The sequence below is a fragment of the Oncorhynchus keta genome, chromosome 25 (genome assembly GCF_023373465.1).
Source record: "Oncorhynchus keta strain PuntledgeMale-10-30-2019 chromosome 25, Oket_V2, whole genome shotgun sequence".
Lineage (NCBI taxonomy): Eukaryota > Metazoa > Chordata > Actinopteri > Salmoniformes > Salmonidae > Oncorhynchus > Oncorhynchus keta.
Window position 1 is genome coordinate 9,522,621 of NC_068445.1, and position 254,173 is coordinate 9,776,793.

General features: G+C 42.5%; 1 protein-coding gene across 5 annotated transcripts; it reads left to right on the forward strand.

The window, feature by feature from the left end:
• Positions 1-11,147: 11,147 nt before the first annotated feature.
• LOC118358114 (transient receptor potential cation channel subfamily M member 3) lies at positions 11,148-243,031 on the forward strand. Of its 5 annotated transcripts, none has more exons than XM_052478596.1 (26): positions 11,148-11,406; positions 125,866-125,945; positions 130,146-130,347; positions 130,791-131,004; positions 132,039-132,163; positions 132,628-132,803; positions 151,563-151,593; positions 153,348-153,580; positions 154,064-154,187; positions 167,988-168,060; positions 169,506-169,606; positions 169,770-169,904; positions 170,270-170,320; positions 176,654-176,794; positions 183,823-183,852; positions 193,287-193,579; positions 202,342-202,570; positions 203,572-203,736; positions 208,938-209,078; positions 210,574-210,702; positions 211,091-211,342; positions 213,289-213,463; positions 217,922-218,072; positions 219,163-219,356; positions 235,134-235,266; positions 236,367-243,031. In XM_052478596.1, exons 1-26 carry the CDS (start codon positions 11,314-11,316, stop codon positions 237,907-237,909), a joined length of 5,214 nt encoding a protein of 1,737 aa, XP_052334556.1. In that variant the 5' UTR covers positions 11,148-11,313; the 3' UTR covers positions 237,910-243,031. The 5 variants fall into 5 exon arrangements, with proteins under 5 accessions (XP_052334556.1, XP_052334553.1, XP_052334554.1 ...); XM_052478593.1 differs by lacking the exon at positions 151,563-151,593 and adding an exon at positions 213,994-214,086 and having other exon boundaries at positions 132,628-132,799; positions 153,406-153,580; positions 203,572-203,772; XM_052478594.1 differs by lacking the exon at positions 151,563-151,593 and adding an exon at positions 213,994-214,086 and having other exon boundaries at positions 132,628-132,799; positions 153,406-153,580.
• Positions 243,032-254,173: the final 11,142 nt, after the last annotated feature.

The window sequence follows — 254,173 nt, forward strand, 5'->3', positions numbered from 1 at the left end:
AGTGGTGAACATGTCATGATGACCTTCAAATATATTTATCCTCACTTGTTTGATGTGGATGCTGTCTCAGGCTTAAGTGCAACGTTTTTATTCTTACCGATATTTAGAGGAGGAAAAATGGTAATGGCCTGTTGCCATGGTGACCAGGTTCTCATTTAACACTTGCCAGAAGATACCGATCCTACTGTTACACTTGTTTACACTGAGCTGCACTGGGGCCGGAAGGCATTACATTAAGACACCATGGAGCCGGCGCGAGATATGGGTCGGAAAACGTATCTCAATGCAGGGTTGGAATATGCCACTATACTCCAAATTTGACCTCTATCCTCACTGCTCCATCGAGAAGATTGAAATACTGCTCCTTTTCCCAGAAAACTGCCCTTTTTGTCCTTATGCTAGCAACAGTAGCTACAGCAAGCCATTTTGGAATGGCACGTGGTGTTGAACAACAAAGGAGCTAATTGGCTGATACTGCCATTCCATAATGGTTGCTAGCTAGAACGAGGACAAAATGGGCAGTTTTCCAGGAAAACAAGCATTATTTCAATCTTCTCAATAGAGCAGTGTGGATAATGGTAAAATTTGGAGTACTTTGCATATCCCATTCCTGCATTGAGGTATTTTTTCCGACCCATATCTCGCGCCGGCTCCACAGTGTCTTAATGTTCCAACCCCAGTGCAGCTCAGTGTAAACAAGCATAACTTTAGGGTCAATATCTTCTGGCAAGTTTAACACACCACTGGCAATGACCATTATCTGTATGTTTTTGAGTAAGTATGTTTGTCTTCGAGTTTATTTGTGTTCATGTCATTGAATGCATGTGTGAGAGAAAGTCAAAGAGAGATTGTGGGAGATTAAGGACAGTTTAGATTGATGGTTGGTCTGCATGCTTGTGATGATTATATGAATGGCAGTGGGATTCCCACTCTCTCTTTTCTATGCTAAGGCAGCACTGGAAACATAAGTGGGAAGATTGTGTGGATGCAGGAATTGAACCTTGGTCTTTGGGGTTGTAATATATGCGCTTGGAGCCAGTACTGTTGCCACTCAACTACAGGCTCTTGCTGATTTTTATGGCTTTGTGATAGTAGGATGTGTGATAGGAGCTCTGCCCTGGGGGCTAATCGCACCCTCTCCAGATGGAGAAAGCCCAGCCCAGCATAGGTCTTCCTGCCTCAGGGTGAGAGATGCGGGTTCTGGGATGTGGAGGAAGGGGGGCATGGAGGGCTGAAAGAGAGGGGTGATGCTAGCGCATTAAGCTATGTTCACACAGCACCTCCAGGAATAGAGCAGCTCAGAGAGGAGTGCAGAGACAGTCTGTCCCCTAACTCTGTTTGGTTCACAGAGAAGATGCAGATTTTTAATTTGTGTAATTAGGTATTTGAGGGATGTATTAGCACAATCTCTTCCTAGTGAGTGACAGGTGGAAAATGTTTTCATATTCATGCCTGTCACTTTGCAAATAGGGCTTGTCAGGTTGGGTCTAACTCTGCAGGGATGTTCCAGAGCAGAGATACAGTACGAGACTATAACACACAAACACACACAGTGGCGGTTCTAGCTTGTATGGCTCCCTGGGCGAACCCCCCCCCCCCTCCCCCAAAAAAGCACCATTCTGCACGAACTGTAATTTCTATTCAGACATTTGGAACACACATAAATAATCATAACATTTAAAACTACATAGATATAAAAATATATACAAAAATAAGACTCGTAAATATTCAAAAGAAGTAACAAAGAGAAATAGAAACAAATGTGTGTTGATTTGGCATTCGAGCATCAATACATTACCCATCCCACAACTCTGTCAACCAAGAGTTAAGACGAAACCAATTCACCTTGGTGGTGTGCAGATGGGTTTTATATTATTCTTAACTATTTCGCACAAACCAGAAAAAAATGCAACAATATCTCTGTGAAACTATATATTCCCAGTAGTATGAATGAATTGTGGTTTATTTGGTAGCATTTCGTAGTGTGTCTGATTTTACTAATTGCATTAGTACTGTACAAAGTCAGAGGGGTGCTATTTGATAGATTCTCCCGCTCCCCCTAGCTCTGGCTTCCAGTGGGGAGAACTGAGGTCAACCTACCCCCGCCCCCTCTCCATCTCGTACTTCTGAGTGGTAGACCTTCCCAGGCCTGCCTAGCTCACAAACTAGAATCAGGGCGCCCACTCCGACAAGGTTAATTGACTCACATTCTCACTCGGTAACATGATATCATTGACGTGACGTGCAAATGAGCGATAGAAAACCGATCACGCAAATGTCACCATTACGCTAGTTATTTTGTGCGTCCGCCTCATGCTGCACTGGCAAGATGCCACCTATAACTAAATCTGCCACTGCACACACACACACACACAAACACACACAGGGATACCATGCTGCATAAATCTGCTGTGTTACCATTTACCCCTCACACACATCTTTAATGGGTTTTATAGATGTTGTGCTGGATACTGAACGGGTTATATTCTCCTAGACAAAAGTAGACCTAGAATTTAGTATGACTAGGAAGAATGTTTGGGGAATGGGGTTAGAAATAGCACTGAAAGGTGAACATTAGGCTAGCCTCTGTTTCACTCCTGGAGAAGGCAGAACATGTTGAAAGCGGGTTGCAGCAGAGAACTAAAATGGTTTGTCTAAATCAGGCCATTTCGATTTGATGGTGGGCTCCAGACCAGTGATCAAGTTAGGAGAATGTGGCGCCAAACATCTGGCCGACAAAAAAAATCATTTACCGGACATTTGAGAAATGTGCCGCATCCATATGCATTTTGTGCGTAAACCTGATTAGGGCGTCCACGCATGATGCTCAGAATGACATAAATCGCATCTGGAATATGGTAATTCATATTAACAACACATGCAAGTCGGGGATGCAACGCTGTGTGGTCCTTCTTACCTAATTCAGATGTCCACTTTGAACACATTAGAATAACTGTCCACATGAACTTTTCCTCAGACAACAAGACGAGTAATGAACAGCAAAATCACTATTCTATGTCAATCTACTATACTAGAAACTTTTAGGATACCTTTTCTATTATCAGCTTGTCGACAAATAAATAGCCTATTCCAAACAGACTCTGGGACAGTTGTTAAACGATAGATCCCAAATTCATACAACCACTAGAACTAGGCTACATTTAAAAAAAGGTTAAAAGGCAATGAGTCTGACGCAACAGAACAGAACGCTTAAAATGTTGATAAACTATTACTTATTCACATTATAAGTACAGCAATATGCACATGGCAGAAGGCTACGCGCAAATGTTCGTTCCATAATACGGGAAAACACCATTGTCAAAAAGGCACTGCACATGGGAGCGGTATCATGTGACAGAGACGAAAATAGCCATTAGAAATTTAGAAAGAGAGGAGATCTAATAGGCTACTTTGAAGGTAAGCCATGCCTCATAATATGTATTAAAACATTCAAGTTTTAAACAATTAAGTATGTTTTCAAAATGCATACTGCCTCCAGCTCATTGCAAAGTGGTGTGTGACGCGCAGATGAAGCATGCCTTACATTGCCGTTTGATGTCGCGTTCAAAACAACTGGGATCTCGAAAATCTTAGACTTCAGTGCGTTCATGACAACACGGAAAACACGAGCTCCGTGTCTGAAAACTTGGTTTGAACGGTCAACGAACTCAGAATTCCTATTCATGAACGCAGAACGCTCTAACTGAAGTCGTATTTGTCAGTTCCCAGTTGTCGTGAAAGCAGCTCTTGCGCTGTCTGTCAGATTTTCCACTGTTTGTGTGAGATGAACCAGACAATACAAAGAATATACTGTAGACATGTGTAAATTAAATGTAACTAAATTATGCAAATTAACCTGTAGCCTGATAAGCATGACCAGTTAATTGTATTTCCATTGACTGGTATTTCCATCAATGAATAGGCTTACATTTTTCAATGGGATTTTTTAAATCTGTTCCTGGACAATTGACCAGTGCCAATTTAATTTATCTGCTTTTCTATTTTTTTTAAATGGACAATAGCCAGCTATTACGGGCTAATTGAAAAATCTGTCACAGACATCACACAATATAAAATATATTTTGTACAGATTTGCTATCAAATGTTTGATCTTGTACAAAGACCAATTTCCATCCCTACCCCTTTCACCTTAGAGGGACAGTAAAAGAGTGATACAGGTGAATAAGATCTGGATAAGAGCGTCTGCTAAATGACTTAAATGTAAATGTAAATGTAGGTGATTGGCATTCATTGTGATGTTTGCACTAGCACTGCTCAATACTAAAACACTTCAGTCATTCACTGTAAATTGCCTCACCGATTTCCTCCCTAAGCCATACTCAAGGTTCCTTTAGGGAAAATAATCAGTCTGAGATGGTAAAATCCGGCCTGTCCGGTCTTGTTCGCTCTGTCTTTTTAATGTCTTCTGAGTGCAGTGGTAATTGGATTGTCGATGGGCTTCGCCCTTCTTACTTACATGAAGCAGAAAACAGAATACAACATATTGCACTCCATAGTAGTGGACAAATGTTATGTTGGACGGAGGCCCTCTGGTGGCAAACGTGTGTGCTCCAATTGGATTTAGACAAGCCTGTGGGAGAATGTGTTGCTGACACAACCCACTTATCCCATGGGAAACCTTCTGACAGCAACATCTTCCTCCGGAAGTCAATTTGTTCTCTGGAGCTCAGGGATGAGGATTGTGAAGTGATCACTGAAAAACTTCTCAAAACATAATTATTATGAAGTGGTGGGGCTGGAGCTGGAACTAGTGATCTGCATTAGAGGGTTTCCATCTAGTGCTTGTACAGGGGCAGTGCAAGACAGTGACTCCAGTCTGCTGTGTGTGAGGTGAATGCCAACAGGACTGCCGAGCCAAGAGCTGGAGAAGCAACAGGATCACAATCAGGAATGAAGGAGTAATCAAGGGGAGGGAGAAGAGGAAAGGGAGGATGAGAGAGAGAGTCGGATGCTTCTCTGTTGGTGGTTCCATTGCTGTGCAGCACACAAACACACACACACGAAAACACACAAGGTGCATTCAGTTCGCTTGAACATTTGCTGCGTTGTGGAACGGTTTGTACTGAACGGCACTTTCCCATGGGATAAGTGGGTTGTGTCAGCAACACATTCTCCCACAGGCTTGTCTAAATCCAATTGGAGCACACACGTTTGCCACCAGAGGGCCTCCGTCCAACATAACATTTGTCCACATTCTTGAACAGACCTTGAGGTTCGTTTGCTCCCATTTGGTTGGTGTGGCGAGGTGTGGCTTGAAGTAATGAGTGACGCATTTAAAGGCCAGTGGCCATGCTGACAGAACGCAGCTATGGACACACACGGACACTGTGTATATAACACTGTGATGTTGGATCATAGAGGTCTGTCATTCAGTATCCAAACTAGATTTGATTTGACATCTGAGCGATTGGCTAAGGTGACTTACTCTGGCTGACAGCAAACTCGAAGTCCTTCAGAGTCTGGAAAGGCTGTTTTGATGTTGTCTGCACGATGTGTTGATAACGAGGGGGCTGGACTTTTACTGGTTGGTTCTCCTCACTCAAACACCCACAGGCACAGCCACACACAGCCCCTGAACGCAGCTCCCTTCCATTACAACTGTTGCATTTTCAAATCCAAACAACGAGAGGTCTCAACCCGTCAGGAAAAAAAGCCTTTGCGTGAACCAATCAATGTGTCCACTCAGTTTCTGAGCAAATACTGCATTAAAAACAGCCTCTTTTCCAGACCAGTGAGTCACAGCTCTTCCTCGCTGTATTGTCACTTTGGTCACGTCAGCCAGGATAGAGATGACTGGTTTTAGAGTATGTCAGAGTGTTGGCCTCAAAGGACAATTCCACCATTTTATAACCCGTTATTATGCTGTTAGTATACATGCACTATTGTAAGATTTGATACACATTTTGATGTTTTCTCATTTTTGTTAGTCGATTCCTCGGTTTTGTCATTGTTTAAGCTTCTGCCTTGCCCCCGACTACAGTATACTACAATCCCCAAGGTGCATTTCACCTCCCAGGATCCAATGCTCCACCCAGTCTGCAGTTAGCTTAGATGGCTAGCAAGCCCAGACGAAGCTTATGTCACAACCCAAAAGTAATGTAAAATACACTCATAACTTAAATTATGATGCTTGCATGAATATATGTTCATGTCATTGTCAACAATCAACTGAAATACACAACAAATATATCATTTAGATGCTAACCATAAATTACTGTATGTGATGGTTAGCTAGCATGCCAACTGCTACATTAGAAAAAATATTAACAGTTAAGTTAAACAACAACAGCCAAGTTCAAGCTTAGCAAATGTCTTATACAACAGTCCAAACAACATGTATGCCAGTTGGAACACAACATTTATTATGAAATTTACAGTCAAATCACTACAGAATCCTAGTCTCGTGCTTGAAGCCTGTATCTTTGGTGCTAACATTAACACTGGTAGCTAGCTAAGTAGCTAACCTTGCTGCATCTGAAATAAAGTGTTTTCAACCATAACAACCATACAGCCTTAGACACTGTCCAGGCAACCATTCAACAACACCTATCGGAACTAATAAAATGTATGAAGTTTACAAGTAATCCACTTTGAAAATATAGCCTTGAGGTGCAATGGCTGCCGGAGCTGCAACTTCGTTGGTGATGGTAGGAATGGTTTTCCAAATGGAATCATGGGGGTTTGAGTAAGCTGACAATATAATTTTATAATTGTATAGGTTTTTGAGTCTATTACAAATATTTACAGGTGTTATTAGACCAAGACAACCAGAGCAACATGTAGCAGTGAGTTCCAATATGATCAGAAAACGACTTAAGGGAGTAGATCGCTGAAAATGACTGTCCATAATTTATTTTTATTAGTCGTATCAGGGATCCTCCTTGAAAATGTTATACATTTCCCGATTGTGCTCATCAATTAACAGTCAATAGACATGAAATCATAAAATTACACTAAACTGTGTAGGACATCACTAAATACTTCATAATAACAACCCAGGTGTTAAACGTGGCAGAGTTGACCTTTAACATTTTCTCTTGTTAGAATGAATGGTGAATTCAGTTCAGTCATTGTCTTTGTTCTGTATCTTTAAAAAAAACGTGTTTGTGGCTGCCGTGAACTTGTGGGCACACAGTACTGAGTGTGTGGTGTGTTATTGTACTGGTGTAACTGGGGAGTGTTGTTGTGTGTGTGTGGTGTGTGTTTGTACGGGTGTAACTGGGGAGTGTTGTTGTGTGTGTGTGTGGTGTGTGTCTGTACTGGTGTAACTGGGGAGTGTTGTTGTGTGTGTGTGGTGTGTGTTTGTACTGGTGGAACCCAGGAGTGAAACTGAGCCGGTACAGAGAACCAGTAAAATAGATTAGCCGATCACAATAATAGCACCCCCTGGTTTGCTCACCTTTTGAAGTTCAGATGGGAACAGTAATAGTTGGAATAGTAACTGAAGTCTGGACACTGTCTGAAGGCCTCATATGTAGCCTATATTAATATATATTTTTTTAAGGGGTTAGATCAGCTTTGATCAGCTATGAAATTAGCAGATATAATTGAAGTCTATCAAATATAGACATCAATCAAGTTCACACATCTCTTTCGCTTAGAGTTGATCAGGCTATTGATTGTGGCCTGTGGAATGTTGTCCCACTTCTCTTCAATGGCTGTGCAAAGTTGCTGGATATTGGCAGGAACTGGAGCACGTCAATCAAGAGCATCCCAAATATGCTCAATTGGTGACATGTCTGGTGAGTATTGCAGGTCATGGAAGAACCGGGACATTTTTACCATCCAGGAATTGTGTACAGATCCTTGCGATATGGGGCCATGCATTATCATGCTGAAACATGAGGTGATGGCAGCGGATGATTGGCGCGATAATGGGCTTCAGGATCTCGTCACGATATCTCTGTGCATTCAAATTGCCATTGATAAAATGCAATTGTGTTCGTTGTCCGTAGCTTGTGCATGCCCATACCATAACCCTCACCTCCACGATGGGGCACTCTGTCACAACGGTGACATCAGCAAACCGCTCGCCCACACAATGCCATACACCTGGTCTGCGGTTGTGTGGCTGGTTGGACGTCCTGCCGAATTCTTATGGTAAACGACGTTTACCGCCTCGGCTTATGGTAGAGAAATGAACATTCAATTCTCCGGAAAGCACTCTGGTCGACATTCCTACAGTCAACATGCCATTGTGTTGTGTGAAAAATCTGCATAGTCTAGAGTGGCCTTTTATTGTCCCCAGAACAAGGTGCACCTGTGTAATGATCATGCTGTTTAATCAGTTTCTTGATATGCCACACCTGTCAGGTGGATGGATTATCTTGGCAAAGGAGAAATGCTTACTATCAGGGATGTAAACACATTTGTGTACAACATTTGAGAGAAATAAGCTTTTAGTGCATATTAAGGAACATTTCTGGGATATTTTATTTCAGCTCATGAAACATGTTACGTTCATTATAATTCCAACCCTCAGATTTCCACAGACAAACCCATCTTTCCCAGTCCACTACCATTTCCTTTTTCAATACATGATGGCTTACGAGGTTCTGAACCTCTCTATTTGTACCATTTCTACCGGGATTGCCCTAAACAATACATCTATGAGTATAATCCTATTTCCCATTGATTAATTGTGGTTTTTCAGATCTCCTAACAGTACTGTTTGTAGGTCCATCTGAACACAGAAATGATGACTTAACAACCAGTCCTGGACCTGACACCAAAACGGAGCCACCGAAGGACAGAACCAAAAGAGATGATCTATTGGTTCTGTTTCCTAGTGGCAGAGTCTGCACAGAAATGACTGTTTAATGCCCCAATATATTGAGCCATATTTTTGTGGCGATAATTTTATATGATAGTTTAAATTGAAAACAATGGATTGATGTGTCAATTGTTGTTTTGTATATCAGTTTATAAATCCGATGCCATGATATTGGGACATAAAAAAATCTGTTCCCAACTATCTTGAATGTTATGTGGCATAGTTGTCAAGGGCACTCCAAGAAACACTCACATCAAACCACACCCCCAAGCCAACTAACGTTTGGCTTCTGTCATGGCACCAGCATTTCTTGAGGAGGAAGCCAAAAAACAAGCCCTAATCAGCAGTTGCAGTTCCCCTTTAATATTTAAGTTTTAACCCTCCAAACTCATGTTCGTTATATAAGTATGCCCATTGAACTTTATCTGTTTTGCCATTCCAAATAAAATGACATTTCTTGCATGGTTTGAAAAATTATTCTCCCGGAGTCAGTAGAACCATGAACAAGTATGATTTGTTTCAGCATCTTTAGAGAATGCAAATGTATGCTTAGGGACTGTCTTATGTACTCTAAACTTGCAATTTTTTTTGCCGACATAAAAGTTGACAGTATTTCATTTTCAACCACAGACAATAGGCCTATGCATCCAAGACTTAACTGAAATACAATCTATCAGAAACATGTTGGATTGTTGTCACACATTTTCATTTCCTTAAAACCGGTCAAAATTATTTTGTATGGAAAATCCCCAGGTCTCTAAATGTCCTCGCTCCAGGAGAGAAGCAGACATTAAAAGAGAAAAGTATTGTAACTTCAAATTGTTGATGATACATTCATTCTATGGATTTACGTCTTTATTCTGGTGAACAAGCATTAATTAATGACAGAAGAGAAACTTTGTGTAGCCTAACATATAGCCTACCAAATGTTGTAAATTATAATCAGAAAAATGATGTGTAAAAACATATTTTTTTCCACACCCACTGTCAATTAAAAAAAAAATGTTATTGAATGGGTCTGTACCAGTCTGAACTTGTGAAGTTTGCCACTGAGGAGATCATCACATTAGCATCACATTTTTTATATGAAGGTTTGTATGATTGGCTTAGTTTTCCCAGCGGGCAAGGTATTGTTGTGGTAAATCAATAGCATTCACTAGGGAGGTGGCTATTAAAGTCTTCTCCCACGTGAAGAGGATGCTGATTAAAGAATCCCTTTTTTATAACCTTTATTTAACTAGGCAAGATCAGTTAAGAACAAATTCTTATTTTCAATGACGGCCTAGGAACAGTGGGTTAACTGCCTGTTCAGGGGCAGAACAACAGTTTTGTACCTTGTCAGCTCGGGGGTTTGAACTTGCAACCTTCCGGTTACTAGTCCAACGCTCTAACCACTAGGCTACGCTGCAGCCCCTTTGAGCCGTGGTGGAGAAGGTTAGCGAGGAATCAATACCAGAGCAATGTAAGAGAGTTTTCTAAGAGATAGAAAGCGATAGATCGAGAGAGAGAGGTCTCAATATGGACATTTTTCCTTAGTATTTGCTACAACCTATTTTTAGGAGGATTCAATTCGATTTTTAAAAAAGTGCTTGCTTTAGTCATTCTGATGATTTTACCAACATAGATGATTACTGATGTATTCAGTATTGAAATTATACTGATTTGAATGTTCAATTTTTTTCCTATATTCTATTAATCTCCATTCCAAATGAAGGGAGGTGTATCTGTGACACTCACTCCTCTCGCTGTATCTTTCTTAAACACTCTCTCTCCATCAATCCCCCTCTCTCTTAGCCTGCTCTCCTTTCTCTTTCTAACATTTTCTCTTTCATTCTCTTTCTGCTTGTGCTCAAGCTCTGCTCTCCCTTTTACTCTCTCTTTACCTCATTTATTTATCTTCTCTCAGCCTATTTTCTCTCAGCCTTGTCCATTCTCTTTCTTTCTCTCTCTTTTTTCTCCCCCTATCTCTCTCTCTCTCTCTCTCTCTCTCTCTCTCTCTCTCTCTCTCTCTCTTTTCGTCTTGGAGACGGTGCTGTGCAGCTCCCTGTCACTCTGCTCGGTTTACGTGCTATGCTCTGAGCTGCCGTGCTGTGCTGCGCTCCTCCTCTCCACTCTCTTTCTCCGTCACCTTCTGTTTGTTCTTTACTCTGTTCTGCTCTGCTAGTTTGGAACGTATGCACCGGATCGACTGGGATACTGTGATACTGGGATACTGCATGTGGAGAGAGGGCTGGATGCTTCAGGTGCTCGGAACTCGGCCGTCGGACCCCGTGGATCTGTGGGGTGGGAAGGGAGGGGAGGGGTGGGGGAGAGAGAGAGAGAGGGGAGGAAGGGCACCCAGGTGAAGGAAGGGCTGACCTGCCGTGGAACAAGGATGAAGGTGGTGGTCTGGTGTTGTGGGTCATGTTCTGCCGGGATCTGAATTGTTCTATTTGGCTGGAGACCCCGTTGCTTTGCCCCCCCGGAGGGGCTCTTTTCCTGGAAAAGCCGGGAAAAGCCAGGCGGGAGGAGCGGGAACCATGAACCAGCAGCTGGATCCTCCGCGGCCAATCAACTGGACCATCAGGAAACTGTGCGCCGCAGCCTTCCTACCATCCGTACGCCTGCTCAAGGTATGGGTACCAGAGGGGACTGGGGAGTGGAGGAGGAGAAGTGGAGGAGGAGAGAAGGTTGTGTAGGAGGAGAGGGACGATGAATGTACGGGGGGAGTTTGAGATTGACATAAGAGGGTGGTTAAGAAAAACCTAAAAGTACATTTACACAGGAATATGCTTCTCCCAGATCTGTTTATTCTGTCTTACCTACTCCTATTTGGTTTTTGGCAAGACAACTCAAACAGACCAGGCGGGGACCAAAGTGTCACAGGAGGAGGATACAAGGAAGAATAGCCATTATACTGTGTACAATGACTGTTTGGTGAAGATATCTGAGCAATTAGTTTCAAATAGTGTTATATCCAATCTACACTGCCCTGTTTTCTGTTTGGCATTTTTTGCTACAGTGTTAGGAGCTAGTAACACAAGCATTTTTCTGCGCCCGCTATATCTTCCAAACTGTGTACACGACCAACAAACTTTGATTTGATTTGTTTGATTTGATTAGATGTGTGATTCATTCTTGATGTGCCTTCCTTGAGGTTTTGCTTAGCTGGGTGAAAGTGACCACGCTGTAACAAATGTTCTCTGGTGGTTGGGTGCCGTTTATGATTAGGGAGGACGATTATTATTTTAAGAAATTATGATCATGGCCTTATTTCTATTACAGCATATTGGAGCTCAATATAATGAAATCACCCGCACACACCGTTCACTTTCACAGCATCATCACATCTACTGCTCTCCTCCTCTGATATTTTCACTTCGCTTGTGGACTTCAGTGCACAACACAACACCTGTCTGGGACCAGGCGAAAAAAAACTGTAACTATAACTAACCAATGATGTACTGTATATAATGCCTGGATGACTGACATGGGGCGATGTATTGAAGCCACCTCCCAGCCATCTCGGTACTCATCCTCCATTGGAAAAAACGATTTTGGAAGCTATATAAATGCATTTATTGATGTGTACATACATTTTTGACACATTTATTCTGTTACACCTGAATGCATACTTTTCAATTATATTATGTTAGCTAAAATTAAGTATATTGTTTGAAAATACTAATGTTACTGTCCACACTAAAACAAAAAAATACATAAATACATGTACATAAATACATGTAATTTTGTCAGATAAACATTGAATTGAAATACTGTAGAATTCTATTCATTCCTATGGAGGACTGCTCCTACTGGGGAGTACCAATATGGCTGAATGCTCCTACTGGGGAGTACCAATATGGCTGAATGCTCCTACTGGGGAGTACCAATATGGCTGAATGCTCCTACTGGGGAGTACCAATATGGCTGAATGCTCCTACTGGGGAGTACCAATATGGCTGAATGCTCCTACTGGGGAGTACCAATATGGCTGAATGCTCCTACTGGGGAGTACCAATATGGCTGAATGCTCCTACTGGGGAGTACCAATATGGAATGCTCCTACTGGGGAGAATGCTCCTACTGGGGAGTACCAATATGGCTGAATGCTCCTACTGGGGAATACCAATATGGCTGAATGCTCCTACTGGGGAGTACCAATATGGCGGAATGCTCCTACTGGGGAGTACCAATATGGCTGAATGTTCCTACTGGGGAGTACCAATATGGCTGAATGCTCCTACTGGGGAGTACCAATATGGCTGAATGCTCCTACTGGGGAGTACCAATATGGCTGAATGCTCCTACTGGGGAGTACCAATATGGCTGAATGCTCCTACTGGGGAGTACCAATATGGCTGAATGTTCCTACTGGGGAGTACCAATATGGCTGAATGTTCCTACCGGGGAGTACCAATATGGCTGAATGCTCCTACTGGGGAGTACCAATATGGCTGAATGCTCCTGAACCTGGGGAGTACCAATATGGCTGAATGCTGGGGAGTACCAATATGGCTGAATCCTACTGGGGAGTACCTGAATATGGGGGTACCCGAATGCTCCTATGGCCGGGGAGTACCAATATGGCTGAATGCTCCTACTGGGGAGTACCAATATGGCTGAATGCTCCTACCGGGGAGTACCAATATGGCTGAATGCTCCTACTGGGGCGTACCAATATGGCTGACCGGTGGCTTCAAAGACTCTCAATAGCCAAAACATAGCATCAGCAAACCAGAGTTTATAAACACCATTGGAACTAACCCACAGTCCAATCCATGTGTATAGCAGTTTAATAGTTACCCGGTGGTAATCATTTCATTTAACCGAAAGCTTACCTTGACTTGCATCAAAGCTGGGACCGGGAGACTGAAAAACAGCTTCTATCTCAAGGCCATCAGACTGTTAAACAGCCATCACTAACATTGAGTGGTTGCTGCCAACATACTGACTCATCTCTAGCCACTTTAATAATTAAAAATGGGATGTAATAAATGTATCACTAGCCACTTTAAACAATGCCACTTTATATAATGTTTACATACCCAACATTACTCATCTCATATGTATATACTGTACTCTATACCATCTACTGCATCTTTCCTATGCCGTTTGGCCATCGCTCATCCATATATTTTTATGTACATATTCTTATTCATTCCTTTACACTTGTGTGTATAAGGTAGTTGTTGTGAAATTGTTAGATTGCTTGTTAGATATTACTGCATGGTCAGAACTAGAAGCACAAGCATTTCGCTACACTCGCATTAACATCTGCTAACCCTGTGTATGTGACAAAGAAATGTTGATTTGATTTTGATTTGACTTGGAAGAGTTGAAGTATTGGATAGCCTTAACCAGCTAGCTAACATAAACATTATGCTTCTCTGTTTGAGTTAGCTAAGTAAGCGAAAGTGAAGTTCTCCCTCTCGGCTGCTACTCAATTGTTTTAGAAATTAATTTGTTCAAAATTGCTCAACTATTGTCTTTCTCTGTTTGAGTCAACTACTCACCACATATAATGCACTGCAGTGCTAGCAGGCTCTAACATATGCTTTTAGTACTAGATTCATTCTCTGATCCTTTGATTGGATGCACAACATGTTAGTTCATGCTGCAAGAGCTCTGATAAGTTGGAGGACATCCTCCGGAAGTTGTCATAATTACTGTGCAAGTCTATGGAAGGGGTTGAGAATCATGAGCCTTCTAGGTTTTGTACTGAAGTCAATATACACCGAGGAGTTGTTGAGGCTACTGTAAACCTTCATTGCAAAACAATGTGTTTTTAATGTTTCACTATTTTTATAGTGAATGGTTATCCTCTTCCTCCTCTGAGGAGGAGCCTCCACTGGTTTGGTTGTGTGCCTGTGTTCACTGTATTTGCACATTGTATGAGAGGGAGTGATAAATGTGATTTACATATGAGGCAATTTATTGGCTGTCACAAGATATTTATAGACCTGGTTATAAACTGTCTTTATTCATTGGCTAGTGTGAACATGTTAAAGGCTGTTTATAACCATGCATTTTGATACATTATTATAGAGCTCTTGTCTGTGTTCTCCCCAGTCTTCTTTTGATCTCTCAGCATCAAAGTCTCACAGCAAGTACTGTATCTCTATGATGTTAAACCAGGCCAGTTGAATGCGTGTGTGTGTGTGGACGTGTTTGTATTTGCATGTGTATAGCTCAGTCAAATGAATTCTATTGTAATCACTGCTGGGGTCTGTGTGCATGAGTGTATAAGGCATTAACAGAGAGATGGGAAACGTGTGTACATTGATGTGAGTGGCTTTCTAATCACTGATGGGTCTTGATAGTGTGTCTGGTCCATCTCAGGAGATGTCAGAATGGCAGTGTAAGTTCAGCCTAATAAGCCTATCGTTATCATGTGTGCACATTTATGCACCTCAAGCCCTTTCCCAGTCTCCCGTGGCTTTGACCTAATTACCTGGCTACCATGTAAAGCATTGTCTAGTGTGTGTGTGTGTGTGTGTGTGTGTGTGTGTGTGTGTGTTTGCGTTCGTGCGGCTGTTAGGCAAAAGGTACAATCACTGAAAGCACACCCATATTCGCATTTGCTCGACATACTGAAATAAATAAATCTTACCGTATTGCTCCACTCCTTTTTACGAGACCAAAAATAACATTTGGTGTGTCATTGAACTGCGAGAAATACTTAATTCTGCAGGAGTTAATTTCATATAAGGTTACATGAGAGATGTTACAGTCCTGTCAGTGTTCATATTTCAGTTATAATTCCATTTAACCCATCTCAAGTTCAAAGGTATGGTTTTAACCCTCTCATTTCAGCTCTCTCATTTGATGGCAAAGTAAACATGTTATAATGTGACGTATTAGTATGTCACAATATCAGGATATTTCACCATAAACAAGTCATTCACAACAATATTCAAAGTAGGCATAGTAAGAGAGACATTAGTCTTTCACAGTGTCAAATATTTAAGTAATATCCATACATACAGTAATGGCAGTGTAGTAGAATACATGGAATACTTGTACAGTTGTGCAATAAGAGGCAACAGAGTCATCTTGTGACAAGAGCATGGAGAGAGTAGATACTTTATTGTCAATCGGTTAGAACAGAAATGTATCTTCTGCTTTGCCCAACATCCTGCAGTGCAGCAACACCTGGTGGAGAGCAATTGTGCCTTAGTCAAGGACACAATGTCAGGAGACGGTACATGGAGACGGTACATCCAGCTACCAGTTCACTAACCCATACCCATTTTTGTTACATCCTGGGCATGAACCATTGTAGCCATGGCACCACACTCATTCATTGCTCCTGTAGTAGCCTAGTGCTGTAGTAGCCTAGCCCTGTAGTAGCCTAGCCCTGTAGTAGCCTAGTGCTGTAGTAGCCTAGCCCTGTAGTAGCCTAGCCCTGTAGTAGCCTAGTGCTGTAGTAGCCTAGCCCTGTAGTAGCCTAGCCCTGTAGTAGCCTAGCTTAGCAGTGTTTCCTGATCCTGGTCCTAGGGACCCAAAGGGGGGCACATTTTTGGTTTTGCCTTAGCACTACACATCTGGTCATTGTACGTTGATCATCTCAGCTGTGTAGTGTTGAGACAAAAATAAGATTTTGCACCCCTTTGTACCCTTGAGAAACAGAGGCTGGAGAGGCAGACCAGCAGCTGGAAGGTTGCTGGTTTAACCACGGGCAACACACATGGGAATGCAACTGAACTGGCAGCTGCAGGGGTTGGTCATTGTACCATCTCCTGCCTTTGTACCCTTGAGCAAGGCACCTAACCACCCACAATTGCTCTCCATCAGGGGGCTCTGCACTGCTACTCAACCTGTGTCAACGTGTGTGTGTTTGTTGGTGTTGGGAAAGGGAGAATACACATTTTCCATTCTAACCAATGGATTCTAAAGTTGTATTAAATTCCACTTTGGAGTCATCCATGTCTTTATCCAGCATATTGTCCATCTAGACAGGGATAGACAGCCCTGACAACACAAACTGGCTCCCCATGTAGTCTACTCCATCGAGCATTATTGACTGAAAAAAGGACAACACATTAGACTCCTCTCCACAGGCACTTGTTGAAGTATATTAGCACAATATTGATTGGAGACATTTTACTTTGATTATAACCCACCCCAGTGGGAATACGACGTGATAAAGACATATTTTACTGGTTGAAATCTGGTCAGGATGTCTTATAACCAGGTCACAACCAGATTCAGTCGTCTTTTTCCTGACGTCTTTTTGATTTAATGAAAAATACATCTTATTTTGGTTGATATCTGTTTTTTGGTTGAAATCGAATTGAACTACTGATCAGTTATCTAAATGCTACTAAATGAATAGACTCCAATCTATATAAAAATGTGCATAGTGTTTGTGGGCCATGCGCCCATTGCATATAAGACACTGGAACCATTACCATTATACACATTTGAGTAATGTTATTTTTTAGCAGGGACTTGTGGGAGACTTGGGGGACTCAGCATGGATTCGGACTCTGGGGGCTTCATGTGGGCTGTGCTTTTCAGAGACAGGCAGAATCATATTTCTCTGGGCTCTGGCTAATGGTACTCGGGCATAATCAACTTCAGCCTATCCGTCCCGATCATTTTTTTTCAGGAGTAGGGCCATTTGAGGTTTTTATTTTCACAGGCATTCCCATGATAGTACGAACTGGAGCGGCAGAATCCAGAATCTCCAGTGTAGCGCCTGGGGGAGGTATGCGGGGTTCTCGGGACACTGGGGTAGGCTCTGAAGAAAAGCTGCTGATAGCGGGGTTGCTGAGAGTCTGGGGGATTACTGGTGTAGCCCGCTGCCTAGAAGGGAATCTGCAGAATTTCTCCAACAATGTATCAAATGCCTGGTCATGGCGTTCTGCCAGGGTATGGAGTCCCTCCATAAGGCATTGCATTAAGTCCTCGTGTCTTCCAATGGGGGCTCCTTGCTGGGAGTCTTGAGAAAAGGAAGACGGGAAAGCACGCTGGTAAGACCTGACAAGACTAACTGGCAACAGACAAAGAGAGAACACAGGTATAAATGCACCGGGGATAATGGGGAAGATGTGCAACACCTGTAAGGGGTGCTTGCTCAGTGCATTGCTTGAGCATTCCTTAAAGCACATGAGACAACTACACCACCACACAACAATACCACCTCTTGGAAACAACAAAAGCCTCTCAATTTAAAAGATTTGACTGCTAAATGTTCTTAATTAGGCGATGGTTTGTTAGGAGAGAGAGAGAGAGAGCGCAGTGGTCTAAGGCTAGCTGTGCCACTAGAGTTCCTGGTTCGAGTCCAGACTGTCACAGCTGGCCCTGACCGGGTGACCCTTCGGGCGGGGAACAATTGGCCCAGCATCGTCTGGGTTAGGGGATGTGGCGGGCCGGGCGCATGCACACTGACATGGTTGCCAGGTGTACAGTGTTTCCTCTGACACATTGGTGTGGCTGGCTTCCAGGTTAAGTGGGCATTGTGTCTAGAAGCAGTGCGGGCGGCTTGGTTGGGTCGTGTTTCGGGGTACGCACGGCTCCCGTCCTTCGCCTCTCCTGAGTCTGTATGGGAGTTGCAGCAATGAGACAAGACTGTAACTACCATTTGAATACCACGAAATTGGGAAGAAAAAGGGGTAAAAAAAGATAAGAAAAAAAAGATGTGTGTATGTGTTCTGTGTGAGAGAGAGAAGGGGGAGAGAGAGATGATGATCACAATAACTTATAGAAAAGATTATCATCATGTCAAAATTGTTATTCTACCTGTGAGTGTGTGTGAAAGAGAGAGCGATACTTTTTACAAATTGGCAATAAGCTGGAGTCAGGTGGTCATTACCAGCTTATGATGAGGTCTTAACTATGACCAGTAGGCTACATACAGTGGTGTAAAGTAAAATGACTTTAAACTACCACTTAAATAGATTTTTGGGGTATCTGTACTTTACTATTTATATTTATGACAACTTTTACTTTGCTACATTACTATATACAGTGGGGAGAACAAGTATTTGATACACTGCCGATTTTGCAGGTTTTCCTACTTACAAAGCATGTAGAGGTCTGTAATTGTTATCATAGAGGTACACTTCAACTGTGAGAGACGGAATGTAAAACAAAAATCCAGACAATCACATTGTATGATTTTTAAGTAATTAATTTGCATTTTATTGCATGACATAAGTATTTGATACATCAGAAAAGCAGAACTTAATATTTGGTACAGAAACCTTTGTTTGCAATTACAGAGATCATACGTTTCCTGTAGTTCTTGACCAAGTTTGCACACACTGCAGCAGGGATTTTGGCCCATTCCTCCATACAGACCTTCTCCAGATCCTTCAGGTTTCGGGGCTGTCGCTGGGCAATAAGGACTTTCAGCTCCCTCCAAAGATGTTCTATTGGGTTCAGGTCTGGAGACTGGCTAGGCCACTCCAGGACCTTGAGATGCTTCTTACGGAGCCACTCCTTAGTTGCCCTGGCTGTGTGTTTCGGGTCGTTGTCATGCTGGAAGACCCAGCCACGACCCATCTTCAATGTTCTTACTGAGGGAAGGAGGTTGTTGGCCAAGATCTCACGATACATGGCCCCATCCATCCTCCCCGCAATACGGTGCAGTCGTCCTGTCCCCTTTGCAGAAAAGCATCCCCAAAGAATGATGTTCTGGGCTGATCCCTCACCTTCCTCATTATCATTGATGCCCCACGAGGTGAGATCTTGCATGGAGCTCCAGACCGAGGGTGATTGACCGTCATCTTGAACTTCCTCCATTTTCTAAGAATTGCGCCAACAGTTGTTGCCTTCTCACCAAGCTGCTTGCCTATTGTCCTGTAGCTCATCCCAGCCTTGTGCAAGTCTACAATTTTATCCCTGATGTCCTTACACAGCTCACTAGTCTTGGCCATTGTGGAGAGGTTGGAGTCTGTTTGATTGAGTGTGTGGACAGGTGACTTTTATACAGGTAACGAGTTCAAACAGGTGCAGTTAATACAGGTAATGAGTGGAGAGCAGGAATTCTTACTGGTTGGTAGGTGATCAAATACTTATGTCATGCAATAAAATGCAAATTAATTACTTAAAAATCATACAATGTGATTTTCTGGATTTTTGTTTTAGATTCCGTCTCTCACAGTTGAAGTGTACCTGTGATAAAAAAAAATTACAGACCTCTACATGCTTTATAAGTAGGAAAACCTGCAAAAACGGCAGTGTATCAAATACTTGTTCTCCCCACTGTATGTAGTATAAAAAATAATAATAATAATAATAATAATAATAATTGCTATTCATATTTGAAAATATATTTACTCTTTTCCCTCAAACTTTCCCTCAAACACAAACTTCCTCTTTCTTTCATTCCTTCATTCCCTCCCTTCCTCACTCACTCACTCACTCAATCACACATACCTGCACGCTCACACACACTCACTCACTCTTCATACAGGGTCAAATGGGGAGTGCCAGGGCACACTGGACCTACCTAAAGGATTTGGTGTCAAATTAGCTCTGGAGGCAACAACAGAACTTCATGGAAAATAAAATGAATGTGCAAACCCCCCTGAAATAGAGAAGGGGCTATAGATGTTGCATTAGATTGATACATTCTGTATTTGTTTTGTAGGCTGCCACCACCGCCATCCTAGTTAAGCAAAGCTTGCATAGCATCACCTCTCCTGTGCTTGAAGGAGAACTGGTCACAGACTCCTCTGTCTAAATTGTTTTTAACACACATCACGTTACATCTCAAACTAAATAAAGTTAGCTCTGAGGTGCTCTCGCAAACTTTACATGACCTTATGATCTACTATTATGGATAGCCTACAAAAGTGTACTCTGTAACAGATAGATTTGAAACAGTACTTAAGAACAATACTTCATTCTAAACATACTTAAGTAAAAGTAAAATTACTCACTTTCAGTACTCGGAAAAGCTACCCAATTATAGTAACGAGAGTATTTGTATTTGAGAGAGTGTGTGTGTGTGTGTGTGTGTGTGTGTGTGTGTGTGTGTGTGTGTGTGTGTGTGTGTGTGTGTGTGTGTGTGTGTGTGTGTGTGTGTGTGTGTGTGTGTGTGTGTTTGTGTCTCAGTCACCAGGTCTCAACCCAATTTACAGTGCCTTCAGAAAGTATTCATACCCTTGACTCATTCCAGCATTTTGTTGTGTTATAGCTAGAATTTTTTCTCTCACTCATCTATAACAATAACCAATAATGACAAAGTGAAAACATGCTTTCATAAATGTTTGCAAATTTATTGAAAATGAAATACAGAAATACAATATCTAATTTACATAAGTATTCACACCCCTCACACCCCACATGTTAGAATCACATTTGACAGTGATTACAGCTGTAAGTCTTTCTGGGCAAGTCTTGAAGTGCTTTGCATGCCTGGATTGTACAATATTTGCACAGTGTTATTTTTTAAATTCTTCAAGCTCTGTCAAATTGATTGTGATCATTGCTAGACAGCCATTTTCAAGTCTTGCCATAGATTATCAAGCCGATTTATGTCAAAACTTTATATAGGCCACTCAGGAACATTCAATGTCGTATTGGTAAGCAACACCAGTTCATATTTGGCCTTATGTTTTAGCTTATTGTCCTGCTGAAATTCCCTTGGTATCTTCTAACCAGCATTCTTGCCCATATTGATTTAAAGGTAATTCAGAATAATGATATTGATGGGCCTCCCAAGTGGCGCAGTGGTCTAAGGCAGTGCATCTCATTGCTAAAGGTGTCACTGCAGACCCTGGTTAGATTCCAGGCTGTATCACACCTGGCCATGATTGGGTGTCCCATGGCGCACAATTGGCCCAGCATCGTCCGGGTTTGGCTGGGGTGGGACGTCATTGTGAATAAGAAATTGTTCTTAATTGACTTGCCTGGTTAAATATATATATTTTTAAATTAATGTCTGTCAGGGTGGGTGTGGACAGTGAAAATAAAGATGAGATTTAGAGATAGCCAAAAGTGTTGGATGCTCATGGGTCCAGTGTGCGATGGTAATTCAATAAGTCTGTGCCATGATTAATTCCGATCCCAACTGGTAATTAATCAAGTTCTCTGACGTTTTCAACCAGTAATTAAATCCCCCATTAAAAGAGTTTTCTCTTCGACCTTCAACCTTTTACTGCAATGGGCTAAATCAGAGTCACAGTGTCTTAAACAAATCTATGTTGAAACAACAGTATACACCTCACACACATGGTTATGGGCTTTAAAAAAAGAAGACACCTGTACCATGTCAGATGTTGAACTGTATTACATTTTGAGTTTGCATCACAATATTACACTCTATATACAGCACAGAAGAGTGATATATAACAAAACCGTTTGAAATAGAAACACCAGATTTTTGCCGGGTTTTTAAAATAATGTTCATTAATTATGGAATTCTAAAAAAGGTGACCGACAGCCTCGATTCGGTCTTATGTAGCAAAATTTGAAATGGTGTTTTTTACATTGGATTAAAGTAGAGCTGTTCTTTGTCTACACCCATTCAGAATCGTTAACACCCTCTTAAGCCTTTGCCCCATCCATCTCTTTAAGGGATCACATGTGAGGACATGTGGTAAACACACGCTATAAGACAATCAAAGTTATCTGTAACATACACAGGATATAGAAAACGGTGTAAACTGTACAGTGAAGTGGTTACTTGCGTTGTAGCAATATCAACAACAGAAAGTGTCCAGATCAAAATATTTAATCAATATCTTATCATTATCAGATGACCCTTATTGATGGGTCACGTGAAAGAAATGATAAAACACCCCACATCTAGCTAAGTGGATGGGTAAATATTGTCTAGACATGAAATACAATATCAAATCAAATCAAATTGAATTTGTCACATACACCAAATACAACAGGTGTAGTAGACCTTACAGTGAAATGTTTACTTACAAGCCCTTAACCAACAATGCAGTTTTAAGAAAATACCCCCCAAAAAGTAAGAGATAAGAATAACAAATGATTAAAGAGCAGCAGTAAATAACAATAGCCTAGCTGGGGGCAATGCATATAGTCTCGGTAGCTATTTGATTAGCTGTTCAAGAGTCTTATGGCTTGGGGGTAAAAGCTATTTAGGAGCCTCTTGGACCTAGATTTGACGCTCCGATACCGTTTCCCGTGCAGTAGCAGAGAGAACAGTCTATGGCTAGGGTGCCTGGAGTCTTTGTCAATTTTTAGGGCCTTCCTCTGACCCTACCTGGTGTAGAGGTCCTGGATGGCAGGAAGCTTGGCCCCAGTGATGTACTGGGCCGTACGCACTACCCTCTGTAGTACCTTGCGGTCGGAGGCCGAGCAATTGCCGTACCAGGCAGGCAGTGATGCAACCAGTCAGGATGCTCTCGATGGTGCAGCTGTAAAATCTTTTGAGGATCTGAGGACCCATGCCAAATATTTTCAGTCTCCTGAGGGGGAATAGGTTTTGTCATGCCCTCTTCATGTCTGTCTTGGTGTGCTTGGACCATGTTAGTTTGTTGGTGATGTGGAAACCAATGAACTTGAAGCACTCAACCTGCTCCAGTACAGCCCCATCGATGATAATGGGGGCAAGCTCTGTCCTTTTCCTGTAGTCCACAATCATATCCTTTGTCTTGATCACATTGAGAGGTTGTTGTCCTTGCACCACACGTTCAGGTCTCTGGCCTCCTTATAGGCTGTCTCATCATTGTCGGTGATCAGGCCTGTCACTGTTGTGTCATCAGCAAACTTAATGATGGTGTTGGTGTCGTGCCAGGCTGTGCAGTCATGGGTGAACAGGGAGTACAGGAGGGGACTGAGCACGCACCCCTGAGAGGCCCCCATGTTGAAGATCAGCGTAGAGGATGTGAGTAAGGGTGTAACCTACCCTTACCACCTAGGGGCATCCCGTCAGGAAGTCCATGATCCAGTTGCAGAGGGAGGTGTTTAGTCCCAGGGTCCTTAGCTTAGTGATGAGCTTTGATTGCACTATGGTGTTGAACGCTGAGCTGTAGTCAATGAATAGCATTCTCACATAGGTGTTCCTTTTGTCCAGGTGTGAGTGAAAGAGCAGTGTGGAGTGTAATAGAGATTGCACCATCTGTGGATCTGTTGGTGCGATATGCAAATTGGAGTGGGTCTAGGGTTTCTGGGATAATGGTGTTGATGTGAGCCATGACCAGCCTTTTAAAGCATTTTATGGCTACAGACGTAAGTGCTACGGGTCGGTAGTCATTTAGGCAGGTTACCTTAGTGTTCTTGGGCACAGGGACTATGGTGGTCTGCTTGAAACATGTTGGTATTACACTCAGACAGGGGGAGGTTGAAAATGTCAGTGAAGACGCATGCTCGGAGTACACGTCCTGGTTATCACTAAGCTAAGGACCCTGTGACTGAACACCTCCAGTGCTTAATTTGAGCCAGAACAGGATCTGGCACCTTTCAAGTTTGGACTGCTTCCTTCCGGATCCCATTTGCCAGGATCCGGTACCTCTCTTGGCACGAAACAGCATTTTCACTGTTTGCAATGTAGAAATGACAATATAACTAATAAGAGTTCATTTAAGTTGTCTCTTCTGTAATACTCCTTCCCCTAAAAAATGTAACGTGAAAATGTGCCTGATATTCTAAGAATTGATTTGTGTTGGACGGGCCCTGGTTTATGGTTTGCGCAACATTATAGTCTGCATAAACCAACACGTGGCAATTGCTGTGGTTAGAGAAAGAAGTGTGCCTGTATCTCTTACAGAACTAGAATGAGATCCACTTTCTGTGATCCCTCTCTCTGCTCTGATAGACATGAGCCTGCAACTCTCATCTCTCCAGCTTTGCACTTCACCCTTTATTTCCTTATAGAGTCATAGCCGTGGGAAGGGTTCTGGAGGTGCCGCAGCACCCCTGATAAATTGAAATACATTTGCTAAAGTTATAGAATTACTTCTGTCTTTTCAGACAGTAATGAAATCATTCAGAATACTACACCAGGACTAGTCCTATAATTTAGCCACAGAGGATCAATATCTTATATACTGTATATATTTAAAAAAAAAACATGCCTAGCTGTGGATTGTGTAGCCCAATCACAGTCTGGAACCTGTGGCAAATCTGTCCATGAACAGCATGCAGCCAAAACCTTTCACAATATTTCAAATACAATTGCAGGAAAACACAGCTTGGAAAGCAAATGGATTCTGCTGAAAAGAGATGACTAATTTGGCTGTAGGCTATCAAATTATGTTATCAACTTCCAAATAGGCCTGTTGAGCGAACAGCATTCTTTTACAAAGTAAAATTTGAAACTGGAAAGATTTTTTTATGACTATATTGTTATTTTATATTTTTTAGGACTATTTCCTCCTCATATTGTACAATATGTGTCTACACACCAAGGCTATTGATGGATTCAAGACAAGGTTGTTTTTATTGATCTCAGATTCTCAGTTTGTCAGTGTCAAAGTAGCCTTTCATTTAGATTATTTGTGAGCTATTAAAAAATATTACCCTAATTAGTCTTCAGTCATTTAAAATGTTGTTGAATTGCATTAAATGCATTTAGAAAAGACCACATTTTTCCCAGACCCTAGATGTAAAAATAAAAGTGTGAGTCTTCTTCAAGTGAATCTACACTAATGCTTTATGCCAGCACATAAAAGCTATGATATGCATGCAATGCTTTATTATAAAGGTGATTATTTTTTAAATACGTTCCGGTACCTCAGAGGGCCCCAGGTCACCCCCCCCCCCTCTCATTCACTTTTTGATCCGGCACCTCCCAATTTACAAATGAAGCACTGAACAGCTCCCTCTGCAACTGGATCCTGGACTTCCAGACGATACGTCCCCAGGTGGTGATGGTAGGCAACAAAACATCCGAACCTCAACAAGGGGGCCCTCAGGGGTGTGTGCTTAGTCCCCTCCTGTACTCCCTGTTCACCGACGACTGCGTGGCTGTGCACGACTCCAACACCATCATTAAGTTTGCAGATGACACGACAGTGGTAGTCCTGATCACAGACGACAATGATACAGCCTACAGGTAGGAGGTCAAAGACCTGACAGTGTGGTGCCATTGCAACAGCATCTCCCTCAATGTCAGCAAGACAAAGGTCTGATCGTGGACTACAAGAAACGGAGGCCCTAGCATGCCCCCATTCACATTGACGGGGCTGTAGTGGAGCGGGTCAAGAGCTTCAAGTTCCTTGCTGTCCACATCACTAAGGATCTATTATGTGTGCGTGTGTATGCATCTTTGGCTTGGTTGATCACTGGCCCGTGGTCCCAGAAGTAATCGCCTCCTGTCCTGACTCTCTTATGCACTCTACACACACACACATTCATTCTGGCTTCCCTGTATTTCAGAATGAGTTGAGCTGGCTGCTTGATGACAGTAAAAGGTTTTTGGTTAGGTGCACTTAGCATTATTAAATCAGTCTGATCAATTATTATAAGTGCTACCTTCTTCCTGTGCGCTTAGAATGTGGAGTGAGACACTTCCATCTGGGTGTAAGTAGTTGTGAATGCATGCCTGTGTGTGTGTGTGTGTGTGTGTGTGTGTGTGTGTGTGTGTGTGTGTGTGTGTGTGTGTGTGTGTGTGTGTGTGTGTGTGTGTGTGTGTGTGTGTGTGTGTGTGTGTGTGTGTGTGTGTGTGCGTGCGTGCGTGTGTGCGTGCGTGCGTGTGTGTGTGTGTGTCTTCTAAGGCGTGTTTATTCTTGAGTATTTAAATGTTGTTGGTATTCTACATGCCTGTTAGTTTGTGCATTCATTGTAATAATAATAATAATAATAATAATATAATAATATTGTGGGGTAATTGATAGATGTCCAATTGACCAAAGGTGAATCAATACATACATTTCTCAATACACTTCTGTTTGATGATGTATCTATGTTTATGGGGTATATTACACTCAAGGCTGTTAGAGTAATGAAGATGTAAATTAAGAGAAGTAAGAGGATACGTAGGTACATTTCCACTTGTTCAGACTTTTGGCTTGTACCAAACGGGTTTGCTCTGGGTTATAAAACACCAAGAGTGAAGCTAAGGTGTATTGTGAATCTAGTCCCAGATTAAGACTATAATGTGGTCTAATGAGATGAAGCCATTATCTGCTTTGTAAGGAATATTACCATAGTAATTCATACATTTCAATATACACTGCTCAAAAAAAAGGGAACACTTAAACAACACAATGTAACTCCAAGTCAATCACACTTCTGTGAAATCAAACTGTCCACTTCGAAAGCAACACTGATTGACAATAAATTTCACATTTACATTTACATTTACATTTAAGTCATTTAGCAGACGCTCTTATCCAGAGCGACTTACAAACATGCTGTTGTGCAAATGGAATAGACAACAGGTGGAAATTATAGGCAGTTATCAAGACACCCCCAATAAAGGAGTGGTTCTGCAGGTGGTGACCACAGACCACTTCTCAGTTCCTATGCTTCCTGGCTGATGTTTTGGTCACTTTTGAATGCTGGCGGTGCTTCCACTCTAGTGGTAGCATGAGACGGAGTCTACAACCCACACAAGTGGCTCAGGTAGTGCAGCTCATCCAGGATGGCACATCAATGCGAGCTGTGGCAAGAAGGTTTGCTGTGTCTGTCAGCGTAGTGTCCAGAGCATGGAGGCGCTACCAGGAGACAGGCCAGTACATCAGGAGACGTGGAGGAGGCCATAGGGCAACAACCCAGCAGCAGGACCGCTACCTCCGCCTTTGTGCAAGGAGGAGCAGGAGGAGCACTGCCAGAGCCCTGCAAAATGACCTCCAGCAGACCACAAATGTGCATGTGTCTGCTCAAACGGTCAGAAACAGACTCCATGAGGGTGGTATGAAGGCAGGTGGGGGCTCTGCTTACAGCCCAACAAAGTGCAGGACGTTTGGCATTTGACAGAGAACACCAAGATTGGCAAATTCGCCACTGGTGGCCTGTGCTCTTCACAGATGAAATCAGGTTCACACTGAGCACATGTGACAGACGTGACAGTCTGGAGACGCCGTGGAGAACGTTCTGCTGCCTGTAACATCCTCCTGCATGACCGGTTTGGCGGTGGGTCAGTCATGGTGTGGGGTGGCATTTCTTTGGGGGGCCGCACAGCCCTCCATGTGTTCGCCAGAGGTAGCCTGACTGCCATTAGGTACCGAGATGAGATCCTCAGACCCCTTGTGAGACCATATGCTGGTGCGGTTGGCCCTGGGTTCCTCCTAATGCAAGACAATGCTAGACCTCATGTGACTGGAGTGTGTCAGCAGTTCCTGCAAGAGGAAGGCATTGATGCTATAGACTGGCCCGCCAGTTCCCCAGACCTGAATCCAATTGAGCACATCTGGGACATCATGTCTCGCTCCATCCACCAACGCCACGTCTTAGATGTTTCTGCTTCACTATAACAACACTTACAGTTGACCGGGGCAGCTCTAGTAGGGCAGAATTTTGATGAACTGACTTGTTGGAAAGGTGGCATCCTATGGCATTGCCACATTAAAAGTCACTGAGCTCTTCAGTAAGGCTAATCTACTACCAATGTTTTTCTATGGAGATTACATGGCTGTGTGCTCCATTTTATACACCTGTCAGCAACGGTGTGGCTGAAATAGCCGAATCCACTAATTTGAAGGGGTGTTCCATACTTTTGTATATATAGTGTAAATATAGTGTATTTCAAACATTTACATACATGTGCATCTTTGCTAAAATGCATGTAAATGCATGACAATTTTCCCTGAAATGGTGGTCAAAGTGGTTCCTAATTTGGCTTCTAAAATTACTCTTTACCTATTGATCAATAAAAATATATTTTAAAAAGCCCTAGGCTGTTTTTATATTTGTTTTCATTCAAGTTTTTATTGAGTTGAACAGAAACTATACATCGTACAACACTCCACAATATGTCAAAGGGTAGGTATAGGTCTTGTGCTTCCAATGAGTTAGTGGTGTTATGGTGTGTTTGTAAACCAAATGGAAAGTGGGAATTTTCCAACTGGTAATTACTAGTTAAATCCAACACGAATCTCCTTGTGACAGGGAGAATGGAAGCTTGGGCCAAATGTTTATTTTCAGCACTCTGGACAGCGTACAGTATGGTAGTGGTAGCCTTTAGGTGGAATGATGAGACAACGTTGAGACAGCCTATAGGGAGGTCAGAGACCTGGTCGTGTGATGCAACTGCTCGCACTACAGAGGGTAATGCATACGGCCCAGTACACCACTGTGGCCAAGCTTTCTGCTATCCAGGACCTCTATATCAGGCGGTGTCAGAGGAAGGCCCTAAAAATTGTGAAAGACTCCAGCCACCCTAGTCATAGACTGTTCTCTCTGCTACCGCACAACAATCGGTACCGGAGCGCCAAGTCGTGGTCCAAACGGCTTCTTAACAGCTTCTACCCCCAAGCCATAAGACTCCTGAACAGCTAATCAAAGGGCTACTCAGACCACTCTTTTACGATGCTGCTACTCTCTGTTTGTAATCTATGCATAGTCACTTTAACTCTACCTACATGTACATATTACCTCAATTACCTCAACTAACCGGTGCCCCCGCACATTGACTCTGTACCGGTACCCCCTGTATATAGCCTAGCTTGTTAATTTATGCGCTGCTGTTTAATTATGTTACTTTTATTTTCTATTTTCTATTTTTTACTTAACACTTATTTATTTGTTTTTTCTTAACTTCTTAATTAAAGCATTGTTGGTTAAGGGCTTGTAAGTAAGCCTGTTGTATTCGGCGTATGTGACAAATGCAATTTGATCGATTTGATTGATGGAATAGCCCGGGTACTCTACGACAGGCTGGCCTGATGGAATCAATGTTAATGATGGAGTGTTCTTTGATAAGCTCAGTATGAAACAGTTCAGACAGGGACAAGTTAATGTCATTATCTGACTGGACTCAAATTAAAAGGCTGGAAACAAAAAGGGAAATGCTGGTTTCGTCTGCTAGATGGCTCCGCTTCTTGACGCAGTTTAACACTGTGGCTCAACTGCGGGGGTAAGAGCTTGACTCCACGTAGAGAGCATCATGCATCTATCATTCTAGGTGCCAGAAAGTTTTTTTTCAGTGACGTGACTCTCTCTCTCTCTGACATTAAACCAGCAAGACACGCTAATAACATCGCCATTGACATTCAGTACCAGTCAAAAGTTGACACACCTACTCATGACCCAATACACCTCCAGGTGGTGTAAGAACTATTTGACCAAGAAGGAGAGTGATAACCTGGCCTCCACATTCCCCTGACATCAACCCAATTGAGATGATTTTGGATGAGTTGGACGGCAGATTGAAGGAAAAGCAGACAATACGCGTTTAGCATATGTGGGAACTCCTTCAAGTCTGTTGGAAAAGCATTCCAGGTGAAAATGGTTGAGAGAATGACAAGAGTGTGCAAGCTGTCATCAAGGCAAAGGGTGGCTACTTTGAAGAATCTCATATATAACATTTGTTTAACACTTTTTTGGTTACTACATGATCCCATAGGTGTTATTTCACAGTTCTGATGACTTCACTATTATTCTACAATGTAGAAAATAGTAAAATAAAGAAAAACCCTTGAATGAGTAGGTCTGTCCAAACTATTGACTGGTATTGTAGGTCTTTGTGACATATGTCCTTGTACCTGTACATATCTATCACATTCGGTCCATTCTGATTGCTAATGATATAAGAATGTTTCACCATGGCATCTATGCAGATCTTCTATACGGTTTCTGTCCTCACTAGTATATTCAGGTTAGACCTTTTCAGACATTTTGACATAGACAAGTGTCAAACACTGAATTAGAATTCTATTGATATCTAGGAATCTAACTTTACGGTGTCCAGTCTCCCTGAGTCATGTGCATCTTTTCATAGATTATTTCAGTTGTCATTGCTCAACTCAGACAGTGTTTTGGTCTCTAACGCTTTGGCTCAGAGATTGTTTTTCACCCGTTTTTCTCTTAATGAAACTCTTTTTGGGGATCCAATACCATGGCTTTGTTTGGTCCCAAGCTTGTAGAATACCTGAATCACTTGCTCTGAATAGGAGTTGGGTTTTTGGTTTTCCATTTTACTCCCGCTCTCTGTTTTTCTGACTGTCTCTCTAAAATGTGTTTAATCTCTCTTTCTCACCACTCCAGCAAAGCATATTATCTTTGTAGTGATGGTTTCTCTCATTTGCATTGAGTGGTGGCATCTTAAATCACTGGAGAGCAGTGTGCTGCTTCCATATATTTCCCAAAGCCAACACACACTCCCAGTACACAAGAACACACACACACACACACGCACACACAAACTCGGAAGTCAGTTATCTGCTTCGTTCTGTAGACAGTATTGTTTTGTTGTTTTTGTGTACTTATGTTTAGCGTAGCTCTCTGGAGCCGGGAGATAATAACCCAGTAATATAAGTGGATAAGTCCCTCAAAATGGACTTAATGGTTAAATGTCTGTCCCCGTTGGAGACGGCATACCTAATACAGCCAGTCGCTCAATGTTCCCACTGGTCTTAAATTTCCTTGTTTTACTATCCTAATGTGGTCCCCACAAGGATGGTTAAACCAAACACACACACACACACACACACACACACACACACACACACACACACACACACACACACACACACACACACACACACACACACACACACACACACACACACACACACACACACACACACACACACACACACACACACACACACACACACACACACACACACACACTCTCTCTCTAACTGCAGAGCTCGGCTGACATTTGAAACTGTGCTGCAGTATTAAGCCATCCTCCTCCTCTCCTCCTTAATAGCTGCTGTTAAATAGGCTTGATACCCGTGTCAGAGCGGCTATCTCAGGGATTAACAGGGAGCATAGACATTGTTTATTTTCTCTTGCTCCTGTGTGGGGAAAGGGTGCTTACATACCCCAGACGAACCAATAGGACAAACCATTTGGGAGTTCTGACAACAATAAGGTTAACAACACATGTTCACATCCATGTGTGTGTTGTGTGTGTGTGTGTGTGTGGGGGGGGGTTGGTTCTTCTATCCTTGTGGGGATAGTAAAACAAGGAAATGTCCCCATGAGGACAAAGGCTAGGGTAAAGGGTTAGTGACTAGGGTTAGGAGTTACTTTTAGGGTTTGGGTTATGGGTTAGATTTATGGTAAGGGTTAGGGATTAGGGAATACAGAAATTGTACAGGAGATGGCTTGCTAAATTACATTTTTATTACGGATATGCTGCGGTTATAGGTACGAGGCGGAACCTTGAGTGTACAATTGCTTTTCTACAATGGGCTACCAATTAAATAAAAAGCGTTATTTTGATAAGTGTATTCATAGGCTACTACAGTACATTCCAAAGAATTTCAGACCCTTCACTTTTTCCACATTTTGTTGCGTTGCAGCCTTATTCTAAAATAGATTTTTCCTCATCAATCTACACACAATAGCCCATAATGACAAAGCGAAAACAGGTTTTTAGAATTCTTTTGCAAATTTACACTACCGTTCAAAGGTTTTGGGTAACACAGATTTTTTTTTGGCAGCTTCATTAAATAGTACCCGCAAAACACGAGTCTCAACGTCAACAATGAAGAGGTGACTCCAGGATGTTGGACTTCTAGGAGTTGTAAAGAAAAAGACATATCTCAGACTGGCCAACAAAAATAATATATTAAGATAGGAAAAAGAACACAGCCACTGGACAGGAACTCTGCCTAGAAGGCCAGCATCCTGTAGTCACCTCTTCACTGTTGATGTTGAGACTGGTGTTTTGCGGGTACTATTTAATGAAGCTTCCAGTTGAGGACTTGTGAGGCGTCTGTTTCTCAAACTAGACACTCTAGTGTACTTGTCCTCTTGTTCAGTTGTGCACCAGGGCCTCCCACTCCTCTTTCTATTCTGGTTAGAGCCAGTTTGTGTTGTTCTGTGAAGGGAGTAGTACACAGCGTTGTAGGAGAGCTTCAGTTTCTTGGCAATTTCTCGCATGGAATAACCTTAATTTCTCAGAACAAGAATAGACTGACGAGTTTCAGAAGAAAGTTCTTTGTTTCTGGCCATTTTGAGCCTGTAATCGAACCCACAAATGCTGATGCTCCAGATATTCAACTAGTCTATATTCATTTATCGCTTCTTTAATCAGGACACCAGTCTTCAGCTGTGCTAACAAAATTGCAAAAGGGGTTTCTAATGATCAATTAGCCTTTTAGAATTATTTTACATTTACATTTAAGTCATTTAGCAGACGCTCTTATCCAGAGCGACTTACAAATTGGTGCATTCACCTTATGACATCCAGTGGAACAGCCACTTTACAATAGTGCATCTAAATCTTTTAAGGGGGGTGAGAAGGATTACTTTATCCTATCCTAGGTATTCCTTAAACTTAAACTTGGATTCGCTAACATAATGTGCCATTGGAACACAGGAGTGATGGTTGCTGATACTGGGGTTCTGTACGCCTATATAGATATATATATATTATTTTTAAATCAGCCGTTTCCAGCTTCAATGGTAATTTACAACATTAACAATGTCTACACTGTATTTCTGATCAATTTGATGCTATTTTAATGGACATTTAATGTATTTTCTTTCAAAAACAAGGACATTTCTAAGTGTCCCCAAACTTTAACGGTATTGTATGTAAAATCGAAAACATGTCTTATTTAAGTATTCAGACCATTTGCTTTGAGACTCGAAATTGAGCTGGACATGATTTGGAAAGGCACACACCTGTCTATATAAGGTTCCATATGAGGTCGAAGGAATTATCCGTAGACCTACAAGACAGGATTGTGTAGAGGCACAGATCTGGGGAAGGATATGAAGAAATTTCTGCAGCATTGAAGGTTCCCAAGAACACAGTGGCCGCCATCATTCTTAAATGAAAGAAGTTTGGAACCACCAAGACTCTTCCTAGAGCTGGCCGCCCGGTAAAACTGAGCAATCAGGGGAGAAGGGACTTGGTCAGGGAGGTGACCAAGAACCTGATGGTTACTCGAAAAGAGCTCCAGAGGTCCTCTGTGGAGATGGGAGAACCTTCCAGAAGGACAACCATCTCTGCAGCACTCCACCAATCAGGCCTTTATGGTAGAGTGGCCAGACGGAAGCCACTCCTCAGTAAAAGGCACATGACAGCCCTCTTAGAGTTTGCTAAAAGGGACCTAAAGGACTCTGGTCTGATGAAACGAAGAGTGAACTCTTTGGCCTGAATGCCAAGCGTCACGTCTGGGGGAAACTAGGCACCGCTCATCACCTGGTTAATACCATCCCTATACTAAAGCATGGTGGTGGCAGCATCATGCTGTGGGGATGTTTTTCAGTGGCAGGGACTGGAAGACAGGATCGAGGGAAAGATTTACAGAGCAAAGTACAGAGAGATCCTTGATCCTGCTCCAGACCGCTCAGGATCTCAGACTGGGGCAAAGGTTCTCCTTCCAATGGGCCTACAGCCTTAACACACAGCCAAGACAACGCAGGAGTGGCTTCGGGACAAGTCTCTGAATGTCCTTTTGTGGCCCAGCCAGAGCCCGGACTTGAACCCAATCTAACATCTCTGGAGAGACCTAAAAATAGCTGTGCAGTGATGCTCCCCATCTAACCTGACAGAGCTTGAGAGTATCTACACAGAACAATGGGTGAAACTTTATAGTTGCTAGCCATGCCGGCTGCCCATTCATTATATTGGTTAGGTTGACAGAGATTCGACCCTGTCGCAAAGTCTTTTTGTTCTTTATCTGTGGACGCGACCCAGTCGTTCGTTCTAAATGTTCCATTGCCATGCTGGCTGGAAAGGCTTTTATCCATTGCTTGCTACATGCTTTTTACAGTGGTGATCAGGATTTCTCAGATAGAACATAAAAAAATATATAAATTTTTGCATCCTAGGCTTACCCGTGCTAAGCTGTTTGTTTTTTACCATGGCTTAGAACGCGTCTCAACCAATCAAAATGCTTATTTCTACCAACCCATTGTAGAAAATAAGATTTTGAATGGAAATGAAATGTAGGTCCCCACGAGGATAGAAGAACATAACGTGTGTGTGAAAGAATGATGTGCACTTCATGTTTGTGTGCTTGCATTAATTAAACACTTGCATTTTTAAACACGGGTAGAAAAGTTAATGGGATTGTGTGTGTCTCTGAGTTATAGGCCATGCATTCAAAAATGGGTTTTCCTTCTCTCTCTTTCGCTCTGTTTTCTCTTGACTCTGCAGAACCATGGACATGTTCATGTCTTCTCCATCTGACCCAGAGCCTCGAGCGGTCTTGATAATAGTTGCTCTAAGGGGTAGGGGTTCTTTGTGTGACGGGCCTGTTTTGGAGTCGCTGTAAGATGAGTTGAATGATGAATACCACTCAAGATATCTGCTCCATCTCAGGTTGAGACAAAGAGTGAGGAGGGCAGAACAACAGATTGTTGCCTGTGGCTGAGGTCTCAGGGATTTGATCTAGCAACCTTTCGGTTAATGGCCCAACGCTCTAACCACTAGGCTACCTGCCGCCCCTAAATATATAGGCCACCATGACAAGACAATTAGATTCCTGTGGAGGAACCTTTGTGAATGTCTGAGTGTGCTCTGTGCCTGTAAGCGTGTGCACATACTGCAGATTACACAGTCTGTTCTGGCGTACGCTCTCATTGACATGCTTGTGCAATGTGCACACTTCAGGGTGTGTGTGTGTGTGTGTACAGTGTGTGTTTGTGTACGGTGTTTGTTACCTACATAGAATTAGGAATTAGAATAGTAATTTAATAGGATCTCTGGTTACATATGTGTTGTTGCGAGACTTTGCATGACACATATGACTGTGACATTAGGGTTCTGTGCAAGAGTGCAGAGGCAGCACATCAATAGGATTATACCCTCGTGTGTAAAGGCAGAGATTAGTAAGTGGCTCCTGCATGAGAGGGACATTCTTTCTGCCAGTTCTTGGCTATTTCCCCGAAAGATATATAACTCTTATTGTGATAGTGGTTATAATAATTATGTTCCAATATCCATAGACATACTGCTTAGAATGCATGTCCAATGATATTGCATTATGTAGGGATGGGCATGGTTAATTGAATATCCGGATATCCAACTGGATGTTAGTATACAATTACTTGAGTGTTTTTTTTGTCCGATTTTAACAATGAACAATCTTAGTGATATTTTTCCCTATAAATTACATTACTTTTGATCAAATCAAAGTTTATTGGTTGCGTACACAGATTTGCAGATGTTATCACAGGTGCAGCGAAATGCTTGTGTGTTCTAGCTCCAACAGTGCCGTAATAACTAGCAATAAAAAATAAACAATATGTGATACACAGAAAAAAATATAAAATAAATTATATAGGATGAGCCATGACTAGAATACAGTATATACATATATAGTGGATGAAACAGTATGTAAACATTATTAAAGTGACCAGTGTTCAGTGACTCTATGTACATAGGGCAGCGGTCTCTAAGGCACAGGGTAAAGTACTGGGTGGGTAGCAGGCTAGAACAGTGACTCAGGTTCACTGTTGACTGTTTAATTAACAGTCCGATGTCCTGGAGATAGAAGCTGTTTCTCGGTCCCAGCTTCGACACATCTGTACTATCTCTGCTTCTAGACGGTAGTGGGGTGAACAGGCAGTGGCTCGGGTGGCTGAGGTCCTTGATGATGATCTCCTTGGCCTTCCTGTGACACCGGGTGCTGTAGATGTCCATGGAGAGCAGGCAGTGTACCACCTGTGATGTGTTGGGCTGACCTCATCACCCTCGCTGGGGAGTCCTGCGGTTGCGGACAGTGCAATTGCCATACCAGGCATTGATACAGCCCGACAGGAGGCTCTCAATGGTGCATCTGTAGAGGTCCGTGAGGGTCTTAGAGACCAAGGAGCATTTCTTCAGTATGAGGTTGAAGAGGAGCTGTTGTGCCTTCTTCACCACGCTGTCTGTGTGAAGGAACCATTTCATGTTGTCAGTGATGTACACGCTGAGGAACTTTTTACCCTCTCCACTTTGGCCACGTCGATGTGGATGGGGGTGTACTCTCTCTGCTGTCTCCTTTATTCCACAATCAGCTCCTTTGTTTTGTTGACGTTGAAGAGGAGGTTATTTTCCTGCCATAACTCCGCCAGAGCCCTCACGTCCTCCCTGTAGATTGTCTCATCATTGTTGGTAGTAAGGCCTACCACTGTTGTGTTGTCAGAAAACTTGATGATTGAGTTGTAGACATCTGTGGCCATGCAGTCATGGGTGAACAGGGAGTACAGGAGGGGGCTGAGCACGCACCCCTGTGGGGCCCCTGTGTTGAGGATCAGCGTGGTAGAGGTGTTGTTGTCTACCTTCACCACTTAGGGTCGGCCTGTCAGGAAGTCCAGGGATGGGTTCAGACCCAGGGCCCTGAGCTTAGTGAAGAGCTTGGAGGGCACTTTGGTGTTGAAGGCTGAGGGCGGGGGAGGGCCTTGTGGCTATCCCGGAAGGGAGACTAGCAATGATCCAGGATCTGTGTTGCACATGTAGCACAGGAGCTATGTGAATAGAAATTTGGTAGGATTTTCCTCAGATTTATTTTATAGTCCCCAGCTACAATAACTGTGACAGACCGCCGCAATTCGGTCTTAAGTACCAACATTTGAAATGGTGTTTTGAAATGGATAAAATACTCAGAGCTAGAAAATTGTATATAATACACTGCAGTTGAGGAACAATGTGAAAGTAATTCTGCTTTAAAAGTTTATGAACTTGTCACCCAACCTTTGAGAAAATAATCTGTGAGTGTTTTGGTACAGCTACTGGAGAGCCCCTCTTTGTCTACACCCATCCGGCATCGTTCACACCCTCTTAAGCCTTAGCCCCACCCATCTCTTTAAGGATTCACGTGAGGCCATGTGCTAAACAGAGAGAGTAGTGTAGTAAACAACCAAATATTTCAAGACTAGAAGTGGTAAAAGTAGTAGCCTACAATAAGGAAAAACTCCAGGTAAAAATGCACTTAATCTAGTCCTTGGCCTATATCCTAATCTGACTTTGGGGCATGTTGTTCTTCACATTACCGTCTCTGGTAAACACACAATATCAAAATAAAATCTGTGTTAATTTGTCACATGCACATTGTAATGGGTGCGTGTTGGTGGCAGGGAAGTCAGGTGCAGGAGAACGAACTTGGTAAAAAACTGAGTTGTTTAATAAATGCTGATTAAACTCCAAAAACCAAAATGTACAAAATAACAAAATTGGGTACAAAACCCGTCACACACCAACATAATACATGCACAATCACATACAATAAAACAATCTCCGACAAGGATATGAGGGGAAACAGTGGGTTAAATACACAACATGTAATTGATGGGATTGGAACCAGGTGTGAAGGAAGACAAGACATAACCAATGGAAAATGAAAAATGGATCAGTGATGGCTAGAAGGCCGGTGACGTGGTGACGTCGACCACCGAACACCACCCGAACAAGGAGAGGGACCGAATTCGGCCGAAGTTGTGACACACATGATACAGAAGGTGTCAATGGTACAGTGAAATGGTTACTTGCATAGCAATATCAAAAACAGAAAATGCACAGATAAAATATTTTATCATTATTAATTGACGCTTACCCGGCACACTTGTCTAAATTGATAGGTCATGTGAAGGAAATTATATAACCACCCCACAGCCACATCTAGCTAAGTGGATGGGTTAATATTGTCTAGACATGTACACATGTTTATGAAATACAATAGATGGCCGTAAAAACCCTCAGATACACCTGGCTAGCTTGATGGATCAGGTAATCATCTGGCGAAATGGAGCTAAACAATGAACCGGAATAATCCCAACTCATACTACTGCCAATGCAAACGTAGTCATAGCTGTAGTATGAATCTGCAAATAACATCACTACACAGATCATGCACGTAATGCCAGATAGTGAGCAAAACACTTTAACTTGCAGTGAAAACGGCTTTCTGATGAAATGTATCCTATCTGAAAATGGAACTCGACTCTTACCCCCGTATACACGGATGAACGCTTCAAGACAGACTGCAAACCATTTAACATTTAACGTTTTGTTATGAGCTACATCTTGTTTGGCCAGTGTTGTGTCAAGTCACTCCGGTTCACACTGACCGTGGCTGTTCAGAAAGCAGCCCATCACAACTGAACGGTCAATATAACCTGCTAAATTCAGGGCATCAACGTTGTTGAGAAAAGGTAGAAAGGTAGAAAGGTCTATCAACACTTACTGAGCATGCTCACGTTATAGACAGAAGCTTGCTCCATGGCAGACCAATCCAATCTCATCTCCTGGCATGTCCAGCCCACCCATTATCCCAGCCAATCATGTCCTAGTTCCTGTCTTTTTCCGTTGCTAAACCAACTAGGCTCGTAACAATTGTATTCATATTTACGGATGTAATACAAGTTTGTTATTAAGGCACATGAATGTTCACATTTTCCAGAAAGGCATTTCTGCCCCAAAAAGTATTTAGATAAAAAAAAATGAATGCTTATGTTCAATAGCCTCTCCTGTGAAGTAGTGACGTCCGACATTTGCCTAGTTCTCTGAAATGAGTCACATATGGCCTCAGGATATGTGGTTTCCTGTTTACACATAGTCCAGTGTAATCCCTTGAGAGTTGTCGCGGTGGGTGGGTGTATTATCTTTGGCGATAATGCGGTCGGAATTGTATGCTATTCCAAATCGGGAGAACAAAAGGACTTAAGTTCCGGTACGTTACCACAATCACACCATTAGTTGTTATGAAACAAATCCCTCAACCTTTCTTTTTCCTGGAGAGTTCTTTCTTCCTGTCCGCACGATAGACGGAGAACGCAGCTGACTGAATTGACGGGGACAATATATCCGGAGAGAGCCATGATTCCGTAAAACACATTATGTTACCATCGCTGATGTCTCTCTGGAAGGATAGAGCTTGTCTACTTTATTGTCCAGGGACTGAACATTGGTGAGTAATATAATAGGAAGCGGTGGGCTCCACTGCTGCCTCAGGAAGCACAATCAAAAGATCCAGGGAAGTCAAATTTCTGTTTGAATTTCTGGTGAGAGACGGCCGATCTTAATATCCAAACGTCGGTAATAATACAAGAAACGTGCTGAGTAAATAACACCAAAATAAAGTTGTCTAGGGGCAAGAGACAGGGCGGCCGTGTCTGTCGGCGCCATCTTGACCAAAGCCCTATTACACCCTATTCCCTAACAAGGATATACAGTGCCTTCAGAAAGTATACACCTCGAATGTTGTTGTGTTGCAGCGTGAATTCAAAATGTATTCAGTTTATATTTTTTCACTCACCCATCTACAGACAATACCCCATAATCCCAAATTGAAGACAGGTTTTTAGACATTTTTACAAATTTCTTGAAAATGAAATACAGAAATATCTAAGTATTCACATCCTTGAGTCAATACATGTTAGAGTTATATTTGTCAGCGATTACAGCTGTGAGTCGTTCTGGCTAAATCTCTAAGAGCTTTGCACACCTGGATGTACAATGTTTGCACATTATTATAAAACAAATTCTTCAAGCGCTCATAGATTTTCAAGACTTTTTAAGTCAAAACTGTAACTAGGTCACTCATGAACATTGAATGTCATCTTGCTAAGCAACTCCAGTGTATATTTGGCCTTGTGTTTGAGGTTATTGTCCTGCTGAAAGGTGAATTTGTCTCCCAGTGTCTGTTGGAAAGCTGACTGAAATAGGTTTTCCTCTAGTATTTCGCCTGTGCTTATCTCTAATCCGTTTATTTTTATCCTGAAAAACTCTGTTGTCCTTGCCAATGACAAGCATTTATTTGGCTATTTTTTTGGCAGTATTACTTTAGTGCAGTGGTCACCAACCTGTCGAACCCAATCAACTGGTCGTTTCTAGTCATTTCTAATTGATCACCAAACATTTCTGGAAAACACCCAACCATAAAGCCTTGTGTTCCGATTTTATTTTTTCCGTTTCGTGCTGTTGGAGTTAGGTGCACTTGATTCAGCAGCGCTAGCGCCGGGAAGGCAAAGTGTTTGATAGCATTCCATTGACTCCAACCATTGTTATGAGCCGTCCTCCCCTCAGCAGCCTCCACTGCTATAGACCTACCGCTGGCCAATCAGATAGCTCAGATCACCGTGTCTGCAAAGTTTCCTCGAGCCATAGACTGTAAAAAAGTTGATACTGTGAGACTTCAAAACGTTTAAAACCATGACTAGAGAGAGAGTCAAGGAATTACGTCAAAGAGCTGCTGTTTTTAGGAGTAAGATCATGTTGGTTGTTATTCAGCACTGTGAACACGTTGATCATAAAATGCCATGAAATGTTCTTTCTCCCTACTTCCACTCATGCTACTAATAGCACTGCAGCTGCAATGAATGTGTATAGCAAATTGTTCCGATAACCTTGCGTTATTATTATGTTATTATTAGAGGCTTTTTTAATAATGAGGAATATTTCACTTTCTCTGGTCATAGGAGTAACACCATGAATTGGTGCATGAAGCAGAAATAAGGCAGTGCGACTTCAGTTTCGCCATCGGCTGAAAGATGTGTTATGTGATCACACCCTTTTCTCAGCGGAGTGAGGGAAGGCAGTGGGATGGTGAGTCTGTGAGAGGCATCTTCATCACTGTTCCCTGCCTCCCCTCAGACTGACCATCAGATGCAGCCCATCAGTCCAGTAAAAAAATATATTAAAAAATAATGATTATGCTCAGCTGTGTCTCACATGTAATACAACAAATCGTCAGTGTGATCGTATAACACATTTTTCAAAATAGAATTTCTAAATGGTTTGAGAAGAACAACATTGTCAGGACAATTTAAGCATAGCCAATATGCGGTGATAATGTATTGGGCCTGTAGCCTAAATGCACAAACATCATTGCTACAAAAACTGTTTTTGATTGGTTATTGTTGCATAGGCTTACATTTTTTAAGTCATGTTTAAAAAAAATGTGAGGGGTAGATCTCGGCTTGCATTTTGACTAAGAAAGTGATCTTGAAAAGTTTGGTGACCACTGCTTTAGTGTCTTATTGCAAACAGGATGCATGTTTCTGAAAAATGTTTCTTTTCATTCTGTCAATTAGGTTAGTATTGTGGAGACACTACAATGTTGTTGATCTGTCCTCAGTTTACTCCTATCACAGACAATACACTCTGTAACTGTTTTAACGTCACCCTTGGCATAATGGTGAAATCCCTGGGCTGTTTCCTTCCTCTCCGGCAAGTTGTGTGGTGTGGCATATCTGGGGGGGGGGGCAACGGCTCCCCAGTGGGCCAGACTGGCTGCCAAGTGGGTGTACAACTTCCTCCGCATATTTGTAATCAAACGGCAGAATCTTCTCCATCTCCTTAGTTATCATACTCTGCTTCCACTGGACGTTCCATTGATTTTAAAACTCAGTCCACCAGAAAGTGGAGAGCATTAGCACCACTTTCACAGTTTTATCTTTGAAAAGTAAATGGGTTAGAAAGGATTGCCTACACATACTGAGCAGCTCATGTTATCGACCGAAGCCTGCTACATGGCAGACCAATTCGAATTCATCTCTCGGTATGTCCAGCACATACATTATCTCAGCCAATCATGGCTAGCGGGAACATTCCTGACCTTTTCTGTGCCTAATCCATCTAGGCACGTAATTTAACAATTGTATTCTTATTTACAGATTGCATACACATTTGTTATTAAGGCACATGGTCCAGAGGGTATTTTGATAAAAGAAATACATGTTTAAGTTTAAATGCCTCTCGTGTGAAGTAGTGACGAGCAATATACATATCTGTATTCCCAGTCATTATAAATGTATAGATTAGTGCCTAATGAATTTAATTTTCTATAACCTAGTAAAATCTTTGAAATTGTTGCATGTTGCGTTTATATTTTGGTACTAAATTCAATGCATAAAACTACAAATGTCAGCAATGATACACAATAGCATGCTGTAGTATATTTTGAAAAATTTGAATGAACGACTGACAAGCTTTCAATAATCGTAATTTTGTTGCAATGTGATTTTCTGGATATTTTAGATTCCGTCTCCCCACAGTTGAAGTGTACCTATGATAAAAATTACAGACCTCTCCATGCTTTGTAAGTAGGTAAACCTGCAAAATCGGCAGTGTATCAAATACTTGTTCTCCACACTGTATATGAAGTTTCCACACTCGTTGTGCATGTAATATAAAAAAAAGTGGAAGTGTTTTTGTTAAGAGAGAGATGTGATTTGAGAAACTATAAGATATTTGTTTTACCTAACTTTGCACAGTGAGCAGTCACCGCCCCGAAGTGAGGTCAGAGAGTGTCAGCCTTCCGGAACTGCACCTTTCGAGCAAAATGTATAAATTATGGGTTAAGAGAAAACAAACACACCAGACCAGAAAAACATGAAGCGGTAAGCTGCACGTTTGAACCTCAACATGAGGTTGAGACGATAAACTCAACTCCCGGACAATCACTAGTACGGCTGATTAGCTGTCCTAAGTAAAGTATCTTCGAAAGCGAATTTAAGTAGGACCATCATGTTACTCTGCTCAAACCATCGATACGGCTGGCTAGCCTATCTTCAAAGAAGCATCTTCAAGAGCGAATGGAAGGAAAATAAACTCTGTAGTTCTGTTCAGGACTACACGACAAGTCACCAGATACTGGACAACTACAAAAAAGGACAACAGTAGAAGAGTTGTTGGAACCATTTCGAACAATCAGAGCATGCCACGAAAAGGCCCAAACACATTTCCAAGGCTGCCCGGTTCACCGAGAGATCCCAGGTGAACCCAGGCATTTCACGTAAATACATAAATTATTTCTTGCTCAAAGCAGGTGGCGGTTTGTGTGCAAAGTATATGGTTACTGTAGGTGAGAATAGTTTCTGAATGTACCAATTGTAAATGTCTCAGTCCCTCACTCTCTCTCTCCCCCTCACCCTCGCCCTCTCTTCTTTAACAAGCAGCCATGTTGTTGTCAGTCCGCTAGGGACATGTTTTCAGCGCATTAACTCTCCAGTCAATAACCGGTGCAAAGTGTATGTTTATCCTGTGTTCCCATTTAATTCGCTCATAAATAAATAATAAAACCAATTTGTGCAGAACTGAATCATAAGTAAGGTTTGGGTTTTTGCAGATGCAAGTAGGTAATGACTGTTCAGAATGATAATAGGATATGAGGTTATGATTAATAAGTTAACTGTTTATATATGTTATAGGTAAAGAGCTTTTTAGAGTTTAATTTGGGAGATGGAAACTCTTTAATGAACCACTCTCGTGGTGCCCCAGATTGAACTTAAATTAATGATTTTATTTAACTAGGCAAGTCAGTTAAGAACAAATTCAAATTTACAATGACGGCTTACCCCGGCCAAACCCTAACCCGGACGAAGCTGGGCCAATTGTGCGCTGCCCCATGGGACTCCCAATCATGGCCGGTTGTGATACAGGGTCTCTAGTGACGCCACTGGCATTGGGATACAGTTCCTTAGACCGCCGCGCCACTCAGGAGCCCTATTGAGATAGTTGTTACATGATTCATTTAAATTGGGTAACAATTGAACATAGTTAGTTAATTAGATAAATAACCGTCTTCAGATTCATGTTAAAGTCAAGTCATGACAAGACTAATTTAAATTGGCTGGGGTCTGTCCATAGACAGCTGAAGGATACATTGCAGGAGGGGAGGATAATTTTAGCTAGCTAGACAGTTCTACCTTGTCGTAAGACAAACCCAACCCTCATTATAAAGCTAGCTAGCGAGTTACCAATCAACACATTTCTTGACAAGCTAGCTAGCTAGCCCATTTAACTACATGATAAAAACGACTAACATACATTGGCTGTTGACTGTCTATAGGCAGCTGAGGCTGCAGACCAGATGGATCCACATTCAAGATGGGGAAAATATATACATTTTTGTTAACAATTATCTTCTAGTTAGTTCTAGCTTTTTAGCTAAGAGAAACCCAACCCTCACTATAGGCTAGTTAGCTAGCAAGCAACATGTTGCTAAGTAGCTAAAATATATATTGAAAGGTATATGGACACCCCTTCAAATGAATGGATTCAGCTATTTCAGCCACACCCATTGCTGACAGGTGGAGAAAATTGAGCACACAGCCATGCATTATCCATAGACAAACATAGGTAGTAGAATGGCCGTACTTAAGAGCTCAGTGACTTTCAACGTGGCACCGTCATAGGATGTGTCACGGATCCCCTCGGTACATCTGCTCATTCTGTTCACCAATTCCGGAGGTCTAAGTCATCGGCTTTCCAGGCTTCACTGAACAGGATTCATTATCATCAACCCGGGACTGTCTTGTCTGATTACACACACCTGGTTCCCATTTCCCCTGATTAGTATGTTATATATGTGCCCTCTGTTCCCTCTGTCGGTTATTATTCCCATGTCCGAGTACCTTTGCGTTGGTGCAGCTGTTATGCGGCGTGCTTTATATACCGTGTATTACAGGTATCATCCCATGTTGTTCAACAAGGTTTACCCTCGCTCTTTTGTTTGGACACAGCCCAGTGTTTTTGTATACGTGTTTGTTTTGGGTGTATTAAAAAACCCTATTGTGTATTCCTGTGCCTGTCTCCAAATCCTTTATACCAGCGTGACAGGATGCCACCTTTCCAACAAGTCAGTTCATCAAATGTTTTGCGAAGTGGTAGGCCTCACAAGCTCATAGAATGGGACCGCCGAGTGCTGAAAATGGTTTGTCTTCGGTTGCAACACTCCATATCGAGTTCCAAACTGCCTCTAGAAGCAACGTCAGCACAACGTCAGCACAGCACACCATCGAACCCCATTTGGAATGCCAAATGCGAGCCAGACCTAATCGACCAACATCAGTGTTCTCATGGCAGAATGGAAGCCCCCGCAGCAATGTTCCAACATCTAGTGGAAAGCCTTCCCAGAAGAGCGGAAGCTGTTACAGCAGCAAAGGGGGGACCAACTCCATATTAATGCCCATGATTTTGGAATGAGATGTTCGACGAGCAGGTGTCCATATACTTTTGGTCATGTAGCCCAGAATAGTTAACAATAACTAGCATTAGCAGTTACATTTGACTAATACATACAATTGACCTAATGTGGAGAGTTTGTGTTGCAACCTTACAGATCAATATCTTTGGTATTGTACCACTGATTTTGTCACACGCGCTGGGGTGCTTAGTTCATGGAATACAGAGTTAACTTTCAAACTCTCAAATGGCACAGAATATTTTGGGCGGTCTCTCTGTAAAGGTTGCTGGCCACACACCAATACACGGATTTGACAGTCAAACTATTCCCTTAAGTAGCAGCCAATCATTGTCACTGTTGATGTCCTATGCTGTGTCTTAAGTCCTTGAGGTTAATTAACAGAACATTTGTTTTTTCCCCTTTTCTGTGATGGCAGCTTTGCACAATCTTGGCATTCTCTCAACCAGCTTCATGAGTTAGTCACCTGAAATGCATGTCATTAACACAACCAGTCATGATGTATTCATCTTATTGTCAAACAAATCACCTGCACATGTTCGTCCACTCCAAAATAATTCCAGCCTCCAAACAGTTCCACTCTGCACTCGACCCATTTAATGAATGGAAAGAGACAAAACACCAAAAAGTGTCATGACATTTGGTTATTGGGTCTACACTCTATGTCTACACTTTTGTACCCTGAAAGAATTGATGCATCTTGTTGACAAAATGACCTTTTTCGTAGAAAGAAAAGTTGGGACACCTGAAAAGGGGTTGAGATAAGTGCAGCCACATGGGATGTTTTTTTAATTTGGGGAGTTGGGGGTGTTTGTTTAATTTGGAAGTTATTATTTTAATATTTACCACTGTAGCATTTTACACAAATAGGAGAATGTTTAAATTCACTGCTTTGAAACTTGTAAACTCACTTTTTAGAAAATGGCCATTGAAGAGTTGAGTAAACCTACTGGAGAGCTCTTCTTAGTCTACATCCATTCTGCATTGTTCACACCCTCTTAAGCCTTAGCCCCACCCATCTCTTTAAAGATTCACATGTGAGGACATGTACTAAACAACCAAGATGTAAAGACTGGTTTATAATACGTCTATCGACAGTTGTATCAGTGACAAAATGAACATTCTATTGTCGTCCGCCATCAAACTTCTCATTGTCGTTATGAAAAAGTATAAACACAAAAACTACAGGCTGCATGACATCAGCAGCCTGGTGGTCCAACATAGCATAACTATTGTATTTTAACTCTAATAAACCCACCCGTTTAAAAAATGAATTTAGTATATGTCAATCTGGCACACTAGGCAACTAAAAGCAACTCCCTAAACAAGATTTTGGTTAGTTTATAGCTTGTTAGCTGGCTAGCCAGGTCAGATAATAACCATATCATATAGCTGACAACTTATTCACTTTAGCTCATTTGTCTTCATTATTACAGGAAAATGAACTCACAACTAGATTAATATTTACAAGTTAATAGCGAGCCAATTACAAAAACTAGCTTATGGTTTGTCTCGTTGGCCTAACATTATATCCTAATTTCACTTTGGTGCAGGTCTTGTTCTTCACATTATTGTCTCTGGTAAACACACACTCAAGTTTATTTGTCACATGCAGAGGATACAGATGGTGTAGTGAAATGGTTACTTGCGTAGTGTAGTCTTTTGTTTATACATATAGCTAGCTAGCTAAACAATGAACCATAATCCCAACTCATATCATTACTACCCTGCATGAATCTGCAGGTAGCTAACCAACCAGGTTCAATGTCAGCTAGCTAGATAACATTAGGCTATAACTAGCAATGCAAATTTCTCTGAGAAACAAATACTTTTACCACACAGATCATACACGTAACGTCAGCTAGCGAGCCAACCAGCTAACATTAGCTAGTTAGCTAACAGTGTGCTTTAACTTGAAATAGAAACAACTTTCTGACAAAATTAGAAACATTTAATGTCTGAAAATGTAACTAGCTAGACTATACATGGATGGACACTTCTCCTTCTGTCACGGATACCATGGTTGAAGTTTGAAGATGTAATCCGGAGACACACTGTAAAAAATGATTTGTGGAATCTACTCAAAATACTGTAGGCAACACAATTACAGGTACTATTATTGAGTAGATATTTTCACTTGTTTTTATGAGTAGATAAGCTCGAGTAAGTTGTTTAGCTGTGTTCAAATACATTGAGTAAAGATAATATAATTAAAACGATTATATTAAGTTGATTGAACTCAAATAGATCCATGAAACTTATTAACTGAATGATTAATCCTATTATACAGTGCATTCGGAAAGAATTCAGACCCCTTGACTTTTTCCACATTTTGCTACATTACAGCCTTGTTCTAAAATGGATCATTTTATTATTGTTTATCCATCTACACACAATACCACAATGACAAAGCAAAAACAGGTTTTTAGAAATCTCTTCCAAAAAAATGAAATATCATATTTACATAACTATTCAGACCTTTTTCTCAGTACTTTGTTGAAGCAACTTTGGCAGTGATTACAGCTTTGAGTCTTTTGAGTCCTCTGATTACAGCTTTGAGTTATGTAGCTACAAGCTTGTTACACCTGTATTTGGGGAGTTTCTCCCATTCTTCTCTGCAGATCCTCAAGCTCTGTCAACTTGGATGGGGAGGGTTGCTGCACAGGGTTCAAGTCCGGCCTCTGGCTGGGCCACTCAAGGACATTCAGGGACTTGTCCCAAAGCCACTCCTGTGTTGCCTTGAATGTGCTTAGGGACGTTGTCCTTCTGGAAGATTCTCCCATCTTCACAGAGGAACTTTGGCGCTCTGTCAGAGTGACCATCGGGTTCTTGGTCATCTTCCTGACAAAAGGCCCTTCTTCCATGATTCCTCAGTTTGGCCGAGCGGCCAGCTCTATGAAGAATCCTGGTGGTTCCAAACTTTTTCATTTTAGAATGATGGAGGCCACTGTTCTTGGGGACCTTCAATGCTGCAGAATTTGTTTTGGTACTTTTCGCCAACTCTGTGCTCAATTTTGTCTTGGAGCTTTACGGACAATTCCTTTGACCTCATGCCTTGGTTTTTGCTCTGACACGCACTGTCAACTGCAGGACCTTATATTGACAGGTGTGTGCTTTTCCAAATCGTGTCCAATCAATTGAATTTACCACAGGTGGACTCCAGTAGAGTTGTAGAAACATCTCAAGGATGATCAATGGATCACCTGAGCTAATTCTTTGAATCTAATAGGAAACGGTCTGAATACTTTTTTATTTTTAATACATTTGCAAACATTTCTAAACCTGTTTTTGCTTTGCCATTATGTGTAGATTGATTAGGACATTTTTTAAATGTAATATATTTTAGAATAAGGCTGTAACATAACAAAATGTGGAAAAAGGGAAGGAGTCTGAATAATTTCCCACTGTATACTTATTGTTACATTATATTTTGACTTAGAAAGGTTCACATTTTTACTTTGGATGTACTGGATCAGATCAAGGTATCAGGACACCAGGAAGCCTTGAAAACCGTTGTTTAAACATCAACGGCTTGCAAAACAGCTCTTATTAAACTGTACAGAAATTATTCTCAAATTATTAGTTGTCAAATGACAGAATTGCAATCAACTTTGCAGGTACGTTCTAATTGCTGCAGGTAGGCAGACTAGAACACTAACACTAGCTAGTATAGGATCTCTGTGGGCAGAACCATCTGGGATAGAACAGAGCTTCAACTCCATAGACTTCATAAGAACCAAAAATACTCTCATGGAAACCATTGATAACTAAACTCAGCAAAAAGAAATGTCCCTTTTTCAGGACCCTGTCTTTCAAAGATAATTAGTAAAAATCCAAATAACTTCACAGATCTACATTGTAAAAGGTGTAAACACTGTTTCCTATGCTTGTTCAATGAACAATAAAGAATTATTGAACATGCACCTGTGGAACGGTCGTTAAGACACTAACAGCTTACAGACGGTAGGCAATTAAGGTCACAGTTATGAAAACTTAGGACACTAAAGAGGCATTTCTACTGACTCTGAAAAACCCCAAAAGAAAGATGCCCAGGATTCCTGCTCATCTGTGTTAACGTGCCTTAGGCATGCTATAAGGAGGCATGAGGACTGCAGATGTGGCCAGGGCAATAAATTGCAATGTCTGTACTGTGAGACGCCTAAGACAGCACTACGGGGAGACAGGACGGAGAGCTGATCATCCTCACAGTTGGAGAACACCTGCACAGGATCGGTACATCCAAACAGCACACCTGAAGCACAGGGACAGGATGGCAACAACAACTGCCCGAGTTACACCAGGAACGCACAATTCCTCCATCAGTGCTCAGACTGTCCGCAATAAGCTGAGAGAGGCTAGACTGAGGGCTTGTGGGCCTGTTGTAAGGTAGGTCCTCGCCAGACATCACCGGGAACAACGTCGCCTATGGGCACAAACCCACCATCGCTGGACCAGACAGGACTGGCAAAAAGTGCTCTTCTCTGACGAGTCACGGTTTTGTCTCACCAGGGTTGATGGTCGGATTCCCATTTATCGTTGAAGAAATGAGCGTTACACCGAGGCCTGTACTCTGGAGCGGGATCGATTTGGAGGTGGAGGGTCCGTCCTGGTCTGGGGTGGTGTGTCACAGCATCATCGGACTGAGCTTGTTGTCATTGCAGGAAATCTCAATGCTGTGCGTTACAGGGAAGACATCCTCCTCCCTTATGTGGTATCCTGCAGGCTCATCCTAACATGACCCTCCAGCATGACCATGCCACCAGCCATACTGCTCGTTCTGTACGTGATATCCTGCAAGACAGGAATGTCAGTGTTCTGCCATGGCCAGCGAAGAGCCTGGATCTCAATCCCATTGAGCACATCTGGGACCTGTTGGATCGGAGGGCTAGGGCCATTCCCCCCAGAAATGTCTGGGAACGTGCATGTGCCTTGGTGGAAGAGTGGGGTAACATCTCACAGCAAGAACTGGCAAATCTGGTGCAGTCCATGAGGAGGAGATGCACTGCAGTACCTAATGCAGCTGGTGGCCACACCAGATACTGACTGTTACTTTTGATTTTGATCCACCCTTTATTCAGGGACACATGATTCATTTTCTGTTAGTCATATGTCTGTGGAACTTGTTAAGTTGTCTCAGTTGTTGAATCTTGTTATGTTCATAGAAATATTTACACATGTTAAGATTGCTGAAAATAAATGCAGTTGACAGTGAGAGGACGTTTCTTTTTTTTACTGAGTTTATAATAATGGGGTCTCATGGAGTCTCAAATAGCTTGTTTGCACTGTGGGATATTTGTCAAACTAAAATGTTGGCTACAATGCAAAACAAAGAAAGAGATTACAACTCCAATAATCATGTAATCTGAACATCTTTACTAGTTTTTCCCATAACATTTCCCAGTTCACAAACACTGCCGATGGATGCCACCTGTATTACCTTTGTAATATATAAATTGTCAAATTTTGAGTTTTTTTTCTTCAAAAGTTCCCATAAAAGTTTCCGATAGAAATCCATTCAAAATAAACTACAAGGTTTTGTAGGTAGACTATCAGTGATGCAGGTAGCATTGTGATGTCATAACAACCATACTGTGCAGACAGACCTTGGTAGAATTTTATTTTACCTGTGGTAAAATGGTTTTACCTTGATGAAATCTCCAAATTGTAAAACTGATTAAAATGTCAGTATTTCAAACATCAACCATATGGGAACACAATTTACATTTATGTTTTACAATGACATCCTTAATTAAAAACACATTTTGTAGCTTTGTGTACAAAACACAACTTAAATACAGTGACAGTGAATCTTTAACTTACACCTTGAGGACACCTACACATTCTGACCAGCTCATGTTATAGACATAAGCGTGCTACATGGCAGACCAATCAGAACTAATCTCTTGGCATGTCTAGACCATCTGTTATCTCAGCCAATCATGGCTAGCGGGATGGTTACTGTCGTTTTTTTTTGTGTGGCTAAACCAACTAGGCTCGTAATAAATAAATTGTATTCATATTTACAGATGGCATACAAGTTTGTTATTACGGCACATGAAGGTTCAGACGTTCCAGAAGGCATAACTGCCCAAAAACTTTTAAAATACATTATTTTATTCACTTTCCTTCTGATGCGAGAATTGCATACGCCTGGTTTCCTTAAACGAGTCACATATATGCACATATATTTTTTTACTTTGTGAATTTGCTGAATACATTTATCCAATAGAAATATATGCTAATATATTGGTTAAATGTATTCAGCAAATACACAAAGAAATTAAATATATATATTTTTTTTATACATTCCAATACATATTTTTTCCTATATGGGGGACACCCATACACAAACCATCTCTCTTCCTTCTCACTTTATCGCATCTGTATTTATTTGCATGTTTGTGTTTCAGCTTCTCCCCTTGGAATGTAATGGATTGATAGGAGGGGGGTGTGGGATGGGAAAAAAGCAATTAAACTTCCAGATGAATTATCACGGCACATAAATGTATGAGCTTGGGATGAAGTCAAGTCCCAGGATTAATTATGTGCTGGCATTGCCATGAGACAAGTCATTTCTGCACCATCGAGACACGTGCGGCTATTCTACATGGTAATGTCTGCGCCTGTACGCTGTGTTGTTACTCTATTACGTGTGAAGGTCATATTTCATCTGGGTTCATGTATAGCAGCAATTTACATAATTTCTCTGGGCCATAACTGCTAACACAGTCATCTGATAGACTTACAGGGATCTCACTCTTTCACCCCTTCTCCCCCAACTGTCTTTCTCTCTTTCTCTCTCCTACCCTCTCTCCCCCTCTGTCACTACATTCAGACACTTTTCACAAGTGAACGTGTAGATTGCCATTGGGTATCATGGGTAAAATTCCCAGTGCTTACAATGCATCTGCTACTGTGGAGCCCGAAACGGTAGAAATTAGGACAGTGTTATTTTTTTCTTCTTCTGTTAAGTGGTGAGCCAATCAGCGCAATGCAGGCAATTCAATAGGACTGCTCTTAGTACTGGATTTCTCCTTGAATATACTTACATTCTAGAAATATTGTGAAAGAAATGGTAAATGTTGCACCTGCCTATTATAGCAAGCTACATAGATGATGGAGGATGATATGTTATGTTTGGAAGTTACTGATGTGATGTGTATAACAACTTTGTTGATTATAGCCCTCATAAATCAATGCAGGTAATGCCAGTAGTTGTCTCCCGCTTTGACTTGTGGAATCAGAAAGTAAAATGATGTGTGATCATGGTACCCCCCCTCTCTTGCTCCCTCTCTACATGGGCAGCCTTTCCCTCTAATCCTGTAACTGAGACACTTCCTCATTTCCATTCATTCTTAGCCTATCATCCTGGGAGCCAAGCTCTTGAGAGAGATGGAGGGAGAGAGAGATCCAAGTCAAAGAGGGAGGAAAATAGAGCGAAATGATACGGGAGGAAAAGTGGTACCAGAACGAACAAACTTAGAACCCAGAATCAAATCTCACGTGCACTGTCCAGCTACTCAATTTGGCTTTCAGGGCTGAGATTTTCAAATCTGTATGGAACAGCGGTAGCAGAACAGTAGGCTTACCACCCACTCTAAAAGTCTCTGCCAAAGCCCGTCCCGCAGACACCTACCATTCCAATGTTTTCGATGCTGACCATTATCAGTGCCACCTCTGCAAAATCAGGATTTGTCAAAAGAATCAGTGACACTAAACCACTGCACAAGAATAATTCACCCCCCCATCACAGACTCTGCACGAGGTGTACAGACTTTCACATTTATATTAACAGTCTGTCACAAGAGACCAGAGAAAGAGATTAAAAAGACACTGGTGAGGGAGGGAGTACAGAATAAGGGCAGCGGAGGACAACGAACAAAAGAGAGAAATGCAGGTCAAAAGACCTAATAGGAAATGGAGAGATGGAAGGAGAAGTAAAGAGAGAAAAGGATAGGGGGGGTGATAGAAGAGGTTTGCCCCCAATGATCCTGCGCCAGCTTTCCCTTGCCTTATCTGTCTTGTCCAGACATGGAAGACACGCATGTACCCACAATGCAGTGTGGTTCTTACCTATCAGCCTGGAAAGAGGCCCTAACCCCATCCCATCAGCGAGACGGGGTTGCCTGCCAAGGCACGGGGTTCTCCAGCTCCGGTTCCAAAGGTCTAAGAGCTTTACATGCCCTACAGACACATGGCTTGATTCAGATCTGTGTTGCATCACAATTTGTGCCATTCTCAGTCATTCAGAAATAGAACTTACTGTGTTACACTTCTAACCATAGGCCACAGGCAAGGGCCACTGATAAGAAGGCTATGCTGCACGTAGATCAGCACCACTTGTTTGTGTAATGTCCGTTACATTAAAATACTTTAAAATGTTTGGGTTCATACTGTACAGTTTGTGCTAACAGGCGGGTTACGTTATAGGCGTCGTGTTTGCATTGTCTGAGGTTACGATGTGTGACAAAACTACTGATGCAGATTAACCCCTGGGTTGATGAGTTTTAGAAGCCACTCCCCAGTTCCAAGGAGCCAGTCACTGGTGTGTGTGATGTCATTTCGCCCACCACAGGCGTGAAAATAGGCTTAAAGGTGTATTTTAAACTGTTTGATTTGTGTTTAGGAGAGGGAGGGAGGGGACAGAGACAAAGTGTTATGGAGAGTGTGTTATGGTAAGACACTTCAATTTGTAGGTTGATGTACATTGGGATGAATCTTGTCATGGAGGCAGAGCGATTTCCTTTAGGGCCAGGTGAAAAGTCAAATTAGCCATATATTGTAAAAAAAAATAGTCTTCATTAAATAAGCAACTACTTACAGTTATTATTATTATTTATTTATTACAAACATCCCAATAGGGCAGACAGGGGTCAATAATCCAGTAAGGTACAAAACGGCAGGCAGGCTCATGGTCCTGGCAGTCAGAACGGTCAAAACCGGGAAAGACTAGAAGACAGGAGCAAGAAACAGGCAGGAGCAGGGAAACAAAAGCTGGTAGGTTTCACAAACAAAATGAACTGGCAACAGACAAACAGAGAACACAGGTATAAATACACAGAGGATAATGGGGAAGATGGGCGACACCTGGAGGGGGGTGGAGACAAGCACAAAGACAGGTGAAACAGATCAAGGCGTGACAATATAAGCATTTTATTACGTCACTTAAGCATTTTATTATGTCACTTATTATGTCACTTATGTACATCGGATCATTTTAACATGTTGGTTATAGGGAGCCTATTGCACTAGCTTAGCTGTGCTTTAGAACAAATATACTAGATTGGTGGTTTCCAAACTGAGGGTCCGCGGAGGTAATGCAGGGGGTCGGTGGCCAGATATCTTTTTTTTCTTCTATATTGCTAGCAACAACATAAGGGGTCTGTGGAACACGTTTAGAGAGTACTATACAATACAATGTAATATTATTAATCTACAATATAGGCTACCCTTAGATGCACAACAGGGCCTGGGAGGCTAACATGGATCCACAGTCCTCCATCAATGATACATTTTTCAACTCAATACTTCTTATATTCCCTAGACGTTGTTTTGGGAATAAATGCACTCTAATTTAAGCTTGAAAACTGTGAAATGTTATTTCTGTCCCATGGCAGAATGTGTAGAATTGCAGGAAATTAACTTGAAAACTGCTACATTTTCTCTCTGATGTGAAGAGGGGGGCCTTTAAAATGTTATTTTCCAGGGCTTGAGACTTGGTTAGTCCGTCCATGCGCTGCAGCAGTCATAGTAAAACTCCTTGTATGCTATTTCTATGGCATTCTAAAGTCAGAGTTGTGTTCTGATTTTGAGGGGTCCCTGATGAATTGGCCATATGGGGACACTGTTGGACAGGATAAACTGTTTATGCAAGCTCATTGGCTTATAACTGCCATATTGTTGGACCTGGAGTCTTGGAAAATATTGCATCGAAAGATGTCCGTCTTTAGATGTTATTTACCAAAGTTGGTGTTGATTGGGTCAGCGGTCTTGGAAAATAAGTTTGAAGTAGGCCAATCATAACAAATTGTCCAAAATACATCAAAAGCATACAGCATGATCTGTTTGATTTTGAGTTCTGATATTTGGCAAGTGTGTGATAAGTACAGAAGTCGCTCATTTTAGGACAATGTGTCCAATTTGGCCTGATGGTGGCACTGTGGGGCTACAGCTTGAACCCTGCCATGGCTGCTTGCAGCTAGATTAAAATATTGATATTTTGTATCTACTGTTAAAAGGCTGGCATCTGTGGGACAGCTATGTGTCCTCTTTCATCATCATCATATTCAGAGTTTGGAACAAACATTATTTTCAATCATTTGGTTCTGAACAGAATCATTCTTCTTTTCATTCCGCTCCAATGTTCCGACCTGCAAAATAAGGTTCGAAAAAAAATAAGATTTATATAGTCCCGTTCTGTTCCTTTTTAAACCTCTTCAATCATTTTTTTTTTACATTTAGCTCGGCATTAAAATACTTCACGAGTCAGTGTGGATAGAGCAGCTTGTTATGGAGCGGTCAAGCTATAGTTGTTTACATACACGATGGACAGACAAGAAATTTTGTGGGTGGGGAGAGAGCGAGAGAGGGTGGAGGAAGGGGCTTGGCTTAAAGAACTGGCCATCTCGTTATGACATGTATTACCTCAATTACAGTAGCTATGCCCACAGAATTAAATCTTGGGAGGAATGGCTTTCATGGAGTAACTTTGAATGTCTTTGTACTTCCGAGAGTTGGCTTAACATGTTTGACTGTGCAGAGACACCAGAATTAAAAATAAATCCAATGTCAAATGTCATAAGTATATTATTTTTAAATAGCATTGAAAAGGTTGATTCATTCTTCTGTAATTAAAATTATCTCCCTAATTTCTGAATCACACTTATGCTTTAGAGGGGGAGAGTCTGATAGCCTACACAAGCACACACATTCGCAAAGATTTTCAGCTGGCAGGCAATCGATAGAGGAAGGGCTTGGCATAGGCGCTTTGTTGCATTTTTGTGGGACTGAAACAAATGCCTGGAACGTAAAATAAAGTTTCTAACCAGTTTCCATGCTTTTAAAATAATGGCTCTGTTAAGGAAAAGTATATTTAGTATTTATTAGGATCCCCAATGACCTTTCTGCCGAGGGAGTGGCCTTTCTCTTCCTGGGGACCAAAAAGGAAACAACACATCAATTAAAATACATAATATACAAAACTATGAAATAACACATATGGAGTCATGTAGTAACCAAAAAAGTGTTAAACAAATCAAAATATATTTTAGATTCTTCAAAGTAGCCACCCTTTACCTTGATGATAGCGTTGCACACTCGTGACCTTCTCTCAACCAGCTTCATGTGGAATGCTTTTCCAACAATCTTGAAGGAGTTCCCACATATGCTGAGCACTTGTTGGCTGCTTTTTTTTCACTCTGCGATCTAACTCAGCCCATACCATTTCAATTGGGTTGAGGTTAGGTGATTGTAGAGGACAGGTCATCTGATGCAGCACTCTTAATCTCCTTCTTGGTCAAATAGCCCTTACACAGCCTGGGGGTGTGTTGGGTCATTGTCCTGTTGAAAAATAAAAGAGAGTCCCACTAAGCACAAACCAGTTAAGATGGCGTATCACTGCAGAATGCTGTGGTAGCCATGCTTGTTAAGAATGCCTTGCATTCTAAAGAATTCACTGACAGTGTCACCACAAAGTACCCCACACCATCACACCTCCTCCTCCATGCTTCACGGTGGGAACCACACATGTGGACATCATCTGTTTACCTATTCTGCTTCTCAGAAAGCCATGTTGAAAATCGCAAATTTGGACTCATCAGACCAAAGGACAGATTTCCACCGGTCTAATGCCCATTGCTCATGTTTCTTGGCCCAAGCAAGTCTCTTCTTCTTACTGGTCTCCTTTAGTCGTGGTTTCTTTGCAGCAATTCAACCATGAAGGCCCAATTCACACAGTCTCCTCTGAACAGTTGATGTTGACATGTCTCTGTTACTTAAACTCTATGAAGTATTTATTTGGGCTGCAATCTGAGGTGCAGTTAATTCTAAGGAATTTATCCTCTGCAGCAGAGGTAACTCTGGGTCTTCCTTTTTTTGTGGTGGTCCTCATGAGAGCCAGTTTCATCATAGCGCTTGATGGTTTTTGCGACTGCACTTGAAGAAACTTTCAAAGTTCTTGAAATGTTCAGTATTGACTGACCTTCATGTCTTAAAGTAATGGACTGTCAATTCTCTTTGCTTATTTGATCTGTTCTTGCCATAATATGGACTTGGTATTTGAGCAAATAGGGCTATCTTCTGTATACCACCCTTACCTTGTCACAACACAACTGATGGGCTCAAATGCATTAACAAGGAAAGAAATTTCACAAATACATTAACAAAGCACAACTGTTAATTGAAATTCATTCCAAGTGACTACCTCATGGAGCTGGTTGAGAGAATGCCAAGAGTATGCAAAGCTGTCATCAAAGCAAAGGGTGTCGACTTTGAAGAATCTCAAATATAATATGGATTTTGATTTGTTAAACACTTTTTTCGTTACTACATTATTCCATATGTGTTATTTCATAGTTTTGATGTCTTCTCTATTATCCTACAATGTAGAAAATAGCAAAAACACAAAGGAAACCCCTTTAAAATAGTATAAATAAAATCAAATAAAAACTTGAATGTGTAGGTGTGTCCAAACCTGTAACGTTCGTCGTCCTGGTCTGAGGACTAGTAGGAGAGATCGGACCAATATGCAGCGTGGTACGTGTCCATGTTCATATTTATTAAACAGAGTACACTAAACAAAATAACAACGGCGAATGTAACGAAACAGTTGACATACACTAAACTGAAAACAACTACCCACAAATCAAGTGGGAAAAACAGGCTACCTAAATATGGTTCTCAATCAGAGACAACAATTGACAGCTGCCTCTGATTGAGAACCATACCAGGCCAAACACATAGAAAACCAAAACTAGAACAACACATAGAATGCCCACCCCAACTCACGCTCTGACCAACCTAAACAAAAAACATGACAAAGGAACTAAGGTCAGGACATGAGAAAACCTTTGACTGGCACTATATATATTACAATTTAGCCATTCAGCAGACGCTCCCATCCAGAGCGGCCCACAGCTAATGCATTGATCTTAATATAGCTAGGCATTATAACCATATATATCAGTCGTATCACAACCATGTATCACATACATAATACAATGCAAAATACAGTACAGAATGTATAAAAATGTCCTGTGTGTCTCTTCACAGTCCCAATCATGCCATTAGATTTTCTTGTGCACCGGGGCCTCCCACTCTACGGACAATTCCTTTGACCCCATGGCTTGGTTTTTGTTCTGACATGCACTGTCAACTGTGGCACGCTGCTACGCTGTGTTTGACACTTTTTTCTCTCCATTTGTTCCGGTGCCTCAGAGCCCCCTGGATAACCCTACCCAAATTAAACACTGCAAAGGCTGCATTGAAATCTAACTGTGATTTGGTAAGGTTGGACCCAGGTGCAGAGAAGAGACCAGATGAGGAATCAGTGGTTAGGGATAAAGAGCATTCTTTTACTGAGAAACGGCAGCCGCAGGATCACAGTACACTTGAAAAAACAAAAAAACACTAAGTCTCGTAAACTCGAAACGAACGCACACGGTAAACAATTCAAGCTTCTGCAAAGGACCACTGAAAACACACCTCTTTTAACCGGGACACAGTCATATAATAATAAGAAACACTTGAGTCAGATAAAAGTCTCTAGAGCTGTCTCTGCCGGCCTCTGGTGCCAGGAGGGACCATGCCACTAACAGTACAACTCCCGCAATCTTCTTCTTACCAATTTTATTCAATCAATCATCAAGTCATTTGTGTCAGTGCAGTACATGTTGAGTGCCCTTATCTATAAGAATGCTGAAAGGCAGTTGTTAATTTGTTTACAGAGAAATAGCATTGAAATTCGTCAAACACCATTTTTTTCCCAACAGTTTGCTAAGAGCTGGCAGCAAGCTGATGGGTCTGCTGATAGAACCAGGAAAGGCCACTTTAACATTGTTGGGTAGCGGAATGACTTTGGCTTCCCTCCAGGCCTGAGGACAAAGACTTTCCTCTAGGCTCAGATTAAAGATATGACAGATAGGAGTGGCTATAGAGTCAGCTAACATCCTCAGTAGCTTTCCATCTAAGATGTCAATGCCAGGAGGTATGTCATTATTGATTGATAACAAAACATTATCCACCTATCCCACACTACCTTTACAAAATTCAAACGTACAATGCTTTTCTTTCATTATAGTTTTTTATGCATGTATGATGCACTGTTCGTTGTTGGCATTTCCTGCCTAAATTGGCCACTTTGCCAATGAAGCAATCATTAAAATAATTGGTGACCTCAAATGGTTTTGTAATGAATAAGCCATCTGATTCGATGAAAGATGGAGTTGAATTTGTCTCTCCACCCATCATTTCTTTTAAAGTAGTATTTTTTATTATTATCTTGACTTCATAATACAATTTCTTCTTCTTTTTGTTTGTGTGTGTAATTGCAGGCATGTGTCTATTTGTGTCTGTACGGATGCGAGTGTATGTGGGTGTGTAGGAGTGTTGTGTAGCCTCACTAGTTGGCCGGAGTGATGAGGATGGTGCTATCTGCTTAAACCTGGCTGAGCTGACAGTTAATTTACGGGGACATAGCATTGGTGTCACACCACTAATCTTGGCATATCAAGTCGCCCAGTGATACACAACACACATGGGAGGAGGGAATGGAGTGTCAATAAACGGATGGCCTCTCTTCATCTTCCTCATCCCTGTCCTAAAGCCTTAAAGGGGAAATCTGGGATTCGTACACTTTGTTGTTTAAATCCCAGATTGCCGCAGATCTTTGCAATATACTTATAATTACAATTAACATTAGCGGCAAATACAGTAGGGGAGGAACAGCCAACATTGTTTCGTGATTATTCCACCACTGTTCAGTTATTCCAACACAGTTCCACAGCTGTATTACATAACTGTTACATAACTGATTTATGAACCTCTTTCACTGTTAATCTATTCACTCACCTTTCCCGTCTCTGTAACACTTTAGATACCTTTCAGAACATCCATTATTAATGCTTATACATGCTTTATAATCACTTTCAAATGCACATATTTTATTAATGGTAATCGGTATTATAAAGAGTTATCCCCATCTGTCCAGAGCTAGGATTCAATGTGTTTACATACATTCATAATGTTTCCCCTTGTCACGTTCGTTGTATGGATGAGACCAAGGTGCAGCGTGAGATGAATACATCTTCTTATTTAATGAAACGAAGCACACTCAAACAAACGTACAAAACAACAACGTGAACGTGAACGTGAAGCTGTATATGAAAAGTGAAGACACAGGCAACTAACACATAGACAATCACCCACGAATTACCCAAGGAATATGGCTGTGACGTTCTTTCGTTGGGAGAAAAGAGAGGAGGACCAAAGCGCAGAGTGGTAAGTGTTCATGATGATGTTTAATTAAAACTCAGAACACTAAACAATAAATGACAACGTGAATTTACAAAACCGTAACAGTACCGTGTGGCCCAAACACTCACACGGAAACAAACACCCACAAACACGCTACCCACGGCGCCCTCAAGCGCCAGGAGGGGGAGAGTGTGGGAGCAGACGTGACAGTACCCCCCCCCCCCCCCTCTAGGGGCACCACCCGGCGTAACACCTGGGCGAACCAGCCGAGACATGGGCCCTGGGCAAGCCGGTTGGGGCGTGGAAGCCCAACGAACCGGCAGGAGTGTAAGAGGCTGGCGAGCCGGGCTGATGGCATGGAAGATTGAAGACACCGGTCGATCCCGCTGCAGAGAGGGAGCTCGAAGATCCGGTGGAATGTGACATGGGATGGGAAGCCGCCGAGCCAACCGAGGCAAGGAAACCTCTCAAGCCAGCTAGGGCGTGGAAGACCGATGAGCTGGCTAGGCACTCCCGGTTCCATAGGTGGCAACCCAGAGCCGATGCCACCATACCAACTGGAACGCCAGTACAACCCAATGCTTCGTGTGATGGCTTCTGCATTCTGTCACATGGAATTGACGCTGGAGAGACGAAGCAGGCACGGAGAGTAAAACATTTACTATACAACGGACATAGAACGAGACAGGAACAGCATCAGCAAACAGGTAACACAAACAAAAGACAATCAATGCAGAAGCGGGGAACAGAGCTGGGGAACTGACAAATATAGGGAAGGTAATAACAGATGATGAGTGAGTCCAGGTGAGTCCAATATCGCTGATGCTCGTGACGAGGGAAGACAGGTGTGCGTAATGGATAGAAGGAGTGCGTGATGCAGGGCAGCCTGGAGCCCCCGAGGACAAGGGGGGTAAGAGCGGGAGCAGACGTGACAGTAATACACTGATGATTAACACAAAACAAGCAAAGTTGCATATGAATTGGACATCTTCAGTTCAACAACAAAATGTACTGTACACCATGTTTACATCGATAAAGCAACCTACTCAAAGTTGCAATAGGTGACAGTATGGAACCACATACCAAAAATAAGTTGATACATAAGCCATCTGTAAATCACATGGTTTGTAGTACATAATGTAATTGACATCAAACACCTTACACAGTCCACTTCATCTCAATATGACTTTAAATGCATGGAAATGGTCATCAAAAGCGTTTCAAGGGTTGAGCCACCCAATAGAACTTGCTCATCTTTCACAGCAATGTCCTTGGTTTTGTAAAACAATGGCACGTTGATGATTACTTCAACACACACTGTATGATCAAGCCAAGGCAAAAGTCAGCACCTTAGTGCTTTAACCATTTAACTTGTTATGGCTGGGGACAGTATTGAGTAGCTTGGATGAATAAGGTGCCCAGAGGTGCCCAGAGTAAACTGCCTGCTACTCAGGCCCAGTTCCTAATACATGGATATTATTAGTCGATTTGGATAGAAAACACTCTGAAGTTTCTAAAACTGTTTGAATGATGTCTGTGAGTAACATCATATGGCAGGCAAAAACCTGAGAAAAAATCCAACCAGGAAGTGATAAATCTGAGGTTGGTAGTTTTTCAAGTCATTCCCTATTGAAGATACAGTGGGATATTGGTCATGTTGCACTTCCTAATGCTTCCACTAGATGTCAACAATCTTTAGAACCTTGTTTGATGCTTCTACTGTGAAGTAGGACCGAATGAAAGGGGAATGAGTCAGGTGTCTGGCAGAAAACAAACATTTATTGTGGAACTGGGATTCCTGGGAATGCATTCTGATGAAGATTCTCAATTTTTTTATTTATTTTTTATTTCACCTTTATTTAACCAGGTAGGCTAGTTGAGAACAAGTTCTCATTTGCAACTGCGACCTGGCCAAGATAAAGCATAGCAGTGTGAACAGACAACACAGAGTTACACATGGAGTAAACAATTAGCAAGTCAATAACACAGTAGAAAAAATGGGCAGTCTATATACAATGTGTGCAAAAGGCATGAGGAGGTAGGCGAATAATACAATTTTGCAGATTAACACTGGAGTGATAAATGATCAGATGGGCATGTACAGGTAGAGATATTGGTGTGCAAAAGAGCAGAAAAGTAAATAAATAAAAACAGTATAAAAACAGTATGGGAATGAGGTAGGTGAAAAGGGTGAGCTATTTACCTATAGACTATGTACAGCTGCAGCATCGGTTAGCTGCTCGGATAGCTGATGTTTGAAGTTGGAGAGGGAGATAAAAGTCTCCAACTTCAGCGATTTTTGCAATTCGTTCCAGTCACAGGCAGCAGAGTACTGGAACGAAAGGCGGCCAAATGAGGTGTTGGCTTTAGGGATGATCAGTGAGATACACCTGCTGGAGCGCGTGCTACGGATGGGTGTTGCCATCGTGACCAGTGAACTGAGATAAGGCGGAGCTTTACCTAGCATGGACTTGTAGATGACCTGGAGCCAGTGGGTCTGGCGACGAATATGTAGTGAGGGCCAGCCGACTAGAGCATACAAGTCGCAGTGGTGGGTGGTATAAGGTGCTTTAGTGACAAAACGGATGGCACTGTGGTAGACTGCATCCAGTTTGCTGAGTAGAGTGTTGGAAGCCATTTTGTAGATGACATCCCAAGTCGAGGATCGGTAGGATAGTCAGTTTTACTAGGGTAAGCTTGGCAGCGTGAGTGAAGGAGGCTTTGTTGCGGAATAGAAAGCCGACTCTGGATTTGATTTTTGATTGGAGATGTTTGATGTGAGTCTGGAAGGAGAGTTTGCAGTCTAGCCAGACACCTAGGTACTTATAGATGTCCACATATTCAAGGTTGGAACCATCCAGGGTGGTGATGCTAGTCGGGCATGCGGGTGCAGGCAGCGATCGGTTGAAAAGCATGCATTTGGTTTTACTCGCGTTTAAGAGCAGTTGGAGGCCACGGAAGGAGTGCTGTATGGCATTGAAGCTCGTTTGGAGGTTGGATAGCACAGTGTCCAATGACGGGCCGAAGTATATAGAATGGTGTCGTCTGCGTAGAGGTGGATCAGGGAATCGCCCGCAGCAAGAGCAACATCATTGATATATACAGAGAAAAGAGTCGGCCCGAGAATTGAACCCTGTGGCACCCCCATAGAGACTGCCAGAGGACCGGACAGCATGCCCTCTGATTTGACACACTGAACTCTGTCTGCAAAGTAATTGGTGAACCAGGCAAGGCAGTCATCCAAAAAACCGAGGCTGTTGAGTCTGCCGATAAGAATTTGGTGATTGAAAGCCTTGGCGAGGTCGATGAAGACGGCTGCACAGTACTGTCTTTTATCGATGGCGGTTATGATATCATTTAGTACCTTGAGTGTGGCTGAGGTGCACCCGTGACCGGCTCGGAAACCAGATTGCACAGCGGAGAAGGTACGGTGGGATTCGAGATGGTCAGTGACCTGTTTGTTGACTTGGCTTTCGAAGACCTTAGATAGGCAGGGCAGGATGGATATAGGTCTATAGCAGTTTGGGTCCAGGGTGTCTCCCCCTTTGAAGAGGGGGATGACTGCGGCAGCTTTCCAATCCTTGGGGATCTCAGACGATATGAAAGAGAGGTTGAACAGGCTGGTAATAGGGGTTGCGACAATGGCGGCAGATAGTTTCAGAAATAGCGGGTCCAGATTGTCAAGCCCAGCTGATTTGTACGGGTCCAGGTTTTGCAGCTCTTTCAGAACATCTGCTATCTGGATCTGGGTAAAGGAGAACCTGGAGAGGCTTGGGTGAGGAACTACGGGGGGGCGGAGCTGTTGGCCGAGGTTGGAGTAGCCAGGCGGAAGGCATGGCCAGCCGTTGAGAAGTGCTTATTGAAGTTTTCGATAATCATGGATTTATCGGTGGAGACCGTGTTTCCTAGCCTCAGTGCAGTGGGCAGCTGGGAGGAGGTGCTCTTGTTCTCCATAGACTTCACAGTGTCCCAGAACTTTTTGGAGTTGGAGCTACAGGATGCAAACTTCTGCCTGAAGAAGCTGGCCTTAGCTTTCCTGACTGACTGCGTGTATTGGTTCCTGACTTCCCTGAACAGTTGCATATCACGGGGCTATTCGATGCTATTGCAGTCCGCCACAGGATGTTTTTGTGCTGGTCGAGGGCAGTCAGGTCTGGAGTGAACCAAGGGCTGTATCTGTTCTTGGTTCTGCATTTTTTGAACGGAGCATGCTTATCTAAAATGGTGAGGAAGTTACTTTTAAAGAATGACCAGGCATCCTCAACTGACGGGATGAGGTCAATGTCCTTCCAGGATACACGGGCCAGGTCGATTAGAAAGGCCTGCTCACAGAAGTGTTTTAGGGAGCGTTTGACAGTGATGAGGGGTGGTCGTTTGACTGCGGCTCCGTGGCGGATACAGGCGATGAGGCAGTGATCGCTGAGATCCTGGTTGAAGACAGCGGAGGTATATTTGGAGGGCCAGTTGGTCAGGATGACGTCTATGAGGGTGCCCTTGTTTACAGAGTTAGGGTTGTACCTGGTGGGTTCCTTGATGATTTGAGTGAGATTGAGGGCATCTAGCTTAGATTGTAGGACTGCCGGGGTGTTAAGCATGTCCCAGTTTAGGTCACCTAACAGAACAAACTCTGAAGCTAGATGGGGGGCGATCAATTCACAAATGGTGTCCAGGGCGCAGCTGGGAGCTGACGGGGGTCGGTAGCAGGCGGCAACAGTGATAGACTTGTTTCTGGAGAGAGTAATTTTCAAAATTAGTAGTTCAAACTGTTTGGGTATGGACCTGGAAAGTATGACATTACTTTGCAGGCTATCTCTGCAGTAGACTGCGACTCCGCCCCCTTTGGCAGTTCTATCTTGACGGAAGATGTTATAGTTGGGTATGGAAATCTCTGAATTTTTGGTGGCCTTCCTGAGCCAGGATTCAGACACGGCAAGGACATCAGGGTTAGCAGAGTGTGCTAAAGCAGTGAGTAAAACAAACTTAGGGAGGAGGCTTCTGATGTTGACATGCATAAAAAATGGTAAGTGAATATTTATAATGTTATTTCTGACTTCTGTTGACTGCACAATATGGCGGATATCTCTTTGGCTTGTTTGGTCTCTGAGCACCGTACTCAGATTATTGCATGGTTTGACTTTTCCGTAAAGCTTTTTTGAAATCTGACACAGCATTAACCTCTTGAAACGAGGGGCACTATTTTCATTTTTGGAAAAATAACATTCCCAAAGTAAACGGGCTATTTTGTCTGGACAAGATGCTTGAATATGCATGTAATTGACAGCTAAATTGACAGTAAAAATATTGTCTGTGAGTATAACAGAACTGATATTGCAGGCAAAAGCCTGAGAAAAATCCAATCAGGAAGTGACTCATGTTTTGAAAGCTCTGCATTCCAATGCGTCCCTATTGAGCAGTGAATGGGCTATCAACCATTTTCTACGTATTCCCCAAGGTGTCTACAGCATTTTGACGTAGTTTCACGCCTTTATGTTGAAGAATGAGCGTAAACGACTACATTGAGTAAGTGGCCGGCTGAGTGCTCTCCTCCCGGTCTTTCCCGGTCTGAAAATACAGCTGTCCCGGTTGATTTATTATCGAATAGATATTTGAAAAACACATTGAGGATTGATTATAAACAACGTTTGCCATGTTTCTGTCGATATTATGGAGCTAATTTGGAATATTTTTTGGCGTTGTCGTGACCGCAATTTCCGGTCGAATTCTCAGCCAAACGTGATTTGCTATCTAACTGGAAGTCTCGTGAGTGAAAACATCCGAAGCTCATCAAAGGTAAACGATTTAATCCCACCACAGTGTCCGATTTCAATTAGGCTTTATGGCGAAAGCACCACAAACGATTATGTTAGGTCACCGCCAAGTAACAGAAAAAACACAGCCATTTTTCCAGCCAAAGAGAGGAGTCACAAAAATCAAAAATAGAGATAGAATTAATCATTAACCTTTGATGATCTTCATCAGATGACACTCATAGAACTTCATGTTACACAATACATGTATGTTTTGTTCGATAAAGTTCATATTTATGTAAAAAATCTCAGTATACATTGGTGCGTTATGTTCAGTAGTTCCAAAAACATCTAGTGATGTTGCAGAGAGCCACATCAATTTACAGAAATACTCATTATAAATGATGATGAAAATATAAGTGTTATACATGGAACTTTAGATACACTTCTCCTCAAACATTTTCTGCAACGTCTGAAAAATTGGAACATAAGCAAACTTGTCAGTTACGTCTACATGATCATAACTTCCAGTTGTTTTGTTTCTTCAATTATCAAATCTAACACCAAGCACTTTCTACACTAGGTTAACCTCTTGCTCCTACCTGACACGCAGGCGTCCCATCTAGACATCTGGAAATGCAAATGCGCTACGCTAAATGCTAATAGTACTAGTTAAAACTCAAACGTTCATTAAAATACACATGCAGGGTATTGAATTAAAGCTACACTCATTGTGAATCCAGGCAACAAGTCAGATTTTTAAAATGCTTTTCGGCGAAAGCATGAGAAGCTATTATCTGATAGCATGTAACACCCCAAAAGACCCGCAGGGGACGTAAACAAAATAATTAGCATAGTCGTCGCGACACAAAACGCAAAAATAAAATATAAAACATTCATTACCTTTGACCATCTTCTTTGTTGGCACTCCTAAATGCTAATAGTACTAGTTAAATCTCAAACGTTCATTAAAATACACATGCAGGGTATTGAATTAAAGCTACACTCGTTGTGAATCCAGGCAACAAGTCAGATTTTTAAAATGCTTTTCGGCGAAAGCATGAGAAGCTATTATCTGATAGCATGTAACACCCCAAAAGACCCGCAGGGGACGTAAACAAAATAATTAGCATAGTCGTCGCGACACAAACCGCAAAAATAAAATATAAAACATTCATTACCTTTGACCATCTTCTTTGTTGGCACTCCTAGATGTCCCATAATCACTATTGGGTCTTTTTTTCGATTAAATCGGTCCATATATAGCCTAGATATCGATCTATGAAGACTGTGTGATAAACGAAAGACAATAGCGTCTTATAACGTAACGCCATTTTTTTTAATTAAAAAAGTCGATGATAAACTTTCACAAAACACTTCGAAATACTTTTGTAATGCAACTTTAGGTATTAGTACACGTTAATAAGCGACCAAATTGATCACGAGGCGATGTATATTCTTTAGCTGTCCGTCTGGAAATAATGTCCGGGTAAATCTCAACCAAAATATCCGGTCGGAGACTTGAACAAATGGCTTGTCTCTTCTTCGTTTGACCAAGAAACAAAGCCTAGGCAAATGACAAGACTGTTGACATCGTGTGGAAGCTGTAGGTATTGCAACCTCAGCCCCATTTATTGTGGTTCGCCTTTATCAATGGGTTGAAGTGGCGGATGGATATATATTTCAATTTTCAGTGATCAGATCTTCCTGCGCTTTTCGATGAAACGCACGTTCTGTTATAGTCACAGCCGTGATTTAACCAGTTTTATAAACGTCTGAGTGTTTTCTATCCACACATACTAATCATATGCATATACTATATTCCTGGCATGAGCAGCAGGGCGCTGAAATGTTGCGCGATTTTTAACAGTATGTTCGAAAAAGTAGGGGGTAGGAGTAACAGGTTAACCTGTTTCCCATTTCTGTGCAAAATACTTTTTTCTGTGTTTCTGTGTCCTGTAAATATTTACATTTCAGAGCTGCACAGGAGATTGTTGCCACTTTAATTCTGGAAGACGGGAATGGTATCAAGTACACCAAACACATGGTATCTATGTGTTTGATGACATTCATTCGCTCCATTCCAGCCATTATTATTAGCTGTCCTCCCCTCAACAGCCTCCACTGCAGAGCTGTCTCTTTAGCTTGACCGTGTATCTCAATAACTGCTTCTTCCATGGAAGTAACAAAACTATTTACAGTTGTCTGACCTACACCCACAGCTTGCAGTTGTGCAATAGCTGACGCACACAAATCAAGGGTGTTCTTGTTGGATATTGGCAAGACATAAGACGTTATTGGCATGACATCAAAACCACTTGGCTGACTTAACATTTGCATTCACATCCATTTCAGTGTTTAATAGAACATCATCTTGTCCTTTGTGTACCATGTTTAAATGTTTTCTTAAGCCTGAAAAAGTACCAAATACAAGACAACAACCTGTTTGACCACATTTCAGCTTAAGTGTTTTACCAGGCAAAGTTCATGAATCCACTTGAGATGCTACACAAGCAAGTACTCTCATGACTAACATGACAAACACAAATCCTATTTGAACTCAATATTTCTGTATTAGTGCAGGAAATTATCTCTGCAACACGTGGACTCTCCTTAACCTTCCCAATATCTATCTTGTACACAATTGTCTGTAAGAAGGTGTACATACTGTGCAGCATCAGACTGTAAGAGTTCCCAAACACAAAGTGTGTCTTGAATAGCTCATCAAAGGCACCAAGAGCGCTTGTAGAGTTGCATGGCAGAGCTTGCTTGTCCAGGATGATGAACTAACTATGGATACTGCTACTTTTGGTCCAGACAGCAAGGAGGTATGGTTGACTGTTTTGGGCAATGGCATCAAGGTGTTCCTGGATACTGGTTCCTGCCGGAAGACAAAAACAAAAAAGAAACCATACCATTATTCTCAGCCCACTCAAGTGACGCATGGAAGAGCACCAGTGAGCCAGTGACTCAGCCCCTGTAATAGGGTTAGAGGCAGAGAGTCCCAGTGGAGAGAGGGGAACCGGCCAGGCAGAGGCAGCAAGGGCGGTTCGATGCTCCAGTGACTTTCTGTTCTCCTTCACACCACTGGGCCAGACTACACTCATCATAGGATGCACTGAAGAGATGAGTCTTCAATAAAGACTGAAAGGTCGAGACTGAGTCTGCGTCTCTCACATGGATAGGCAGACCATTCCATAAAAATGGAGCTCTATAGGAGAAAGCCCTGCCTCCAGCCAGCTGTTTGCTTAGAAATTCTAGGGTCAGTAAGGAGGCCTTACGTGTAGGTATGTGCGCCAGGACCAAATCGGAAATATAGGTAGGAGAATGCCCATGTCTTGCTTTGTAGGTTAGCAGTAAAAACCTTGAATTCAGCCCTATCCTTAACAGGAAGCCAGTGTTGAGAGGCTAACACTGGAATAAGATTATACAATTTCTTTAGCACTAACTGAAATTTATTTAGTGCTTTATCCAGGTTCCCGGAAAGTAGAGCATTGCAGTAGTCTAATCTAGAAGTGACAAAAGCATGGATAATTTTTTTCTGCATCATTTTTGGACAGTTTCTGATTTCTGCAATGTTAAGATTATGGAAAAAAGCTGTCCTTGAAATATTCTTGATATTTTAGTCAAAAGAGAGATCAGGGTCCAGAGTAATGCGGAGGGCCTTCACAGTTTTATTTGAGACGACTGTACAATTTTAAAACAACAAAAATCTCATATTTAAAATTCCTCAAGCATACAAGTATTTTACACCATTTTAAAGATACAATTCTTGTTAATCCAGCCACACACAGTGTCTGATTTCAAAAAGGCTTTACAGCGAAAGCACCACAAACTATCATGTTAGGTAAGCACCTAGTCACAGCAAAACATTTTTCCAGCCAAAGAGAGGAGTCACAAAAAGCAGAAATATTGATCAAATGAATCACTAACCTTTGATGATCTTCATCAGATGACACTCCCAGAAATTCAGTTCCAAAATAAATGTTTGTTTTGTTCGATAAAGTTAATCATTTATATCCAAAATCTCATTTTACATTGCATGTTCAGTTCAGTAGTGCCAAAACATGCGGTGATTTTGCAGAGAGCCACATCAATTTACAGAAATCTCATAAACATTGATTAAAGATACAACAATCTTTAGGATGTTTTTATCATAAATCTTCAATAATGTTCCAACCAGAGTTCCTTTGTCTGTAGAAAAAATCTCCTCACATGAACCGTCTGGGCCCATGGCACTCATGCCAGACACTTGAATCAATCCCCTCTCATTTGATAACAAGGCGTAAAGACTGTTGACAAATCAAGCCTTAAACAGAAATCCCCATGACATTGTAATGGAAATAGCATTATAAAGATTTCACTTCCTGTTGATTTTCATCAGAATGCACTGCCCATGAAATCCCAGTTCCAAAATAAATGTTTGAGTGTTTTCGATCCAAATTAATCATTTATGCATATTCTAGCTTTTGCTTAGCATGTTCAGTTCTGGGTACCTTATTCATTCAAACTCAATACTGTCCCCCAGTCACCAAGAAGAAAAGTCCAAGAAGTTATGTTGAAACACAGGCTTCCAGGGAGGGCAATTTTGGGGCCACCATGTTTCATCGAAAATGTACAGGTGTGAAGTATAGCAGATCAATCTTTAGGATGTTTTTATCATAAATCTTGAAAATAATTGTTCCTAAAACGGAGAGAACATTTTACAGTTGATTTGTCTGAAGACAAACCAAAAGCAAACTGGTATCTTTCCATGAACAGATAAGATCTCAACCAGGCACTCTGTCTGTATACACTTGAAGTTTCAATCTCTCTCAAAAAATTTGATAACAAGGTTGTAAAGACTGTTGACACGAGAACAGTCCAAGCCTTTGTCTGACACCAAAATAACACCCCAGTGCAGTCTCAGTGCTATGATTGTAAACCAGACTGAAGTGTTGAAAAATTTTTTTTTTTGACAAATCAGATTTCAATAGTTTTTTCCTGGGTCAAGGTATGGCTTTTTCAAGAGAGGCTTTATTACTGCCGCTTTTAGTGAGTTTTGTACAAAGTGGATCTTTATTATGTTCAACATACATCATTCAAACAGTTTTCAGCAGTTTAGTTTTCAGTATGCAGCAAGGTTTAGAGGCCAAGACTATTTTCATCATTGTGTCAAGAGCTTTTAAGGCTGATCCTAGGTCCAGGCAGTGTTTGCAGACTCAGGACAACTGAGCTTTGGAGAAATTCAGATTTAAAGAGGAGTCTGTAACTTTCTAATGATCTGTCCCCAGTCAAAGAAGTTCAAATTTAGAACTTATGTCTGGGGAAACACAGGCTTCCACAGTATAAAAACCCATTTTGGATTGTTTTTATCCTCCTCAATTAAGTTGGAAAATTAGGATGATCGAAAAGCCGTGAGGTGTCTTCGATACGGCACGGTACTGTCTTTGCAAGCTAGTCAGAAGATTTCCGTTCCAATTGTCTGGAACCTTGCTTCAGGGCTCTGGTATTTTCTGTATACCAGTGAGCTAGTTTCTTATGACATATCCATTTGCAATGCAAACCCTGTTGCTGAAATTGCTATAGGTATCTGAAATACAGCCTAGACACATTTACAGTTGATTTGTTTAGAAGACAAACCATCTCTGCAGACAAACTAATATCTTTCCAGGTGCCACAGATAAGATCTCATGACAAGGCCAGAACTTCAGTATGTAATAGACCAATTTGAAGATTCAAGCACAATCTCTCAGAAAAAATGTGGTGACACCATGGTATCAAAGCAGCACTGGTTACAGAACCGAGAACAGATCCAGAGCCTTTGTCTTACACCATTAAAAAGGTCATTACATTAAAGTCTCAGTGCTATGATTGGGTCTAAAACAATTTTTTGAGAGGATAGGAGATTCAGAAATGTACATGTTTAGGGTCATCCTCAGCTGTTTGTCGTTTTTTTGAGGGAATGGAATGACAGTATCAATCGACTCAATGGAGGAGATCTCCAACAAAGAATAGGTTTTTTCATCTGGGGGTCAAAGTGGTATGCTTTTGTAAAGGCTTTTTACAAAGACAGACATTTCAAATGAAGTGAGCAATAAAAATCAAATCAAATAAAATAAAATCAAATTTTTTTGTACAAACACATGGTTAGCAGATGTTAAATTTATTATGTTCAAATGCAGTGAGGGCAACAAGTACAGGAAGCAGCTCCAAAGCAGTTTAGTGTGGAATAGGGTTCAGTATGCAGCTTTGAATGGTTTAGAGGCCATACACTAGATGGTTTCATCAGTGTATACATAGAGATGAGTGTGTAGACAAATTAAACAAAGTGGCATAGTTAAAGTGGCTAGTGATCCTAGTGTTCATAAGGATGCAGTGTTGATGCAGACTCAGGACAACTGAGAATTTGGAGAAATACACAGATTTAAAGTGGAGTCTGATAATTTACATTTCTAATGATCATTGATCTTTTCAGTGTCAATGACAGTTCATGAATTTAGTGGTCACAGTCTATCCTCTCTTGGGAATGCTGCTTTTTCAGTTAGCTTTGATGCACAGTATAAAAAACCCATTTTGGATTGTTTTTATCCTCCTCAATGATGTTGGAAAATCTAGGATGATCCTGTAACAACGGGTGGTGAGGTGTCCTGGAGGGCAGGTAGTTTGCCCACGGTACTGTCTTTGCAAGCTAGTCTGGAAGCCTTACGGTTGAGGGCGGAGCATTGCCGTACCAGGCGGAACAGCCCGCCAGGGCTCTGGTATTTTCTGTATACCAGTGAGCTAGTTTCTTATGACATATCCATTTGCAATGCAAACCCTGTTGCTGAAATTGCTATAGGTATCTGAAATACAGCCTAGACACAGACAGCTTTCTTGCTTGCCTGGTTTAGTGGTTACCGGTCATCTCTGCTGTGAGAATATTAATCATCGTTCGTCAGGTGCCATCAGTCAGCCCTTTGGTTCGAGAGTATTCCTTGATGACAAGATCGCCACCAGATTCCTTCTTCAGTATGTAATGGATTAACAATGAAAAGAAGATGATCAAGCACAATCCAGAACCAACCTTACCCACTCTCATCGGACACCACTGGTAAAAATGCACGCACTGGATTACAGATCCCAACATTAGTGAGTAGAAAGAGAGGTTAGCAAATTAATGATTCTAAACAGAGGCTCATTACATTAAACTCAGAAATGTACATGTTTAGCTTCATCCTCAGCTGTTTGTCGTTTTCTTGAAGGGCTCCCATCATTGCTCAGAATGACAGTATCAATCGACTCAATGGAGGAGATCTCCAACAAAGAACTGGCAAAGGAGGAAGTCATCTGGGAAGATACTGTCCCACAAAGTGGTTGATTATTGTAAAGGTTTTGACAAAGACAGACATTTCAAATGAATGTGAGAAAGCAATATAGCTCTATACAAAGTGACTACCCCAATGGAGAGGCTGACAGTTAAACCCTTCTCTAACTTTATTACTGTGAAAAACGAACACATACCAGGATCAGTATCGTTGCCCAGTGTCATTGTGAAAACACCAGGACTTGGCTGTGTCACCATCTCCTTAATTAAACACTTCTCCATCAACTTCAGTTCCTGACTTATCAGCTTTGCATTCGTGTGGCTTGAGACTGGTATGTAAAATTTCAGGAATGCTGAGACAAACAATTTCAAAATAACGATTAGTGGGGGGAATTACACTCAATTGTTCTCTTTGCTGTTCTCAAGTCTATTCTACAGATGGTTTAAAAAAATCATTACTATGTGAGTTAGAGTGTAACGGCAATCCTATAGCAAAACTGTGAAATGTTTGCATAAGATATTTTATTTATTCCCAATGGGAAATTCTGTTTTTATACGGGCAGTTAAATTGGATGTTAACACACTTTTGCTAAGCACTGAAATACATTTAGTTTACATTTCACAAAAGTAGTGCACTGGTCCTGTATTAGCAGACCGATATAGACATCTTCAACGCGAGCAAATAAAAAAAAATTGTCCCCCCCCATTTAATTGGGAGACCACATAGCAATTTAAAGTTTGTGTCTTTTAGAGACCCAATCCGTAATAAAGAACATTTATCATAGTTGGGTTTTAGTCCAGATAAACTGGTGAAATTATCCAGGTCACGAGGACCTGGATTCGGTTTATTAAGATTGTGGACTCAAGAGAAAACCCAAATCATCGGCATACATTGATATCATTGTTTCAAATTCATTCATTTCTAAGCCCTTAATTGTATCATTGGATCTGATTTTTATAGCTATAATTCAATGGCCATAAGAAACAGATATGGTGAAAAGGGCAACCTCAAAATTGCCAGAGAAATAACCATTATTTATAATTTGACATAAGAGTGTTGTTATACATTACTTTTATCGATCTTATAAGACATTCCCCAAAATGTAAATAATCCAGCCACTAATAAATACATTGTAGCTGTACTTTATCGGAGGGTTTCTCAAAATTTGCAATAAAGATTATGCCTCGTTTCCCTGCATTATTTCTAATAAATGTAAATGTAATGAATAATTGAAACATGCGGATTTTCATAAATAATCATTCATAAAATGTTTCATATATTTTTATTGGAATACCATCAAGGCCAGGGGTTTTCCCAGTCTGAAAGGAGTCAATTGCCAACCATAGTTCGTCCTGTGTAATTTGTCCTTCGTAAGATGGTTTTTGTGTTGCAGATAAGTTTACCAGATTTTAAACGCAAAGGATATCACAACCCTTCATCAAGTGAAGATGAAGGAAGTTGAAAGGACAAATTTGTGTAAAAGCATTTTGCTCTTCATTCAAAATGCTACGAAAAATATACAATGCAGTTGGAAAGTTTTCAGACCCCTGGACTTTTCCCACATTTTGTTACATTACAGCCTTATTCTAAAATGGATTCAAATATTTTTCCCTCATCAATCTACACACAATACCCCACAATGACAAAGTGAAAACAGGTTCTTAGAAATGTTTGCATATGTATTAAAAATAAAAGACAGAAATAGCTTATTTACATACAGTGGCAAGAAAAAGTATGTGAACCCTTTGGAATTACCTGGATGTCTGCATAAATTGCTCATAAGATTTGATCTGATCTTTGTCTAAGTCACAACAATATACAAACACTGTGTGTAAACTTTAAACTTTCACAGTGTAGGTTGGAAAAAGTATGTGAACCCCTGGGCTAATGACTTTTCCAAAAGCTAATTGGAGTCAGGAGTCAGCTAACCTGGATTTGAATCAATTAACTGAGATTGGAGATATTGGTTAGAGCTGCCGGACCCTATAAAGAACAGGCACACAATTTGAGTTTGCTATTCACAAGAAGCATTGCCTGATGTGAACCATGCCTTGAGGAAAAGAGATTTCAAAAGATCTAAGACTAAGAGTTTTTGACTTGCATAAAGCAGGAAACGGTTACAGAAGTATCTCTAAAAGCCGTGATGTTCAACAGTCCATGGTAAGACAAATTGTCTATAAATGGAGAACATTCGGTACAGTTTCTACTCTACCTAAAAGTGGCCGTCTTGCAAAGATGACTGCAAAGCACAGTGCAGAATGCTTAATGAGGTTAAGAAGAGTCCTAGAGTATCAGCTAAAGACTTACAGAAATCTCTGGGACATGCTAACATCTCTGTTGACGAGTCTACAAGACATAAAACACTAAACAGGAATGGTGTTCATGGGAGGACACCATGGAAGAAGCCATTGCTGTCCAAAAAGAACATTGCTGCACATCTGAGGTTTGCAAAAGAGCACCTGGATGTTCTGTGGACAGGTGAAACTAAAGTTTAGTTGTTTGGAAGGAACACACAACACTATGTGTGGAGAAAAAAAGGCACAGCACACAAACATCAAAATCTCATCCCCACTGTAAAGTATGGTAGAGGGAGCATCATGGTTTGGGGCTGCTTTGCTGCCTCAGGGCCTGGACAGCTGTAAGGAGGTCTGTGTGTAGCTGGTGTATAGGAGTCAGGCGCAGGACAGCAGATATGAGTAAATAAACATATAACGGACCTTCCTACATAGAAACAATCCCTCACAAACAAACATGGGGGAACAGAGGGTTAAATAATGAACAGGTCATTGGGGGATGAAACCAGGTGTGTAAGACAAAGACAAAGCAAATGGAAAATGAAAAGTGGATCGGCGATGGCTAGAAGGCCGGTGACATCGACTGCCGAACGCCGCCCGAAGAAGGAGAGGGACCGACTTCGGCGGAAGTCGTGACAACAGCTTGCTATCATCGACGGAAAAAGTTTATCAAGACATTTTGCAGGAGAATGTTAGGCTATCTGTCCGCCAATTGAAGCTCAACAGAATTTGGGTGATCCAACAGGACAACGACAAAAAACACAGTAGTAAATCAACAACAGAATGTCTCCAACAAAAGAAAATACACCATCTAAAGTGGCCCAGTCCTGACCTCAACCCAATTGAGATGCTGTGGCATGACATCAAAAGAGCATTTCACACCAGACATCCCAGGAATATTGCTGAACTGATACAGTTTTATAAAGAGGAATGGTCCAAAATTCCTCCTGACCGTTGTGCTGGTCTGATCTGCAACCACAGAAGACGTTTGTTTGAGATTATTGCTACAAAAAGGAGGGTCAACCGGTTATTAAACCAATTGTTCACATACTTTCTCCACCCTGCACTATGAATGTTTACACAGTGTGTTCAATAAAGACATGAAAACGTATAATTGTTTGAGTGTTATTAGTTTAAGTAAATTGTGTTTGTCTATTGTTGTGATGTAGATGAAGATCAGATGAAATTATAGGACAAATCTTTGCAGAAGTCCAGGTAATTCCAAATGGTTCACATACTTTTTCTTGCCACTGTAAGTACTCAGCTCAGGTACAACCTGTTTCCATTGGTCATCCTTGAGATGTTGCAACAACTTGATTCGAGTCCACCTGTGGTAAATTCAATTGATCGAACATGATTTGGAAAGGCACACACCAATCAGGCCTTTATGGTGGAGTGGCCAGACGGAAGCCACTCCTTAGTTAAATGCACATGAAGGCCCACTTGGAGTTTGCTAAAAAGGCACCTAAAGACTCTCAGACCATGGTTAACAAGATTATCTGTTCTGATGAAACCAAGATTGAACAATTTGGCCTGACTGCCCAGTGTCACATCTGGAGGAAACCTGGCACCATCCCTATGGTGAAGCATGGTGGTGGCAGCATCATGCTGTGGGGGTGTTTTTTAGTGGCAGGGACTGGGAGACTAGTCAGGATTGAGGGAAAGATGAATGGAGCAAAGTACAGAGAGATCCTTGATTAAAACCTGCTCCAGAGGACCTCCAACTGGGGCAAAGGTTCACTTTCCAACAGGACAACGACCCTATGCACACAGCCAAGACAACGCAGGAGTGGATTCGGGACAAGTCTCTGAATATCCTTGAGTGGCCCAGCCTGAGCCCGGACTAGATTCCGATCTAACATCTCTGGAGAGAGCTGAAAATGGCTATGCTGCAACGATCCCCATCCAACCTGACAGAGCATGAGAGGATCTGCAGAGAAGAATGCGAGAAACTCCCCAAATACAGGTGTAACATGCTTGTAATGTCATACCCAAGAAGACTCGAGGCTCTAATCGCTGCCAAAGTTGCTTTAGCAAAGTACTGAGTAAAGGCTCTGAATACTTATTGAAATCTGATATATACAGTTGAAGACGGAAGTTTACATACACTTAGGTTGGAATGATTAAAACAATTTTTCAACCACTCCACAAATGTCTTGTTAATTGATGCTACCCATCCCTTTAGCGGGATAATTGTCATCAACAACCGCTGAATTGCATAGCGCCCCAGTCAAATAATATTACTAAAAATATTTATATTCATGAAATCACAAGTGCAATATAGCAAAACACATCTTAGCCTTTTGTTAATCCACCTGTCGTGTCGATCGCTCGACAAAACATTATGAACACCTAGCATCAAGTAGCTTGGTCACGAAAATCAGAAAAGCAATCAAATTAATCGTTTACCTTAGATGATCTTCGGATGTTTTCACTCACGAGACTCCCACAATAAATGTTCCTTTTGTTCCATAAAGATTATTTTCATATCCAAAATACTTCCTTTTTTTTTCGCCCATTATGTTCATTAATCCACAGGAAAGAGCAGTCATGACAACGCAGACAAATTCCAAATAGTATCCGTAATGTACACAGAAACATGTCAAATGTTCAGGTTGTTTTTAAAATATATAATCGATAATATATCAACCGCAACTGTCTTTTTCAGTAGGATAGGGAAAGGCAATGGCTGCCCAAACTTTGTTGCGCCAAGCAAAACGCTGCTGGCACCCGGCCATACAATGACGCGATGTTATCTTTCTCGCTCATTTTTCAAAATAAAAGCCTGAAACTATGTCTAAAGACTGTTGACATCTTGAGGAAGCGATAGGAAAAGGAATCTGGTTGATATCCCTTTAAATGGAGCAAAGGCAGGCTATGGAACATGTAGTTCTCAAAATAGAATCCACATCCTGGTTTGATTTTCCTCAGAGTGTCGCCTGCAATATCAGTTATGTTATACTCACAGACAATATTGTGACAGTTTTGGAAACTTTAGAGTATTTTCTATCTTAATCTGTCAATTATACCACCCACAGAGAAATAGAATAGAGCCAGCCACCATCAAATACAAAGAGAGAGCCAGCAGTGCACTGTGATGAAAAAACTGGTATTGTCCACAGAAAAAAAGACTGAAACTTTTTAATGCAGCATACTGTAAGTATGCATTGTAGGAAAATGTTGTGGGCGTGGACAGAATTGTTGTATTTCAAATGGTTCTGTAATTCTACCCCACAGAATACAGAACCTTACTGAATTTTTGGAGCATCAAAAACCTTTTGGCCACTAGTGGGTGAATGGTATTGTTGTTTCTGGTTAATTAACATACGTTGCTTTGTAAGAGAATATATTTGTTGCACCCATGAGTGAGCTTGATGTACCAATTTAACTCCTATGTGGTTATAGTGCTCCATCTATTTAAAATGTTATGTTATGTTATGTTGTTATGGCCTCCAGAGTTGCAAGTCATATAAAACACCAAATATTTATTAATATTCTGAAATGTTTGTAACCGTTTTACCTAGCAGCCAACCTGCTTGCACCAATCTCTTGTAATTATAGTAAAATAGTGTGAAATACAAACCCCTCCCCTCAACATTTCATGAATCCATGTGTTATTTCATAGTTTTGATGTATTCATTTTTTATTTAAACAAAGTGAGGTGTTGGCTTTAGGGATGATCAGTGAGATACACCTGCTGGAGTGCGTGCTACGGGTGGGTGTTGCCATCGTGACCAGTGAACTGAGATAAGGCGGAGCTTTACCTAGCATAGACTTGTAGATGATTATTAGTCTACAATGTAGAAAATAGTAAAAATAAAGAAAAACCCTTGAATGAGTAGGTGTGTCCAAACGTTTGACTGGTACTGTAGGATGAAGGTACTGTGTTTTTGCATGGGTAATGTAGTACACACATGCATGAGCACACCTGCACACCCCACGCACACACACACAATTTTAATTTTGTTTGTGTTGTTGTTTATTGTTGTGGGGGAGGTTACAGATACATTATCCATTTCAAATTATAAATGTATAAACCTTTCTACCTGTAGGCTGACATTCCCAAAAAATCTGAATAAACAGGAAAAGGAAAGAAAAAATACATGGGCCTCCACCCCCAATCTCCCATCAGACTCCCCTCATCCCCACCCAGCCAACATGTCTCCATCCACCAAAAAGAAAACAGAAAAGAAATGGGCCTCCACCCCATTCCAGCAACCCCACCTGGCCAACTTGTCTCCATCCATATCTGGACTGCATTCGGAAATATTCAGACCCCTTGACTTTTTCCGCATTTTGTTACTTAACAGTCTTATTTTAAAATTGATTAAATTGTAGTTTTTTTCTCATCAATCAAAAAACTGAAAAAATACATAACATAAGTATTCAGACCCTTTACAGTAATTTGGCAGTGATTACAGCCTTGAGTCTTCTTGGGTATGACGGAAGAAGCATGGCACACCTGTATTTGCGGAGTTTCTCCCATTCTTCTCTGCAGATCCTCTCAAGCTCTGCCAGGTTGGATAGGGAGTGTCGCTGCACAGCTATTTTCGGTCTTCTCCAGAGATGTTCGATTGCTTTCAAGTCCGGGCACTGGCTGGGCCACTCAAGGACATTCTGAGACTTATCCCAAAGCCACTCCTGTGTTGTCTTTGCTGCGTGCTCACGGTCGTTGTCCTTTTGCAAGTTGAACCTTCACCCCAGTCTGAGGTCCTGAAAGCTCTGGAGCAGACTTTCATCAAGGATATCTCTTTACTTTGCTTCGTTCCTCTTTCCCTTGACACTGACTAGTCTCCCAGTTCCTGCCTCTGAAAAACATCCCCACAGCATAATGTTGCCACCACCGTGCTTCAACGTAGGGATGGTGCCAGGCTTCCTCCGTACGTGATGCTTGCGATTCAGGGCTAAGAGTTAAATCTTGGTTTCATCAGACCAGAGAATCTTGTTTCTCATGGTCGGAGAGTCAGTTAAGTTCCTTTTAGTAAACTCCAAGCAGGTTGTCATGTGTATTTACAGAGGAGTGGCTTCCGTCAGGTTCTTGGTCACCTCTCTGACCAAGGCCCTTCTTCACCAATTGCTCAGTTTGGCTGGGCGGCCAGCTCTAGGAAGAGTATTGGTGGTTCCAAACTTCTTACATTTAATTTAAGATTGATGGAAGCCACTGTGTTCTTGGGGACCTTCAACACTGCAGAAATGTTTTGGTACCCTTCCCAGATCTGTGCCTCGACATATTCCTGTCTCGGAGCTCTACGGACAATTCCTTCAACCTCATGGTATGATTGTTGCTCTGACGAGCACTGTCAACTTTGGGACCTTATATAGACAGGTGTGTGCCTTTCCAAATCATGTCCAATCAATTGAATTTACCACAAGTGAACTCCAATCAAGTTGTAGCAACATCTCAAGGATGATAAATGGAAACAGAATGCACCTGAGCTCAATTTCAAGTCTCATGGCAAAGGGTGTGCATTCTTCTGCAAATATTTCCAAAGATCTGTTTTTGCTTTGTCATTATAGGGCATTGTGTGTTGATTGATGAAGAAAAACATGAATTGAATCCATTTGAGAATAAGGCTTAATGTAACCAAATGTGGAAAAAGTCAATGGGTCTGAATACTTATCGAATTTCCTGAATGTGTTGATTTTTTTTGGATCGTTTATTTGTACTGTATTTGTTGGGCTTTAGCTGAAGGGCATAGCCCTAAGATGTTTTAACATGAGATCCTCTCTAATCTTTACAGGAATGTGGTTCTGAATATAAATGGAAACACATCCACCTTTGGCATTTCTGTATTTTCTTTAGATGTTATAAACATGTATTGCTACCACTGTATCATCAAATATATTATCTAAGTGAGTTTCAGAGATTGTCAGAATATGAATGTCATCTGTTAAAATTATTGATTTCATGAACCTTGTTTCTTAAGCAACATGTGTTAACATGGGCTATCTGTAGCACTTTTCTGGGATGATTGATTGTTGTCATTGCTTTACAGGGAAACTTAGCGGAAGTACACATTGTGACGGCCCTGAATTTTCTGAACCGTCTCAGTGCAGCTCCTTCCAATAGGGCGCTTTCCTTTAATTCCCAATTAAATAGCCAGCATCAGCTGCCCGAAAGGGGGTTGTGATGGAGATGTGCATGAGGATGTGTTCAACCCTCAGTTCTGAAGCTTCTCTATTCCGTTTGTTTTGTTTCCGTTAAACGTGTGTTTTGTAGCCTAAGAGAGTTTACCCAGGATCGGATCCACTCTTTGCGTCCCTGGACCTCTCCTTCGGATGTGAGGTATACTGTGATGATTTATGTAGTTAGTTGTAGTTGAGGACTTAGTAAGAGTTTATACGCTTTAAAGTTCTGTGGTAAAATTATTGTTATATTGATTGTATGTTTAGTACTGGGTTTACGCTACACTGAATGAACGGACAAACATTGAGTGACAAAAGTCACTTGAGTTCACTGAACTCCTTTACCGGGCTGGACTCTTTTTAGGCCCCAGGTACAGGACATTTCTGGAGGAACCAGAACTTATTGTGATATTATTAGATGTGTGTGTGTAATCATTGTTGTTGCTAATACAACCCACGCAACAGAATATAGTTGTTTTTGAAGTTCTTTCCAATGTTTTAAGGGTTTATGAAAAGTTTATTTCCATCCTGACTTTTACATAAGTCCTTTGTATTGGTGTAGACTTGACGGACCAGATGGGACTCATTCCCACCCAAACTAAAAGGAGAAACCAATATTTTCTCTGGTAGGCACAACCTACCTGGCACCCCTATAAATAATAACCTCAAGTCAAAACCGTTACATAAAAAATGCCACATTGAGGAATGTGTTGCATGGAACAGCTCGAGACTGGTGGGATGTGGCACGTCTCACCACTACCTCCTGGGCTGACTTTGAGGCCAAGTTTTCCTCTGCATTTCTGTCTGAGGACTACACCGATGAGCTGGCAGACAGAGTCAGAAATCTAGTACAAAGAGAGAAAGAGAGTATCCGTGATTTTGCATACAGTTACCACTCCCTGTGCAGAAGGTGGAAACCTGGCATTGAGGAGGAAGAGGTCATTAAATTGATCTTGAAGAACATCAACCCACTACTAGCCAGTCAACTCCGAGAACGAGTCACCACTGTCGATGGACTGGTTCGCTTGGGACAGCAGTTTGAGAAGGACAGAGAATGCCAACAGCAATATGAACAGAGAAAGAAACAGACACCCAAACAGTTACCCAAGACAGACCATCAACAACAGCCAGAGTCTCCAGCCAAGACCCCTCTCATGTTTTGTTGGAGATGTAGCCAAAAGGGACATTCTTCAGCTACATGTCCAAGACCGTATCAAGTAAACCCTTCCAGACAGCACAAATCACAACAGGCCAACACACCTAACTCTCTTCGCAGGAATGACCATCCTTCTCTGGGTGCTTTAACCAGAGCTGAAACCCCAAGAGTCACTGCCTACGCCCCCATCGACATCCCCTTCCTTTCAGTTAATACCGCACCAATCAGAAGCTAACAAGTTACATGATTGGGGTTCAAATGTGGCACTCTTCTCTGCCGTTGCTCCGGTACCACTAACCCATGATAATCCTTCCGATGATCTCCTTTTACAGGCTGTGAGAAGAGCTCAGCTGGAACAGCCAGAGGAGTTAAGGCTGTTGGAGCAGCTGCAGAATAATGCTGATGTATGTACTTCAAAGCTAGGACGCACCGGGCTCCTGAAGCACAAAATATTCCTTACACAGGAAATGCCGATCAAGCAAAAGCCATATCGTTTGTCCCCAGCGAAGCTAATCATCCAAAAGGGACTCATAAATGATATGTTAACCCAAGATATAATAGAACGTTCCTCCTCTCCCTGGGCTGCTCCTGTTGTCCTCATCCCACCCACAGACCAATCTCACTGAGAGAGTAAATCAAACCTTGAAGACAATGATTGCTTCCTATGTAGGGACCCAGCACAAACACTGGGACAAGCACCTTCACGAGTTTCGATTTGCCCTGAATTTTGCTGTGCAAGAGTCCACTGGAGTCACACCTGCAGAGCTGAACCTAAGTCGTCCTCTCCGAGGACCCTTGGATATGGTGCTACAGCCCCAGCAGCTTACTCCAGACGCTGCTTGCTATGACCAGGTAGGCCATCTCCATGACTTGAGAGCTCTTGTCTCAAAGAACATGATCCAGGCTCGACTCAAGCAGAAGAGAAATTATGATAAGAACAGACGAGACATGCAGTTCCAGCTTCGTGATCGGGTGTGGCTTCGCTCTCATCCTTACTCGAAAGCTGAACAATTCTTCTCGGCCAAGCTCGCTCCTAAATGGCAAGGACCATATAGGATTGTGGAGCAGATGGGCCCTTTGAACTACCGAGTGGTGAAAGAGGACACAGGTGAAGATATGCGCATCGTCCATGTCTCACGCCTTAAGGCCTGTTACCCCTCGGCTGAGGAATTGAGGCGATTGAGCGCCGCAAGGTCCTGGATATCTTTGAAGAGGATAGTGAGGATACTTTTCTCGGATTCCCAGACCCAGAAGTCTCGCACCTTAAGGCCTGTGACTCCTCAGCTGAGGAGCGTGAGCTCCAAAAAGTAATGAATATTTTTGTAGAGGAAAGTGATGAGGAGACCTTTCTCGGTTTCCCCGACCAAGATGTGCCTTCCAGGGCAATGGTCGGCTTTTTCCAGGGGAGGGGTGTGTGACGGCCCTGAATTTTCTGAACTGTCTCAGTGCAGCTCCTTCCAATAGGGCGCTTTCCCTTTAATTCCCAATTAAATAGCCAGCATCAGCTGCGCGAAAGGGGGTTGTGATGGAGACGTGCATGAGGATGTGTTCAACCCTCAGTTCCGAAGCTTCTCTATTCCGTTTGTTTTGTTGCCGTTAAACGTGTGTTTTGTAGCCTAAGAGAGTTTACCCAGGATCGGACCCACTCTTTGCGTCCCTGGACTACACCTCTCCGTGATCTATTGGCGGATTGGATTGTCTGACTGACCGACTGACTACCACCTTTTTGTATACGGTATTCCATTTGTTTTGATGTGAGGTATACTGTGATGATTTATGTAGTTAGTTGTAGTTGAGGACTTAGTAAGAGTTTATACGCTTTAAAGTTCTGTGGTAAAATTATTGTTATATTGATTGTATGTTTAGTACTGGGTTTATGCTACACTGAATGAACGGACAAACATTGCGTGACAAAAGTCACTTGAGTTCACTGAACTCCTTTACCGGGCTAGACTCTTTTAGGCCCGAGGTACAGGACATTTCTGGAGGAACCAGAACTCATTGTGATATTATTAGATGTGTGTGTGTAATCATTGTTGTTGCTAATACAACCCACGCAACAGAATATAGTTGTTTTTGAAGTTCTTTCCAATGTTTTAAGGGTTTTATGAAAAGTTTATTTCCATCCTGACTTTTACATAAGTCCTTTGTATTGGTGTAGACTTGACGGACCAGATGGGACTCATTCCCACCCAAACTAAAAGGAGAAACCAATGTTTTCTCTGGTAGGCACAACCTACCTGGCACCCCTATAAATAATAACCTCAAGTCAAAACCGTTACAACATGCTCATGTTATTTATGTTACTGCAGGGTGAGCTGCACACAGTAGATGTCCTACTAGGACACACCGCCTCAGTGCTAACAGTATAACTCTGGTGGTTCATAGGCACATGATTACTCCGTACAATAGCTGTAGGATCATTAGAGACATTCAGGGCAGTTACAGGGACATAAATTAGGTTACTTACATTGTGTCTTCCAATGCCCATGTGATAATGTACATTTGCTGGAGAACTATGACAACTCAGCAACACAAATGGTAGGGATTAACTGAGCTTGGGTCATTGATAAGTCATTGTCTCAACACGGCCTTATAATGCTGTGAAGGGATCCAGGAACCCAAATGATTTGGGGGGATCTCATCCTCCTTGTAAAGAAGGTATCAAAATTGTCAATAATTGTTACACCCGCATAGCTGCAAAAGTCTTGTAGGCAGTTATGGAGGGCTGACGGTCTGCTAAAACGTCCAATACCACAATTTAGGGAGGGCATAGGGCCAGACATTATGGGGCGGTTGTTGGTGTCAAGTAGAGACCCAATCAGTTCTTTAAAATCCATCTTAAGATCTTCTGAGCTGCCCTTCATAATGTGCTTAAATCCCACATGAACTACGATAGACTCAATTTCCTGATGCTGGTTGAAAATGTTTGGCAGCAGCTTATTGATGTCTTGTACTCGTGCTCCTGGACAGCACACCATTTCTTGCTCCAGGAACCGAGCCATTTCTACCACTCACACAATTCGTTGAACCTTTCACAGGCTCACGAGAAGCAGGATCGAGTACGCCTGCTGCTCCCGGAGATAGGTCCAGACCTCCCACAGCAGGCAGTGCCCCATTAGATCCAGAGAGAGGGAAAGAAGCCAGGCTTTATGACGAAGCCGCTGCTGGAGTCAGCGTAGGTGGAGTCAGCACAGCCGTCTTAGACACAGGAAATCCCAGCGATGATGGCGCAGGTAGATCAGGCACCAGTGCAGCGAAGCTATTCCTTACGTCAATCTGCTCCGACCCTCTCACAGTCACTCCCGCTTAGCAGCATGCCGCTGCCTTCAGTTTTCACGACTTGTGACATGGGACCAGTGATGATTGGATCAATCTTCTTGCTGTTTTCCATCTTCTCCACTACTAGTTAGAGGAGGAGAAGCAGATGGAGACAACTTCCTTGGCAGGCAAGTTCCAGGTAGCACAGGCCATTTGGATGGGGACAGATGACAAGGCGGGGAAACATCCATCAGGCCTGAGTGGCGTCCTGCCACAGGAGTTTCCATTTCTGATGTGGAAAAATAAACATTGCAGGTTTTTCCGATTGGACATTTCAGCCACAATATTTTGCTCAAGTCTGTGCATGTGCACATGTGTCTGCTCCTGACATGTACTGCCCTCATTCCCAGCTATGCCTGAGGGGGTTTGGGAGGGAGGATAAGGGCTGAGCTTCATAGTTTTCATTATTCATAGTAACACAACACATAGCAGAGCAGGAGAGGAAAGTCGGGAAGATGGGACGAGACAGAGGAGAAGAGTTGATAGAGGAGAAGAGAAGAGAGGATGGTGGGTGACGAGGGGTTAGTGTGTTACATAAAATGAGAGCACCCCACCAGATCAGGGTCTGGTCTAGAGAGACACCCCGAGGGCTGGGGCTCAGCCAGTACAGAACCTCTCTCTCGCTCTCTCGCTCTAGCAGAAGGCTCAGAGGGTTAGTCTTGTTAGACCACTCCACCAGTCTAGAGAGATTTACATTTTGCTTCCTTTCAGACTGGGACCCCCCAAAAATAGTCCCTGGCATTTCTAACACACCAGACCATTTTGTTCCCACACCAGCAATTTTTTTCCTCAAGGCCCCAACATCTGCCTATGTTTTCCCTTGAGGCAACCATTATTAGCCAGATAATGATCATATTTCACACACAAAAACAAGTTAGACAAAGAACTGGGCTAAAAACGGACCAGCCCATCTAGCATTTCGGACAAATGCCAGATGGGCTGGTCTGTTTTTAGCCCAGTGGCCCATCCACCCCTGCTTCCCTTTTTCCCTCTTCCTCCCACCCTAATGCATCTGGTCACCATAGCCCTCTATACTTTGCCTATAGGCTTTGAACGTCTCTCAAAGCCCTGACACACACACTACGATCGGCCATCACCTGCTGTCCCTGCAGTTTCAGGGACCACCTAGTGTGTGGTTGAGAGAGGTGGCCAACTTCCCCATTCAACATGTAGGCCAATATTTTGTAGGAAACAACTTTGCCATCATGATCATGTCGTAAAATTGTCTTTAGACATAGGGCAATGTTGTCATTATCTAGTAAAGTTAGTGAAAAATAGCCAGAAATGCTAACGTTAGCTAGCTAAAATTTGGCGGTCTTCCCTCAATCTGAGTTAGCTAGCTAATGTTATTCTGCATCAAAAATCAATCTTGCGACATCACTATACAATGACTAAAGGTTTTCCTACTAATTATTTGCCTCTTTTTGAAATGTAATTGTATTTCCAAACCACTGTAATGCACGTTGGATGAAGTCTTCATCAGCGCCAATTTACAATGTATTAAGTAAAAATGCTCAGTCCGGCATCAGTCCTAATACGGATGTTCAAAACAATATTGTGACGAAATGTGCAACCCATGAATTAGGATTGAAATGTGAAGTAAACTGGATTATTGTCAAGGGGAAAAATTAATAGAATTATGAATGTTGCAGAGTAGCTATCAACTTCTAAAATGTGATGTGGTATTATATTTCACAGTGAAAGGCTACTGGGGTTGACAGTGTGATTTCTTGAAGGCTACCTGGTCTGGTCCCTGTGGCAATTCCAATGGGGGAGCGTCTTTGATGGAATTGGGCTTGGATCCACTGTGGTGTGTGATGCTCTTTAGCTGTCTGTCTACCCAGGGTCTCCAACACAATGATGTGGACATTTCTTTAAATCAGGAATGACTAAACCAAGCACATAACTAAACCAAGCACGGCAATCTATCGAAAAAGGCAGATTAGGGGATTTGCAAACCATGCAGCCAAACTGATTCAGGCAATTTGTATGCGTGTGGGACTGTGTGTGCATGTGGGTGGGTGTGTGTATGTATGTAAGTGCGGGATATCATTGATGGTGTGCCAGAAGATGAGATCTGTCACTGTCAGCTGTTCCTGCTGTGCCACAAGGTGGCAGGTAGCCTACCAATTAAGAGCATTAGGCCAGTAACCAAAAGGTTGCTTTTTCGAATCCCGAGCCGGCAAGGTTGAAATGTCTGCCATTCTGCCCTTGAGCAATGCAGTTAAACACCCCATCAACACCTGCTCCCCAGCCCCCTGAATCAGAGGGGTTGGGTTTAAATGCAGAAGACACATTTCAGTTGTGCAACTGACTAGGCATCCCCTTTTGAAGACTATTTTTTATTTTTTTTACCTGTATTTAACTAGGCAAGTCAGTTAAGAACAAATTATTATTTACAATGATAGCCTTGGAACTGTGGGTTAACCGCCTTGTTCAGGGGCAGAACAACAGATTTTTACCTTGTCAGCTCAGGAACTCGATCTAGCAAACTTTGATTACTGGCCCAACACTACCCACTAGTCTACCTGCCATCCAACATAGAGCAATACACCTTTTAATGAATATACGTACATGCTTGTGTATACTTACATGCTTGTGTGTGTGCCAGAGGTGTACCAGAGGAAGCTATAGGAGAATGGCCTCATTGTAAAGACTGAAACGGAATAAATGGAACGGAGTCAAACGTGGTCTCCATATGTTTGATGTGTTTCATACCGTTGCATCAATTCCATTCCAGCCATTACAATGAGCCCGTCATCCTATAGTTCCACTAGCCTCCTCTGTGTGTGTGTGTGTGTGTGTGTGTGTGTGTGTGTGTGTGTGTGTGTGTGTGTGTGTGTGTGTGTGTGTGTGTGTGTGTGTGTGTGTGTGTGTGTGTGTGTGTGTGTGGCAAATTGATTTAAGCCTAGCTGTTTATCTCTGCTTTTGCTCGGTAACTACAAATTCAAGTTTGATTATGTCCACAAAATTGAAACCACACTTTCACTTTTGTCCCCAAAATGAGACGTGGGATGGGGAATGTTCTATGTTTTTCCTGCGAGAGACCCAGAAATAGAGCTTTTGTTCCAGAAGAAAAACATGCATTTCTGATTCACTCTATTTTGTCTCTGAAATGGTTTTCTAAAACCTAACCCTAAACACTTACCCTATAACCCTAACCCTATACTCTAGAAATGGCAATGAGTATACATTATAAATCACCTAATTCAGATTATTTTATTGAGCTCAAATGGATCGTAAAGGGCTTTTTTGATAAAGGCTACTCTAGTGAGATTCATCTGGAAAATGTGGTGGTCCAAGTTTGATTTTTCTGTCGATCCTAAAGAAGATTGGATTCTGTCCCAGTGAGATTTGTGACGGCTGTTCTGCCCCAAGGCTACGGTTAATGGCGTCAGATGCAAATCGCTGTGTGTCCTCGGCTAAGAGTGTGCTATGTGAATCACCACAAGTTTTACCTTATCTACACCAATAGAATGATCATAAGAGAGAAAGCGAAAGTGAGAGGCAGAGCGAGAGAGACAGAGAGCGAGAGAGACAGAGAGCGAGAGAGACAGAGAGCGAGAGAGACAGAGAGTGAGAGAGACAGAGAGAGAGGCAGAGAGACACAGAGAGAGGCAGAGAGACAGAGAGAGAGGCAGAGAGAGAGCAAGGTGAAATGGAAAAGGGAGGGGAAGTATGTATTATGCCATGACTCTTGTTATTATTAAGACTGTATCCCCCCATTCCTCCACCCACTGAGTCGGACCGCATAAGAAGCAATTTCACAGCTCTCAGAGTCGTGCCACCTCAACACCTGAAACTAAATTGCACACTGTTCTAAAAAGCCATCATAGCATAGGACAGCACAGCACAGCACAGCAGAGCACACAGAAAGCCATATAACAGACTGGAGCCATATCTGCACACAACTGTAAACTATACATGGTGCAGCAGAGCCCAGTCGCTAGCATAGTATCTCTGGTTGTATGGATGTGCGGTGTGTAATGCAGTGAACCATAGTGAACAATGAAATTGTAAATCCATCAATGGAGAAAAGAGTGTTGGCAAGGCTAATGTTCACAGAGCAACTGTAGTTTTGCAACAGAAGATGAAAATGTGTGTTTCTAATTGGTAGTCCCTAACTGTTTCAGTCGGTTTTCTTCCGTTTGGTGCCAAATGAACACAACCCAAGTAGAGATATCTGTTAAGTCATGCTGCAAGGACACTGGTTACTTTATTAGTTTAACCTCTACAGGATCGGTGACCCCTATTTTGACTGGAGCAAGATTGACCTTATCCCTGATGTGGAAACTGCCTGGAAATTCTTTCTTGATGTTTTTTTTTCAAATAGTTAACAAACATGCCCCATTCCACAGGTTCAGGGTTAAAGGGCGGGATAATCCATGGTTTTCGTCTGTCTTGTATTATTCACGACCGTAATCTAGCCTGGGCTAAAGCAAGGAAATCATGTTCTGATGTTGATTGGCTACGAAACAAGTGTTATTTTCTTCTCAGGAAGGCCAAGTCTGAATATTTTATGTCTGTTACCACTGATAACCTGAATGACCCTAGAAAGTTTTGGAAGGATATTAAGTCTATGTCTGGTAACAGTAATGTTAATGAATTACCGTCATGTGTTTTGAAGGACTCTGTTGCTGTATATGACAAAACTGAAATGCTGAATTGTTTCGATGAGCACTTTGTATCATCTTGTAGGCTGTTTGATTCAGTGTCCTCTGTCTCTGTACAACCCCGTGTGGATGAACCAGTGAGAGCTGGTCAAACTTTTAGCTTTTTGCCATTCTCAATGCAGGTGGTACATTAATCCCTGAAATCCTTAGATCAGAGAAAGCCTGCAGGTCCTGATCTTTTGGATCGCTGCTTTTTAAATCTGGCAGCTGATTTCATAGCTGAACCACTTACATACTTGTTCAATCTAACCCTGGAATGTAATGAAATTCCAACGATCTGGAAATCAGCATTCGTCCTACCACTTTTAAAAGGGGGAGATCCAACTCTTTTAAATAATTATAGGCTAATCTCAAAGCTGTCACCCCTGGTGAAAATACTTGAATCCCTTGTGAGTGAACAGCTAAAAGAGTTTTATTTATTAACTCTATTTTATCAATGTACCAATCGGGCTTCAGGAAGAAGAATAGCACAATTACAGCAGCCATGAAGGTTTTAAATTATATCACTGAAACCATTGACAAAAAACAGCACTGTGTCTCACTTTTTATTGATCTCTCTATGGCTTTTGATACAGCTGATCATGCTATACTAAGGCAGAGATTGTCGAGTGTAGATCTTTCAGAGCATGCAGTTGCATGGTTTGCTAACTATCTGTCTGAGAGAACTCAGTGCACTCAATTTGATGGGCTTGTGTCTGTTAAATTGTCTGTCTTTAATGGTGTGCCCCAATGCTCTGTACTTGGTCCTCTCTTATTCACTAATTATACTTCATTTTTATGCTGATGATACTGTTATTTACTATGTTACCTCGTCTCTTACAAAAGCTTTCCAGAACTTGCAAACAGTTTCTTATACTGTTCAACATACCTTCCGTCAATTGAAGCTTGTCCTCAATACTGACAAAACTAAACTAATTGTGTTTTTTAAAGCAAGAAATAGACCTCTGAACCTTTCACCTATTACTGCCTGTCAGGGCAAGGAGATTGAGGTTGTAACCTCATATAAATATCTTGGCATTTTAATTGATGACAGCCTCTCTTTTAAATTGCATATTCAACAACTTACAAAAAAATTTAAGCTGGAATTGGGATTTTATTTTAGGAATAAGGCCTGTTTTTCTTTTGAAGCCAGAAGGAGGCTAATATCATCTACATTTATGCCTTTACTAGACTATGGGGATATTTTAGATATGAATGCTTCCGCTCAGTGTTTGAGATCAATTGACACCCTTGACATGGCATTTTGAGATTTATTTTAAACTGTAAAAAACTCTAGTCACTCGTAGGCTCAGTCACTGGTATACTTTTATTTACAAAGCCATTTTGGGTTTACTACCTTTTTATTTGGGCATTTTTATTGTTCAGAAATGTGGTGGGTACTCTCTTTGTTCGCTGGACTTTATCCTGCTAACTGTTCCAAATGTCCGAACTGAATTTGTTTAAAGGGCTTTTATGTACTCTTAAACTGGAAGTACTTGTCCCGATTGGTATTTTTAAATCACTGATGAATGATCTTGAGACTGATTCCCTGACCTGTCAATGATTTTAAATGGCTGTTTTTGATTTTGTTAAAACTCTTGTGAATTATATGGTTTTACTAGATTACTTGTAATTTTTCATGTTGTTTGTCAGAAATTTTTGTAATGACTTGGTGCTGCCTATCTTGGCTAGGACACTCTTGAAAAAAAGATTTTACATCTCAATGAGCCCTTCCTGGTTAAATAAATAAAATATCCTTACTTCAGGTCCTGACTTACAGGCAGTTAGATTTGGGTATGTCATGTTAGGCGAAAATGTTTAAAAAATGGTACGATCCTTATTATTGTTGTCCAGGCCATATGCAGATGCAGGATGCAGTGTGTATGCTCATGTGTTATGTTTGATGTGTACTTTTATCTTGTATGTAGGAATCCACATTGATTCCCTGCATTTCAGTTCAAGCACACACACACCAGGAGGGCTGTTTCCATGGTTATTTCCATGTATTACCAGGATATGGATATTCAGTATCTTTTTATCCTTTGCTCTGTTAACCAACCTTTCCCGCCCCCATGCTGTTTCACAAGTATGGTTACTTGCACTGACTGTTCAAGGCCCTGTCACTCTCCCTTTCTCTCATTTTCTCTTACATTCACTCAATCAGCACTCGTTTACTTTCTCTCACACTGTACATTGTCTCTTTCTGGCATTCCTTTATTTCACATTCTCTCTCTCTCTCTCTCTCTCTCTCTCTCTCTCTCTCTCTCTCTCTCTCTCTCTCTCTCTCTCTCTCTCTCTCTCTCTCTCTCTCTCTCTCTCTCTCTCTCTCTCTCTCTCTCTCTCCCCTCTGTGAGGGGTCAGGGTTGTCCCCTCCCATGTTCTCAGACAGAATGGCCTTGTCACTCCTAATTAGTGGTCGCTTGGGCAAGTGCCTAGCACGGCTTAGTGAAGGCCTATGGGAAAGAGAGCTGCTTATTCTACCCTCAGGAGATGGATTGAAAACGACGAGCCTAAAAAAAGCACTCTATCACACACACACATGTAAACACACACACACACACACACATACATATATACACACGCACATACACACCACGTATTTACTCATCTTATCTTTCCATTTGATGTGGCATGGTGCATTCATTGTAAGGTGATTTTAAGGGGCTGGCTAATCACACCTTGTTCCCAAGGATTAATGTGTGTTTGTTGTGTTTGGCAAACAGCCTATAGTCAGGGTTTTAGTAAATGCCTTCCCCTCGTCACTTAAAGAGGGGCTTTGTGGCCTGTTCGGATTGCACACATTTGTTTATGACTAGCCAATAAAGTCTGTCTGTAACTCGGCATACACACAGGGGCTGACACAATGAACACAGCTCTTACTCATGCTTATGCTGTTAGCTAGCCCAGTGACAGTTCAAGAGCACCCATCCTCCTCTCCTCTATCCAATGCTCCCTGATTTTCTACAGTATCTTCAACTTCATACAACTTCATATCATCTCCTCTTTTCTCTTCGCCTCAGCAAATTAGATCATCAGTTTCTGATATCTCGTATGATAACACTTTACAGTACAACATAACCTTTCCTGTGTATGTGTGGGTTCCCAGTGTATGATTTATATACTGAACAGAAATATAAACACAACATGTAAAGTGCTCGTCCCATGTTTCATGAGCTAAAATAAATAAAAAACAGAAATGTTCCATACGCACAAAAAGCTTATTTCTCAAAAATGTGTTTACATCTCTATTAGTGAGCATTTTTCCTTTGCTAATGTAATCCATCCACCTGACAGGTGTGGCATATATAGAAGCTGATTAAACAGCATGATCATTACACAGGTAAACCTAGTTCTGGGGATAATAAAAGGCCACATTAAAATGTGCAGTTTTGTCACACAACACAATGCCACAGATGTCCCAAGTTTTAAGGAAGTGTGCAATTGTCATGCTGACTGCAGGAATGTCCACTAGAGCTGTTGCCAGAGAATGTAATGTTAATTTCTCTACCATAAGCCGCCTCCAGCGTCATTTTAAGAGAATTTGGCAGTGCGTCCTACTGGCCTCACAACCACAGACCACGTATAACCACGCCAGCCCAGGACTTCCACATCCAGTTTATTCACCTGCAGGATCTTTTGAGGGGGGTGGGGATGCTGAGGAGTATTTCTGTCTGTAATAAAGCCCTTTTGTGGGGGAAAACTCATTATGATTGGCTGGGTCTGGCTCCCCCCTGCCCAGTCGTGAAACCCATGGATTAGGGCCTAATGAATTCATTTCAATAGACTAATTTCCTTATATGAACTGCAACTCAGTAAAATCTTTGACATTTTTGCATGTTGCATTTATATTTTTGTTCAGTATATACATACCTTGATAAACTTTAGGTGATAGCCCATTAGGTTGCGCAAATGTTCTCATAAGACAAAAACTATGCAATAGTTGTTATGATTTTAGGTTGTTTAAAACATTCACCAGATGTTACAAGAACGTTCCCAGAACACATTTAGTCTGTTCTTTAAAAGGTTCCCAGAATGCTTTATTAGGCTGTGGGAGCATTGTGTGAAAATGACAGGAGATATGTCCTCAAAATATCAAAACTGTCCAGTGCTAATGTTTCCATTAGGTTTCAAAAAACATTTGCCTAAAGTGGCAAGAACAGTCCCAAAACATTATTTTTGAAATGTTATTTAAAAGTTCCTAAAACATTTCTTTAGATTGTGGGAACATTGTGAGGATTTGACAAGAGATGAACAAAACACTAAACTGTCCAGTTGGGCTGACATTCAGATAATGTTGGTATCAGAGTGCACAAAACATTCCTTTGACGTTGCAAGAATGTTGACAGAACATTTAATTAGGTTGTGGGAACAGTGTGGGTACATTACAAGATATAGGTTACTAAAACACAAAAAACAGCACAATTCGGAAAGTATTCAGACCCCTTCACTTTTTCCACATTGTTTTACATTACAGGCTTATTCTAAAATGGCAAAAAAAAGTCCTAATCAATCTACACACAATACCCCATAATGACAAAGCGAACGCAGATTTTTTACAATTTTGCAAAAGTATTTAAAATAAAAACAGAAATACCTTATTTACATAAGTATTCAGATCCTTTGCTATGAGACTCGAAATTGAGCTCAGGTGCTTCCTGTTTCCATTGATCATCCTTGAGATGTTTCTACAACTTGATTGGAGTCCACCTGTGGAAAATTGAATTGATTGGACAAAGGTACACACCTGTTTATATAAGGTCCCACAGTTGACAGTGCATGTCAGAATGAAAACCAACCATGAGGTTAAAGGAATTGCCCATAGGACTCCATGACAGGATTGTGTCGAGCCACAGATCTGGGGAAGGGTTCCAAAACATTTCTGCAGCATTGAAGGTCCCTAAGAACACAGTGGCTTCCATCATTCTTAAATGCAAGAAGTTTGGAACCACCAAGACTCTTCCTAGAGCATGCCGCCCGGCCAAGCTGAGCAATCGGGGGAGTAGGGCCCGAAGGTCACTCTGACAGAGCTCCAGAGTTCCTCTGTGGAGATTGGAGAACTTTTCAGAAGGACAACCATCTCTGCAGCACTCCACCAATCAGGCCTTTATGGTACAGTGGCCAGACGGAAGCCATTCCTCAGTAAAAGCCTCATGACAGCCCGCTTGGAGTTTGCGAAAAGGCACCTTAAGGAGTCCTATGAGAAAGAAGATGCTCTGGCCTGATGAAACCAAGATGAAACTCTTTGGCCTGAATGCCAAGCATCACGTCTGGAGGAAACCAGCCACCACTTATCACCTGGCCAATACCGTCCCTACGGTGAAGCATGGCGGTGGCAATATCATGCTGTGGGGATGTTTTCCAGTGGCAGGGACTGGAAGACTAGTCAGAAGCAAGGGAAATATGAACAAAGCAAAGTTGAGAGCGATCCTTGATGAAAACCTGCTCCAGAAGTCTCATGACCTCAGACTGGGGTGAAGGTTCACCTTCCAACAGGAAAATGACCATAAGCACAAAGCCAAGAAAACCCAGGAGTTGCAAGTCTCTGAATGTCCTTGAGTGGCCAAGACAGAGCCTGGACTTGAACCAGATCAAACATCTCTGGAGAGACCTGAAAATAGCTGTGCAGTGACACTCCCCATCCAACCTGGCAGAGCTTGAGAGGATGTGTAGAGAAAAATGGGAGAAACTCCCCAAATATAGGTGTGCCAAGCTTGTCTCATCATACCCAAAAAGACTCAAGGCTGTAATCGCTGCCAAAGGTGCTTCAACAAAGTAATGAGTAAAGGATCTGAATACTTATGCAAATATGATTATCATATACTCATTATGGGGTATTGTGTGTAGATTGAGGGATGTTTTTTTACATCCATTTTAGAATAAGGCTGTAAGCGTAACACAATTTGGAAAAAGTGAAGGGGTCTGATTACTCTCCGAATGCAATGTATGTTCAGCTGTGATGACAGTCAAACAATGTTTAACTTTAGTTGCGCAGGACATTCCCTTAATGTTTTAAGAATGAAATAAGTCTGTTTTTATGACTTTCATATCATATTTGTTTAACAAAATTGTCAACTGACGTTTATGTAATATACATTTTATCTTGTCTTGGAGGTCATTTCAAGAACATTCATACAATCTTATATTTAAATTTGACCTAATATAATTATCAACATTCTCAGCATTAAAAATGAAAGCATATTAGAAAACATCCCCATTATGTTTCTCTTCAGATTCATTGGCAATTTACATTTGAGGACTATTGGTGGTGGTATAGAGACACATGGCATTTTATTTTAATTCACAGGACAATTGAACAGCGTTTAACAGCGTCTTTCTTTTCTCTCCAAAACTCTTGAACGTGCCGTCCTTGGCCAGCTCTCCCGCTATCTCTCTCAGAATGACCTTCTTGATCCAAATCAGTCAGGTTTCAAGACTAGTCATTCAACTGAGACTGCTCTTCTCTGTATCACGGAGGCGCTCCGCACCGCTAAAGCTAACTCTCTCTCCTCTGCTCTCATCCTTCTAGACCTATCGGCTGCCTTCGATACTGTGAACCATCAGATCCTCCTCTCCACCCTCTCCGAGTTGGGCATCTCCGGCGCGGCCCACGCTTGGATTGCGTCCTACCTGACAGGTCGCTCCTACCAGGTGGCGTGGCGAGAATCTGTCTCCTCACCACGCGCTCTCACCACTGGTGTCCCCCAGGGCTCTGTTCTAGGCCCTCTCCTATTCTCGCTATACACCAAGTCACTTGGCTCTGTCATAACCTCACATGGTCTCTCCTATCATTGCTATGCAGACGACACACAATGAATCTTCTCCTTCCCCCTTCTGATGACCAGGTGGCGAATCGCATCTCTGCATGTCTGGCAGACATATCAGTGTGGATGACGGATCACCACCTCAAGCTGAACCTCGGCAAGACGGAGCTGCTCTTCCTCCCGGGGAAGGACTGCCCGTTCCATGATCTCGCCATCACGGTTGACAACTCCATTGTGTCCTCCTCCCAGAGCGCTAAGAACCTTGGCGTGATCCTGGACAACACCCTGTCGTTCTCAACTAACATCAAGGTGGTGGCCCGTTCCTGTAGGTTCATGCTCTACAACATTGACCCTGCCTCACACAGGAAGCGGCGCAGGTCCTAATCCAGGCACTTGTCATCTCCCGTCTGGATTACTGCAACTCGCTGTTGGCTGGGCTCCCTGCCTGTGCCATTAAACCCCTACAACTCATCCAGAACGCCGCAGCCCGTCTGGTGTTCAACCTTCCCAAGTTCTCTCACGTCACCCCGCTCCTCCGCTCTCTCCACTGGCTTCCAGTTGAAGCTCGCATCCGCTACAAGACCATGGTGCTTGCCTACGGAGCTGTGAGGGGAACGGCACCCCAGTACCTCCAGGCTCTGATCAGGCCCTACACCCAAACAAGGGCACTGCGTTCATCCACCTCTGGCCTGCTCGCCTCCCTACCACTGAGGAAGTACAGTTCCCGCTCAGCCCAGTCAAAACTGTTCGCTGCTCTGGCTCCCCAATGGTGGAACACACTCCCTCACGACGCCAGGACAGCGGAGTCAATCACCATCTTCCGGAGACACCTGAAACCCCACCTCTTTAAGGAATACCTAGGATAGGATAAAGTAATCCTTCTCACCCCCCTTAAAAGATTTAGATGCACTATTGTAAAGTGGCTGTTCCACTGGATGTCATAAGGTGAATGCACCAATTTGTAAGTCGCTCTGGATAAGAGCGTCTGCTAAATGACTTAAATGTAAATGTAATGTAAATGTTTAATTATACAAAGACGGACCATATTTTTTATGCTTCATGGGTTGACAATCTGCACATATGGGGTTTGAACCTGCAGTGTTTGTTTCCCAGGTCTTATATCCTTTGCGCCACCAAGTAAGCATGCTTGCGTCTCTTTATATCTGTTGGTATAAAGCGATATGGTCAATCAGGAATTCTATGCCTCCTTTTTAATCTTCTTAGACATAACTAACTCAGCAAACTACTGGTAACTGGGTTAGCCATCACTTCGCCCATCCTCTTTATATGCTGGGTACTTCTGGACCCATATTTACAAGGTATCCAAGACTATGAGTGCTGATTTAGGATTATTTTTCATTCCAGATCATGAAAAATAAGCCAGGTTGTGGGAACAGTCTGGTGTAGTGTAAAAAATATGGTTGTGTTTGTATGATAATCAGTAGTGTAAGTGAGTGTTTTGCATGCATGAATGTGATAATGCAGGGTGTTGAAAGGTGCCAAAGCAAACTACCAAAAGGCCACCAAGAAACACAACAAAATCTAGAAAGGTGTTTGCATGGAGAGAGTCTCCTCCATGAATGTGGAAGAGGTCTATTTATCCTGGGACACACCTGGCCCAGGTGTTTCCCATGTAGCTGACGACCCTCCCAACTCCGCCCACCGGGATCCTAATAAGGAAAACAAGAGCAAAGAGAGAACACGGCAGACACAGTGGGAGGGTCGTCACAACATGCTGTTCAAATGTCCTAAATGAAAGTCCCATGTGTCTCTAATATCACCTACAATAGAGTCCTCAAATGCGAATTGACATTAAATCTAGGGGGAAACATAATGGGGATGTTTTTCAATCTGCTTTAATTTGCATGCTGAGAATGTTAGGTAAAATGTAAATATAAGATTTTCTAAATGTATTGAGGACCTCTTAAGACAAGGTAAAATGTATATAGCATGAACATCAATGGAACATTATTTTAACCAAAAACAAATTTGTTATGAACTTCATACAAACATACTTATTTCATTCTCACAACATTAAGGTAATTTATTGTGCAACCTAACTTAAACATTGCATGAATGTCATTAAAACTGAGCATATTTTGTTATTTTGCGAATATATCTCTTGTAATGTACTCACACTGTTCCCATAACCTAATTACATGTTCTGGGAACCTTTAAAGAACTGCTGTGTTGTGTCAACATTCTTGCAACATCAAAGGAATGTTTTGTGCACTCTGATACAAACATTTATCTGAATGAAGCATAACTGGAAAGTTTTGGGGTTTTGTGAATATATCTCTTGTCATGTCCCCACAATGTTACCACAACCTAATGAAACATTCTGGGAACCTTTAAAGAATGGACTACATGTGTTCTGGGAATGTTCTTGTAATATCAGGTGAAAGTTTTTGCACCCTAAAAGAAACATTGTAGAATCACCCGCACAACTGGACAGTTTTTGTGTTTTGGGAACATATCTTTTGGGATGTGCCCACAATGTTACCATCAGACTGTTCTCACAACTTAATGAAACATTCTGGGAACCTTTAAAGAACAGAGCAAATATCTTGTAGGAAGGTTCTTACAACACCAGGCAAATATTTTATACAAACATTCTATTATCATCACCATGAATGGACAGTTTTCATGTTATGAGAACATTTGCCTCGACCTAAAGAAAAATCTGGGAACTTTCACAAAACCGGTTTTGGTTTGCTGGGAAAACATTACTTGTACATTGTGTTGTTACATTACCTGGAAACCTAATGATAACTTTTATGGAATGTTCTGTAGTTATTGTTAAAGACGTTGTGCACAACATCTTTGGTCAATTAGCAGTTACTCTTATCCAGAGTAACTTAATCCTTCCTCAGACTTTGGTTTGGCTGGCACCTCGCTCAACTTGGCTCGGCGAAACCGAACGAGTGGGCTTGCATACTCCCTTAAAAGACCTTCGCTTGATAAACAAGAAAAAAGCGGCAATAGTACTGTTTGTCCATCTCGAGACGCCGTAGCTAGTAAACAATTCCTCAAAATTGTCCGAATTAATCTGTCATTAATTTTGACGTTTTTGATCTTAGTAGTGCAATTTTTACATCTTACGAAGTTGTTTGGTTCAGTGTCTCAATTGAATTATTTTTTTATTAAATGTTTCTAGTTGAATAACAACAAACACTTAATTGAAGAATCCCTACTGTTGACCAATCATCGTCGATGGAAGGATCGGACCAGGGTGCAGCGTGGTAGGCGTACATTTTAATTTATTAAATGAACACCGAAAAACAAACAAATACAAAATGTAACGTCTAGTAGGGCTAAACAGCACAGTACCAAAAACAAGATCCCACAAACTACAAGTGGAAAAAGTCTGCCTAAGTATGATCCCCAATCAGAGACAACTATAGACAGCTGCCTCTGATTGGGAATCATACCCGGCCAACAAAGATATAGAAAACAGAGATTTCCCACCCTAGTCACACCCTGACCTAACCAAATAGAGAATTAAAAGGATCTCTAAGGTCAGGGCGTGACACATAGTGGCTACCGACTTTGGCTACCGATTTCGGCTTGCCTTGAGAAAAAATGTAGTCTACATGAACAACCGAAAATGCCCTTGTCGAAGACCAAAATTAACATAAACATCACAAAATGTTGTAATAAATCCACAAACTGTTCTGCACTGTTTGGGATGGGAAGCATGAGGACACCTTTACAGTCAACGCATTCAACTAAGGTAGATAAACAACAACATATCACAGTCATAGCATATAAAATGTTTTTGTAACCGTTACTGAGAATGTTATTGCTGTTCGGGCCGATTCCTTACAAATCTATTTCTGTATTTTAAAATAAAAAATACATGTATTTTTATGAAATACATTTCATGTATTTATTTGATATATTGATCTTTATGGTATTTTGTAATTGTATTTTGTAATTCTTGCCCATCACTGTGTGTTTGTGCGCATCACTTTGTCTGTGTGTTTGTGTGTTCAATATTTGGAGGGCATGGTTTTCTGTCACAATCACGCATGTATTGTACAGTACAGTGCCTTCAGATAGTATTTATACCCCTTAAATTCTTCAATATTTGTGACCGATTGCCTGGAAAGTTGAAAAACTTGTAACCTTACTTTTGAGAAAATGGCCCTTGAATACTTTGGTAAACCTACTGGAGAGCTCTTCTTTGACTACACCCATTCATCATCGTTCACACCCTTTTTATTCATTCGTAAAAATGTTCAACAACATACCTCCACTTTGACATTATGAGGTCTTGTGTGTAGGGCAGTGACAAAGAAAATACTTAATTTAATCCATTGTGAATTCAGCCTGTAACACAAAAAAGTCAAAGGGTTTGAATACTTTCTGAAGGCACTGGACGTGGTCTCATGCTTACTATTAGTGTGGGAGAATGTTAATATGTCTGGTATAGAGAATGGTCCCAAGGTAAAGCAGAGTTCATGGCCCTTCATGTGTACAGCTAATGTCATACAAATTGAATGAGCTGGAGCACTTCTCTGAAGTGGCCACTTCCTCTCTAGAGGCCATAGTTCAGGAAAGGTTTGGGTGAAGTACATATAGTAGCTCAACTCATGACATATTGATGATAGGCATCAATATAGCAGAGAGTCTGCTGGAGGTTTGGATTGGCAGTATGTTACTCACTGAACAGCTGATATGGGAAATATGTTTGCAACCCACTCCTCTATTCCATCCACTTGCCGAGTAACCAGCTCACATGCTTTAAATGCAATGACCTTGACCAGTGAAGGAAAAACGGTGTGTCAGATCCAAGAGGGTCTGAAAAGTTTTGCAAGGTACTGTAAGTTTCTGTTATGTTCTAATGAGTGTGTGTACATGTGGGGCTTGAACCATCATGAGGTATTTCAGATCATCTCCTGGAAATGTTCCCCATTAAAACAGCTTCCAGGTGTTATTGTCCACCTCTCCCCACTCTGCGTAAAAGCATTCAGCTCACAGCAAAATCAACTGGTTGGAAGATAACAGTTTGGTGTTTTGTTTTGGGGGTAAAAGGACCTTGAATTATCATCCGTTGAGGCACATTGGATCCATTAGAAATGGAACTTCAACATGACAAACACATCCTGCCGACGCTCAGTCCATTAAAAGTCCATTAAAAGAAAACCAACGGAGTTATTCATCTGTTTGGGGGGTCCCGTTTCTAAGTTCACGAACACTCATTCTCAGCGGAATACGGAATACAGAGTAGCTTTTGTTTTGATGTTGGCATCCATTTTATTTCATATTGGCTTCCTTTTTGTGGCATATTGGAGTTGGAGTTTGGAGAATAGGCGAGGCTTTGTTAGAATTGTTTTATCATGTCCTTGTAATATGTTTTCCCTTTGTGTTGTATCATTAGCTGCTCTCTCCACTCCCAATTACAGTATTGACATGGAAGCTGGTGATGCTGGACACACTATGGATGATACTGAGGAACTGAACTCATTCTATAGGACCATTAGGCGAGTGTGTCTGCAGGATTTCTCAGCTCTCGTTGGCTATTTGAAAGTCATTGCTCGCAGATTAGCAGCCTTCCTGATCTCCCAAGAGACATATCACATTCTGACTATGGATTTTGACCGTCACAAATGTTGTCTAATATTCCCAGTGGAAGTTCTGTCAAAATCTCAAGATCAGTTTACCACATTGAATCCTCAAAGCGGAGAGCATTTTGACTGGATTTTGTCCATTATGTACCTGGCTACAATCCCATACTCATACTCATGGGTTGCGACAAGTCTAGATTTTCTCAGATGGCCACTGTAATTTGATGCTGCCCTGTATTAAACAAAGTGTTTAGATAAAGTATTTAAGTGATTTCTCTGTTTATTTAACTTGATGGGGTCAAGATGTCACCTTTTTTTTTTGCCAATTCAACAGTTACGTCAGAATGCTACGCTGATAAGTATAATACACAAAGGCCAATGTGTATGGCTAACACAGGATACGTTGCAAAATTAGCATTTACTTCCCCCAGCCATTTCTTCGGATGGAAAGTTGCTCAGAGGGCAGGTCTGTTGGGGGTAGCTGGCGAGGTCAAGCTGTTACACCGCTCTTTTGAAGTGCTAGTTTATATCCTGTCTGTGCTTGGTCTGCTAATCCAGGGATTATACAGCTTTAAAAGTAATATGGACAGGTTTTAATTAGCCTGAACAGGGGGGAAACCGGTGAAATAACACTCTAATAATACTCTAATCTGCACTAAATTAAAATCCTACTCAAACAAACACACATACACAGACAATTGAGGGAAATACACAAAGCACACATGCATAAACTAAACACACATATGAACACAAAATTGTAATATGGCTTTCTGTGTTACTTCCTGCTTACACAAAAAAACAAAGAGCCACACAAATTCAAACACATGCACATGAACACACACAAACACAAACACACTTGCACTACTTTTCAAAAGTTTGGGGTCACTTAAAAATGTCTTTGTATTTGAAAGAAAAGCAAATTTTTTCATCCATTAAAAAAACGTCAAATTGGTCAGAAATACAGTGTAGACTTTGTTAATGTTGTAAATGACGATTGCAGCTGGAAACATCAGATTTGTTTAATGGAATATCTACAGAGGCCCATTACAGAGGCCCATTATCAGCAACCATCACTCCTGTGTTCCATTGGCATGTTGTGTTAGCTAATCCAAGTTAATCATTTTAAGATAATTGATCATTAGAAAACCCCTTTGCAATTATGTTAGCACAGCTGAAAACTGTTGTACTGATTGAAGAAGAAATAAAACTGGCCTTTCTTTAGACTAGTTGAGTATCTGGAGAATCAGCATTTGTGAGTTTGATTACAGGCTCAAAATGACCAGAAACAAAGATCTTTCTTCTGAAACTCGTCAGTCGATTCTTGTTCTGAGAAATTAAGGCTTTTCAAAGCGAGAATTTGCCAAGAAACTGAAGACTTCACAGAACAGCGCAATCTGGCTCTAACCAGAATAGAAAGAGGAGTGGGAGGCCCCGGTGCACAACAGAGCAAGAGGACAAGTACATTAGAGTGTCTAGTTTGAGAAACAGGCGCCTCACTAGTCCTCAACTGGCAGATTCATTAAATAGTACCCAAAAAACACCAGTTTCAACGTCAACAGTGAAGAGGCGACTCCGGGGTGCTGGCCTTCTAGGCAGAGTTGCAAAGAAATAGCCATATCTCAGACTGGCCAATAAAAATAAAATATTAAGATGGGCAAAATAACACGTACACTGGACAGAGGGAGATTGGAAAAAAGTGTTAAGGACAGACTAATCTAAATTTGAGGTGTTCGGATCACAAAGAAGAAGATTCATGAGGCGCAGAAAAAATGTAAAGATGCTGGAGGAGTGCTTGACCCATTTGTAAACCATGGTGCAGGCAATGTGATGGTCTGGGGTGTTTTGATGGTGGTAAAGTCGGAGATTAATTCAGGGTAAAAGAGATCTTGAAGAAGGACGGCTATCACTCCATTTTGCAACGCCACGCCCTGTGGACAGCGAATAATTGGAGCCAATTTCTATTAATTTTGCAACTCATTTCATGTATGTTTTCATGGAAAACAAGGGCCTTTCTAAGCGACCCCAATCTTTTGAACCAGAGTGTATATGGAGGTAAGAGTAAAGAGAGATAATGTTATAATAATCTGCATTAAATCCAAGAAGGTCCCCATTAGGCCATCTCAGCAGGTCTTGGAGGTGTCAGGATTGTTATGTGCTGCTCACTCCTACCAATGGCTGTGGAGACAGGAAGCAGACAGGTGAGCACAAATAGAGAGGACTCACTGCAAAGAATATCTGAGTGACGTGTTGCCCTGGCTAATATGGCCTCTTGCCAATCAGCTCTCCCTAGTGGGCAATCTCCTTGACAGAAAGCTGCCCACTGCTACAACAGTGAGAACTGGGAAGAAGGCTCATTCAGGCATTCATGGTGGAGAGAATTCTTGTAGTGTTGTTACAGTAAATAAACATCTGCAGATGTGTTGTTGTCACAAATGTACTGTATATGTGACTGTATTTGACTGTGTGTGTGTGTGTGTGTGTGTGTGTGTGTGTGTGTGTGTGTGTGTGTGTGTGTGTGTGTGTGTGTGTGTGTGTGTGTGTAATGATGTAAATGAGCAGAGTTCTCTCTATCTGATACAGTAATGTTCTTCTCTCCTGGAAGAAGCTAGCTAGCTTACAAAGAATAACAACAAAAAATATCTAGTTAACAGAAGAAAGGAAGACAAAATAAGGACAAAAAGAAGGACAGAAGAAAAGGAAAAGAAAGAGGACAACAAAGTGAAACAGTCAGCACTTCTATTGCAGCTTCGTATTTTGTCGTCCTAACGTAGTCTACACTGCTATCTGCCCAGCAGCTAGCCAGCTAGCAAACGTCCACCGTCTACCGAATAGCAGCACTGTAGAAACTATTACACTCAACTGAACGACTTGATTAGTGTAGTGTTAGCTAGCTACATAGTTGTCTTTGCTGTCTTCGTATCCAAGATAATTGTGTAGTTTAGAGCGTGTAGTCTTAGAGTGATTATCTTAATTTACCGAGGTTAGCTAGCCAGCTATTTGTCGTCCTTAACGTAGGAGACACTGCTAGCTAGCCAACAGCTAGCCAACGTCTACTGAATAGAACTTCCGCACTCAACAACCCGGTCGCATTCCGCTTCGCTCCACAGGTAGTATCACATTTTCATTTCATTTCATTACAGCACAACGGTTTGATTTGTTTGATCGTAGCTAGCTACATAGCTAGCTACATAGCCGTCTGTGTATCAAAGATAATTGTGTAGTCTAGAGCGATTTTCTAGGTTAGCTAGCCAGCTATTGTCGTTCTTTTAACGCAACGTAACGTAATCAACACTGCTAGCTAGCCAGCTAGCCCCCGAATAGCAGCACTGTAGAAACTATTACACTCAATGGAACGACTTGATTAGTGTAGTGTCAACAACGCAGCCACTGCCAGCTAGCCTACAAAGTCAACAACGCAGCCACTGCCAGCTAGCCTACTTCAGCAGTACTGTATCATTTTAATCATTTTAGTCAATAAGATTCTTGCTACGTAAGCTTAACTTTCTGAACATTCGAGACGTGTAGTCCACTTGTCATTCCAATCTCCTTGCATTAGCGTAGCCTCTTCTGTAGCCTGTCAACTATGTGTCTGTCTATCCCTGTTCTCTCCTCTCTGCACAGACCATACAAACGCTCCACACCGCGTGGCCGTGGCCACCCTAATCTGGTGGTCCCAGCGCGCACGACCCACGTGGAGTTCCAGGTCTCCGGTAGCCTCTGGAACTGCCGATCTGCGGCCAACAAGGCAGAGTTCATCTCAGCCTATGCCTCCCTCCAGTCCTCGACTTCTTGGCACTGACGGAAACATGGATCACCACAGATAACACTGCTACTCCTACTGCTCTCTCTTCGTCCGCCCACGTGTTCTCGCACACCCCGAGAGCTTCTGGTCAGCGGGGTGGTGGCACCGGGATCCTCATCTCTCCCAAGTGGTCATTCTCTCTTTCTCCCCTTACGCATCTGTCTATCGCCTCCTTTGAATTTCATGCTGTCACAGTTACCAGCCCTTTCAAGCTTAACATCCTTATCATTTATCGCCCTCCAGGTCCCCTCGGAGAGTTCATCAATGAGCTTGATGCCTTGATAAGCTCCTTTCCTGAGGACGGCTCACCTCTCACAGTTCTGGGCGACTTTAACCTCCCCACGTCTACCTTTGACTCATTCCTCTCTGCCTCCTTCTTTCCACTCCTCTCCTCTTTTGACCTCACCCTCTCACCTTCCCCCTACTCACAAGGCAGGCAATACGCTCGACCTCATCTTTACTAGATGCTGTTCTTCCACTAACCTCATTGCAACTCCCCTCCAAGTCTCCGACCACTACCTTGTATGCTTTTCCCTCTCTCTCTCATCCAACACTTCCCACACTGCCCCTACTCGGATGGTATCGCGCCGTCCTAACCTTCGCTCTCTCTCCCCGCTACTCTCTCCTCTTCCATCCTATCATCTCTTCCCTCTGCTCAAACCTTCTCCAACCTATCTCCTGATTCTGCCTCCTCAACCCTCCTCTCCTCCCTTTCTGCATCCTTTGACTCTCTATGTCCCCTATCCTCCAGGCCGGCTCGGTCCTCCCCTCCCGCTCCGTGGCTCGACGACTCATTGCGAGCTCACAGAACAGGGCTCCGGGCAGCCGAGCGGAAATGGAGGAAAACTCGCCTCCCTGCGGACCTGGCATCCTTTCACTCCCTCCTCTCTACATTTTCCTCCTCTGTCTCTGCTGCTAAAGCCACTTTCTACCACTAAATTCCAAGCATCTGCCTCTAACCCTAGGAAGCTCTTTGCCACCTTCTCCTCCCTCCTGAATCCCCCCCACTCTCTACAGATGACTTTGTCAACCATTTTGAAAAGAAGGTCCACGACATCCGATCCTCGTTTGCTAAGTCAAACGACACCGCTGGTTCTGCTCACACTGCCCTACCCTGTGCTCTGACCTCTTTCTCCCCTCTCTCTCCAGATGAAATCTCGCGTCTTGTGACGGCCGGCCGCCCAACAACCTGCCCGCTTGACCCTATCCCCTCCTCTCTTCTCCAGACCATTTCCGGAGACCTTCTCCCTTACCTCACCTCGCTCATCAACTCATCCCTGACCGCTGGCTACGTCCCTTCCGTCTTCAAGAGAGCGAGAGTTGCACCCCTTCTGAATAAACCTACACTCGATCCCTCCGATGTCAACAACTACAGACCAGTATCCCTTCTTTCTTTTCTCTCCAAAACTCTTGAACGTGCCGTCCTTGGCCAGCTCTCCCGCTATCTCTCTCAGAATGACCTTCTTGATCCAAATCAGTCAGGTTTCAAGACTAGTCATTCAACTGAGACTGCTCTTCTCTCTATCATGGAGGCGCTCCGCACTGCTAAAGCTAACTCTCTCTCCTCTGCTCTCATCCTTCTAGACCTATCGGCTGCCTTCGATACTGTGAACCATCAGATCCTCCTCTCCACCCTCTCCGAGTTGGGCATCTCCGGCGCGGCCCACGCTTGGATTGCATCCTACCTGACAGGTCGCTCCTACCAGGTGGCGTGGCGAGAATCTGTCTCCTCACCACGCGCTCTCACCACTGGTGTCCCCCAGGGCTCTGTTCTAGGCCCTCTCCTATTCTCGCTATACACCAAGTCACTTGGCTCTGTCATAACCTCACATGGTCTCTCCTATCATTGCTATGCAGACGACACACAATGAATCTTCTCCTTTCCCCCTTCTGATGACCAGGTGGCGAATCGCATCTCTGCATGTCTGGCAGACATATCAGTGTGGATGACGGATCACCACCTCAAGCTGAACCTCGGCAAGACGGAGCTGCTCTTCCTCCCGGGGAAGGACTGCCCGTTCCATGATCTCGCCATCACGGTTGACAACTCCATTGTGTCCTCCTCCCAGAGCGCTAAGAACCTTGGCGTGATCCTGGACAACACCCTGTCGTTCTCAACTAACATCAAGGCGGTGGCCCGTTCCTGTAGGTTCATGCTCTACAACATCCGCAGAGTACGACCCTGCCTCACACAGGAAGCGGCGCAGGTCCTAATCCAGGCACTTGTCATCTCCCGTCTGGATTACTGCAACTCGCTGTTGGCTGGGCTCCCTGCCTGTGCCATTAAACCCCTACAACTCATCCAGAACGCCGCAGCCCGTCTGGTGTTCAACCTTCCCAAGTTCTCTCACGTCACCCCGCTCCTCCGCTCTCTCCACTGGCTTCCAGTTGAAGCTCGCATCCGCTACAAGACCATGGTGCTTGCCTACGGAGCTGTGAGGGGAACGGCACCTCAGTACCTCCAGGCTCTGATCAGGCCCTACACCCAAACAAGGGCACTGCGTTCATCCACCTCTGGCCTGCTCGCCTCCCTACCACTGAGGAAGTACAGTTCCCGCTCAGCCCAGTCAAAACTGTTCGCTGCTCTGGCCCCCAATGGTGGAACAAACTCCCTCACGACGCCAGGACAGCGGAGTCAATCACCACCTTCCGGAGACACCTGGAACCCCACCTCTTTAAGGAATACCTAGGATAGGATAAAGTAATCCTTCTCACCCCCCTTAAAAGATTTAGATGCACTATTGTAAAGTGACTGTTCCACTGGATGTCATAAAGGTGAATGCACCAATTTGTAAGTTAAATGACTTAAATGTAAATGTAATGTAATGTAATGAGGGATTTGTTACTTTTGGGGCATCTGATTGGATAGACCAGGGGGGTGAGAGAAATGAGTTTGTCAAGGCTGTGGAGTTTCAGCAGTTGGTCTTCCTGATCAGGCTAATCCCCCTATAGTTCCACAAGCACACATACATACACCAGAGGAGGCCGGTGGGAGGAGCTATAGGAGGACGGGCTTATTGTAATGGCTGGAATGAAATTAATGGAACGGTATCAAACAAATAGAAAGTACATGTTTAACTCCATCCCAGCCATTACAATGAGTATGTCCTCCTGTCGCTCCACCCACCAGCCTCCTCTGACACACACACATTCCAGTGGGATCAGAGGGCCAGAGTGGCTCTGGTTTAGCCTTAAAGCCTTTAGACCGTGGGTTGGACTGGACAGGACTGGTGTCAGGGTCCAGCGAGAGTGTGAGGTTTAGAGAGATAGAGATGCCTTCAGCACTGGTCCTGTTTTTCACAGAACGCTCCCAGCAATGCAGCACAGCAACACACTCAGGTAAGTGACTAAGGTGTCTGATTCAGGAGTACTGTTTTTGATCTACAGTACCTTATTCTAACTCAGAGTCCCCAGTGACGGTTCTGAGGTGTAAACCTACTGGTTTCTAATATTACATAAGTACTTCTTATTGAATTTTCATTGTCCTCCAAGAGGGGCTAAAAAGGCCTATCTCTAGCAGCGGATGTAGTCTCATATAACAGCACAAAAATAACACATTCTCTGTGCAGAGGCATGATAGGAGAAACTGTTGTGAATTCTCACAGGTACTGGTTTTTATTGAAGGACATTTTGATGTAGCCTAGACATAACAACCACAAGAGAAGGAAAATAATTGGTACCACTTAAAACAGAAGGTTTTAGATGGTCTTTAATCCACTGTCATTTATATTTATTCCATTAACTTTTCTATATTCAGTTTACGTAAATTCATTGCTGTATTTTGCATTCGTTTGGAAATGAAATGTTATTTTTGTCAAGAGATTCTGTTTCATTTGATGTATTACTTTCCTTTATAAAATCCTCATTTCCATTTACTGTTCTCCATGGCCTCTAGTGGCCTCTAGTGGCCTTCAGGAAATGCAATATTGTAGTGTATTTAAAATGTCAAACTTGATTTGACCTAAAGAAAAAAAGTCACCCACAACAAACAAGAAATGTATGACCTGTTGCTACAGGATTATTTTCCTGCTGTGAAAAACTGGTCAAATCATGATAATACTTATTCCCAAAACAAGTGTCTCACTATACAGTATGCTAAAGTGCATCTTCCTCAGTCATAAGTAGGGTTGCAAAATTCCTGGACCTTTCAATAAATTCCCTTGTTTTCCAGAAATCCTGGTTGGAGGATTCCAGATTTCCATTTTATTCCCTCTTGATTCTCAGGAATCCAGGAAAACCAAGGAATTTATAGAAATTTCCAGGAATTTTGTAACCCTAGTCATGAGTCGCCTAACTGGGACAGTCAATTAAAATGAGATGCTCATCCAAAAAGACCATCATGAAAGAAGCACAATGAAAATGGGTTAATTGGAATCTTCCACTGTTTGCATTTGTCTAAAATAAAGGAAAAGTAATTGAAAAGACAAAGAAAATTCCAAAGGCATTTAGCTCTTTATTTCATGCACATGGTGATTAAAACATTTAAAGTGCAATTGATACAAGTAGCTAAGCATGTAATCCTTTGTCTCACTGCTCCTGCCAGAGGTCCAATTAGTAAAACCAGGAGCATCTTCCAAAATCAGTTTGACAGCAATTAAGTTAAAGAGAATATCTTCACACAGTAACAAAACATAATTTCAGTTCTATTTTCAGAGTTGAAATATGATTCTCATTAATTTGTTGTATTTTTTTATAAAGTTAAGTCAAAACTCAAATACGACCAGCGAGATGGAGACAGAGAAAGCCTGGGGGTAAAGATAATGTTCAATTTACTGTACAGTGTGTACAAATCTAGACCACACACACAGGGATAGAGATTAAAGGGAAAGAGCACAAAGACAATGGAGGGTAGTACAGGGGTCTTGTGGTCTCTGATAAGAGCGTCTCTAAATGTTATGGTTTTCTGTTGCCATTTTTCCCAGTTATGGTTTTCCCTGTTGTGTGGTTTTGTGATCTTATCTTATGTTGTGTTCCTTCGCTCCCACCGTGCTTTTACCGAGAACATGAAAACGTCGCCAGTCTCATGCCATCACTGTTACACCTACTCCCGTCGGAAACGGGAGGGATCTACTTTGTTCGCAGCAGTGTATGAGCAGTGCTCCAAATGAGCACATCAGGTTGACCCATCTAAAGTAGCCCCCCTGCCCCTCCCCTTCCTGTGGCTGGACTTGTTCAGAGTAATGGTTAATCGTGGGAAGTCTGGTGTCAGGGTAAGTGTGCCTGTGTGGAGTTCGGCCTGCCAGGCGGTCGGGAGGTTGGAGGTCGTGCCGGCAAGGATTTTGGCATGCCGTGGGGTGACAGGGCCAGTCAGGCGGAGAGACAGTGTGTTGTTCTAATTCCGACGGAGGGGAAAGCCCTGTACAAGCAGAGTGGGTTGGGAATAAGGGGGATGGGATTTCTCCTAGAATAAAAGCCAGAGAATTTTTTTTTTTGCTGTGTGGTGTTCCTGCCATAGCTGCTGTGGGTTAAAGGGAGGCTCGGTTCCTATCCTGCTGTGTCTTTTAGCTGTCCCGTCCCGGAGTTGGGAGGTGCTGTGTTCCCAGACACCCCTACTGTCATGCTCAGTCCGCAAAACCTCATGCAAACTAACACTTCTTGTGTGGATGGGGTCTACGCAAACAACAACAAGTAATCTAGCAAATTAACAACTACCTTATACACACAAATGTAAGGGATGAATAAGAATATGTGCATATAAATATATAGATGAGTGATGGCCGTGCGGCATAGGTAATATGCAGTAGATGGTATAGAGCAGTATATACATATGAGATGAGTGACGTAGGATATGTAAACATTATTAAAGTGGCATATTTAAAGTGACAAATGATAGGCAAGATGCAGTAGATGGTAGAGAGCAGTATATACATATGAGATGAGTAATGTAGGATATGTAAACATTATTAAAATGATGTTATTTTAAGTGACTAATGATAGGCAAGATGCAGTAGATGGTATAGAACAGTATAAACATATGAGATGAGTAATGTAGGATATGTAAATATTATTAAAGTGGCGTTATTTAAAGTGACTAGTGATACCTTTATTAAGCCCATTTATTAAAGTGGCCAGAGATTGAGTCTGCAGGTTGACCGCAGCCTCTATGTTTAACATGGCCTTGAGACAGAAGCGTTTTTTTCAGTCTCTCGGTCCCAGATTTTGATGCACCTGTACTGACCTTGCCTTCTGGATGATAGCGGGATGAACAGGCAGTGGCTCGGGTGGTTTTGGTCCTTGATGATCTTTTTGGCCTTCCTATTGTAACAGTATAACTTTAGTCCGTCCCCTCGAACCAGGGACCCTCTGCACACACAGACAACTGACACCCACGAAGCATCGTTACCCATCGCTCCACAAAAGTTGCAGCCCTTGCAGAGCAAGGGGGACAACTACTTCAAGGTCTGAGTGAGTGACGTCACCGATTCAAATGCTATTAGCGCGCACCACCGCTAACTAGCTAGCCATTTCACATCGGTTACACTGTGACATCGGGTGCTGTAGGTGTCCTGAAGGTGTCCTGAAGGGCAGGTAGATTGCCCCCGGGGATCAATGTATTTATAAAGCCCTTCTTACATCAGCTGATGTCACAAAGTACTGTACAGAAACCCAGCCTAAAACCCCAAACAGCAAGCGATGCAGGTGTAGAGGCACGGTGGCTAGAAAAAACTCCCTAGAAAGGCAGGAACCTAGGAAGAAACCGAGAGAGGAACAGGCTATGAGGGGTGGCCAGTTCTCTTCTGGCTGTGCCGGGTGGAGATTATAACAGAACATGGCCAAGATGTTCAAATGTTCATAGATGACCAGCAGCAAATAATAATAATCACAGTGGTTGAAGAGGGAGCAACAGGTCAGCACCTCAGGAGTAAATGTCAGTTGGCTTTTCATAGCCGATCGTTCAGAGTATCTCTACCACTCCTGCTGTGTGACGAACCGGCTCAAAGTCTGTAACAAAAAGGGAGACAACGTGGAGATAAAGAATAACAAAATATATTTATTAACTGAAGTAAAGTAAATACAATTAACAATGGTGTGTGTACTCAGTAGTGTAAGTGAGTGGTTGCGTGTATACATGTGATAATGAGGGGTTTTGAAAGGTGCCAACGCAAACAAACACAACAGCCACAAAAATGCCTAAACCAAAATATGTCTGTCTGCATGGAGAGAGTCTCCCCAATGATGGATTGAGTCCCCCCCCCCCCATAAAACCGAGGACCAACAAGGACCCCGGAACACCATACCAGTCACACAAATTTACCTGGCACAGTTGGTGTGCTTTTCTCCATTCTGGAGTGGCAACAAGATAGTTTTGCTCAGTGCACTGGCGCACAACGGTATATGGACCTTGAAACTTGGCTTGAAAAGGAGAACAAACAATTGGTGACGAGGCTCAGTTCGCCGATCAAATATGCCCTTCATCCTCTCCTGTGAAGATGATAGCTTCTCTTTAGCCATTTCACCAGCGGCGTACAGGCGTCGCCGGAAATCACACACATAAGATAACAGGGACTGAGGGGGCTCGGGAGACTTCGTCATTTTAGAGAACAGATATAAGTCCACGCACCCTATGTCCAAACACAAGGTCATTTGGACTGAAACCCGTATTCTCCTGTGAAACCTCCATAGCGTCTAACAGTAACCAAGGCTACCCCTCCTCCCAATTCTTATCCATCTCAGTACAATAAGCTCTCAACAAAGACTTAAGTGTTTGATGGAAATGTTTCAGTGCTCCTTGACTTTGCACGTGATAGGCACTAGACAAATTGTGTTTAATATGGAGCTGTTGGAGAACCTGACCAAACAGATTAGAGGTGAAATTAGATCCTTGATCACTCTGAATGACCTTAGGGATTCCAATTAGTGAGATGAACTGAATCAAATCTTTTAGCACAGACTTAGTCGTGATAGACCGGAGAGGATAGGCAGCAGAACATCTAGTGGTTAGACACATCACAGTGAAAAGATAGCTACTACCCTTTTTAGAACGAGGCAAAGGACCAACACAGTCAATAACCAGATACTCAAAAGGTTGGCTGAGTACAGGAATAGGAAACAGTGGTACCGGCTTAATAGCTTGATTAAGTTTACCAGTTAATTGACAGGTGTGACAAGTTTTGATGAACTCAGAAACATCTCTCTTTAACCTAGGCCAAAATAAATGTCTTAATATGCAGTTGTAGGTTTTCCAGCAACGTCGTTGTGGGATGTTGTCAACACCAACTCACAAAGCTTAACAGGTACAACAACCTGACTAATCACCTCCCCCAAAAAACAACTACCATGAGACACCCACTTTCTCATCAGGACATCCTCTTGGATAAAATAGCCATGGGCGACATCGCCCAACTGTTCCACAATTTGGTCACTCAACTCTTCTAATGTGGGGTCAGTCCGTTGCGCATTGATTAGATCGGAGGGGGGTACAGATAACGGTATAACAGGGAAAGCAGTAACAGACTTCTTTGTGGTATTCTCGTTAGCTGGCGCAATAACCAGGTCGCCACGGCTCATAGAACGTGTCACTGCACACACAGAGAACACCTCTGGGTAACTCTGTGCACTCATCGGGTATCCCTACAAATGATGGCTTAGTGGAAACCCCTAGAGATGGAAACATGACAGGCCATACACGCTCACCAGCCAAGTTATTCCCAAGGATAACGTTGATACCCTCAATAGGCAATGAAGGACGCACCCCCACAACAACCTCTCCTTTCACCAGTTCACAATCCAACATCAGTTTATACAATGGAACTGACAGTGTGTTCAAACGGATTCCCCTAATTAGAACACTATTTCCTGAATCAGTCTCAGCAGAGAAGGGTAACAGACTCCAACACGAACGATTCAGAGGCACCTGTGTCTCTCAGGATCTTCACTGGCACTAGGTCCTTACTTCTTAAAACTTGTTATGGCTGCAGTCCGGCTAACGGGATCATTATGACAACTACCAGTGAAAATAGAGGGCGCCAAATTCAAACCACAGTGATCTCATAATTACAATTCCTAAAACATATATGTGTCTTATATCATTTTAAAAGTAATCTTGTTGTTAATCCCACCAAGGTGTCCGATTTCAAATATGCTTTTCAGCAAAAGCACTACAAACTATTATGTTAGGTCTCCACTAAACCACAATAAGCACAGCCATTATCCAGCTAAATATGGCATTCACAAAAATCAGAAATGGAGATAAGATTAATCACTAACCTTGAATTATCTTCATCAGATGACACTCATAGGACTTCATGTTACACAATACATGCATGTTTTGTTTGATAAAGTTATATATATATATAAAAAAAGTTTATATTTATATTTAAAAAAAATCTGAGTTTCACTAATCACTAGTTCCAAAAACATCAAGTGATTTTGCATAGCCACATCGTTTCAACAGAAATACTCATCATAAATGTATAATATACAATAATAATACAAGTTATACACATGGAATTATAGATATACCTCTCCTTAATGCAACCGCTGTGTCAGATTTCAAAAAATGTTTACGGAAAAAGCAACCCATGCAATAATCTGAGATGGCGCTCAGAATAGTAGTCAAATTAGCCGCCATGTTGGAGTCAACAGAAACCAGAAAATACATGATACATGTTTCCTTACCTTTGATGAACTTCATCAGAATGCAGTCCTATGAATTCCAGGTCCACAATAAATGCTTGATTTGTTCGAAAATGTCCGTTATTTATGTCCAATTAGCAACTTTGGTTAGCACGTTTGGTAAGCAATACCAAAGTCACAAAGTGTGTCCACTATAATGTGACGAAACGTCCAAAAGTTCCGTAACAGTCAGTAGAAACATGTCAAACGATGTACTGAATCAATCTTTAGAATGTTGTTTACATATATCTTGAATAACATTCCAACCGGAGAATTAGAATGACTTCAGATGACCGGTGGAACGCAGGTCCTTCCCCTGTGAACGCGCATAGCGAAAGCATGGTCAACTCATGGCAGTGGCGACTATTTCCTGTCTCATTCAACCCCCCTTCACATTAAAGTCATCAGACAAAGTTCTATTGACTGGTGACACCTAGTGGAAGGCTTAGGAAGTGAAAACTAATCCATATCTCACTGTAATTTCAATGAGAGATTGGTTGAATATCTGCCACCCCCAGAAAAAATCCAAACAGGAAACAGCCGCAGCTAACGCCGTAGGCTTAGATTTAATGTAAGCACAAGTACTGAATTTACCCCTAGCCCTGAGAACCGGACATTTGTTTTTCCCATGACCCGAACCTTGACAGTAATGACACTCTTGACCAAAGTCAGCGCGAGGCCCAAATCTCTCCGAACGCCCCCATTCACTCCGAATACGGGGCTCTGCAAAAACACTTTTGTGAGTCAAAACATACTCGTCCTCCAAAACCACAGCTTCAGCGACAGTCTTTACTTTTTGTTCGTTAATGTACGCGGCTATATGATCAGGCATTGTGTCCTTAAATTGCTCTAGCATAATCAGATCACACAGCCCTTGAAAAGTCATAACTGCAGAGGCGGAACACCAGCAATTAAACCGTGAAGATAACTCTTGCGCAAATTCAACATGAGTCTGTTTATTATCCCTTTTTAAAGTTCTAAATCGTTGGCGGTAAGCCTCAGGGACCAATTCGTAAATCTGTAACACAGCCATTTTAAACTTATCATGTTTGACACTAAAAGCTGAATATGCTTCCTGCGCTTTACCAGTCAACACACACTGCAACATCAAAGTGCGGTCAGACTTAGGCCAACTCCTAGCGCCAGCAACACGCTCAAACAACGAAAAGAATGTCTCAGAGTCCTTCTCATTAAATTTAGGCAACAACCGTAAGTTCCCAACAATATCAAATGTGTCCGGGGCACGACGAAAAGAGGAACGACCCCTAGGTAAATCTGGGTCACCTTCCCAGAGCAAACACTCCCCTGAGAGCTTTCTTTCCCTAACCAGCTCTAGCCGCTCTTGTTGCAGCTTGATTTTAGCACGCGCCATACCTTGTTTCAATGCCAATTCCTTTTCATACTTTACACAATCATGCTCTAGCTGCAACAGAAGCAGTTATTTCTGCTGTTCAAAAAGAACACTACTAGGACTAACTGATGGAGCGGCCATTGTAACGTTACGGGGAGACGGGGAGTCCTCGGCAAAGGCTGCCCCATTGGTGACTTCAAGAATACCACTCTCCATCAGATTGGCCTTCAATATGAACCTAATAGAATTTTTTGGACATTTATCACTAATTTTAACCTTGTAGTGTTCAGCAATCTTCAACAGCTGTTCTTTTGTACATAATTCCAACAGTACTTCTGATGGAAAGCGATTTAACTTGTCTACATTAGACTCCATAGTCAGAAGTAAATACAAAAACAAAATCTCTCTCTTTCCTTCTGCTGAACACACCAGACCACAAGATAAGTGACAATCACACTGGGCACTACAGAAGAGAGAGATGAGATATATATATGGAGCTACCCCAAAACCTACAGTAACTCAACCCTAGTCTTCGTGCAGATTTGCGGTGGGTAATTATGCACTGCAGCCCACTGGCAAGGAAATAAACCACCCAGCATGCTGGCAGATTCCCCTAAACCACGGATGTGCCCCGAGACAACTGCTCAATCCACACACATCACACAAAAATAAACAAAATAACCATGCCCAACGTATTCCAAAATGAAACACGTAGCTAAGCCTAACAGGGGAAAAAGGCTATAGCTCCAGGTAGTAAGTGTCACTACCCTACCCAAATCTCCCACTGAAGTACTCAGCCGACTGTACTCACCTCCTCAAACCATGTCCCAACAGCGAGTAGAGCAAGAGTCTCCAGCCTGGGCAGTGGCCTGGAAACTAACCAATATAATCTCCTCAACGTAGCACAGAACCAACTATCCACTACAGTGGCAAGTTTACCAAACAAACAAAGGCCTGGTCCTACCAAACTAGTACTGGTCCTACAACTCAAACAAGCTGTAACAAAAGAGGCAAACAAAGTTCAGAGATGCAAACAGAGTTCGCAAACATTAACTCCACGTTTTCTCCCAAACACAATAAACATACTAGTAAGCCCAACGACACTAGTATTAGTCCTTCATAATGCTATGCGCCAAAATGTCTAGGAACCAACCTTATGATCCTGGACGAGCCCCCACTTGTCACGAACCGGCTCAAAGTCCGTAACAAAAAGGGAGACAATATGGAGATAAATAATAACTAAATATATTTATTAACTGAAGTAAAGTAAATACAATTAACAATGGTGTGTGTACTCAGTAGTGTAAGTGAGTGGTTGCGTGTATACATGTGATAATGAGGGGTGTTGAAAGGTGCCAATGCAAACCAACAAAACAGCCACAAAAAATGCCTAAACCAAAATATGTTTGTGTCTGCATGGGAAGAGTCTCCCCAATGAATGGGGAAGAGGTGCATTTATTCTGGGACACACCAGAGCCCAGGTGTGTCCCATTTCTCTGATGACCCTCCTGGCTCCGCCCACCGGCATCCTATTAAGGAAAACAAGAGCAAAGAGAAAGAATTCGGCAGACAGAGTGGGAGGGTTGTCACATACTGTCTCTATAGAGTTTAAAACAGCAGGTTTGGGACAAGGAGGTACCTTTGGTGAACAGCTCAGGGTTCCATGGCCGCAGGCAGAACAGTTGAAACTGGAGCAGCAGCATGACCAGGTAGACTGGGGACAGCAAGGAGTCATCAGGGCATGTAGCCCTGAGGCATGTTCCTAAGGCTCAGGTTCTCCGAGAGAGGGAGAGAGAGAAAAAGAGAGAGAGAACTTGAAACTTTCCACCTTCTCCACTACTGTCCCATCGATGTGGATGGGGGGTGCTCCCTCTGCGGTTTCCTGAAGTCCATGATCATCTCCTTTGTTTTGCTGACTTTGAGTGTGAGGTTATTTTCCTGACACCACACTCCGAGGGCCCTCAACTCCTCCCTGTAGGCTGTCTCGTCGTTGTTGGTAATCAAGCCTGTAGTGTTGTCTGCAAACTTGATGATTGAGTTGGAAGCGTGCATGGCCACGCAGTCATGGGTGAACAGGGAGTACAGGGGAGGACTGAGAACGCACCATTGTGGGGCCCCAGTGTTGAGGATCAGCAGGGTGGAGATGTTGTTTCCTACCTTCACCACCTGGGGGTGTCCCGTCAGAAATACAAGGCGGGGTCGAGCCCCAGGGTCTCGAGCTTAATGATGAATTTGGAGAGTACTATGGTATTAAATGCTAAGCTGTAGTCAATGAACAGCATTCTTACATAGGTATTCCTCTTGTCCAGACGGGATAGGGCAGTGTGCAGTGTGACGGCGATTGCATCGTCAGTGGACCTATTGGAGCGGTAAGCAAATTGGAGTGGGTCTAGGGTATCAGGTAGGGTGGAGGTGATATGGTGCGTGACTAGTCTCTTAAAACACTTCATGATGACAGAAGTGAATGCAACGGGGTGATAGTCATTTAGTTCTGTTACATTAGCTTTCTTTGGAACAGGAACAATGGTGGCCATCTTGAAGCATGTGGGGACAACAGACTGGGATAGGAATTGTTTGAATATGTCCGTAAACACACCAGCCAGCTGGTCTGCTCATGCTCTCAGGACGCGTCTAGGGATGCCGTCTGGGCCGGCAGCCTTGCGAGGGTTAACAAGTTTAAATGTTTTACTCACGTTGGTCACAGAGAAGGAGAGTGCACAGGCTTTGGTAGCGAGCCGTGTCAGTGGCACTGTATTGTTCTCAAAGCACGCAAAGAAGTTGTTTAATTTGTCTGGGAGCAAGACGTCGATGTTTTAACGGGGCTGGTTTTCTTTTTGTAATCCGTGATTGACTGTAGACCCTGCCACATGCGTCTCATTTTTGAGCCTTTGAATTGCGACTCTACTTTGTCTCTATACTGACGCTTTGCTTTTTTGATTGCCATGAGGAGGGAATAGCTGCACTGTTTGTATTTGGTTTTGCGCGAATACTGCCATCAATCCACGGTTTCTGATTAGAAAATGTTTTAATAGTCACAGTGGGTACGACATCTCCGATGCACTTGTTAATAAACTCGCTCACCGAGTAAGCGTATGTGTCAATGATGTTGTCTGAGGCTATCCGGAACATATCCCAGTCCACGTGATTGAAGCAATCCTGAAGCGTGGAATCCGATTGGTCAGACCAGCGTTGGACAGACCTGAGCACGGGCATTTCCTGTTTTGGTTTCTGTCTATAGGCTGGGAGCAACAAAATGGAGTCATGGTCAAATTTGCTGAAGGCAGGGCGGGGGAGGGCTTTGTATGCATCACGGAAGTTAGAGTAGCAATGATTCAGAATGCTAGCAGCCTGTGTCGCGCATTCAATATGCTGATAGAATTTAGGAAGTCTCGTTCTCAGGTTAGCTTTGTTAGAATCCCCGTTTACATTAAATGCATCCTCTGGATGTATGGTTTCTAGTTTACACAGTGAAGTGAACTTTCAGGGACGACGAGGTATCTGCTTGGAGGGGATATAGACGGCTGTGACTGTAATAGAAGATAATTCTCTTGAAAGATAATGCGGACGGCATTTGACTGTAAGGAATTGTAGGTCATGTGAACAAAAGGACTAAAGTTCCTGTATGTTGTTATTCATAAGGAAATCACCCCCGCCCTTCTTCTTACCAGAGAGATGTTTGTGTCTGACGGCGCGATGCATGAAGAAACCAGGTGGCTGTACCGACTCTGACAACATATCGAGAGTGAGCCATGTTTCCGTGAAACAGAGAATGTTACAATCTCTGATGTCTCTCTGGAAGGCAACTCGTGCCCTAATTTCATCCACCTTGTTATGTAGAGTTGGACATTGGCGTGTAATATGCTCAGGAGGGGTGGATGGTGTGCTCACCTTCTGAGTCTGACCAGTAGGCCGCTCCGGCGACCGTGTTGTTAAGATCCCGTGTCCAGGGAGGAGTTCAGAACAAAGGATCCGCTTCAGGAAAGACATATTCCTGGTTGTAATGTTGGTAAGTTATCATCGCTTTTATATCCAACAGTTCTTCCCGGCTGTATGTAATAACACTTGAGATTTCCTGGGCAAACAATGTAAGAAATAATACAGAAAATAATACAGCAAAAGACTAGTAACTGCATAGTTTCCTTAGGACCTGAAGTGAGGCGACCATCTCTGTCGGCTCTACAGAGGGAGAGGCTCTGGATAAGAAAGACTCATAAAAGACTGAACCAGGTTTTCCTCTAGGAATTTGCCTGTGCTTAGCTCTATTTCATCCTAAAAAATTCCCCAATCCTTGCCGATGACAAGCATACGCATGTAAATGATGCATGAAAATATGAAGAGTGTTACTCAGTGATGTAATGTGTGTGATTTGCCCCAAACATAACACATTGTATTCAGGATATGAAGTTCATTTCTTTGCCACATTATTTGCAGTTTTACCTTACCTTTACCCCTCCCTGGTCTTTATGGTTGAATCTGTGTTTGAAATTCACTGCTTGACTGAGGGACCTTACAGATAATTGTAAGTGTGGGGCACAGAGATGATGTAGTCAATAGGGTTCCCCAGTAAACAGCCGGCGCAACAGCACACCATAATTGCTAATTAGCAAGTGATTTGGCTTGCTAGCACAAAATGACAAGTTCGTGTTTCTTGACCCAATCAAAAAACTGAACAAATTAGATATACACAGTACACACATTGACTTGTTCTTGCCAGCACAGTCACCAGATCTCAACCCTATAGAGCTGTTGTGGGAGCAGCTTGACCATATGGTACGTAAGGGGCGGCAGGGTAGCCTAGTGGTTTGAGCGTTGGACTAGTAACCGAAAGGTTGCAAGTTCGATTCCCCGAGCTGACGAGGTACAAATCTGTCGTTCTGCCCCTGAATAGGCAGTTAACCCACTGTTCCTAGGCTGTCATTGAAAATAAGAATTTGTTCTTAACTGACTTGCCTAGTAAAATAAAGGTTAAATTAAAAAAGAAGTGCCCATCAAGCCAATCCAACTTGTGGGAGGTGCTTCAGGAAGCATGGAATGAAATCTCTTCAGATTACACCCCCACCAATGATCAAGGACTTCAGCTGCAGCGCAAATTTGTGCAATATCATCAGACAAAATGACAGTGAATGACAAACAAATAAACAGACAAACACGGAATGTTTAATGACCAACAAATACACGATACTTAGATCAAAGAATCAACACTTTATTTAATCAAATACAAAGAATACATATGGTTATTGTATTTACTCCAAAACAAGATATGATTGAATAGCTAAATGAATAGTGTGTAATATAATAATAATATAATAATAATATAAATAATAAGCATAAGCATAATGTCAGGGATGGGCTGGAACGGAAACCTGCACACCAAGTAACTAGATCTCTCGGAGCAAGGTTGGCCATGCATATTCTAGGTCTATCCGTTGTTACTTTTAACATACTTTTTGTAGTCCTACAACCAATTCTAAGAGTAAACCAATAGCATTTATAACCCATTGGAGTTATACTCTTCAGTCTCTCCAGGACCTGGGACTTTCTTTCGGACCTTCATCTGCAGAAATTAGACCAGGACTTGCTTCATTATTCTCAAGAGATATAATATTTCACATTTCGTTGCAATTGTGTTTTTCTATGGTCATAGATCTCTCTTTGGGTCTGGAAATCTAATCATTAGCTATCTAGCTTAGCTAGCTACTAGCTAACGTTAGCTGGCTAACATTGTTGTTTTTAGAAGATCAAGCTAACGCTTGTGTAATAAATAATATTGGAATGCTGTCTATCCTATTTACATGTAGCTAACTAGCTACCTAGCTGACGTTACCTAGAATAGATTGTTAACTTGATAAACAACTTACCCGTGTGCTACACAACCCTTACTATCCACAACGTTACTATCCATGCAGGCAATGCACCCCTTTGTGATGCTTCTTTGGTAAATATATAAACTTACATTTTCAAAAATAGATTAGTCCCCAGACATAAAGACCATCCCACCCACAAATACTATGTTAGTTTTGGCCTTGAGAAACAACTACACAAAGTTAGCTAGCTAGCTGTTTACAGCCGCAACGGAACAGTTGTTGTTTACAAACTCATCAGAAGTTCTTTGGGGTTCCAGTTGTTCACTTCCGTTACTCCTCAAAAAGCTGTTTAAAAAGGTATATTGTCAGTGACGGATCCCAGTCCAGTGCTGTTGTTGTAGCTCTCTCCCTCAGACACCTGCAGTAGACATGACAGCAACATCCCACCTACACACACATTTCTTTCCATTGGCTGTCAGTTATGCCAGAATACCATGGAAATGAGGAAATGTTCCATATTTATGGACTCCACAGGAACAGGATGAAGAACTGCTCATATCTAATACATTCAAACAGAATTTACTGCCTGGGTGCACAGACCATCCGCTTAATCTCTACACTTTATCTCAATGGGGAAATGCCTGTGATAACTACATAAAATCTTTGCCTTTGAGTGTGTGTTAGTTTGCATGGATGAGTTTGTGTGAGTTAAAATACAAGTGCATGTAAGTGTAAGCTTGCGCTCTGCTCTACTGCGGTGTGTGCGCGTGCGCGCACATGCTTGATAGTCATTTCCAACTCTTGGTTTTAAGACATCAAATATGCACCTTAAATAGTCGATAGCAGATAGGAGACCTGTGGCTATGTGGTTTATATGTACGCACTTCAAATTCTGCAAGAGCTAGCTACCTGGTCCTTGAAGAGAATGTGTCTGTGTAAGACTAACTAAATCCCCTAGGTATTGAGAAGCTTAATATGGTGATCCTCCCTCCCACTCTAATGAAGTGCTTTGTCACTTGGTATAGACATGCCTCTCCTCCTCCCAGGTAATGAGTTGGGCTCAGACTGGGCTCAGACTCGCACTGAGGGTTTAGCTTGGTACTAGCTGCTTGCATGCTTCTTGATGTGGCACCTGTAATGCTCTAGCCTCACTCGCTCACATTAAGAATCCTGTTGTTTGAGTTTGAGGGACGAAGTGACTGAGCGTCTTCTCTTCTCTCTACAGGCACAGAAATCGTGGATAGAAAGAGCCTTCAGCAAGAGAGAATGTGTTCATATCATAGTGAGCGCCAAAGACCCCCATAGGTAAGTGAGTTTTAGAATATCATATTGTCATCCAATGTGAAAGGGAAATTATATTAGTTTTACATCCTCCCAGACACCATACATGGCACAGTTGATCAGCGGCGGCCACTGATTGACAGAATACCTGGGGCACGAGATGTTGAAAGTTTCCTCAAGTGCAGTCACAAAAATCATCAAGCGCTAATTGAAATGCATTCCAGGTGACTACCTCATGAATGGGGTTGAGAGAATGCCAAGAATATAGCAAAACTGTTATAAAAGGCAAAGGCATACATTTTTATTTGTTTAACACTCTTTTGGATACTACATGATTAGTCATATGTTATTTCCTAATTTTGATATCTTCACTACTAGTCTACAATGTATAAATAGTCAAAATAAAGAAAACCATTGAATGAGTATACATATACTGTCTATATATACAGTGTATATATATATATATATATTACACTGTGTACTGTCTATATATATATATATATATATATATAGACAGTACACAGTGCATTCGGAGATTATGGAGACCTTTTCACATTTTCCACATTTTGTTACGTTCTACAATTGTTACATCATTTTTTTCTCTTATCAATCTACACACAATACCCCATAACGACAAGGCAAAAAACGTTTTTTATAAATGTTTACAAATAAAAAACAGAAATATCTTATTTACATAAGTATTCACATCATTTGCTACTGTATGAGACTCGAAATTGAGCTCAGGTGCATCCTGTTTCCATTAACCATCCTTGAGATGTTTCTACAACTTGATTTGGTTCCACCTGTGGTAACAAAATTGACACACTCCTCTCTCTATAAGGTCCAGAGTTGACAGTGCATGTCAGAACAAAAACTATGAGCACAAAATAATTGTCCGTAGCGCTCCGAGACATTATTGTATCAAGGCACAGAACTGGAGAAGGGTACCAAAACAATTCTGCAACGTTGAGTGGCCTCTGTCATTCTTAAATGGAAGAAGTTTGGAACCACCAAGACTCTTCCTAGAGATGGCCACCCGGCCAAATTGAGCAAGTGGGAGAGAAGTGCCTTGGTCAGGGAGGTGACCAAGAACCCGATGGCCACTCGGACAGAGCTCCAGAGTTCCTCTGTGGACATGGGATAATCTTCCAGAGGGACAACCATCTCTACAGCACTCCACCGATCAGGCCTTTATGGTATGGTGGCCAGACAGAAGTCACTCCTCAGTAAAAGGCACATGACAGCCTGCTTGGAGTTTTTCAAAAGGCACCTAAAGACTCTCAGACCATGAGTAACAAGATTGTCTGGTCCGATGAAACCAAGATGAAACTATTTGGCCTGAATGCCAAGCGTCACTTCTGGACTAAACCTGGCACCATCCCTATGGTGAAGCATGGAGGAGGCAGCATCATGCTGTAGGGATGTTCTTCAGATGCAGGGACTGGGATACTAGTCAGGATCGAGGGAAAGATGAACAGAGCAAAGTACAGAGAGATACTTGATGAAAACCTGCTCCAGAGAGCACAGGACCGCAGACTGGGGCAAAGGTTCACCTTCCAACAGAAAAACAACCCTAAGCACACGACCAAGACAAAGCAGGAGTGGCTTCGGGACAAGTATCTGAATGTCCTTGAATCCAAAAGCTTCCCACAATAAGTTGGGTGAATTTTGGCCCATTCCTACTGACAAAGTTGGTGTAACTGAGTCAGGTTTGTAGGCCTCCTTGATCGCACACGCTTTTTCAGTTCTGCCCACAAATGTTCTATAGGATTGAGGTCGGGGCTTTGTGATTGCCACTCCAATACCTTGACTTTGTTGTCCTTAAGCCATTTTGCCACAACTTTGGAAGTATGCTTGGAGTCATTGTCCATTTGGAAGACCCAATTGCGACCAAGCTTTAACTTCCTGACTGATGTCTTGAGATGTTGTTTCAATATATCCACATAACTGGTGTGGCATTTTCCATGCCATCTATTTTGTAAAGTGCACCAGTCCCTCCTACAACATGATGCTGCCACCCCCGTGCTTCACGGTTGGGATGGTGTTCTTCGGCTGGTCATTATGGCCAAACAGCTCTATTTTTGTTTCATCAGACCAGAGGACATTTCTCCAAAAAGGTACTATTTTTGTCCCCATGTGCAGTTGCAAACCGTAGTATGGCTTTTTTATGGTGATTTTGGAGCAGTGGCTTCTTCCTTGTTGAGCGGCCTTTCAGGTTATGTCGATATAGGACTCGTTTTATTGTGGATATAGATACTTTTGTACCCGTTTCCTCCAACATCTTCACAAGGTCCTTTGCTGTTGTTCTGGGATTGATTTGCACTTTTCACACCGAAGTACGTTCATCTCTAGGAGACAGAACGTGTCTCCTTCCTGAGCGGTATGACGGCTAATCCGTGGTTCCATGGTGTTTATACTTGCATACTATTGTTTGTACAGATGAACATGGTACCTTAAGCCGTTTGGAAATTGCTCCCAAGGATGAACCAGACTTGTGGAGGTCTACACACCTTTTTGGCTGATTACTTTTGATTTTCCCATGATGTCAAGCACAGGTACAGGTACACCTCCAATTGGCTCAAATGATGTCAATTAGCTTCTAAAGCTTCTAAAGCCATGACATTTTCTGGAATTTCCCAAGCTGTTTAAAGGCACAGTCAACTTAGTGTTTGTAAACTTCTGACCCACTGGAATACAGTGAATTATAAGTGAAATAATCTGTCTGTAAACATTTGTTGGAAAAAGTAGATGTCCTAACCGACTTGCCAAAACCATAATTTTTTAACAAGAAATTTGTGGAGTGGTTGAAAAACGAGTTTTAATGACTCCAACCTAAGTGTATGTTAACCTATGACTTCAACTGTGTGTATATATATATATATACTACCATTCAAAAGTTTGGGGTCACTTAGAAATTGTATTGTTTTTGAAAGAAAAACAAAAAAAAATCCATTAAAATAATATCAAATTTGCCATAAATACAGTGTAGATGATGCCAGCATCTGCTTTTCTTTTTCTTTTTTTTCATGTCTATTTTTTATTAAATCCTCACCCTGTACTTGCTTCCTGTCTCCCAGCGTCTGTCATCTCAAGACCGTGACAAAGGGTTATTCAAAAGTTCTGCTCTGGGAACAGTTGACGAACCCTTTTAGGTTCTAAATAGCACATTTTCTTCTAAGTGTATGTGATAATGTCAGTCGAATGAAGGAGAGGTGTATCTCTAAAGGATGTAATTAAATGTTTGTTTCAATGACTCTGCCATATGTTTTGCCTAAGTGGGCATTCAGAACAAACATAATAAACATACAATAAAATGTTGTGAATCACCCAAATCACTATTTCTAGGGAGTTACATCACACTGAAATAAAGCTTGCAATTTGCAGAATGTAGCACAGAAAAAAATGATGTTTCCCATCCCCCTTCCCCTTCCTTCCCCTCTCTATCGCTGTCAAATGGTATTATGGAAATGTAGACTACTGCTATCGCTCCAGGTGACAGATGGAGAGGAAACTGCCTGACTCGAGCACAACCCACACATCACACTAGAAGCTACTGTTTGTAAGCTCTTTAGGAAAAATGTTGGTGCTCCAGGATCAAATTGTTACTTTTACATCTGTAAAAAACTAGTCGACGGCGTGCAGGTGGATAGAAATGTTTTTATTTTTTTATCTCAGGCCGGCACTTACATCATCTCAGAATAAAGTTTCCAGTTGTCTGCTTTCAGGGGTTCCTGTCTGGACCTGTCACATTTCAACTCCATTTATGTCCCGTGCATATGACCATTGACCTATGTCTAATGGCTACATTGCATGGTTTAACAGATTTGAAGGAAGGAGAGAGAGTCTGCTGCATGGGGTTTGTGTGGACAGCCTTTGAAATCTGTTCTCTCACAGTAGATGAAAGGGAACTTTACCCACATGTCACTACCTCCTCCCCAGCTCTAGTGCACATCTGGGGTCTGTTCAGAAGGATGCAACACGTTCAGAGAGAAATGTATTATGTAGAACAAACCTGAATGTCTGATATGTAGAATACGGGAATCATGTCAGCTCTATTCATGACATTTCGATCGGCAATGCTCTTTGTTTCACTTCACCTCTTGAGTTTAATGAGGAGAGTGAGGAGGATGACGAGGAGGCTGGGAAGGAAGATGAAGAGGAGGAGAGTGAGGAACAGGAAGCCAGCCCCTGCTCTGACTACCTGTCCACCTGTTCCCTCCTCAGGTGCTTCTGCGGCCGTCTGATTGGTCAGCACGTTGGCCTGCCCCCCGGCATCTCCTCCAGTCAGAATGATAAGGCGGAGCGTCTGGTTAAGAATGACAGCCTATCGGAGAAATGGTCTATCAGCAAACACACCCAGCTCAGCCCCACCGACGCCTTCGGAACAATCGAGTTCCAGGGAGGGGGCCACTCTAACAAAGCCATGGTGACCGCTTTATACATGGGATTGAATGATATAACATTGCTTTACATAGACATAGGATTGATAGATAAATAAGGACATACTCACATTAGCATTATCTGTAGACAGATAGGCCCTATCTACATGACTGCAGGCAGATATCTTGATGAGAGTTAAAATAATTAGATTCCAATGAGCTTATTAAATGTATGTACTCAAATGTTTTGAACAGCTTTATTGTGCTCTCTCATTTTAATCTATATTTTACATTGATTCAATACCAACAAAACGATACCTATTGGATGATTATATTATATCAGGCATTTCTTTATTTTCTGTTTCACAAATATTTGTCTTACGTACAAGACAATGCACTGTGATAGGAAAAAAATTCAAGAAAAAAAAGTGAGAAGACATACATTAACATCAAACATACAAATGTATTTCATTTGTGTGTTCATTTGCAGTATGTGCGTGTGTCCTATGACACCAAACCAGAACTCCTGCTGCACCTTATGACTAAGGAGTGGCAGCTGGACCTTCCCAAGCTGCTCATCTCAGTGCATGGGGGCCTGCAGAACTTTGAGCTGCAGCCCAAACTCAAACAGGTCTTTGGCAAGGGCCTCATCAAGGCTGCCATGACAACGGGAGCCTGGATCTTCACTGGCGGGGTCAACACAGGTGGGCTGGGTGGGTGGAGGAATAAACCAGGCCCACTTAGCGGGCTAATAACAACCACGTGCTGTGGCGTTGTTACCCATTAACCCTATGCTTCTGTTTGTCGCTGCTCTTGTTTTGTGTTAATCTTCTTTTTTTTTTTACTCAGCTTAACCCTAATGCTTACCCTAATCTTAACTGTAGCTGCAACATTACATTTGGCTGTAATCTCGCTGGCGGGTGGTCACCTCATAGGGTTCAAACCCCCGAGCTGCACGTTCAAACCCCCGAGCTGACAAGGTACAAATCTGTCGTTCTGCCCCTGAACAGGAAGTTAACCCACTGTTCCTAGGCCGACATTGAAAATAAGAATTTGTTCTTAAACTGACTTGCCTAGTTAAATAAAGGTAAAATAAAATAAATATGGGAAAGGTTATCAACAGAAAGAGAAGAGAGACAGGTGTGACAGAAATGAGAGAGGCGCAGAGATTGGAAGAGAAGGAATGGGGGAAGACAGATGGTGAGAAACTGAAGAAATAGAATAGAAACAGAGAAGGAAAGAAAAAGACACACACAGGGCACAGAAAGAAGTTAATAGTGAGTGTCAAGGCAGAAGGTTGAAATGAGATAATAATAATTGATTGGATTTATATAGCACTTTTTTACCAACTGAGGGACCCATAGCGCTTTACATACATAGTAGGGGGAAACTCACCTCATCCGGCACCTACCTGGGTGATGCACGGTGACCCTCCAGGCGTGATTGGGGGGAGATAGAGGGGAAGAGAGTTTGAGAGAAAGGGGGGGGCTGATATATACAGTACCTGTCTGTCGCTCTGGGTGCTGTGTTAATGTCTGACTTTATCTTTTAGTAGTTGGTGTGTCATTTATTTAAGATCAGTCTATGTATCAATAATGACAGAATGCCTCTCTTTCTTAATCTCTCTGTCTAAAACACATACACATAAAACTCTCACTCACATGTACAATCTATTATCTCTCTCATGTCACACACATATACACTCTCTCTCTCTCACATATTACAAACATACACTCAGGGGTGATCCGGCATGTGGGTGATGCGCTGAAGGACCATGCCTCTAAATCCCGGGGGAAGATCTGCACTATCGGCATTGCCCCCTGGGGCATTGTGGAGAACCAGGAGGACCTGGTGGGAAAAGACGTAAGTTACAGTGTGTGTGTGTGTGTGTGTGTGTGTGATCAAATCAAAATCAAATCAAATTTGTGTGTGTGTAGTGTGTGTGTCAGTGTATGTGTGTGTGTGTGTGGACAGAAACCCAGCTAAAATTTCAAACAGGGGTTTAGGGTTAAGGTTAGAATTACATTAGTGGTTAGGGTTAGGAGCTAGGATCAGGGTTAGGGTTAAGGTTAGGGTTAGGGTTAAGGGTTAGGGAAAATAGGATTTTGAATGGGACTGAATTGAGTGTCCCCACAAGGTTAGCTGTACAAGACTGTGTGTGCAAGTGCATGTGTGTGTTTGTGCCTTCTACTGTATTTCTGTGTAGATGGGTGTTTCGGTCTCAAGCAGTTGACCAGAGAATACATTTTGTCTTTGACAGTTTATTTTCTAAACATGCTGAGTAAGCGGAACGTGTTGATGATGAATACTTTGTCGTGGTCCAACAGGTGGTCCGACCGTATCAGACCATGTCCAACCCGCTGAGCAAGCTGACTGTGCTCAACAGCCTGCACTCCCATTTCATCTTGGCCGATAATGGGACAACAGGGAAGTACGGTGCAGAGGTCAGACTGCGTAGACAGCTCGAGAAACACATCTCCTTGCAGAAAATCAACACACGTGAGTGGATCCGGCCCCTGTCAATCACAGCAAGAGCCAAAAAAAGATACCTGCACAGTGCACACTGTATAAATGATGACCTCCCAACGTTACTGTATTCACCTATGGGAGAGTGTTTTAATTAAATTTTGTGCAAGTATTTTCAGTTATTTTAATATTCCCTAAGTAATTTACACTGCATCTGTTAAATCTGCTGGATGTTGGTACTCTACTACGACCCAATGACAGGCTCGTTCATGTAGACAACCTGGTCAATATTTCATATTCATATTCATGATGGTATTCTGTCAGATTTAGCCTGATGTAATTCTCTTCAAAAGGCTTTGAAACTGGCCCTCTCTATCTTGGAGATTTTTATCCACAACCAAGTATTTAATCACCTGATGATACAGGTCATCATCACCTCAACTGAACCCAGTAATCCTCCCTTTCCACTTCTTCAAGTGTGTGTGCATGTGTGCGTGCGTGCGTGCGTGTGCGTGCGTGCGTGAGTGCGTGCGTGTGTGACCGTAGCGTGTGTAGGTATGTACGGCAGGACCGTGCGTGTAGGTAGGAGCAAGCCCATGTGTGTGTGTGTGTGTGTGTGTGTGTGTGTGTGTGTGTGTGTGTGTGCGTGAGTGTGTGTGTGTGTGTGTTTGAGAGAGCTAGAAAACCTCAGCAAACAGTCAAAATAGTTCTGCCATGTGTTTCACTGAATCAGAGCTTGTATGTACGTGCATGTACACAACACAGCCACTGCTGGTGTTGAGAGTACAATTAACTTTTTCAAATGATCTTAGTGATGGATACAGTTACATATCACAAAATAATTTTTTACAATATATCTCAATATTATTTTGGAGCTAGTCGGCTGTACCTGCGCAAAAAAAACGAAATTATTTTTCCTTCTCTTGTTCTCCGTCTTTAAAAAAAAGAAAATGGTGAGCCAATATGTTTTCGGCACTTTTATTTCCATGACTGATGACTTGGCTCTCTCTTATCCCTCTGCAGCAGACATATGGTAAGTAATATGTTTGGAACATCACCGCAATAAAATTGCAGTATCGAATCGCAATTCGTATGGAATCGTGATACTTAAAAGAATTGCAATATATATCGTATTGGCACCTCAGTATTGTGATAACATCAAATAGTGACATCCCTGGTAATTCTCAGCCCTAATATGTCTATTTGTTAGTGCATCATCCACAACAACATTATTTCTGAAGAAGGATTGTGAGCTTGTCTATGTGAGGCCCTTGTCACATCACATTCTTCTACTTGAATTTCCAACGTTTTATGGAGCCTGAGCACTACGTTTATTTGCATAAATATCAAATGCACACACCTCGTTGCCGCCACTCTTAAAATAGACTTCTCAATCATTTGAAATGGAGCAAATCCAGAAATGAACCTGCTTCTGAAAACTGTATTTTTCATCAGTTATTTTTAACCAAATTCCTGCTATGATTGATTGTACCTGTCAGCTGGTTTTATCAACAAATCCCTGTTTTCAGGGACACAAATGCTTCATTTGTAAATGATGTCTGAGTGTTGGAGTGTGCCCCTGGCTATCCGTAATTTAAAAAAACAAGAAAATCGTGCTGTCTGGTTTGCTTAATATAAGGAATTTGAAATTACTTAACAATTACATTTAACAATTACACTTTTAACAATTACATTTACTTTTGATAGTTAAGTATATTTAAAACCCAATATTTTAAGACTTTTAGTCAAGTAGTATTTTTCTGTGTGACTTTCACTTCTACTTGAGTAATTTTGTATTAAGGTATCTTTAATTTTACGACAACTGGGTACTTTTTCCACCACTGCTTGGACTAACAACATGACTTTGACAATTAGAATGTCGCTGCTCAAAACATAATTTAACTTCTACCACAGTTGAATGTCTGTAGACCGTCGCTACGACTGTCAGTTTCCTTGTCGCACAGACATGAAAAAAGTTAGTCTCTGTCACAACGTCTGTTATCGTGGTTACCAGACTGCCATAGCAACCACTTCAAATCCTGCTGTGATGCAGATGATGCAGGAGTTCTTAAATTCTCAGATAGATTTGCCTACTTTATTTTCGACACTGTGGCAGTAAGCTATTTTCTGTAAGTTTGCCATTACCTTGTAAATAATTATATTGTTGTGGGTTTATTTTTTCCTTTAATAATGAATTAAAAGTAGCTAAAGTTAAGACGTTGTCAGCTATACCCTGGTCATTATTTGAACTGGCTAGCCAGTTAGCTAGCTAGTTAATTAACTAGCTAACAACGAACAAAAACATTGTTTTTAGAAAACTGCCTTTATTTGCCTGGCTTGCTAGGTTGACATTTACTGAATACATTTTTAAACGGATAAGTTTATTGGTGTAAAAATAGAGAAGGTATGCTATTTGGAGCACAGGGCTGATGTCATGCAGAGGCTGTCGTTTTATGTTTATATTTTTCAAAATGACAACAACAAGTTTGATGTCGGACGACAATAGAATGTTCATGTCGCAGTGACAATTGTTTACAGACACGTTGCTAGACGGACTGTAGACCAGACTTTTCTCCTATCTTTATGTACATATCTACCTCATATACTTCGTACCCCTGTACATTGATCTGGTACGGGTACTCCCTGTGTATAGCTTCATTATTGTGTATAGCTTCATTCTTGTGTATCGCTTCATTCTTGTGTAGTGCTGGGGGAGTTTGGTTATTAAATAACTAATTGTCCGACATCGGTTCAATTACTTGAATTCCAATTAGTATTGTTTTTTTTTGTGAGCCAAACAGGCTATTTCTCTAGAGAGAAATCAAATAATTGACGAGAGAAATCAAGTCAAGAACGATGTGGGATGCTTGGTTGTAGTTGTAGTTTTCATTAAACAAATGTTCAACCTAGTTCAGCGCAGGAACTTGGCAATTAATTACAGTGACCATAATCCATTGTGCATATTTTTCTGTCTCGGACCGAGATGGATACACTTTTACGGCTGCTATGTTTGGTTATATACACAAAGACAGCATAGACCGCATGAGAGAGGAATGTACACAATACAACTACGAGAGAGAGGGATAGAGAGTTTGTGAAAGTATGCCTTATCTACTTTGAAGAGTTGACCAAGGCAGCAAAAGCAGCAGTGGTGTGTAGTCATGGAAGCCACAGGAAGCCAGGCTTCCCCAAAAAATGTATCAATAAATAATAAAAAATTAAAAAATACAATCATTTATCTTTTGTCTCTCTGTGTTTCATAATTTTCCTTCAATTGGTAAGAGACTGAATGTATCTCACAGGAGAAAGCATCCGAGCGAGCGAAACAGCATCCCCCTGTCTCTATACGTGTAGGCCATCTATCTATCTGATGCTGTCTGGTCCATAGCATTGAAGGCAAGGAAGCCAGCGAGCATCTGGCCCCCTTCACAAAACAATAAATAATAAATCATCAGTGTTGAGCTAAACTGTGCGAGCTGGTGCAACAAAAAAGAAGTGTCAAGGGAAGGCAGTGATGGATTTGGCGTCACTCCTAGCAAATCCCATTGAGAGCATAAGTCATTGACAGAAAAACTCTAACTGTTGTATCTCATTGTGTCCTCCGGTGGCTAGCTAGCCAGTGAGCTAAATTTGCCAATGTGTCTTCTTATTGTCTCGGCCTTTAGGCCATATACAGTCGTGGCCAAAAGTTTTGAGAATTACACAAATACTAATTTTCACAAAGTTTTCTGCTTCAGTGTCTTTAGATATTATTGTCAGATTTTACTATGGAATACTGAAGTATAATTACAAGCATTTCATAAGTGTCAAATGCTTTTATTGACAATTACATGAAGTTGATGCAAAGAGTCAATATTTGCAGTGTTGACTCTTCTTTTTCAAGACCTCTGCAATCCGCCCTGGCATGCTGTCAATTAACTTCTGGGCCACATCCTGACTGATGGCAGCCCATTCTTGCATAATCAATGCTTGGAGTTTGTCAGAATTTGTGGGGTTTTGTATGTCCACCCGCCTCTTGAGTATTGACCACAAGCTCTCAATGGGATTAAGGTCTGAGGAGTTTCCTGGCCAAAATATTGATGTTTTGTTCCCAAAGCCACTTAGTTATCACTTTTCTTTATGGCAAGGTGCTCCATCATGCCGGAAAAAGCATTGTTCGTCACCAAACTGTTCCTGTTTTTAGGCTAAAAACAACCTGAGGGTTGAATATAAACAGCTTTTGACATGTTTCTATGAACTTTACGGATACAATTAGGATTTTTTGTCTGCCTGTTTTGACTGCGTTTGAGCCTGTGGATTACTGAAGAAAACACGTGAACAAAATTGAGGTTTTTGGATATAAAGAGACTTTATTGAACAAAAGGAACATTTATTGAATAAATGAATGTCTTCTGAGTGCAACCATATGAAGATCATCAAAGGTAAGGGATTAATTTTATCTCTATTTCTGAGTTTTGTAACTCTTCTGCTTGGCTGGTTACTGTTTGTAATAATTTGTCAACTGGATTATCTTCTCAAATAATCGTAAGGTATGCGTTCGCCGTAAAGCATTTTTTAAATCTGACACCGTGGTTGGATTCACAAGAAGTTAATCTTTAAACCTATGTAAAATATGTTTTGTTTTCTGAATTTTTATAATGAGTATTTCTGTATTTGAATTTGGCGCTCTGCAATCTCACTGGATGTTGGCCAGATGGGACACTGGCGTCCCACATACCCTAGAGAGGTTAATCCAGCCCGTGTATCTGATTTCAAAAAGGCTTTATGGTGAGAGCCTTTATGTTAGGTCAGCGCCTAGCCACAGAAAAACATACAGCCATTTTTCAAAGAAGGAGAGGTGACACAAAAGACAGAAATAGCGTTAAAATTAATCACTAACCTTTGATGATCTTCACCGGATGGCACTCCCAGGACTCCATGTTAGACAATAAATGTGTGTTTTGTTCGATAAAGTTCATCTTTATGTCCAACCTCATTTGAAATAGGTATATTATGTTCAGAAATGCAGTGTCTCAAACAAACATCCGGTGAAAGTGTAGAGAGCCACATCAAATTACAGAAATACTCATCATAAACATTGATGATAGATACAAGTGTTAAACACACAATTAATGATAAACTTCTCCTTAATGCAACCGCTGTGTCAGATTTCAAAAAATGTTTTATGTTTAAAAGCACACCATGCAATTATGTTAGGTCAGCTCCTAGCCACAGAAAAACATACAGCCATTTTCCAACCAAGGAGATGTCACAAAAAAAAGAAATAGCGTTATAAATATTCACTTACCTTTGATGATCTTCATCGGAATACAGTCCCAGGAATCCCAGGTCCACAATAAATGTTTGTTTTGTTCGATAAAGTCCATTATTTATGTCCAAATACCCCCTTTTTGTTTGCACGTTTAGTACAGTAATTCAAATGCACAATGCGCAAGCATTTAGTTCAGACGAAAAGTCAAAAAAGTTATATTACAGTTCGTAGAAACATGTCAAACGATGTATAGAATCAATCTTTAGGATGTTTTTATCATAAATCTTCAATAATATTCCAACAGGACAATTCTGTGGCTCAGTTGGTAGAGCATGGCGCTTGTAACGCCAGGGTAGTGGGTTCGATTCCCGGGACCACCCATACGTAGAATGTATGCACACATGACTATAAGTCGCTTTGGATAAAAGCGTCAGCTAAATGGCATATATTATTATTATTATATTATAATTCCTTTGTCTCGCTCTCACGGCCGCGTGTGTGATTTAGCTCATGGCATTCTGCCAGACCTCTTAGTCAAACAGCTCTTATTCTTACTCTTACTCCCCCTTCACAGTAGAAGCCTGAAACAAGGTTCTAAAGACTGTTAACATCTAGTGGAAGCCTTACGACCCCATAGACACTGTGTATTGGATAGGCAAAGACTTGAAAACCTACAAACCTCAGATTACCTACTTCCTGGTGGATTTCTTCTCAGGTTTTTGCCTGCCATATAAGTTCTGTTATACTCACAGACATCATTCAAACAGTTTTATAAACTTCAGAGTGTTTCCTATCCAAATATACTAATTACATGCATATTCTAGCTTTTGGGCCTGAGTAGCAGGCAGTTTTCTCTGGGCATCTTATTCATCCAAGCTACTCAATACTGCCCTCCAGTCCCAACGAAGTTAAGCTTTGTACTGGTGGTGCCCCTTATCCCGCTGCTGAATCAACTTTAGGAGATGGTCCTGGCAATTGCTGTACTTTCTTGGGCACCCTGAAGCCTTCTTCACAACAATTGAACCGCTCTCCTTGCAGTTCTTGATGATCCAATAAATGGTTGACTTAGGTGAAATCATACTGGCAGCAATATCCTTGCCTGTGAAGCTCTTTTTGTGCAAAGAAATGATGACGGCACATGTTTCCTTGCAGGTAACCATGGCTGACAGAGGAAGAACAATGATTCCAAGCACCACCCTCCTTTTGAAGCTTCCAGTCTGTTTTTCAACCTCAATCAGCATGACAGAGTGATCTCCAGCCTTGTCCTCGTCAACACTCACACCTGTGTTAATGAGAGAATCACTGACATGATGTCAGCAGGTCCTTTTGTGGCAGGGCTGAAATGCAGTGGAAATATTTGGGGGGGATTCAGTTCATTTGCATGGCAAAGAGGGACTTTGCAATTCATTTCAATTCATCTGATCACTCTTCATAACATTCTGGAGTATATGCAAATTGCCATTATACAAACTGAGGCAGCAGACTTTGTGAAATTAATATTTGTGTCAATCTCAAAACTTTTGGTCACGACTATATTTCACGGTCGCAAGGCATATGAATTTACAGGTTATAGAGTAAACAACACTGAATGTTTTGTACACTCAGTGTATGGCAGTCACTGCTCTGGTTTTTATCCTGTCAAACAGAAAAGGCCATGACTCTAGCCCAGAGGCTGAGATGGCACCCACCAATGGCGACTGTGAAGTCAACAGGAAGCAGGTAGAGACTTGCAGCCTTTGTCCATCCTGTCATGTGACTTATGGGCTTCCCTTTGTCATCCTATGCCTGGGCTCATATAAAAGGGGCTGGGGAGGCAAAGGGACGCCCATTCGTCAAAACAGCATCTCAACTGGACATTCATAGCGTAATTAACAGCATCCTAACATACAAACCATCCCAAACAACTCACCATCCCCAAACCAAGCAGTATACTATCCACAAACCATTCCCAACCATCCATGAATTAACAGCATCCAAACAGACCATTCCCAAAATAGACCTTGATTTCGGGCTTTACGACGCTCGTTCGAAGCATGCATGCATTTCATTCATTAAGTTGGAAAAGCCGACAGCCAGAGCATTGAGTCACACTGTTGGTTTTACTGCTCATTGACAGTACCAGGCTCCTATTATTAGGGCACAATTAACGAAACATAATGAGTGTTTCTTATTGGACAAGCTCCCATAGTACCTCCCCATTTCAGATTGTTGGCTTTCATTTTGTGCTTAATGAATACCACCCAAGGCTTTGGACGGCGCACCATTCCTTTATTTGATTACCTGTCCACAGTCAAGAAACAAACGCATACATTTCTCTCTCAGCAGGGTCCCCTGGGATATGTCACACCACAAGGTTTCTCAGACAAAAGAGGATACTGAATTAAGAGTAAAACATCATTTTAGTTTGAATAGCCACATATCGGAATGAAAGGAACACAGAGATAGATTTCAATGATCTACCCCCGAGCTCTCCCCCTCCATCAATGGCAAATCTGAACATAATGACATCCTCCTGATTCCTGCTTACAAGCGAAAATTAAAGCAGGATGTACCAGTGACCAGCGAAAATACGAAAGTGGTTAGATGACACGGATGCTACGCTACAGGACTGTTTTGCTAGCACAGACGGGGAATATGTTCCGGGATTCATCCAATGGAATGGAGGATTATACCACCTCAGCCATCGGCTTCATCAATAATTGCATAGACGACGTCGTCCCCACAGTGACCGCAGTGACGTGTTGAGCGTGAAAAACCCAGCAGGGTTTCAGTTCTTGACACAAACCGATGCGCCTGGCACCTACTACCATACCCTGTTCAAAGGCACTTCAATCTTTTGTCTGGCACATTCACCACTCTGAATAGCGCATACACACAATCCATGTCTCAATTGACACAAGGCAGGCTTAAAAGGCTTAAAAACCTGTTTCCTCCTCTTGATCTACACTGTTTGAAGTGGATTTAACAAGTGACATCAATAAGGGATCATAGCTTTAAACCTGGATGCACCTGGTCAGTCTATGTCATGGAAAGACCAGGTGTCCTTAATGTTTTGTATACTCAGTGTATATGCGTCAGCCTACTAATTATACAATTGTAAAATGGGCTCTATTATATGTCAAAATTCTAATCTGATTCTCTAGCCTATAATTGTAACTTTGTAGGCTACATGTCCTGCACCAGCATTGCATTCTCTCACAGCTTCATGGTTTGAACGAGATTTGTAATTCTAGTCCATATGACACAGTATAATACAGTACAGAACAGTAATACAGTCCACACTCAAAAATATGATTTCATCTTCATTGCTCTCATTCTCAAACTGAACAGGACATCAGTAGGCTTAGTTCCACACGCACAGATATGACTTTATATATATTTATTTATTTTACAAATTGACTCGCCTTCTGAAGTGCCACTGTACACGGCACAGTCATTCATTAGGCAGCACAAAAGGTTTTACATCAGCAAGAGCAGGGAAGGTCGTGTCCATTGCAGTGTGTAATGCAGTGTAGCTTAGTTTTTTTTTATACATACACCATCCCAGTAGCACAAAGACTATTGGAAATATAACTTTCCCTGTTTTTCTCTGAGCATACTCTTCGAATAGGCTGGGCCTACGACCTAAAGTATAGGCTATGGATCGTTTTATTGAGACCACACAAGGCGCACTTGATATTGCGTTACCAGCAGAGACTCAGGGAGGAGGGACATCATCGGGAACACATGAGATACCATAATAAACAACTAATTCTCAAGCCCTGAGCCATATGAGATTTAATTGATAACAAATTGCATGACCATCCCCTGGACAAAGAAAACAAATACTAAACGCTTCCCCTGACTGAAATGTAAAAAGCATGACCCTCCACAATTTTCCTCTGGGTAACTATTCTGTAAATTTCGATCTCTCCCTTACTAATCTCAATGGCAGTGTGTTACACAATACCTGTCATAATTTTGCTAGTGACAACGTAAGAGTCTAAGATTTCTTGTACCAAACTGTAGTAAACTTGGTGAAGGAACGTTGTTTTAGATGAGTTATATCGATTAACATTGTCATGGATATTAGTCATTCTTTACATTGTGTTTCACTTGCGCGCAGACCCAAGCATCCCACCGCAATGCCAACACGTTTGGAACAACTAACCTCTTTTAAGCGTTGTGTGTTTGAGATACAGACTGTTTGATTCTTGGATTGGATTTATACATTTCTTCTGCGACCATTAGTCTGAGCTACAGCGGTGTTTGTGAGACCAGGGAGGATCCCAAAAACAGTTATTCTCACAACAACAACAAAAAAAGTCTGGAAAGTCAGAACGGTTTTGAGCTACAACCTATTATTATGAACCATCTATGAAAAGCTGAGACTCTCACGGACACGTACATTCAATGGAGGCTCACAAGCCACACAATAGTTATTAGAAAGTAAGAGATTATTCCACATAGAAGATCATAGGAAATCCCAGGACGTGTTTATAATATTGTAATAAGCTCACATAGTTGCTGTCACGAACTCAACACACCACACATTTGTCACTGACGAGTTGGATGTTCATTTTCACACCAAGCAAACAATTTCTCTACTCTTGTGTAAGCATACTTATTCATACATGATTTATTTATCAACATTTGTCGATTGAACTCATGAATGCAACTGTTCATGTCAAAATATTTCTACTAGTAGCCCTGGTTGTCCTGAAAATAAAAATGGTAAAACACTTCAATGTGAGGCTAAATATAGTATGAGGGCAGAGCATGCAGATTAATGAAAGTGGGGAATTTCAGGTTTTTCACTGTGGGAGGCCTGGGACCAATGGAGATAAGTCAAGGAAGAAATTGGCTCCTAGTAGATCTAATGACTAAAACATTCTTCTCACGTCTCTCCTGTAGCTTAAACTAAAACAGTGCTTATTTTTCAGTGAATACTCCCTCCCACTGCATATTACATGAGGCTGTTGCCTCGTGTGCTATTGTGAATGAATATCAAAGGGACAGCTCAGCTCAAGCTGAGGGTAAACAGAATAAATGGTTAGAGACAGGGCTTTGGGTGAAGTGCTGTTTTTAGTGGCTGTGGCCAGTACATTCACATTCCAGATTAGATACGGTACATGCTTCTCTCCTCTTGACACTGTCTGGCAGCAGCAAGAGATGCAAATATCCCTGACCAGCTTCCTCTAAAAACAACTGCTCCGGGTCAACATGTATCCTCTCATCTCCTTAGCTGTTGTCCTTCTTCCCTTCTTCCTGTTGTCTTCTTACAGTATGTGCTTCTTGGTCTTTTTTACTGATAAAGTATGGATTACAAAACATACTAGGTAAGAGAGATCCCTCAGCCTTCAACACCATAGTGCTCATCACTCGAGGCCCTGGGTCTGAACCCCGCACTGTGCAACTGGGTCCTGGACTTCCCGACGGGCCGACCCCAGGTGGTGAGGGTAGGAAACAACACCTCCGCCACACTGATCCTCAACACGGGGACCCCACAAGGGTGCGTTCTCAGCCCCCTCCCTGTTCACACATGACTGCGTGGCCACTCACGTCTCCAACTCAATCATCAAGTTTGCTGATGACATAACAGTTGTAGGCCTAATTACCAACAACGACGAGACAACATATAGGGAGTTCCTTGTTGTGCACATCATTGACAACCAGAAACGGTCCATTCACACAGACATTGTGGTGAAGAAGGCTGAAGAAATTAGGCTTGTCCCATAAGACCCTTCTATAGATGCACCATTGAGAGCATCCTGCCGGACTGTATCACCGCCTGGTCTGGAAATTGCACCGTCCACAACGGTAGGGCTCTCCAGAGGGTGATGCGATCAGCCCAACGCATCACCGGTGGCACACTGCCTGCCCTCCAGGACATCTACACCACCCAGTGTCACAGGAAGGCCAACAATATCATCAAGGACCAGCTTCTATCTCCACAACATCAGATTAAACACTCACCACTAGCCAGCCTCCGCCCAGTACCCTGCCCTGAACCTTAGTCACTGTTACTAGCCAGCTACCACCCGGTACTCTGTCACTTAATAATGTTTACATACTGTTTTGTCCATTTCGTATGTATATACTGTATTCTAGTCAAGGCTCATATAACTATATATATACCATTTCTATTCATATGCAGTCCCAACTGTCTATACATACAATTATATACATTTTGGGGATTTGTGTGTATTGTTTTGTATTGTTAGGTTTTGTATTGTATGTGGATCTAGAAATATAAGCATTTCGCTGCTGTGTTAACATCAGCAACATATTTGTACGCAACCAATACAAATGTATTTGATTTGATTCGTATGACCATAGGAATAGCCGCTAGATCATCTAGCCATTGTCATCCATCCCCCTGTCCTCTAGTCCACTCATCATCTCTTATTTATGCGCTTGTCATCTCCCATTGTCCCCCTTTAAACAACTCATCCTCACATAGCCTTGTTCCTATTTGTCCAAGGCCAGGCGACTACAGGAAGCCTTGAAGAACAGTGCTGTCTCTGTTCACACCAGACTCCCGCCTGACTCCCGTCTCTCCACATAACCAGCCAGATAATAGAGTGAGACTGCAGATGGAAGCACAACTCTCCAGTCTCTGGTGATGGTCACAGTTCTCTGTTGTTTGCAATCATGTATAATCTCAGAGAGAGAAAGGGAATGAAAGAGGAAGTGGAAAGCGAGGGGAGGTGATTCCTTTGAGAGTACTCTTCTGAATAGGAGGATGAGAATATACAAGAGGATGGAGAGAGGAGAGACATTTGTCATGCTGTGTGAATGTTCTCTTCATGTATCCTTCACTTACTCCCGCATCTGTTCCTCAAAGTCACACCGTTTTTATTTACAGTAATATGTAAAGGATGAGAAATGGCCCCTACTGAAATTGGATTCTAATCAGATGCTATGAAGCCCTAACCTCACCTGGGATCCACAGTACAGATAATGACCTTTTAGAAGAGAGTGGCCGTAGATGAAGAGATGATTGGAGTGGTTAGGACAGTGGACTCAAACTCAATTCCTGGAGGGCCTGGATATGCAGGTATGCTCTAACCCAGCACTAACACAACCAATTCAACTAATCAACCAATCATGATCTTCAATAGACACCTTCCTTGATTAGTTGAATGTGGTATGCTAATGCTGGGCTGGAGTAAAAACATACACACTGGCCAGGTAGATAATTGTATTTGAGACCACGGGGTTATGAAGAGGTGAGTGAAATACCCATCACCTTTCATCTGTCATGGTGGAAGTGCAGTGCCTGTTGAAGCGGCGACTGAGGTGTGGCTATAAGCAGATGGCTAACGGTGTGAAGAGAGAGAGAGAGCTGGCTCACTGTCAGTATTGTCATCTCTGAGACTGCCAGGGAAATCAGCAGGGAAGCCAGGGAAAGGGAATCATACCAGGGACAGGTGATCCACGGAATCAGGAGTGTCTGGCACCATGTGCACTGACCAAAACCAGGGGTTTTACAGGTGTCATTTCCCAGTAGAACAGACATAGTAAACAGACGGGACTCTGTCAGGATCCGGACCCAGAACAGGTTCAATACAGACCGTGGGTCCTGACTTTTAAAAATATAAATGAAAATAAAGTTCTTGTTTTTTTGTATAGAGGTTTTCAATTTATTGAGAGTTGTATAACAATAGAATACACAAGGTGCAATTTCGAAATTCTGTAGTGCATGTGCAGTTTTCCTCTTTTTACGTCATTCACTGACAGACCTTAGAGAGCTATTTATATCCTGAAATGTCCAGTTGATCAACTACTAGTCCATGTTAGCTAGATAGGTAAGTTAGGCTAACCAGCTATCTAAATCTTGTAGTTATCATACCAGAATATGGACCCAGGGGCCTCGACCCCAGGGGGCCCCCATTTATTTTGTTGAGTCATTCTGGTTCCATATGAACACACATAAGACATGGCAAAATGTGTTTTGCAGGAAAAAAATGGCAACATCTTCTCTCTGCCAACAAGAGGGGTGTGAACAGGTTGAATAGTTTGGGGTCGCATGGGTTGTTAGGTAGGGTTTTAGGCTGGATATCTGTATAGCACTTTGTGACAACTGGTGTTGTAAAATGGCCATATACATTCGTGGCCAAAAGTTTTGAGAATGACACAAATACTAATTTTCAAGTCTGCTGCCTCAGTGTCTTTAGATATTTTTGGCAGATGTCACTGTGGAATACTGATGTACAATTACAAGCATTTCATAAATGACAAAGGCTTATATTGACAATTACATGAAGTTGATGTAAAGAGTCAATATTTGCAGTGTTGAACCTTCTTTTTCAAGACCTCTGCAATCCGCCCTGGCACGCTGTCAATTAACTTCTGGGCCACATCCTGACTGATGGCAGCCCATTCTTGCATAATCAATGCTTGGAGTTTGTCAGAATTTGTGGGGTTTTGTTTGTCCACCCACCTCTTGAGGATTGAGCACAAGTTCTCAATGGGATTAAGGTCTGGGGAGTTTCCTGGCCATGGACCCAAAATATCTATGTTTTGTTCCCAAAGCCACTTAGTTATCACTTTGCCTTATGGCAAGGTGCTCCATTTTTTTATTTTTTTTATTTCACCTTTATTTAACCAGGTAGGCAAGTTGAGAACAAGTTCTCATTTACAATTGCGACCTGGCCAAGATAAAGCAAAGCAGTTCGACAGATACAACGACACAGAGTTACACATGCAGTAAAACAAACATACAGTCAATAATACAGTATAAACAAGTCTATATACAATGTGAGCAAATTAGGTGAGAAGGGAGGTAAAGGCAAAAAAGGCCATGGTGGCAAAGTAAATACAATATAGCAAGTAAAACACTGGAATGGTAGTTTTGCAATGGAAGAATGTGCAAAGTAGAAATAAAAATAATGGGGTGCAAAGGAGCAAAATAAATAAATAAATTAAATACAGTTGGGAAAGAGGTAGTTGTTTGGGCTAAATTATAGGTGGGCTATGTACAGGTGCAGTAATCTGTAAGATGCTCTGACAGTTGGTGCTTAAAGCTAGTGAGGGAGATAAGTGTTTCCAGTTTCAGAGATTTTTGTAGTTCGTTCCAGTCATTGGCAGCAGAGAACTGGAAGGAGAGGCGGCCAAAGAAAGAATTGGTTTTGGGGGTGACTAGAGAGATATACCTGCTGGAGTGTGTGCTACAGGTGGGAGATGCTATGGTGACCAGCGAGCTGAGATAAGGGGGGACTTTACCTAGCAGGGTCTTGTAGATGACATGGAGCCAGTGGGTTTGGCGACTAGTATGAAGCGAGGGCCAGCCAACGAGAGCGTACAGGTCGCAATGGTGGGTAGTATATGGGGCTTTGGTGACAAAACGGATTGCACTGTGATAGACTGCATCCAATTTGTTGAGTAGGTTATTGGAGGCTATTTTGTAAATGACATTGCCAAAGTCGAGGATTGGTAGGATGGTCAGTTTTACAAGGGTATGTTTGGCAGCATGAGTGAAGGATGCTTTGTTGCGAAATAGGTAGCCAATTCTAGATTTAACTTTGGATTGGAGATGTTTGATATGGGTCTGGAAGGAGAGTTTACAGTCTAACCAGACACCTAAGTATTTGTAGTTGTCCACGTATTCTAAGTCAGAGCCGTCCAGAGTAGTGATGTTGGACAGGCGGGTAGGTGCAGGTAGCGATCGGTTGAAGAGCATGCATTTAGTTTTACTTGTATTTAAGTGCAATTGAAGGCCACGGAAGGAGAGTTGTATGGCATTGAAGCTTGCCTGGAGGGTTGTTAACACAGTGTCCAAAGAAGGGCCGGAAGTATACAGAATGGTGTCATCTGCGTAGAGGTGGATCAGGGACTCACCAGCAGCAAGAGCGACCTCATTGATGTATACAGAGAAGAGAGTCGGTCCAAGAATTGAACCCTGTGGCACCCCCATAGAGACTGCCAGAGGTCCGGACAGCAGACCCTCCGATTTGACACACTGAACTCTATCAGAGAAGTAGTTGGTGAACCAGGCGAGGCAATCATTTGAGAAACCAAGGCTGTCGAGTCTGCCGATGAGGATGTGGTGGTTGACAGAGTCGAAATCCTTGGCCAGATCAATGAATACGGCTGCACAGTAATGTTTCTTATCGATGGCGGTTAAGATATCGTTTAGGACCTTGAGCATGGCTGAGGTGCACCCATGACCAGCTCTGAAACCAGATTGCATAGCAGAGAAGGTATGGTGAGATTCGAAATGGTCGGTAATCTGTTTGTTGACTTGGCTTTCGAAGACCTTAGAAAGGCATGGTAGGATAGATATAGGTCTGTAGCAGTTTGGGTCAAGAATGTCCCCCCCTTTGAAGAGGGGGATGACCGCAGCTGCTTTCCAATCTTTGGGAATCTCAGACGACACGAAAGAGAGGTTGAACATGCTAGTAATAGGGGTGGCAACAATTTCGGCAGATCATTTTAGAAAGAAAGGGTCCAGATTGTCTAGCCCGGCTGATTTGTAGGGGTCCAGATTTTTCAGCTCTTTCAGAACATCAGCTGAATGGATTTGGGAGAAGGAGAAATGGGGAAGGCTTGGGCGAGTTGCTGTTGGGGGTGCAGTGCTGTTGACCGGTGTAGGAGTAGCCAGGTGGAAAGCATGGCCAGCCGTAGAAAAATGCTTATTGAAATTCTCAATTATGGTGGATTTATCAGTGGTGACAGTGTTTCCTATCTTCAGTGCAGTGGGCAGCTGGGAGGAGGTGTTCTTATTCTCCATGGACTTTACAGTGTCCCAGAACTTTTTGAGTTAGTGTTGCAGGAAGCAAATTTCTGCTTGAAAAAGCTAGCCTTGGCTTTTCTAACTGCCTGTGTATAACGGTTTCTAGCTTCCCTGAACAGCTGCATATCATGGGGCTGTTCGATGCTAATGCAGAACGCCATAGCATGTTTTTGTGTTGGTTGAGGGCAGTCAGGTCTGGGGAGAACCAATCTGTTCCTGGTTCTAAATTTCTTGAATGGGGCATGTTTATTTAAGATGGTTAGGAAGGCATTTAAAAAAAATATCCAGGCATCCTCTGCTGACGGGATGAGATCAATATCCTTCCAGGATACCCCGGCCAGGTCGATTAGAAAGGCCTGCTCGCTGAAGTGTTTCAGTGAGCGTTTTACAGTGATGAGTGGAGGTCGTTTGACCGCTGACCCATTACGGATGCAGGCAATGAGGCAGTGATCGCTGAGATCTTGGTTGAAGACAGCAGAGGTGTATTTTGAGGGGAAGTTGGTTAGGATGATATCTATGAGGGTGCCCGTGTTTAAGGCTTTGTGGGGGTACCTGGTAGGTTCATTGATAATTTGAGTGAGATTGAGGGCATCAAGTTTAGATTGTAGGATGGCTGGGGTGTTAAGCATGTTCCAATTTAGGTCGCCTAGCAGCACCATGATGCTCCATCATGCTGTTAAAATCATTGTTCATTGATGCTTTACTGTTGGCATGGCACAGGACTGATGGTAGCACTCACCTTGTCTACTCCGGACAAGCTTTTTTCCGGATGCCCCAAATAATCTGAGAAAATGACTTTACCCCAGTCCTCAGCAGTCCAATCCCTGTACCTTTTGAAGAATATCAGTCTGTCCCTGATGTTTTTCCTGGAGAGAAGTGGCTTCTTTGCTGCCCTTCTTGACACCAGGCCATCCTCCAAAAGTATTCACCTCACTGTGCGTGCAGATGCACTCACACCTGCCTGTTGCCATTCCTGAGCAAGCTCTGTATTGGTGGGGCCCCGATCCCGCAGTTGAATCAACTTTAGGAGACGGTCCTGGCGCTTGCTGGACTTTCTTGGGTGCCCTGAAGCCTTCTTCACAACATTCGAACTGCTCTCCTTGAAGTTCTTGATGATCTGATAAATGGTTGATTTAAATGCAATCTTACTGGCAGTAATATCCTTGCCTGTGAAGCCCTTTTTGTGCAAAGCAATGATGACGGCACGTGTTTCCACGTGTTTCAAGGTAACCATGGTTGACAGATGAAGAACAATGATTCCAAGCACCACCCTCCTTTTGAAGTTTCCAGTCTGTTATTCAAACTCAATCAGCATGACAGAGTGATCTCCAGCCTTGTCCTCGTCAACACTCACACCTGTGTTAACGAGAGAATCACTGACATGTCAGCTGGTCCTTTTGTGGCAGAGCTGAAATGCAGTGGAAATGTTTTTTGGGGGATTCAGTTCATTTGCATGGCAAAGAGGGACTTTGCAATTCATTGCAATTCATCTGATCACTCTTCATAACATTCTGGAGTGTATGCAAATTGCCATCATACAAACTGAGGCAGCAGACTTTGTGAAAATGTATATTTGTGTCATTCTCAAAACTTTTGGCTATTACTGTACAGTAAAATACATTTGATTCAATTTGGTGGTTTGACAAAATCCAACCTTTCCCACCTAGGACATTTGTATGACCAGACCTACTCAAATAGTGGTTGAGTAGGCCTACCCCTGCAGTAAACAATATCCCACAATCCGGTGGTCTAGCGGTTAGTGCCACCACTTCCAGCACACAGTCATACCTGTGCTGGCATGGGTTCAAATCTCTTCCATTTCACACTTGCACCTTTCTTTCCATGCTATCCCTCTGAAAAGGTAAATTCCCACAATCTAACTTAATTCTCTTGGTCTTAGTGAGCATGACTCGTTTTGGATCACAAATCCTTCCACGACACAGCACAGCTGAAATAGAATTGGATGGATTCTATCCAGAAGAGAACAGAAGAACAGACCAGTCAAAGTGCAACGGAGACATAAGTAACGGAAATGGAGCAGCAGCTCTGTAGAACCCGGACCCTTATGTCCATCTCTAACCTTCTCTTCTCTACATTTCACATCTTAATACATTCATGGCTCCAATTTGCCAGTCCTCTCTGAAGAAATAGGTGCTAGCAAATGCAGTCGGGATGATGAGGGTAGGCCGAGACGTGTGAAAACGACCCACATAGAGAAATCTCCTCCAGCCATGCTAATGTTTCTCTGGGTGAGTCAATGGAACCATAATGAGGTCCTTTTAAGCGTGTCACATGTGTTCCCCTCACAACTCCTCCCTCCCGGGCTAAAGATAGATGTTGGAGGATGGTGAGGCTCGCTCTAACGGCCCCCTCTCTCTTTCTTTCTCTTCATATTTTTGAGCAGGGGCCGTGGACGTCAAAGAAGGAGAGGTAGAGAGAAAGAGAGAAAAAAAAGTGGGGGGGGGGGGCGGGGGAGAAAGTAGATACAGAGGGGTGGTTGGGTGTGTGGAGCTGCCAGCGGAGACAGAAAGAGAGATGGAGCGAGAGCATTCAAAGAGAGAAAGGGATGGATCTGCTCCAGTTACGAGCTCCTAGCCTCCACTAATCTAACACAGAAAACTCCAAATTGATGTCTCTTATATAAATGGGATGGTAGTGAACATGTTAGCGATGGGGTAATGGTATCTGTTAAAGAATCTGTTTGATATTGGGTTTGTAAATGCCCTGATTTCATGTCAGAAACATGACTGTTAGCTGTTGTGGAAACGTTATCAGAGGAGGTACTGACACAGTGTGTGCTGACAAAACAAATGACTTGTCTCGCAAAGCCTAACGTTCTACTCCATAGACTCCAGAGTAATCTCCTCCCCACACAACTATGAGAGATTAGTTATCTTTTTGAGACATTTTTCAATATTTTCCATTTTGGAGAGCTCTTTTCACAGCTCTTCTATCCTACCCAAACAAAGAGCACAAAGATAACTGTCCATCTGTTTCTAAATGGCTCTGTGATGTAAGTTAAGAAGGAATACTGATGTCCCTACTCTACCTGAGAGACCATTCATATAATAACAATATAGCATGGTCATTTATTAGACCGCTTTTATTCAAAGCCATTTGCAGAACTGCTAGCATTGACACTTAAACAAATATTCTGTAGATGTGGCCCAAGTGGGAATGGAAACCCACCACCCAGCACCTTGTTGCGAACACCTTGCTCTAACCCTCAGACATATCAACTAGCTTTAGTAGGAGACATACTGTAAGACAGTGCAGTCTGTACCTGCTCTTTCATCCTGAGTTTGAGTGGTGTGGTGTGTTGTGGTGTATGCAGGCACTGCTCTCTCGCTCTCTCTCTCTAGCCAATTAGCAACGACCCAGCTGTGCTCTCCCTTCCTCATCTGGTGTCTTGTCAATTGGTGTCTTGTCACCCTTCAGGTGCGAGTGGTGCAAGTGGTGTCCCTCAAACCGCAGTAGCCATCATCGCTTGCTCATGACACATGAAGAGGTAAAGAGTAAGAGAAGAAGTCAATTAAAACCATTATGAATAGACAAGCCTACTTGTTCTCCTGCGCCTGATGTACAGTGTGGTGATGTTCTTACCTTCAAAGTATGCTAGGCCCTAAAATAGCTCCCTCTTTATGTAACTTTGCCTGTAGCGAGCAAGACACAATGATGGCACATGTGTGAGCGGGCCCTGAGTCAGTGGCCCACCTATCCACAGTGAAATTATGCAGGCAAGGTTGGGAGGGAGGATCCAGCAGGGACATGGCTTTTGAATTTGAGTGAAAAAAACTGACTGGCGGCAGCTAAATGAGAGACAGAGAGTGTGACAGAAAGAGAGAGAGAGAGAGCGAGAGAGCGAGAAGCTCAGAGAGAACTGGGCGTCCTTGTGGGGGTTTGGTACTGTAGGGCTTATGTGCATCCTTTCTCTTTCCAAGCTTGTTCTCCCAGCCTGTGTAAGCTCCAGAACCCACCTGTTAATTACTTCTAATGAGTCTTAAAGGGATAGTTCATGATTTTGGCATTGAAACCCTTTATCTACTTCCCCGGAGTCAGATGAACTTCCGGATACTATTTTCTATGTCTCTGCGTCCAGAATGAAGGAAGGTAGAGGTAGTTTCTCGGGCCAAAGCTAACTAGCTTAGCTCAGGAGACTGTCTTTGCGCTAACACTAGTTAGGACTTCATTGCCAAAATCCCGAAATATCCCTTTAATAGCTTCTGATTAGCCAGTTTGAGGCCGTCCCTCTGCAGCAGGAGGGTACTTGCTCCAGGGCATCGATGCGGCTCAAGCGCGGCTCCGTGCTTCCGCTAGATGCTCAGAAATATCCGTAGAAATAGGAAACTCTCTCTGAATGCTGCTGCCAGACCTGTGGCACAAATTCATCTTTAAGCAGCATTTATATTTTAGTTGAGAGATGAGATGTCGGGGCACTCGTTGAATCGTGGCACGCAACACGGCCCCCATTTAAATTTTGTCAGTCCCACCTCCCTCATGGCTGTCTGTCAGGTTACTCCTGTGGGATTTAATGAGTGCTTTTCGTTTGCACCTTTTTTTCTCTCTGTTTTCTGATTTCTTTCCTGTCTGGTTTTCCTTCCTTCTTCCACCACTATCTCTCTCTCTTTCTCTTTTGCTCCCTCCCCCCTTCCTCCCTTTCTCTCTCTGTAGGTATTGGTCAGGGAGTGCCAGTGGTGGCTCTGATAGTGGAGGGGGGTCCTAATGTGATCTCCATCGTGTTAGAGTACCTAAGGGACACCCCACCTGTGCCCGTGGTGGTGTGTGATGGGAGCGGGCGTGCTTCGGACATCCTGGCATTTGGACACAAGTACTCTGAGGAGGGAGGGTACGTGTCACATATCACATACACAGATTTGCTACAGTATTGCGGGTGCATTAAGGTGCCTTAGTAGTGTGTCCCAAATACAGTCCTAATACTTAGGATAAATGTTAAATGGATAATTAAGGCAATGAGGCCCTTTATGAACTTGTGGATACCAATTTTATTTTCTGTGTCCAGTATGAAGGAAGTTAGAGGTAGTGTTGCGAGCCAATGGCTGTAGTTAGCGCAACTACCTATAACGTCCTTCATACTGGACATAGAAACATAAAAATGGTATCCCCGAGTTCATCTGACTCTGGGTAAGTAGATAAAGGGCATCATTGCCAAAATCCTGAGGTGTGCCTTTAATACTTCAACTTAAATGTAAGTTTCTCGTCTAGGTCTCTTTTACCCTTATCGGCCACAATTCATCATCTCTCCTTTCTCCCTTCTGCTCTTCCCCCCTCTTTCCCTCTCCTCTTTCTCCTTTTCGCTCATTTTTACCAGGATCATAAATGAGTCTCTGAGGGACCAGTTGCTGGTGACCATCCAGAAGACCTTCACGTACAGCCGGACCCAGGCCCAGCACCTCTTCATCATCCTCATGGAATGCATGAAGAAGAAGGAGCTGGTGAGTGTTCAGGCTCGCTCACTCGTCACCTTGGAAACATCCCCTACCCCAACTCCCCATGCCTCTACTGCAGGGCTTTTACAACCCTGTTTCCCGGAGAGCTACCCACCTGTAGGTTTTCTCTCCAACCCCAGTTGTAACTAACCTGACTCAGCTTATCAACCAGCTAATTAATAGAATCAGGTGTGCTAGATTAGAGTAGGAGTGAAAACCTACAGGACGGTAGCTCTCCAGGAACAGGGTTGGAGAGCCCTGATCAACTGTACAAAGTCTCAAGCACCAGTGTGATGGGGATTAGGGAGAAAAACATAGATGTCAATGTAAAGATAAAAAAAGAGAAGATTTGGGAATAATGAGACTGTGGCCCTGTCCAGAAACAACCCCTTTAGCCCTTACCCCCTAGACACTAGTGGAGATCTGAGAGGATGTGATAGGTTTAAGCGATATTATAGCAGCTCCACCTCCACGTCTAATAGGCTAGTGGAATTTCTGCCATATTGCTTACATCTGCATCTAGGGGATTGGGGCTGTGACAGGGCTGTGTATTTAAAGGCCCTCTGATGTCATCCAGGACCTACTTTAGGCTGCTTTCTCTCCTGTCCATCTGTCATATCCATTTGAAACATACCCCACAAGCTGTGTTTAGTGAACTGTCACTCACATAATTAACCTTCCCTAATTAACCTTCCCTAGCTCAGGCGGTGACAAGGTCTCTTCAGATCAGTGTTTCTTGCAGAGAGAAGCTGCATGCTTATTATAGTGATCATCCTCAATGTGTAGTACACTGTCCCACTACAAACACAATGATACATATTATCACTGCACTATGCCTGGCACAAAGTCACATTTCACAGGGCAAGAAACAAGCACTATGGTAAGTGGATAATGAAGGTAATCACATGGTAATCAGTGAGTTTTGAGTTCCAGACCGACGGTATTAGTCACACACACACACACACACACACACACACACACACACACACACACACACACACTGCTGTGTCCATTCCAAACCATGAGATATTATCGTCATACATACTGTGCCTGAGATTAAAATAACACTCACTGTGTCTGTACTCATTAAACACCTGAGCCTCCATTAGCCTGCATGCACCAAACAAACACATGCCTTTGCTTTACAATATTCTAATTTAACAGTTGGTTACACAAGCACATGCATCATGTAATTTGCATGGAAAGTTGGCCTCAATATGCAAATGCACACTCTGTTATATAAAGGTTTTAAAATACACACTTTGTTTATAATACACACATTTAAATCTCAGTTGCACAATACGCCAGTGAACACAACTGGAGACACCATGTCAAATCGGGGAAATGTTTTTTTTTTTTACACAATAACATTATGGTAGCTAGCAAAACAGTGTAGGGGCAGTTGCTAAGTTAAATAACTGCAAAAAAATTGTCTAGCTAGCTAACTAACTTGGCTAACTGTGGGGTGTAACAATTCACCCATTTACAGTTGCTACTGCACTACACTTTGCAAGCATAAGGTGTCTCCAGTAATGTTTACATTTGTCTCCGCTTTCCAACCATATTGACATATGCTAGCTGCTATTGTTGACATGTCATTCATGGTTGCACATACTTTTACTATGAACTATGTCCCTCCTCTCCCTACGTAATTTATTGTTTTGTAATTGTATATCTATTGAAATTAAACAATATATACACTTCATTTTGTCTCTCCTTTGTTTCTTTGTCAGGTGCCCCAAAAAATGTGCCTTGTAATGTGATGATTTGTTTTGGTGTGGTTGCTTGCTCCTTTTCATTGTGCATCCTATTTTTTCTTCCATGTTTTCTTCCCCCTTATATGGACACACACATAGCGAGAGAAATGCACATTCCCACATAGTGTGAGAGAGAGAGAGAGAGAGAGAGAGAGAGAGAGAGAGAGAGAGAGAGAGAGAGAGAGAGAGAGAGAGAGAGAGAGAGAGATGCTCATCACAGATGTTGGGTGTGTAAGTGGATTGATCTGAGCTCTGTGAGGTTTCCACGCTCAAGCAGATGGAACTCCAGGACACCCAGTCGCATGGAGTCTCTAGAGCAGCTGTGGAGCCAAGAATATCTGATAGGCTAAAGAGTAAATCTCTTCCTCAACTACTGCCACCACTATCTACCACTACTTTACTACAGTACAGTACGTCATCTATGGGATGGATCATACTGAGGAAGATTGGTTGGTTTGTGCTGCCACCTTGGTCTAGTTTGGCTGAGGCTAATGCGGGCTAATGCTAATGCCAAGCACGGTAGTGTGACGTTGAGTAGATAAAGCTCGATAGAGTTTAGACCAAGGCAATGCCGTAAGATTTCTGATGACGTGGGACTAATGTGTTTGGATGATGGAATATGACTGAGAATCCTTTGGGCTTGTAGCCTATATGTCACCATGACATTCAAATCTGCGCGGTTTCACACAGCAGGTGCGGTGCTCTTTCGTGTAGTCAGTGTTTCGATGAAGATTTCTATTAGTAGCCATCTCGATAGCGGGTCATGTGTAAGGAATGTGTACTGAACACTAAACTTTTGACTACATTTTATACATTCCACATTTTGTTGTGTTACAGCTTGAATTCAAAATGTATGAAAAAATATATAATTCCCACCCAATTACACACAACACACCATAATGGTAAAGTGAGAAGTATTAGACATTTTTGAAAATGTATTGAGAATGAAATGCAGAAATGTCTAATTTCCTTAAGTATTCACACCCCTGAATCACCTTTGGCATCGAGTACAGCTGTCATTCTTTCTGGGTAAGTCTCTATGAACTTTGCACACCTGGATTGTACAATATTTGCACAATATTATTTTTAAAGCTCTGTCAAGTTGGCTGTTGATCATTGCTAGACAGCCATTTTCAAGTCTTGCCAATAGATATTCAATCCGATTTAAAATGTAACAAGGCAACTGAGGAATATTGAATGTCTTGGTAAGCAACTCCAGTGTATATATTTGGCCTTGTGTTTTAGTTTATTATCCTGATGAAAGGTGAATTTGTCTCCCAGTATCTGTTGGAAACAGGTTTACTGTTAAGATTTTGCCTGTACTTAGCTCTATTCTATTATTTTTATCACGTTTTTACTCCTGAACTGATTTAGGCTTACCATGACAAAGGGGCTGAATAATTATTGACTCAAGCCATTTCAGCTTTACATTTTTCATTCATTTGTAAAAACATAATTCCACTTTGACATTATGGATGTCTGAAAATAACACATTTAGAATTCAGACACCAACACAACAAAATGTGACCGACCACCTTGATTCAGTGTTAAGTAGCAAAATTTGAAATTGTGTTTTCTTCCGTTGGATGAAAGCAGGAACACAGGGCTACAAAATGGTATGTAATATACTGCATTTGACAAAAATGGGAAAGTAATTCTGGTTTGAAAGTTGATAAACCTGTAACCTCACTTTGAGAAAATGGCCTTTGAATGTTTTGGTTCCTTCCAGGAGAGCTCTTCTTTATTCACACCATTTTAAGCTTTAGCCCCAACCCAAACTCTGACTGTTTTACTCGGCCGAGCAGAGCTGGTTAGGTTGTTTTCATGTTATCCAGAGCATTGGTGACTGTAACTGTGCTGCTTGCAACAATTTAATTAAGTTTTTATGCCGACGTTTCCTGACACCAGCCATATTCAACTGTTGTTGAGTGTTCGTAAATTCATCAGTTATTCTGCACTCTGGCAAACTCAGATGAGAGTGCTCTGAAATCGGAGTAGATGGCCAGACTGAATTTACGAACGCACCTGAAATGGTTACATAGTGGAGTATTTTGTTAAGACATGTAGCTAGCTAGCTAAACAGTGAACCATAATCACAACTCTTGACGTTACTACCCTGCATGAATCTGTAGGTAGCTAACCAACATCGAGCCACCCAGCTAAAGTTAGCGAGCTAACAATACACTTTAACTTGAAATGAAACCACTTTCTTACCCATGTACATCATAGATGGACGCGTGTCCTGTCACGGATGCCATGGTTGCCCTTAGTTTGAAGATGTAATCCGGAGACAGATGTTTTCTCCATCTCCTTAGCTATCATACTCGAATTCCACTGAACTCTGTCCTTCAGAAAGGAGACATCAACACTTATGCAGTTTCACTATGCGACACATTAAAAAAAGCCACGTTAGACAGGATTACCAACACATACTGACCAGCTCTAATAGACAGATTTACATTTACATTTAAGTCATTTAGCAGACGCTCTTATCCAGAGCGACTTACAAATTGGTGCATTCACCTTATGACATCCAGTGGAACAGCCACTTTACAATAGTGCATCTAAATCTTTTAAGGGGGGTGAGAAGGATTACTTTATCCTATCCTAGGTATTCCTGGAGATTATAAAGAGGTGGGGTTTCAGGTGTCTCCGGAAGGTGGTGATTGAGAACCGCTGTCCTGGCGTCGTGAGGGAGTGTGTTCCACCATTGGGGAGCCAGAGCAGCGAACAGTTTTGACTGGGCTGAGCGGGAACTGTACTTCCTCAGTGGTAGGGAGGCGAGCAGGCCAGAGGTGGATGAACGCAGTGCCATTGTTTGGGTGTAGGGCCTGATCAGAGCCTGGAGGTACTGAGGTGCCGTTCCCCTCACAGCTCCGTAGGCAAGCACCATGGTCTTGTAGCGGATGCGAGCTTCAACTGGAAGCCAGTGGAGAGACAGATGCGTGCTATATGGCAGACCAATCCAAACTCATCTCTCGGTATGTCCAGCCTTCTCATTATCTCAGCCAACCATGGCTAGCGGGAAGGTTGCTCACTTTTTCTGTGGCTAAACCAACTAGGTTTTTAATTTAGCAATTGTATTCGTATTTACAGATGGCATACACGTTTGTTATTAAGGCACATGAAAGTTCACATGTTCCAGAAGGCATCTCCGCCAAAAAACGCATTTTGTCAAAAAAAGGTTTACGTTCAAGCGGCTCTGTTAAGTAGTGAGCCACGACATAGAGTACGTCTAGATTCCTGAAAAGGGTCACAAATGAAGAATAAGTCAAGGGGTGTGAGTAAATAGGGAATTAGTATTATTTAATCAAAGTGAAATGATGCCAATATGTTTGGCCACAGACAATAAATGCTGGAGTATAGATCAAAATGAAAGGTTTTTGCTTCACTGTCCATATAAATATGTAGGAGTGTATTTATAGATAGACATGTTATACCAACAGTAAGCACTCAAGCAAACATTTCCCTGTAGGATACAAATGGAGAAGAAGATGGGTGTATTTCTTCCCCCTGCAAAATGACAAAAAAACAAAAAACCCTTGTGATGAAATTATACACCTACCATTGACTAACATTAGCTGTGGCAACATGGTGCTCCCTCCCTAGCACATGGCTCCACAGAGGATCACCTTGGGGTATGTGTGTTGGAGTGTGCCCCTGGCTAGCCGTCAATTTTAAAAACAAGAAAATGGTGCTTTGCTGCTTTGTTTAATATAAGGAATTTCAAATTATTTATGCTTTTTATTTCTACTTTTGATACTTAAGTATATTTAAAACCAAATACTTTTAGACTTTTACTCAAGTAGTATTTTACTGGTTGACTTTCACGTTTACTTGAGTAACTTTCTATTAAGGCATCTATACTTTTACTGAATTATGACAATGGGGTACTTTTTCCACCACTGACGAGCAACATGATCAAACAGCATCCATTCTCACTTAAAAGTGGTGCTTCCCACTAGTGACTAGTATGTCTCTTCTCTCCTCTGCCCTCTCCTCGACATGTGATGGTGTGACAGGCGGATGTCTATGGTGTGACATCAATCATTGCCGAGTGACACGTGTCACTCAATAGGCATGAAAATGTCAGTCATCTACAGAATGAGATATTCCCTTCACACAGACTGTAGACCAATTGGTATTAGAGACTACAGCATATATGTGTGCAAGAGAAAAACATATATGGAAGTATATGTGTAACCAACGAACGCATACGTCACGATTAAATATAGACATGTTATACCAACAGTAAGCACTCAAGAAAATATTTCCCTGTAGGATACAAATTGAGAAGAGGAGGGGTGTATTTCCTACCCCTGCATAAGGACAGAAAACTAAGCCTCTCTTGCGATCAAATTATACCCCTAGCCCTAGCTGTGGCAACATGGTGCTCCCTCCCTAACACATGGCTCCGCAGAGGGTCACCTTGGGGGCTATGGTGGGTGGAGGAGGAGGAGGATCAGTAGGAGTAGGAGGAAGAGGAGAGGAAAGGAAAAGAGAAGTTGACGAGGTGGAGGCCACCTTCGTTCATCGTTTCTGTCATTCACATATAGGAAGCAGTGATCTGGTGGGTTCCACTGGAGGCTGCTGAGAGGACGGCTCAATATTGTCCGGAACGGAGCAAATGGAATTTGATACCATTCCGCTCCAGCCATTGCCAAAAACCCGTCCTCCCTAATTAAGGTGCCATGTCCGAATATAAACAATGCAGCTATTCCCTCCGCAAGGCTATTAAACAAGCTAAGCGTCAGTACAGAGACAAAGTAGAATCTCAATTCAACGGCTCAGACACAAGAGGCATGTGGCAGGGTCTACAGTCAATCACGGACTACAAGAAGAAACCCAGCCCAGTCACGGACCAGGATGTCTTGCTCCCAGGCAGACTAAATAACTTTTTTGCCCGCTTTGAGGACAATACAGTGCCACTGACACGGCCTGCAACGAAAACATGTGGTCTCTCCTTCACTGCAGCCGAGGTGAGTAAGACATTTAAACGTGTTAACCCTCGCAAGGCTGCAGGCCAGACGGCATCCCCAGCCGCGCCCTCAGAGCATGCGCAGACCAGCTGGCCGGTGTGTTTACGGACATATTCAATCAATCCCTATACCAGTCTGCTGTTCCCACATGCTTCAAGAGGGCCACACATTGTTCCTGTTCCCAAGAAAGCTAAGGTAACTGAGCTAAACGACTACCGCCCCGTAGCACTCACTTCCGTCATCATGAAGTGCTTTGAGAGACTAGTCAAGGACCATATCACCTCCACCCTACCTGACACCCTAGACCCACTCCAATTTGCTTACCGCCCAAATAGGTCCACAGACGATGCAATCTCAACCACACTGCACACTGCCCTAACCCACCTGGACAAGAGGAATACCTATGTGAGAATGCTGTTCATCGACTACAGCTCAGCATTCATCGCCATAGTACCCTCCAAGCTCGTCATCAAGCTCGAGACCCTGGATCTCGACCCCGCCCTGTGCAACTGGGTACTGGACTTCCTGACGGGCCGCCCCCAGGTGGTGAGGGTAGGCAACAACATCTCCTCCCCGCTGATCCTCAACACGGGGGCCCCACAAGGGTGCGTTCTGAGCCCTCTCCTGTACTCCCTGTTCACCCATGACTGCGTGGCCACGCACGCCTCCAACTCAATCATCAAGTTTGCGGATGACACAACAGTGGTAGGCTTGATTACCAACAACGACGAGACGGCCTACAGGGAGGAGGCGAGGGCCCTCGGAGTGTGGTGTCAGGAAAATAACCTCACACTCAACGTCAACAAAACTAAGGAGATGATTGTGGACTTCAGGAAACAGCAGAGGGAACACCCCCCTATCCACATCGATGGAACAGTAGTGGAGAGGGTAGCAAGTTTTAAGTTCCTCGGCATACACATCACAGACAAACTGAATTGGTCCACTCACACTGACAGCGTCGTGAAGAAGGCGCAGCAGCGCCTCTTCAACCTCAGGAGGCTGAAGAAATTCGGCTTGTCACCAAAAGCACTCACAAACTTCTACAGATGCACAATCGAGAGCATCCTGGCGGGCTGTATCACCGCCTGGTACGGCAACTGCTCCGCCCTCAACCGTAAGGCTCTCCAGAGGGTAGTGAGGTCTGCACAACGCATCACCGGGGGCAAACTACCTGCCCTCCAGGACACCTACACCACCCGATGTTACAGGAAGGCCATAAAGATCATCAAGGACATCAACCACCCGAACCACTGCCTGTTCACCCCGCTATCATCCAGCCCAGAATGGTAAATATATCACTAGCCACTTTAAACAATGGTTACTTACCCTACATGATTCATCTCATATCACGGAGGTGCATCAAAGCTGGGACCATCAGATCCTCCTCTCCAAGGCAAAACAGCTCCTACCAGGTGGCGTGGCGAGAATCTGTCTCCTCACCACGCGCCACCAGACTCTAGGTCGCTATACACCAAGTCACTTGGCTCTGTCATAACCTCACATGGTCTCTCCTATCATTGCTATGCAGACGACACACAATTAATCTTCTCCTTTCCCCTTCATGACCACGATCTCTGCATGTCTGGCAGACATACACGGATCACCACCTCAAGCACTCGGCAAGACGGAGCTGCTCTTCCTCCCGGGAAGGACTGCCCGTTCCATGAGCCATCACGGTTGACAACTCCAACACACTTGGCGTGATCCTGACACTGATCAAGGCGGTGGCCCGTTCCTGTAGGTTCAACTCCAGCCACTTTCATCTCCCGTCTGGGAATTACTGGAACTCGCTGTTGGCTGGGCTCCCTGCCTGTGCCATTAAACCCCTACAACTCATCCAGAACGCAGCCACGTCTGGTTTCAAAGTTCTCTCAACCCCGCTCCTCCGCTCTGCTCCACTGGCTTCCAGTTGAAGCTCGCATACAAGACCATGGTGCTTTACGGAGCTGTGAGGGGAACGGCACCTCAGTACCTCCAGGCTCTGATCAGGCCCTACACCCAAACAAGGGCAAATTTATCCATACGCCTCCCTACCACTGAGGAAGTACATATACTGTTCGCTGCTCTGCTACAATGGTCGACGCCAGGACAGCGGAGTCAATCTCATCCGGAGACACCTGAAACCCCACCTCTTTAAGGAATACCTAGGATATAAAGTAATACCCCCTAAAAGATTTAGATGCACTATTGTAAAGTGGCTGTTCCACTGGATGTCATATGCCATTTGTAAGTCGCTCTGGATAAGAGCGTCTGCTAATGACTTAAATGTAAATGTAAATATGCATACGTATATACTGTACTCTACATCATCGACTGCATCCTTATGTAATACATGTATCGCTAGCCACTTTAACTATGCCACTTTGTTTACTTTGTCTACATACTCATCTCATATGTATATACTGTACTCGATACCATCTACTGTATGCTGCTCTGTACCATCACTCATTCGTATATCCTTATGTACATATTCTTTATCCCCTTACACTGTGTATAAGACAGTAGTTTTGGAATTGTTAGTTAGATTACTTGTTGGTTATCACTGCATTGTCAGAACTAGAAGCACAAGCATTTCGCTACACTCGCATTAACATCTGCTAACCATGTGTATGTGACAAATAAAATTTGATTTGATTTTGATTTGCCACCAACCTCCTGTGGTGGATTCACACACGCATGCACTTACTCATCTGTGTGTTATTGTCAGTGAGTTCCCACCTGTGTAGATCAAGTGAGGATTAGGGCTGTTTTAGTCCAAGTGTACCGGTGTGATTTGTGCACTAAGTGTGTGGAATTATGGTCACACACACAGACAGTCCTAAAGCCACCACAGGAACACACACCTGGTCATGTAACCCTCACTTAAGTAATCTATCCCTGACCACACACTGGCCTTCTCTATCTCTCTCTTTTTCTCTCACACACACACACACACACACACACACACACACACACACACACACACACACACACACACACACACACACACACACACACACACACACACACACACACACACACACACACACACACACACACACACCCATTCAGACAACATGCATACCCACGTGTACACACACAATAATTACCCTGTCCTCAAACAGGCAATGAAGATGGATCGAAACCATCACATCCCATTTACTCTCCAATTTCACCTGGAGGGAGGCCTTTCAATTACTCTTACACATGCACACACATGCACACATACCATGTACTCTCTGACAGTTATATTTATATCATCCTCATGTACACTACCGTTCAAAAGTTTGGGGTCACTTAGACGTTTCCTTGTTTTTGACAGAAAATACATTTTTTTGTCCATTAAAATGTCATCAAATTCATCTGAAATACAGTGTAGACATTGTTAATGTTGTAAATGACTATTGTAGCTGGAAATGGCTGATTTTTAATGGAATATCTATATAGGCGTACAGCAACCATCACTCCTGTGTTCCAATGGCACGTTGCATTAGCTAATCCAAGTTTATCATTTTAAATGGCTAATTGATCATTCGAAAACCTTTTTGCAATTATGTTAGCACAGCTGAAAACTGTTGTACTGATTAAAGAAGCAATATAACTGGCCTTCTTTAGACTAGATGAGTATCTGGAGCATCAGCATTTGTGGGTTTTATTACAGGCTCAAAATATCCAGAATCAAAGACCTTTCTTCTGAGACTCATCAGTCTATTCTTATTCTGAGAAATGAAGGCTATTCCATGGGAAAAATTGCCAAGAAACTGAAGATCTCGTACAACGAGGTGTACTACTCCCTTCACAGGACAGCGCAAAATGCTTCCAACCAGAATAGAAAGAGGAGTGGGAGGCCCCGGTGCACAACAGAGCAAGAGGACAAGTACATTAGAGTGTCTAGTTTGAGAAACAGACACCTCACAAGTCCTCAACTGGCAGCTTCATGAAATAGTACTCGCAAAACACCTGTCTCAACGTCAACAGTTAAGAGGCGACTCCGGGATGCTGGCCTTCTTGGCAGAGTTGCAAAGAAAAAGTCATATCTCAGACTGGCCAATACAAAGAAAAGATGGGCAAAAGACCACAGACACTGGACAGGGGAAGATTGTAAAAAAAAGTGTTATGGACAGACTAATCTAAGTTTGAGGTCACAAAGAAGACTTGGCCGGCAGGGATGTCCTTGTCTCCTCGCCCACCAGTGACTCCTGTGGCGGACCGGGCACAGTGCACGCTAACCAAGGTTGCCAGGTGCACGGTGTTTCCTCCGACACATTGGTGCGGCTGGCTTCTGAGTTGGATGCGCGCTGTGTTAAGAAGCAGTGCGGCTTGGTTGGGTTGTGTATCGGAGGATGCATGACTTTCAACCTTCGTCTCTCCCGAGCCCGTAAGTGAGTTTTAGCGATGAGACAATATAGTAGCTACTAAAAACAATTGGATACCACGAAATTGGGGAGAAAAAGTATAATCATCATTATTTATAACCTTGTCAACGTCTTGACTATATTTCCTATTCATTTTGCAACTCATTTCATGTATATTTTCATGGAAAACAAGGACGTTTCTAAGTGACCCCAAACTTTTGAACGGTAGTGTACGTATGCAGATACTTACATTATTCATCATGTGAGGTGAAATGGGTATATTTTGGGAGATGAGCACTCATTCTGTTTGATTTGATGAAGAGCCGGTTCGGATCAAAACGGTGTCAATAAAGAAAGTAATTGGGAGAAGAAACAGTGTGAGAGCCTTCCTGTTCTTCACAAGCATTCTTTCTTAGCCCAGCACCGATGTTTTTAAGGATGTGCGTATGACAACAAACTTTGTTACATTCATTGTTCACACGTTAAACACAATCAGGAATGCTCATACACATGCTCATAGAGACACACAGTACTGGAGGTAACTCTTACACATACATACGCTCATTTCTCTCTCTGCAGGACCCCATTCCAAGGGGGCAATGTGTGTCATCTCTCAGTAGCGGAAAAATAATGAACAAGCAAGCGTACAGACAAATTCTCTCTCCCCTTTGGTGTCTGAAGGGCTTTTAGGAAAAGGGAAAGAGAGAGACGGAGAGAGCTACTCTATTGATTCATAATCTGAGGGGAGGCACGAGTTAAAGACAGCTGAAATCAAGGTGCACCACCAAATTGAGCCATTTAGAAGGGAAGATGGGTTTGGAGATGTGATGGCAGGAGGAGGGGGAGGGAGGAGGATGGAGGGAGGAGGGGGAGGGAGGAAGATGGAGGGAGGGAGGAGAGGGGAGGGAGGAGGATGGAGGGAGGAGGGGGAGGGAGGGAGGAGGATGGAGGGAGGAGGATGGAGGGAGGAGGAAGGAGGGAGGGAGGAGGGGGAGGGAGGAGGAAGGATGGAGGGAGGAGGGGGAGGGAGGATGGGAGGATGGAGGGGGGAGGAGGATGGAGGGAGGAGGATGGAGGGAGGGGAGGGAGGAGGAGGGGAGGGAGGGGGAGGGGGAGGGAGGGGGAGGGAGGGAGGGAGGGGAGGGAGGGAGGAGGGGGAGGGAGGGAGGAGGATGGAGGGAGGAGGGGGAGGGAGGAGGATGGAGGGGGAGGGAGGAGAGGGGAGGGAGGAGGGGGAGGGAGGGAGGAGGATGGAGGGAGGGAGGAGGATGGAGGGAGGAGGGGGGGAGGGAGGAGGATGGAGGGAGGAGGATGGAGGGAGGGAGGAGGGGAGGGGGGGAGGGGGAGGAGGATGGAGGGAGGAGGGGGGGGAGGGAGGAGGATGGAGGGAGGAGGGGGAGGGAGGAGGAGGGGGAGGGGGAGGAGGATGGAGGGAGGGAGGAGGGGGAGGGAGGAGGATGGATGGGGGGGAGGAGGGAGGAGGGGGAGGGAGGAGGGGGGAGGGAGGAGGATGGAGGGAGGAGGGGGAGGGAGGAGGATGGAGGGAGGGAGGGATTACAGGAATAGATTAATGTCCCTGTGGCTGGGATCCTCAGCACGCTCCAGCGTTCCGAACACGCAGCTCATACGTGGAGCTGCAAGGTGCCCTTCACACACATGCCGTCATGCGACAAAATCGGGCAGAACTGCCGCATTCCCTCTCTTTTACCCTCCCCCTGCTTTCCCTTCCTTCATCCTTCCCGCTATCTTTACCTCCTCCTCCTCACTCCTTCTGATTTGCTCTGTACCCCTTCCTTCATCCTTCCCGCTGTCTTACCTCCTCCTCCTCACTCCCTCTGATTTGCTCTGTACCCCTTCCTTCATCCTTCCCGCTATCTTACCTCCTCCTCCTCACTCCCTCTGATTTGCTCTGTACCCCTTCCTTCATCCTTCCCGCTGTCTTACCTCCTCCTCCTCACTCCCTCTGATTTGCTCTGTACCCCTTCCTTCATCCTTCCCGCTATCTTACCTCCTCCTCCTCACTCCCTCTGATTTGCTCTGTACCCCTTCCTTCATCCTTCCCGCTATCTTACCTCCTCCTCCTCACTCCCTCTGATTTGCTCTGTACCCCTTCCTTCATCCTTCCCGCTATCTTACCTCCTCTCTCCCTCTGATTTGCTCTGTACCCCTTCCTTCTTTTTTATCTCTTGCTTACTGTACCATACTCCATCGAAGGGTCTCCACTCACTCTTGATATGTCTCTCTCTTTCCTTCGGCTTTCTCTCTCTCTCTCTCTCTCTCTCTCTCTCTCTCTCTCTCTCTCTCTCTCTCTCTCTCTCTCTCTCTCTCTCTCTCTCTCTCTCTCTCTCTCTCTCTCTCTCTCTCTCTCCTTCTTTTCTACTGGGACCACACTGCATACGAGCTACTTTTCGTTTCCGTTTCCAAAGTGTGTCAACTAGGAGAATATATGATACTGTATATTGCAGTTTCCTCTGCTCGGAGCTTCAGACAGCAGCTCTTTATACAGCTGATTCTTATCACATGTATCAAAGCACGGAGCTATGATGTGACTGGTTTTACTCACAGTGTTAATCATCTCTATCAGTAAAAAACATTTAATTAATTAATTTATTCACAAAGCAAGAAAGAAAGAAATCCCCAGTGAGTAGTGATGTATAGATCACATGCAGATTATGTAAATGTCTCCCTCTCTCTCTTCCTTATTGTTTCTTTCTTTTCTCTCTCTGTATGTTTCAGATAACCGTTTTTCGGATGGGGTCTGAGGGACACCAGGACATTGACCTGGCCATTCTCACTGCTCTTCTAAAAGGTCATTGACACACAGCTAATATTTAAAGAGGCTCCTTAAGTCTGACAGCGGGCTTCAGAAGGTTATAGCACACAATCCTCCAACTGAGCCAATCCGTTCGACTCTAGCACAGTTAAGACTCTCCCTCTCCTCCTCCCCTGTTTCACTGCTCCATCCCTCCCTCCATCCCTCTCGTAAATCCATCGTTTCGACTTGTTGTTTAGTGCATGGTATTGATCAGGCGCGTAGGATCCAACGCTGCTGGTTCCGAGGCCTTCGGAGCAGATCCTTTGGGCCTGTTTTCAAATATATACCAAATATACACCAGGTGATTGACTCACTCTGAGTTACTTAGCTGTATCTGAGGGCCGCCATAATTCATGTTTGGCAGCATGTCAGGGAGATGCATGTTTCTGGCATGTTTACACTCTCTATGCATCCTTCTCCCCCACACTCATTATTCTTTTGCATCTCATCTCCTCCTGTTAATATCTCTCTGTCCATCTCCCTCTCTATTTCTGTGATTGGCCTCTGTATCTGGCATGATGGACTGTCACAAGCTTGGCCAGTATAGACGTTTATTATGCAAACTGTGTGTTTTTAGAGAGAAAAAGGTAGAGAGAGAGAGAGAGATTGTGTGCGAGAGACTGACACACTGAAATAAATAGGGAGAGATCTAGAGAGAGAGAGAGAGAGAGAGAGAGAGAGAGAGAGAGAGAGAGAGACAAAGAGAGACAAAGAGAGACAAAGAGAGACAGAGAAAAAGAGAGTGAGAGAGAGAGAAAGAAAGAAAGAAAGATAGAGGGTCATCGATGCGGGATAAGGTCCATAAACTCCAGCGACGACAGAGCTGCGGAGAGCAAAGTGTTATTTAAAACCAGTGATAAACGCAAGCAGTCCCTTTTAATACCGACTTCTCTATTAAACTCCTATTACACCACTCTGTATCTCGTTACCACGTTCGGTAAAAGCTCCCATTATTAAGCCTGTGAAATATCTCTGCTGAGTCGGACCGCCAGTCATCATAAAAGGTGTGTCGCCTCAAACTTGCCTCCCTTCAGCATTTAAGTTTTCAAACTACCGGTTAAAGTGCTTTTCACAAAAGAATTTATCACATCACCGACAGCTTGACAAACGTATTTTCTCAAAAAGAAAGCAAGAGGTAGGTGTCGGAGGCCAAGAACAACTGCCTTGGGCTTTCCTTTAAGAAGAACCGCACAAATACAGCAATCTCCTTTGTTGCTTGCTAAACAGTGATGTTCTGCCCACCCACAGAGAAAAAAAGTAAATACAACCTTCCAAAGCCAGCAGGAGAAGTGATTTGAGATTGCAGTCAGCGACTGCTGACGGAATGGTCTACAAATCACCATGCACCACAAATAACTATTCCTTATTATTTGTTGATCGACTGAGCAAAATTGATGCTCTCGAACATGGTTTATTGTCCCCTCTGTTCCTTCTCCTAGGTGCCAACGCATCGGCTCCTGACCAGCTCAGCCTGGCCCTGGCGTGGAACCGAGTAGACATTGCCCGCAGCCAGATCTTCATCTACGGACAGCAGTGGCCTGTAAGACCCAGCCTATCACTTCTCACTCCCTTGTTTACAGTATAGATAACAGACAGCCCTGTCCAAGTGAAAGTGTGAAATCTATGCCGTAATCCATCCATATGCCGTTTCTTGATGGTTAAGCCTGAGTTGACTGACTGTGCCTTCCCTGTTTGTATGGTAGGTGGGTTCTCTGGAGCAGTCTATGCTGGATGCCCTGGTGCTGGACAGAGTGGACTTCGTCAAGCTGCTGATCGAGAACGGAGTGAGCATGCATCGCTTCCTCACCCTCTCCAGACTGGAGGAGCTCTACAACACGGTACTTCAGCTCCACCATGGCTGACAGCTCTGAACTCTGACCTCTCACCTGACTCCATGTCACATGGAATGTATCAAACAGTCATAACATTGTTGCAACAGCTGCCATAACCCCTGGTATTTGTAGAACAAAAATTGTTATAAGCTATTATACTCCCTCCTGGTGTTCCTCTGTAAGGTATGCATTCCTAAAGCCTTTATAAACGGCTACATAAGACAATATAACATCCTTCCTATGTGTTCATTATGAACAACGGCATACGGTGGGGTACTTTGTCGTAGCTCTACATTTGTCGTAGCTCTGCAGCTTGCTGCAGGTCGGGGCGTGACTCGCGGACTGAACTGTGCTTGTGTTTGTTTTGTCAGAGGCATGGACCATCCAACACACTACACCACCTGGTCAGAGACGTCAAAAAGGTACAGTGTGTGACCGCATAGGCGTTGGTGTGAGAGTTAGCCAGTGTGCGAACGCCTGTGGGCAGCAATTTTTCTATTGGTCTAGACGTTGTGTTGCTTTTGTTTTGCGGATTGTGTTTAGCACTGTAGATAGCTATTGTTGCTAGCGGCGCATCTAAGAGACGGATTTTCTCCTTTCTCAGCTGGGGTTACAGGCGCGGCTGCCGAGAGATGTCTCCGTCTTTTGTCTCTCTCTACCCCTCCCATTACTATTTTTTTTGCTCTGTACACACTCACTCCATTTGAGTCCAACACGGTATTATGTACCCATATGCACCACAACCCTAGATTGGTCAAATGTATTGTAGTCCTGCAGATTTGACGTTAAACCAGGGAAGGCCCACCTCTAATTAGGGTTGTCACAGTTAACTTAGCCTACGCCCAATTACTCAAAATGAGCTGACATTATGTATTGCTATATGTGTAACTTACGCCAAATTGAGTATCTCTTCGAGTATTGCGTGTGTACGACATCATCATGTCATTTATTATAGAGCCTTTTGAATGCATATGAGGCATTCATTTCTCCACTACTCTCTGTCTCGGTGTCTGTCTTGCTTGTCCCTTAGCCCTCTAATACGGATTCTATCCTATAATACACCAGAGGCACTAACTTTATTATCTTTAATGAACAAGCTATTATGCCCTTAAATGTGGGTATATTCAAATGTTATACATGCCTTTGAATTGTAAGACTTATAAAACTTACGGCCTACACAGTATATGCTTATAAATGTGTATAATGTTTACAAATAACGGAATGTTTAGTTATTAATAGTTTATAAATCGTTCATTAATAAGTTATTATTACATTTGTGACAGTGTTACCCCAAAGACTCTAGATAATAATCTGACCGGACTACAGTACCTATGTAACAAAACAATTGTACGCGTCCTTAATTCAGGATTATGACCTCCAGTGAGAGCTCATAGAAAGGTCAGCAGCATCAGTATTCAGATCAGATTAATCGAAGCATAATGGATTGCAGTAACATGTGCTACAATGGGAGAGCTGTAGAGGTTACGGTGAGTCATGGTATAACCATCCACGATCTAAACTTTCCCAAAGTCCTTAGCTCTGTACGCAGGGTGAGAAGGGTTCCGGTACTTCAGGGGATTGGACTAATCAATCTCATCTCACACACACACACACACACACACACACACACACACACACACACACACACACACACACACACACACACACACACACACACACACACACACACACACATACACATACACACACACACACAAGTGATGCTCAGGCCGCAGCCCCCGCGGGTTATATCTGTGAGGCGGGCAGGTTAAAGGTCATGAAATATTGTGTGGATGAAGGGCAAGTGGTTGGCGGTTGAATAAAGATAAAACAATGGGTTAAAATACATAAATCTGTCATTCTTTTGCAATTCATTTCTACAGGCTACATTGAGTTTTTTCTTTCAGCATTTGTATATGGTGTCAGTGCGTAGCCTAAGCCTAAGCTTTTGGGTCTAACTGAAGTGTGCCAAATACACGGCAATTACCAAATGCCTTTGGGACCTTGGGCAGAAAAAGTTCACGTCGATCCACTGAGACAAAAAGAGTAATTTAGGACAATGAATTTTTTAAACATTTTATTTGACAATGTCGGGGTTAAATTCAATAAGAGAAAAGCTGTGAAATGGAGAGTTAAAATAAATAGAAGGGAGGGACAGAATGGTAGTCTAATGTTATAGAAGAGAGGACCAGAACAGTAGTCTAATGTTATAGAAGAGAGGCCAGAACAGCAGTCTAATGTTATAGAAGAGATGGACAGAACAGTAGTCTAATGTTATAGAAGAGAGGCCAGAACAGCAGTCTAATGTTATAGAAGAGATGGACAGAACAGTAGTCTAATGTTATAGAAGAGATGGACAGAACAGTAGTCTAATGTTATAGAAGAGAGGCCAGAACAGTAGTCTAATGTTATAGAAGAGAGGGACAGAACAGTAGTCTAATGTTATAGAAGAGAGGGACAGAACAGTAGTCTAATGTTATAGAAGAGATGGACAGAACAGTAGTCTAATGTTATAGAAGAGATGACCAGAACAGTAGTCTAATGTTATAGAAGAGAGGGACAGAACAGTAGTCTAATGTTATAGAAGAGAGGACCAGAACAGTAGTCCAATGTTATAGAACAGATGGACAGAACAGTAGTATAATGTTATAGAAGGGAGGGACAGAAGAATAGCCTGACAAATGTAAATGTAAATAGGAGGGAGGGACATATTTATTTATATTTTTTATTTCACCTTTATTTAACCAGGTAGGCTAGTTGAGAACAAGTTCTCATTTGCAACTGCGACCTGGCCAATATAAAGCATAGCAGTGTGAACAGACAACACAGAGTTACACATGGAGTAAACAATTAACAAGTCAATAACACAGTAGAAAAAAAGGGGAGTCTATATACAATGTGTGCAAAAGGCATGAGGAGGTAGGCGAATAATTACAATATTGCAGATTAACACTGGAGTGATAAATGATAAGATGATCATGTACGGGTAGAGATATTGGTGTGCAAAAGAGCAGAAAAGTAAATAAATAAAAACTGTGGGGATGAGGTAGGTGAAAATGGGTGGGCTATTTACCAATAGATTATGTACAGCTGCAGCGATCGGTTAGCTGCTCAGATAGCTGATGTTTGAAGTTGGTGAGGGAGATAAAAGTCTCCAACTTCAGCGATTTTTGCAATTCGTTCCAGTCACAGGCAGCAGAGTACTGGAACGAAAGGCGGCCGAATGAGGTGTTGGCTTTAGAGATGATCAGTGAGATACACCTGCTGGAGCGCGTGCTATGGATGGGTGTTGCCATCGTGACCAGTGAACTGAGATAAGGCAGAGCTTTACCTAGCATGGCCTTGTAGATGACCTGGAGGCAGTGGGTCTGGCGACGAATATGTAGCGAGGGCCAGCCGACTAGAGCATACAAGTCGCAGTGGTGGGTAGTATAAGGTGCTTTAGTGACAAAACGGATGGCACTGTGATAAACTGCATCCAGTTTGCTGAGTAGAGTGTTGGAAGCAATTTTGTAGATGACATCGCCAAAGTCGAGGATCGGTAGGATAGTCAGTTTTACTAGGGTAAGCTTGGCAGCGTGAGTGAAGGAGGCTTTGTTGCGGAATAGAAAGCCGACTCTTGATTTGATTTTCGATTGGAGATGTTTGATATGGGTCTGGAAGGAGAGTTTGCAGTCTAGCCAGACATTAGTAGTCTAATGTTATCGTAGAGAGACCAGAACAGTGGTCTAATGTTATAGAACAGATGGACAGAACAGTAGTATAATGTTATAGAAGAGATGGACAGAACAGTAGTCTAATGTTATAGAAGAGATGGACAGAACAGTAGTCTAATGTTATAGAAGAGATGGACAGAACAGTAGTCTAATGTTATAGAAGAGATGGACAGAACAGTAGTCTAATGTTATAGAAGGGAGGGACAGAAGAAAAAGGATTTAAAGTAGCCTCATTGAAATCTGGCAACCGATTGTAGGTCTATAACCTCTCACATACCCTAACATAATTTTTAATCCTGCAGAATTAAACATTTATTGCATAAAATTGTTACTCTTGAACAAGTTCTTGAAGCTTCTTAAGGGAATGAATGGTTAAGGATCGTCTCTAAAAGTGCTATATTTATCATCATCATAAAAGCTGATAGTGTTTCAACCACACCAAATATGCATCCAAGCTGAACTGAAATATGATCAAAAACATGTTGGGTTGTTTTAACAGCTTTATATTTCCTTAAAACCAGTCAAATTGGAAATTTTGCACCAAAAATCTTTCCCTTTTTAAATATTTTTGCATTTCCTCCCTGGGCTGTAAACACTTTTGCTGTACAAGAGAAGCAGAGATGAGGAAAAAGAAAACAAATTGTACCGACGTCAGCTACATTGAAGCATTCCTTCTATCGATTTAGGACTTTATTCTGGTGAGAAAGGGTTTATTTCGTTGTTCAGGGCAACAAGTAGTGACAGAAGAGAAGCTACATATATACAAATGATCATATTCCACTTTGTCACATGTAGTCAGGCGGTTGCGGATGGGTTATTACGGATGGGTTATCACTAACTCACACCAATTAACTGATATTGGAATATACACTACCGTTCCAAAGTTTGGGTTCACTTAGAAATGTCCTTGTTTTTGAAATAAAAGCAAAAAAAATGTGTCTATTAAAATAACACCAAATTGATCAGAAACACAGTGTAGATATTGTTAATGTTAGAAATGACTATTGTAGCTGGAAACGGCAGATTTTTTCAAATTGAATATCACCATAGGTGTACAGAGGCCCATTATCAGCAACCATCACTCCTGTGTTCCAATGGCACGTTATGTTAGCTAATCTAAATGTATAATTTTAAAAGGCTAATTGATCATGAGAAAACCTTTTTTGCAATTATGATGCACTGCTGAAAACTGTTGTCCCTGATTAAAGAAGCAATAAAACTGGCCTTCTTTAGACAATTTGAGTATCTGGAGCATCAGCATTTGTGGGTTCGATTACAGGCTCAGAATGGCCAGAAACAAAGCACTTTCTTCTGAAACTCGTCAGTCTATTCTTGTTCTGAGAAATGAAGTCTAATATTTAACCGTAGTGCATGGCTCTTTAGGCTTTTGCCAAATATCTGTGTTTTCCTCTCTTCCTCTTGTCCTGCTGTGTGAAGGTATAGTACTAGGGAATGTATGGTATTGGTGTGCAGTAGTAGGATACATTGCCTCAACCAGAGTGGCCCAAACGTATACTGTTCCCCTTTTCTCTTTCTGGAGGAAAGCTTAGACTGTCATTGGCTACATCATGATTCCCAACCCTTCTGTTTGAAGTGTGCAATTGCCCATCATGGATTTAAAAGCATTGAATTGTCAGTGTAAGCATCAGATGAAGGGACGCCATTGTTAAGTCCATGAGCAGGAGCGTGCTAATGCACACTTCGGGTGAAGAGTGAAGATTCGGGTTTCAGGCATTTTTATTGATGCTTGTTATTGGCTTTAGTGTGTAACTTGCCCCTGAACTCTAACCTCTGGAGCCTCTGGTGCTGCAATGAGACAACCTGAAGTTACTTGTGATAAAAACGAGTTGGGTTCAGCCTTTCGTACCTAGCATCATGAAAGCAAGTTGTTACAGTAATTGTTACATATTTTTTTAAATAAAGGTTCATCAGTTAGTTGCCATATACATACAATTTCCCAATGCAATCAATTGAAGATAAAGGAGAAAGGCACTGTAGGTTTGATCAGAATGATTATGCTGTTTGAGAGCATTTTCCTATGTTAGAGAGCACATTTACTAATCGTGATGCTTCCAGCTGCAGCCCCGCATTAGCCTGTAACTTAAACTAGCTGTGACTAAGCTTTGACTGAGCTTTGGCTGGATAATTGTGAGGCTTTACTGGGATAACAGAAACCAAATGGAGCGCTTTTTGACAAGGGGATACAGGGAGCGTTCCACTAAAAGTGACCAGGGGATGAGATGGTATCAAATCATCCGTCGATGTATGATCATTGTCCCAGCCCATCCTCCCAATTTCTCCCTCCCCCAGCCCCCACTGGATGAGAGAGCTCTGATTTCTATCTGAAGGTGGATGACGAAGGTCCATTTCTATCAAAAAACGCTCTCTCATTTGTACTCCTGTTATCCTCATCTTCAGACATCTGTCCGTCTTTCTCTTCCAGCACTGAACCCCTGATACGATCTGGCCATACGTTACAAATGCAAAAGAGCACAGAGTGATCAGGCAAATTAAGTAAGCATTGATCAGATTTGTACATTTTTCAATTTCCTCAAGATTTGCAATTTTCCATCTTCTCCTTAACATTTCCCCTATTTTCGTGCTCTCCCTCTTCTTTCCCCTCTTCCTCCTCCTTCCTTTACTCCTCTACCCCTCGTCTCTCAGAGTGCAGTATACTGATGTCTATCTCAGTGCTGTTGAACTAAGTTAAATTAAACTAAGCTCAGAGAAGTTAATTTAAACTAGGTTATAAACTCTGTGATCTTATCGGGGGTCTGTGTCTCCCATCTCTCCTTGGCCTTGTGCTGTATACTCACTGACCTTGTGTGTTTTTTCTAAGCAAGAATATCCCGTGTTCAGTTGGATCTACTTCAAGGTGAATCAACTAATCACGTATTATTATTAACACAAAACAAGTGTGTAGATGTGTGAAGTGAAGTGTGTCTGATTTGTGTGGGTTGTTTTCCTTTCCTTTCACCATCGTATGCTCAGCTGCCATGGGGGTGTGCGGTTTTGTCTGACCAATCTCTTGGTCCCCAGGGTAACCTGCCACCAGACTACCGCATTAGTCTCATTGACATCGGATTGGTCATTGAGTACTTGATGGGCGGAGCTTACAGATGCAACTACACCAGGAAGAGGTTTAGAACTCTGTATCATAACCTCTTTGGACCCAAAAGAGTGAGTGACGGACCAGCTTTACAGTTTCCTATTCTGCTAATGATGCATGTGCATGTGTCTGCATGTCTACTTGTCTCTGTGGGATCAATTGAATCGAACATTCATTGTGTTACGGTATTTACGCTTTAGTTCCTTTTCCCATGGTCAAATTAACTCCCAGACGGGTCTTGGGTACCATAAACAAACCTACTATTAGTAATCTGGTAAAGTCACCTCAGGTATGCTTTCAGTGAAAGCCAACCCGCGCCTCACTTTTGCAGTGATGTAAATTTGGTACTTACGTAACCTTATTTCGTGTGATCAAGGGACGATGCTGTAAATTAATATACATAAATATGCATATCCCTCTACGTCTAAATCTGCACTAGGGATACGGTCTCCTTTTCTCCCTCTGCCTGCAAACTCTCCCAAACTAGCTATAGAATGCAGAGATCATTGCCAAACTGCACTGCACTATACTGCTCGGAACAACGCTTGTGAAATAGATGGGTTGGTTGTTAAGCAAAAAAACTGAGGTGTGGGCAACTATGGGGCAAAACTGACAAGGTTGGCTTAGGTTGTTTACCACATGTAAACTACAGTCTGTCTTCAATGTTTATTGAAAACGTAAATAAAGTTGCACAATGAGCATTTGTTTCCTCTCAAATACATTGTTACAGTTGGTAGTTAGCTAGCTTTTGAATTTGAGCCATATCAGCATAGATGTGCCCTCAGTCAAAACACTTAAAAACCAGACATGGTATCAGGATTAAACGAATTGAAACAAGCTACTTTAGATTTCCCACATGGCACTTTCTTGTCATTGTTGCTAGCCATCTGGCCATCCAGTATCACCAAAAGACAGGGCCTTCTGCCCCAGTGAAGTGTGCACATCGTTTCTTGTGACGTTCTCAACTAAACCGTCTATAGAGATGTTTGTTGTTGTTGATTGTTCAGTTTCCAGGCCTCCTTCAAGACAAGGCTCCTTGAAGAACGGACTAAATGTCAACTATAGAACATCGCTATTCTAGGACTATTGTGTAGAGCAATGTCTAGTCCATCAACATCAGCCAATGACTATGCAGTGTGTATGAGGTTGAAAAGAGAGAAAAAAAGTGAAGGATAGAGCAAGAGAGACCGAGGATTCAGGACAAAGAGGTAGACATCTAAATGAGCTGTGAACTGTTTTAAAACGATTTGGGCACACTGACAGTGTCATCTTAGATGAAAAAGCAGTGTGAATACAGGAACAAACACACACACAATGTGGTAGGAATAATCCTGAAATAGGTGCAGATATCAACATCCCCACAGGAGGCCTGAGTTATTTTTACCAGCAGTTGGGGAAGCAGGTCACATGATGGCTCATTAATGCATAATTTGTACACAGCCTGCTTTAAAACGAAGTGCCTGCTGCTGCATGGAGCTCCATTTAGCCAGCCACCCCCTTACACAGACAAACATACAGATATGAAATATATCAGGTTACAGTAACAGGTGACTATCTAAAGACAACAGGTTACTGTTTATCTAGAACAGATTGCTGTTGATCTAGAACCGGTTACTGTCTGGTCTCGAACAGGTTACTGTTGGTCTAGAACAGGTTACTGATGGTCTAGAACCGGTTACTGTCTGGTCTCGAACAGGTTACTGTTGGTCTCGAACAGGTTACTGATGGTCTAGAACCGGTTACTGTCTGGTCTCGAATAGGTTACTGCTGGTCTAGAACAGGTCTGGTCTCGAACAGGTTACTGTTGGTCTCGAACAGGTTACTGATGGTCTAGAACCGGTTACTGTCTGGTCTCGAACAGGTTACTGTTGGTCTCGAACAGGTTACTGTTGGTCTCGAACAGGTTACTGATGGTCTAGAACAGGTCTGGTCTCGAACAGGTTACTGTTGGTCTCAACAGGTTACTGTTGGTCTAGAACAGGTCTGGTCTCGAACAGGTTACTGTTGGTCTCGAACAGGTTACTGATGGTCTAGAACCGGTTACTGTCTGGTCTCGAACAGGTTACTGTTGGTCTCGAACAGGTTACTGATGGTCTAGAACCGGTTACTGATGGTCTAGAACCGGTTACTGTCTGGTCTCGAACAGGTTACTGTTGGTCTCGAACAGGTTACTGTTGGTCTAGAACAGGTCTGGTCTCGAACAGGTTACTGTTGGTCTCGAACAGGTTACTGATGGTCTAGAACCGGTTACTGTCTGGTCTCGAACAGGTTACTGTTGGTCTCGAACAGGTTACTGTTGGTCTGAACAGGTTACTGTTGGTCTAGAACAGGTCTGGTCTCGAACAGGTTACTGTTGGTCTCGAACAGGTTACTGTTGGTCTAGAACAGGTCTGGTCTCGAACAGGTTACTGATGGTCTAGAACCGGTTACTGTCTGGTCTCGAACAGGTTACTGTTGATCTAGGTTACTGTCTGGTCTCGAACAGGTTACTGTTGGTCTCGAACAGGTTACTGATGGTCTAGAACCGGTTACTGTCTGGTCTCGAACAGGTTACTGTTGGTCTCGAACAGGTTACTGTTGGTCTCGAACAGGTTACTGATGGTCTAGAACAGGTCTGGTCTCGAACAGGTTACTGTTGGTCTCGAACAGGTTACTGTTGGGCTAGAACAGGTCTGGTCTCGAACAGGTTACTGTTGGTCTCGAACAGGTTACTGTTGGTCTCGAACAGGTTACTGTCTGGTCTCGAAAAGGTTACTGTTGGTCTCGAACAGGTTACTGTTGGTCTCGAACAGGTTACTGTTGATCTAGAACCGGTTACTGTCTGGTCTCGAACAGGTTACTGGTCTCGAACAGGTTACTGATGGTCTAGAACCGGTTACGAATAGGTTACTGTTGGTCTCGAACAGGTTACTGATGGTCTAGAACCGGTTACTGTCTGGTCTCGAACAGGTTACTGTTGGTCTCGAACAGGTTACTGATGGTCTAGAACCGGTTACTGTCTGGTCTCGAATAGGTTACTGCTGGTCTAGAACAGGTCTGGTCTCGAACAGGTTACTGTTGGTCTCGAACAGGTTACTGTCTGGGCTCGAACAGGTTACTGTCTGGGCTCGAACAGGTTACTGTCTGGGCTCGAACAGGTTACTGTTGGTCTAGAACAGGTTACTGTTGGTCTAGAACAGGACAGTTGTGCTATTTAATTGTGTTGGAACATAATGTGCATTCAGAAATTATACAGACTCCTTGCCATTTTCCACATTTTGTTACGTAACAGCCTTATTCTAAAATGTATTACATTGTTTTAATCTCCCTCATCAACCTACACACATTGCCCATTAATGAAAAAGCAAAAATAGGTTTTTATAAATGTTTGCAAATGTAATACAAATAGAAAACTGAAATATGAGTGTTCAGACCCTTAACTTTGTTGAAGCATCTTTGGCAGTGATTACAGCCTTGAGTTTCCTTAGGTATGACGCTACAAGCTTGGCACGCCTGTATTTGGGGAGTTTCTCCCATTCTTCTCTGCAAATCATCTCAAGCTCTGTCTGGTTGGATGGGGAGCGTCGCTGCACAGCTATTTTCAGGTCTCTCCAGAGTTGTTAGATCTGGTTTAAGTCCGGGCTCCGGCTGGGCCACTCAAGGACATTCAGAGACTTGTCCCGAAGCCAATCCTTCATTGTCTTGGCTGTGTGTTTAGGCTTGTTGTCTTGTTGGAAGGGGAACCTTCGCCTTACTCTGAGGTCCTTTGCACACTGGAGCAGATTTTCATCAAGGATCCCTCTGTACTTTCCTCCGTTCATCTTTCCTTCAATCCTGACTAGTCTCCCAGTCCCTGCCGCTGAAAAACATCCCCACAGCATGATGCTGCCACCACCATGCTTCACCATGCTTCACCTTAAGGATGGTGCCAGACGTGATGTTTGGTATTCAGGCCAAAGAGTCCAATCTTGGCTTCATCAGACCAGAGAATCTTGTTTCTCATGGTTTAAGAGTCCTTTAGGTGCCTTTTGGCGACTCCAAGCAGGCTATCATGTGCCTTTTACTGAGGAGTGGCTTCCTTCTGGACACTCTACCATAAAGGCCTGGTTGGTGGAGTGCTGCAGAGATGGTTGTCCCTCTGGAAGGTTTTCCCAACTCCAGAGTGGAACTCTTTGGTCTTGGCCATAGTGGAGTTTGGAGTGTGACTGTTTGAGGTTGTGGACAGGTGTCTTTTATACTGATAACAAGTTCAAACAGGTGCCATTAATACAGGTAACGAGTGGAGGACAGAGGAGCCTCTTAAAGAAGAAGTTACAGGTCTGTGAGAGCCAGAAATATTGCTTGTTTGTAGGTGTCCAAATACTTATTTTCCCCCATAATTTGCAAATAAATTCATAAAAAATCCTACAATGTGATTTTCTGGATTTTTTTTTCTCATTTTGTCTGTCATAGTTGAAGTGTACCTATGATGAAAATTACAGGCCTCTCTCATTAAGTGGGAGAACTTGCACAATTGGTGGCTGACTAAATACTTTTTTGCCCCACTGTATTCTAAATCAGAACCGTCCAGAGTAGTGATGCTAAACAGGCGGGCAGGTGTGGGCAGCAATCGGTTGAAGAGCATGCATTTAGTTTTACTTGCATTTAAGAGCAGTTGTAGGCCACAGAAGGAGAGTTGTATGGCATTGAAGCTCGTCTGGAGGTTAGTTAACACAGTGTCCAAAGATGGACCAGAAGTATACAGAATGGTGTTGTCTGCATAGAGGTGGATCAGAGAATCACCATCAGCAAGAGTGACATCATTAATGTATACAGAGAAAAGAGTCGGCCCCAGGATTGTACCCTGTTGCACCCGCATAGAGACTGCCAGAGGTCCGGGCAACAGGCCCTCAGGTTTGACACATTGTACTCTGTCTGAGAAGTAGTTGGTGAACCAGGCGAGGCAGTCATTTGAGAAACCAAAGCTGTTGAGTCTGCCGATAAGAATGTGGTGATTGACAGAGTCGAAAGCCTTGGCCAGGTCGATGAATACAGCTGCACATTATTATCTCTTATTGATGGGGGTTATGATATCGTTTAGGACCTTGAGCGTGGCTGAAGTGCCCCCAGGACCAGCTCGGAAACCAGATTGCATAGCGGAGAAGGTACAGTGGGATTCGAAATGGTCGGTGATCTGTTTGTTAACTTGGCTTTCGAAGACCGGAGAAAGGCAGGGTAGGATAGATATAGGTCTGTAGCAGTTTGGGTCTAGAGTGTCTCCCCTTTGAAGAGGGGGATGACCGTGGCAGCTTTCCAATCTTTGGGGATATCAGACGATACGAAAGAGAGGTTGAACATGCTAGTAATAGGGGTTGCAACAATTTCGGTGGATAATTTTAGAAAGAGAGGGTCCAGATTGTCTAGCTCAGCTGATTTGTAGGGGTCCAGATTTTGCAGCTCTTTCAGAACATCAGGGCAAGTTGTTGTGGGGGATTCAGGGCTGTTGACCGGGGTAGGGGTAGCCAGGTGGAAGGCATGGCCAGCCATAGAAAATTGCTTGTTTAAATTCTCAATTATCGTGGATTTATCGGTTGTGACAGTGTTTCCTAGCCTCAGTGCAGTGGGCAGCTGGGAGGAGGTGTTCTTATTCTCCATGGACTTTACAGTGTCTCAGAACGTTTTGGAGTTTGTGCTACAGGATGCAAATTTCTATTTGAAAAAGCAAGCCTTTACTTTCCTAACTGCCTGTGTATATTGGTTCCTTACTTTCCTGAAAAGTTGCATATCGCAGGGGCTATTCGATGCTAATACACCACAGGATGTTTTTGGTTGGTCAAGGGCAGTTAGGTCTGGAGTGAACCAAGAGTTCCTGTTCCTGGTTCTACATTTTTGAACGGAGCATGCTTATTTAAGATGGCGAGGAAAGCACTTTTAAAGAATAACCAGGCATCCTCTACTGATGGAATGAGGTCAATATCCTTCCAGGATACGCTGGCCAGGTCGATTAGAAAGGCCTGCTTGCTGAAGTGTTTTTGGGAGCGTTTGACAGTGATGAGGGGTGGTCGTTTGACCGCAGACCCATTACGGACGCAGGCAATGAGGCAGGGATCGCTGAGATCCTGGTTGAAGACAGCAGAGGTGTAATTGGAGGGCAGATTGGTTAGGATGATATCTATGCTGTGTTTATGGGCACCCTCATAGATGTATAGATTGTGTGTAGATTGATGAGGAAAAACATGTTTTGAATCAATTTTAGAATAAGGCTGTAACATAACAAAATTTAGAAAAAGGGAGGTGGTCTGAATACTTTCTGAATGCACTGTATGTATTTCCAGACTGGTCTCAAAGAGGTAACATGGTAAAAGGAAATCCGGGACACTCAAATTAGTATGATATGTTACGTTTGGTATTGTTACATAAGATAGAAGGTAGGAAGTGTTGTTGGTCAAGGTGGATGGGTGGGCATATAATGCAACCGTCTAGTAACCCCAAGGTCGCTTGTTCAAATCTCATTACAGACAACTTTAGCATTTTTACTAATTACCAAATACTTCGCATGTTAGCTAACCCTTCCTCTAACCCTAACCTGAACCCTTTTATCTAACCTTTCCCCTAAGCTTAATCCTAACCTTGACCCCTAACCCTAACCCTTATCCTAGCTAACGTTAGCCAGCTAGCTAAAGCTAGCAACCCCTAGCTAACGTTAGCAACAACAAATAGGAATTCGTAACATATCATATGTTTTGCAAAATCGTAGCATATTGTAAATTCGTAGAATTGCAAATTCAAAAGACATACAAATTCCAATTCGTAACCTGTTGTACAAATTGCAATTCTTAACCTATCATACAAATTGTAATTCATAACATTACATAGAAAATGTATGATGGAGATCCACAAATGAATACATACCAAACACAACGTAACATATCATCCTACATAGAGTATTTCACTTTTAAGTGTAATGTGAAGTGCTCTGAGACCAGAATGGCATTTCTCTCTGTATTTGAACACTTGGCCTTGTGAGTGTGTGTAAGTGGGTCTGTCTGTGTTCCTTTTTGTATGTGCATATTTTTTATGTGCCGAATTCCCATTGACGGTGTTGATTTCTCAATTGACCATGTTTTTGTTACCTTTCCAGCCCAAAGCCCTGAAACTGCTGGGGATGGAGGTGAGTCTGGGTTACAACATGGTTATTATTTGGTTACAGTTTGGTGTATTCCCCTGGTTTGCATAATGAGTGCCTGGTAAACCCTTCATTTTACTGCATGGTATTTTCTAGGTAATAACTAGGTAAATAACTAGTAACAAAAAGTAAATACATGTTAACAATTTAGTCCCAAATGTATTTACCTGGAACCAAGTAGGTAAGTACTACATGCTTAATTAGTGTAAAACTGTAACGAAGCTGTCTGTTTCCAGGTAGATACAACGTAGTTACTTGTGAAATACCACCACATTGGATGACTCCATCTCATGAAGACAACAGCAAATATGTCTGTGATCTTACCCTGTTGTTTCATGGGACCACCTTCACACTTACAGGGTAGGTACAAAGGGTAGGTACTGGGTAGGTACGGCTTTGAAATGAAGCCGTTGCTAATACCATATGTAAATACCCCATACTTACAGGTCAACAAATGATTTAGTCAAATGATTGTGTAGACATAATGTACTAAGTCATTTTCCTAAAGTTGCTAGGTACGTACAGTGCCTTCACGAAGTATTCACATCCTGTGACTTTTCCCACATTTGATGCGTTACAGCCTGAATTTAAACTGGGGATGTTGTGTCACTGGCCCACACACAATACCCCACCTTGTCAAAGTGGAATTGTGTTTTTCAAAATGTTTACAACAACAACAAAACAAAACATTTAAATGAAAAGCTGCAATGTCTTGATTCAACCTCTTTTTCTATGGAAAGCTTAAATAACTTCAGGAGTAAAAATCTGCTTAATAAGTCACATAATACGTTGCCTGGACTCACTCTGTGTGCAATAATAGTGTTTAACGTCATTTTTTGAATGACTACCTCATCTCGTTACTCCACACATACAATTATCTGTAAAGTCCCTCAGGCGAGCTGTGAATTTGAAACACAGATTAAACAACACAGATCAGGGAGGTTGCTAAGAAGGGCACCTAATAGTAGATGGGTAAAAAAAAAGCAGACATTGAATATCTTCTTATGGGCAGGACGGTAGCGTCCCACCTGGCCAACATCCGTTGCAATTGCAAAACGCGAAATTCAAAAATAGCAAATTCAAATATTTAACATTCTTGAAAATATGTGTGTTATACATCAAAATAAAGCTTAACTTGTTAATCCAGCCGCTGTGTCAGATTTCAACCAGGCAGGTGCGCCACAAAAGTCAGAAATAGCGATATAATTAATGCCTTAACTTTGAAGATCTTCTGTTGGCACTCCAAAATGTCCCAGAAACATCACAAATTGTCCTTTTGTTCGATAATGTCTTTCTTTATGTCCCAAAAATGTCAATTTATTTGGCACGTTTGATTCAGAAATACACCGGTTTCAACTCGCCCAACATGCCTACAAGTATTTAATAAGTTACCTGTAAACTTGGTCCAAACCTGTAAACTTGGTCCAAACATTTCAAACAACGTTCCTAATCCACCTCCAAGGTGCCTTAAAACGTAAATAATCGATAAAATTTAAGACGGAATAAACTGTTTCTAATACCGGATAAAAATAATGTGAAGCACGCTCCAGTTCACGTGCACCAAAACATACAAATACAAAGATTTATGTTTGGGGCAAACACAACACAACACATCACATAACACTCTTCATATTTTCAAGCATAGTGGTGGTTGCATCATGTTATGAGTATGCTTGTCATCAGCAAGGAATAGGGCATTTATTAGGATAAAAATAAATGGAATAGGTCTAAACACAGGTAAAATCGTAAAGGAAACCTTCAGTCTGCTTTCTAACAGACACTTGGAGACAAATTCCCCTTTCAGCAGGACAATAACATAAAACACAAGGCCAAATATACACTGGAGTTGCTTACCAAGATGACATTGAGTGTTCCCGAGTGGACTTGTTACAATTGTGACTTACATCGGCTTGAAAATCAATGATCAACAACCAACTTGACAGAGCTTGAAGAATAAAAAAAAAAGTTTTTAATAGATTGGACAATCAAGGTGTGCAAAGCTCTTAGAGAATATCCCAAAATACTCACTGCTGTAATCGCTGCCAAAGATGATTCTAACATCTATTAACTCAGGCGTGTGAATACTTATGTAAAGGAGATATTTCTGTATTTCATTCTCAGTAAATTAGCAAAACATGTCTAAAAACATATGGGGAATTGTGGGTAGATGGGTGAGGGGGAAAAAAATTAAATCCATTTTGAATTCAGGCTGTAACACAACAAATGTGGAATAAGTCGAGGTGTATGAATACTTTCTGAAGGCACTGTATGTTGTAAAATAAAGTGGTGTCTGTTTCCAGGTAGATCCCACGAAGATGACAGCAAATCTGTCTGTGATCTTACCCTTTTTTTTTACATGATACCATCTTCACTCTTACAGCGTAGGTACAGTGTAAGAAAATGAAGGCCATAAAATGAAGCTGTTCATATTACCATGTACATACCAAATACTTTCAAGTTAACTACAGTGCAATTTAAAAATGCGAACATTTCACGATGAAGACAAGCACACATCTCAGAGTGAAGCTCATTTATTGAGAATCAACCAGAGGTAAGTAGAAGAACATTGTATTAGAACAGAGGTTTGGAAAGTGTGAGGTGCGCCTCCCCAGGGGGGCGCCAGAGAGTTTCAGGGGAGGCGTGAAAGGAAAGCCAAGTCTAACCGTCTTCGGATCTCTAATAATTAACAAATATTAGGCCTGTTTCTTGCTACAATGGCAGGGAAACACATATTGCAATGGCTACATTTAAAAAGAAGGGTATCCCAGCTTTCTAGTGATAGTACGTTTATTTCTCAACTCCTAAAATTGCGGATTTAATGATGTTCTCTGAAGGGAGGCTCACTAGAATGACTAGGCCTACATTCCAATCATGAGCTAACATAGAAGATTGCTAGCCAAAGCAGATGAGAAGGAAGATAACAGTCTATTTAACATAACAGAAGAAATGCTGCAAATTTACTAAACGAGTATACACAAACTATGCATAAATAAAACATTTCCACAAGCATATAAAATTGCTTCCAACACTCTACTCAGCAAACTGGATGCAGTTTATCACAGTGCCATCCGTTTTGTCACTAAAGCACCTTATACCACCCACCACTGCGACTTGTATGCTCTAGTCGGCTGGCCCTCGCTACATATTCGTCGCCAGACCCACTGGCTCCAGGTCATCTACAAGTTCATGCTAGGTAAAGCTCCGCCTTATCTCAGTTCACTGGTCACGATGGCAACACCCATCCGTAGCACGCGCTCCAGCAGGTGTATCTCACTGATCATCCCTAAAGCCAACACCTCATTTGGTCGCCTTTCGTTCCAGTACTCTGCTGCCTGTGACTGGAACGAATTGCAAAAATCGCTGAAGTTGGAGACTTTTATCTCCCTCACCAACTTCAAACATCTGCTATCTGAGCAGCTAACTGATCGCTGCAGCTGTACATAGTCTATTGGTAAATAGCCCACCCATTTTCACCTACCTCATCCCCATACTGTTTTTATTTATTTACTTTTCTGCTCTTTTGCACACCAATATCTCTACCTGTACATGACCATCTGATCATTTATCACTCCAGTGTTTATCTGCAAAATTGTAATTATTCGCCTACCTCATGCCTTTTGCACACAATGTATATAGACTCCCCCTTTTTTCTGCTGTGTTATTGACTTGTTAATTGTTTACTCCATGTGTAACTCTGTGTTGTCTGTTCACACTGCTGTGCTTTATCTTGGCCAGGTCGCAGTTGCAAATGAGAACTTGTTCTCAACTAGCCTACCTGGTTAAATAAAGGTGAAATAAAAAAATAAAATAAAAATATTATCTCCTAACATGACAGTATCTAAACACTCAAAAGAGCTAGATACAATCTCTACAAAAACAAGCTAAGTTAGAAAATTAAGCAAGCTAGCATACTAACACACAATGCAATAACAATAGCGATTCGTTAGCTTAAATTAACTAGCAGAGTGTCAGAGCTAGAATAAACATATAAAAACATCATTCCGATATAAATCACTGCATGTACTTAACTCTCCAGTTTTCGAATTTGGTTTTCAAAGTAAAAGTCTGCAGTAAAACGCTATATATTTGATACGAAATCAATATTATGTTTTGTCTTGCATATAGTGCACAATGTTGCAATAGTATGCACAATTATACTTACATTGTGAGAAAATATCACCAAAAATGTGTATATGTTTTTAAAATGTTTCTACTGTGATGTTTCTACTGTGACAAATTTTCAAAATTATGTTACCCGGAATTGACTCGTTAGTGTTGCTATGAATACAATAAGCTAGCTACTTTTCAATGTCACCAGAGACGTGGACAAAAAAAGCACATTTTTAGGGCGGAGACATACAGTACAGGACATCATTATATCCAAATCTCTTATGTCACCAATGATATACAAGCTCACCACAATCCATAGCCGTCCTTCTTTTTATAAAAACTGGCATCATCTGTTAGTACACATATTGATTATCATACCGGAATTAAAAGAGTGCTATTTATGAACATATTAGCCTTCCATTCAAATGAATGGTGTTTAGCCGGCAGTTTTGGTTTCTACATATATATAAATGCAGTTCACTTTTGTTGTGATGCTAACTTGTATGGTTATATGTTTGTACATTAATACAAATGTGTTTCTACTGACCTCTTGTTGATTTTCATTAATTGAACTTGACATATTCCCACTTTTATTTTACACGGCAGTAAACTTGAAGGTATTTGATATTTACATGGTAATATGAACAGCTTCATTTTACAGCCCTCTTAATCCGTACCATGTAAGTGTGAAGCTAGTATCACGTAACAACAGGGTAATATCACAGACAGATTTGCTGTGGTTTTTGTGGGATCTATCTGGAATCTACCTGGAAACAGACCCCACTTAATTTTACAGCCATTACAACATACTTACCTAGTAACTCCAAGAAAATGATGTGGTACATTATGGGCTCCCCAGTGGCGATCTAAGGCACTGCATCTCAGTGCTAGAGGTGTCACTTTGATTCCAGGCTGTATCACAACCGGCTGTGATTGGGAGTCCCACAGGGCGGCGAACAATTGGTCCAGCCTAGTCCGGGTTTAGGCTTTGCCGGGGTAGGCTGTTATTCTAAATAATAATTTGTTCTTAACTGACTTGCCTAGTTAAATAAAGGTTAAGAAAATGTCTACACAATAATTTGACTAAATCCTAAAGAGTGTTAGTTGACCTGCAAGTATCTGGCATTTACATGTTATTAGCCAACAGTTTAATTTTACAGCCCTCTTACCGTGTACCTACCCTTCAAGTGTGAAGGTGGTACCATGAAACAACACTTTTCACTTTTCATAAAATAATTATGTTAATTAAACTCTATTATTGCTCACAGAGTGAGTCCATACAACTTATTATGTGTCTTGTTAAGTACATTTTTACGCCTGAACTTATTTAGGCTTGACTCAAGATATTTCAGATTTTCAATTTTAATTAATTTGTACACATTTCTAAAAATATTATTCCACTTTGACAATATGGGGTATTGTGTATAGGTCAGTGATTACATTTTAAATTCAGTGTAACACAACAAAATGTGGAAAAAGTCAAGGGGTGCGAATACTTTCTGAAGGCACTGTACATACCTAGTAACTATAGGAAAATTACTTGGTACATTATGTCTACACAATAATTTGACTAAATCATTAAGAGCATTAATGACCTGCAAGTATCTGGTGTTTGCATGGTATTAGCAATGGCTTCATTTAAAGCCTTCTTACCTTGTATCTACCCTGTAAGTGAAACAACAGGGTAAGATCCCAGACATATTTACTGTTGTCTTCATGAGAATGTGCTGGTATTTCACAAGTAACTACATTGTATCTACTTGGAAACAGACACAAGTTCATTTTACCGCCCTTTTAATACAAACATTTATGGTAACAGAAGGCAAAGTCCTTAGAAACAAAGTGACTTGAAGGTATTCATGTGGTAAGTGCAAGGTAAAAAATAAATATAATATTACATACAGTGGGGAGAACAAGTATTTAATACACTGACGATTTTGCAGGTTTTCCCTACTTACAAAGCATGTAGAGGTCTGTAATTTTTATTATAGGTATACTTCAACTGTGTGAGACGGAATCTAAAACAAAAATCCATTAATTTGCATTTTATTGCATGACAAAAGTATTTGATCACCGACCAACCAGTAAGAATTCCGTCTCTCACAGACCTGTTAGTTTTTCTTTAAGATCCCTCCTGTTCTCCACTCATTACCTGTTTTAACTGTACCTGTTTGAACTCGTTAGCTTTATAAAAGACACCTGTCCACACACTCAATCAAACAGACTCCATCCTCTCCACAATGGCCAAGACCAGAGAGCTGTGTAAGGACATCAGGGCTAAATTTGTAGACCTGCACAAGGCTGGGATGGGCTACAGGACAATAGGCAAGCAGCTTGGTGAGAAGGCAACAACTGTTGATGCAATTATTATAAAATGGAAGAAGTTCAAGATGACGGTCAGTCACCCTCAGTCTGGGGCTCCATGCAAGATCTCACCTCGTGGGGCATCAATGATCATGAGGAAGGTGAGGGATCAGCCCAGAACTACACGGCAGGACCTGGTCAATGACCTGAAGAGAGCTGGGACCACAGTCTCAAAGAAAACCATTAGTAACACACTACGCCGTCATGGATTAAAATCCTGCAGCGCATGCAAGGTCCCCCTGCTCAAGCCAGCACATGTCCAGGCCCGTCTGAAGTTTGCCAATGACCATCTGGATGATCCAGAGGAGGAATGGGAGAAGGTCATGTGGTCTGATGAGCCAAAAATAGAGCTTTTTGGTCTAAACTCCTCTCGCCGTGTTTGGAGGAAGAAGAAGGATGAGTACAACCCCAAGAACACCATCCAAACCGTGTAGCATGGAGGTGGAAACATCATTCTTTGGGGATGCTTTTCTGAAAAGGGGACAGGACGACTGCACCGTATTGAGGGGAGGATGGATGGGGCCATGTATCGCGAGATCTTGGCCAACAACCTCCTTTCATCAGTAAGAGCATTGAAGATGGGTCGTGGCTGGGACTTCCAGCATGACAACGACCGAAACACACAGCCAGGGCAACTAAGGATTGGAAGCATCTCAATGTCCTGGAGTGGCCCAGCCAGACTCCAGACCTGAACCCAATAGAAAATCTTTGGAGGGAGCTGAAAGTCCGTATTGCCCAGCAACAGCCCCGAAACCTGAAGGATCTGGAGAAGGTCTGTATGGAAGAGTGGGCCAAAATCCTTGCTGCAGTGTGTGCAAACCTGGTCAAGAACTACAGAAAACGTATGATCGCTGTAATTGCAAACAAAGGTTTCTGTACCAAATATTAAGTTCTGCTTTTCTGATGTATCAAATACTTGTGTCATGAAATAAAATGCAAATTAATTACTTAAAAATCATGCAATGTGATTTTCTGGATTTTTGTTTTAGATTCCGTCTCTCACAGTTGAAGTGGACCTATGATAAAAATGACAGACCTCTACATACTTTGTGGGAAAACCTGCAAAATCGGCAGTGTATCAAATACTTGTTCTCCCCACTGTATATGTTGTTACTACAGTAGGTATGTATGTAATAAGTACATTGTACTTACTTATAAGGTCCTCAATACTAAACTTTGATATTGAAGGGGACTACTACAGTGCATTCGGAATGTAATTCAGACCTCCTGACTTTTCCATATTTTTTTACATTACAGCCTTATTCTAAAATGGATCAATGGATCAATTGTTGTTTTTGTTCCTCATCAATCTACACACAATACCCCACAATGACAAAGCAAAAACAGGTTTTTATAAATGTTTAGCAAATATATTACGAATAAAAAAAACAGACATATCACATTTATATTTAGACTCTTTACTCAGCACCTTTGGTAGTGATTACAGCCTCGAGTCTTTTTGGGCATGATGCTACAAGCTTGGCACACCTGTATTTGGGGAGTTTCTCCCATTCTTCTCTGCAGATCCTCTCAAGCTCTGTCAGGTTGGATGGGGAGCGTCGCTGCACAGCTATTTTCTGGTCTCCCCAGAGACTCTGGCTCCATGCTGGGCCACTCAAGGACATTCAGAGACTTGTCCCGAAGCCACTCCTGCGTTGCGTTGTGTTGGCTGTGCTTAGGGTTGTTGTCCTGTTGGAGGGTGAACCTTCGCCCCAATCTGAGGTTCTGAGCGCTCTGGAGCAGGTTTTCATCAAGGATCTCTATGTACTTTTCTCTGTTCATCTTTGCCTGATTGGTTTAGTGTTGCAGAGATGGTTGTCCTTCTGGAAGGTTCTCCCATCTCCACAGAGGAACTCTGGATCTCTGTCAGAGTGACCATAGGGTTCTTGGTCACCTCCCTGACCAAGGCCCTTCTCCCCTGATTGCTCATTTTGGCCAGGCGGCCAGCTCTTGGAAGAGTCTTGGTGGGTCCAATCTTCTTCCATTTAAGAATGATGGAGGCCATAGTGTTCTTGGGGAGTTTCAATGCTGAATAAATGTGTCGGTACCCTTCCCCAGATCTTTGCCTTGACACAATCCTGTCTCTGAGCTCTGACATGCACTGTCGACTGTGGGACTTTATATAGACAGGTGTGTACCTTTCCAAATGATGTCCAATCAATTGAATTTAACACAGGTGGACTCCAATCAAGTTGTGGATACAACTCAAGGATGATCAATGGAAACAGGATTCACCTGAGCTCAATTTCGAGCCTCATAGCAAAGGGTCTGAATAATTACAGTCGGAAGTTTACATACACCTTAGCCAAATACATTTAAACTCAGTTTTTCACAATTCCTGACATTTAATCCTCGTAAAAATTCCCTGTCTTAGGTCAGTTAGGATCACCACTTTATTTTAGGAATGTGAAATGTCAGAATAATAGTAGAGAGGAGGATTTATTTAAACTTTTATTTCTTTCATCACTTTTCTAGTGGGTCAGAAGTTTTCATACACTCAATTAGTATTTGGAAGCATTGCCTTTAAATTGTTTAACTTGGGTAAAACGTTTCGGGTATCCTTCCACAAGCTTCCTAAAAAGAATTGGGTGAATTTTGGCCCATTCCTCCTGACAGAGCTGGTGTAACTGAGTTTAGGTATCAGTTGAATGAGATATAGAAGTCACATGGAAATACCTGAATAAATATTGGAATAAATGTCAGAATATCCTAAGCAAGCAGACAGACATTAAACACCAAGGCCTTTTCACAGTTCTCAACTCTCAGTACTTTCATGCCATGGTACTTCATCCATCTCTCCAAGGCCTTAGCCAGTGTGAATTATATTACATGATCAAACTCTCTCTAAATGTATGTTTGTCTCCCTCGATGGGCAAAGGCTGAGCATCACATCCAAAAACCCATGAATCCATGTCTCTGCTTTCGTCTTGTGCGGCCTGAGGCAGGATGACATGCCGATCCGGAGGAGTCGCCAGAAGACTACACGTAAGCGGGAGGAGGAGGTGGACATTGACCTGGACGACCCTGAGATCAACCATTTCCCCTTCCCCTTCCACGAGCTGATGGTGTGGGCCGTGCTGATGAAGAGACAGAAGATGGCACTGTTCTTCTGGCAGCACGGGGAGGAGGCCATGGCCAAAGCCCTGGTGGCCTGTAAGCTGTGCAAGGCCATGGCCCACGAGGCCTCTGAGAACGACATGGTGGACGACATCTCACAGGAGCTGAACCACAACTCCAGGTACTATAGACCACAAGACACATACACATAAGAGTTGAAAAAAAACACACACATGTAATCAGCCAAGCAATCACACATAATCTTTTGTAGAGTTTGCCACACATAGACACATCTGCATACCCACAACTGAACATACCCACATGCACAAGCACACACACACACACACACACACACAAACAGTCATTCATCCATACAGCTGTCATAGAAATTCTTACAAAGGGACACTCAAAGTCATTCATAAATGAATCATTGTTTATTTGTCAGGACGCTGTAGAGGTTCCAACCAACTCAATGCACCATAGTGCACATGTCAATCAGGAGCTCTGTCTGGGCAGTCCCAGCAGATGTTTTTACACAAACAAGTTATATTTGCATGATGTAGCATAATTACCTAATCATTATCATTTTGTTTCATTCATATGACCGACCAATACTGGTTCATAATATGTGACAGACCAATACCTCTCGAGCTTCTTATCTCTAAGCTGAGATATTGAAACTGATGAATCCTTCATTCGTTCTCAAAAGAAAGTCTGGGCGTACTGCCAAATTGCAGTTGCTGATAGTCAGGAACCAATATACTCAGTCAGTTAGGAAAGCTAAGGCTAGCTTTTTCAAACAGAAATTTGCTTCCTATAGCACTAATTCCAAAACGTTTTGGGACTGTAACGGCTTTCTTCCGTCGAAGGAGAGGAGGACCAAAATGCAGCGTGGTTAGAGTTCATGTTTTTTAATAAGAAAACTAAACATGAACACATATACAAAATAACAAATGTGGCAAAACCGAAACAGTCCTATCTGGTGCAGAGAACACAAAGACAGGAAACAATCACCCACCAACCCCAACACAAAACAAGCTACCTAAATATGGTTCCCAATCAGAGACAATGACTAACACCTGCCTCTGATTGAGAACCATATCAGGCCAAACATAGAAATAGACAAACTAGACACACAATATAGAATGCCCACCCAGCTCACGTCCTGACCAACACTAAAACAAGGAAAACACACAAGAACTATGGTCAGAACGTGACAGGGACACTGTAAAGTCCATGGAGAATAGGAGCACCTTCTCCCAGCTGCCCACTGCACTGAGGTTAGGAAACACTGTCACCACCGATAAATCTAAGCTGACCATGCTTTTCAACTGGCAACCCCTCCCTAAATCTGGATCCCTACAAATCAGCTGGGCTAGACAATCTGAACCCTCTTTTTCTAAAATTATCTGCCAATTACTAGCCTAGTCAACCTCTCTTTCGTATCGTCTGAGATCCCCAAAGATTGGAAAGCTGCCGCGGTCATCCCCCTCTTCAAAGGGGGAGACACCTTAGGCCCAAACTGTTATAGACCTATGTCCATCCTGCCCTGCCTTTCTAAAATCTTCGAAAGCCAACTAAATAAACAGATCACCGACCATTTCGAATCACATCGTAACCTTCTTCGCTATGCAATCTGGTTTCCAGCTGGTCATGAGTACACCTCAGCCATGCTCAAGGTCCTAAACTATATCATAACTGCCATCGATAAAATACAATACTGTGCAGCCTTCTTTATTGACCTGGCCAAAGCTTTCAACTCTGTCAATCACCACATTCTTATTGGCAGACTCAATAGCCTTGGCTTCTCAAATGATTGCATCGCCTGGTTCACCAACTACTTCTCAGATAGAGTTCAGGGTGTCAAATCAGAGGGCCTGTTGTCCGGACCTCTGGCAGTCTCTATGGGGGTGCCACAGGGTTCAATTCTCGGGCCAAATCTTTTATCTGTATATATCAATTATGTCGCTCTTGCTGCTGGTGATTCTCTGATCCACTTCTACGCAGACGACACCATTCTGTATACATCTGGCCCTTCTTTGGACACTGTGCTAACAAACCTCCAAACAAACTTCAACTGCTCTTAAATGCTAGTAAAACTAGATGCATGCTCTTCAACCGATTGCTGCCCACACCCTCCCACCTGACTAGCATCACTACCCTGGATGGTTCTGACCTTGAATATGTGGACAACTACAAATACCTAGGTGTCTGGTTAGACTGTAAATTCTCCTTCCAGACTCACAATAAGCATCTCCAATCCAAAATTAAATCTAGAATGGGATTCCTATTTCTCAACAAAGCCTCCTTCACTCATGCCACCAAACATACCCTCGTAAAACTGTTTATCCTACCTATCCTTGACTTCGGTGATGTTGTTTACAAAATAGCCCTCAACACTCTACTCAGCAAACTGGATGTACTCTATCACAATGCCATCCGTTTTTGTCACCAAACCATATACTACCCACCATTGCGACCTGTATGCTTTCATTGACTGGCCCTCACTACATATCCATTGCCAAATCCACTGGCTCCAGGTCATCTATAAGTCTTTGCTAGGTAAAGCCTCGCATTATCTCAGCTCACTGGTCACCATAGCAGCACACACTCCAGTAGGTATATTACACTGGTAATCCCCAAAGCCAACACCTCCTTTGGCAGCCTCTTCTTCCAGTTCTCTGCTGCCAATGACTGGAACGAATTGTAAAAATCTCTGAAGCTGGAGTCATTCAGTTGAAGTCGTAAGTTTACATACACCTAAGCCAAATACATTAAAACTCACTTTTCACAATTCCTGACATTTAATCCTAGTAAAGATTCCCTGTCTTAGGTCAGTTAGGATCCCCACTTTTATTTAAGAATGTGAAATGTCAGAAAAATAGTAGAGAGAATGACTTATTTCTACTTTTATTTATTTCATCACATTCCCAGTGGGTCAGAAGTTTACATACACTGCCTTTAAATTGTTTACCTTGGGTCAAACATTTCAGGTAGCCTTCCACAAGCTTCCCACAATAAGTTGGGTGAGTTTTGGACAATTCTTCCTGACAGAGCTGGTGTTACTGAGTCAGGTTTGTAGGCCTCCTTGCTCACACACACTTTTTCAGTTCTGCCAACAAATTTTCTGTAGGATTGAGGTCAGTGCTTTGTGATGGACACTCCAATACCTTGAATTGTTGTCCTTAAGCCATTTTGCCACAACTTTGGAAGTGTGCTTGGGGTCATTGTCCATTTGGAAGACCCATTTGCAACCAATCTGTAACTTCCTGACTGATGTCTTGAGATAATGCTTCAATATATCCGCATAATTTTCATCCCTCATGATGCCACCAGTCCCTCCTGCGGCAAAGCACCCCCACAACATGATGCTGCCACCCCCATGCTTCACGGTTGGTATGGTGTTCTTCGGCTTGCAAGCCTCCCCTTTTTTCCTCCAAACATAACGACGGTCATTATGGCCAAACAGTTCAGACCAGAGGACATTTATCCCAAAATGGTGCAGTTGTAAACGGTAGTCTGGCTTTTTCATGGTGGTTTTGGAGCAATGGATTCTTCCTTGCTGAGCGGCCTTTCAGGTTATGTCGATATAGGAGACGCATTCTGTTTTACTGTGGATATAGATACTTTTGTACCTGTTTCCGCCAGCATCTTCACAAGGTCCTTTGCTGTTGTTCTGGAGTTGATTTGCACTTTTCGCACCACAGTACGTTCATCTCTAGGAGACAGAATGTGTATCCTTCCTGAGCGGTATGATGGCTGCGTGGTCCCATGGTGTTTATACTTGCATACTATTGGTTGTACAGATGAACATGGTACCATCAGGCATTTGAAATTGCTCCCAAGGATTAACCAGACTTGTGGATGTCTGCAAATTTTTTTCTGAGGTCTTGGCTGATTTCTTTTGATTTTCCCATGATTTCAATCAAAGAGGCACTGAGTTTGAAGGTAGGCCTTGAAATACATCAACAGGTACACCTCCAATTGAATCAAATGATGTCAATTAGCCTATTAGAAGCTTCTAAAGCCATGACATAATTTTCTGGAATTTTCCAAGCTGTTTAAAGGCACAGTCAACATAATGTATGTAAACTTCTGACCCACTGGAATTGTGATACAGTGAATGATAAGTGAAATAATATATCTGTAATCAATTGTTGAAAAAATGACTTACCGACTTGCCAAAACTATAGTTTGTTAACAAGACATTTGTGGAGTGGTTTAAAAACAAGTTTTAATGACTCCAACCTAAGTGTATGTAAACTTCCGACTTCAACTGTATATCTCCCTCTCTAACTTTAAGCATCAGCTGTCAGAGCATCTTACCGATCACTGTACCTGTACACAGCCAATCTGTAAATAGCACACCCGACTACCTCGTCCCCATATTATTACTTACCCTCTTGCTCTTTTGCACCCCAATATCTCTACTTGCACATCATCATCTGCACATATATCACTCCAGTATTAATGCTAAATTGTAATTATTTTCACCTCTATGGCCTATGTATTGCCTACCTCCTTACTCTTCTACCTTTGCACACACTGTACATATATCTTTCTATTTTACTTTTCTTTTGTGTTGTTGTACGTTTGTTTATTTGTAACTCTGTGTTGTTGTTTTTGTCGCACTGCTATGCTTTATCTTGGCCAGGTCGCAGTTGTAAATGAGAACTTGTTCTCAACTGGCCTACCTGGTTAAATAAAGGTGAAATAAACATTTAAAAAAAAAAAATTAGGTGATCAGGCCTCACCAGGAAGTCAGAACAGAGGTCAGAGGTCAGTCAGCCCAATTAAGTGAGTGTTTGTTTTCCTGCACATCAGACATTATTTAAAGATATTTCAAACATTTCAAACGTGTTGTGTATTAGGTTTACATTGGGTTTTTCAGTACATTTCTTCTAATCAAGAGAATTTACATGTGTGCAATCAAGACTCTGACAATAGAAACGATCATCTGAGTACAGCATCCTTTCTAACCCGTGAAAAAACACCACAAACACACTTCTAAATCAAACAGAATATTAACCACTAATAAATGTTCATTAACAAGTGGGTTGTGTGTGGGTACTGGCATGTGTGTGTGGCAAAATGTGTAGGGTAAAATACAAACAAAATGGCCAGGCCTTGCTTAATTTGGGAGGTCCCTTAACAGCTGGATCAGGGCACTTTTAACTGCTCTCCCAAGGCATTGCCTCATGAAGCCTTTCAAAGGGAGAATCATTGATCAACTTGAAAAACAATCCTTGGTAGCGGACATTCCATCAGTCCTGGAAGAAAGAAAATAAACTATGTTACATTTTAATCCGTCCTAAAATGTTGTAATCAGTAATTGAGTTTACTGCATCTTGGGTGGGAAGTCTCAATAAATCGTTGTGTATACAGAATTATACTTCAGACACATTTTTACTTCAGACATATCAGATGATACGGTAAAGCTGAGTTGGGCACCTTCTAAAGTAAACACTTCTCTTGTAATCTTAATCTTTTTGACCTGATGCATTGACATACAATTATCTACAAACTGTCCCTAATAACCCCACTGTGTTTCTCACAGCCTGTTTGATTTCAGTGTGTATACCTTCAAAAAGCTACTCTATATTATTATTCCCAATCTCTATCTCACTTTCTGCTTCAATATTTATTAAATGTGAATTATTTTGAGATTCATGTGTAATGCTTTGGAGGGATCAATATATATCAACTTGTTGACACTGTCTCAGTCCCCAGTAGATGGCATGCTCTGTCCATAATAAGTCTCTACCTAACACTTTAAACTTGAGTAGATGAATACAGAAAATCATTGGTTCTATCCAACAAGGTATAGGCTTGTTTCAAAATGCATTACCAGGCTGGAGGAAATATTCTACCTTTCCTCTTTATGGTTTTATTGGTTATGGGAACGTCAAGTCCCATACAACACTTTAACCTTAATCATACCTCAAATGGCCCATAAAGGGACCATTCTGAACAATCCTCAGAATACTTTTTTCACTACTCACGTACGTCTACGTGTGGGTGTGCAGGTTGTATAATATTATTATTTTTCTATTCTTACTTCATCACATCGTCATAGTATTATACTCAATATTATGTAACTTTAACTCTAGTAACCCATTATGCATTTGTGTTACATCACAAATTCCTCCTCTAGACTCGTGTTCTATTCATACAGGGGTTTGACATTTACACTAGTTCTATTTAACAGCCAGCATTTTTGGAAATAGTTCTCTCTTCTTTCATATATAATAACATTATACATCAAATTCCATTATCCTCATATAATCTAAAGTCATGTTAATCTCCGAGACATGTTATCCTCGGTACTAACGAGACATGTTATCTTCTGAGACATGTTATGAATATGATTTCTGAGACATGTTATCCTCTACCTGTAGATCCAATGGCAGTGTTGGACAGACCCCTAGATAACGTTACAGATCCGCTCACACAGAACTGGAAAACTCAGCTCACAGAGAACTGGTTGTGGCATTCATTCACCTCTTTCACATCTAAGCTAGTCCCCTGACAGCTCTGATTCACTCAATACTAAATAGCTTAATTTCCATTCTCTTATTATCAACATTGCAATCGGCTAATTATCCTAATGTCAAATTCCAATCTTATTAATAATAATTTCAATCATTTATTATCCAAATGCCAATCAGCTCGTGTTATCCAAATATCAATCGTTCAGCTTATTATCCCATATCATAGCACCATAGTCCCTATAGTTATAGCATCTATGGTCCCTACAGCATCTATAGTCCCTCAGCATCTACAGTCCCTCAGCATCATAGTATCAATAGTTTATAATTCCATAAATACTATGGTCTCTATAGGCTCTATAGTCTTGCCGCTTCCCATAAATGTAAATAACACCCCGAAATCAAGGGTCTGGTCTGCTTGGGTCCTCGTCCTCTTTTGGTCAGATCGGAATGTCCCTCGCGCTTCATAAAATGTTACACCAGTTTTCCTCACGGACCCCCACTGGAAAGCTCCACAGGCAGAATCCATAATCCAGTTCGTGACACAAAATTGCCATGGAAATTCTTACACAGGGACACTCAAAGTCAATCTTAAATGAATCATTGTTTATTTGTCAGCGCGCTGGAGAGGTTCCAACCAACTCAATGCACCATAGTGCACATGTCAATCAGGAGCTCTGTCTGGGCAGTCCCAGCAGTTGTCTTCTATACGGCTATACACAGACAAGTTATATTTGCATGATTTAGCATAATTAATTAATAATTTCTGTTTAGTTTCATTCATGTGACTGACCAATACTGGTTCACAACATGTGACAGACCAATATCTCACGAGGCTTCTTATCGCTAAGCTGAGACCTTGAAACTGAGATATCTTTCGTTCATTCTCAAAACAAGGTCTGGGCGTACTGCCAAATTGCAGCTGCTGATAGTGAGGATTTGTTCAGCCACTTGCATGAACAGCACATAAATAGAACACAGAAAATAGTTATAAGAAAAGCACAAACATTAAAATTCCATTACACACCCATATAAGTATTCTGAGAAAGATGCGAACAGAGCGTGCGCAGTCTGTTTTCTAGGCTGTGCCTCTTATGGAAAGTTTTCTTCTGAATGATTAAAGTTGAGCTGGGAGTCTGCAATGGAGCAGCATCCACACTCCTCCTCACATCGTGACCTGCTTTAGATAACACACAGATCTCATAGGACCGCCATAGATAAATGCAACTAATAATACCAACACACATACTCTAACTAATGACACACATGTAGTTTAGCTAATGGCATGTGTGTGGGATGAAAGTGTGTGTGTGTGTGTGTTCTTGCTCAATTAAAAAGACTGTTATGGAAATGTTGGAAGTTGGTTATAGGAAAGAACTCCCAGGTGCCACACACACACACACACACACACACACACACACACACACACACACACACACACACACACACACACACACACACACACACACACACACACACACACACACACACACACACACACACACACCCAAACACATACTGCCATACTCCTCAAAGCCCTGACACCACTCTTTCTGCCAAGTGCAAACCCATTTGGTTTGTATTTTCTGCAGAGATTTTGACCAGCTTGCTGTTGAAGTCTTATCTTAATCCTTTGACTAGTGTGTGTACATAAAGTGTGTGTGTGTGTGTGTGTGTGTGTGTGTGTGTGTGTGTGTGTGTGTGTGTGTGTGCGCGCGCGCGTGTGTGTGTGTGGTCGTGCGTGCGTGTTTGTATATGTGCGTTTCCATGTGTGTAGCAAAACTTTCCATGATATAAGAGGCACAGCCTAGAAAATAGACTGCGAACGCTCTGTTAGCATCTCTCTCAGAACACTTGTATGTTATGGAATTGTAATGTTTGTGCTTTAATGTTGGTGCTGTATGATACAACAGGTTACCAACATATTCAAATCATACCATGGCTATAATTTAACATAATTGCCACTAGAAATATGTTCATTTGCTGGTAGAAATGTGTTCAACATCCACTGAAGTAAATAAAGGTTAAATAAAATAAAGGTCAAATGTATTTTAAAAAGCAGCTAGCAGGTTTACTAGATAGCTACAGTAGTTGCTGTGGTATCCAAACAAACAGACCAACTAGTTTAGCTAATCAAACCATCAGTCCTAGCTTACTATAATAAAAAAACAATAAAAAAAACCAATACCAATACTGTTTTCAATTTGACTTTCACATTCAAAAGCAGCTCAAACAAATCTTGTAAAAATAAACTATAGCCATTGAATTCTACCGTGCAAATATACTGTGCGTTATAGGGAAATAATGCACGCTCTAGAATGCCCTTCAAGCCAATCAGAAAGGGGTATTTCGCAATGCCATGGTATAACACTTAATTATGTTTATATGTCAAACTGCAATGTAGCGTAGTTCATCTCAAACATTCACTGTGTGACATCCTATGTGTGTGTTTCAGAGAGTTTGGACAGTTGGCTGTGGAGCTGCTGGACCAGTCATACAAGCAGGACGAGCAGATGGCCATGAAGTTGCTGACCTATGAGCTGAAGAACTGGAGTAATGCCACCTGCCTGCAGCTGGCCGTGGCCGCCAAGCACCGTGACTTCATCGCCCACACGTGCAGCCAGATGCTGCTCACTGACATGTGGATGGGACGCCTGCGCATGCGCAAGAACTCTGGGCTGAAGGTCAGAAGGGCCAGGGGTCATACGATGTATTGTCTAAATGGGGCTTCAGAGGTTGACCATCTGACTGATTGACTGACAGACATACTTATGGAAGTAGATTTTATTGTAGACTACTGTAGATTTTAATTGAAGGTGAAGCATTACCATACCAAGCTGGAAAAACGTGTTGCAATCACCCTGTTTGACCCGCTGGGCATAATGGCTAATGATATCCCACACTTTAAAGGTTTGTGCTATTACTCAGCCCAGGCAAGTAGGTTAGCCAATGAGTTGGCTGAGGTTTGACAGCATACAGCTGCTTAGGTCATGAAAGGGCACAGTCATTTCTAATTTTGAGGAGCTGTGCATGGGGCCGCTGGTTGGTTGTGTGTAAGAAGGATCAAGGATGAATCCAGGTGCAGTATAGAGCTGGTTGGTAAACAGACACACTCATGACCTATAAAGCCCCACCACACACCTCCCTGTCTGGGTTGTATTCACTAGGCACCAGACGGAAGAAAACAGACTGAAACAGGAAGGCACTACCTGAACTTGTCCAATGAGAAACGCTTGTTTTCGTATTTTGTTGCAAAATGTTTTTCTACGGTGTGCACTAATGGATACGACTCTGACGAGCTCCAAAATAATATGGACATGTGGGATACGAATGGTGGTGTCTGTGTGTCTGCGTGTATGTGGATGTGTGTGTGCTCACCTGTGTCTTTATACAAATCCACTGGTTCAACAAGACATTTGAGCAACTTTTAATATCAAAGTTGCAAGATGTGAGGGATTTACCATAGTATGGGTATTACCATGGGTATTCATAACATTTGTTTTGGGAAGAATGGAAAGGAACAAGTTTGCCACTTGATCGGTGAAAACACTGACATGCAGGGGACCCACGCAATATGACCATAACTCTCCCAACGTCGTGCCACGTGACAACTTTTGAAGCAGCGTCCCTGTATCTGTTTGTGTGTATTGCCCCTCCATGTGTCTAACTCCACCCCCCTGCCCAGGTGATCTTGGGCCTGCTGCTGCCTCCGTCCATCCTGAGTCTGGAGTTTAAGAACAAGGATGAGATGTCGTACATGCCTCAAGACCAGGACACCTACCTGCAGGAGAAGGAGGAGGAAGAGCCCGAGCCCGCCAAAGAAAAGGAGGAAGAGGACATGGAGTTCACAGTAAGATCCTACTGTGAGACGCAGTACAACTCCGTGGTGAGAGCACCCACCTCAGCCCTGCCTTCAGACTATACACACGCAGGCTGCGTCTGAAATGGTAGCCTATTAGTATTCCCTACTATATAGGGAATAGGGGGCCATTTCGAACACACCCTTAGCCAGCTCCTGCCCCTCAACTAAACAAAATTCGAAGCACAGCTTTTCACGGTCAGATATATTTTCAACCCCCCACCCCAAGATCTGTGGTAAGGGGCGACTTCTAGGGGCGACTTCTATGTCCAGCTTAAAGTACACACACTTTCGTCTCTCTCTCTCTCTCTAGTTTTTCTCAATTGCTAAAACACCATTTCTGAAACCTTGCTCCAAACCTCATCTTCAAGCACTATTTACATAACCTCTGACTCCTCTCGCAAAATGAAACATTCGCCTCAAAACAGTTTTACCTGTGTTCAGAATCAAACACTGCTCCCAAATCATAAACAAGGTGATCAAAATGATATACACTCTCAAGCAGTCGGTGAACAATACACCTGAAAAATAGAAAACACATTCTCAGGGAGAAGTACATTTTTAATAAAAAAATATATTCATATTTTTCCGTCATTGTCTTTTGATGAACGAAAACATGTTCTATCATAGTAGCTCAAAATTGATCAGAAATTACTACTCTGCTTTGCAATTTAGTTTTTTGTTCTTCCTCCACCTTGTACCCCTATTTTTACAGTACTGTACCCTGCAGCAGTCAGTACTGTTAATAAATGGAAAGCACAATGTTCAGGGCCATACAATTTGTCCATTGTACAGTATACAGCCTACAATGCACTGTACTATAGTATACAATACTAAAAGGGACAACAATCAAAGGAGTAAACATGTGATCAATGTGCTTCTTCTTGTCTTTGGGCTGGGTCAGGCCAGAGCACTTCGTCGACATCACAAGCAATATTGTCCCTCCTGAGGCAACGGGGGAAGAAGCCTCTTGTGTGCCGTATCCAGCCCTGACATGATTCCTCACCTATATCACCACAGGCTAAATCCATGGCTTGCAGCATATTTACTCTGATGTAGGGTTGTCTATCATACACTTTCCATCTCCAAGAGGAGAAAAACTCCTCAATCGGATTCAGGAAAGGCGAGTATGGAGGGAGGTACAAGTTCATAAACTGCCCATTGATGTTAAACCATTCCCTTACCTGAGCAGCTCGGATGTAGAACACCATGGTTGCTGATAGCAGCACAGATTGTGACATTGCCACCTCGTTGACCAGGGACTTCAACAATGGCCCGCTGTCCAATCGTGTTTTGGCCTCTCCTTCTCCTCTTTGTTAGATTGAAGCCTGCTTCATCGACAAAGATGAACTCATGGGGTCTGTCCAAGGATTCCAAGTCAAATATTGTCTGTGTAGATTTTGTAAGTCGTACAGAGACAGTGCTATATTGTAGAGTACAATTAGGCTTCTGATTCATACATACATTGTATGTACTGAAGAGTAATTTCATTCACATAGTATGTGTTAGTACTGTAGACAATCTGGATTACAGTAAATGTTTCTGAATGTACACTTACTTGCACATACTGAGCTCGCAGTTCTTTCACCCTTGGTGAGTTGTGCTCAAAAGGTACTCTGTATAGTTGTTTCATTCGCATCCTGTTACGATGGAGGACACGGTCAATTGTGGAAATGCTCACACTGTTGATTCCCTGGAAGTGTGTGTTGTCTTGTATCACTCGTTCCTGGATTTCTCTGAGTCGTATTGCATTATCTTGAAGGACCAGGCCAACTATAACGGCCTCTTGCTCCCGCGTGAATATAGCTGTCCTTCCACCTGCATGTGGCAGCCTTGCAATTCTACAGAAAGTAGCTGTGCAGTTACAAAACATATTCATGCGGTACAATACATACAGTGATTAACTTTACAAATGTCTATTGAAACAGCTGCATATAGTGTAGTACAGTAAATTTGCAATTACAAAAATACAGTAGTATCCTGTACCTGTTCTCTTCTCTGAATGTCCTTACTATGGTGGACACAGAAAATCGGCTCAAATGGGGTTGCACTCTAAGTCCTGCTTCCCTCATTGTCAGTCCATGGACAAGAACATAACTATAACTATAACCGTTGGTCTATAACTGTTGCTCGAATTTCATCAGATATTTCCACTCTTTGTCTTCCTCTTCATCCTCCTCTTCCTCTTCCTTGCCCTCCTCGTCGCCCACCTCGCATACGCACTCGTCCTCGTCCTCTCACATTGTTTCTTCTATCCATTCTCAGACTTTCTTCTTCCCACCTTCAACAACCTGTTTGCTCTCTGAACTGGCTTATATTGGTTGTGTCGCATCATTTGAAACAGGTTAAATCAATTTCGAGTGGTTGTGTTCAATCAATGACATATGTTCTCTATTTGCATTTGATTGTTGCCACTTGTGTTTACCAGTATGGATGACATGTGCATTAGAGTGCAGAATGTGTTTTGAGAATGAGAATGTGTTTAGAGTTTTGCTGATAAGTCTAAGTGAGACCTGCAAATTGTGTTTTACCATGTGAAATGGTTTAAGGTATTGACAACAGACTGCATAATTAGCTATATGAGTCCAGGCAACTGAGAACTTTGTTCAGCCAATGGGTTTTAGTGTTTCAGAAATTGAGAAAAACTGTAACAAACACACTCCATTATTATTGTCCCTACACACTGATCCAAGCCCAGTCCCTACCCTATTACGGTCAACCAGAGGGGCAGTAAGAACAGCTCTGCCCTGCCCCCAAACCTACCTGTCGTCCCTCTTCTCATTTCCTGTGGTCGCGGCCGAAGACGTGGTTGTGGAGTTGTAACGTCTCAGTCTGTTTTGCCGGCCTAGGCTCGTTGTGTATGTCTCTCTCTCTCTCTCTCTCTCTCTCTCTCTCTCTCTCTCTCTCTCTCTCTCTCTCTCTCTCTCTCTCTCTCTCTCTCTCTCTCTCTCTCTCTCTCTCTCTCTCTCTCTCTCTCTCTGTGTCCCTCTCCCTTTCCCCCTCTCTTTTACTTTCCCTCCCTCTCTGTCTCTTTCCCTTCCCCCCTTCTCTCTCTCTCCCTGTTCCTTTCACTCTCTGTCTTTTCCCCTATCTCGCTCCCTCTCTCCCATTCCTAGCCAAGGTCTTACTAGAGGTACAGTACCATATGCAACTGCTGCCCCTCATTTTCACCAGTGGCGCTGGCAACCGCGCATCAACTTGCATGCTGCTAAGAGAGAGTGTCGCTCATCTGATTTACGGCAGCAGCTTTAAGCTGCTCAGGTTACTAACTGTGCCTGCCTGCCTGGCCTGCGCTGATGCACAGTCTGTGGGTGTGTCTGAAATGGCACCCTATCCCCTGTGTAGTGCATCGCTTTTGACCAGGGCCTGGTTTCGCAAAAGCATCTTAAGGCTAAGTTCATTGCTCGAACCTTCGTAGGAGCATCGTTAAATCTCAGAGCTGTTTCCCAAAACCATCGTTGGTGACGTTGCACTTGAAAACGTTCGTAATCGAACGCCTTCCTCAGACCACTCGTAAAACAGTGCGTCGTTAGATGCCTTTTTGCCCTCCCCGCGTTTCTATACACAGAAGATCTCTGCCAAACATAGAATCAGATGGTTTATCCGCCTCTCTGTGACTGTAATAACTTCTGAACTAAGTTGACTACAAATAAGAAGATGCTTCAAATTAAAACTGAGATAGTTGCATTCAAATATAAATAGCCTTGGTTACAGGCCTATTTCAATCATATTGAAATACTGTTAATCGCTTGAGTTCCATTTTGTTACTTGCATGATGAAGTCTGTAATTGGTCTTAATAAATGTTATGATGTGTAGCCTAACGTGCACAACGACGTGCCAAATGTGGATTTAGTGAATTATTATAGGGTAAGCAATAAGCCGCCTAATATTTGCAGCCGTAGGTAATAATATCTGGCTAGGAGCTGATTCGTCATCAGTATTGTGCAATAATTCTAATGTTACGGTAAGATTTGAATGGAGAAAGCTGATCAAAGAGCAGCGTAGCCTTTCTTTTCAGGCCCATCAGTTTTGACACATGCCTCAGCGAAGCACTTACCAAACGTTCACTCTGCGTGGTGTTTCGGGCCGTTGTTGGAAAGATGCATTGTTAAAACACTCGCAAGGCTAAGTTCCATCGCTATCGGGAAACCGTGCCCAGGGCCCAAAGTAATACACTATATAGGGGATAGTGTTCCACTTCAGACACAGCCTGACTGTTTGAACACCCTCGCTTAATACAGAACTGGCAATTGGTGACTCGGTTCATCTAAATAGACATTGTGGTACATATTGTCATCTGCATTTAGTCAGCCAGCCAGCGCAAAAACTCATTGGGAACAGGAGTTTATGAGAATGCTGATGAGAGAGTTCTTCGACACCCCAAAAATAAACTCTGCCAAAGGATCACATCTGTCATGAGCTCTTCCGCTTGGCCTTGTGAGCTGCTGCTTTCTGAATGTTCAAATGCAGCCCAGAACCGAACTATGACTCAGACAGGTTCATACAAATGTTATGCTACATACATCGGTATTGTATTGCAAGTCATCCTCAGATGCCTCCAAAAACACACTGTAATCCCTGACACTCCCAACCCAGATGCAGTTTAAATATGCATGTTGGCATGGCATTGTGATTTTCACATGCATCTGGCTCTTTCATCGTGAGGTGTATCTCCCTTTTCCCAAAACATGCAATACAATACAATAAAATACAATTTGCTGACTCCTCAGCAGTGTGTTGTGGTATGGGCATCCATGATCATAACCTCTGGGATCTGACACTCCCTGTCATGGATGACAAACTGTGTTACTGTGAGTCCTAGAAATGGACGTCAGACATCTTTTTTCCTCCTTGCTGTCCTCTCTCTTCTTTGCTTTCTCTCTCTCTCTTTCTCTCTCTCTCTCACTCTCTTTTTCTCTCTCTCTCTCTCTCTCTACTGTCTGTCACGGTCGTCTGAGACTCGATCCGTAAGTGTTTGTCTCCGTCATATGTGTCATCATCCTCACCAGCACTCAATGTCCCTAACATGCAACATTCGGAATGAGTTTGCCTGTGCTTGCTTATGATCATGCAACTAACGTGTACTGTAGGAACAGCTCTAATGCTCTTTAATTTGTTTCTTCTCTCTCTCCTGTATCTTTGTATCTCTCTCCATCTCTTTCTTTCTGTCTCTCTGGGTGGGATGCCCCAGGCCATGCTGGGTAAGGTAAGCACGGAGGCGTCTCGTAAGAAGGGTGTGGGGGAGGTCCAGAATAGGCACCGGCTCATCCCCATGGGCCGGAAGATCTACGAGTTCTACAACGCCCCCATCGTCAAGTTCTGGTTTCACACAGTGAGTCTGCTGTCAGGGTGTGTTGCTACCTAGAACCATAGGGATTTCTGAATTAAAAAGATTTCATGTAGAACCTTACCCCTTCACACTGAACACTTTTGAGAGCCCAGTGGATAGATGCAGTGTGTGACCCAGGGCTTGCTTCTGTGTCTGTGTGCATTGTCTGCGTGCATCGTATCTACAGGCTGGATATTTTAATTTGGCAATATCGATGTCTTCATCTTTCATGCTTCCTCTTTCAATCTGCCGATCCAATGAAAACATCACAATCACTCCCTAGCAGGCAGGGTTATCTCTTATTCATGGAGGTAAAAAAAGAAACACTTAATGGAAAGCCGATCTCTCCGTCTCTATCGCCGTGCCGGTCAGAAAAAACCCATGTAAAATGTATGGATTCATTTTAGCGACAGATGCTCGGTCTTGTCACGCTGTATTGTCCTTTTTAGCTCCCTGCGGTGGGATCCAGTTCCGTCAGCAACATTTACAACCCTGCGTCCTACTTCTGGCTTGCCTCTGAAACTACACAGGGACACGCTACACAGGGACATTGCCCTGTGTAGGGTGCTGTGTTTTCGGATGGATTGTTAAACGGGTGTTCTGACTTTCTGTGATCACTAAAGATCCCATGGCACTTATTGTAAGAGTAGAGTTGTTAACCCTGGTGTCCTGGCTAAGGTCCCAATCTGGCCCTCATACCATCATGGCCACCTAATCATCCCCAGTTTCCTAATTGGCTCATTCATCGACCCTCGTCTCCCCTGTAACTATCCCCCTGGTTGTTGCTGTAAATATGAATGCGTTCTCAGTCAACTTACCTGCTAAAACAAATTCTGTAGTAAGTTGTTGAGACTGGAAAGGGTCCACTAACTAGACTAGTTCGTAAAGCAGGCTCCATGAGGTCACTACATTACATGCCTCCCCTCTGGATTGTCTTGAGACTCTAAAGGTTATACCATTATATACAGTGATGGGTACTAAGAAATCTTCTGCCTATACCGCAGTGCAACCTAACTGTCCTTGCTAAAACAATTTGATTGCCTACTCAATGGGGCAATCAGCAGCTGCCACATCCATTTTTAGAATTGATCAATTAATGATCCTGTATGTACCCAAAGAATATAATGTGTTTAGTCATACCATATCAGAACCCAAAATATAAGCTTGTTTTACTCCAATGTTTAGTAAACATTGTAAATGTAAATGCTTTACAAAAAAATGCTTCAAAACATGCTTACCTATCATTTTGATATCTTGCATGGTCGGTCCTTGCTTCCATTGATATGTCTATGAATGTGAGAGTGGTTACATTTCTCCAGTTCCCTCGCTCAGCTTTCTACCAAAAGTGGTGGGGAATCCGCTTTGTTATTATTTCGACTGCAGATTGCCCCATTAAGACCAACCTCCAACAACCTATGTCATCTGTAAGACCCTCTGGATGCAGTGAAGACCCCCCACGTGCCCCCGAGAGGCCCTGACACTGTGTGTTTGTCCCCAGATGGCCTATGTGGCATATCTGATGCTGTTTAACTATATTGTGCTGGTGAAGATGGACCTGTGGCCCTCACCGCAGGAGTGGATTGTCATCGCTTACATCTTCACCAATGGCATCGAGAAGATGAGAGAGGTAGGGCAGGGCACACACATGCAGAGAGATGACTGAACTCATGGAGTTCTCAATACAGTCAAACATGTGCACATTTGATTTATAACACAGATAAATGCTAGGGGGGGGGGTGCACATTTTGAAGTGTGTCAATCTAGTCAATTAACCACAGATCTTCCAATGGTCAAGATCAAATAAAATACATGAGCAAAAAACAATGTACATAAGCGTTAATTACTGTGTCCAAACCTTAACCCATTTATGTAGAACAGTCTTCAGGACGCTCTGTGACCTTTAATAAATGGGCTCACACTGCCCTCTTATGGCGAGCACACTGAAATGCGTCTCTCTCGCTTTCTTTCCCTCTCTCTCTCTCCCTCCATTCCTCCCTCCTTGTCTACCTCCCCAGATTCTGATGTCGGAGCCAGGGAAGCTGTTGCAGAAGGTGAAGGTGTGGCTCCAGGAGTACTGGAACATCACGGACCTCATGGCCATCCTCATTTTCTCCGTGGGCATGGTTCTCCGTCTCCAGGAGCCGCCATTCATGAGCTACGGAAGGGTCATCTACTGCGTTAACATTATCTATTGGTACATCCGGCTGCTCGACATCTTTGGCGTCAACAAGTACCTGGGCCCATATGTCATGATGATCGGCAAGATGGTGAGAGGGCGGGATGTGCCACTGGCTGTGTCCCGATTCTCTGCACTTGCACACTCCGTGTCATGGATTTAAAAATGGTTGAAAGTCCATACAGTCATTGCTTACACCAAGCCAATCTACACACAATACCCCATAATGACAAAGCAAAAATTGTTTTTTCGATTTATTATTTATTACAATTAAAAACATGAAATATGACAATTACATAAGTATTCAGACCCTTTACTCAGTGCTTTGTTGAAGAACCTTTGGCAGCGATTGCAGCCTTGAGTCTTCTTAGATATGACAATAAAAGTTTGGCACACCTGTATTTGGGTAGTTTCTCCCATTCTCCTCTGAAGATCCTCTCAAGCTCTGTCAGGTTGGATGGGGAGTGTTGCTGCACGGCTATTTTCAGATCTCTCCAGAGATGTTCGATCGGGTTCAAGTCCGGGCTCTGGCTGGGCCAGTGTCCCGAAGCCACTCCTGTATTGTCTTGGCTGTGTGCTTAGTGTCGTTGTTCTGTTTGAAGGTGAACCTTCACCCCAATCTGAGGTCCTGAGCACTCTGGAGCAGGTTTTCATCAAGGATCTCTCTGTACTTTGCTCCGTTCATCTTTGCCTTGATCCTGACTAGTCTCCCAGTCCCTGCTGCTGAAAAACATCCCCACAGCATGATGCTGCCACCACCATGCTTCACCTTAGGGATGGTGCCAGGTTTCCTCCAGATGTGACACTTGGCATTCAGGCCAAATAATCTTGTTTCTCATGATCTGAGAGTCTTTAGGTGCCTTTTGGCAAACTCCAAGCGGGCTGTCATGAGCCTTTTACTGAGGAATGGCTTCTGTCTGGCCACTCTACCATAAAGGCCTGATTGGTGAAGTGCTGCAGAGATGGTTGTCCTTCTGGAAGGTTCTCCCATCTCCACATAGGAACTCTAGAGCTCTGTCAGAGTGACCATTGGGTACTTTGTCACCTCCATGACCAAGGCCGTTCTCCCCTGATTGCTCAGTTTTGCAGGGCAGCCAGCTCTGGGAAGAGTCTTGGTGGTTCTAAACTTTTTCCATTTAAGAATAATGGAGGTCACTGTGTTCTTGGGGACCTTTAATCCCCAGATCTGTGCCTCAACACAATCCTGTCTCGGAGCTCTACGGACAATTCCTTTAACCTCATAGCTTGGTTTTTGCTCTGACATGCGCTGTCAACTGTGGGATCTTTCCAAATCATGTCCAATCAACTGAATTTACCACAGGTGGACTCCAATAAAGTTGTAGAAACATCTCAACGATGATCAATGAAAACAGGATGCACCTGAGCTCAATTTTGACTCTCATGATAAAGGGTCTGAATACTTATGTAAATCAGGTATTTCTGCTTTTTATTTTTAATATATTTGCCAACATTTGTAAAAAACTTTTTTTGTTATTACTTTGTCGTTATGGGGTTTTGTGTGTAGATTGCTATTAGAATAAGGCTGTAACGTAACAAAATGTGGAAAAAGTCAATGGGTCTGAATACTTTCCGAAGGAACCGTATAGTGTAGCTATAAATATGAATGAGTTATATCAAGTTCCTTTTATAGGGAGTCGAAGTCCTGAGTATGTGTTCGGCACATCGTGTCCTGACAAAAGCCCTTAGCCTCAACTCTATTCTGCCTTTGCTCATGAATGATCAGAGAGTGTGTTGTAACAGTGTCAAGAAGACTAGATGAGGGGAAGAATCAAAGGACAGAGATGTCTCTTAGCTTCCCATGTCTGAGAGAGCTGTTTGAGATTACAACATAACACACACATCACTTTGATATAGTAACAGAAAACCAGCACAGAAGTGGCTAAAAGTTGTTTTTCTTAATTAAGGAGCAGTCAGTCACATAAAATTCTCCTTGTCTCCCTCTTCTCACCCTCTTTTTTTCTCCTTCCTTCCTTCCTTCCTCCCTCCCTCCCACTCCTTTTTTTGTCTCCCTCTCAGATGATTGACATGATGTACTTTGTGATAATCATGCTGGTGGTGTTGATGAGTTTTGGGGTGGCTCGGCAGGCCATCCTGAACCCCAATGAGGACCCGTCCTGGATGCTGGCTCGGAACATATTCTTCATGCCCTACTGGATGATCTATGGAGAGGTGTTCGCCGACCAGATCGACCGTAAGCCCACATTGGGGTGGGGGGTGGGGTGGAGAGTTGAGCACGGAGTGTAAGGCTTACTGCCTCAGGGTGCACACACAAACCCACACACACGCACACTCATAAGACTAGCTGAAGTCATCCAGGTGCTGAAATGCCACACACTTGGAATCTCTCATGTCAGTCCCCAGTTTCAGGGGGAACTTTATTAGCTCAAAAAAAAACATTGGTGACCTGGTTTGTTCTTATTCACACGGGTCATGCGAATGCAATATTGCCATAAAAAATACCCATATTCGATTTTCTGACAAAACCTGAGGACAGATCACTAAAAGCTCACCTTATCTCATTGATAAGGTCAGGTGATGTGTAACAGCAGGTAACATTGCTTAGTAATTTAGTCATTGACTGAAATAAGATATATGATTGCTCTCTGAATACACCATCAGTTTTGTAAGAGAGTGTGTGCGTGCATGTTTGAGAGTGTATAGAATGGAAGGACTAGCCCAAAGCGAAGAGATCTGAAATAATGCTGTCGTTCTTTGTTTCAGATGTGCATAGTAGGAAGCTAAAGCACAGGCTGAATTCAAAACTCTGGATGGTCGAAAATCAATTTCGAGCTCATGGAACCTGGCGTAATAATGGTCCATACCAACATTGCTGTGTTCAATCAGAATGCCAGTAAATCGATAATTAGACCCCTCCCCGTCCCCTCCCCTCCCTACACCATTCCAGCCTCACTGCCATGCCATCACTGAACCCTCGTCAAGGGGCTGCTATTTAGTCAGACATGCACATAGAGATGGATAGAGGGTGCACTTGCCACAAAGTCTGTTTTAGCATGGGCAGCACCATTGAAGGTTTTTGCCATTTGTATGTAGTGAACTGGGTGGGACTTCTTATGGGTTGAGGAGGGAACCCAGAATTCCATCTAGGTCAGTAGAAGGGATGAGCCAATGTATTACAGTACCAGTCAAAAGTTTTGACACACCGACTCATGAGAGGGTTTTTCTTTATTGTTAATATGTTCTACATTGTAGAATAATAGTGAACACATCACATCTATAAAATAACACATATGGAATCATGTAGTAACCAAAAAGTGTGAAATAAATCAAAATATATGATTTATTTTTGAGATTCTTCAAAGTAGCCACCCTTTGCTTTGATGACAGCTTTGCACACTCATGGCATTCTCTCAACCAGCTTCATGAGGTAGTCACCTGGAATGCATTTCAGTTAACGGGTGTGCCTTATTAAAAGTTAATTTGTGGAATTTCTGTCCTTCTTTATATATTTGAGCCAATCAGTTTTGTTGTGACAAGTTAATGGTGGTATACAGAAGATAGCCCTATTTGGTAAAATACCAAGTCCATATTATGGCAAGAACAGCTCAAATAAGCAAAGAGAAATGACAGTCCATCATTAATTTAAGACATGAACGTGAGTCAATCAGGAAAATAACAAGAACTTTGAAAGTTTCTTCAAGTGCAGTTGCAAAAATCTTCAAGTGTTATGATGAAACTGGCTCCCGTGAAGACCGCCACAGGAAAAGAAGACCCAGAGATACCTCTGCTGCAGAGGACAAGTTCATTAGAGTTACCAGCCTACCAGCCCAAATAAATGCTTCACAGAGTTCAAGTAACAGACACATCTCAACATCAACTGTTCAGAGGAGACTGCGTGAATTAGGCCTTCATGGTCGAATTGCTGCAAAGAAACCACTATTAAAGGACACCAACAAGAGGAAGAAACTTGCTTGGGCCAGAAATATAAGCAATGGATAGATTTTTTGTTCCAACCGCTATGTCTTTGTGAGACGCAGAGTAGGTGAAAGGATTGATCTCCTCATGTGTAGTTCCCACAGTGAAGCATTGAAGAGGAGGTGTGACGGCGCTTTGTTGATGACACTGTCTGTGATTTATTTGGAATTCAAGGCCCACTTTTAACTACCACAGCATTCTGGAGCGATACGCCATCCCATCTGGTTTGCGTTTAGTGGGACTATCATTTGTTTTTCAACAGGACAATGTTTTTCAACAGTACACACCTCCAGGCTTTGTAAGGGCTATTTGACCAAGGAGAGTGATGGTGTGTTGCATCAGATGACCTGGCCTCCACAATCACCTGGCCTCAACCCAATTGAGATGGTTTTGGATTAGTTGGACCACAAAGTGAAGGAAAAGCAGGTGTGTGTAATGATGACGAGACGAGATCGGGGTTGATGAGTGAAGGGGTTTGCCAGCAGTCGGTTCGGCAGTAGCTGGAAGGCCGGCGACGCCGAATGCCTGAGCTGGACAGGAGGGGGAGCCAAAGCGAAGGCTGGTGTGACAAACACTTTTTGGGTTACTACATGATTCCATATGTGTTATTTCATAGTTTTGATGTCGTCACTATTATTCTGCAATGAAGAAAATAGTAAAAACAAATAAAAACCCTTGATTGAGTAGGTGTGTCCAAACTTTTGACTGGTACTGTATACTCACAGCACTTCAGGTGGCAGTAAATCACCAACCTTCAGGTTGTGCCTTTTCAGATTATACACACTCCTGCACAGTAGGTGGAAGTCTGCACCTTTTCAGTTTCTTTATGGATCGCCAATAAACTCATAGTATAAGAAGAGATGGCGATAGCCCTCAGCGGCGCTGCCAGTTAATGACCTCCGCCCATACTGTCACAGAAGCGATCAAATGCAAAGATAGAAGGTGTGTCCTCTTTTCCAACTCTATGGATAAGCATGCAGCACGACACGCTGACAGGTCAATAACTATGTTTCATGGCAGTAGCATTCTTATTTGGTTTCATTTGGTTGATTTATTGATTTATTTTGATGACACTAAATCTCAAAGGAGACTGTCATTGCTCCTTTGACATTTTCATTATTTTGTTTTATTTTGGAAAAGTAAGTTTGCCAGGTAAACTCAGTCCTTCACTCATGTCATTGTTCGCAATCCCTCAACGCCAGCTCTGCTTTCACTAGTACAACAGGACTGCAACATCGACAAAATGTAATCTAGACACCCACACTCACAATAATGCCCTCTCATCCATACAGGTCAACATGATACGCAAATACTCATACAATAAATACAACCAAACACACACACACACCTCATTCAAAAGCGCAGTTACTTATACAGTACACACCTACAGAATGTCAAAAGCATTCCTAAACACATACAGATGTAGGATCTTAATTTGCTCACTCTTTTGTTGCTGCACAGCAGGAAATGCAAACTTGGAGTGTATTCGATATTTAAAAAGTACTCTAAAGATTTTAATTTCCACTTAAAAATGTCAGACCTGATTTGCCATATCAAAGAAATGTATCAAACTCCATAAACAAATGTCTATTATAATCCACGCAATAATTTACATTTCCTTTTGCTGCAGTATTTACTCCCCGGCTGTATCAAACTGGTTCATATGAAGATCCTACATCTGTATGTACACAAGATCTAATATTATTCTGTATTCACACACACACACACACACACACACACACACACACACACACACACACACACACACACACACACACACACACACACACACACACACACACACACACACACACACACACACATCATAACCTTTCATCTACGGCAATCTGTTTTTTCACGTGGTTCAGTTGTCAGAGTTGTTAACCCAATTTCTTTGAGTGTAAAAATGCGAGATAAAGAGAAAATTACTTCAGTTCTCTACCTTTGGGCTGCCTTGTGTGATCAATTGAAATCCAGAGATACGTATGAATATAATGATTATATAATGATTCATAGGCAAACAAACAAATGAGCATCCAAAGTGAAAGTGTTGAGTGTCCCCATTATAAAGCCACAGCAACTGAACCATCACTGATGGAAAAAACATATGATGTATCTTAAATACATTTCAATTACTCTGTAGTGTAATCATTATTCAGCTAGGATATGGCACACATATGTGACAATATATTTTAAACATCCATGCCATGTTTAAATATATTGGGAATGCAAGTTATTGCCATGAATATATTTGTTTCTATATTTTGAGATACACATTTCAGCACATAAGACCTTTCCATTCTAGAGCTCACTCCTTCCTATCCCCTCCAAAAAAAACATGCATATATACAGTATGTTATGCCTCTTGTTTGTTTGCAAAACTTGAAGTATTTGTTGGCCTGTTTATGTGTTGGTTTGTTTATTTTAGATGTTAACATAATGATTGTTTGTTCTGTATGATTGCCTGGGTTTGCTTGTATGTATTGTATGGTGACATATTCCTTTCATTTGATTGTGTCTTCATCTTTTATGTTGGCTTGCTTGTCCTGGTCTGTATGTTTATTCGTTTTGACGCACAATTGGCACAAATGTTTGCCTTCATTTATAATGTTCCGTCATAGAAACTCTCTACAGGCTACCCATTTATTTTGTCATAGTTTGTCATTGTGACACCTTGAGTAACATCCTGAGCCTGTGGTTGTGTCATTGTGCTTAGCTCCGTGTGGCCAGAATATCACCGCGGACGACGGGCATGTTGTGATTCTGCCGCCATGTAAGACGGGAGCCTGGATCGTTCCTGCCATCATGGCCTGCTACTTGCTGGTGGCCAACATCCTGCTGGTCAACCTACTCATAGCTGTCTTCAAGTATGTGCTCTCTTTCTGTAAACATACTACACTCTCCTTATGCCCACTCGGTTATACATACCAGGACCTTGTCCAGAAACGACCCCTAGCTCCTACACCCCATCCCCAAGACACTTGTGAAGATCTGAGAGGATTTGACAGGTTTAAATACATTGGTAATATATTTGCTTAGACCTGCCAAATCCTTTCAGCTTGCCAAAATTCCTTGGAGGTAGGATCTCTGGGTGTTTTCTCTGGACGAAGACAAAAATGTGCATGGGATAGGTTTATTTTACTCTCCCTCACCCACATGATTTTTCGGGGCCCTTGCACAACATACTCATATATCACCCGAGTTAGTTAGCTACGTAGGTCATTTCCATCTGTGATCCTTGTTAGTTTTATATAGCCTAACAAGTGAGCGATTAGGACTTTGATTAGTTATAAACAGTGCATAACCCGTGCTGTCTTTTGAGTGCAGATGGTAGGCTTTCAAATATATAATATGACAGCTGTGTGTAACATGACAACTGCAGTTGCTTAAGTGCTGTTAAATTGCAGCCTCTCGAGGCCCATGGCAGAGCATACTGTAGCATATACACACAATAAGATGTTTCATCTCGTATTGAGAGCCATTATAGTGATCATTTACTGTTATTGTGCCTTATTGCCATCTGTGTGAAATACTGTAGTAAGAACGATCCCCTCCGCATTTCTTGACTAATTACCAAGAAATGCAAATGTAAGAAAAGTTCTAATGCAAATAGCGGTGGAGTGTAAGGAACATACTGTTTATACATCTCTGTTTTGCTGGCATTTTTGTTCAAATGTAAATGTAGGAAGATTTTTGTGATAGTAGTAGTAGTAGTTGTTGTTGTAGTAGTAGTAGCAGGCAAAGTTGTAGTAGTGGCTGTAGTGGTACAAGTTATCGTGACTGTAGATAGGTAGGTGGATGGTTGAAAGAGGGGTTGAGTGTTTCAAAACATGGCCTTTAATCCATCTTCATAGAAACGCATGCATAAAACCTGTTGCAACAATGTTTGGTAAATAAACCAAGCTGTTGCATTCTTGGTTGGTTTGACATTTTGGTTGTTTCTGTCTGTTGTCATAGCAACACCTTCTTTGAGGTGAAGTCCATCTCCAACCAGGTGTGGAAGTTCCAGAGATACCAGCTCATCATGACCTTCTACGAGCGGCCCATCCTCCCCCCTCCCCTCATCATCTTCAGTCACATGACCATGGTCCTCAAGCACCTGTGCTGTCGCTGGCGGAAGCACGACGATGAAGAGAGAGATTATGGCCTTAGTGAGTACATGGGCTAGGCCCGATACAAATCCTTTAGAAATTATACATTTACATTTGAGTCATGTAGCAGACACTCGCATCCAGAGCAACGTACAGTTAGTGCATTCATCATAAAATAGCTAGGTGGGGCAACCACATATCTCAGGTTTTGGAAGATGGACAGGACTCTGCTGTCCTAGCTTTAGTTGGAAGCTGGTTCCACTATTTGGGTGCCAGGACAGAGAAGAGCTTTGACTGGGCTGAGCAGGAGGGGTGGGAGTGGGAGGGCCAAGAAACCAGAGATGGCAGAACGGAGTGCTCGGGTTGGGGTGTAGATTTTGAGCATAGCCTGAAGGTAGGGAGGGGTGGGGTGATATGGGAGAGCTTGGAAAAGTTTAACTCCAGGCAGGCTGCGCTGTTCTGGATAAGTGGCAGGGCTTTGATTGCACAAGTGGGGAACCCAATCAACCGCAAATTGCCTGTATTAGGACATTCGCCACTTCCTGTGTGAGGTAGACTCATACTCTACGGATTTTGTTGAGCATGAACCTGCATGAGCGAGTCTCTGCTTAGATGTTAGAGAATGAGAGGGTGTTGTCCAGGGTCACGCCAAGGTTTGTTTCACTCTGGGAGGGGGACACAGCAGAGTTGCCAACAATGATGGAGATGTCTTAGAGCAGTCAGGCAGAGGAGCTCCATCTTGTTGAGGTTGAGCTTGAGGTGGTGGGCCGACATCAAAGCTGAGATATTTGCCAGGCACTCGGAGAAGCATGTCGCCACCTGGGTGTTGCATAGCAATGATAGGAGAGACCATGTGAGTTATATGATGGAGCCAAGTGACTTGGTGTATAAAAAAGAGGGCCTAGAACTGAACCCTGGGGGACACCAGTAGTGAGAGTAAGCCGTGCAGATACAGATCCTCTACACGTCACCTGGTAGGAGCGGCCTGCCAGGTAGGATGCAATTCAAGAGTGTGCAGAGCCAGAGACACCCTGCCCTGAGCGGGTGGAGAGGAGGATCTGATGGTTCACGGTGTCAGGGTGAGAACAGAGAAGAGACAGTCAGCTTTGGCAGTGCGGAGAGCCTCCGTGACACAGAGGAGAGCGGTCTCTGTTGAGTGACCCATCTTTTGGCCTGACTGGTTAGGGAGAGATAGAGGGAGAGTTGGTCACACACAGCACACTTAAGTGTTTTGCAAAGAAAAGAAAGAAGGATTCCGGTCTGTAGTTTGACATCAATGGGGTCGAGGGGATTGACTCTAGCCATTTTGAAGTCAGAGAGGATGCAGCCAGTGGTCAATGATGAGTTGATGAAGGAAGTGAGGAATGGGAGAAGGTTTCCAGAGATAGTCTGGCGAAGGGAGGAGGGGGTGGGGTCAAGTGGGCAGGCAGGTTGTCGGGCGGCTGGGCCTCACTAGTTACAGAATCTCATCTGGAGAGAGAGGGGTGAAAAAGGTCAAGGCGTAGGGTAGTTCTGAGGGGGACCAGTGGACTCAGTAGACTGAGTGAACGAGGAGCGGATGCTGTAAACCTTCTTTTCAAAGTGATTGGCAAAGTCATCTGCAGAGGGGGATTAAACAGGGAGGAGAAGGTGGAAAATAGTTTCCTAGGGTTAAAGGCAGAAGCTTGAAATTTACAGTGATAGAAAGTGGCTTTAGCAGTTGATACAGAGAAAGAGAAGGTAGAGCGGAGGGAGTGAAAGGATGATAGGTCTTCCGGGGAGTTAAGTTTTCCTCCATTTTTGCTCAGCTTCCCACAAACACGCAATGAGTCACTCAGCCATGGAGCAGCAAGGGAGGGCCGAGCCGACCGTGAGGAAAGGGGACAGTGCTAGTCATAGAATGCAAAATGGAGGGGAGTAGGGTTGAAGAGGCAGAATCAGGAGACAGGATGGAGAAGGATTTAGCAGAAAGGAGAGATGATTGGATAGAAGAGGAGAGAGTAATGGGAGAGAGAGAGTGAGGTTGGCGACGGTGCATGACCATCTGGGTAGGGGATGGTTGGAAAGGGGTGGAGGAGAAGGAGACAGAAAAGGTAACAAAGTAGTGATCAGAGACCTGGAGGGTGTTGGCAGTGAGATTAGTAGGCGAACAGCCTTTAGTATAAATGAGGTCAAGCGTATTTCCTGCTTTGTGATTGGGAGGGGATTGGGAAAGGGTGAGGTGAAAAGAGGCAAGGGGGGGAAAGGTGGAAAGAAAGTAATCCAAGCCAGACGTCGGGAGGTTGAAGTCACTGTGTACAATGAGCAGTGTGCCATCATCAGGAAATGAGCTTATCTAGGTGTCAAGCTCATTGAGGACTTTAACCTGTTACTCCTACCCCCTACTTTTTCGAACATTCTGTTAAAAATCGCGCAACATTTCAGCGCCCTGCTTCTCATGCCAGGAATATAGTATATGCATATGATTAGTATGTGTGGATAGAAAACACTCAGACGTTTATAAAACTGGTAAAATCACGGCTGTGACTATAACAGAACGTGCGTTTCATCGAAAAGCGCAGGAAAAACTGATCACTGAAAATTGGAAAATATATCAATACGCCACTTGCATGTATTGTCTATGGGAAAGCAAATTTCCTGGAGCCGAGATTGCAATTCCTACAGCTTCCACACGATTTCAACAGTCTTGTCATTTGCCTTGGCTTTGTTTCTTGGTCAAACGAAGAAGAGACAGCCCATTTCTTCAGGTCTCTGACCGGATATTTTGGTTGAGATTTACCCGGACATTATTTCCAGACGTACAGCTATAGAATACACATCGCCTCGTGATCAATTTGGTCGCTTATTAACGTTTACTAATACCTAAAGTTGCATTACAAAAGTATTTCGAAGTGTTTTGTGAAAGTTTATCGTCGACTTTTTTAATTTAAAAAAATGACGTTACGTTATAAGACGCTATTTTTTTTTGTTGATCACACAGTCTTCATAGATCGATATCTAGGCTATATATGGACTGATTTAATAATAAAAAAAGACCCAATAGTGATTATGGGACATCTAGGAGTGCCAACAAAGAAGATGGTCAAAGGTAATGAATGTTTTATATTTTATTTGTGCGGTTTGTGTAGCGCCGACGATGCTAATTATTTTGTTTACGTCCCCTGCGGGTCTTTTGGGGTGTTACATGCTATCAGATAATAGCTTCTCATGCTTTCGCCGAAAAGCATTTTAAAAATCTGACTTGTTGCCTGGATTCACAACGAGTGTAGCTTGAATTCAATACCCTGCATGTGTATTTTAATGAACGTTTGAGTTTTAACGAGTGCTATTAGCATTTAGCGTAGCGCATTTGCATTTCCAGATGTCTAGATGGGGCGCCTACGTGCCAGGTAGGAGCAAGAGTTAAGGGCAGCTGGTGGGCAATACACTAAAACCTTTCCCTGTAAATTTACAGCATTTACTGGCACCAGAGTTGCCAGCTTAATAATGTAATTTTGCTTTACAGCAGAGATGAGGTAATATATTTTAGAGTAAGGAAAATAGTATTGTAAAATATATTACAGCAACTCTGGTGCCAGTATAATGCTGTACATTTACAGTGAAATTCTCCCTGAAATCTAAATGTAAGAAAAACAATACCTAGTGAGATATACATGGAGGAGGCTCAATCAAGCTAGTCGTTTTCATCACTTTTTTTATGTCATTCCTGCTGGCACCAAAAGTTTAAAAAGTGTTGAAAGCCAGCAGAATGCGGTCAGACCATTAAATAATTGGCATATACATTACTCTTACAGAATTTCCACATGGGCCTATTTAATGACGGGCCTCCCGAGTGGCGCTGTGCCACTAGAGATCCTGGTTCGAGTCCAGGCTCTGTCGCAGCCGGCCACGAACGGGAGACCCATGGGGCGGCGCACAATTGGCCCAGCGTTGTCCAGGTTAGGCGAGGGTTTGGCTGGCAGGAATGTTCTTGTCCCATTGTGTACTAGCGACTCCTGTGGTGGGCTGGGCGCAATGCACGCTGACACAGTCGCCAGGTGTTTCCTCCAACGCATTGGTGAGGCTAGCTTCCGAGTTAAGGAGGCATTGTGTCAAGAAGCAGCGCGGCTTGGCTGGGTTGTGTTTCGGAGGACACACAGCTCTCGAGCTTCATTTACATTTACATTTAAGTCATTTAGCAGACGCTCTTATCCAGAGCGACTTACAAATTGGTGCATTCACCTTATGACATCCAGTGGAACAGCCACTTTACAATAGTGCATCTAAATCTTTTAAGGGGGGGGGGTGAGAAGGATTACTTTATCCTATCCTAGGTATTCCTTAAAGAGGTGGGGTTTCAGGTGTCTCCGGAAGGTGGTGATTGACTCCGCTGTCCTGGCGTCGTGAGGGAGTTTGTTCCACCATTGGGGGCCAGAGCAGCGAACAGTTTTGACTGGGCTGAGCGGGAACTGTACTTCCTCAGTGGTAGGGAGGCGAGCAGGCCAGAGGTGGATGAACGCAGTGCCCTTGTTTGGGTGTAGGGCCTGATCAGAGCCTGGAGGTACTGAGGTGCCGTTCCCCTCACAGCTCCGTAGGCAAGCACCATGGTCTTGTAGCGGATGCGAGCTTCAACTGGAAGCCAGTGGAGAGAGCGGAGGAGTGGGGTGACGTGAGAGAACTTGGGAAGGTTGAACACCAGACGGGCTGCGGCGTTCTAGCTTCAGTTCTCCTGAGTCCGCACGGAAGTTGCAGCGATGGCAAAAGACTGTAACTACCAATTGGATACCACGAAATTGGGGAGATAAAGGGGTAAAAAACAGAAACTTGTTTTTAACTAGAACAGAAGAATTTATAACTGACTTTTTCCGATATGACATAGTAACAGCAGACCCCCTTTGTGTGGGGTGCTTTTAAATGTGCCTTTGGAGGCCATGCAATTCAATACTCATACTTAAAGCAGAAGCAATATAGGTCAAAAAATTCACAAATAGAAGGACCAACAGTACAGATAGATAGCAATAAAAACTGTACCATAGAGGCACAGAATAAGTTATAGGAAAATGAAAGGAACTGGTGGAATATATTCAAGAAAGATCAAGTGTAATATGTTATAAAACATAAAGCAAACTGGATGTAATATGGAGAACACTGCACCATTCTTTTTAATCTTAAACATAGAAATGCTACAAAGAATAATGTTACTGAAACTTGTTACAAATGACAGTCACCCATGATTCGCCAAATGATCTTTTGAAAGAGGATTTTTTTTCTATTGATGATGTCAAATTAACAGCTGTACATAAAGACTTATGTGAAGGCTAAATTACAGAAGAGAACGTTTTTGCAAATAAAGTCTTTAAGTCTGGGAATACTCTAGGGCTGGATGGCATACCAGTTGAGATACACTACCGTTCAAATGTTTGGGGTCACTTATGTCCATTAAAATAACATCAAATTGATCAGAAACACAGTGTAGACATTGTTAATGTTGTAAATGACTATTGTAGCTACCATCACTCCACACACTGCGGGTGCATGCCTTTTGGGGATGTGTTTTCTCTGAGAGTGCCAGGGACTGCTTCACATTGCGTATTCGCACCGGCATGGGATTGAGGTAGTTCTGATTTACTCCGCCACAAACACTTCGAATAGGTTACAATCTCTCCCTAGCAGTAACGATACTGGTAAATGGTTTATCACCCCCACCTTCTTAGTGAACTTTCATCAGGGAGTAATTAACGGAACCCGTACCACTGGGTATTGTATTTTTTAAGGATCCCCATTAGCTGCTGCCAAGGTAGCGGCTATTCTTCCTGGGGTCCAGCAAATTTAAGGCAGTTATATACAATTACAAATATTACATTTCATAACACTTTTCACAACACATTAAGTTCGTGCCCTCAGGCCACTACTCTACTACCACATACTGTAACTACAATACAAAATCAATACTGTATCTACAATACAAAATCCATGTGTACATGTGTGTGTGTTAGCATGTGTATGCGTGGGTCTGTGCCTGTGTGTGTCTCTGCACTGTTCCATAAGGTGTATTTTTATCTGTTCTTAAATCAGATTCTACCGCTTGCATCAGTTACCTGATGTGGAATAGAGTTCTATGCAGCCATGGCTCTATGTAGTACTGTACACCTACCATAGTCTGCTCTGGACTAGGGGATTGTGAAGAGACCTCTGGTGGCATGTCTTGTAGAGTATGCATGGGTGTCCGAGCTGTGTGCTAGTAGTTTAAACAGACAGCTCTGTGCATTCAACATGTCAATATTTCTTATAAAACCAAGTAGTGATGAAGTCAATCTCTCCTCTACTTTGACCCATTAGAGATTGACATGCATATTTTTAATGTTAGCTCTTTGTGTACAGTTAAGGGCCAGCCATGCTTCCCTGTTCTGAGCTAATTGCCATTTTCCTAAGTCCCACTTTGTGGCACCTGACCACATGACTGGACAGTAGTCCAGGTGTGACAAAACTAGGGCCTGTAGGACCTGCCTTGTTGATAGTGTTGTTAAGGCAGTGCAGCGCTTTATTATGGACAGACTTCTTCCCATCTTAGCTACTGTTGCATCAACATGTTTTGATCATGAACGTTTACAATCGAGGGTTACAACAAGCAGTTTAGTCTCCCCAACTTGCTATATTACCATATTATTCATTACAAGATTAGGTTGAGGTTTAGGGTTTAGTGAATGATTTGTCCCAAATACAATGCTTTTAGTTTTGAAATACTTAGGACTAACTTATTTCTTGCCACCCATTCTGAAACTGACTGCAGCTCATTGTTAAGTGTTTCAGTGATTTCACTCGCTGTAGTAGCTGACGTGTATAGTGTTGAGTCATCTGCATACTGTATATACACTGGCTTTACTCAAAGTGGCAGGTCATTAGTAAAGATTTTGAAAATTAAGGTGCATAGACAGCTGCCCTGGGGAATGATTTTAAGATGGATTATGTTGGAGAAGCTATGTCAAGGGAAATTAGATAGTGCCCAGTTTACAGTTCCTACAGCTTCCACACGATGTCGCCAGTCTTGGGAATTGGGTTGAAGTTAATCTTTGGTGAAATGAAGAATAGGCACTTCCTGTCAGAGGTTACACGGTGGAAAGTTATGAAAGAGAGAAAATCGTCCATGATTTGTGGACTTGCTGCTATTGAATACAGATTGCCCCGTCATCAATTTTATTGATTATTAACGTTTACAAATACCTAAAGTTGGATTACAAAAGTAGTTTGAAGTATTTTGGCAAAGTTTATAGGTAACTTTTTTTATTTTTTTGTAATGACGTTGCGTTTTGGAAAGCTGTTTTTTTCTGGATCAGACAGGCTTTATAAATTGACATTTTGGGTATACATGGACGGAATTAATAAAAAAAAAGAACCAATTGTGATGTTTATGGGACATATTGGAGTGCCAACAAAGAAGCTTGTCAAAGGTAATGCATGTTTTATATTTTATTTCTGCGTTTTGTGTAGCGATGGCTACGCTAATTATTTTGTTTACGTCTCGTATTTCGGGGGGTGCATGCTATCAGATAATAGCTTCTCATGCTTTCGCCGAAAAGCATTTTTTAAATCTGACATGTTGGCTCGATTCACAATGAGTGTAGCTTTAATTGAGTACCCTGCATGTGTGATTTGATGAAAGTTTGAGTTTTATCGAGTACTATATGAATTTGGCGCTACGCATTTCCCCAGGCTAGTGGCTAGGTGAGACGCTAGCGTCTCAGTGGCCGTAAGAGGTTTTAAAGAACACCCTTTGTGTTCTGTTAGACAGGTAACTGTTTATCCACAATAAAGCTGTAACACATACGTTTTTTCCAGTAGCAGACTATGATCGATAATGTCAAAAGCCGCACTGAAGTCTAACAAAAAGGCTCCCATCAATTTCTCTCAGTCAATCATCATTCAATTGTGTAACTGCCGTGCATGTTGAACTGCCGTGCTGAAAGTCTGTTGACAATTTGTTTACAATAAAATGGCATTGAATCTGCTCAAAACATGTTTTACAAAAGTTTACGAAGGGTTGGTAACAGGCTAATTGGTCATCTATTTGAGCCAGTAAAGGGGGCTTTACTATTTAGCAGAATTTATTTTGCTTCCCTCCAGGCCTGAGGGCACACACTTTCTTGTAGGCTTAGATTGAAGATATGGCAAGTAAGAATGAAAATATCATCCACTATTATCCTCAGTAATTTTCCATCCAAGTTGTCAGACCCGGGTGGCTTGTCATTGCTCATAGAATGCAAAAAAGGTTTTGCTTCTTCCAAAGTCACTTTATGGAATTCAAAATGACAATGCTAGTCTTTGGTAATTTGGTCAGTTATACTGTACTTGGATGTGTAGGGTTGGTGTTTGTTGCTGGCAGGTCATGACTAAATTTGATAATCTTGCCTATGGAAAGAAATCATTAAAGTAGTTAATGAGCCATCTTATTCAAAGAATGATTGAGCTGAGTTTGCCTTTTTGCCCAACATGTAATTTAAGGTGCTCAAAGCTTTTTACTACCATTCTTTATACGGTATCATTTATCTATATATTGTTACAGTAATTTTCTTAACCTCTTAAGCGCACCCGACATGCAGGCGTGCCATCTAGCCATCTGGAAATGCAAATGCGCTACGCTAAATGCTAATAGCACTCGTTAAAACTCAAACGTTCATTAAAACACACATGCAGGGTACTGAATTAAAGCTACACTCGTTGTGAATCGAGCCAACAAGTCAGATTTTTAAAATGCTTTTCGGCGAAAGCATGAGAAGCTATTATCTGATAGCATGCAACACCCCGAAATACCTGAAGGGGACGTAAACAAAATAATTTGCATAGACGGCGCTACACAAAACGCAGAAATAAAATATAAAACATTCATTACCTTCGACGAGCTTCTTTGTTGGCACTCCTAGATGTCCCATAAACATCACTATTGGGTCTTTTTTTCGATTAAATCGAGCCATATATACCCTAAATATCGATCTATGAAAAGTGTGTGATTCAGGAAAAAACACCGTTTTAAAACGCAACGTAATTTTTTTAAATTAAAAAAGTCGACGATAAACTTTCACAAAACACTTCGAAATACTTTTGTAATCCAACTTTAGGTATTAGTAAACGTTAATAATCTATCAAATTGATCACGGGGCGTTGTGTATTGAATAGCTCCACGTCTTCACATCATGTTCGGAAATTTCTCCTCCAAAACATCCTGTCGGAGACCGGAAGGAATGGTCTCTCTTACTCGTTTGACCAAGAAACAAAGCCCAGGCAATTGACAAGACTGGCAACATCGTGTGGAAGCTGTAGGACTTGCAATCTCAGCCCAATTAATTTGCTTTCCCAAAGACAATACATGCAAGTGGCGGATTGATATTTTTTCCAGATTTTGGTGATCAGTTTTTCTTCCGCTTTTCGATGAAACACACGTTCTGTTATAGTCACAGCCGTGATTTAACCAGTTTTAGAAACGTCAGAGTGTTTTCTATCCACACATACTAATCATATGCATATACTATATTCCTAGCATGAGTCGCAGGACGCTGAAATGTTGCGCGATTTTTAACAGAATGTTCGAAAAAGTAGGGGGTAGGCTTAACAGGTTTTAATGGGTTCATGCTTATGAGTAACTGGAATAAGCAATTTAATAAATATGTCAAGTGCAGAGTCTGGTGGTTCCTCATTACATGAGACATCTTCAACAAACCTCTTATACACTATACTAGGCCCAACCTTTGGAACTTTGGTTTTCCTAGATATGGCTACTATATTATGATCACTGTATCTGGTTGATTTGGATACTGCTTTGAAGCAGATTTCTGAAGCATAAGTAAAGATGTGATCAATACATGTGGCTGATTTCATTCCTGTGCTCCCATGGTAGTTTGACTGATAACCTGAATGAGATGGCAGGCACTAGTTACAGTTCGATGCTTTTTTTGAGTGGACAGCTTGATGAAAGTCAGTCAATATTTAGGGTTAGTGAATTAAGGAAAGTGAATGATCGTAGATGACAAACCCCCTTCAACATGCTGCAAACAGACCAAACTCATCTTCTCTGCCTATCAATTATTTGGATCAATGGTGAGCACACCGATGATGTGATGAATTGAAAATAGTCCTTTCTATTAGCTAATTCATATTATGGTTTCTGTCAGCCGGGAGTTAGCTAAATATGACATATTCTGTTACCTCAATCGTTCCTCAGTTAGCACTAGGACTGTTGTAGCCTACATTTTCTGGTTTGGATGATTGTGTTATGCTGCCACCACTTCTGTGAATGTCTGAAAATTGCATCCAAAAATAAACGGGTCACATTCAGGACATAACGTTGTAAGGACTGTGTTTGTGCAAAATGTTTCTGTGACAAAAACACGTCAATTGAAACTGGACGTTCTAATTACACCGGTTTGAGTGTTCGCTGCAGGAACCCCTGTAGAATGATGCATCAAAGGGTTAACAGGAATGTGGCTCTGAATATAGACCCCAACACCGCCCCCATAGGCATTTCTGTACTTTCTGTAGATGTTATAACCGTGTTTTGCTACCACTGCATCATCAAAGGTATTATCTAAGTTTCAGAGATACACTACATATACAAAAGTATGTGGATACCCCTTCCGAATAGTGGATTTGGATATTTATGCATAGACTCTCTCTGTGCAATAATAGTGTTTAATATGAATGACTACCTCATTTCTGTATCCCACATATACAATTATCTAAAATCAAATCCAATTGTATTTGTCACATGCGCCGAATACAACAGGTATTACTTTTCCATGAAATTCTTACTTACAATCCCTTAACCAACAATGCAGTTCAATAAACAGAGTTAATAAAATATTTACCAAATAAACTAAAGTAAAAAAATCTAATCAATCAAAAGGTAACAAAAGAAATGTACATAACAGTAGCAAGGCTATATACGGGGGGTACAGGTTAGTCTAGCTCATTTGTAAAGTGACTATGCATAGATGATAAACAGTGGGTAGCAGCAGTGTAAAAACAAGGGGGGGAGGTCAATGTAAATAGTCTGGGTGGCCATTTGATTAGTTGTTCAGCAGTCTTATGGCTTGGGGGTAAAAGCTGTTAAGGAGCCTTTTGGTCCTAGACTTGGCGCTCTGGTTCCGCTTACCGTGCGGTAGCAGAGAGAACAGTCTTGGGTGACTGGAGTCTTTGACAGTTTTTGTGCCTTCCTCTGATTGTGCCTTGCATATACAGTGTAGGTCTTGAATGTCAGGAAGCTTAGCCCCAGTGATGTACTGGACCGTACGCACTACCCTCTGTAGCGTGCGGTGATGCAACCGGTCAGGATGCTCTCCCCTGAGGAGGAAAAGGTGTTGTTGTGCCCTCTTCACAACTGTATTGGTGTGTTTGGACCATGATAGTTTGTTGGTGATGTGGACACCAAGGAACTTGAAACTCTCGTCCCGGTCCACTTCAGTCCTGTCAATGTTAATGGGGGCCTGTTTGGCCCTCCTTTTGCTGTAGTCCATGATCAGCTCCTTGCTCACATTGAAAGAGAGGTTGTTGTCCTAGCACCACATTGCCAGGTCTCTGACCTCCTCCCTATAGGCTGTGTCATTGTTGTCGGTGATCAGGCCTACCATGGTTGTGTCATCAGCAAACTTAATGATGGTGTTGAAGTTGTGCTTGGCCACCCAGTCGTGGGTGAATAGGGAGTACAGGAGTGGACTAAGCATGCACCCCTGAGGGGCCCTAGTGTTGAGGATCAGCGTGACAGATGTGAAGTCCAGGATCCAGTTCTAGAGGGAGGTGTTTCGTCCCAGGGTCCTTAGCTAAGTGTTGAGCTTTGTGGGCACTATGGTGTTGAACGCTGAGCTGTAGTCAATGAACAGCATTCTCACATGGGTTTTCCTTTTGTCCAGGTGGGAAAGGGCAGTGTGGAGTTCCATTGAGATTGCGTCATCTGTGGGTCTGTTGAGGCGGTATGTAAATTGGAGTGGGTCTAGGGTTTCTGGCATGATGGTGTTGATGTGAGTCATGACCAGCCTTTCAAAGCACTTCATGGTTACCGATGTGAGTGCTATGGGGCGGTAATCATTTAGGCAGGTTACCTTCGCTTTCTTGAGCACAGTGAGCTCTTGGAAGAATGTGTCATTGCAGCGGTTGATAACAGCTGGCTTCCTCTGGGTCACTTTGTCATGTACTTTGTCCCATCTTCACGGTTCATCATCTTGAGTTGATTCAAACCAGGAATCTGTACAGCCATATATTCCACATCGTTTATGAAATCAATTGAGGCATTGAACAAATACAATTATGATAGCTAAATACACCCAATTCAAACCCTAGCTAACTAATAAAACATTGCTATAGCCTCTACACAATACCACAGATTATTTTCCTTTCTTTCTGTGTCACCAAATGTTTGCACACTACTGGTAACGTAAACAGGTTTAGATTATACTGTAACATTATGGCACAATGCTGTTGAGAGGTTATATGGATGTCTATGTCCAGCAGCTGAGCAGGGAGATGATACACTTCGAAATTGGATGTATATCCTGAGGACTTCAGAAAAATCAACAACTAGTTGCAACAGTGAGCCCTATTACCATCAAATAGGCTTGGGTTTTGCTCAAATGTTGTGGATAAGGAGGACGGATGGGCATAATTCCGTGACTCTGAATCTGAAAGTTTGGTGTTCGATCCCAGAGGTGGAAACGTTTTTAATTTTTTTTTAACCTTAACCCCTAGCTTAAAGGATTTGATGCACGCTAGACCTAATTTTCCACTTACTTTTATTAATTATTAATTAAAGCATCATCCTACGCAGTTGTTTTGGTCGAAGTTTACATTCCTGAGATTTCTCTGGCTTTTTTTCAGTTGATCTAGGGACATGGAAAAACGTTACTCCTGGGTTGATAAGGGCTGGGAAATCTGCATGATCGTTCACAGACTGTTGTGCTGTGACCGACATCATCAGTGTCTTTTCTAGACAAATTTAGTTCATCAAGTGTTGACATTATCAAGTCCCATCGGAACAGCACTGACACTCAATTTCAGTCAAAATTTGCTTTGCATTTTTCGAAACATTTTCACATTTACACAACCAGTTCCCTATGACTCTCTTTCTGGAAGCTGTTGCTGGTTGCTGGTCTACACGGATGTAGTAGTGACGTAGAAATTAGTTCCAAGACAAGGCCAAACAGGAAGTAAACACAGTTTGAGTAATACACATTAATGCTCGTAATAGTGGAAATAGCCAAGTGTTTTGATATTGACATGCGTGTATAGCCCACAAATACATGAGATGGCTGTAAAGTTTCTTGTGCGGACGTTTTGAAGCACATGTTTTTGTGAGTCTGGCCACTACCACTATATGGCTCATGCAAGCAATTAAGCCAGTCAAAGAAATCTCAGGAATGGAACTCTGACCAAAACAACTGTCTGGATGATGCTTCAACACTAAACCTACGTGGAAAATTAGGGTTAAAACATGCTGAAACCCCGAAATATCCCTTTAACCATTCAGAATGAGTGCCTGAACAAATTTGACATTTGGAGAAATGGAATGATACAGAGCAGGAACATCGAAATTTGACTGTCTGAGAAATGGTACGATACAGAGCAGCAGCTTTTAAATGTGACATTTAGAGAAATGGAACAATACAGAGTAGCAGGAGCAACCCAGGGTGTTAAAAATACCTCGAAATTTGACGACTGGAACAACATGGACAAACCTCTAATTCCGCAGTGAGACAGAGATTATTGAGCTGACAGCCTAGTGGACAGAATTACACAGCCTGTGTCACAGGGTTGTGACAGCTACGTAGGACACTATGTCTCTGGTATTGTTGCCATTCATGCTCTCTCTATTAAGTAGACTGTGTCACTGTGAAATCTAGATGGCTACCAATATTAGGTATTTCTTGTGTAGGCTGCTATCCTACTTGAAATATAATCTTGGGAGGGAAAATAATTGGCTATTATTAATTAATAATTGGCTAACTAGCTACTGCCGGCAACACTGATAGAGCTGCTCAGTGGAAGCACCTTAGGTCGGCAGACACCTCAAATCAACACCTGTGCACGGGTCATTCGCATCGGCTTTAGTGACAGAGGCTGGCAAGTAGTTTAACGGACCACAATGTGTTTTTTTGTGTGAAATGTGGCCTGTCAATCCAAAATAAAATTTGGTGCGCAGGTAATATGGGTCATATCTTTTCAACTGCTAGACACAAGCAATTTTCTCTGTAGTAAAGGTGAAAACCTAACGGTCACAAGTCTGAGCTCAGTTTATTTTCTATGGCATCATCCCATTTATTATCTGGGCTCATTTATTTAGGTCCCACAGCAAGATATTTACAAGGAATTTAGAGCAGACTGAAATGGCTTTTGTCAACTTGAGCTAGCTAGCAAACATTAGCCAGCTAGCTAGCTAGCTAAGTTAGCTAAGAAAACATGCAATAATTCAACATTGGCTAGCAGTAAAGTTACTTGTAAACAAGTCAAGGTACCTACCCAGCAGCTGCTGAAAATATTATTCCACTTCACAGCATCTTCAAGAAGATATTTACAAAAATAGTCTGAGATTCAGGGACTGAAGGGCGTTCTTGTTCACAGGTGGGCAGTTCCAAATGCTGCCGGCAAACAGGTATTCCACATGGGTTGTGCACGCAGGGTACACTAAATTATAATAGTTGCAGCCAAGGAGTGGGGTGCGTCTATAAAGACTAAAAGGGAGAAGAGCGAACAGGCATAGAAAACACACACCAAGTTGAGAAATTTACAAAAGAGCTAAATGAGATCTTCTGAAAATAACTAGGTAAGATACTCAGGTGAGAGAGTGAAGTGGAGTCTTCCTCGAATAACTCTGCAGAACAACTCAGCAGAAACATCAGGCGACATCCTGACAGCTGATACACAGAAATGTTCCTGCAACATTCCCATGAGACGTGTCTGGAACATTAATATCTTATGTTCCGAGAACATGGAAACCATGATCTGTGTATGGTTTGGTGGGACCTTAATGGAATAGTCTCCTAACCCTCAGAAAACTGGACACATGAACGTTCTTGCAACGTTACCATGAAACGTGTCTAGGACATTCATATCTTACATTCTGAAAACATGATAACCATGTTCTGTATGTGTTTGGTGGTACGTTGATGGAAAGTTATCCTAATTCTAATGCCAAAACATGCTAAAAAAAGTTTTTTGCTAACATAGTGTAACGGGTTGCGCTGATCAAATCTGGTATCAGGATAAGTATGACACTGAGTCACCGATTGTATACTATGTACTTTTTATTAGCTAAGCAATAAGAGGTAAATGCAATTTTCGTATATACGGCCACGCAGGGTAGAACCGAGAACTGGCCAACACCCTAAAGATATCTTCTGACAATACTCTGACAGAAATAGTTCCTGCTTCCGAGCCAGCCTGTCAGAGTAGAGATCAAGTGTGATTTAAACTTACTCAATCTATGTTGATTGTTGGCGCCCCAACTGGTCCTAGCCCCCGGGCGCTCCCATTGGCAGGTGTAGTTGTTGCTGGGTAGAATATCTATGCGCTCATCCCCTAAATACCGTTATCTCACATCTGGTTCTTGTTACTGCTAAGTTTGAGTTCTAACAAAAGACAGTCTGTTTAACTGCCTAAGTGCTGTACGTGTCTCCCATACTTTAGGGGAACATTAAGAGTAACATTATTAAAACGTTATCTCTCCCTAGAATTGTTAGTTGGGTAGCTAGCAAAAAGACAATACTAGACAATAACAGATTAAGAAAAAAACTATACTTATCGCTCCTTGAGATATCAGGAGTCCTCTAGCGATAGATTGATCCATCCTTCCTTGTTTCTGCTTATCCTTCCATGTTGCTTTTCATCATCCTTCCATCACAGAGCTCTTCATCACTGAAGACGAGCTGAAGAAAGTTCATGACTTTGAGGAGCAGTGCATTGAGGAGTACTTCCGTGAGAAAGATGACCGCTTCAACTCTTCGAATGACGAGAGGATCCGAGTGACGTCAGAGAGGTTGGACACAATCCTGTCATGCTTAAGTACAATACATGATGTAGGCTCTTCCTTTTTGTCAGCAAATCACTTCCTCATCCTCAGTGTAGAAAAAAACATGAACAAAGGCTCCAAAAACACCCAAATATGTCCTTTTAGAACTCTCAGTATAGTGATGCAGGTTTTTAGATGTTGTATACATAAAATTGTGTCATTATGAACTTTATCCACAATTTAATATTCAGTTTTGTGCAACTTGAGAAATTTCCGCTATCCATCTGTTCCATTCTCCGTGTAGCCTGCTGCTACAGGTAACTGCCAAAATTAGGGAAACACCAACATAGTGTCTTAATAGGGTGTTGGGCCACTACGAGCCGCCAGAAAAGCTTCAATGCACCTTGGCACAGATTCTACAAGTGTCTGGAACTTCCTGTGTGGAAGCTCTGCATGCTTTTAATATACTTTGTGTCCCTAATTTTAAGTGTTTCCTTTATTTTCGCAGTTACCTGTAGAATGGACTACGAGGTATTGTTCGAGTCGCAAAAAAATGGAATATAATGTTGCGGATAAAGTTCGGAACAACACAATTTCATGAGTACAAAATCTAAAGACTTGCATCAGTGTACTGAGAGCTTTGCCGTTTCTAAAATGATGTATTTGGGTGTATTTTGAGCCTTTGTTCATGTTTTTTTTCCGTCCCCCATACTACACAACGAGAATGAGGAAGTGGTTGGGGTAAGTTTCTCAAAAACTTGTGAATTCACAAAATACAGTGTCTGGACCCTTCTATAGCATGCCATTATTTGGTTCAAACATTTTTATTTGGTTCTAAAAAAAATAACGTAGTCTTTAAGTACATCACATGATAGGCTCTTACTTTGCTGCCATTATTTCCAGTCATGGACAATATAATCACTTTCACCCCCTCCTCTCTCTATCCCACCTCTCTCTCAATCCCCCTTCTTTTTCTCCCCCTTCCCCCTCCTCTCTCTCTCTCTCTCTCTCTCTCTCCCTCCCACCCGCTCCTCTCTCTCTCTCTCCCCCTCCTCTCTCTCCATCTCCCTTCTCTCTCCGCTTTCTCTCTTCTCTCTTTCTCTCTCTCTCTTCTCTGTCTGTTACAGAGTGGAGAATATGGCTATGCGTCTGGAGGAGGTGAATGAGAGAGAACATTTCATGAAGGCATCTCTACAGACCGTGGACATCCGTCTGGCCCAGATGGAGGAGCTGATTGGTCGGATTGCTGTGGCTCTGGAGCGAGTCACGGGAGTGGAGCGGGGAGAGGTCAACAAGGCCCGCTCTCGCACCTCCTCCGACTGCACAGACTCAGCCTACGTGCTGCGTCAGGGTGAGTGCCCAGATGCAGCATACTTTTTGCGCCAGAGCAGCTTCAACAGCCAAGAGGGGAACTCCTACCGACTCAATGAAGGTGCAGAGGGCTCCATGTCGCCGCCCTCCCCCACGAGTCTGGCCATGCGCACACGCAGCCACTCTTTCTACATGGGGGGAGGTCGCGAGCGAGCCGGGGCCGACCGGGCTCACCGTTTCCTCAAGGAGCACTCCTTCAGCCTGCAACGAGCCAATAGTTCACAGTCGGTGGCCTTGTGCTCTGCCCCCAAGGAGTCTAAGCCCCTCCCACTGGCCACGCTGTCCATCTCCCAGCAGCACCGCCCCTCTTCCTGCGTCGACATCTTTGTGTCGGCATCCGAGGAGGAGGGGCCAGCCAAGGTCTTCTTCGACCCACTGAGGATGGCCCCTCCCCTCCGGCCTGACTCCTCGCTCCACTCTGAGATTATGGAGGCGGTGCTGTCGAGCGGGAGGGACTATGGTGGAGGCAGCGGGTTGGGCGACAGACACTCTGAGGGTGGGGCCGTGTTCGAGGACAGCGTGGCTGCAGACCTGTCACTATGCTCCGCCAACCTGTTCCCAGATAACACTGTGCCGCTCTGGGAACTGGACCCCTCTCCTCCACCATCAGCGGGCCTGCTGGAGCGCTCCAAAAGCAGCCGCTACCTGTCCACTGGCGGCGGGGGCTACCTGGAAGAGCCTCAGCTGGTCAAGTCTCACAGCCTCATGTTCACACCGCGAGGGTGCTATGGAGGCCTAGGTGCAGGAGTTCAGGTCAAAGCGGCTGAGTACACCAGCATCACCGACTGCATAGACACCAGGTGTGTCTCTGCCCCTTACTCCACCGACGACTGTTGCCACTCCCCCGGAGGCTCCACCTCATTCCCCTTTGACAAGCCCCCTGACATGAGCTCCTCCCACCCAGAGCGTGAGGCCGAGCTCAGCCACACAGAGTCAGAACCTGAAGACCTAGAGGAAATGGCCCCTGCCCCCGAGCCCCGTCGCATGGCGAGTGGCTTAGGAGGGGCGAGTGGAACCCCCTTCTGCTCGCCATTCTCCAGGCTGGAACGAGCCAACAGCTGCTCCTCAGACGACTCCTCCCACCCATCCTTGGTCCATCCTCCCCACAGAAAAAGCCTGTCGGTCAGTGAGAGGATGGAGAGGGGTGCAGACCGTGGGGTTCTGGGGGAACCCAGGAACCCCTTCCTGAGGAGCAAGTCTGGGGCGCGGCCTGACGCCAAGACAGACAGCCTCTCCATGAGGAAGCTGACCACCCCCTCTGCGTTCCGCAGCTTCAACAGCAGACACAACTACACGTGACAATTATGAAGGGAACAACAATGGGACAGGGCACATTCTGTTATACAGGACCATAGGGCTGGCTCGGGGGAAAGCAAGGTCTATGGGGAGGGAACCTACCAGTCTTAAACAAAGTGCTATGAAGCTAGGGTAGTTCTTACCTCCTCAAGCTGACTCTCATTGCGTGTTTGGTAACGGAGGCTATGTACCGTGTCTGTCTACCATTTTTTTTGTCAAGTCAACACACTAATGCATCACATGTCACAGAACACTAGTCTAGTCCACATAGAAAGTATAGAGAAAAACATTTCTACTAATAACAGGTTAGTCAAAGTCTTTAGAAAATGATCAACTTGGCCACCTGACAATATATGACTGTAGGTCAGTATTGCCAAATTTCCTCAGGTTCTCCTTATTTTCTCTTTGCCCTTAAACCGCCCATACCCATGGATATTTTGTGCTTCCACCACAGACATAGCGCTGCATTCTACTGTAACTGCATGCTACAACAGCAGCATCATTTGTAACCTAGTCTCCAGGGTAATTGTACGTATCGCATATAAGCCTGAAACGCCAACTACTCAAATCTGGCCTATGTGGTATTGAAAAATAGTCATGGCTCCGAATAAAAAAAACTTGTGGAGAGCTGAGGTGTTCGGAGAGAGGTGATTGATTAGAAATAAAGCCAATGGCTATTGGTCAGGACTTTTTCCTGATCATTCTTGGAAGCTTGGAAGCTGTTGTTGGAAGCTGATGTTGGAAGCTGATGTTGGAAGCTTTGGTCCACCAGACCATCTGAACATTATGGGGAAGGGTCAGGTGAACTAGATTACAGCAGTAGTGACTGTAGTAGAACACACATAGAGACCAGTTAAACGTTTAAAAAAATAAAAATAATTATTGAACCTTTATTTAACTAGGCAAGTCAGTTAAGAACAAATTATTATTTACAATGACAGCCTACTGGGCAACAGTGGGTTAACTGCCTTGTTCAGCGGCAGAACGGCAGCTTTTTACCTTGTCAGCTTGGGGATTCAATCCAGCAGACTTTCGGTTACTGGCCCAACGCTCTAACCACTAGGCTACCTGCCACCCCAAACTGATGGTGCAGGTTGAATTTCTAGATATAATAGGGCTCTATTATGTATAATGCATGTCCCTGATTTAAAATCCATGCACACTGACAGTCAGGTAGCATTGACCCAAAAGAGTTCCAGGGCACTAAATTATATTACCTACATGACCTCTGTAACAAGGAAGATGGAATATTTAGTTAAATGTAGACTCATCATAAGTGTCTATCTATTTACTTGCGTTGTCCAATCCCCAGTCACGTGGGTTTATTGTCACTGTGGCCTACAGTGTAGAGGAGTAAACACGCACACACACATAATCATACATGCACTCAAGGTGTATGAAATGGGTGAAGAAAATCCAAAAACAATTCCTCTAATGTAACAGATTGTTTGATAGCACCAGCACCATCCCAATGTTATAAGTATTTCCCTTATAAATACTTCCCTTAGAAAACCTCAGAACTGGACACAAGAGGGAGCTGTGACCCTATCTAGAGAGTCCTTCATCCTAAGCAGTATGCCCACTATGAAATTGCAACACTTCAAAATAAAAACGATTAAAGTAGCCTTTTTAGCAACCAAACACCATTCCTTTCATTTCTGTGGCAGCAGAATTCTGTTGCTTGGGTCTGACATCAGTCTCAAGTAGCCAGACATTTTAATCTCCTGTTCGGTATGAATAGTGAGCTTCAAGATGAGAAGGCTGAAAAGCAAGACAGACACTAACATTCATACCGTCCTTCTTACCTTTTTTAGCAGTCATTCATGATTTCTTCTATTCAAATTGAAGCACCAGACTGACCAATGTAATCACCTAGAATGGTAAACTTAAACCGGCAGAAAATTGTCTGCAAAAATTTATAGGACGACAGAATACTTACTGTATGTATGAGTAGGCTAGAAGAGAATGGTTAGATAACTGAATTCCACAAGATGGAGTTATTTGAAACATTTGCAAAAGAGTCAGCTCTATGAATCGTATGCATTTTATGAGAGGTAGAGACACCTTTCAAGTTAATATAAAAAAGAAATGGCAGAGAACCAGTGTTTTTTTTTAATCCCTTAACGCATAATAATCTGACTGGTGTGGAATGCCTGTTACCACATGTTTGTAAAGATGGAATGAGATGAGTAACATTTACATCGCAGGTTCTCAAAAAATAAGATACGTTTGTGTTTTATATTTGATCAGTATTACATCACTTTAATTGAATCACATTGCAATTTGATTGCTTATATTGACCTATTTCTTTGCTTACAATGAATAATTGAATGGCTGTTTGAAATACAAACTGACTATTTATACCTTCTTAGTGCTTTTTTTGTCAAATTTAAAGTATTGAATTATTACAAGCTTTTAACATGTATAAAAAGTGTCACCTATAAGCACTCATGTATTATATGGTTTACTTAATATATCATGTGATTAATTACTATATTGTACATTGCAATCACAAGTATTGAATCATTTGTTTACATTGTATGTTCTTGAGCAGCTGTCAAAGAGAAAGAAAAATATATTTTTGAATGTAAGTTGGATATTTTAAAGCAATACTCCTCTACAAGCATTACCAAACTGAGGGTGCCTTTCAAGCATGGAGTGGCTATTTGAAATTCACAGTAATTAAAACATTTACATGAAATCTGCACATTCATTTTGTTTGTAACTTTTCTCGTGAATCTAGTTACACAATTAGGACCCATGGTATTCTTTTCCTGAATTTCTTAACTGTGGGGATAATGCAGTCCAAGTGGTTACAGCGTTTTGTCGTACACTGGATAAAAACATTGATTTCAATGTGCAAGACCTTGGAGACAGACCTAGGAGATAGACCTAGCAGACAGACCTAAGGAGATAGACCTAGGAGATAGACCTAGGAGGTGACACTGGCACTCTTTGCCTTTTGATAGTTTTTTTTGGAGAGGGGGGGGAGACTGGCTGCTCTCTGTGTATCTTCACTCTTGGTCTGAATGTTTCATTTGCCTTATCAATGTCCAATATTATTGAATGGGTATTTTCACATGTTTCCTACACTGCTTCTTTGTTTTGTAAGGATGTAGATGTGCAAGTGACACTCAGCAGATGGAGGAAATGTGTTGTAAAGTAAGGAATATTCCAATCTCTCTTGAGCAGACAGGCCTCCGCTAATCACTGTGCGTATGCATTCAACCCAAATTCTCATGGGACCATAGATCTATATTTTTTGTGTGTAAGGAAATGTAAAATGACCTCTCTCTTCAGTTGTGTTCCATGAAACCCGCCCCTCCCGCCCCTTTTGTGGACACAGGAGTCAAAGTTAAAACCAACTAAAACCAACAATGAGCTTTAATACAATCACAAAGTGTGAAGAATATTCCGTTCAGCTTGTGCTTTTGTTCAAAACCAGTGTAAGATCATCCAACAACTTTCAGGTGCAGGGTGCATATAGTCATGAAAAGAACACTGCACAATGTTGGATTCTTATGTTGTTAGTTGTTGGTGCGGTTTTGTCTCACAATACACGGGATAGTTCACTTTTCACAAAATGTTTCGTAAATAAATAAGCTAAAGTTTAAAAAAGTGAGCAAACTGTTCTAAAGATGTCTGAACACCATTGAACACACTCGTTGAAGGAACGTTGCATTGCAATAGAAGAGTGATAAGGTGAAGGTCTGGTTCCCCTTTGGGTTTTAGTCCAGGCACTGGTTTGGATCCTGGGTCCTTTAATTAACCTCAGTGAATGGGCTCTTAGCACTCACGGGGACAAAATAAGTATTTTTGTTTTCCTTGTGGAAAGGGGGCATGCAAGGACAAACATGTCCATAGCACTTCTAAATCATGTGTAAATGCTCTGTAAATGTTTGCTCTGTTGTACAATACACTAAGATATAAAATAAAAGGGAGATCTATGTACTGTACCAGTCAAAAGTTTGGACACGCCTACTCATCCAAGGTTTTTTTGTACATTTTTACTATTTTCTACATTGTAGAACAATAGTGAAGACATCAAAACTATGAAATGACACGTATGGGACTAAAAAAGTGTTAAACGAATCAAAATATATTTTAGATTTTAGATTCTTCAAGTAGCCAACCTTTGCCTTGATGACAGCTTTGCACACTCTTGGCATTCTCTCAACCAGCTTCACCTTGAAGGAGTTCCAACATATGCTGAGCATTTGTTGGCTGCCTTTCCTTCACTCTGCGCTCCAACTCATCTCAAACCATCTCAATTGGTTTGAGGTCAGATGATTGAGCTGTTCTTGCCAAAATATGGACTTGGTCTTATACCAAATAGGGTTATCTTCTGTATACCAACCCTAACTTGCCACATCACAACTGATTGGCACAAACGCATTAAGGAAAGAAATTCCACAAATTAACCTATAACACGGCACACCTGTTAATTGAAATGCATTAAGGGAGATTACCTCATGAAGCTAGTTGAGATAATGTCAATAGTGTACATAGCTTTCATCAAGTGAAAGGGTGGCTACTTTGAAGTATCCAAAGTATTAAATATATTTTGATTTGTATAACACTGCTTTTGGTTACTACTGTACACGATTCCATATGTAACCTGGAATGAGTAGGTATGTCCAAACGTTTGACTGGTACTGTATGTCTGAGGACACATATGACAGTAGCCTAATACCGAGAATTTTGCCAATGCGATCCAACAAAACCTAATGTACAGTATTTTCTCAATATTTTCCTATACTGTGTCATACAGTTTTGTGAATGATAGATTATGGTTATAATTCAAAGAGGTTTTCGTTTCCCCTCAGTCTGTTGGAGAGTAGGCTACTTGTATCCTAAAGTGGCGTCCAAGCACATTTCTGCAATAATGCTGATATTGTTACTTGAGGGGACTTATCTTCCAGCAGTCTCACTTTATTTAGTGTCCTTTAATGCATGCAGTTCTTCCACTGATTATGTACAGAAATACATTGTGAAATTGATATGAGAGAGAGAGAGATTTTAAATGACCTCACGGTAGTGATTATTTGGATGCAAATGCAAATCTGTATTCTTCAATATGAATAGGATCATGTCTGGCATGCATGATTAAATAAATACATTAATACATAAATATGGTGTCTCCGTGGCAGGTTATTTTTCAATGTGATATGAAAACGATGTATCGTGTTTACCAGGAACACCGGTAATAATGTTATAACTAACTTGTGACTTTGTTGTTGAAGTGATAGTTCACCCAAATGACATATTGGTTTCCTTACTCTGTAAGCAGTCTACAGAAAAGGTATGGAAGCAATCAACGCATTGGTTTTATTTTCCTGGCACTGTTTTTAAATGCTAACATTTTTGTGTTTTAACTTTTGTGGCACAAATCCGAAGAAAGTCATGGTACCTATATTAACATTTTTCACACATCAAGCTCAAATCATCCGTATCTGAAATTGATTGAGTAGCTCAACTGATTGGGTAGCTCATGATTTGGTCATGATGTCAAAAAATGCTAATATAGGTACAATGACTTGCAGTTTATTTGTGCCACAAATGCTAAAACGTTAGCATTTGGAAATAATGCAATGGGAAACAAAACCAAAGCATGGATGCTGTCATCCTTTTCCATAGACTGCTTACAGGGTACGGAAACCATTAAGTAATTTGTCATTTGGGTGAACTATCCCTTTAACATCAAAGAGAAACAATTCTTAGTCAATGGAGCACAATTCTCTGCAGTCGTCACCACATATTATCACCCAGTTGTTCCTAAAATCACAGTAGTAGCCCAGTCTTATATAGATGCTGACTGCGGGTTCTCTGAACGGACATCATTCACTGAATGGACCACATTCACAGTAATTGATAATTCAAAGTTAGACTCCCTTGTGACATTGTGTTGTTTTGAATGTAGGCTACCTGGGACTGCAGATATATGAAAACAAAGAGAATATGCCAAACTTTGAGGAAAGTGGTCAAGAGGGGTTCAGCTGCATTATCTTTCAGAGCAGTCATCCCTCAGTGTAAGACCCACAGATGATGCAATGCAATATCTCCACACTGCCCTTTCCCACCTGGACAAAAGGAACACCTACGTATGTGAGAATGCTATTCATTGACTACAGCTCAGTGTTCAACACCATAGTGCCCTGATAGCTCATTACTAAGATAACAACCCTGGGATTAAACACCTACCTCTGCAACTGGATCCTGGACTTCCTGATGGGCCGCCCCCAGGTGGTAAGGGTAGGTAATAACACATCTGCCACGCTGTTCCTCAACACGGGGGCCCTTCAGGGGCTCAGTCCCCTCCTGTACTCCCTGTTTACTCATGACTGCATGGCCAGGCACGACTCAAACACCATCATTAAGTTTGCTGATGACACAACAGTGGTAGGCCTGATCACCGACAACGATGAGACGGCCTGTAGGGAGGAGGTCAGAGACCTGACTGTGTGGTGCAAGGACAAAAACCTCTCCCTCAACGTGATCAAGACAATGGAGATGATTGTGGACTACAGGAAAAGGAGGACCGAGCACGCTTCCATTCTCATCGATGGGGCTTAAGTGGAGCAGGTTGAGAGCTTCAAGTTCCTTAGCGTCCACATCACCAACAAACTAACATGGTCCAAGCACCAAGACAGTCATGAAAACGGCACGACAAACCTATTCCCCCTCAGGAGACTGAAAAGATTTGGCATGGGTCCTCATATGCTCAAAATGTTTTACAGGTGCACCATCGAGAGCATCCTGACGGGTTGCATCACTGCATCATGGTATGGCAACTGCTCGGCCTCTGACCACAAGGCACTACAGAGCATAATGTGTACGGCCCAGTACATCACCGGGGCCAAGCTTCCTGCCATCCAGTACTCTATACCAGGCGGTGTCCGAGGAAGGCCCTAAAAATTGTTAAAGACTCCAGCCAACCTACTCATAGACTGTTCTCCCTGCTATTGCACGGCAAGCGGTAGGATGGCTTTCACTTCAGCAGTTATAAATTCATTAACTTCTTTGAGGAAAAGATGATCATTAGAAAGCAAATTACGGACTCCTCTTTAAATCTGCGTATTCCTCCAAAGCTCAGTTGTCCTGAGTCTGCACATCTCTGCCAGGACCTAGGATCAAGGGAGACACTCACGTGTTTTAGTACTATATCTCTTGACACAATGATGAAAGCAATCATGGCCACTAAACCTTCAAGCTGCATACTGGACCCTATTCCAACTAAACTACTGAAAGAGCTGCTTCCTGTGCTTGGCCCTCCTATGTTGAACATAATAAACGTCTCTCTATCCACCGGATGTGTACCAAACTCACTAAAAGTGGCAGTAATAAAGCCTCTCTTGAAAAAGCCAAACCTTGACCCAGAAAATATAAAAAACTATCGGCCTATATCGAATCTCCCATTCCTCTCCAAGATTTTAGAAAAAGCTGTTGTGCAGCAACTCACTGCCTTCCTGAAGACAGATAATAGAAACGAAACACATCAGTCTGGTTTTTGACCCCATCATAGCACTGAGACTGCACTTGTGAAGGTGGTAAATTACCTTTTAATGGCATCAGACCAAGGCTCTGGTTCTGTCCTCGTGCGCCTAGACCTTCGTGCTGCTCTTGATACCATCGATCACCACATTCTTCTGGAGAGATTGGAAACCTAAATTGGTCTACACGGACAAGTTCTGGCCTGGTTTAGATCTTATCTGTCGGAAAAGATATGTTTGTATCTGTCGGAATTACATTTACATTTAGGTCATTTAGCAGACGCTCTTATCCAGAGCGACTTACAAATTGGTGCATTCACCTTATGACCTCCAGTGGAACAGCCACTTTACAATAGTGCATCTAAATCTTTTAAGGGGGGGGGGTGAGAAGGATTACTTTATCCTATCCTAGGTATTCCTTAAAGAGGTGGGGTTTCAGGTGTCTCCGGAAGGTGGTGATTGACCAACTGTAAATTTCAGTGTTCCTCAAGGTTCCGTTTTAGGACCACTGTTGTTTTCACTATATATTTTACCTCTTGGTGATGTCATTCAGAAACATAATGTGAACTTTCACTGCTATGTGGATGACACACAGCTGTACATTTAGATGAAAGCCAGTGTTTCAGACATAAGGAAGTGGATGGCTGCATATGTTCTACTTTTAAACTCAGACAAAACAGAGATGCTTGTTCTAGGTGCCAAGAAACAAATAGATCTTCTGTTGAATCTGACAATTAATCATAATGGTTGTACAGTCGTCTCAAATAAAACTGTGAAGGACCTCGGCGTTACTCTGGACCCTGATTTCTCTTTTGACGAACATATCAAGATTGTTTCAAGGACAGCTTTTTTCCATCTACATAACATTGCAAAAATCTGAAACTTTCTGTCCAAAAAATTATGCAGGAAAATGTATCCATGACTTTGTCACTTCTAGGTCAGACTACTGCAATGCTCTACTTTCCGGCTACCCGGATAAAGCACTAAATAAACTTCAGTTTGTGCTAAACATGGCTGCTAGAATCTTGACTAGAACCCCAAAATTTGATCATATTACTCCAGTACTAGCCTCTCTACACTGGCTTGCTGTTAAGGCAAGGGCTGATCACAAGGTTTTACTGCTAACATGGGCTTGCTCCGAGCTATCTTTCCGATTTGGTCCTGCCGTACATACCTACACGTACGCTACGGTCACAAGACGCAGGCCTCCTAACTGTCCCTAGAATTTCTAAGCAAACAGCTGGAAGCAGGGCTTTCTCCTATAGAGCTCCATTTTTATGGAATGGTCTGCCTACCCATGTGAAAGACGCAGACTCTGTTTCTACCTTTAAGTCTTTATTGAAGACTCATCTCTTCAGCAGGTCCTATGATTGAGTGTAGTCTGGCCCAAGAGTGTGAAGGTGAACGGAAAGGCACTGGAGCAAAGAACCGCCCTTGCTGTCTCTGCCTGGCCAGTTCCCCTCTCTCCACTGGGATTCTCTGCCTCTAACCCTATTACTGAGACTGAGTCACTGGCTTACTGGGGCTCTCTCATGCTGTCCCTGGAAGGGGTGCGTCACCTGAGTGGGTTGATTCACTGATGTGGTCATCCTGTCTGGGTTGGCGCCCCCCCCCTTGGGTTGTGCCATGGCAGAGATCTTTGTGGGCTATACTCAGCCTTGTGTCAGGATTGTATGTTGGTGGTTGAAGATATCCCTCCAGTGGTGTGGGGGCTGTGCTTTGGCAAAGTGGGTGGGGTTATATCCTTCCTGTTTAGCCCTGTCTGGGGGTGTCCTCGGATGGGGCCACAGTGTCTCCTGACCCCTCCTGTCTCAGCATCCAGTGTTTATGTGTCGGGGGGCTGGGGTCAGTTTGTTATATCTGGAGTACTTCTCCTGTCCTATTCGGTGTCCTGTGTGAATCTAAGTGTGCGTTCTCTAATTCTCTCCTCCTCTCTTTCTTTCTCTCTCTCGGAGGACCTGAGCCCTAGGACCATGCCCCAGGACAACCTGACATGATGACTCCTTGCTGTCCCCAGTCCACCTGACCGTGCTGCTGCTCCAGTTTCAACTGTTCTGCCTTATTATTATTCGACCATGCTGGTCATTTATGAACATTTGAACATCTTGGCCATGTTCTGTTATAATCTCCACCCGGCACAGCCAGAAGAGGACTGGCCACCCCACATAGCCTGATTCCTCTCTAGGTTTCTTCCTAGGTTTTGGCCTTTCTAGGGAGTTTTTCCTAGCCACCGTGCTTCTACACCTGCATTGCTTGCTGTTTGGGGTTTTAGGCTGGGTTTCTGTACAGCACTTTGAGATATCAGCTGATGTACGAAGGGCTATATAAATAACTTTGATTTGATTTGATTGATGACTCCTTGCTATCCCCAGTTCACCTGGCCGTGCTGCTGCTCCAGTGTCAACTGTTCTGCCTGTGGCTATGGAACACTGGCCTGTTCACCGGATGTGCTACCTGTCCCAGACCTGCTGTTTTCAACTCTCTAGAGACAGCAGGAGCTTCCTAGGTTCTGGCCTTTCAAGGGAGTTATTCCTAGCCACCGTGCTTCTACACCTGCATTGCTTGCTGTTTGGGGTTTAGATTGTTTCTGTACAGCACTTTGAGAGGTCAGCTGATGTAAGAAGGGCTTTATAAATCTATTTGATTTGATTTGATGTGAAGCGGTACCGGAGCGCCAAGTTTAGGTCCAAGAGGCTTCGAAACAGCTTCTACCCCCAAGCCATAAGACTCCTGAACAGCTAATCAAATGATCAAATGGCTACCCAGACTATTTGCATTATCCCCCCATGCTGCTGCTACTCTCTGTTATTATCTATGCATAGCTACTTTAATAACTCTACCTGCATGTACGTAATTTCCTCGACACCGGTGCCCCCAGCACATTAACACATTGACTCTGTACCGGTACCCCCTGTATATAGCCTCCACATTGTCTCTGTACTGGTACCCCCTGTATATAGCCTCCACATTGACTCTGTACTGGTACCCCCTGTATATAGCCTCCACATTGACTCTGTACTGGTACACCCTGTATATAGCCTCCGCATTGACTCTGTACTGGTCTCCCTGTATATAGCCTCCACATTGACTCTGTACTGGTACCCCCTGTATATAGCCTCCACATTGACTCTGTACTGGTACCCCTGTATATAGCCTCCACATTGACTCTGTACTGGTACCCCTGTATATAGCCTCCACATTGACTCTGTACTGGTACCCCTGTATATAGCCTCCACATTGACTCTGTACCGGTATCCCCTGTATATAGCCTCCACATTGACTCTGTACCGTAATACCCTGTATATAGCCTCCACATTGACTCTGTACCGTAATACCCTGTATATAGCCTCCACATTGACTCTGTACTGGTACCCCTGTATAGAGCCTCCACATTGACTCTGTACCGTAATACCCTGTATATAGTCTCAACATTGACTCTGTACTGGTACCCCTGTATATAGCCTCCACATTGACTCTGTACTGGTACCCCTGTATATAGCCTCCACATTGACTCTGTACTGGTACCCCTGTATATAGCCTCCACATTGACTCTGTACTGGTACCCCTGTATATAGCCTCCACATTGACTCTGTACCGTAATACCCTGTATATAGCCTCCACATTGACTCTGTACCGTAATACCCTGTATATAGCCTCCACATTGACTCTGTACTGGTACCCCCTGTATATGGCCTCCACATTGACTCTGTACCGTAATACCCTGTATATAGCCTCCACATTGACTCTGTACCGTAATACCCTGTATATAGCCTCCACATTGACTCTGTACCGTAATACCCTGTATATAGCCTCCACATTGACTCTGTACCGTAATACCCTGTATATCGCCCCACTGTTGTTATCCACTGCTGCTCTTGAATTATTTGTTATTCTTATCTCTTTCTTTTGGGGGGATTTTCTTAAAACTGCATTGTTGGTTAATAAGAGCTTGTAAGTAAGCATTTCACTGTAAGGTCTACCTACACCTGTTGTATTCGGTGCATGTGACAAATACAATTTGATTTGATTCATAAGGAGAAGTGGGTGTTTCAAAAGATGCCACTCAAGATGTCGTTTGGGTAATCAGATATTAGAAATTACAGTTGTGCAAAAAAATATGTGTATTCACTCACTGTGAGCTGTGTCTTTGAATGTCACCTACTGGTTGCCATGTATGCAGTAGTGTAAAATACTTAAGTAAAAAATACTTTAAACTACTACTTAGGTCGTTTTTGGGGGTATCTCTACTTTACTTCACTATTTATATTTTTGACTACTTTTACTTTTACTTCACTACATTCCTTAAGAAAATATTGAACGTTTTACTCCATACATTTTCCTTGACACCCAAAAGTACTCGTTACATTTTGAATGCTTTGCAGGACAGGAAAATGGTCCAATTCATGCACTTATCAACAGAACATCCCTGGTCATCCCTACTGCCTCTGATATAGCGAACTCATTAAACACAGGCTTTGTTTACAAATTATGTCTGAATGTTGGAGTGTGCCCCTGGCTACCCTTAAATAAAAAAACAAGAAAATGGTGCCCCTGGTTTGCCTAATAAGGAATGTGAGTGTAAAGATTGTAATTATTTATCATTTTACTTTTACTTTTGATACTTAAGTATATTTTAAACCAAAGATTATTACTTGAGTATAATTTTAATGGGTGACTTTTACTCTTACTTGACTCATTTTCTATTAAGGTACCTTTCCTTTTACTCAAGTATTACATTTGATTACTTTTTCCACCACTGCATGTATGTAACGTTACGTTTTTTGTAAATGCTAGCTAACGTTAGCTACCGTAACTTATATAAAATGCATTAATTTGACAATGTATTATTTATTATTGAATATTTGAAATAATAATAACTTAAATATCAAGTCATGGCAGTTCTAGTAGTTACGGAATTCCAGTGCTTCTAGTGTTCGGTTAAATCAAATCAAATCCAACTTTATTTGTCACATGTGCAGAATAAAACAGGTGTAGACCTTACTGTGAAATGCTTACAAGCCCTTAACCAACAGTGCAGTTTAAGAAGAGTTAAGAAAATGTTTGCCAAATAAACTAAAGTAAAAAAATATATATACAGTATATATATTAATAATAAAAAATAACACAATAACATTTACATTACATTACATTTAAGTCATTTAGCAGACGCTCTTAACCAGAGCGACTTACAAATTGGTGCATTCACCTTCTGACATCCAGTGGAACAGCCACTTTACAATAGTGCATCTAAATCTTTTAGGGGGGATTACTTATCCTATCCTAGGTATTCCTTAAAGAGGTGGGGTTTCAGGTGTCTCCGGAAGGTGGTGATTGACTCCGCTGTCCTGGCGTCGTGGGGAGTTTGTTCCACCATTGGGGGCCAGAGCAGCGAACAGTTTTGACTGGGCTGAGCAGGAACTGTACTTCCTCAGTGGTAGGGATGCGAGCAGGCCAGAGGTGGATGAACGCAGTGCCCTTGTTTGGGTGTAGGGCCTGATCAGAGCCTGGAGGTACTGAGGTGCCGTTCCCCTCACAGCTCCGTAGGCAAGCACCATGGTCTTGTAGCGGATGCGAGCTTCAACTGGAAGCCAGTGGAGAGAGCGGAGGAGCGGGGTGACGTGAGAGAACTTGGGAAGGTTGAACACCAGACGGGCTGCGGCGTTCTGGATGAGTTGTAGGGTTTAATGGCACAGGCAGGGATCCCAGCCAACAGCGAGTTGCAGTAATCCAGACGGGAGATGACAAGTGCCTGGATTAGGACCTGCGCCGCTTCCTGTGTGAGGCAGGGTCATACTCTGCGGATGTTGTAGAGCATGAACCTACAGGAACGGGCCACCGCCTTGATGTTAGTTGAGAACGACAGGGTGTTGTCCAGGATCACGCCAAGGTTCTTAGCGCTCTGGGAGGAGGACACAATGGAGTTGTCAACCGTGATGGCGAGATCATGGAACGGGCAATCCTTCCCCGGGAGGAAGAGCAGCTCCGTCTTGCCGAGGTTCAGCTTGAGGTGGTGATCCGTCATCCACACTGATATGTCTGCCAGACATGCAGAGATGCAATAACCTAACAATAACGAGACTATATACATGGGGTACCGGTACCGAGTCAGTGTGCGGGGGTACACGTTAGTTGAGGTAATTTGTACATGTAGGATGGGGTGAAGTAACTATACATAGATAATAAAGAGTGAGTAGCAGCAGTGTACAAAGCAAATGGGGGGGTCAATGTAATAGTCGGTGGGCATTTGGTTAATTGTTCAGCAGTCTTATGGCTTGGGGGTACAAGCTGTTAAGGAGCATTTTGGTCCTAGACTTGGCGATCCGGTACAGATGTAGCAGAGAGAACAGTCTATGACTTGCGTGACAGGAGTCTCTGACAATTTTATGGGCTTTCCTCTGACACCGCCTATTATATACTGTAGGTCCTGGATGGCAGGAAGCTTGGCCCCAGTGTTGTACTGGGCCGTACGCATTACCCTCTGTAGAGCATTACGGTCAGATGCCTAGCAGTTGCCATACCAGGTGGTGATGCAACCCGTCAGGATGCTCTCGATGGTGCAGCTGGAGAACTTTTTGAAGATCTGGGGACCCATGCCAAATCTTTTCAGTCTCCTGAGGGGAAAATGTTTTGTCGTGCCCACGACTGTCTTGGTGTGTTTGGGCCATGACAGTCTGTTGGTGATGTGGACACTACCGCCCCGTCAATTTTAATGGGGGCCTGTTCGGCCCACCTTTTCCTGTAGACCACGATCAGCTCTTTTGTCTTGCTCACAATGAAGGGGAGGTTGTTGTCCTGGCACCACACTGCCGGTTCTCTGACCTCCTCCCTACAGGCCGTTTCATTGTTGTCTGTGATCAGGCCTATCACTGTTGTGTCGTCAGCAAACTTAATGATGGTTTTGGAGTCGAGTTTGGCCATGCAGTCATGAGTGAACAGGGAGTACAGGAGGGGAAAAAGTACACACTCCTGAGGGGCCCCAATGTTGAGGATCAGCGTGGCAGATGTGTTGTTGCCTACCCTTACCACCTGGGGACGGCCCATCAGGAAGTCTAGGATCCAGTTGCAGAGGGAGGTGTTTAGTCCCAGGGTCCTTGGCTTAGTGATGAGCTTTGTGGGCACTATGGTGTTGAATGCTGAGCTGTAGTCAATGAACAGCATTCTCACATAGGTGGTCCTTTTGTCCAGGTGGGAAAGGGCAGTGTGGAGTGCGATTGAGATTGCGTCATCTGTGGATCTGTTGGGGCGGTGTGCGAATTGGAGTGGGTCTAGGGTATCCGGGAGTATGCTGTTGACTCCTTTCGACAAGGCACTTCTCCTGAGAGATGCACTGCACTGAGAGATGACATATCAGTAGGTAGAAGTATAGAGAACCTGAGGGATGACTGCTCTAAGAGATGACAACTCAGCTTGACCCTATTCAATTCAAGCCCTTCTAGTGTTAAAAGACTCCATTCGAAATCCCTGCTTCTCCTTATATGGTTCCTTTTTAAACCCCAATTATCGTTCTATGGTTTCTTTCAAAGCGCCCACTCCTTTCGACACTCCCAGTTTTCTGCACTGAAAGAGTCTATACAGTATCAGTAGGTGGTAGTAAAACGACAGATGACTGCTCTGAGAGTTGACATCACATCTGGACGCTATTTAAGTGGCCCACTTAGAACTGCTATGGCGGATGAGTTCATTCTGATTTCATGGAAGAGAACATTCTGTTCTACAGTGACACGTGGACACACGCTGCTGCACACACATCTGTCATAGTCAAGGTTGCCATGTCCAAGATTTTCGTGAAATTGGGATACTTTGAAAACGATGTCGCAGGTGAAAATGTATTGGCCGCCATGTCATTTATCTTAAAAAATATATATTTGGCTGTGACCTGCTGCTGACTGTCAGGCAGTGTGGCAGGCTGTTACTGAGTGAGTGAGTTGTGGGGAGGACCGGAGGGGTGTGTGCAGGTTTGCCAGATATAGATCAAATTTCGAGAACAATGACTGCTCAAAACACACCCAAAAGGCCTGAAAACTAGACCCATTTTTTTTTTCACAGCAAGAGAGAAGTTGCCATATTTACAGTGGTGGAAAAAGTACCCAATTGTCACACTTGAGTAAAAGTAAAGATACCTTAATAGACAATTACTCAAGTAAAAGTGAATGTCATCCAGTAAAATACTACATGAGTAAAAGTCTAAAAGTATTTCGTTTTAAATATGCTTAACTATAAAAAGTAAATGTAATTGCTCAAATATACTTAAGTATCAAAAGTAAAAGTATAAATGATTTCACATTCCTTATTATGCAAACCAGACGGCACAATATAATTTGTTTTTTAAATTTACGGATAGCCAGGGGCTCACTCCAACACTCAGACATGATTTACAAACGAAGCATTTGTGTTTAGTGAGTCTGCTAGATCAGAGGCAGTACAGATGACCAGGAATGTTCAATTGATAAGTGTGTGAATGGGACCATTTTCCTGTCCTTCTATGCATTCGAAATCTAACGAGTACTTTTGAGTTCCAGGGACAATATATGGAGTAAAAAAGTACATTATTTTCTTTAGGAATGTAGTGAAATAAAGTTGCAAAAAATATAAATAGTAAAGTGCAGATACCACAACAATGTACTTAAGTAGTACTTTAAAGTATTTGTATTTAAGTACTTTACACCGCTGCATATTTATACAAATGACACCTTTTTCCATAATGTTACCGAGACAATTACTTGTAACAACATTGGAAGCAAAATTCGGTTTTCCTCAAAATAATAATTATTGCGTGC

What these genes read in the sequence shown, in the direction of transcription:
- LOC118358114 (XM_052478593.1), top strand. Translation starts at nt 11,314, where the DNA reads ATGAACCAGCAGCTGGATCCTCCGCGGCCAATCAACTGGACCATCAGG. An exon ending in TGGAGGAGCTCTACAACACG is followed by an intron (nt 169,905 to 170,269) that starts GTACTTCAGCTC and finishes TTGTTTTGTCAG; the next exon opens with AGGCATGGACCATCCAACAC. An exon ending in ACCTCTTTGGACCCAAAAGA is followed by an intron (nt 176,795 to 183,822) that starts GTGAGTGACGGA and finishes TTACCTTTCCAG; the next exon opens with CCCAAAGCCCTGAAACTGCT.